Genomic DNA, 277893 nt, shown 5'->3' with positions numbered 1-277893 from the left:
TTTTTCCTTCTCACTGACACTCAGTGACAACTTTCATGCTTGCTTTCTTCCTCACGTCTACCCACACACTCTTACACAACTCACTAAATCAGGAATCGCGTGTAATCATCTCTACTACTGTGTGCTTTTTTTTTTTTTTGGCTCGTTATAGTGTCATATGACATTTCATCTAGATGTGGGTGTGTCACCTTATTGTTTGTTTTTAACAGCGCATTATATTCTGTCTAGTAAGGTACATAAAGTTTAAGTAGTGGTGTAGAAGGTAAAAGGGAGTTGGTTTGGATTACAAAATGACCACGGCTGAATCTGGGCCACAGGGTAGGGAAGTTTATCTCATCTCTTTCTGTTCCTCATCTCTTTTTGTTCTTCCTGTGCCCTCAGGCAACTCGTGCAAGTTTCTTAAGATTGCAGAGATACTACACCAAAAGAAGTAACGTGCATCCATGACATTAAATTTCTCACATTCTTTTAATTTTCACCTGGACAGCTTAGTGTTTCTGATATGCAAAAAATGTGAAAAAAAAAAAAAAAAGGAAGCGGAAGAAGAATAAGAATTTTCTTGCGTGCATCCACATTTTAATGGATTTTTTTGTATTGATACTGGACTTGAGTGTAATTTTCTAGTATGAGCTTAGGAGATTAGATTTTTAAACTCACATTTTAAAACATTTTTATTCACTACATTAAAAAAGTTAATGTATCTTTTTTTTTTTAATTCATAAGATGACTTGTAAGATCTAATATCTAGAGATGGCACTGATCCAATACCCAGTATCAAGCACAGGTGATTACTTTAAGACTACAAGACAGAAATTTCATTAAAATGCAGCAATAAAATGTTTACCAAAGTTTTTATATTATTCATCAGTCTTGGTGTAATTCAATATTTTAGAGACTCAAACGATCAAATATCTCACTGCAATATCAAGCTGTTCACTCATTTAACTCAAACTCTTTCCAATGAACAGGGCAGCCTGTTTGAAAATCTCCTTTAAAGGATGATGAAATGCTAAAAAACACAGCTTTTAGACAGATTAGACGCAATAGACAGTTGTGCATCCCCTATTTTACCAGCAAGAAATGGTGAATCATATATCTGAGAAAACATCTCAGATATTGGCTCCTATAACAAATGGCAAAGACTGGAATTAGATCTGGGAAAGAAATTTATTTTTGGAACTGGAAACATTAAAGATATGTCACTGGGCTTTCTTTTGTTAGAATTAATTTTACAAAAATTTATTCTTCATTATATATAAAATATTTACAGTGTGAATGATTTTTGTGTGAACCTTTGAAATACTTCAGTTAAAAAATATTTTAAAGCTTAGAAGTTTTTAAAGAATACAGCTTCAGATGGGTTTCACTATTGGTATCGGCAAAGAAAAAGTGGTACTATGCCATCTCTACTAATAACCTAAAACTACCACATTCATTTTGAAATTAATTTTTCACATGTAGGGCATGTGGTTTTATTTTTTTACACGTGTGTCACATATTGTTCACATGGTGTCGTGGAAAAACCTATGCTCACATCTGAAATGTGTGTGATTTTCGCATAAGGGAAAAACAACACCCAATATCTATTACTGCATACAATATATCTACAAATATCTGTCTGTCTTCAGCTACATTCTGTATTTATCAAGCTAATTTGCATCATGACAGACAGCTATGTCTTGTATCATACAAGATAGACAATAGCTATGTTAATTACCAAAATTAAAAATGATTCTTTCTTGTACTTTAACATAATAATAATTAATGATAATAAAACATATCCAAAGTTTAGATGAGTTTATTAGTCAGAAAATGGCATGCAAAATATATACCTCCTATATTAAAAATAAAAGTAGAGGTAAAATTGGGTTTAAAAAAAGGGTACTGCTACTGCTTAGGTCTAAAATATTACACAAAATTGTTGCTGATTCGCCATAACATTAAAACCACTGACAGGTAATCATTAATTATCAGGTTACATTGGCACCTGTCAAGGGGTGGGATATATTAGACAGCAAGTGAACAGTCAGTTCTTGAAGTTGATGTATTGGAAGCAGGAAAAATGGGCAAGCTTAAGGATCTGAGTAACTTTGACAAGGGCCACATTGACGGGGCCAGACGACTGGGCTAGACAGATTGACGGGGCTAGACAAATTGAAGGGCTAGACGACTGGGTCAGAGCATCTCCAAAACGGCAGGTCTTGTGGGATGTTCCCGATATGTAGTGGTTAGTACCTACCAAAAGTAGTCCAAGGAAGGACAACCAGTGAACCGGTGACAGGGTCATGAGCACCCAAGGCTGACTGATGCGCTTGGAGAGCGAAGGCTAGCCCGTCTGGTCCGATCCCACAGAAGGGCTACTGTTAACACAAATTGCTGAAAAAGATTAACACTGGCTATGATAGAAAGGTGTGAGAACACACAGAGCATTGCAGTTTGCTGCATATGGGGCTGCTTTGCTGCAGACCAGTCAGAGTGCCTATACTGACCCCTGTCCACCGCCAACAGAGCCTACAATGGGCATATGAGCATCAGAACAGGACCATGGAGCAACGGAAGAATGTTGCTTGGTCTGATGAATCACATTTTCTTTTACATCATGTGGACAGCCAGGTGCATGTGTGTCGCTTACCTGGGGATGCACTATGGGAAGAAGGCAAGCCACCGGAGTCAGTGTGATGCGCTGGCCATCTGACAAGTACCACCTACCTAAACATTGCTGCAGACCAAGTACACCCCTTCATGGCAACGGTATTCTTAATGGCAGTGGTCTTTTCAGCAGGATAATGCACCCTGCCACACTGCAAAAATTGTCCAGGAATGGGTTGCAGAGCATGACTAAGAGTTCAGTGTGTTGATTTGGCCTCCTAATTCCCCAGATCCCAATCTGATCAAGCATCTGTGTGATGTGCTGGACAAACAAGTCTGATCCATGGAGGCCCCACCATGCAACTTACAGGACTTAAAGGATCTGCTGCTAATGTTTTGGTGCCAGGTACTACAGCACACCTTCAGAGGACTCGTGTAGTCCATGCCTCGACAGGTCAGAGTTGTTTTGGCAGCACAAGGGGGATCTACACAATATTGGGCAGGTGGTTTTAATGTTATTGCTGATTGGTATATTTACAGAATACTAAATTTTATTGTCTGTGCAGTGACAATAAAGTAAATTGTATCTTATACACAAATACAGTTATTATTTAGATGTCATCTTTGTTAGAGTCTTTTTTATTTGATTAGAGTATTTGTGGAGAAAATGTCTGAGATGTGCTGCATCTGTCACCATCAGCCATCTTGGATTTAAGGGCCTTGCTCAGTGGCCCAACAGTGGCAGCTTGGCAGTGCTGGGGATTGAACCCCCAATCTGATTAGTAACCCAGAGCCTTAACCATTGAGCCACCACTGCCCAGAGGTGGTCGGGAGGTGATTCCCGTATTATATACAGTCAGGTACATAAATATTAGAATATTGACCGTTCTAAGTCACACAGTATGTTGGAGTTAAATTAGGTAATGTACTGTATATGAGCTCAAAGTGCAATGTATTAATTGTTTATGCCTAAAAATCACTGTTTAGAAAAGAGTTTTAAAACAAAAACAGCCCTGTTTCACAGTGTTTAATATTTCAGATTACTGACAGTACTGCTCGTATTTAAGCTTGGCTCCCAGTTTGGTTCCTGTTAGTTTCTTCTTGAACTCTTCATCCATCTGCTTACTCTGAGCCTCGCTGAAGTGATTCTTCCAGTCTCCTACCTCACCTGTAAAAGAAACAGAATTAGCAAAGATTATCGTTTGGATACCTGGTCTACAGGTGATGCTACACTGGTAATATACAAAGAAACAGTTACAGTATACTAGTACCACTATTTACCATTTTAAATAAACCAAGTCATGGATCAGCCCATCACAGAGGCATAGCTATGGGTGTATTTTGGAATTGAACCCCCTGAAATATTTTAGGACAACTCCAAATGCTTATTTGTGCATACCTAATGTAACACACAAACAGTGCAGCTGATTATATACAGTCAGGTACATAAATATGTGTACCTTGACAAAGTTATTATTAATTTAGTCATCTACCACAGTATGTTGGAGTTGAAATTAAGTAATACAGGACTTTTTTTTTATACAAGTGCCCCTCTTCTTTTTAAGGGAACAATTGTAATTGGACAAACATAAAACAATCATAAATTAAGTTGTCATTTTTAATACTTGGTTGAAAATGCTTTGCAGTCAATTACTGCCTGAAATCTGGAACGAACAGACATCATCAAATGCTGTTTTTTTTCCCTGGTGATGCTCTGCCAGGCCTTTACTGCAGCTGGCATCAGTTCCTGCTTGTTCTTGGAGCATTTTGCTTTCAGCTTTGCCTTCAGGAAGTGAAATGCATGCTCAATTGGATTCAGTTCAGGTGACTGATTTGGTCATTGCAGAATATTCCACTTCTTTACCTTAAAAAAAAGGCCTGGGTTGTTTTTGGCCAGTGTCCAAATATTTATGCATTATAATGATGTTCATAAAAGGTCATCATTACAGTTCCTCCATACTGAACCACCCCAAACATCAAAGGATGTATCTTTTAGTTTGTTTAAATCACATTTTCTGTTTTCTCCCTAATTTGGTCTTGCCAATTCCTACCCACTAGATCACTTGTTAACAACATGGGGAGGGTGGGGCGAACATGTGCTTCCTCCAAAACATGCAAAGCCAACCTCTACATCTATTCAAACTACTGCATCATAGGGCAGAGTAACACACTTGGAGGAAAGAGCTATTCACCCTCTTCAGCATACATGGTCTCACAGACACCCACATTTGGTTACTGTCACTGGTTAATGCACTGCAAGGCTGAAGGTTTAGCACGCACCATGCTTAGGAGGCAGCTCTTTAACTGTTGATGTTTTCAGCTCTCTCTGAGGTTTGTCTCTTAGGATGTTTTGTGGGTGTCACTAAATGGTAGGAAGAACCAAGACCCTGCAGGTGAACCCATCTCCAAACCCACCATTAATGTTCAGCTTAATTACCTTTCCGGAAAAAGACATTGCCAAACTTTCCATGAGAAGTTTTAGAGCTCGACTGCATGGCAGTGAATGTGCTCTCTCCGGCAATCACCTTGACCTGTTCATCTGTCAGAGAGAAGCTGAAGAAGTCTGTGATTTTCTTTACACCCTCAAGTAGGTTCTAATAAAGGTTAAAAAAAAACAGTGTTGTTATAGAAAAGCATTTCTGCATTATTTGCTGCTACAGGTGTTCAAATGAGAGCAGTTCATTATTATTATTTTATACTGCAGGCACAGAACTGAATTGAATTTTTATAACACAAACAGCAAATTAATTTTACCTGATATGCTAAAACACAAGCATGGCCAGCTTGGATCAACAAATATATACTTTTTTTTTTTTTTACCTCCTTTAGTTCCTCATAAGTGACAATTAACACATTAGGGTCATCCATGTGTTTCTCCCAGCCCAGGGCGTGGTCAAAATATGAACCCCAGCCCACTGTGTGTAAAAATCAGGTCAGTGTGAGACATCTGATCTGTTATCTTTGAAAAAGTAAACATTATGATTGAAATCAGGAGCATTCGCCTCACCTTCACCAGACATGAAGTCGGAGAAGAATTTGTCCCAGGACTCAGCATTGGGCAGCACTGGGTTGTTGTTCATGAAATGGTAATAAGAGACGGCAGTGTCTTTGGGGTTTCGAAACACCACCAACATCTGAAAACAAACAACATTTCGAAGGTGAAGGTGAAGAAAATATACAAAATCCAAGACACAACATTATAAGTCCCTGACTGAACTGCTTAAATTATCTGAAACTAACCATGTGCTCAAATCTATGATTTTTAAATGAAGTGTTGGCTGATTCCTCATTGATGATGTAACCACATTGTTTTAGTGTAGTTACTGAATAATTCATGGTAGTTAGTAAAATAGTGTGCTTTTAGGTGAATAATAAGACTGAATATTAGGTGGAACTGCTGTTAATACAACAATGCCACAGTGAAACTGGAGTAACATGATCTGTCACATGTTCCAAAGTACTCTCACACTGACCTTTGTTTTATTAGTCTTAAATGAAACAGGGATGTCACTTGGGTTCAAATGAGTTGCAAAAAAACGCCGTGATGGCATCTGGGCTACAATCTGCAAAGACAAACATGAGAAAAATTTGAAAGTCAAACAATTTGGCACAACTTTATCCCTTAGAGTAAAGAAAAAAAGCTACAAGGCAGCTTTCACTGTTGGCACCATCACATGGTTTACATGTAGTCCTGTGGGAAGCAACCAGAATGCAGGGCACTTTTAACAATGCTTTGCAGAATTATCTGTTTTTTTCGTCACAGCAGAGCTTGCAAAGTGAAGTCAAGGTGTTATACAAGGTTTACAGAGGCAGAAATAAAGGGTCACAAACAGTCTGCGTCAGCACCAAAAAAGCACAATCAAACAGATCCAAATCGCAGTCCAAATCTTTGTCAGAAACAGGACTAGGGCAAAATATCAGTGTCCTCATTTATCAACTGTGTGTACGCATAGTTTTGTGCGTAAACTGTGCGTACACGTTTCTATGCATTGAATGGGAGATATCAAGTTTTGTTATGCATGAGGATGTGCGTATATTTCTGAATACTCTTGACCATGCGTATGCAAGAACTCCTAGTGGTAGAAAGTGTAATAGCAGGTAGACTATGCATAGTTTCTACATCACATACTGTCTATCATATCAGCATAACTGAGAGAGTAATTGCTGATTTCTGTGCTCACAAGACACAGATGATGACAGAGGCGGAATGTAAAATAAAATCATATAAAAGGAACGTTTAAAGATCAATTGGGATTATGTCTTTTTTGAAGATTTGGCTCATGCAGCTTTGCAGAGGTAGGAGTGTTTTTAGCACCACTGGAAACTTTATGCTGCAAATGAGGAGTGGATTATCAGTCAATTTCATTTGCCCAGTGCAGTTTTAGTTGATCTATAATCTAGGGCTTTTAGATACAGGTACATTTCAAAGAGAAATTGGAGATGCTACTGGCATTTCCCAACCAACTGTGAGTTACATAATGGCAAAAATAATTAATTTTCATGCCACTGGAAATGCACACACATAAAATATTTTTAATCATATTTATTAGACAAACTACTTGTAAAAGTGCCAAATGAACCATTTTTCCCCTTCTGCTTCATGCAGCAGGATCTTTACTCCACTGTCAGTGAAGTTAATCTTCTTAGACCTTGGCATGCTCCATGTCATCTGAAACAAGTAGCACCATGAGCAGGCTACTGTGCTTTATAAAGGAACGTTGTTTACCATATATGGTGATTTGAGGGCGTTTCTTTATGCATATGAGTGTGGCTGTGCACAGGCACATTAATTTAGAATGTGTGAGATTTATCAATGGCCTAGATGTCATCCTGAACACTGGCATCCCACTGGGTTGTGTGCTGAGTCCACTATTCTACTCCCTGCTTACCCATGACTGTGTGCCAACAACAACAACCTCAACTGCCAACAAGCTCACCCTCAACACCAAGAAGACCAAAAAGCTCATTGTGGACAAATCTAAAAGCAGCAGACACTCCCCTCTACATCAATGGGACTAAAGTAGAGCGTGTCTCCAGCTTCAAGTTCCTGGTGTCCACATCTCTGACCACCCTAATACTTCAATTCTGGTTAGGAAGGTGCAACAGTGTCTTTACTTTCTGAGGAGACTGAAGAAATTTCATCTGTCTCCCCAGATCTCCCCAGATCTTTTTATCACTGCACCATTGAGAGCATCCTGACCAACTCCGTCACAGTGTGGTATGGTTAGGTCCATGGTGTCTGAAAAAAAAAAGCCCAGCAAAAGGTGGTGAAAACTGCCCAATAAATCATTGGTGCCCAACTATCAGCCACTAAACACTTTCAAAAGAGAAGACGTCTGCGCAGGGAACACACAACATCATCAGGGACTCCTCTCATCCCAGGCAGAAACTGTTCAACCTCCTTCCTTCTAAGAGGAGACACAGGAACATTCGTGCCATAACCAGCAGGCTCAGGGCCAGCTTCTTCCCCACAAACATGACCCTGCTGAACTCTACACTACATCGTAAAGCCACATCGTTTTACTGCCTGTAATCATCCTGCAGTCCTATTCTACACTATATATTCTGTGTTATCTCTATGTCATATGTTTTCTATTATAACGTAGTGTAATTTACCACTCATACTGTTATCTACTCAGTACCTAGTGCACACATTCACTGCCCATAGTCTTGCTATTTATTTATTTACAGTATATATAGTATATATTTTAATTCAACCTGCACTTTGTTATTTTGCACAGTGCTACTATTTGCACTTTTGTTAGATGCTAAACGGCATTTGCTGCTGAGTAACTTGTACTGTGCAATGAAAGTAAAGTTCTATCTATCTATCTATCTATCTATTTATCTATCTAATAGTATTTTAACTGTGGCTACAAACAGTCAAGTCACACAAGCAGCTTAAACAGCTGAGTGATTTTCTGCCACAGTGAGGGCAAACAACCTCCTCAGCTTCAGAGTTAAACCAATTTTATTTTTTCTTATATTTATTCCTCTTACAATAACCCTGAACTCCAAACTATGACTTTGAAAGTATCAAGTCCTCTTTAAGTCCTCAACCATAGACTTGGTTGTTTAAATCAATTTTTAATCAAAACAAATATGCCAATTATAAGAGGATGGTGTGGTAACTGGAAAATTGTAGCCACAGAAGCCACTAGCTAATTCTGCTACTAGTTAGTGATAAATGGCATTTTTGTTGTTGTGGTATATTTTGACAGATTTGACTGCTGTGAAAAATGTCGACCTGTGACATATATAAGCTAGTTTACAAGCAGTTAATTAGCCTGCTAGCTATTCGGGATGACAAAAGACATAGGTACATTTCCAGTTTTCAAAATTTCCAAGCAACCAGCTCATCTTCAGAATTAAACCAATCTTTATTTAATTTTTGTATTACAGATATATAATAAATCTAATGTAGATAGTGAGCTAGGGCCTGGTGTGCCAAAAACCTTATAAAGTTAAGATAATCTTAACTAGTAGAGAGGGTGTTCAATATGATGCTTTCACTACCATAACTTAGCCTAGGCTAGTAAGGTAGCGATTACTAGCTAGGACGGGTAAGAGAGTTGTTATGGTTGCAGTGTGAATGAGAAGTTTTTTTTTAAATATCAGCACAAAAGGTGCACCAAAACAAGCCAAGTGTGAAAGCAGCCTAACAGTTGCTTGCTTACAGCGGAATACTAATTGGGGAGAACACAAAAGCTTTCGGTATATAAGGGATATTTTGGCCCCTTAACCTCAGAATGCTTGAGGTTTCTGGAACAATACAGACCTTCTGTGCATCTGGTGAGTGGAACTCGATCAGTGGGGGCCTTTCAGGGAGTGTGTATCCACATGTAGTCATAATTTTCCTCAACACTCCCACCATCCAGTTACAGCCTGGAACAAAATCAGAGCTCGGAGATTACTCAGAGTTTGCAGTTGTGTTAAGTCTGTCATGTTCTTTTTTGTGTAATTGAAAAGTAAACAATGATTAAGCTGTGTTGACACAAAACACACACACATGCACGCCACTGGGACTGTAATGCAAACCCTGGAAACCTGGGAACTTTTCATCTAACTGCAGTGCAAGGTTTAGTATTAATAACACTGCTTCACACTGGACTTATGGAACTGTGAACTGTGGATCTGGAGTTGTTATGTAATGTGTAACCTGATCCTTGCCATTCCTTGTTTCCTCACATTCCTGCACAGAATGAGAGACTTGCTCAGCTTTTGTAGAGCTGCAGAAACAGCTGAGAAGAAAGGGGGAAAAAACATGCAACAACTGAGATATATTTTATCCAAAATCAGGTCTTACTCACCACATTTGGGATATGCCACCAGCATGACATCATCCTCCCTGGCCTCCAGGTCCTTTAATGCATCTAGGTTCTCCGGTGGGCTCATGATTGTGGAGTAGAGGATCCCATTTCTCTTGTAAAGCTTCTCCTCATCTTTCATATTCATGCCCCGCTCCATGTTGGACTTTATGTTTGCTGCAAAAGTTGGAGCAGACATCTTGTCCCTGCTGCTTCAGGCACGGGGTCTCTTCTACTGCTGGCTGAAGAGTGGTGTGAGAGGACTGTGCGTGCGTGCTTGCTTGCGTGCGTGCATGCATGCGTGTGTGTCTGTGTGTGTGCATTGTGTGTAGGAAGGGCTTGCGTGAGAAGGACTTGTTTGGGTGTTTAGTTACTTATTCACAGATCTTTGACCTACAATAATGATTACATAGATTTCAGTACATTAAGTGGGGTCCAAGCACTAACCTATTATTATTATTATTATTATTATTATTGTTATTATTAAATGTGTAGCATTATTGCAAGTGTGTCATTACTCTTCAACAATGTAAGCTGAAAGTGTCATATAACATTCATTATATATTATTAAGAACAAACTGTGACCCCGTTATATTAAAAGAATTCTCAGGTATTTTTGATCCTAATCTCTAGCCAGCATATCTGTGATTACCACAGACAAGAATTTCAATACATTTCCCTGCGGTGAGAGCTGAACAATGAAACGATGTTTACTCCAAACTCCCTTAAAGTCTATGGGCAGTGTTTGAAGTCAATCAGTAAATGTTTAAATGAATTTTTGTTTGTAAATGAATCTCTGAATCTGTAAAATTCATCTTTTCAAAGAACGAACTACTTCTCCAGGAGGGACACTTTGTGGCAATATTACCAGTGAAGATGTGTGGTATATGAATACGACAAGCCCTTCAGGAAAGGGTAAAGCGACCGGAACTACTACTGTATTGTATTGTTTTAGTGTTGGAAAGTTGATAAAACTTTATTTTGGTATAACTGAGCCTGACACTTTTATTCTTCAAATGTAATGGCTGTAATTTTGAATTCACATCACACAATTGTGTATTTTAAACAACTGCCCTTGTGTATTTTAAACAATTGCCCTTAGACTTTTATTATAATTGAGTAAACAGTTTTCTTCCCCCTCCATACTGAGAAACGTAATAAAAGTCTGGTTTATGGTAATTAAACATACATTGCACATACACTGGCTAGAGATTAGGCTGAAACATGACTGGAATATTTTTTGAAATAAATAAATAAAAACATTAAAGTCTCTTATGTCTTATATTTCAAATTAATTAACTGTTGCTCTAAGCTATTACTAAGATCATTTTTACTTCTCACTGACACCTGCATAACCATGTTCAAGCTTGCCTTCTACCTCCCATCCACCGACACATTCTTACACAACTCAGTAAACCAGGAAATACAATGAAAGGATGTAAATGAAAATGCAAAGGATGTAATCATCTCTGCTACTGTGTGCTTTTTTTTTTGGCTCATTGTTATTTTTTGGCTCATATTGTCGGAATTGATAGAAGAGGCAGATGCAAGTGCAGGGAATTTATTGAAGAAGATAAAGCCAAAACAACAGTGAAAACGAGAACCATTAAGATGTATACAAGGCAAGAAACATACAGACTATAAGCGATACTCAACAACAGCTTGGCAGTAGTTGTTGTTCTTTCAGCTGCTCCCATTAGGGGTCACCACTGTGGATCACCTTTCATTGTCCACATATTGCTTTGGCACAAGTTTTTACACCAGATGCCCTTCCTGACGGAACCCTCCCCATTTATCCAGGCTTGGGACTGGCACTGAGAGTACACTAACCTCTCAGCATGGGGCTCAAACCCACACCCCTGAAATCAAGAATTGCATGCTCTATCAACTGAGCTAGCCAGGCACTACGACAATAGCTTGACAGTGAGATGCTGAAAAACTAGAACTTAAATAGTGGCACTAACAAGCTGTGGGTGTGTCTTTTGGTGTTTGTGTTTACCAACAGTGCACTATATTCTATCTAGTAAAGTTTAAGTAGAAAGTAGAAAGTTTAAGCAGTGGTGTAGAAGGTAAAAAGGAGCTGGTTTGGTTTTAAACTATGACCAAGGTTGACTCTGTGCCAGAGGCTACGGAAGTTTATCTAGTCTCTTTCTGTTCCTTGACAGCTCCTCCTGTGCCCTCAAGCAATTTGTGCAGGTTTCTCCAGGTTCCAGAGATAATACACACACACCCCCACACACACATGCACGCAAAGTACCGTACATGCATGACACATAAAGTTGCACTTGGACAGCTTAATGTTCCAAAAATCTGTAAAGAAACGTGTGTTAACGTGCATCCACATTTTCATGGTATTTTCTATTTCAAATGAGTTTTTCTTTCACTCAATACTTTGAGTTTCACAGTTTAAAAGAAAAATTTTAAAGAAAGATTATACTGTTTTACTCACTACATGTTAAAACAAAATAATTAACATACGTTTTTTTTTTTTTAAATATTTATTTAAATTTTTTTGTTCAAAAATCTAATAACCTGAAAATAAACTTAAACCAGTGTGACTACAAGAACAGAGATATTACCGTTTTCTTGATGCATTCTAAATTTCCTAGATGTTTGTGTATATATAAACCAAAAATGTTTGAGAATTTTTGCTTAAATGAAATAAAAACTCTTACAGAAAAGTCACACAAACTTCACAAGCAACACCTAATATCTATTGCTATAAATATCTGACATCACTGACATTCTGTATTTATCTCTCTGATTTATCTCATGACAGATAGCTATTAGCATTAGCATGCAAGCTAGTTTATACTGTCAGAGTTGTTATCTGTTTTTAGTTAGCGTTACTTAATGTTTGCTCATATTGCTTGGTTCTTTGTCAAACACAGATTTACTGTCAATTACAAATCAGTGTGTGATTTGTGGTTCTTTCTTGTACTTTTATTTTAATGCTAATTATTATATACATTTAGATACATTTATTCATCTAGAAATAGCATAGATATTCACTTAATTTATATTAAAATGTTAGCTGCCATTACACGAATATATATATATATATATATATATATATATATATATATATATATATATATATATATATTACTGCTGAAAAAAGTTATTCACTGTTATTTTAGGTCTAAAATATTATGGTATATTATGGTATATATAATAATAAAATGTACAAAATTATAGTTATATTTATAGTTATATTTATGTAATACTAACTTTCATTGCCTGTGCAGTGACAATATAAGAATCATTTTTCATCATCATCTTTTTTTTTTTTTTTAACAAATACAGTTAGTTACAGTGTGATTTTTTCACTTGATTAGATTTTTTGTGTAGAAAGTTTAAACAGAAATGCCTGAGATGTGCTGCATCTGTCAGCGTGACTTATTTTGGATTGGGATAAGCAACAATAAAAGTTAGGCTAATGGTTTATATAACATTGGAGTAGTTTGGAAGTGATTACCACCTTATTTATTTCTAAAACAGCTTTAAATTAACAGTACATTTAAAAGAGTGCAGTTTTGTTCTTAAAATGTGTTGTTCTTAAAATTTTTGTACTTTAACTACCAGTAAATTCTGCCCATTTTTGGTATTACTCACTGCAGCAGGATTACTCTTCTGAGATTATTTACAGGAAACTTTTCCATTTCAGAAGCAACCTGTTAATTTCCATGCAGGAGAGATTTTGCTTCCTGCATAAAGCAATGAAGACTACTGATTACTCAACAGCACTACTTGTAATAGTAAAGCTGCATCTGTAACGATCCACATTTAAGCCTTATTTTATTTCCATTTCCATAATTATTCCTGTCTCAACATCTGCATTGCTTATACAGCAGCAAGGCTTCACTGACATATCCATAACATGTCATCTGTAGCTGAGAAACTTTAATATAAGAAAAAAAGAAAAGTTTCAAGCTGTGGATGTTTTATGCAGTGAGTAGTAAAAAAGTAGACTAAGTCTAGGCCACAAAACATTAATTCATTCATGCATTCTTCAGTAAACAGTGAATCTGGAGTCTATCTTGGGAATGCTGCACACAAGAAAGACTGCTAAACACTTATTTTGAAGAATACATTTAAAAAATAAAACTTAAAAAAAGTATGTAATATAATTATAATGTGGTCATAATGGGCTTAAAAAGGTCATGAGGAATTATTGAGGATAGAACTTTTATTTTTTTTTAAAAACAGTAGGCTATTTGAGTTTTACAGAATAATAAGGTTCAATCTGTATTTGGACATTGTTTAGAAATAATGTAAAGTAAAAAATAGGATTCTTTTAAAAACCTTTTGTTGTGTGAGTGAGTAATGACCAGCAGAGGACAGTGTTGTCAAAGAACAAAGTAAACGCTGGCCAGTAGTCACTGGATTTCCATGAATCAGATCATTTGGCTCAGTTCACCAGTAAGAGTCGACTCTATTTCAGCTCCCAAACAGCTAATTGCCATTTTTTCCCCTAAGTTTAGAGAAAGATTCACCAGTGAGTATTGTTCTTTTGCAATTATGTCTGAAATTGTTTCATTAAATGTTTTCTTCTAATTAATAGAATGACATGGCTTTGCATTGCATTTTGTAGCCTAAAATCTATTTAAATAATTTGACATCTCGGATGTTGAAAAGAGGGCTCCATGGAGACATTTTGATTAAATGACACTACAAGAGTAACGACAATGCATACATCTATGAACAAACAAACAACCCCAAAAGGCCCATATACGAGAGTCAGCTCCAACATTCACCTAAAAGAGCCGATTCAAAGAGCCAGCTCGTTCCCATCACTATTAACAAGAGCTTTTAATGCAGATTTTTGTACAGCTTGATGTGACATCCATTGTTAATGTGTCAGTGGTCAGTGTGATCAGTGTGTAAAACAGAAGATCTGGCCAGTTGTCTGTCCGATCCTGGCTATGCAGCAAGTCAAGTGTTTTTCATTTGACCGTGGCTTTTTTTCAGGCAGTCAACTGTAGATGTACTGTTTATGCAGCATGCTAAATGATGAGTTTAATCTCCTCTTAGGGAATTAATCCATGCAGCATTACAGTGGGGACTTCCCAGTGTCAGCTGCCTGGATAATCAGCTTTTTGGTAAGGAGAGGATGGAAAGGAGTCACCCATCTGCTGGAGAGGTAGACCAGTGAAGCCATTCATGTATTCATCATCCACATGTATACTCATTGCTTCATTTTTTTTTAGTTGAGATATAATAAATTCCAGAGGACAAAATAAATGTTTTGTGAAATCAGTATTGTCGTATATACCTCGATGCCTCCTTCTTATGATAATCTTGAATGAAAAGTTTTTAAGATTTTCAGTCATCCAGATCCTTCAGTATCTTTAGGAAATACATCTATTAAAAATACAATGAGGGATAATATGAGCTTAAACATATGGTGAATGATAGTTTTATTTGAACAAAAAAGCTTTTCTTTAAAAAAAAAAAAATCCCTGCCAAACACTGGATTTTCATATTACTGCACCCACAGTTTTTTTCCTTCCCTACTTTGTCACCTGCCAATACCCATCCACGAACCAGAGAGGGTGAAGGCTACCATGTGCTTCTTCTGAGACACATTCTATTCACTGATAAATTCACAGTGATAAATTCAAATATTTACAATATATTTTTGTGAATCCATTTATTTCTGTAAAGCTGCTTTGTGACAATGTCCATTGTTAAAAGCGCTATACAAATAAAATTGAATTGACTTGAACACATGAAGCCAGCCAGCTGCATTTTTTTAACTGTAGTCTCACAGGGCAGTGTAACACACTTGGAGAAAAGCACTCTCTGCCTTCTTCTGCATACATGAGCTCACAGCTACACACAACTGGCTATTCCCATTGTGACAGGGGAGGGAGAGAATAATGTCCCTCCACCCAGAGATCATGGCCAGTTTTGGTTACATGACTCCCGGCCATGGATGGCTGTGGGCTTCAAAATTGTCTAACAAGCTTGATCTTGGAGATGATCTTGGTACACTCTTCTATACAGCACATTTCAAGCTTCTGTGTGTCTTAGGTTTGTGCATGTGGACATTCTCATTAATTCTGACCACATGTTTACATCTGTAAATCCAGATACTGAGATGGTCATAGACTTGATTTTGTAAAAATGTCCTGAAATAATTTCTGTGTTGATTTGGACCATCATTTTGTTAAATAATCCATCTATGGTCAAGTGCTAAACTTCTGGCAAAGGCAAGCAAGATTAGTTGTGGTACTTAGTAAAATTTATAATAGCACCTGAACCACCAGATGCAGCACAGCCCAAAAGTATCACTGATCAACCACCATTTTAAGGTGGAGTTTGTGAGATTTTACTTCTACTCAGTCCCCTTTTATCACCAGGTTTGCCAATGGTGTTCATGGATAAAAAGTTTTGTTTTCAGTCTCATCTTATCATGACCCATAATTCCAATTAATGAAGTTTGATGAAGTCGGGAACTGTATTTTGTGTTCTGGCATCTTTTCTCAAACATTTTTTTTTGTTGTGGATATGGCTGTTCGTTGCCTCCCTTAACATGCTCCTCACCATGCTCACCGGTCCTATGAATTTTTCAATGGTTCCAGCCCTGTATACCATTTTATTGTGGCTGGGATTATGTTTTATCTTTTCGTTTTGTTCTTCCTTATGTGATGGATGACAGAGATTTTATGTGTACAACCTGTGTACAATGTGGTCAAAAGTTAGAGTTTCTGGAAAGTGAGAACAAAAAATAACAGACATTTTCTGCAGAAAACTTTGCCACATATTTATTTAGAAAATACAATTACATTAATAATAATAATAATAATAATAATAATAATAATAACTACTTATGTTCTAGGAAGTTTCTTCTGTTGTCTGAGTATCACGTCAGACAACAGAATTGTGTTCTTTATATAATAACTTGCCTTTTTTTTTTTTTTGAAGGGTGCCAATAATTCTGGAGTTGACCAGTAATTCTGGAGTTGACCATAAATGTAGGTGAGGTGTCTATATGTGTTCCTTTGCTGTTGTAATCAAAACAAAAGAAATGAGCTAAAGGTCTGTGTGTGTGTCGGTTCTAACACTGTGGCAGACTGAATTAGGTCTGTGCTACATCTCAGGACTCCAGACAGTCCTTCAGAACTGACCTTCACAACCATGCCTCTGGCTCAGTGACTGTATAACTGTGTGTGTGTGTGTGTGTGTGTGTGTCCAAGGCTATTTGGGCTTGTATTTGAGGCATTTAATATTTTCAAACAGCAGAATCATATTGTGACATTGAGGTGGATAAAGTACATGTCTTGTAAAATGTCCACATATCTTCATATCAGTGTCAGTGACCATAAACTGAGGTGTGTGTTTATGACGTTGTCTTATTCTCAGCCTCAGTGGCTTGATGTGTGTGTCTGCGCTGTGTGTGTTGACCAACAAGGAGGCATGAAGCACATGTTGTGGTTTGCATACACATTTATGCACAGACACACACACACAGTTCCTGTGTGTGAAAGGTCTGCTGGGCAGAGTGTCAGTGGGGATAAACAGTCTGTCCTTAAAGAGCAGATGTCCGTTCCTGTGTGTGTCTCTGTCTGTCTGTCGGGTGTTCTCTGTGTCTCCCTCTCTGTTTCTCTCTGTCTGTCTGTTTTTCTCTGGGTCTCTCTCTGTATCTTTGGCTGTCTGCCTGTTGTTCTCTGTGTCTCTCTCAATTCAATTAAATTTTTAATTTTATTTACATATTTATTTATATGTACATAATGATTTATTTACAATAAGCACACTGATAGAGAAAATATTCTGAACCTGGAGTATATATTTCTACAATTATATCATATTAAGAGCCACAGTATGGCATTCTGTAATTGAGGAATAAAAATTTTTTTGGCCTCATTTTTGTCAGGGTGAGGTGGGGGGGGTGGGGTTATGGAGTAGGCGAGGGTTTGTCCTTTTCCCCAGAATTCAGTTGCAGTGACATCCAGTGGGTTTTCCTAGATCAACAACAAGCCAGAAACAAAATGTATATTAAAAGAGAGAGAGAGAGAGAGAGAGAGAGAACAACAGACACAGACAGAGACACAGAGAGAGACACAAAGAGAAAAACAAAGAGAGAGACAGACAGAGAGAAACAGAGACAGTAACAGAGAACAACAGACAGACAGACAGAAACAGACCCCCCTCAAACTCATTAAAGAAAAATATAATCTCCAAAACACATTCCCTTACAGCCTCTCAAAATCATAACTTCAACTGATTGACCACACACAACAACACAAAAATTTCCACAATCGATAAGCTAAAATGATAAATAGAGCATTAAACAGACAATATGCTCTAGCTGATTACCTGACTAAAATTACATTTAAAAAAAAGCAGAGAAACACACTAACATTCCACAGGCTCAGTGTTCACAGGACAGTATAAGAGACAGTGGAAACCTCGAGAAGAGAGAATCTCTAATCATTGCAGCATAGGACAGATAGAAACACAACAACAATTTCTTTTATCCTGCAGCAAATACACAAACATCAGACAAGGTTTTCTCAACACACTAAACACACACTATTAGCTACACACCAAATTACAGAAAACAGTGATATACTATGCATACTATGCATATAAGCATAGAAGTACTAGAGTTTGTGAGAGAATTAGCAAAATATATTAATAACTGCCATATTCTGAGAAAGAAGAACAAAATGGAAGCTATCCAATGTGTATATTAGTGTAAATATTTTATAGAACAGTAATATACATCCCCTCCAAAAGTATTAGAATGGCAAGCCCATTTTTTTTTTGTTTTTAGCTGTACACTGAAGACATTTGGGTTTGAGATGAAAAGATAAATATAAGACCACAGAACTGAATTTTAGTGTTCATTTTACTGATATTTCTCACATATCTAGATGTGTTTAACAAGTTAGAATGTGGCAGCTTTTGTTTAAACCCACCCATTTTTCAAGTGATAAGTGATCAAAAATATTGGAAATGTGACTGACAGGGCTTTCTTGTTGCCCAGGTGTGCCCGGGGCAGACCTCGTGGATTCACAGGCATAGAGTGTTTTGGTGAACTGGGATGTTGGATGCTGTCACCCCGCCCCCAACCCCCACCCTTACACATTCACTCAGGTTTGTGGAGGCCATTTGTCTGGCCGCTTTATGTTCCAGGGCGCCTTCATGTCTGTGTTACCTTCTGGTTCTCCCATTTAGTTATGCTGTCATAGCTAGTCTTGCCGGAGTCCCTGTTTGCACTCTGCATACAATGGTCATTGTCCTTAACCATTATGTGACAATTAGCATACCTAATAATCCCTGTTTCTCTCTCTACCTTTCTCTCCCTCTCCCTCTCTCTCTTTTTCTCTGTTGAGCTACACATGCTACTCCTGAGATACCAGTGATCCTAACCCCTTCTGCTCTCTGGACCTGCCTGATCCATCCTGATGCCCTACTTCTGGTTGGAGTTCTCATCACTTGGACACCACTCACTGCTGCTGAGGATGGCCCCACATGGACAGCCAAAGATACATGAGATTACTGTGGCTGGTACCACTTAGAAACCATGGCTTTGGACTGCAATTGATACAAACAGTTTTGCTACGATGGCTTGGGGCTACAATTGCTATGATAGCTTTAAGACTGCAATTGCCACAAACCTTTTTGTACTCAAGTCTCCATCAGTAAACAGTTGATAACTTTGTAGAACCCCGGTGTGTGAGGGTGTGGAGGAAGACTCTGGAAACAAGCAGAATTTTAACTGCGCACCGGGCTTGCGTTTATTCAAGCCATGCTTTTCAGCTTTTCAGCGAGTCTGTCCCAGTTCTACCTTTCACTCCATCAAGTTCAAGTTCACGCTGTGAGTGTGTTGTGTGTGTCTCGCAAGTTCCTCTTGCACTCTATCTCTCTCTCACCTGTTACGGGAGTCACTGAAAGCGCAAACAGACATAATTAAGTAGACTGGCGGTAATAAGACACAGGTGAGCATCATCACGCAATGCCTGCCGGTTCAGTCTGCCTCCTCTCCATCCACATCCATACCCCCACCTCCCAACTCAGGCTGGGGATCTGTCCGGCCTGCAGCTGACTCCAACCTGATGGGAGAGGTAATCCGCCACCACCCTCTGCGCCCCCAGTCTGTGGACCAACTTGAATTTGAATGGCTGAGGTGCGGTGAAGCCTTTGGAGCGTGGAGTGAACAGAGGGTGAAAGAGGGTGAAAGGGTGCCCCAGTAGGTAGTATCGCCAGTGTGAGGACCGCCCTCTCCCTCCACCACCTGGGACAAAATGGCCCCCAGCCCTCTGTCTGATGCATCAGTCTGCAGAATAAAAGGGAGAGAAAAGTCAGGCAACAGTGGGCCCCCACACAAAACCGGTTTTACCTGGCAGAAAGCCCCCTCACATGGCTCCATCCACTGGACTGGATCTGGCGCTCCCTTTTTAGTGAGGACAGTCAGCGGGCTGGTGACGTCTGAAAAATTAGGTACAAACCCCTGATAATAGCCAGCCAGCCCCTGGAACTGCCCCACCCCCTTTTTGGTCTTGGGTCTCGGGTAGGCTGCAGTCGCTGCTGTCTTTTCAATTTGGGGACTCGCCTGTCCATGGCCCAAGTGGAAGCCCAGATACCATACTTCCACCTGTCCATCTGCACACTTCTTTGGGTTTGCTCTGAGTCCCACCTGTCTCAAGGATCTCAGGACAGCCCTCAGATGTTGTAAATGCCACTGCCAATCATTTCTAAAAATGATTATGCCATCTAAATAAGTAGCGGCATATGCATTGTGTGACACTTCGGATATGCGTCAAATTTAGACACTGCATCGACTTTTATAAAGTCCACACAAAAACAGACCAACCCGTCGGCCTTGGGCACCAAGACCACCAGGCTGCTCCAGTCACTGTGGGACTCCTCGATTACTCCCATGTCAAACATGGCCTTGAGTTCATCCCAAACCACTTTTTTTTTGTGTTCAGGTAACCAGTATGGGTGCTCTATACAGCCACACCTGGAGAAGTCTCAATGTGGTGCTCTGTAAGGTCAGTGCAACCAGATAGAGGTGAAAACACATCAGAAAATTCCTCTTGCAACCTGGCAACCTGTGCTCTCTGGGACGGTGAGAGATGATCTCCACAGGGGACCGGGGTGAATTGGGCCGCACTTTCTAGACTTACCTCCGGTCCCAGCTCCTCCCTCTTGGGAACCACTATCATACATTCAGGACTGTCGTTTTTGGGAATGACACAAATTCTCCTGTGTTAGGTGACCTAAAGTGTGGAGTTTTGCTCTCAGGTCCAGAAGGTACTGAAATTTCGTTTTTGCTATTAGAAGGTCCCTCCTCACAATTTTCCCTGATGACATCTAAGACACCACAGGGCTTGTGCCCATACAATAATTGGAATGGGAAAACCCCGTGGAGGCTTGCAGGACCACTCACACTGCAAACAACAGAGGTTCAAGCTACTTATCCCAATTCCACACATCTCCATGAATGAGCTTACGAATCATATTTTTAAGTGTTTGATTAAACTGCTCGACCAGCCCATCCCTCTGCACATGGTAACCACTGGTGCAAATCTATTTATTCCCCAATAATTTGTAAAGCTTGCATAGAGTCTGTGACATGAACATAGTGCCCTGGTAAGTCAAGATCTCTTTCGGTATCCCAACTTGGGAGATAACATGGAAGAGTGCCTGACATGTTGCGTAGAGGTACTACTCCTGGATACCGCATTGCATAATCCACCAGGACTAACATAAACCAATATCTTCATGTGCACCTTTTTAATGGCCCGATGAGGTCCATATCAATTCTTTTGAAAGGGACCTCGATATTGGGGTGGCCAGCGGATTCACTAGCTGACAATCGCAACATGCCACACACCACCTGTGAACATCACCAATAGAAACAATAGAAACAAGCCATTAGATGGTTTAGTGTTTTATTCTGACCCAGATGCCAGATGGCTTATGATGAGCCACATGGAACAGAAGTTCCCTACGGCTCTTTGGTACTAACAACTGAATCGTCTCTTCCTTAGGTTGAGTGTCCTGCATCACTCGATATACTCTATCCTTAATAATTGAAAAATACGGGTGGGTTAGTGCAACATTAGGCTGAATTTGCTGCCCATCAATAAATCTCACTTGGTCGAAGGCATGCTTCAGGGTTTCACCGCATGACTGTTCCAAGGGGAAATCCCCTCTAACACAGAGCTGAGATCGACGGCCCTGGCACCGCCTCGTCAGCGAGTGCTGTGCACATTCCACACCATGCCTCGCTACTACAGGACCCATCCACAAATAGTTCACTCATTAATGCCTGAAACCCTGGCCAGTTTGTCCCAAAAATTAGTGGATGGATGAGGTGAGGACTAACTGCCACCTCCACTTTATGCTTTTGCCCTGGAATAATAATGATTGGCACCAGCATGCCTTCCCCAATGCCCTGCATTGAATCAGGCTTTGATGAACGGTGGTCTGGTTACACCCCGAGCCCACCAAGGCCTGACGTGTGCTCCATTGTATACACACTGACAAATGGTACATTGCTGCTCATCGGGGGAGACCTGCGGTGCGTCAGGGATCTGGATCAGTATTCCTGCTTCCACAAAGGACCACTGATCCTCGAAATGCCCGGCTTCCCAGCCACACCAGCAGACCTGCCCAGGCTTTGCCCAGTCCTGGCGCTCCTCTGCCGTCAGTCCCCGGTGGCAGTAGCCCTTCAGCTGCTGCACGGAGGTGAAGGGGCAGCTGACCTTGGGGAGCTGCAGCCACTGGAAGAGTTGGCAGTGCTCCTCAGGTGTCTGGCCATCCCCACACAGCTGCCACATGCTTGAAGAGCTAAAGAAAGGCCTCCAGATTGTCCATGGAGGCCATCTTTGTGAGCTTCATGTGTGTCACGGTGGCAGGGGACACAGCTGGAGATGTGCTGGGCTGCAGCAGCTTCTGGAGTACCCGCCAGCTCTCAGCCTGCTCCTGCAAGAGGACTTCAAAGTGCGGCTCCGCTCATGACATAGGTCGAGGAGTGCTTGATGTTGGTGGAGTATTTGATGGCGAGGGACTTGACGATCTTGGCTAGTGGGGAGGCTTCCGTGGCGGCCACAAACTTCAACAAAATAGACTTCATATTAAAACTGTAGTGAATTTCCTGTTTACACAATTGCACTTTTTGACCATGTAGTACACCCAGATGAGGATGGGTTCTCTTTTGTCTGGTTCCTCTCAAGGTTTCTTCATATTCCTCATATTGTCTTAGGGAGTTTTTCCTTGCCACTGTCACCTCTTGCTATGCTCATTAGGATGCATTTATAAATTTAAAAACTATATCCTGAATTTATATATTTCTGTAAAGCTGCTTTGTGACAATGTCAATTATTAAAATTGCTACACAAATAAAACTGTATTGAATTGAAATTATTGCTGAGGATGAACACACATACTCAATCCAGAGAGACAGAGGCTCCACGAGTGCACTCATCCGTTCATCTTTTGCTCTCCCCTCCCTCACTCCATCCCTCCCTCCACACGTTTCACTTGCTGTTTATTTATGCTGTTTACTTAGAGCCCTCTCGATAAACACGCTCTATTTAGAAACAAACACAGAGATCTCTGCGTGTGTGTGTGTGTGTGTGTGTGGCATGTCTAGGGACCGTTGTGCTCGGTTCCTCTATGTTCCAGCGTCTGTAGTTTGTACAGCTGGGTGCAGCCATGCAAAAGGAGGTCAAACGCCTTGCCTTGAGCATCTACAACGCCCTGCATCCTGCTGCAGCCACACGTGACTGTGGATGTGCATGCATGCGTATGCGTGTGTGTGTGAACTGCAACTGTGTCTCCATTTGCCACAAACCTCTCCTCAGTAACCCCCCCTTCTGAGAGCCTTTTGTGCTCAACTGGCCTTTTCTGTACATTCTAAATTACATGTGACTCAAGAAAGAGATAGCAATAAAGAGATAGAGAGACAGATAGACAGAAAGGATTTTGTGCGTGTGTGTGTGTGTCATATCGTTTTTTTAACACACACGCACACACAATTATATATACATATAATATATATATATATATATATATATATATATATAGATAGATAGATAGATAGATAGATATTTTTTTTTTTTTTCAGTTGAATTCTGGATAGAAAGTGTTGTTTAATTTTCCATAACAGCAGCTCTGTCAGTAGTGCAGCTGCAAATCACAGGTTTATATTAATGTGCTCCCTCCAATATGTTATCGTTTCTATAGTAACATTTCATTCACAGGGACTTGTATGGTGAACACTCCAAATAAACTTATTAAAAACGTCTATAATTATTCAGATGGTAAAGTTTTTGTAAAGAGATTTCATTTTTTGTAAGGAGTTGTTTTGCAGTAAATAGATAAAAGTACCATGTTATTTATTGATAAATGTAAATTTTGTGTATTGCTGTGGTATAAAAGGAATAAAACACTGCTGTTATTGGAAAACAATCAACTGCAGGGTGGTAACAGTAACTTGCATCACACCGTTCCAGTTCCAACTTTATAATACTAAGGCCACAATTTGGTCCAACCTCCTCTCTTTTTCAAAAGTATTCACACGTTTATGGGTGATTAGTCCTTCTAAGTCTTTCCTGCGTGTGTTTGTGTTTACACATTAAGCAAATCATGGGAGTAAGCCCTGTGTCCTAGAGCTGAGCATTGGCTATGACCTGCTTCTGTGTATAAGGATTATCACTCGAGTTGGATAAACATGTCGACATGGTGTTTGGAAATAGAAGCACTTCCCCCTCTATGCAAATCTAAGTTTATCCACTCAGATTAACTAAAGCTGCTCGCTGGCCAATCCAGAGAAGCACCTCACCTGGGTGTCCCCAAGAACCCAGTGTAAGATTAACTGTACTAATCCACCACACAGTGTCTTATCTTTCCTCATGTAGAACTCAGTCAATGTTAAAGTTCTCAATATCTAATTATGTATTGTTCTGAAATCAGGAGTTATTGAGACACTATGCAAGGCTCTGATGGTATAACCTCAGTTTTGCACATTAATTAAGGAATAACACACTTGGGGGTGTGCTGTTATAAGAAATTAATCAAGGATGGGATGGGGAGATGATGCAGTTACTGTTACTATCTGCAAGCTGATAATTTTCCAAAAATAGTGTTTTATTCCTCTTATACCACAGAAAGTTGCCAATGATTATTTATAATTATCAATTTATATTTATTAAAGAACATCATACTTTTTCAAATCACATTTATATTAACATCTAATTTTGTAGAACAGCCACAAAAGAAAGTTTGTTCCTGTTATATTCTGCTTATATGTTCCACTTATATAGTAACATCTATGAACAGTACACGTAGCTAGCATTACCTAATTTCTGTCAATGCAACCCCACTGACTTCATGAAATATTCTACAAGTTATTTACAGTAACATTTCTTCCACCGAGATCCTGCAGCTTTAAAGCACTTTTGAAATGAAAATCTTACTTACCTTTAAACCAAAGTCATACTTTTTATCCATTTATTGTTACATTTAATGTTGTGTAATGTCTGCAAAACAGGTTATTTGCTTACATTATAGTAGATAATAAGTTAATAAGACAAGCTTATTATATTACCGATAATCTGGAAAGCACAAAGCCTTCCAGACTCAAGGCTTTCCCGTGTCACCACACTTAAAGTTCCTGCTTTAATGTTAACTAATGTTAATATCACCAAGTGACCGCATGTATGTATAGAAGCTCATTTCCACCACATATGAGAAAATACTACACAGATTTATCTCGCAATTGTGACTTTTTTAATCTTGCAATTACAAGTTAATATCACTCAGTTGTGACTTTTTGTCCTGTACTTGTGAGCTACTTTCATGCAAGATTTTTTTCCTCAGAATTGCAAGTTAATATCACTCAATTGTGACTTTTTTCCTTGTATTTGAGAGTTAAATTGTGACTTTTTTATCTCATAATTGCAAGTTAATATCACTCAATTTGCAACTTTTTTACTGTGGAATTCGAAGCTAATATCACTCAGCTGTGAATTTTTTATCTTGTAATTGTGAGTTATTTTCACACAACTTTGACTTTTCTCCTCAAAAATGTCTCACTTGTGACATTTTTATCTCATAATTGCAAGTTTTTTGTACACAACTGTGACTTTACATCTCCCAACAATTTCACTTCCACAATTACAGTCTAATAAGCGGAAGCATGAAGTTGCAGTAGCATACGATTGCAAGATAAATAGTTGCAACTGTGAGATATTATCTCAGAATTGCGATGTAAAAATTTGCAATTGCGCAATATAAACTCACAGATCTTTTTTATCACAGGTAACACTTCCATACCATATGGCATGATTACAGACCTGAAAAACTTTTAAAAATTAGGAAGCGAAAATATTTGTGTGTGTATGTGTGTGTGTGTGTGTGTTTGTGTGTGTGTGTTCCAATGTGTACAATCCTGGGCACAAAAAAAATGGGCCAAGCCCAAAATGGCAAAATATTAAGCTTTTAATGGTCTTAACAAAAAAAAATCACTGGTCAGGAAATTATCAGGCCCTTGATGAGCTGCATCAGATGTGGCAGATAACCAAATAATGACAAATCTTTTAAGGAAAAAATCTCAGAAGCTATTTTTGTAAAAAATTTTGTACAACCAGATATGTGTTAGTTTGAATTTTACATCAAACATTTTAATCATTATCATGATTTTACCTTTGCTTACAAGAAAACTATATAAGTGAATTTCCCTGTTTGTAGTTTTTTCCCCCAAACAGTTCACTACAGCAAAAGTAAATGCGCAAATGGTGCCACAGGACGTGTCAGGAGTGCATTTGTTTAATTCTTGCTAAATTTCTGACCAATGATTTGTTGTTAAGACCACCCATCCATCCATTTTCTGTACTGCTTATCCTACACAGGGTCACAGGGAGTCTGGAGCCTATCCCAGGGGACTCGGGGCACAAGGCAGGGACACCCTGGACGGGGCGGGCCAACCCATTGCAGCGCACAATCACACACACTGGCACACCTGTTCACACACTACAGACAATTTAGAGATTCCAATCAGCCTATAATGCATGTCTTTGGACTGGGGGAGGAAACCGGCATACCCAGAGGAAACCTCCGAAGCACGGGGAGAAAATGCAAACTCCACGCACACAGGGCGGAGGCAGGAATCAAACCCGCAGCCCTGGAGGTGCAAAGCAACAGCGCTAACCAGTAAGCAACCATGCCCCCTGTTAAGACCATTAAATGCTTAATATTTTGCCATTTTGGGCTTGGCCCATTTTTTTTTTTTTTTGCCCAAGAGTGTATACATAATAGATTTATGTCTATGATGAGAGACATACAATGAGAGACCCTGTGCTATATCAGAATTTTCTTGCATGCACACACCCTTGATCTGCTTTACACACTTTCTTCATTAACTGCACACTGTGAACTTGAGTTGACCTCCCGAGCACCCGGCCTGCAGACTGAACTTCAGCTGACCTGTGTGTGGCTCAGTGTGTACATGCAGTGACTTGTCAGTGGCCTGTGTGTGTGTGTGTGTGTGTGTGTGTGTGTGTGTGACATGACTGTATATGTAAGAAGGGTTAGAATAATGCAGCATTAGTGGCAGATAAAACCAGAGCCGATCGCCTGCTACAACACACACAAACAAACATACAGACAACACAAACACAGCTTAGCGCTGGTGATGGCAGGTTCATATGCACTTTATTGCAGTGTGTCAAGTTTATTTATAAAGTAAATTTAACCAACAGATGGTGAGCAACAGATAAATACACCCGAAATGCAACATACATCAGTGACATCATGCATAATTAATAGGATTTAAAGACATTTAAGGACAACACAAGGTGCTAAGGCGTGCTGTTATAGGAAAATAATCAACGACGGGGTGTTGTGATGAAGCAGAGTTACTGTTACCACCTTGAAGTTGATTATTTTCCTATAACAGCACGTTTAATTCTTCTTACACCACAGCAATTTGCCAATGATTATGGTTTTTCAATTTATTAATCAAAGACACATTATGCTTTTTAAGCTTTCATAGCTATGTTTAATGTTGTGGGACATCCATAAAACAAGTTCCTGTTATCATTTATGTTATAGCAGCTATGAACAGTCATTCCCTCACCAGCTTCAATTTTTGTTCTTGTTGCAGCTTGTTACTGATAAATTGGGAACTGCAAAATCCTCTCTTGTGAAGACTTTGCCAGGATGGAAAAATTCTCCATACAGAAAACTTCACCATATCAACTAAATAAGGCACTATATACATGAGAAGTACTGAAAGACAGAAGATCCTATATGAACTCTGATAGTAGGCTGAAGCAAATTAATCCCCCAGCCCTGGGGCAGAAACGGTAAAGAGAGAAGCAGGACATTTGTATTGCATGTCTTCTCTTTCCCTAAACTGTATATGGTTGTGATGCGGTTGCCAGCATCACCTAAGGCTCTCTACACTATGTTGGTTAAATATTAAATTTATGTTGAATAAATACAGCATGTGTCCCCTGTAAGGCCTCATAGTGTTGAGAGTAATGACTGCAGCTAAAGCAGTTATTTAGGTTGTTTGTTTGTGTGTTTGTGTGTGTCTGTGTATCAGGATTAGGTGTATACATGTGAAGATTATCACTATTAATACTACACACCATAACACACAGCTAAGAGTAACTTGGAACACACAAAATGCCTTTGGATAGTTATAAGCTGATAAATGTGATGTGTATCTTTTCATACTCATACAGTGAGGGGAAATATGTACTCAGACACTTTTGTTTTTGTTATTTAATAAACTTTCAGGGCATACATCCTCTTCAAATTTACACACAATTTCTTTTGAGTTTGTACTTATAAATATGAACATAATGTATTCATAAGCATAAACAAAGATGTGTTTAAAAAAATTGAGAGTGAAAAAAGTATTCGGACATGACATATTACCAACATTTGTACTTTGTTGCAAAGCCTTTGCTGGCAGTTACAGCTTCGAGACATCTACGGTAAGAAATAATTCGCTTTTTGTAGCTTCGTGGTTCAGTTTTGGCATGCTCCTTCAATTCCCCAAGGTTATGAGGGTCCCTCTGATCAAGAGGTTGGCTAGACCGTCACTTCTTTTTTAGAAACCAGGCTTGAGTTATTTTGGCTGTATGCTTGGGGTCGTTGTCTTGTTGAATCTTCTCCCCAGATTCAGTTTCTTGGCTGATGAGATTAAATTCTCCTCTAATATATCCCGGTACTTCACTCCATTCATGTTTCCTTCACTGACATGTTATGCCCCAGTGGCATTTCCATATCATGACGCTCCTACCTCCATACTTCTCTGTGGGTATGGTGTTATTGGAATCATACACATATCCCTTCTTTCTCCAAATATGATGAGTTGCCAACAAGTTGTCTTTTTGTTTTGTCTTCTGTTTTGTCTATAAGCTTGTGCACACATTTTAGACACACCTCTCTGTTCTTCTTTTTTAGCAGAGGTGTTTTGCATGGGGTGAAGAAAAAGGATGATTTCAGTGAAGTTCATTGCTGATGCTTCCCTGTATAACTGTTGTTCCTGCTGCTTTCAGGTCACCCTGCAACTCTTTTCCAGCGACTGCTTGCTTCTCTCTTAGCTTACTATGAGTGCAAAGTGAAATGCTTTGCCTTGCTTCCAGGGAAGTTTAGTTGTGGCTCCATTAACAGTCCACCTATACATTATCCAACCAATTCTAGTGACAGAGATGTTTAAGATCTTTGCTAAGGCTCTGTAGCTTTTTTTCCACTCTAGTGTTGTTTATTAATATAATAATATATTTTTATTGTGACACAAAGATTATTTAATCAAAAAAGCAGCCATTCATTGGGCGATAATTGGTACAACCACCTTTGGCTGCAATTACAGCTGCAAGTCTCTGTGATATATCTCTTCTCTCTCAGCTTTGCATATTTGGATCCTGATATTTTTTGCCTTGTCTTCTTGGCTAAATTACTCTCTGTCAGACTTGAAAAGTGCTGTCCACCAAGCACTGCTCTTCAGGTTGTTGGTTTTGAACAACTCCAGTGTAGCTTTGGCAGTACGCTTAGTTTCACTGTCATGTTGGAAGGTGAAGCTCCGCCTGAGTCTCAAGTTTCTTGCAGACTGGAACAGGTTTTCTTCTAGGATTGCCTTGTAATTGGCCACATCCATCTTGCCTTCAACTCTGACCAGCTTCCCAATCCCTGCTGTTGAAAAGCATCCTCACAACATAACACTACCACCACCATGCTTCACCGGTATCAGGGTGATGAGCAGGGTTCAGTTTCTACCAAAAGTAGTGCCAATGACAAAAAGTTCAATTTTTGGTCACATTAAACCAGAGAAGTTCTATATGTTTTATGACTAGTTTTGCCTTTTACATTGCATTTGCATTTACATTTATTTTGATTTAATGTATTTTGCATTGTCTGTAACACTTTTTGTTTACAGATACATTTTATAAATAGAGATATATTCTTTTCATCTAGAACTTATTTTTGCACTGAATTGTATATCAGTATACATATGTCAGGCTCAGAGTGAACAGCTAAGCAAAATCACAATGAAACATTAATAAAGTTTCAATAATGAATGATTTATTGGCTTTTCCAATATGCCGACTGGTCTGTGTACACATCAGAGATGTGTTGACCTACTTTCATGTGAAACACGGACCGTGGTTGAACACTGTGTACCTCATGACCCGAGAGGACGGGTAGGGATGGGTGGGGGGAGTAGAGACAATTGACAGATTGTCATATCACTGATTCTCTAAGCCTTTGTTTCCATGCCATGTTTGGGAACATCTCAAGAGGGCTTTTTAGATGAAGCATAAACATGATCCAAGTCAGTCACCTTTAACTGAGGATCACAGTGGAGTGCTTGGCCTCGGGCAGATCGTACCACTCTCTGGCAGCTGCATCCAAGAGATCTTCCTGTAATGCATTTTGACTTCCTGTCTATGTTTTTGAGCGAAGTGATGTGTTTTGATTAGTAAGCTGCAACTGTCATTTATCTGTAACTATTAGCACCCAGCACAGCCTGTCAACGTGGATGTCCATCAGATTCTGACAAGATCATTGAAAACATGTGACCTAATAAAATGTTATTATAGTGGTAATAATACAGTGTCTCTCATTGTTGTCTATGGTGTAACATAAAACTGACTTAAATGAAATGTGGCAAATACAATTGAGTGCAAAAGTTTGCATCCCCTTGGTTAATAAAATTTGGGTGTATCTTTCAAGGAGGGATATAAACTTATAAATATTTAGTCGTGGGCTCAAATTACACGATTTGTGGCCATTTTGTTTGTGGTCTCTAAATATTAACTCATGGCCTAAATTAATTTGTGGCCACGCCCTTAAATAACCACCATGTCACCACAGCAGTTCCATAGACTTACACTATCAACTGATACACTATCAGCCAAAAGCTAATATTGAAATTGAAGTTTTATTATTGTGATCAATATTGCATATTTATGTTCATTCTAGCATTTCAGAGAGTTTTAAAAATGGCTGCCAGTTTGGTTAGAATGCTAAATAAAGTGTAGCAGAGTGAAAATCCGGTTCACTTGGAGGACTAGTTAGTATTTATGCTCTGATACACAACACTGCTTAACTCTGCTGGTTGACCACTAGTGGTCGACAAAGCTCTGTGAAGTGTGTACTGGTACACAGATACACTGTACTATCGATCTATCCGTCAAACAGTTTTTTTGGTTTCAGCATGCAAGTTTAATTTTCAAGAGTCACTGCTTCTTTTTCTTTGCATCCTAACAGCATGGATTATACTACAACTGCCATATAGGTCATGGATGATGGAATTTTATATTACAATGTCATAATAATCACACAAAAATAAACATGTGCTTATTCTTAGTCAGGTCACTGTTTGTCATAAACACGTTAAACCACAATAGTACCAAATTCCAGTGTTAATAAACAGAAATGTGTAAAGAATAATAGAGGGGTGATGTGATGTGGCCGTAAGATGATTATTTTACTATAACAGCACATCCCAAAATGTTTTCTACCACCTTCTTATACCACAGCAATTTGCCACTGATTACATTTTTTTTTTTGTAATTAAGAACAGCATGGCATGCTTTCTATCCATTTAACTTTGCAAGAATGTGGAACATTGTTGGTGCTGTTGTATATAAAAAATTAAACTAAATTAAACACCTTCTGACCAATCAGATTTAAGAATTCAGTAGCGCTGCCTTTATCTGACACTAATGCAGAAACACACACACAGAGAGAGAGAGTTTCAGGACACAAGAGTTTAATCCACCTATTTGCACTGAATTGATCTCCATTAGCTCTGTTTATTTCAGTTTCCCTCTCACCGTCTCTCTCTCTCTCTTTCGCTTCAGGGGTAGAGCTGTTGTTGCGCCACACAGTGACATGTTGCTGATTAAATATTTGTCATCAGCCATTTAGGTCATGCACACATAACCAAGCAGAAACACTTGCATTCCCACAGACAAGTACAGATTAATATTGTGCAAAGGGATGCACTCATCTTAACAGATTCTCTCTCTCTCTCTCTCACACACACACACACACACACACACACACATTTAGGTGATTTAGGGATTTATGTGTGGTTTATTCTCAGTACAGCAGTGACACATGGTAGTGTGTGTGTGTGTGTGTGTGTGTGTGTGTGTGTGGTTCTGGTATGACTATATCAGTGTTTCTCACAACAGCACTGCTGTTAGCTAGAGATTTTAGTTGGTGGATGTTTTTAACACTGCAGTAACGTGGATGCTGCTGCACCTGAGACACTCATAGCAGCAATACACACACTACACTCACTCTATTAGAGCATGTGCAGAGTGTGTACTCACAAGAGTAACTCTTGTTGTGAAAATAACAACCAAACCATAAAAGTAAAAAAATATTAAAACTAATAAAACTTGATACATTATTTACTCAATACAAACCACAATCAAATAAAAATGTTTTACTTCCATCACTATCACCTTTGGGCCTTTGGGAAATAACTGTTTTGAAAAAGAATTTAAGGGAAAGTAAAGTAGTCTGTAAAAAAGCAATGGCTCATCATTAAAGGAAAAATCCACCCTGAACGACTTGCATATTAACCTTTCTAGTTAACGTGATCTTCAAGATTTATTTTTGTTGCAGCGGCACCATCACACTCATTGTCTCGTAGATTGCTAATTAGCTGAGACGAGTCTCTGCCATAACTCATTGCATTCTGGGACTTTGACACCAACGTTTGCACCAATGCCTTTACTATTTCTAGGCGGGATTTCTCATTAATATGACATTGAATATGACATCACTGGAAACAGTAAGTGAGAAAAGAAGCTCTTGTTCTTTGGGAGACAATGGAAGAAAAGAGAGGAATGTTTTCTTTTTCTTTCTTTGTCAATCCATAATCCGAGCCTCCAAGGCTTCTGGTATTTACATAAAGTCACCACTGTTTCCCCAACAAGGTCACTAGGCATGCCAGTTTGATCATGCCAGCCCTGTGTACGCAGACTCCCTTGGCTTGGCACTGTATTGCCAACAAAGGCTCAGCAATGATAAATTGTTAAAGCTCAAGAGTCGTTGCTGCTGCAGGGAGGTTGTGTTGGAGGACGAGCTGTCAAACACAGTTAAGAGTGGGCTAGCATGAAAAGCGTGGCTGTCTGAGTTGAGGGGGGGTGACTGTCTGGTCCTGATCACTCTCTCTCTCTCTCTCTCTCTCTCTCTCTCTGTCTCACACACACACACACACACACACAGGTGAAACAGGCACAGATATCCAGGACAAGTGCAGATACTACAGTTACTTAGTATCTTCATTTTCATGTTTAAAGAGGAGCTTCATTTTCATGTTTAAAGAAGCTGGTCAGAAGGTTGTTGGTTCAACATGTGATATTTAAGACTGTTGTCAGGATATATGATAAACCTACGAACCATAATAACTGAAAGTCTGGGTTATTTTAAACCAGATCCAATTATAAACCAGATCTACTTGGATAATAATTTTATTGTTTAATTTAATAGTAAATAGCTTTTTTTTAATAGTTTGTCAACATTTAAAATAAAGAAAACACACATTTAAAAACCTTTCAAAAATGTTTTACCCATCTCTTTCTACAAGGTATCTTTGCTGAGAAAGAGTAACAGGATTGGGTTTTAAACTAGCATTAGCAAATACACACCCTGTGGATATCTAGCATCCATGCTAATGGTATGAGGACATTCTACTGATTTATTTCAATTTGTATTATTATTAATAATAATTCACTTTCAATTAATAATCTGGGTAACAGTGTAGTAAGTGAGCTCATCAGTCAATATCACAATATCATTGAAGATAAAGAAAATATTATTGGAAACTGTGCTGGAGAGAGAGATTTGAATGGGTTAGCGTTAACATTAAGAGTGTTCTCTCGGTACACATCACTGGGAAAAACCTCTCCAAACCTCAAACACCACTGATGCCAGGTAAATGTGTGATTTGCTAAATTCCTACTACTTCAAATTGGATTCTCATACCAATCTCTCATCTATAGTAATATCCGTGTCTGCTTGTCTATGGCTTAATCCATGTGTGTGTTTGGTTTAAACCTCTGAGAGATTAAAACACATTTGGCATCACTGCAAAAACAAAGCCTCATGTTCATGCATTTATATCCGTGGTCTAAGGACAAAGAATAACACTACACAACCTGTGTAGCTGTAGCATAATTAGAGATGAATCCATTTTAGATTATTCGTTTTAGATTAATTAAAATTTTTTAAGCGTCTATGTTCACTATGTAAGACAAAAAGATTAATAAATAGTTTAAATTAGGACATGGCCTTAGAAATAAATTGTTCATTTGTTATGGAAAATGCTCACCAGAGGATTTTATAGTTTGGATTTAATATGAGGGAAGATTCACAATATGCTAGAAGAAGGAGGTATTTTTATCACTGTTATCACTTATATTATAGTGTAAGGCAGCAGTGGAGATGGATACAAGCACAGTCTTTTTTTTTTTTTAAATCAAATAAACAAACAAAAACAAGATCGTTAAGTCAAGCGGAACAAGAGCTAAGGAACTGTGGCATCAAACACACAACAGGTTACAGACAACAGAAACGTAGCAACTAGATAAACTTAAATAGGGACACTAATCAAGGGGAAACACCAAACAGGTGAAAGTGATCAAGAGGGCATGTGACAGGGTCATGTGATCTCTTGTAGTCTTTGAAGGCTGATGGGAACTGAAGTCCAACCAGGCCAAAACCAGCACTGATGTGACATATAGCAGCTACAAACTGTCCTTCCATCACCAGCCTCTTGTTGTTTTGTTTCCTTGGAGCTAACCAGCTATTAAGAAAAACAAAATGCAGATTGTCACATGGTCTATCTGAGTAACCTCAAAGCACAAACTCGTCTTTCCTGAAGACTTTCCCATGGCGGAAAACTTCGTTATAGCTTACTTACTTTAACACGGATTTAGACTTCTGTCATACATCTTAAACATCTCCTTACAGAAAGCCTTAACCAGAGCAACATACTTAAATTTTTCATTATTAAACAACGATACATTTTTTAATCCACTTATTGTTATATAGTCTTGGAATTCGTGACACGGCATGGCAATGGTTTGTTTCTATTGCCATTTGGAAGGACGGTCATATCAGGTAACATGGAGGGGAGCCTTCTCTTCTCCATGTAGACTCTCCACTGGTGTCCACTATCTCTCGGGGTACAAGGAAGGCATCAAGGTTCTTCTCTGTTCTGGTGCCTAGGTGGTAGAATTAACTTCCCCTAGATGTCTGAACAGTTGAGTCACTGGCCGTCTTTAGACAATGACTAAAGACCTACCTCTTCATGATATACTTCCTCTTCATGATATACTTAAATTAGTACTTCGTTAAATTCGTGTCTTGTGTTTTTTCATATTATACTATCCTCGCCAACAGGGCTTTTAGACTGCTAGTACACTTATTCCTGACCTAGTGAACCAGAATGAGGATGTCTTTATTGATAAAGTCTTCAAAGTCACTCTGGAAAAGGGCATCTACCAAATGTCATAAATGTAAATGTAAATATAGAAATGATAAGAAATTAGAAGGAGCGCATTAATATAAACCTGTGATTTGAATTACAGCTGGGTAACGTAATATACACACAGGGTAGGTGTTAAAAAGTAGGAAGGAAACAAGGAAAGCATGCATGTGGACATAATGAGTAAGAAAGAAAGAAAGGAAGGCTTGTACTGGGAATGTTACTGTGGAAATACAAAAGAAGGTAAAAAAAATTAGAGGTGTAACCAAATATGCATACTTTATTCAGATTTACAGATAACGCATTCTAAACGAATACAAGTACAGATACAAATGAATTTTTTCCTTTTTTTCTTTTCTTTTTTTTTTTAATAAACCTTGCCCAAAATCTTCAGAATAGGTTTGTGGATAGAAAAATGCAGATGTATGTGTCTTCTACTTGCAATACATAGACATTATATGAAAGCAGTTATGAATAATTTGTGCTCTAAACTATATATAGTTACATACTATGTACTATAATGTTACACCCCTAGTAAGTATGAAGGAAGTATAGTAAAGAATTAAGGAATGAAGAAATGAAAGAAATGTTAGGAAAGCATAATATGGGAAGGACAGAAGATACAAAAGAAGAGAAAAAGAAGAGAGATAGAAAGAAGGAATGTAGGTCATAATGAAGATGTAATGGAGAAAGGAAGCCATAGAAAATGGTATGTGGGACAACAGAGCAGGAAGGAAAATAAGAAAGAACTACCATCAGTGCTTCTGTTATAGAAAATTAATTAACACCTTCCAACCAATCACATTGGAGAATTCAGCAGCACTGCGGTATAGAGATGCGAAACGGATTTGTGATTCGTAAAAATGACGATTTCATTGTGGCATTTACATTTGGCAGGAAAATAACTATAATAATTGTTCTTCGTTGCCATTTAATCTCAGCCAGTGTTGCTGTAAGATGTACTGCCTTTTTATGCCTACACTGAAATAAGCAATGTCACAAGAGGAATGTAAAGCACAGGCTACCTCGCAAGTACACCGAGTACAGTTCAGTGAGGCGTGATCTGACGTATGTACTAATGCTTGACCTCAGCTTGGTGGTCTGCACATAGCTGACCACCTCACTCTGGCAGCTGAATCTTATTTATTCAATTCAGTTCCACATTAAAGACACGGCAGCTCAAAGGGAAGTCACGTCCAATCAGTGTCAGAGCAGTCGTCCACATCAGCGGACACTGTCCATATCATCTGTTAACGGAGGAGAGGATGAAGACTAAGCTTTTAGCAGCTGTCTGAGTCTTTGATATACTCAGAGATTTTAAGATAGCTCTCTATGAATTGACAAAAACTTTCGAAAGTAGCAGACAGTTAATGGCAACCTTTTCTCACAGGACAACGTGGGTATTTATAGTGCACACTCTTAATACAGAAGAATACAAGGAATTTATAGAAACAAGACATTTAGTGTGTTAGGTTTTATAGATGTTCTTTTTATTACAAATAAAAAAGATAGTCAGATGGTAAACATTTGAATCTCTCTATCTGAATGTGAAAAAAATACTCTAATTACATGTACATCTACACTTTGCCATTATAACCGCTTCCAACCTCTAGCATCCTAATCCTCTGAGCATATCCTCTTCTTCAAATAAAATCAGGGTCAATATTTTATTGTTATTTTAAAGTATATTTCAACTGCTGTCTTGCTGCATGATACACTCACTTTATTTGAATATCTTTAACATTTTTTAAATTTATTTGTAGATAAATTGAAAATAGAGCTACATTTCCCTTCCCCATTTCCCTTTTTCTCCATTTAAATACCAAAAGGGATGTAAACTTTTGCACTCAACTGTAATCAACGTAAAAGTTCTAATTATTACAATAGACATTATGATTTAATTGGAAAAAATCAGCTATTATATTCATAATTCATTTATTCATCTACAGTAAGCACTTCACTATCAAGGTTGATCCAGCGTGTATCCCAGGAACACTGGGTGCAAGGTGGAAATACATCCTGGAAAGGATATCAATCCATCATAGTGCACCATGCACACATATATTCACAATAATGGGAAACTTAGATTAGCCAGTCCATCTAACTTTGGGAGGTGGGAAGACAATGGAGAACCCATTGTAACCTCTATGTTTAAGGAGATGAATGCCTCTCACAGCCCACTTAAGCACTTTTGTTTAGGGCTAAGGTCAAGGGCCATTTCCCTCAGCTGACACTTCTTTTCAGGTTGACCCCTGAAGTGTTGGCTGGCTGAGAGATCTTTTATATAATTCTACATGAGTGGCCACTCCTACTGGGGACAGCATGTATCCTGTTCAGTTCCCTAAAAAGCCAGATCCCAAAAATACACCCCTGTAGATATTTAGTCACACATGGTGGTGATTAAAGGCAAAGATGCAGTGGTTAGAGGATTCTTACCTCTCTTGGTCAGACATCTAGAACTTCAGGGGCGCCTGCATTGGCGTAAGCAAGTCAAAGTGTAGGTAAGACCAAATCATGACTATTTTGTTATGATCATGATATTAGAGCTATGATCAACATTGAAACTATTAGGTTTGAGCAATGCATTATATCGTGAGGTCTCATCAATCTCACACACACTTAAAGACAGTTCAGCATCGTGATATAAATTATTTAAAGGATTTCAAGTCCATAATGATCTACTGGCATCATGTTGTGTTTCCTCCGAATACCAAACATGCTAAACAGAACAGTTATAACCTTTTCATTCGAAGCAAAAAAAAAAAACCCACTTACAATTCTATCATCTGTCTTTTGGGTAATTTGTGCTTTGATTGGAGAATGTGTGTTTAGCCTATCTTCTTTTCATTTCTTTTCACTTCCAAAGGCACTGTGGGAAAAAAGATGATAGAGTAAATAATCCACCTCGTTCACATTCATTACACCCACAACTGCTGATACAGACGTGTTACAGATGTGTCTGAAACTTCTTCATATCATCCTGTGTGTTTTTCGTACGATCACTGGTGGTGCTGTTGCGCTCCAACTTGATTACCTCTATACTAGGGGTTGCGTAGACTAGTCAACTAATACATTCACTAGCTGCCACTATGGGCATGTGAACTGGTTGAGTGGAGGGAAAAAAACAGCAAAGCAGATGGTAAAGAAAGCAGCTAAATGTAATTTAATAGTAAAATATTTCAGATTAGATGAAGTCAATTTTATAGTCAACCGCACATGATTACCATGGAGAAAATCTTCCCAGATGCTGCTACATCCATCAATAAGCTAGGATTTTAACATCAAGCTATAAGGAGTTTCCAAGGCATGCTCTTAATCAGCAGTGTTAGCTTAGCTGCCAGCTTGTCCACAAAAGTGCATTTTAAAAACTGATATGTCTTATATATAGTATAATATGATACCCAGATTATTTTTCGAATTTTTTAATGCACCAATTTATTTACTTTCATCATTAACAGTACAGCTTAAAAAGCATTAAAGCTGGAAATGCAACATGGCCTGTGTGAAGATGTTAACTGAAATGCAGTTTGGTGCATTCTTTCCTGCACAACTACAGCAGCATTAAAAAAAAATGATGTCCTGAAACACTTTAAATACAGAAAAAAGAGGACCTAGTCGACTACTTTTTAAATTCAAAATTAATAGTCATGCAACCCCTACTCCATACACATTTTAATCTATCTTGCTCTTCCTGTGCATTACCTAATGTCACCCAGAAACTGGTCCAAGCCTTCCTCGACCTCCCTCTGATGCACAGAGCTCTGTTTACTTTGCTGATGGATATAGGGCACTCTGATCTAATGAACAGGCAATGTTATGAAACAAGCAGCAGAGATGCTTAGCCCTTACAGCAATGTTTATGCTCCAAGTAATCTGATTAGCACAGTATAGGTCAGAGCAACTAGGCCTCTTCTCTTGGCCTCGTGTGTTAGCCATAGAGATGTGATTTGTTCCCAGGGGTCTCTGGGCAGCAGAATGACGCAGGAACACATCATTCTGTGAGTGAAGCACATTAAAGGATGAGGAGGAAATAAACAATTTGGTATTATAACAATTGTAAATGTAGTGGCTGTATTGCTAAAATACTTTTATTAGTAGTCTGGATTTTTAGTGGATCAGATCGTATGATGGTGTGGAAGAAACCAAGGTAGAATGAGCAAAAGATCTTTTTTAGAGGTATCTCAGCAGCACTGCCAGGTTAGATCACCACTCAGACACGACCGCTTTCTCTGAGAGCGAGATGGTGGTTTGGCCCCAGGTTTTGTTTTGATCTCCTGCTGCTTTGTGTGTACTGACAGAATCTCTGTGAATTATGAGTGAGTGTACTGTGGTAAAGAAAAGCCTGAAGCGCCGTGTTACTGCCCTTGCCCACTCTAATGTTTGATATAAAACAAATGCTTTTTAAAAAAATTTAAAAAAAAAAAAGAAAGAAAGAAAAAGAAAAAAAGGCTTTTATCTAATAACTGTCTCAGGATTTACGTAATTTTTTAACCATGTAATTGTCTGTTTTACACATAAAGCTCACATTTTTTTATTCTTTTATTTTTACATATTCATTTAGACCTAGCGAGTACAAATAATACATTTGAAAGATGTTTGTTTGTTTGTTTGTTTGTTTAAATTAACATTATATTTTCAGTTAGATATTCCCGGTTTACCTACTGCAAATTTAGCTATTTATTTGTTTGTTTATTTAGTTAGTTAGTTAGCTAGTTTGTTTGTTTGTTTGTTTTCCTCATTTATCAAAAGAACAGATTGTTCTGTTCTGAACAGAACAAGTCATATTGTCCTGCAATCCCACCACCTGCCCAGTGCATCCAATCCCTTCCACAATGCTCCAGATCATCTCACAAGACCTCCTCCCCTTCATAACTGCTATCAATAATAACTCCATAACATCTGGTCATGTACCAACTGCATTCAAGACAGCAAGGTTATTCCCATTCTGAAGAAACCCACTCTGGATCCCTCTGACATCAGCAACTCCAGACCGGTATCACTTCTTTCTTTTCTTTCTAAAATCCTGAAATGCACTGTCTACAATCAACTGTTTCTCTTTCTCTCACAGAACAACCTCCAAGATCCTAACCAGTCTGGCTTCAAAGCAGCACATTCCACAGAATCTGTGCTTGTGGCCATCACTGAGAAGTGATGATCAGCCAAACTGTCATGATCCTCTTTGACCTTTCAGCAGTGTTCGACATGGTCCACCACAAGACCTTATGAGTCTTGGAACTCATGGCACAGCATGGCAATGGTCTGCTTCCTGCTTGGAGGGTTGGTCATATCAGGTGACATGGAGGGGATCCACATCTGCTCTATGCAGATTCTCTACTGGTGTCACACAAGGCTCGGTACTTGGTCCTCTTCTGTTCTCCCTCTGTACTCGATCTCTTGGTGAGGTCATATCTTCACATGGGTTTTCATACCACTGCTATGTGGATGACACTCAACTCATCCTCTCCTTTCCTCCCTCAGACACTCATGTTTCTGCTTGCATCTCAGTATGTCTGGCAGACATTTCATCAGCTGAAACTTAATCCCAGTAAAAGTGAACTGCTGTTCATCCCAGGTGATTCATCCCCATGCAATCTCCCTGGACAACTCTCAGATCTCACCTTCTTTCACAGCAGGTAACTTTGGGGTAACCATGGGGGTAACTGTCCTTCTCCCCAACTCCTCTGACACGCCCATGCCAATTTCTTCTTTATGACATCAGTAGAATTCGTCCATTTCTATCCACACAGGCCACTCAGATACTTGTTCAGTCCCTTGTAATTTCAAGACTGGTCTGCTGTAACACGCTCCTGGCAGGTCTGTCTCAGTGTGCGATTCAGCCTCTGCAACTGATCCAGAATGCAGCTGTACAACTTGTTTTCAACCTTCCTAATTTCTCCCACACCACCCTATTGTTTCACTCCCTCCACTGGCTTCCTGTAGCTGCCCACATCAGATTTAAAAACACTGATGCTTGCCTACAAAGCCAAAAATGGACCAGCACCCTCCTACCTTAAAGCACTTATTACACCCCACACTACACAACACTCCCTCCAATGATCTAGTACTGCTCAACTGGTCCCACCATCTCACAGGGTACAAGGAAGGCATGCATCATTGCTTTTTCCATTCTCACACCTACATGGTAGAATGAACTTCCCCTAGATGTCAGAACACCTGAGTCACTGGCAATCTTCAAATGACATCTAAAGACCTACCTCTTTATGAAGTACTTAAATTAGCACTTTATTAAAAAAAATTCTTTATTTATACTATATTACCTCCCCAACAGAGTTGTTTTAGTACCCTTAGTCTGTGACCTAGTGAAGCAGTATCAGGATGTATTTATTGATAGAGACTTTAAAGCACTTCTGTAAGTCACTCTGGATAAAAGCATATGCCAAATGCCATAAATGTAAAGGTAAAGACTCATGCTGCATGCAACTAAAACTTGTAACTCAGAATTTACTAAGAAATTAGCTAGGATAAACCAAAGAAAATGTCCCTCAACTCAGAATTCCCACTCATAAACTTGGGAAGGTCTCCTCAACCTCGAGTTCAGGAGCTTTAGATCAATCAACATACAGACATATTCACTTGTTAATCTACGTATAACACTGACTATACAGTTCACTGTTTGAGGAGGTAAACATACATCATTCATCACAGTTAGCTGGCTAGCTTGTTGCTAACAAAAGATGAACATGGAGGTGTCCAATTCCAAGGTAAGTCAAATGCAGTCAGTCTTGGCTAGTCCTAGTCTTGGACTTGACAATGGTGACCCTGACTATAGCCATAGTAATTTTTTAAATATACTGTACAAAGTGCCAGTAGTGTTGATGGAAAAACAGGGCATAATTTATCATCTTCGGTGGAATCTTTTTTCACTATGTACCACTATTTACCACCCAAATATAAAATATAAAATAGCTAAATTGTGTCCAGCACATTAAGTTTCATAGTGGAAACGTTATTTTTAGTAGCTTTATAATTCTGCTCTATGTTTAGTAACTTGGCGACTGCCTTGCTTTCTGTTAACTGCCCAACTAATTTTTTATAAAAATCTGCAATTGAATAAATGAAATAGCAAATATTTTAATATAAATGGGAGTGAAGTCTGGCAGAACCCAACTGTCACAACCTATGAACGAAGCACAAAGTGTACATTTTCTCCACTGCAAAATTTCCACGAATTCCTCAAGCAACCCAAATAACCTGGGGCAGAGTCTGTAGACATGCAAAAAAAAAAAAACCCAACTCCAGTGTTCTCCGAGACCAGCATGACTTGTCAAAACAAGCGCATGACATCAGAGTTCGAGTTTTAAAGAATCTGCTGTATATCTTAAAAACACCATTATGCAGGCAAAGTCTACCATGTCGAGCGCCTGGCTGCCTCCACTTGTTTCGGCATAGATTTAGAGAAATCAAGCGTGAAATCCAGGGGAGGGGAGCAGTAGAGTTTACAAGACCAATGTTCACCTGATATCCTCCAAAATTCACCACTAATCCTCCTTGCAGCATTAATGTCAATGACCACGGGCTCTTTCTCATGGGCCGTGCTGTCATCTTCACTTTACAGTGTGCGCTACACCATGACACTCCCTTCCCAGCATGCACCTACATGCCTTTTTTCCTCAGTCTTTAAGAATAGATCCTTATTGATGGGATGCTTTCACATTTTTTAAGGTGAACCTGAACACTTTAGGGCACTAAGAGCCCTCAGCTTAAAAAAAGTAAGAACGTCAAGCTTGAGGCTCCTGTTTCAAATCAACCTGATTAATCGCCTATTTTTGCTTCCCCTTTCCACACTTCATGGATGAAGTTTCTCTGTTGTGTTTTAATGAGCCTCTGAGTGTCTCGAAGGTCAACTCAAACTACAGAAATGAGTGGAGAGTGTTTTGGAGCTGCCTTTCAACAAGACTTTTAGATACATACATTTTTTCGGTGGATTTCTGACTACCATGACCACTTAACCTACATTAGCACTGAATGTTAGCTATACACCTGGTTTCAGAGGGTATAGTCTAAAGAAAAAAAGCAACACAAAGTGGGTTAGTAAGGCGTTGGGCCACCAAAAGCCACCATAAGTCTTTAGAACTGTAACTGGAGCAATGAACATTGTTCTTCTGAAAGATATTCCCTCAGATGGTGTTTTGATGATGGTGTTGGAGATTGCTAGGTCCAAAATCTTTCAGTATGGTTTGAGATCTGGTGACTATGAAGGCTGAAGCATCATTGATCATGATTTCCAACATTTTCATCCTCATCATACTATTCAGTGAGCCTTGTGCCCTGTGAGTGGGGGCGGAGTCATCCTGGATGAGACCTCGCCCATCAGGATAGAAATGTTTCATCATAGGATAAACGTGATCAGAACTTTGGATTGGTTTGCAGTGACACTTCACTATATAGTGTCAAAGCATTCAAACAAAAATAGATTTTGATTTCACTTAACTCTTTACTAACAGCTTCTAAACCTACTGAAACTAATCAATGTCTTCCAATCATTAGTAAAAACATGATGACCTCATATGAAGACAGTGTTGTAGGTTAAACACCTCAATACAGGAAAAAACCTTGTTTGGTCAATTATCAAGTTTCACAAAATTCACCAACATGACAATGCACTAAAGACACCAGATTCAATCTAAGCTGAAAATCTTAGCTTAACATATAAAGAATAAAACCTGATGGGATAATAAGCAATGACAGGGTGATGTTACTATGCTGAAGCTGATTATTTTCCAATAACAGCATGTCTCGAAGTGTTTTATTCCACTTATAGCACAGCAATTAGCCAACATTAACAATTTTCTATTTATTAAATAATCATCACAATTTTTTATCCATTTAGAGTTGCATTTAATGTTCTGTAATGTCTGTAAAACAAGTTAGTTCCTGTTATCACTTATGCTACAGCAATTGTAAACAGCCATTCTCTCACCAGATCCTTTTTTCCTCACTGTTGAACTTAATAAAACACAGCTTGTCATTTTACTAATAAACCACAAAGCGTAAAGTAGTCTATCCTCTCTCCTGAAGTTAATAAGACACAAACACGCAGCTTGTCACGTTAGCAAGAAACCACAAAGACTAAAATTATCTTTGAACTTCTGCATTTTAAAGATATCGGAAAACTTAAAGTTACAGCTTTACAGTGTTACAAAACTCTGACACTGGAGACTACCTCCATAAATTGTTAAATAAACATCTCCTGACAGAAAGCTTCACTATATACTCTATACCAACAGCTAAGGTGTGATTGGTTGTTCCTCTGGTGGAACCATTAAAGGTTCTATCTTGAATTCAACAACTGAGTGCTTCCTTATCAGAAAGGGTTTCAAGTAGAGCCTGTTTTTGGAAGCTAAAAACCCTTGTACCTGTACAGTGTACCTGCAAAATGTCTATTACAATCAGAATTGCAAATCTGTGATTTATATCTTAATAATTTTATCATTGCATTTACACACGAAAATTATGAAAATGTTCCTGTTATTTTTTAAAGACCTGTAGTCCTAATTTTTTAAATACACAAACTATTTAGTTTCTAGAACCCAGGAGTCATTTCTACACCATGAATGCTTCAAAAGTTATTTTTTGAAACGTCAAGTGCTTTGTTTCAGTACACGAGTAAATGCATTCTTGCAGTATGTTTTGGCTGCAAGTGTTTGCGGATGTTTCTCGCTTGGCTGGAGCCTGTGAGTGAAATTACCCACGGCTGGGCGGCCCAGAGAGATGGAGCTCGTCTGCGCCAGGGGTTGGTATTGTAAATATTGCATAACGAGGATAAGCCTATGTGGCAGGATCTAAATATGGATTCTACACTGTGTACCAACATTAGTTAGCAGATTAGTTAGCAGTCAGTCGTGTCCATTAAGAAAAGAATTCTCATGAAATCTTTTTCTGAAATATTATTTGCTGTCTATAGTGATACTGATATGGATGGATGTATAATACAGAGAGGACTCAAGGTCAGTCTGGTGAGAGGAAGGGAAGAAAAAAACAGAATGAGGAGATCCAGCATGATGATGCATTTTCATTAGTCAACATGTAACAAAGTTAAAGTTGTATCCTTGAGAACAGTTTAGTAATGGTTTAGTAATAGTTCATAATTAGCTACCCGTAGTTATACCACATTGATGTTGAATGCTCGATTCTGATTGGTTAAAAGGTGTTGTTTAATTTCTATAACAGCAGCTCGGACAATAGTGCTGCAATTCACATCAAATAGTAGCAACACATGATTTATTCCACTTATACTGCAACAATTTGCCAATTACAATTGTTTTCTTTATAAAAGTGCAACACATCATATTTGTTAGCCATTTATAGTTAATATTGTTGAATGTCTAAGAATCAATGTTAGCACTTACGTTAGAGCAAACAGTCATTCCCTCACCAGCCTCTTTTTCTCTCTTTCGAAGTCAGTAAGACAAAAAACACAGCTCATCATGTTACCTAGAAACAGCAAAGCACAAAGTCTTCTGTTCTGAAGAATTTCCTGTTACTATTACAGAGCGCTAACACTGGAGACTCCTTCCATAAATGTTAAATATACATCTCTTTACAGAAAACATCACCATATCAATGATTATACAGTATGTTTAAATAACAATATGTTTTTAATTTCTTTACTTCTAGGATTAGATTATGTAGTGTCCATCATCCAGGTCCCTGCGAATGAGCTGTTACTATAGAAACGATAACGTATTAGAATGAGCGCATTAAAATAAACCTGTGATTTGAAGCTGCACTACTGTTATAGGAAAGTAAACAACACCTTCAAAACAAACAGCTTGGAGAAGTCAACAGTAATGTGGTTGACAGCAAAATAAAGACAAGGAAGATTAGATTTGACTTAACTTTATTTACTAATCCTTCAACAGTTGTGTGTAATGCACCTGTGGCAAAATAATTTATACAGACACATTGTGATTTCTTGTAAATAAATGAGAGGACACAACCAAAACTCCTTGCCTACAGCTCTGCCGCTGTACAGCCTCTTGAGCGCTGACAGGCTCAATGGGCATCTTCACCTGAACACAACTTAGTCCTAATGGTTTGTGTACACAGCTGTCAAACCAAGTGAATCTGCCACCTGTCAGGATGTGTGTAGGAGTGTGTGTGAGTGAGTGTGTATACAGTGCTCTTCTCAGGAATTCCTGGTTCAACCTGTACTGCCCTCCACCAAGCCTCACGAGTGTGATGTGTCAGCAGTGTCAGCTTTGTTTGATATCCGGCTCTGTACAGGAAATGGTTTAGATGACATTTTCCACATCCCCGATGATTAAGAGATAATCTTGATGTTCTAGATGAGTTTTTAATTGGTTCTACTCTTGACACTTTTTTGAAAAGAAAAAAAAAATCGAGTTTTCATGCTCTAGGGGTTACTCTGTATCACTCTGTACCTTAAGGTTTTTTTGTGTGTGTGCTTCACATTTTAATAATACTTTATGGTAAAATATTTCACCATTTTTGCTAAGATTACTGGAAACTTCAGAGGATACATTCATTCATTTTTCCACATCCCAGTAAAACTGTTTTTTTTTTTTTTTTTTTAACTAATGGTTATACAATGATACAACAAAATAATACAAGTTCTTTAACATTAGGGTAGAAAAACAAAGGTATATCATCCAGAGTGTCCAAATGCAGAATGATATTTAGTCAAGGCTAGAGACAAAAAGCACAAAATTAACAATGAGAAGGGGCGATTTCAAAAGAACTAGAAACCACTAAGCCACTAAGCATGGAAAACCTTACATGAATTCTTGAAAGAGTCCTTAACTAAAGTGAATTTGCAGCCCAGTATTTAAAATAACAATTTATGATTAAGTTAGTTTGTCTGATTACTTTTGGCTCCTGAAATATGGGGAACTACATATAAAAAGTGTTAAAGTGTAAGTTTTATATATATATATATATATATATATATATATATATATATATATATATATATATATATATATATATATATATATATATATGAGACAGGTGAAGTGAATAACAATGATTATCTCATTACAATGGCACCTGTCAAGGGGTGGTATACATTAGGCAGCAAGTGAACAGTCAGTTCTCGAAGTTGATGTGTTGGAAGCAAGAAAAATGAGCAAGTGTAAGGAGCTGAGTGACTTTGACAAGGGCCAAATTGTGATGGCTAGACGACTGGGTCAGAGCATCTCCAAAACAGCAGGTCTTGTGGGATGTTCCCGGAATGCAGTGGTTAGTACTGACCAAAAGTGGTCCAAGGAAGGACAACTGGTGAACCGGAGACAGGGTCATGGGAGCCCAAGGCTCACTGATGTGCATGGGGAGTGAAGGCTAGCCCATCTGCTCTGATCCCACAGAAGAGCTACTGTAGCATAAACTGCTGAAAGTTAATGCTGGCTATGATAGAAAGGTGTCAGAACACACAGTGCATCGCAGTTTGTTGCGTATGGGGCTGTGTAGCCACAGCCCAGGCAGAGTGCCCATGCTGACCCCTGTCCACCACCGAAAGCACCTACAATGGGTATGTGAGCATCAGAACTGGACCATGGAGCAATGGATGAATGTTGCCTGGTCTGATGAATCATGTTTTCTTTTACATCATCTGGACGACTGAATGCGTGTGCATCTCTTACCTGGGGAAAAGATGGCACCAGGATGCACTATGAGAAGAAGGCAAGCCAGCAGAGTCAGTGTGATGCTCTGGGCAATGTTCTGCTGGGAAACCTTGGGTCCTGGCATTCATGTATATGTTACTTTGAACTGCACCACCTACCAAAACATTGTTGCAGACCAAGTACACCCCTTCATGGCAACAGTATTCCCTAATAGCAGTGGCCTCTTTCAGCAGGATAATGCGCCCTGCCACACTGCAAAAATTGTTCAGGAATGGTTTGAGGAACATGACAAAGAGTTCAAGGTGTTGACTTGGCCTCCAAAGTACATAAAGGATCTGCTGCTAACGTCTTGGTACCACATAGTAAAAATGGATAGAAATACGTTTAATATATTATCTTATATTTGTGTATTATTATGGTAACAAACTATGAATCAGCAATATTTGCCCCAATCCATTGTATTTCTTCAAGAAATCGCCCCATATTTCAATAATGTAAATATCTTTGAGCAAAAGCATTAATAATAATAATAATACACAGTGTAAGGGATACATCCTGGTCACACAGCAGCTCATAGCTCACTGGTTGTCTATGAGCAGGATTAATGGGAGGAGCCGAGGAGGATGTAGGTCAGGATGTTCCCACATCCACTGCTCACTTAACCCATTCACAACCGCTCGGACTGTAAGTCAGCTCCATTTAAACACACACTATACTCCCTTAGCAAATAGCTTCTTCAGCTACATCCCTGGACTACAGGTATTCATCAGTAATGTAAGTCCAGATGTGCACAGGAGAACCAGAGGCAGCTGGATGGACATGTTTTCTATAATATGCACTAATGACAAACTATTCATACAAAAGCACTGTTGAATTCTCAATTCTGTTTGGTCAGAAGGTGTTGAGTGATTTTCTATAACAGCAGCCACAAATCACAGGTTTTGTGATGAACATTCACCACCATTAAATGTAACTATAAATGGATAAAAAGTATGACGAATAGAACTATGACAAATAAAGATTTTAATTGTTGGCAAATTTCTGTAGTGTCTGTAGCATAAGAGGAATAAAACACTGTTTTATTGGAAAATAATCAACGTCAGGGTGGTGACAGTTCCACTACATCACAACACTTAGAAAACATGGTCTTCAGTTTCCTCTCTTAAAAAAAGTTGGGTTTTTTAATGATGCCACGGAAGAACTTTTTTAAGTTCCCAAAAGAACCTTTCACTGCTTTGGTCTTTTCCTTGGTGTTACATTATATTGAAAAATTATTCTTCCACCATAAAGAACTTTCCATATGGTGTAAATATTTATAGCATATTATTTCTCATTTCCAATACAAACCATCCAAAGTAAACAAAACAACCATCGAAAGGCTCTTTAAAGAAAAAGAAATGGTTCTTCATGGAACTTTTTCTGGCACTTTTATTTTTAATAGTGAGGGGAAACCTCGGTTAAAGGGTTCTGTGTAGATGTTTTCAGTAAGGAGATGCTTATGTAACATATTTCGAAGGAGTCTCCAGGGTAACACCCAACAGCCAGAGATCCTACTATATAGAAAATTTTTAGGAGAGGAAAAATGTTTAAAAGTTCTTGGGATGGTTATGGATTCTTAACTTCCTAAAGGTGAGTCCAGATCCTGTTGTATGGTTCATCATAGAACCTTTAAGGGCTTGCTTAGGGAAAAAACATAGAACACATAAACAAGTGCTTTGTTTTAGTGCTGCTTCTTTTAGACGCTGGAAATGTGTTTCTTAATTATTCACCTCAGACAGTTAAATGATTACACTCTTAGAGAAAAGAATCAAGGGTTTTTCCTGGGTTCTTTAAGAGTTCACCTGACAGTTAAGGGGTCTATTTGTAAACCTTTCTGACAGGGTAACAATCTGTGGTAGGATTTTACATAAAACCTTTAAGGGTTCCCCAGAGAGACAAATAAAGAACATTTAATGGTGCACACTGCTAATACTGCAGTAATGAAGCTTGTTTAATTCGTAAAGCTCAGACAAGAGAGCTTCCTTTTAGACATACACACACACACATACACACACACACACACACACACACACGTTTTTGTGTCTTTTCAGGACATGCTCTGTAAGTACCTATAATTAAGAATTTTCTACACTAAATACGAAACCTAAAATTCTCTTTAACCTCAGTAAGCACAAAGAAATATTTATACACTTTCTGTTTTGTTTTTTTTTTTAAATAATAATCATATAGCTTTTATTAAAAAGGTATTTTACATCCTAAGGACTATCTTGCTGGTCCTGACAAGGTAGGGTTATATCTGTTTCTTTCTTTCTCTCTTTTTTTTTTTTTGTTACATAGTCAGGTCATTTTTCTCCCTGATAATTCACAAAAACAACCCCACACACACACACACACACACACACACACAAGGACCAGTGATCGAAGCCTGTTTGGACAATAATGATAAGGGTATTGATGTCATACAGTGTCCAGCATGGACATTATCCTCTACAGCCTTGTTAATGATAAACACAACAAATGTGTAACAGCTGCATGATACTGCAGCTCATTTCTCACACTGGAACTTCAGGACACAGACACGGTCCTCATCGTTACTGCGATTAGTTCACGAGTCGTCGAGCACAGCAGGACAGAGAACACAGCTTTATTAGAAAACGCTTCTGAGTAGAAAGTTGAGCTACAGAGAAGAGCCAGGATGAATGTTTAGGAACGTTTATCAAACAGAAAAAAATATAGAAAAATTCAATTATACAAGAGTAGATGAAGAAGAGCAAAGAGATTGTATACTTCACGTGTTTAGTGTTTAACTACTGAATGATACATGATGGCAAAGATTTCACTTTATTTTAAAGTAGAACAGTCAAACTATTTTTTCCTTTAAAAAATCTCACCCCTAATCTAATATAGCTGTTGCACGACTAATGAAAAGGTTACTCACTACAGTTTTACTGATTATATATAATGTTGTAAATACAGCATGATGTAATTCAGTAGTAGGAGCTGACTGAATAAAAAATAATGGACAAAATTCTGTAATTTAGGACCAGAGATAACCAAGCATGTGATAATTATTCTAATTTCATTATCTTTTTTCCTTTTTTTAGGTTTTGGATTATGAAGCAGCATAGTATTTTTAAGATAAAAACTTGACTGTAAATAGTGTTTGTGTATTGGATAGGTTATATTCAGGACAAATGTGTTGAAAATAAGTTGTAGCATTTACATTAATTCAGTGATGTGAATCAAAGCAAAATTATCAATAATATTTATAAAAATATTGTATATAATTCTTGTCATTACTATTCTCTCTACCTGGCTGCTACCCCAATAACTGCTATGGCGATATATGATATAAGCTTATCTGCTGAACACTATGTCATGGTTGTTACGTTTACACAATAAAGTCACTTGACAGCATTTTATTATATTGTTATTCTTTTGCACTACCTGTTCTATCTGACACTTCGAAACTAGAACTGTGTACTGGTCAGCGCTGCACTGTCTCTTATTGTGCCTATTGTCCTGTTTTAGTAGTTACTGTACTGTCTTGTGCTGTTTGCACACGTTTGCACGTGCACTTTATGGAGTAATGTGTAGTCTCATGTAGCTCTGTGCTGTTTTTTGTAGCACCATGGTCCTGGAGGAGCGTTGTTTTGTTTCACTGTGTACTGTACTAGCTGTATATGGTTGAAATAACAATAAAGCCACTTGATTGACTTGACTAATACTTACTACTACTACTACTACTAATAATAATAATAATAATAATAATAATAATAAATATGTTTCTAACAGAGCCAAAAAAAAAATAATAAATAAAATGTTCAGTCTTTTCTAAACTAGAACTTTTAATTTTTCTTTTATGTAAGCTAAATGTATGTCTAAAGCCACAAAGCCACAAAGACAGAAAACCTTTATCTGAAGGAGTTATAAAATATATGATGTCACGACGATGACGTTATGAAATTCAAATTCTGACATTGTTTTCAAGATTGTAAAAAATCTCAGTAAAATGTTTTTAACTAAGCCCTGAGGCAAAGTAAAATTTTCTCTGGGATCCTATTCACTGATGGGGAACATTTAAGACATCAATGAGAGTACCAAAAAAAAAAAAAAAAAACGTGCTCTTGACTTTAGACAGTTTACACAGTGCTCATTTAATAATATTTAATAATACAAATCATTATTTAATTAACACTGATCAAGCTCTGATCATCACAAGAAAACCCTGATATTCTGTTTACTTTTGTTTTTAATAATATCTGTATTTAAACTAAACATACATTGATGTATTATTGGATGAAATATTATCTTTAACAGCAGCTATAATAATAATAATAATAATAATAATAATAATAACAATAATAACAATAATAATAGCTTACATAGCACTCTTTATTTTTACTCAACAAAACCTTAAAGTGATTTACATAAAATAATAACAGATTATAAATAATAATGAAACAGTCTACTGTCATTAGCACTACTTCAGCTAATATTACAGCGAATTACTAATATTTTGTGACGTATACAATACAAAAACAGAATATATTATTCCTATAACGTGTGTTTGTGTATTGTCTCGTGCTATTATTTGATCAGCACATTAAACATACAGTATTTACAACGTCATGAGGAAAAAGTATTACTGTCAGCAACGTTGAGAGATAAATAAATTAAAATATAACAAATATAAATAAAAATAAATAAGTAAAGACATAATCTAATTCAACATTGCACTTATTTACTCACGCGACTCTCCATTAACTGCTTTTTTAATATCACAAATCATTATATTTCCAGTAATGACTCTGATAATTAAAGTACCCTGTACCTGAGTTTCCCCGCTCGCTCCTGTGACTCCTGCGCTTCTGTTAGCTCACATGAAGTTGTTTCTCTGCGGGAAGAGTTCACTCTGTTCTTCTGTTCTCTGCTGCAGACGCACGTGCTTTAAAGGGACAGCAAGAACTTCTGCATAGTTCAGATGTGTTTCTGTTATAATCCCGCACATGGACATGATGTTACTGCTTTCATCCCGCACATGGACATGATGTTACTGCTTTATTCCCGCACATGGATATGTTACTGCTTTCATCCCGCACATGGACATGATGTTACTGCTTGATTCCCGCACATGGACATGATGTTACTGCTTTCATCCCGCACATGGACATGATGTTACTGCTTGATTCCCGCACATGGGCATGATTATTACTGCTTTCATCCCGCACATGGACATGATGTTACTGCTTTATTCCCGCACATGGGCATGATTATTACTGCTTTCATCCCGCACATGGACATGATTATTACTGCTTTCATCCCGCACATGGACATGATGTTACTGCTTGATTCCCGCACATGGACATGATGTTACTGCTTTCATCCCGCACATGGACATGATTATTACTGCTTTCATCCCGCACATGGACATGATGTTACTGCTTTCATCCCGCACATGGACATGATGTTACTGCTTTATTCCCGCACATGGGCATGATTATTACTGCTTTCATCCCGCACATGGACATGATGTTACTGCTTTATTCCCGCACATGGGCATGATTATTACTGCTTTCATCCCGCACATGGACATGATTATTACTGCTTTCATCCCGCACATGGACATGATGTTACTGCTTGATTCCCGCACATGGACATGATGTTACTGCTTTCATCCCGCACATGGACATGATGTTACTGCTTGATTCCCGCACATGGACATGATTATTACTGCTTTATTCCCGCACATGGACATGATGTTACTGCTTGATTCCCGCACATGGACATGATGTTACTGCTTTCATCCCGCACATGGACATGATTATTACTGCTTTATTCCCGCACATGGACATGATTATTACTGCTTTCATCCCGCACATGGACATGATGTTACTGCTTTCATCCCGCACATGGACATGATGTTACTGCCTGATTCCCGCACATGGACATGATTATTACTGCTTTCATCCCGCACATGGACATGATTATTACTGCTTTCATCCCGCACATGGATATGTTACTGCTTTCATCCCGCACATGTATGTGATTATTATTGCTTTCATTCCGCACATGGACATATTACTGCTTTAATCCCGCACATGGACATGTTGTTCTTGGTTCAGTTTCTGACATGGATATGATTTCACTGGTTTAATACAGTACAGGGACTTGTTATTGCTTTAACACCGCATGGTGTGATTTTTCGGATTGCGTTAAATGCAAAGCTGAAGCGTCAGTAACTGGTCTGATGTTCATTCGTGCTCAGCTGGACTGGAACACTACAGGATTTTAATGCTATTTTTGTCTAATAAGGCCACATATTTAATAAGTGCTATTTGAAAACGTTTTTATTAAAAATATGAATATTAATTTTAATTTTATTTTCATCTTTAATATACTATGAAGAGTTTAATTAGAAATGTGAAGAAATCGTTCAAATTTCAGAATAAACGCAGGATAAAACATAAACAAGGGTCTATTAGGAGTGTTTATAATATTATCATTAAAAAAAACACAGTTCACCTAATGAATGTTTAATATATGTAAAATAATAATATGTGCTTACAATAGTGGTGTTAGACTGTCAAAATAACACAAAATAACACAACATAACACAACATAGCCACCAGTAACCCTTTATATATGTATTTAGGTATTTATTATTAAGTATATTATAAACTATTATTATTATTATAGTTTACTTTTGGCATTAAAGTATGTTGTTGTTGTTGTTGTTGTTTTTCTTCTGCTAGTCTGTTAGAAAACCACAGACAGTGTTTTTTTATTTATTTATTTATTTATTTATTTTGTGTTATTGCCCACCCAATTTATTGCAGTTATCAGCTGCTTATTTCCTTATTTCCTTATTTATTTATTTATTTTAGAGGCATTTTCTTGCCACGGGGATGTTGCTGTCCGTAGTGCGCATGCGCAGCGTGTGCAACCGCAGCATTCGGACCAAAGCATATTTCTGGAGATTAGCCTCAAAGTGTGAGGGTTAAAACTTTAGCGCGTGCTGATCTCTTTCTAATGGAGCTCTTACCGGGAGAACTTGACCAAAATGGCCGCCGTGCTGGCTGATGGGAGATACGAAAGAGGAAGATTTCATCAGTGCGGTGATTTTAGGGATCTTGTGCATATGTATGTATTCAGTATAAGCGTCCTGGCTAATTTCATATTCATCTTGGCTCATCTTTTGGTTATTTGTGCACTAACTTATTGCTTCAGTCTGAAATATAGAATTATGTAGGTCTGTTATATGCCTTAATGTGCCTGAAATACTATAGAATCATATAATAAATAAATAGGCTAATAAAAATAAATCCTGGTTGTTTTAAGTTCTAACATTTATTTAAGAAATTGTCGAGCTATTCCTGTGGAGCTGGGGAAGTTCTCCTGCTTCATCCCATTTTCCTTTTATTCTCCAACTGCTGTTCCTAAAATGTAAATTAAATACAGCCTGCTACACTGATGCTATTCACATGAGCATCGTTATATTTTAAATATTCACAAAATAAAGCAGTGCATTCCAATTTGATTTTTTTCTTAAATAAAAATCGCACCCTATAGAATCAGAAATTACTTGGGTTACATCCTCCTTGCACATGAGATCATGTCCCAGCCGGTAAGAAAGTCTGAACCTAGAAGAAAAAACAGCTCACGACTTCATTAAAACTATTTCCTACGACAGAAATGTTTGACTATTATACAAGCTGGCATTCTTAAAAATGCCCTCAATAAAAAATGTAGAACTCTTAATGGATGTCGCTCTGGGTTAACCCTTAAAGGTTCTGTATAGAACCCAGAAAAGGTTGCTATAGAAACCTTTCTTGGAACAAAACCCTTAATTATCCAATGAAGAACACTTTTCTAAATATAAAAAATGTAAGACTATGGGTTGGCTAAAGAAAAACATTTTTAAATGTATGATGGTAAAATGGTTTTAAGATTTTCTAACAGGAAGCAATAAAAATGAAATAGAACCGACTCACGTCAAAATACAGCCAACTCACGTGAAAATAGAGCTGACTCATGACGAAATAGAGCCAACTCAAATAGACCCGACTCACGTGAAAATAGAGCTGACTCACGTCAAAACAGAGCCAACTCACGTCAAAATAGAGCCGACTCACTTCAAAATAGAGCTGACACATCAAACAGAGCAGAATCACATCAAAATAGAGCAAACTCACGTCAAAATAGATCCACCTCACGATGAAATAGAACCGACTCACATCAAAATAGAGACAATTCACGATGAAATAGAGCCAACTCATGTCAAAATAGAGCCGACTCACGTCTAAATAGAGCCAAATCCCGTCGAAATAGAGCCAACTCATGTCTAAATAGAGCCGACTCACGATGAAATAGAGCCGACTCATGTCAAAATAGAGCCGACTCACGTCTAAATAGAGCCGACTCACGTCTAAATAGAGCCGACTCACGTCTAAATAGAGCCAAATCCTGTCGAAATAGAGCCAACTCATGTCTAAATAGAGCTGACTCTCGTCAAAATAGAGCGGACTCAAATAGAGCCGACTCATGATGAAATAGGAATCATAACAAGTGACCATGTCGTTTATGTTCATTTCAAACATACGTCGTTCATTGATACGTCTCATCCTCATTTTGCATTCACGTTGGCTCGTGTTTACTCCTGCTACACTGATTTAATTCTCTGCATCTTACATCAGTTTATTTGTGGCCTAATGTTGAACCAGTCTGCTGAGAAGCAAAGCATAACGAGACGTCAGCAGTGTGTTTGTGGATATTTCACGTAGATTGTTCAGTTCACGGTGAAAGACGTTAATGGAAATGTTATTTTCTCTGGGGGATCGACCCTTTGAACACATAGACAACTTTTTAATTCGCAGCTAAACATGAACTTTCAGACACTTGCATTACTCAAAAAAATGGGACTGTTCAGTGAGTGTTTGCTATTTATAGTGGTTTAAATTGAGCAAATGAATGAATGAATGAATGAATGAATGAATAAATGACCACTCAGAGTGTAAAAACTCAGGGTTTTTCAGCACTTGTCAATGGTTCTTTAAGGGACGAGTAATCAGTGGTTTGAGGCTCTTAACTCTTTCTGATGAGGAAACATTGTGGTAAAGTTCTACATAGACAACTGAAGAACCCTTAAAGGTTATGCATTTTCTTTGAGTGTATATTTCTAAGATCACAATATTTTTACTTTATGTTACTCTTTCAGGTTAGATCTGGATTAAGTGCATGCAGTGTTTATGCAGAAATGAATTCGCACAAATGTTTTTAAAGATTACTCATTTGCACGTTGAATTATTTTGTGTATTTGATGTAACGTGCACATTCATTCATCTTTCATTTACTTCTATATTAAAATACACAGTTAAATCAAATAGAACATACAATCACACATCTGAATTGTAAAAAAAGTTGTGAAAAATTGTGAAAAAGTACTATTTGTACAAAAATGTAATTCATTTATAATGATCATGAACAGCAGAGCGACAGAAGAACATAAGAAATAAGAACACGACTAAAATATATAATCGAAGATTATTTCAGTGGTTGTGTCAGTGTGTGTGTGTGTGTGTGTGTGTGTGTGTGTGTGTGTGTTCATAATGCACTTTCACGTGTTGACAGAATGTGAATGACTTCAGTGTGATATAATGTGATGACTTTATATGATTAGCCCATAGCTAATTAATTAAGGCAGTGTTCGTTGGCATTAAAGTCAAATCTTTGGAGAACCCAGAGGAGAACCCGCCATGTTTTTGTCCTCCTTAATGAACAGTAGGATGAATTGAACCTTTTTTCTATGTGGACATGAAGAAAGACACTGTGTCCGTGAATAAGGAAATAGTACAATACTTTATTTCTTAATTGTGAACCACGTTCAGTCTGTATTTACAGGGAAAATAATCAACAAAACCAACAAACTGGTATAAATTCACACCGAGGTGTAAATAGAAGTAAAGTTTTATCAAAAAAAAAAACTGATTTTTTTCTTCAAAAAGCCACTGAGTAAAACACAGATATCTGAACGGAAATGGAGGGCTAATAGTTCTGTGATCTGATCACAAAGGTGTGAAAAAAACACAACAAGGAGGGTCAGTAATAAAATATATATTTAAGTGAACTGGATGTTAAATAGCCTTGATTTCGGATATGGTTCTCTAGGAGAAAAACGCCAATTCATAATGCAAATCTTACATTTTAATTTGCATCAAATTATAGACCTAAAATAATCAAATTTACAAAAATGTAATAATATTTTTTGCAAAAAAAAATTTAATTTCTTGAGTAGGCCTATTCCTGCCCTGATACAAGTGATCAGATGATCCCCAGCTTTAGCCACTTAGTAGATAAATCAAAGTTTATTCAGCAAATAATTTCATATTTTCTTTACACATTATTTAATTTTAGTTTTATTGTCAGAACGCATGAAAACCTGAGTTTAGTCGTTTAGCTTGTGTGTTGCTGCAAACCCTGACTGACCACGTTAAGGCTCATTCACAGTGTTACATACAACCGTAAAATACCACATAATAATAATAATAATAATAATAATAATAATAATAATAAGGAACTGTATAAGGACCCATTTTTATAGGCATGTTCTCAATTTTCAATAAATACGCTACGATTAAAAAAAACATGGATAAGTGACCCAGAAATTTAAATAATAATAATAATGATAATAATAATAATAATAATTGAAACGTGTATTGCCTTTGGCATGACGTCATACTTCAGTTACTGTTGCATTATTACTAAATATTTAAATAGAAAAAAGTCAACAGATTGACAAAGACTTGGTCCTTGTGGAACATAACAGGAGGATCTGCACATTCAAGGGTTTTTAGTGTCACTCGGTTCTGATGCGCAGCAAATATTCCGGTGTTGGATGAAATTTAGTGTTTAATAAATATTCATATCTAAACTCGAAATAACAGCTACAGTGTTCAGGTAAGTGTTAGTGCTGAGATGAAACTCACAGCGCTGATTTGTGTCCAGCTGGACGCGTTAATGCAACAGTCGGCTTTTTGCTGAGCGCGAAACCCGAACAAGCCGCTCAGCTCAGGAAAGAATGAGGCGCGAGTCTTTTATGTTGTGACAAAACTCCCGAAAAGCCGCTGGACGAGAAAGACGGTAACGTGGTCCTAGAATCCGCGAGCAGCGGCGGCGGAGAGCTCGAGATCCCGTAAGCAGGGCCGGACTGGAGCGCCTGCGCCTGCGCATGCTGCTGCTGCTGCGCTCCTGCCACGAAATAGCCGTTGTGCGCTGAGAGTAATCCCGTGGGCGCAGAGCTCGCGCTGTAGCCACCGGAGGTACAGGGTCCGAGCACGGGGCGGGCGATATCCACGCTGGTGATGGGCTCCATGCTCGGGAGCAGAGACCCGTACGCGTGTCCTTGGTTAAGAAACCCGTGCGTGGGTCCGTTGTAGTGCGCGTGAGGTAAGGGCAGAAACGGAGACAGCTGCCAGCAGAGCGGGTTGCTCGCGCGCTCTCCGAGTCCGAGTCCGAGTGGGGCGAAACGCAGGCCTCGTTTCATCACCAGCTTGCCCCGTGATGTCGCGGACCTCCTCCGGAGCTTTCCCGTAGTTCCACCGATAAACACGTCATCACTGGACGGATCCAGCATCCAGTAGTTCCCTTTTCCCGGGTCGTCGTAATGGCGCGGCACTTTCACGAAGCACTTATTGAGGCTGAGATTGTGCCGGATGGAGTTCTGCCAGCCCTGCTTGTGCTCCCGGTAGTACGGGAAGTTCTTCATGATGAACTCGTAGATGCCGTTGAGCGTGAGCCGCTTCTCGGGACTTTGGCGGATGGCCATCATGATGAGCGCGTTGTAGCTGAACGGCGGTTTGTCGTGTTTGCCGCTTTTTCGCCCCGCTTCCGCTCCCGAGTCGTCCTCACCTCGCTGCTGCAGGGGTGTGGAGTCCATTTCCGTCGGTTCCGAGGATTTTTCCGAATCCGGAGTCGCGCTATTTTCCGCGACCCCTGCGCCCTGGCTGTCAAACTTGGACGGCAGCAGGAGGCTCTTGATGCTAAACGAACTCGACCTCTGTACCATGGTCGGTGCTTTGTGATCTCCCATGGCCAGGACAGTACACGAAACCAAAAAGAGCTCCGTTTTCCCCCCTCTTTTGGAAAGGAAAAAAAAGGAAAAGTTGAGTCACGCGCGCTGAGATGTTGGCTTTGTGTGCATCTAGGACGGAGGACGCTGCGCCGGGAAATTAGGAATATAGCAGAATCCGTGTTAACAGCTTCATCGTGGAGGGGGAGGAGCTCGGAACTTGCCGAAAATTTGCACTCAATCCGCCCTTTTTTTTTTTTTTTTTTTTTTTTTAGCCGTCTGCTCGATTTAGCGCGCAATATTAAGCCCGTGCGCAAAAGAGACGCGCGTCCACAACACTCTGCATGAAGTGCGACACTAAAGCAGCGTGGCTTATGGGTCTGACGTGGAAAAACGACGAGCTGAAGATCAGGACACAAAATGAGTCGGATTCAAATCCATAAATAAACTCGAAGTGTGTGCTCAAGGTGGAGCTTGGTCATATTCTTGCCAAAAGTGTTAAATTAGCTTCCAAAGTGTTACTCTGTAAAGAGCTAATTCAGCACTGAGGGTGTCGATTCAACTTCATTCACCTTATCCTCCTTTACACAAATATAAAAATATAAGCTAAGAGTAGAATTCTAAAGAGTCTGTTTATCTTGGGTTTCTGGAGCCTAGTTTTTTTTGCACCTGCAGTAAACCTCTAAAAACATCCCCTAGAGAAAAAAAAACACATTTCCCATGTGATCATATAGTATGTGTGTAAAATATGTGAAGGTGCATCTGAGTGTGAAACTGCGCGTGTGAACTCAGGGAGCCTAAACACAAGTCACCTCATGTGAACAATATGGCATCAAAAAAAGTTGCTCATGGGAAAAAATAAAATCTGAAGAAAGTGAAATCATGTGTCCTGCATGTGAAAAGAAAAGAAAATCACATGTGAAGATAAATGAATTGAGAAAATAAATCACATGTCAAAAAAATCTGAAAATAAATGAATTTTATCTAAAAAAAAAAAAAATCTGAAAATAAATAAATTGTGAAAATAAATCACATGTAAAAATAAATAAATAAATAAAAACAAATGAAAATAAATGAATCCTATCTTAAAACACACACACATCTGAAAATAAATTAATTGTGAAAATTAATCACATGTAAAAAAAAAAAGTTTTTTAAAACAAATGAAAATAAATGAATCCTATCTTAATAAAACACACACACATCTGAAAATAAATGAATTGTGAAAATAAATCACACATAAAAAAAGAAAAAGAAAAGAAATGAATCCTATCAAAAAAAGACACACACACATCTGAAAATAAATGAATTGTGAAAATAAATCACGTGTAAAAAAAAAATGAAAATAAATTAATCTAAAAAAAAAACATGTGAAAATGAATGAATTGTGAAAATAAATCACATGTTTAAAAAAAACACATGAAAATAAATGAATCGCGTGGAAAAAAAACTTCACATGAAAATAAATTAATCATATCTTAAAAATCCCATGTGAAAATAAATGAATAATGTGAGAATAATTTAAGTATGTGTAAAAAAAAAAATCACATGTGAAAATAATTTAATCATGAAAATAAATAAATCATGTGATAGTAAATGAATCATGCGGGGAAAAAAACATGTGAAGATAAACTATTCACATGTAAAACAAAAAATCACACATGAAAATAAATGTCATGTAAATAAAAGAATCACATGGAAAAATCATGTGAAAACAAATGAATTATGTGAAAATAAATGAACCAAGTGGGGAAAATTATGTCTGAAAATAAATTAATCATGTGGGGAAAAAAATCGCATGTAAAAAAACTGAATAATGTGGGGGAGGGGAATCACATGTGACAAATGAAGTGTGTGAAAAGAAAAGAAGCACATGGAAAAAAAGTTGCATACAAAAATAAATGAATTATGTGGAAAAATCACGTGTAAATAAATTAAAAATGTGGAAAAAATATCACATGTGAAAATAAAAAACGCATGCATTACATGTTAAAAATGTGTGAAACATGTGAAGAGTCTAAAAACTTCACTTGGTATCAGGGTTACCATCTCCCTGTCCGATACATGTGATTTTTCTGTCCATGCAGCTTTTCTGTAAGTGATCTGTCTACAACAATGCAATGACTTGTGTGTGTGTTTGTGTGTGTGTGTGTTCCATGAGGATGATCCCATGTGCGCAATTACAAAAAGTGGCCTAATTAGGCTGTTGCAGATTGCAGACACAGGGGGTTCTGGCACATCCAGGCCTCTTCATGGAATCCAGCCACCAGATGTGCCACAGCTGGAGACCCTCTGCCCTGCAGTGTGGGAAGTTTTAAGGACTGGAATTATACATGAAAGATACACGTAGGTGCTGTGTGTTGTGCTGTGTAGGGTGCCTCCAGTGGCTGATTTTTAAAAAAGGCAAAGTCACTTGATTTCCAGAGCAAATGATAATGCCATTTTCCCCATCATGAGCTTTGAATAAATCATCAATCACCTTTGGTTCATTTCAGATGGATTTAAACTTCTCATTTATTCACTCATTCATTCATCGTCAGTAAGCGCTTTATCATGGTTAGGGTTGTGTTGGATCCACAATGCCTATCTGTGAGTTGAGAATACATGTTACTTGGGAACACCAGTCCATTGCAGGGCACCATGCACACACGCATTCACACCTAGAGGCAATTTAAAGTTGCCAATCCATCTACCAGCTTGTTTTTGGGAAACCGGAGAACCGGGAAGAAACTGGAGAACCGGGAAGAAACCCATGAGGAGAACATACACAAAAACTGCACACAGCCAGTAACCAACATGCCACCCATTTATTTCTGTGTTCTGTTTAATTTAGTTTAGTTTAGTTTAGTTTAGTTTTGAATCTAGTCGAGTTTCCCAAACACATTCCCAAAAACATCATCATTAAATGGTAGAGCGAGCATCACACTGAACACTCTCTCTCCCAGATAGACGATTTTAACTTTGTGATGCTTTTGGGAAATTCAGCCTTGTTTTATTTTAGTTTAGTTTTTTTCTGGGTTGCACTTATATAAATATTAAAGTGACCCCATGCTTAGGTGACACATAACCTACTATAATAGTTGTATATAAAAGTACATTGTAGTGCAAAAGTTTACATACCCTTAAGACCAAATGAAGAAAACCAAGCACTTTATTTTACACTAATAAGACATTTAGGGTTCATTTTCACTCATCTGCATTATCACAACTAACAAAATGGTAGAATAATGTATGTTAAGATATTAGAAGTGAAAACAAAATCAAAACTTAGAAAAACAAAGATTTGGAGATAAACTGTACAGGTCCATTTTCCTTTTTTGTTTCATAATCATGGACATGCCAACTTAGGAAACATAAAAAATAGAGCAAATAGCATGCTGAATATGATATAGGTCTAGAGGAGAGAACATGCTAGCTCACACACACACACACACACACACACACATAATCAGCCAAAGGCTTTGTTAGAAACCGTACACTGAAATCCTCAATGCCAAGTGTGCTTCTGCCAAATTATTTTATGGCAGTTTAAGCCCAAAGGCCAATTTACTACAAACAACTATTTTCTACAGTTAGAACATGTGTCCGATTCTTGTACTAACAGCTCTACAGGTGGTGATTGGCTTTCAAATTCATCACTAAAGCTGCTTTTATAGATGCTTTTACAGGGACTTAGATTAGGTCTTAATTAAGTGTAGTATATAAACAAAATATGTGCAAAATTTGTTTTTGAACAGCCCATATTTTAATATTTTTGTTTCAAACGACCTTTTAAATACTCTAATATTTGAAAAGTCTAACTAAGGAACATGGGTACAGTAAGCGAATGGAGAAATGGTCATTATGAAATGTTTAGTGAATTGAGAAATCTTAAACATTAGAAGAATCTCGATCTAATCTAATCAGAAAGTGCCAACGTCTTTATTACTCTAATTAGATACCACATATTTATGCTTTAAAGTTAATATTAGTGCTGTCAATGAATGATTTATCTGTAGGCTTAACAGTTTTACCATTAAAATGTACCTGTATTTAATAAAGCACTCATTTAGAGTCATATCAGGATCCTAGATTTCTTTGTTTAATTGATATTCTATACGACTTTGTTTGGTCTGTGGCTACCATTGTGACTGTGTAAGGAATAAAACACATAGGTGGTGCTTTTACAGGGAAGGAATCAATGACACGGTGGTGCGATGCATCCCAGCGTGAAATGGAGTTAACCCTGAAATTGATTATTTTCCTATAACAATAACAAGGATCAAAGTTTTTTTTTTTTTTCATACTGTACAACAGTAATTTTCTAACAACTTCTTATTTACAGTTTCTAATTTTAAAAAGACATGTCATTTGTTTTTTTTTTTTATTTTTAATGTTGTGGAACATCTTCAAAACAAGGCAGTTCTTCTTATCACTTATGTTGTAGCAGCTGTAAACTGCCATTCCCACACAGCCTCTGTTTTTCTCTCTCTTGAAGTTAGGAAAACAAACATCAAACTTAGAGAAACCACAAAGGCGTAAAGTTTTCTGATGATGCCAGAAAACTTGCAGCTTCACCTCTGATTGTTACAAAATGCTTACACTCAAGACTATTAAAAAAGGTTCTCCTTAAAGAAAGGTTCACCATAACAATGTTGTAAAAAAAATAATATAGATAATGAATCAACATCTGCTGACCAATCAGTGTTGTGGTATAACCTGTAGTGAAACATAAGAAGTGTTGATCACTTGGTATCAGATTTACCATCAACCCTGTCTGATACACACTGCTACACCTGCCATGGACGATTCATCAGCACACACAGCTATATAAACTGTTTCCAACTTGACAGTGCTGAGACATATGGCTCTCTTCCAACTGAGTTCCACATTCTCTTCCTTGAATTGCTTTGACTAGTTTTGGGGTAGTCTCTGGTACATTAGGTTTACGTCTCTGTACAGAATGTATTAGTGAAAATGTCAGGGAGTTATTTCAACTCTGGTTAACAGTAAAAAACAAACAGATACATGGATGGTCTTTGGAGATTGTGATAATTATTGCGGAGAGTTCAAATGTGTGTGGACGTTGTACGGATACTGGTTCAGAATGGCACTTTTTAAAATCAAGAAATTAAGAGCTTAGATGAAAACTTTTATTACAACACAGTTACGACATTAAAGAAGTGGTTTTCAAAGTCCTCTTGAGAAGCATAGATACAGGGTATGTGATTTTTTTTTTCTTTTTCTTAAAAAAGAAAATCACAGTCCAAATTTTCAAAATTATTATATTTATTAGTGAGTTCTTAGAGTTATTAGCCTGTTGGATTTAATTGGTTTAATCCAAACCTTAACCATTTAAAAACAAGTAAGCTAAATAATAAATAATGTCAACTTGGACCTAATGTGTTATTTTGGTTGAAAGTTCAGGAATAAAAAGCTCTGTGGAGCTAATGAATAGACACAATATTCTTGTACATATTTAAATTTGTACTGAGTAGGTTGTGTAATTGTTTTTACAGTTTTAAAGTTTGCGTACCCTTTAAAGGTTAAGAGAAATGTCTATATACTGGTGTGTATACAGGAAATTATCAGCGTCTTTACTGACTAGGACTATGTGTTCGCTGAACTTCTCTCTTCTCACAACACTACTACCTGTCCTGTGTTATTGCCATGTCTTTCTTCTTTTCCTCCTCCTGTTCCCTCTTTCTCGTCTTATCCGCTGATGTTCTCCCCTGCATCTGTTTACCCTCGCCCTGCCAGTGCCTGAAAAGGTCAGCTCAGGCCGACAGGGAGAAAAACAGAGAAAGAGTTGTGTTGTGTTTTTTTTTTTCAAGATATCACTATCATTCATCACCCTGACACTTCATGACAAAACATCATCTCAAAAGAGGCAAAACACACAGATGCGTCAGCTGACTCGGTTTTATGAGTGTACTCCTTTATCTTATCATTTAATCATAACATTCATTTTATCAAAAAAATGCATATGTGATGCACAGTAAAAGGTTTACCATTAATCTATGACTTATAATAAAATGATTAAAAACGTTGTAATTTAACAAAGAAAAAAAGTACAGTATAATCCTTGATATGGTGAAGTTTTCAGGAAGGAGATGTTACTTAGCATTTATAGAAGGAGACTCCAGTGCCAGCGCTTTCTAACAGTCAGTAAGTTTTCTACCATCTTAAGAACAGAGAAGTATTCGCCTTTTGGTTACTCGGTACATGACAAGGTGAGTTTTTTTTGCCTTTACCTCAAAAGAGAAGAAAAAAATGAGAGGCTGGTGAGAAAATGACTGTTTATAGCTGCTATAATATAACTGATAACAGGAACTAACTTGTTTTGTGGACATTTCACAACACTGAGTGTAACTATAAATGGGTATAAATTAGGATGTGTCATTTTTTTTAATTAATAAAAAAAAATATTTGTCATCTTTGGCAAGCTGCTGTGGGATAAGAAGAATAAAACATTTCAGGACATCTTGTAATCAGAAAAGAATCATTTTGTGCAAATATTAATATTATATTTGTTCTATCACCAATTGAAATAACTATAGAAAAACTGTGTTAAATATTTTCTTACAAACAAATTGGGATAATTCAGCAGAGGATTTTAAAAAGCCCTTATCTGCTACTGAAAACTGGAACTGTAAAGGAAAGTGGGAGAGAAGGAGAGATTTTAGAGAACCTGTCCAATTCCATAAATATATAAGCACCATTTGTAGACATGTTTTTACTAGTTATTTGGCAGATGTTTGAGTTTTGTGGTTGTAAATGAGATGAATGTGTGTAATTATGTATACTATATTTGCTGATGTTTGATTTAAGTGTGTAGATTAAGTTAGTGTGTATGTTTTGTATTTATATGTGTGTGTACTGTTGTAATTCTGGCCTCTCCCTCTTTGCTTAAGGATTAGTGAATCTTGCATGTTGGGCATTAAAGGCTCAGAGCAAATCAGCAATAGTGTGTACATTCATGTACGTGTGTGTGTGTTTGTGTGTATGTGGGCAGATGTTTGTCCTGCCGCCTCACAGAGATCATCTGCACAGCTGTGCGGATCTCAAATCTTGTCATGTTCTCTCAGAATCTCTCGTCTTGCTGGATGAGCCTGAATGAGTCCAGGCTTGAAAGCTGATCAGTGAGGGAAAAGTTGGCATGAACTAAATCCCACCAATCAAAACAGAAGTAAACAAACAGCTGTTGATGGGTGACTGATGCCCAAAGCTCTAGATACAAAAGGTTTGCTTTAAAAGTAACAGAGCGTGTCACATCTTTTATACTGTCTTTAGGAGTGGAACCCTTCTGCTGTTGTAGTCCATCTTCCCCAAAGCTTGACATGTTGTGTGTTCTGAGACACTTTTCTGCTCACCACAGTGGTAAAGAGTGTTTATTTGAGTTACCATAGCCTTCCTGTCAGCTCAAAGCAGTCTGGCTGATCTCATCTTACCTCTCTCATCAACAAGGCATTTCCTCCTGCAGATCTGCCGCTCACTTTTTGTTTTTTCCACCCATTTTCTGTCGACTCTAGAGACTGTTGTGCATGAAAATCCCAGCATACCAGCAGTTTCTGAAAGTCTCAAACCCCAGCTGGCACCAACAACTATACCATGGTCAAAGTCACAATGCGAGATCATATTTTCCCCATTCTGATGTTTGATTTGAACAACAACTGAAGCTCTTGGCCTGTATCTGCATGATTTTATGCCATGTGATTGGCTGCATGGACAATTGCATGAATAAGCAGGTGTACAGGTGTTCCCAATAAAGTGGCCAGTGAGTGTACAGTATATCTGTATATTATTATATATCAACATATACAATAATATCTGTATATTATTGTATATGTTCATATATATAGTGTTAATATAGTATTAATATTGGTCATATTTTTAAAATGACCAATTAAAATTTTGCATTTGGTCTACGTCATATGGACGATCATATTTGGGAATATCATGTCCAAAAGGGAACTCCATATATGGCATTTCCGTATGGGTACATAGTGTAAACATAGATTGTACTCATTAAACCCTAACCAGTTTGGACTAAAATATGTTTTTTTAATGTATTTATCATATATTAGTGAATTATTAATAAGGTTGTGTTTGACAACACTGCGCTAATCTAGCTTTCGAGTTATAAATATAACGAGATATAAATAGAGCGGGAGTCGTTATAAAAATGTCTGGAAATCTCGCGATAAAAAGCGGTATTTGCGGACTCGCGAGGCGATATAAATATACGGTGTTTATGTTTGGCTACGATTTGAACGTTTTCTGGCTCCTTTCGCTTTTCTTCCTCTTCCCTCTTTCTCAGTTCGCCATGTCTTCAAAATATGCATCTGTAGATTTCGAAGTTTTCGGCGATGTTCAGGGTATGTACGTAGCTCAGAGTGTGTGTGTGTGTGAGTGCGTGCGTGTGTGTGTATGTGTGTAGCATAGACCAGGTATCCCACAATCCTCTGCGCTCCGCTCCAGTCAGCTGTAGAAACAAGTGAATGCAAACAGGCGAGATGTTTTAACGTGTTTACACATGAGTTATATACATAAATGTATAGATATATATAAAGTATTGTCACTGAATATATGCTCTGTTATTAAAAAAAAGAAAAGAAAAGAAATAAACTCGTTCTATCTTGGTAATGTATTAAAATATAAACATGCATTAATGCAAATGACCACCAGGTGGCAGCAAATTCAGCTTACAACTGTCCTTACCAGTGTAACGTATTGAGCCTTAAGAGCTTTAATTTATATATATATATATATATATATATATATATATATATATATATATATATATATATATACACACACACACACATATTACTTTTTTTAGAATTGACATTCATTTTTTTTATTATTAAAATGTAGATCCAGAATTGACATTATTTACAAGCCTACTTGTTTTTGAGTTATTAATTAGTATGCAGGGAGTGACAGGCTCCGCCCCCGAAATAGCCTCAACTTAAAAAACATAGCCAGTGATTTTTTTATGTGAATTATGCAGTGAATTAATTATTGAGCTTGATGTATTTATGACAACAAATCATAAACTTTTATTTACTTATTTTTACTAAAACAACATTTTTGCTCTCTTTTCAGGTGTGTGCTTCAGAATGGTAAGAAAATATTCCTCTTACACAACTAGTTTAATATTAAGGAAAATGTATGTAAAGAATAAAACACTTTGCAATGTGCCATTATAGGAAAATAATCAATGATGCTGTGGTGTGCTATAGCGAGGTTACTGTTTCCATCTTGAAGTTGATTATTTTCCTATAACAGCACATGTCAAAATGTTTTATTCTTCTTACACCACAGCAATTTATCAATCAGTACAATTTATGAACTAAAAAATGACATGCACTTTTTAGCCATTTATAGTTGCATTTAATGTTGTGGAACAAGACACTTACAGTTAGAGCTGCTATATAGAGTCGTTCCCCCATCAGCATCTACTTTGTTTTCTCTTGAAGTTAATAAGATAAAACACACACACACAAACACACACACCTTGTCATGTTACTGAATAACCGAAAAGTGTAAACTCCTCTGTTGTGACGACTTTCCCATGGCGGAAAACTAACTGTTACAAAGCGCTACTGTTACAAATAAACGCCTCCTTACAGAAAACTTCACCACATCAATGATTAGACATTTGTTTTGTTTAATAACAACACTTTTTTATGTGAAGCGTTTGCTATACAAGACCTTGTGACTGAGCTGTTATTATAGAAACATTATAGTGCATTGCAGCTGGGACTACTGTCAGAGCTTCTGTTACAGAAAATGAATCCACATTTTCTGACCAATCACAATTCAGAGTTGTGCTGTGATGTAAAATTACATAAAGAAGATTGCTCTATCAAATGATTCATTGACAAATTATAAAGATCGGTTATTACATAATCCATTTTGTGAAAGTGTGTGGAAGTCTGTGAGTGTCTGAGTGCTCATGTGACTGTGCAGTACACAGAGGATCAGGCGAAAAAGCTCGGCGTGAACGGCTGGGTGAAGAACACCAGACAGGGCACCGTGATCGGCCAGGTCCAGGGCCCTCCAGAGAAAGTCAGCGAGATGTGAGTATGAAAACTTCTTCATGATCCACACTCACTGCTCAACATAGCTTTATATTTCAGACCAGTTCCAATGTACAGGCCAGTGCAAAAGTTTGCATCCCCGATGGTTTCTGGGTAAATGAATAAATTACTCATTTACATTTGTTTATGAAGATCGTAGCCATGAGAATAACTGTCGATGAATATATTAAATATTCTGTACATTTTGACAGCCATAAAATCATTTTATGTCACATATCTTGATATATTTCAACCTGTGAGTCTCAGTAAAAAAAAGTAAACTTGCATCACCCTGCAGTACCTTCTTCAAACAGCAGAAGGTGCAACTCGACTGAGCTTTGTGTCATGGAAATCTCTAGAATACAGTTTTTTTTTTTTCTTTGAGCCTCTTCATGCTCCTGGATCACAGAATATAAACTACACATCCATCTGAATCGCTTGGAGGGGCAAATGAGCATGTGTGTGTCACACTTCCTCATCCAACATGCTCCATTAAAGAGCATTGTTTAAACAGCTTTTTTAATTTAAAAAGCCCTTGCAGCCAGGGAGCGATGTCATTTGTCCTGATGCTAATTTTAGGATCCGTCCATGAAGTACAGTATGTAAGTGCTTTGTTAAAAATAATTAAAAAATATATAAAATAATTAAAAAAAAAACAAAAAAAAAAAACACTAAGGCCAGGCGCAGGGCAGGGCGAGGAGAGATGATGTCATAACATGAGCCTGGGCTGGGGCAACTGACATCACAGCTCCCTAATGTAAACCAGACATGAGAGCGTGAGAGAGAAATAGAGAGAGAGAGAGAGAGAGAGACCCACCCAGTCCCTAGTTGCTGTGTGTAAGGAAAGCAGTATATTATGTGTGTATGTGTGCACTGATTTGTGCATATTACAAGAAACAAGTATAGTTGTAATTGCTAATGTGCTTTTTTTCGGGGGAGTTAACAGGCGTGCTCTCTATTTAACCGATTTGTTGTCATTTCATTTAATATATTTGTTTAGTACAAGCTTTGTAACAGATTTTTATTTTATGACTTCTATATTATCGAGTCGGTACAAAACCATTTTAGTTTTCCAAACATTAGTTTTCCAACACAAAATTAAATGTTACAGAAAAATGTTTGTATGTCAGTAAAGAAAGCAGCATATTACGCAAGACGCCACTTTTCAGATAAAAAACAGAATGAAGGCTGCTGGGTTTTGCTGCAAAAATAAGAAGCAAGTGTGACAGTCAAAGTCTCCAGAAGAACTGTAGCTGCTTCTGCAAGATGCTCAGTAACACTAACAGTTCATTTCCTTATAAAACTGCACTAACTGCACCTGAGACTACTAATTTTTTAAAGCAAAGAGTCATCACACCAAATATTGACTTTATTTCATTTATTACTGTTTACTGCTCTTTATAGTATTTTTGAAATATTTAATTTCATTATTTTTTAAAGGCATCTTTGCTCTACAGCATTTTTTTTTTTTTTTTTTGCATGTGCCTAAGACTTTTGCACAGTTTTGCTCAGTATAAATAACTGAGTTTCATCTCAATCATGAGCACAGAAAAAAAAAACCCACTATTGTCATTTTTGCATTTTGAGGGTTTAATCTTACGTGATGCTTTGGTTCAGTTGTGAGTACACAAGACCACGTGACCAAACTATCTAGGGATGGGAAAAATAAATGCATCCTGATTCTCTTTGATGCACATAATATCATCATTTACATTTCATACACAAAAAGTGTCGAAAGCAGGAAATATTTCTGATGGAAAATAACCACTTAATACATTTACTTCTGTCACAATTATTAAATAATCGCCCAATTGCAATATTTGAGATGATCGGAATCTGAGTTTTTTCTTTTTTTATTGAACATTACAGTATAAAATCATATGTTTACATGTCACATCATTGCACCATCATATTTAAATCATTTTACTTGGTCACAGGCTTTAAACTATGGACTATTGTAGTAGATTATTGAATTATATAGGGTTTTTTTTTTTTATATAGGTTTATATTGACTTTTATGATTATCATCATTAAACCAAGATAAATAAAATTAGACTTACTAACCAATGTTTATTACTATTATTACAAACATAAAATCATTACTTGAGGCACAAAAGTATCACTCATTCCCTCATCTTCATAGCAAGGAAGTTACAAATGTTTGCACACCCTTACTTAGAAATAATTCATTCATTCTTTTTCAGTAAGTGCTTTATCCTGGTCAGGGTCAGGGTGGATCAGAGTCTGTCCCAGGAACACTGAGCACAAGGCACCACACACACACACACACACACACACACACACACACACACACACACGCATTCATACCTAGGGCCAATTTAGAGAAGGCAAACTGCTTACTGGCATGTTTTTGGGATGTGGGAGGTAACCAGAGAACCCGGAGGAAACGGGGACACAATAAAGAGGAATAAAACGCTTCAGGATGTGCTGTTATTGGAAAAACATCAATGTGAGGGTAATCCAGGTAATAACAACACATCCTGGAGTCTAAAAGGTAAACACATTTACTTAAGAATTGATAAATAGCTGTTGTTGTGCATTATTATATTACAGTTATGCGTAGATATTATACTATGATAAGAATGTCATGACAACAACGACAAAAATGTAAGTCATTAATCACAATCGCAACCGTCCACCAAAACTGTTACAGTCCTAAATAAATGAGGCCATTTTATGATATCATACTGAAAAATCTTACTATGAAATTAAGATGCATAAATCAAAATAAGTCAAATCTTGATTGGCCTCGAGATTCCCACCCTTGCCAAATAACACAGTGTATTTGTACGACTTCCTAATGTGTGTGTGTGAGTGAGAGAGAGCGATAGAGAGTCCGCCTCAATACAGTGCTGAAAGCTCACTAAAAAGCTTTTCTCCGTCAACCCACTCTGTCCTCTTCTTCGTTCCGGCTCTTGAACCGGACATGCGAGAGACCAGAAATGCGTTTGCTCATTAAATATTTAACCAGACAGAGACAGCTGTACAGTTCCCCAGTCCTTTAATATGCTGTACTCTCCTCTCTTCTTTCTTTTACTGTTTTCTTTTCCTGCCTCTCAGTTAAGGAAGGGAGAGATGCAACCATATCATACCGCAATGCTTAAAGATGTAAATATGTGACATAACAGTATGAAAAACGATAACAGAAAAGCACACTGTGACTTAAAGCACAGCGTCGGTGAATACAATACAATCGATTCTGATTGTTCAGAAGGTGGGATTTAAATTGCAGATTTATATATATACATACAGTATGTATATATATATATATATATATATATATATATATATATATATATATATATATATATATATATTAATGTACTTGTTCTAATATGTCATTGGTTTTATAGTAACTGTTTACACGGGGACTTGTATTGCGGATGCTCCACTTCATCAGAGGTAAAGCTGTAACTTTATGTTTTCCGACATCTTCAGGACAGAGGAGTTTATGCTTTACACAGTTTATAGGTAACATGACAAATTATTAAATTATTAAAGTCAGAAGAGAAAAAAACACAGGCTGGTGAGGGAATGACAGTTTATAGCTGCTATAACCTATATGGATAAAAGGAATGATTTGTTTTCAGATGTTCCACAACAATAAATGTAATTATAAATGGATAAAAAAAAGTATGATGTCATTTTTCAAGAAATAAAAATTGTAATCCTTGGTATATTGCTGTAGTATAAGAGGATAAGAGGAATAAAACACTTCAGGATGTATTGTAAAATCATCAGTGTGAGGGTAATTGATCATTAATTATTTTCCTATAACAACACATCCTGAAGTTTTTTTTATTCTTACGTTTAATTTATCATAATCACCCAGGCCTTCTCTCATTTTGTCTTCCAGCTGCCATGTTTATCTCATCTCTAGCAATATGTTAATTTATGGTGTGTGTGTGTGTGTGTGTGTCCCCTTCAGTTGACACTAAGAGTGTGGTGTTGAGAGCAGTTGTTCCAGTGGACCCTCATCACACACATTACAGAGACACACAAACACACAGGAACATCATCTTTAACCGTAAAAAAGATGTCTTTTTTATACACACCATAGCGTCCAAGTAGATTTCAGGGAAACATCTTGTGCTTCTTCACGACACAACACGACTTTCCACAAAAATGGTTTATTAATCAGTGACACACCAAGGGCACAGTGCCATTTGGCGTCATTGTTGCTGGCTGATATAATATCTGCTTTAGTTTTCACCACATGAGAAACCAAACACTCTGTCCAAGCCGCTGTGGGATCGGTGATTTTTCTGACCCGTGCTGCTTATGGATAATCAGCCTCCAGCTGGAGGAAATTCCTTCCTATCAGCGTACTTCAATGTTATCAGACTTCCGCAAGAGCAAGGCAAGGACAAGATTCCTTTCCTTCACAGCACAATAAACTTCACACACACAGGCACTACTAGGAAAAGAGGAAGATTCGTTCACATTGTGAAAGTAATGGAAAGTCCTAAGTGTTTCGTATTTAAAGCCGAATGCGTCAGCGCTGTGAAAGCAAACACAAGTGCTAATAAGAGTTCAGCCAAGCATAGCTCGTAGCTCTTAGCTCTTGGCTCGACTGTGTGCACTATTCCTCCACCAGACGCAAATGCAAGAATAAATCATACATCTGTGTTAAACTCTTTCTCAGGGCTGGGTTTCCTGTTTTTCAGTGAACTCCACCTAATCAGTGATGTAATACTTCTGATGGAAGGCTAACTACAACAAAACAAACTAAAAAAAAATGCAATAAAAAATAAAAACATTGTTAGAAATAGGAAATTTGGATAAATGCAATGACACGAACAGCAAGTACACCAACAGTGACAACATACTGACTGAATACAAATAATATACAGTGTACAAGCACACAAACGATAATTACACATAACACAAAGACAAACAGTGACTACAGAAAACATTTCCACTACAAGTTAGAATAACCATCTGAAAGCATAACCCACTCAATATACAGAATGCATACTGTATAATAGTTTTATATTTTATGATATTTGTATTATTTTTGTCAGCCATATTTTTGTGGTGTAATGTTATGTTAAAAGGATTCTTTCAGTAATAACATCAACAAAACATTTCTTTATTACCTTGTATTTTTTTCTCAATTCAGCATTAATTAATGCTTTTTTTTTTTTTTTAAATAAATTTACAAAAGAATAAAAAGCAACACAAGTTATTCAAATTCATGCAACAGTACAAAAGGATTTTTTTTTTTAAATCCAGCATTTTACTTTAAGAGTTCTGTTTCGGTTTCCTGTCCAGAGTGTCCTGAATTTTACTTTTTACTTTTTTTTTTCAGCCAAACGTTTGATCAGATTATGGAAGGAATAAAACACTTCAGAGTGTGCTGTTATAGAAAAATAATCAGCGACAGGATGGTGTGATGTGGCCCAATTCTAACCGGAGTTGATTATTTACCATAATAATAATCACAATATGTTTTATTTCTCTTGAACCACAGCAATTTTCTAATGATCACAATTTTTATTCATTAATTCATTATTTTCACAATTTTTATTCATTTTATTCATTAATGACACATCTGTAGCTCCTGTTATCACTTGTGTTATAGCAGATATAAACAGCCGTTCCCTGACCAGCCTCAATTTTTCCCTCTCTTCAATTTAATAAGACCAAAAAAAAAAAAAAAAAAAAAAAAAAAAAAGAATCGCAGCTTGTCCAGTTACTGAAAAACCGGAAAGTGTAAACTCATCTGTGCTGTAGACTTTCTGACACTGGATACTCCTTCCATCACTATATCTATGGTTACATGTTTTTCATTGTTAAATAACAACAAATGATCTGTATTTTCCAGTTTAGAAGATTGTTTTCTTGGCAATAATCAGAGCTATAAGTATCCGTGTAGTAGGTATTATGGATGGATGGCAATGTTGAAATGTTTTAGTACAAACCTAAATAAACAAAAACATATCTATGGCTATATATATCTTATAGGCTATATTTGGGGTAAACAAAATAGAGTAAATCATCTTTAATCAGGTCATTTCCTATATTAATAATATCCTGACTTTCTCCTGCCTTATGTCTGAGTGTAACCTGTCTTCCTGGTAGTGTTGTAAGCTGAGTGAATCAGATGCAGTCATGCACCCTCCCCCCCACCCCACACACACACACACACACACACACACACACACACACACACACACACACACACACACACAGCCAATAAGAGTCCGCCTCTATGGCCCACCATGCAGGATAATGCATTTAGAGTTCCTCAGAGGAATAAGTGCATGAGCTGTTCCGCCTATCCATGCCTACTCTGAAAGAGAGAGAGAGCGAGAGAGAGAGAAAGAGAGATGCTTTCATGTGTAATCTGATTTCTCAGACTCCTCTGATGCGCTTACTGATTTAATTGATGTTGTTAGCTTTGCCTCATGCCTCTGATGAATATGAAGAACAACAGCCTTTGCTTTGGAACTTTATAAAATGCCACTGAGTGCAACAGTTTGCAGCCGCCCCCCTTTCCAGGGTTATAGGGTTACAATAATGTTAATTTTCCTTACTGTTCCACCCCTACAGTATAAAAAGCCCTTTAATACAATTAATCTCTGTGTGTGTGTGTGTGTGTGTGTGTGTGTGTGTGTGTCCTTCGCTGTAGGAAGCACTGGCTGAGGTATGTTGGCAGTCCCAGCTCTCGTATCGACCGTGCTGAGTTCACTAACGAGAGGGACATTTCTAAACTGGAGGTCCGTGGATTCGGCACTCGTTATTGAATTCCACCTCCACGACAACGGCTCCTTAACCTTTTCAGAAAGCGTTCATAAAGAATTCAGTCATCCTATCCTCCCTGCTGAGTCACCTTCATTACCAGACTGTTATATTTAAGCCTCAATGAACAAAGCATTTATCAAAATGTAACCAAAGACTTAACTATTGCATTATTAATACATTTATATTTATTAGTAGATTTTCTGTATGTATAAAACCAAGCATTAATATTTACAAATTAAATAAACTATGTTTATTTCATTATTTCTTTACTTATGCTGAATCTGTGACTTCTCCAAACTTGTGTTACAGTACAGAATTGCCAAATGATTGTTTGCATTTTAACGAACCACTCAGAAATAAAGCATTATACTGGAATCCACATTCTAATCAACGATGCTTTCATTTCATTTTGATGGTAAAACTGAATGAAGCAGCACATGTACACATCTTGTTCAAAGTCATACACACTAATATAATAATCATGCTTTACAGTATATGTGGTGGTTTGGGAAAACCCATCAGATGTCACCATGCCTGAATTGTAGTAAACAGCCAAAAATTACAAAAAAAAGGTCACAAAATGCCAAAAAGTATACAGTGACAGCTCTACTTGATAATAACATGATAATGTTTTACTTGCACTACTTTCTAACCTTGCCTTGGTGTCAAGGAAGTATGAGAAAACTGGATACAAATGCATGAACATGATTGTAAACTGAAAATATATATACAGTGTGATTAAATAATAACAAGACACACATGATATAGAGAAAAGAAAACCAAAACAGTAACAAAAGCACACAGAGAACTACGATCAAAACACGACACACAAGCAGCACTCGCAGCACTGGGAAGAGGTGGAATTCGTGATGACGCTAATTTAACAAACACAGCAGTAAACACAGTTGGTCTACCAAAAGATGTCTAAAACCTTGCTACGATAAAGATTTTATATAGTTACATGTCATAGTGAAATGGACATGAGGCTGAACAATTCATGTTGTGATTAGATATTGACTCCTAAAATTGACACATCATCAAAACAGAGAAGAGCGCTTACATACTCTGTACAGATAATTTTAAAATACTTAAATGACCGAATAACAAGAATGAATGAGCAGTTATTTGCTCACTGATGTTAGCGTGAACAGTCGAGTGAAGAGATGATGAGGCTTGTGTTTGAATGCGAGACAGAGACTGATGTGGATGATACTGATAATCAAAGTGAGAACTCATTTCTCATCGGAAATTCTTTAAAATTTAAAATGGCAGTGAGGTAGGTGTAGGTGAGACGGCTTTTTAAGGGGAATAGGATATAATCAGATTATAAAATGCTTTACTCGTGGTTGAGAAACATGCAAAAGAGAAACATATATCAGTTTAGTTAAACATGTCAAAATGTCAAAATGTGACCATGTGGGTTTCCCAGGCTGCCACACATACAAGGTCTAATGAAAATGCTATAGCATGAGGCGTATCCTTTCCTTTCTATCCGATTACAGATTACAGCAAAGCATGTGACTAATGCTGTTGCTTCAAGTGCAAATTAGAGCGAGGTGCAGTTCTGGTCAAATCCTTTCACGTATGTTGTCTATCTCTTTGCTAAAAGCATCACAGCACTAAGCTCATTGCTAAAATGGTATCTTCACATGGATCACTCTCCCTCTGTCTCTCTCTACCAGCTAGGATGATTTTAATTTTATGATGCTTTTAGGAAACTGGGCCCAGATCTCTTTCGGATCATCTTTCAGTTTATGAAAAGTCCACCAATCATGAGCATGCTTTGCTCTGTTGCCATGGTACAGCTAACCTGCCTCGTACCAATGCTCTAGGCATTGTTTTCTTATGAGAAGCCTCTAATGCATAGAGCATCACCAGTGCAGTCACCATTACAACAGTGGAAACATACATGCAATCTTCTTCTCTTTTTTTTTTTCTCCCAGCATGCTCTCCTGCTGCAAATCTGCATACAGGACGGTTGCAATCCTCTTAGCTGACAGTGCCGAGATTAGGACAGAGGCTTATCATGGGACAAGAGAGAACGAGAGCTTGCAGTTTTCTACTGATCCAGGACCTGTCCATGGAGTGAAAAAAACACAAATCTGGTCCCAGATCAGGACGAGACAGAGGTCGGTGCCGTCAGCTGGATGTGTTGTAAAGTAACAGAGACACCCCCCCCCCCACCATCACCAGAATGTGCTTCGCTCTTCATTTTTGTGCTCTTTATCTGTTGTTCAAATTCCCTGTGTCATCAATGTATCTATTAGCTGAAAAGTGCCGTTACTCCTCTGCTGTAACTCCTTTTGTATGGCGATGGTCATATGAAAATGGTCTGCTCTATATTAAGAGTGTCTTTAGGAGTTCTTGTTTGGAAGGACTTTTTTTTTAGTCTCTCTCTTCTTTTCAAACCCGTGACCTCCAACCCTCTTTGAAGGATAATATGGAATTAGCAATATATAAAACTACATTTTTATTAAACCTTAGAGTAAGAGAGAAAAATAGAGAAGAAATGAAAAGGAAGAAGAAAAAATACATTAAAAATAAATAAAATGTGTATATAATTTTTTTTAAGGAGAACAATGCAAAAAAAAAGTGAGGTGTTCATCAACAAATCAAAAACAAGACACAATTTGACAGTGAAAAATCCATAGGACATGGGGGGAAAAAATAAAAAGAGGCAATTACAAAAATATTAGATGACTACATATTTGTAATTTTGTGCCAATTTTCTTATTGCAACACATATTCAGGATTCATATAATGGCTAGTCCTATTCTTTAGGACGAAGACCAAATATAAGATCCCTGAACACTACAAACTCATTCCAATAATATTTCTAACACACCCTGTTGAGTTTTCCTCCAAATTTCCCATTCCCATTACAGGTATTTCCCAATTTCCCAATACCTGTAATGCTCCAATATGTTATTAGCTCAAGTCAGGTTTTTTTAGATTAATCCTCTGGCATCCTTAGGACAAAACGCATTCACAAGACAAGTGAAGTGATGCGGTTTCACTTTTGAGCAAAAAAAGGTTGCTAAAGCTGTTCATAAATGTAAAGAGGTGCAATAATGTTCTTAAACCCTAGTATTTTTCAAGCAAACCTCTATGAATTTTTCAGTCAATGGACTTTTTATGCTCTAAATACGTTTGTGACATTCTTACTTTTTTTCAGAAGGAATGATTTGTGGTTATGCCCATGGTGCTAGTGTAGTTATGAGGCTCTGATGGTGTATGATACCACAAAACCCTTCAGGAAAGTGTACAGTAAGCAGAACTACTTTTAAGTGGTGAAAAGTTCAAATTCTGTAAGATCACCTTTGGTAAAACTTTCTCTCTTGCCTGTCTCATTGGAAAACCTTTATTGGTCCAGTGTAATGGATGTAGTTTTAAATTTACATTAGGGCCTTTCGCACCGCTTTAGTTCCAGAACTAAATTTACAGTACTAAAGTACTGGGCGATTTTGCGCGAACTATTTCACAATACCGTTTGAAGGGTTGCATTCGCACCGACAGTGGGCACTAGGAAGTGACGTAAGCCGGTCGACAGCGACGTCATTTGTGCTCGGCGTTCAACAACAGAAACAAAGAACAACGTAAACAACCGGAGGATGGAGGACGCTGTGATCGGAGCTGTGTTTTTGTTGTCTCGCGTCCATCAACCGCTGTTCTCCATACTTGCAAAATAAGTGTGTTTACACAGCGTTTTAAATCATGGCGGGTGAGGGCATTTTCATACGCGTTTGGCCAATCAACGTGTACTTACGTCACGGATAGTACCAGTTGTGCTGGTTAGACCCTGTTCCGGAGTAGGAGCTAATTTGGTTCTCGAAAAAGGCAGTCCAGTACTAAAATCGCACCCAGTTCCGGAGGTGCGAAAATGCCAAAAAGTGGGTAGTTCCACAATTAGTTCAGGTACTATGAAAAGGTTCCCGCGGTGCGAAAGGCCCTATTATCTAGTCTCATCATTTAAACATGTATGAAAGGATAATATAGTAAATTTTAAGTGGTGTCCTTTGCTGTAATGGATTCCTGAGAACCTGATGATGGGATCAGGGGCTTCTCCATGACCTCTTAACAAGAAGGTTTTTACTTGGGTTTAACACTGACCTGCTTTCTTTCACTAATCCCCAAAGCAGTTAACACTAGTATAACTAGCACATGCAAGAGCACAGCTAGGACTTCTAGAAGCTGTGCAAGAATATTCCTAATTTTACTCTGAGCCACAAAACTTTTACATTTCAAATTGTGCTTTGTCTTCATCAAAATTATTCAGATATACTATTTTGCCTCTCCGCTCCGCCATCCCCCCAGAATTGTCACCATTCACACCATGAACAACAGCCCTAGGCTGTATGTTCCCTTATCTAATCAACGTTCTCCTCCATCATATTGTACTTTTCTGTCACTTATCTCACAGATTAGGTGAAAGTGGGTGTGATTAAATGATGTCTTCTTATAGCACAACAATGCATTCCCTGTATCATTTCCACTCAGATGACCTTAACGAGCTCTAATCAAGTTACATGTCAGCTTGGGGAAGAAAAATCAGGAAGGCAAATCAGAACAAAACAGACAGCAAATTGGGTTGTTTTCAGATTTCCAATAACCTCCGCCAGTTGTCTTGGAAATCATTTCCAGTAGGCAAACCAGTGAAAAGTATGTCCATCAACATTTTCTTTCTTTGTACGAACTAAACTTGTCCTGTTCACATATGGTCAAAGTCACTCTATCCTGAGGTAAGCACAATTTTCTGTGTGACAACTTACCCAACATAGTGTGACAACTTACCTGCTGATGGAGTCTACAACTCTGTACTGAAATAAGATATGAAGATGTAATGAATACACAATATGTACCCTAGACCTCTTTCTTTCATTTGGTATGACATTTATACCATTGTGATGTATTGTGCTCAGCCAATGTAAGAAAGAGTGAAAAATGTGACAACATACCCCGCTCTCCCCTACCTGTAATGCCACTATTGATATACCGTTCACTAAGGAGTCGACTCTTTGAGTGGATTGATTGATTTGTTTGTTTGTTTATTTGTTTGTTTATTTATTTAGAAGGTAGAGCAGTAGAGTGGCATTTCATAAAACAATTTAGTCAGGTAATGCAGAACAATCACTGATCAAAACTTTATATGATTTAGGAAAAGGAGCCGAAAGAGTCGAGTCTTTTTGGTGAGCCAAATGATCAAATGACTCACTGAAAAGATTCTCATTAATAATATAGCGTTACTTTCCGTGCAAACAAAACAATGTATTTTAAAAGCTATTATACTTTTCTTTGATTGGGTATTATAAATTTTTTAGGTTGTAAACAGCTATTTTTTGTCCATGTTAGCACCAAGCTAACAGTGTTAGTTTTTCTTCAGTAATTCAGTCAAGGCTAGTGTATCAAGTCACACTATTAGCCTGGAATGCTATGGCTAATCCACCTTTACTTATACATTTAATTATAAGTGAATACAAAATGTCAAAACAATATTTTTATATTAAAATGCAATTATATTTAACATTTATATGGTTTCTGTTATGTCTGTTTATATTAGTATAGGGCATAAAAAGTGACATTTCCTGTGGTCAAGTGTCAAATTACTGCCTGTCCCGGTTGCCTAGCAACCCAAAATAATAAAGGCTACTCGAAAGTAAGGGATCAAGTGCACTCGTTAAACAGCAGTAGTAAGTGTAAAGTAGTAAACATGTATCAGCGCGCGGAGATATACCTGCCCCGAAAGAAGAAGGTTCCAGAAGCCTTCCGGTACGTACCACATAAACGACACCTGTCCTGTGGGGTAGCTTTAGGTAGCCTACAGGTGAGTGTGTTATACAGTAACATGTCTGTGTGCAGTTACACTCTGTCTACTGAAGCACAAAAAGCGTGAACACGTGATGTATTTCTGACGCAGCCTTCAAGTCACGTCGGAAAGATCGTGTTTACGAGTTGACACGCCACCACAAAGTCGTAATTACGAGTGGGAAACTCGGGAGTTTGTTTTTGAGCTCTGAGCTGTTGGCGTGTCAGGAAGAAAACATGGCGGAATCAATACATGCAACATCTGGAGCTGAGGATAAATTAGTTGAAACTGAATGGCTATTTAGCAGTGACGTGTCTCTGTCAGGCTTTTTTATTTACAATAAAACAAACTAACTGCCTGCACAAAAGACAAAAGCATTGTACAATTATGTTATATATGGTGTATAATTATTACGTAATGATAAAGTTTACAACGGCTTCATAAATTGATTAAAAACATAAAAAAAGCAAAACAAACCTCATGCTCACTCTGTGTTCTTCATTTTCTAGAAGTAGAGTTAAATAGAAGTAGAGTGCTGTATTTTTTTGTAGTTAATTAAAAGAAAGTAAACCGCCATCTTGTTCCAACCCACGTGACTTAAACACACCTGATGTCCTAATTACGACTTCCCAACTCGTCAATACGAACTTTCCAGGAGCACTTGAACGCACCGTGACCCCAATAAGGTGTTCACTATGTGCATGTGAAGGAAATATGTTTTTATCAAGACTGATTGAAAACCATTTTTAATAACATGTTACAGTAATTTCCATTGGCTTAAGTCTTTAATTTCATCCTCAAAGACACTTTTAAAGCGTTATTTATTTGTAGCATACTTCTCCAAATTCACAGAACGTCTCCAAATTCATCAACATATTCTAATATTTTATGAACACAGTAAAATTCATTACATTAAGATGTTTTATAATATCTGTTATTCTATACAGTAATAACAATAACTGCGTTTAGAAAATCTTAAGTAGTTCTGCAATTCATATCCAATCTGTTCTGAAATTTCAATATGAACAGTAGGAAGTAGAAAACAACCACTAAAAGCTAAGAGCTTAGTAACACCCTATGTTCTTGCATTAAAACTCATCATGCAAGGGTTCAGTAAATGAAATAAATACTGTGATATCGTGAACTCGGATGCAGAGCCTCTGAGATTTTTGCTATACCACGTCGTTGTTGAATTCTCAAATCTCTTTGGTCAGAAGATGTTGATTTGAAGATTTGATTTTCTGTAACAGCAGTTCTGAGAGTAGTGCAGCGCAAATCACTTGTTTTCATACGTTAACGTTTCTATCGTAAAAACTCACACAGGGACTTATATGGCCAATGATCTGCATCTAAAACGAATATTATTAGGTTTATATAATAATAATAATAATAATAATAATAATAAGCTATTATTGATATGGTGAGGTTTTCTATAAGGAGATGTTTGCATAAAATTTATGGAAGGAGTCTCCAGTGCCAGCGCTTTGTAACACCACAGGAAAGTCTACAGAACACAGGACCTTTTTGTGGTTTCCTGGTAATATGACAAGCTCTATTTTTTTATTTTTTAAGTGATAACAGGAGCTAACTTTAAGTCTTGAAGTCCTTCCCCAGCATTAAGTGTAACTACAAATGGTTAAAAAGTATGATGTGTCATTCTTTACTAAATTAAAAATGGTACTCATTGGCAAATTGCTGAAGTAGACCGTATGCGTAATAAAACATTTCATTTTATTGGAAAATAATCTTCATGATGGTAAGAGTAACCACCCTATTACTCATTGTTTTCCAATAATAGCACACACGTTGAGTGTTAAAATGATGCGGAACTAGTGTTTCCTCCTCATGTCTGCTCTCTGCTCTCAGCTCAAACACCTACAGGATATTTGATGAAAAAGTCCCCGAGCGATTAAATCCAGACGAGGCGTACAAGGACCACAAATATGCATCCCGAGATCCAGAAGTGACAGAGATGCTAAAGACACACAATATCCCACAGCCTTACAATGTCAAGTTCATCAGCACCAATGTGAGGTTCCTCAACGAGCCCATTGTTCATATGGAAACTGAGAACACAAAGGACGAACAGGTTCCCGTTGCCTTAGACATAAGAAACACATTCCTTGGTGTCTGTGTATCATTAGCTTTGCTATTAAAATGATAATGATTTTTTTCTTTTGTTATAATTTCTACTAGTGTAAATGGTGGCTGAATACACCGGACAAGAAAGTGCCTAGAAAAACAACATACAGTAAGGAGAGCACTCAGAGACGTGACTACCAACCGATCACACACATTCCAGTGACCAGGGTTCAAGAGGAGAGAACTAAGCTTCCAGCTACAGGAATCAGTGAGCAGTGTGTGTGTGTGTGTGTGTGCGTGTGTGTGTGTGTGTGTGTGCGTGTTTTATGGTTATGGTATGTGATTATTAATTTATCAAACCTCTGACAACGTAAAAATCCCAAAACCTTTATTCAAGGTTGGATTTACAGTCAACTTCAAAAGTATTGGCATCCTCCATGAAAATGAGTAAAAAGCCCTGGTGGATTGTTCAAAGGGGCAGGTGAGGCAGAACCCCACCATATTTGTATATCAGCCATTCAGCTAATGTTAATCTTCATAACGTACTCATCTATATATTTTTAAATTCCATTGAAAATCTAATTACCTCTTTCGAGTGGCCAACAGTTAAAAAAGTTGCTATTTGACAGATATAAGCTGATGTTCCTTTGATTTGTTCACCTTTCTAGATGATGCATATTATTGCACCTAGTGGTCAAAAATGGTAACTGTAACAAGCACTAATAGAGGTCCATTGGAGCAGGAATAATGCTGTCCCATGCTCGGGGGCGGGACAGCACACAGAAGAGTTAATGGGCTTGCAAGATTAGGCAAAAATCTTGTTTTATTGCAGTTAAATCAGAATTAAATATAATAATTTTCTGCTACAGTGTGTCTAAATGTGGATCCCTGTTTAAATGCCCAAATGTTTTTGAGATGAAGTTGGGCTGGAAATTTTGCTGAATCTGGCAACCCTGGTTAATGAGATTAGTACTTCTGTGACAGTGGTGATGGTAAACACACCTGCTGTATTGAAGTTGACAGAGGTTTCCACCCTCAATGTGAATGTATAAAAATTAAATGGAAAAACAATCAGAAACATTTTAGGCAAAAATAGGAAAAATAAAAAAGTTACAATAAGCATGTTGCATAAGTGTGCACACCCTCTTATATTTGGGGATGTGGCTGTGTTCAGAATGAACCAATCACATTCAATCTCATGTTCAAATGTAATTATCAAGCAGCTGTCATCAATGAAATTATTCTGATTAACCCCAAATAAAGACGAGCTGCTTCTGTAGGATTTTCTTGACACCTTCTTGATTTCATCTGACTGCTGAAGCCATGGTCTGCAAAGAGCTGAAAAAGCCTGTACAGGGTCTCACTGTCGAAAGGAATCAATCAGGAGTGGGGTATAAAAAAATTTCCAAAACATTAGATGTACCATGGAACACTGTGAAGGCCATCATCAACAAGAGGAGAAAATGGAGCACCGCAGTGACATCACCAAGAACAGGACATCCCTCCAAAATTTACAAAAGGACAAGATAAAAACTAACCAGGGAGGCTGCCAGTAGACCTATGGCAACATTAAAGGACCTTCAGGAAGATCTAACAAGCACTGATTACTCTCTGCATGTGACAACAACCTCTCATATTATTCACATGTTTGGGCTATGGGGTAGGGTGACTAGACAGAAGCCCTTTACAAGACTTTTACAAAAAAGACCAAGTGGTGTAATAAAATCAAAAGGTGCTTCAACAGAATATTTTTTTTTCCATATAAAAGTTTCTGATTGTTTTTCACTTTATTTGTATACTTTGCAATTGCACAAAGAAAAGATCTGACATGATTTATCTTAGTGTCATTCTTTTATTTCACAGGGGTGTTTTAACAGGGGTGTGTAGACTTTTTATATCCATTGTATGTCTAACACAGGTCAAAACAAGCTGCTACAATGGATTACTGAATGTTCTCTACTCTGTACTATATTTCAGGGTTACTCTAAGAATTCACTACATAGCCTGTAGCATAAGTCAAGTGTGATAGCCTCTCGACTTAATTTTGTTTGACGTTATGCTGTTAATAACATTGTCCGTCCCCACCAGATTCTAAGGTCATTAGCTGCTGCTGGTAAAAACGATCCTGTATACCATAAACAGCTTTTGTCAAGTAGCACATTTTTTTTTTTCCTTCTTTCCTTTCAAAATTAATATTGATATTTGGTGGAATCTCCACTGGAGAGGTGGCACTTCCTTTATTGTCAAACAGGGTTGAATCTTGAACACTCCTTGTAGCTAACCATTACAGAATCCTTTATATTTTTTGCTTTGTGAACATACTTGGGCATCCTCACCGATGTTAAACACATGCTCAAATCCAGACTGCCACCAAAGCCTAGTCTTAACCTCCTAGCAGAGGCAACCAGGTTTTGTGCTGAAAGATCCTGGTTAATGATGCCATCAATTGTCACATTTTCCCACAGTTTTCTTTTCAAGGTGCCAATATTTCTGGAGACGGTTCATAAGATTACAGCTTGTTGTTGTAGTTGATTGTTCCTGATCTTTGCAGTTCCGACTTTGAGTCCTCTTGGCCAGCCTAAAGAATTAGTGGAGCACATGTCCTTCATTCACCAGTATGACTCCAGGAGAAATCATGACCAACCCTATCAAGGAAAAGTAAGATTTATATGTCTGTATACTTACTAATGGTTTTACTAGAAAGTCAGCCATTTTAAGAAACATCCCAATATCTAAATCACAAAAAAAAAAAAACTTTTTTTAATAGTCGTCATGCCACAGGGCTGTTAAATTCTCAATTTTGATTGTCCAGGATGTGATGAACAGCATCTCTGACAGCAGTTCAGCTTCAAATCACAGATTTATATTAATGCACTTGATCTAATATGGTATCTCTTCTATAAAAACAACATACACAGAGACTTTGCTTCACATAAACAGACAAAAAATCTAATTGTTTTTACAATTATGCAAGTATTTATGGAAGGAGTCTCTAGTGTCAGTGCTATCTAACAGTCAGGCATAAAGCTCTAACTTTACATTTTCCGAGACAGGAGAGTCTTCAGAACAAAGGATTTTGCACTTTCTTGCTAATATGACAATCTATAAATGACAGAAACATTCTTTTAAAATAATTTCAGCTATGATAGTTTTATCACTATATTGAAAATTCTTTATCTTACTTCCAGAGGTACACTCACACACAGGAATTTTGCTAGCATGAGAAAAAGGTCTTCTCTACAGGGTCAGTTTATTCCATCTATTCCATTAATCCCAAAGGCCCAAAGGAAAAACATGGAGGAAAAATATTTTCCGGCCATTCAAACACCACACTTTCACTGCTTGCTCGTCTTTGGCAGTGGGATCAGGAGATGTTAGTTATGTTAGAGATGATCCAGTTGATTAACTTTTTATCACACAGTCGCAATGATTAATTCATAATAATTCACAAAAACTAAGCATGGGAAATTAGAAATGTTTAAAAATGCATCTTTTTTCTCTAATCCAAGTTTGTCATGTTGAGAAACTGGGTCTCTGTCCTCTGTCCTCTGTCCTGAAGAAAACTCAGTGTTACAGCTTTACCTCTGACCATTACACGACATTGACACTGGAGACTCCTTCCAAGAATGTTACATAAATGTCTCCTCACAGAAAACTTCAACACATCAATGATTACACAAAATTTAACAGGTTTATGTGGAGCATCATTAATACAATTCCCTGTGTAAGATGTTACTATAGAAACGATTACCTATTACAAGGAGAGCATTGATATAAACCTATAAAGCTGCTCCAATGCTGTCAGAGCTGCTGTTATAGAAAAAATTAATCCAGCACCTTGTAACCAATCCCATTTGAGAATTCAGTAGCGCTGTGGTGTATTAAAAATGTACTAAATAAAAAATATTTTCTGGAACTCTAGTACTAGGGCTCTGCCATCAAACTGTGGGAGGTGGTGCCTAATGTAACATAATCTGTGTAATGTAGTTCTTCTTTTAACTTAAATTTGTTAATATAGACAAACTTTGCTATTTTACAAAATTGTGCTAAGTGCGAAGATTTGGCCATGGAAAAAGATTTTGGGTGAGATACAGTAGGCTTCGGACAACATGTCTAGTGCCAATGCACGCTACACAATTATAGCCCAATTTCCCAGTTGCCAACTATTTTTGGGGCTTGGCAGCTACTCACTGCATGCCCGAGTGGTGACCGCTTGAGTAGTATGAACGGTTCAGCAACACAAAATTCTCAGTCTGTGAGCAAGCATAGAGGCTTCGATTTTTTTTCTCAAGCATGTTTGATTTTCTCGCCAGTGAATCAAGTAGTGTGAACTTCTTTGTGGTTAGCAGCAAGAATATCCAATGAGAGTTTAAAAGGAAATCAAATTCATCTGCTCTCGTGCACACCAAATTCCTGAATCCAATTTATCCTCCATCTATTTGTGTGTGAGGGCGAGGGCAAAATGTAAGCCCAATAACGTTGCTTCTATAAGAAATTATAGAATGGTTATTAGCAACCAGCAAAAAAAGACACATCAAGATTCCTGGTGGAGCACCGTAAAAAAATAGCTCCGGTTCTCTTTGCAGAACAGACAACACTTACTGCCTGCATTTCCCCAACCAATCCTTTCTCTACATTTTTCCCTTATTTCTGCTTTTTCACCCATACACCCAGTGCTGTAGTGTCAGGGATTCTGAAATTCTGGGATTTTGAAAGTGAAGTGAATCCAAGACCACTGCCTCAATGATTAGGCTGTTTTCTAGAAGATGGATTTACTTCTCGTTAAACTTTGTGTATGTGAAAAAAAGACAACATGAACATTATTTTTTACAAAATCTTGGTTCAGACCAAGACCATACTGAGACAAGTGCCAAAGACCAAGACAAGACCAAGTGAATATAAAAACGTCCTGAGACTGGAACTTGAGTCCAAGACCAGAATTTAGTCCTACAGCCCTATATGAATGGTATATGCGCAGCTTTAATGATAATTCAGAGCTTAAAAGGAAGATGATTGTCACAATTGCCCACCCAAATGTAGTATCAGTTTAGTGTTTAATGTTTGTTTCTTTAGTTTTTGTGGTAAGTGGAAACTTGTGCAAATATGATTGTTGTTAATCCATTTCTTTAAAATCTTTCTGTCAGACTTTAAAAAAAAAATGGAACCCAGAAGTTCCTGGATTACAGTTAGTACACAATGTGAGAATCTGTATGCTGGTTTCAGGCATTAAATCAGTACCAGAGGTTGTCATGAAACCACATGTGTTATCTGTCCTAACCCTGCCCTGTACATACACACACACACACACACTTTCCTTGTACTGTCCTGACAGTGGGGAGGAGATTTGATCTGGAAAGACTTCTGGCAGCTACGTGACTGTGATCTGTTCACCACAGCTGTGTTGCTCCTTGTCCAAACCCAACCCTTTTGCACTGGACTTCTCTGGTCTGATTTAAATTTGTTTTATGTTTGCTCCCCTTCTTGTCCCCCCCCCCCCCCCCTTTTTTTTTTAAGCGTCACGGAGCCTTTGTGTGGAGCGAGAGGGGGGAGATGGGGCCCAGTGCATTCCAGAGCTCGGAGGGGCTTCGTTCGGACTCAGAGGGGAAAACGTACAATATGAACCTTTCCCAGCATGCCCTTCTGTCCTCTCCACAGATGTATGTGTCCACTGGGACCTTCTCCACCCAGTCAAGCCCTGACCATGGGAACTCCTACAGCAGGAATGACAAGATGGCAGGGATCCCCGCTTAGGCTGGTGGGATCAAAGTCGCAGCGTGAACCATGCTGCACTTGGGTTTGGGAAATACGCAGTGAATCGTCCTTGCCATCTCTGGTGTCATATCAGTCCTGTTACAAACTATAACTTATAATAAAGAGAATAATACATCTCCGTTTCTTTTCACAACTGTGTTGTGCATCGTATTATTGAAAACAGGTTTGCTGACTGAAATTAAGTAATTTTTTTTCACAAAAAGGTAATAGAGCGTTCACCCTCAGATTCCTGCTTTCATTCAGATGATTCTATTTTCTAGAGATTTAATCAGTAGTGAATCATGAATATTTGGGTACTGCTCCTGTTATTTGTCCATATTTTAGCAGCTTACTCACTTTAAATGACCATATCACCACCAAAATAGTTCATCTGTGGCACAAAACAAATAAAATGTGATGTAATGCTTGTGCCTTGACCCACCCAGTAAGAGCCACTGCTGTTCCATACGTTACAGTAATGCCTCATCAAATATGAATGCATTAAGGATGCACTGTATGGGAAAAAGTCCTGAGGTTTAAATGCTTAATGGAGAGGCTAAGAGTCCACCCACACAGACCACATTCTCATAACACAGAAACAGGGCAAGTGTTTATGTCCGGTTGTTTGTTTAAGCTGCAATGCACTTGACTTTGACACTAAACATTATGTTTAAAAAAAAGGCATGTACAGTTTTTTATCTTATGCACTTTATTTTTCACCCACAATTCTAATTCAAGATCAATAAAGCATATGTGTGTGTATATGTGTGTAAGTGTGTATATATATTATATATATATACAGATATGGTTTAGGATTTGTGTTCACATGTCCAGTTTGTGAGGAAATGAGTATGTTGATTGCAAAAGTTTGCATCCCCTTAGCACAAAATGAAGAAGACAAAAATGTGTCATATGCTGAGTTATTTAATAATGAAAATTTTTAAATTGATATCAGATCAAAGGTTTCTATCTCTCTCTCTCTCTCTCCCTTTCTATCTGTTTGAACTCGAAGAAGCCAAGTGAACCCTGCTTACAAAGGTGCTCCTTGTGTTTTGAATCTGGGATGTGCTTTGAACCCATGTGTGTGTGTGTGTGTGTGTGTGTGTGTGTGTGTGTGTGGCTCAGTGCAGCAGAGTGGAAGAGCGCTGATACGGACTGAAGAAAAGCAGAAGCGATGTTCATAACGAATCACTTCACTGATTCGATTCTCTCGAACAACTCACAATTGAATCGTTTGAATTCCACTCAAAGCCTCGTCCAGAAATATTGATATTCTGTAACAGTAACATATTCATGGATTTATACAACCTAAATATGAGTATAAACACATTTTTTAATGCTACTCTTAGACTACGTGATATAAGCACCCTTAATCAGATGAAACAAAGTATTTTAATTAATTTAATCAAAGCTGTAGAATTAGCTATGGCAGCGCGCGACAAAGAGTGAAAATTAAAATCTAATCAAGGGCATCGATGTCAAAACTGAATCGAAGTCTTGGAGAGTCGATTCACTCGATTCGTTTAAAGGAGTCGTTCACTCGCTGTGGTGTAATAAGGAGGCAGTGCGGATCGGAGCGGTCACTCCCAGCGCCTCCCTCTCTCTCTCCTTCTCTCTCTCTCTCTCTCTCTCTCACGCACACACACACGCGCGCACACACACACACACACACACAGGCACACGCACGCGCACGCACTGCGGTCTCGGAAAGGCGGTGAAGTTCGTCACGTACTCTTCGATAGGTAAGTGCCAGTAAATACTTGTTTCTAAGCGGATGAGAAGACATGCGTGGAGGTGGAATATCACTGCTGTTTTGTTTGATCCTAGTGAAGAGAAAAGGTTTATGTTTGGTGAAGCATGTAGACGCAGATGGAGATGGATGGATGGTTGAATGGATGGATGGATGGTTGGATAGATAGATGGGTAGAGGAGAGAAAATCGGACAATTTTGCTACAACTACTTTGCGTCTGTGAAATCAGTGCGTCAACACAGTGACTCAGGTTGATTGTGACTGTGTGTGTGTGTGTGTGTGTGTGTGGCTCATTAATTCCTCCGACGTGTTGCGTGTTTGTTCAGTTCGATGAGATGCACGGGATAACGGTAAGGGCTTCAGGGGCTTGGATGGGAACAGGCGTGGCTCTGCTGTAGTTTGGTTACTGGGAGGGTTTTGTGCTGTACTGTTGTTGTTGTTGTTGTTTATGTTTTTGTTGTTGGTGTTTTAATGCATTTGCCAGTTTAATACCTGATCACCTCAGTTATGTACTAACCACCAAAAATCAGTGCCACTCTTATTGCTTTAAAATCTGGAAAGCAAAGCAATGCGCACACATACACACGCACGCGCGCGCGCACCGCGCTCTCTGAGTTGACGTTGATGTTGCGCCGCTGCACGAGCGTATTTCTTTTATCAGTATTATTATTATTATTATTATTATTATGTTTAATATTTGCCATTCTATCTTCATTGCATCTATCTATCTATCTATCTATCTATTAGTCATGGTTCAGCCTGATGGTCGAGATTGCACGTGATTTTCACACCTCCAGCTGTGTGTGCACGCTACAAAAACACACCCGATTTCTTCGAATTATATCGTGAGAGTGAGAGTGGGTGAAACTACAGCACTGGAGGCATGTCGGAGATTTCGTGACCCCCCCTTTTTTGAGGTTTTGAGGAGAGTTGGGCCATGAAACCGTCCTGCGCTGCTGCACTGCGCTGCAGCCTTTGTACGCATCCAGCTACAATCCTGTCATTTGCACGAGAACGTTTTTGCCCGCCACGTTAAAGCGAGCAAAACAGTCCCGCCATGATGTCATCCTGCCACGCACATCCCTCCCAGTGCAGCTCGCTGAGTAACGGAACGGCCCAGTCGCCATAGTGATCCCGGGCCGCATCTCAAATGGCTTCCTGCTCCCTTTATTCGAGTGCACTCACCGGAGAGCGCGTGCTAACCGCTAACTTCCCTTCCTCAGTTTTCTGAGGTTGTGTAAGACTTTGTGAAGTTTTTCCTCTAATCAAATCGCTGTTTCACTTTGTTTTTAGAAACATAGCACTTGAACCTGAATCCCAAATTCAAAATCTTCATCATTCATCATTCATTTTTCCTGGTTAGAGTGGCAGTGGACCGGAGCCTATCCCAGGAACACTGGGTGTGAGGCAGGAATCCACCAGCACACAGACAAATTCACGCACTCATTCACACCTAGGGGCAATTTAGAGTCATCAACCCACATGGACACAGAGACAATATGCAAAACTCCACCCTGGAGTAACCTGAGGTCCAGAACGACACCATACAACTGCGATATTTACTTGGCCTAAATTTGTACTTTGGGGGCCATGGTGGTTTGGCTTAGTGGTTGGCACTGTTGCCTCGCACCTCCAGGGTTGGGGGCGCAGCTCCCGTCTCCGCCCTGTGTGGGCGGAGCTTGCATATTCTCCTCGTCCTTCGGGGGTTTCCTCCGGGTTCTCTGGTTTCCTCCCCCAATCCAAAAACATGCTTTGTTGGCTGATTGGCATTTTCAAATTGTCCATAGTGTGTGAATAGGTGTGTGAGTGTGTGTGCAGTTGTGCCCTGCGATGGGTTGGCATCCAGTCCAGAGTATCCCCCACCTTGTGCCCCAAGTCCCCTGGGATAGGCTTCAGGTTACCCCATGACCCTGTGTAGGATAAACAGTACAGAGAATGGATAGATAGATGGATGGATGTACTTTTGTGTGTAATGTGTTCACACTAGGAAAGTAGTACTCCATTAAGTACACCCAGATGACGTACTAAAACCGGTGAAGTGAAATATGGATGCTTTTTTGCACTCAGTAGATTCAGGATGCAGAGCGTAAAGGGAGGGGTCATCGGATATCAGAGAACAACACTTTTTTTTTCTGTTTGCTTGGTGACACACCAAGCAAGAATACCACAACTAAGGGAAATAATTTGGCTGGACATTTTGGGATTTAAAATAGACCGTTGTTACTGTAGAGGCTGTTCTGATGTGGATCAATGCTATGAGGTCCTGCACAGTGTGCATGTTTCTCGTTATTGCGAATCATTATGTACACATTTGGCTTGTCCCTCGTGTCCAGAGATGTCTGTCACATCCGGTCTGCTCTGTCAGCATTCTGCAGCCTTATACTTGATGAAAGTCAATGCCTTAAATGTTACAATAGAGATATTTTTAACTTAAAGTGCTCGGGTTTTATTGCTATGTTTGACTAAAGCTTGTAACTTGGAATTTCCAACCTTCAACAACTTAGAATTCCTACTCAGAAATTCGAAAAGGTTCAGCACGAGCACGTGATGTCATATCAACATGGCTGCCCACACCGTGTAGCACTTCTCTACATTTAAATGAGATTATAGTAGTATTCACTTTACAGACACTTTAGTAGTTTAAATCTATAACATTAACCAGTTTTGAGAAGGTAAATACATTACAAATGTTAACATTATCATAAATTTCACTAATGTTAGCTGGCTAGCTTGTTGCTAGTTCATGACTTTTGGATGAAAAAAGCAAACAAAAGACAAGATTTCATGGGGGCGTCCATGTTTTTTGTGAAGGTCAGGGAAAAACAATGTAACTCTAAGCTCCAACTTCTCACAATGAAATTAGCATGGTAATGATGCTAGCCTGCTATGCATAATAGCATCACTAACCTTATGCATAATAATATCACCAACCTTATGCATAATAATATCATTAACCTTATGCATAATAGTATTACAGACATTCAGGTATATGGATTCTACCTTTTATTATTCAATAATATTTCAGCTAACAGAATATTTTGAGATGGATTTTTAAAGGTGGGATATGGAGGTGCTAAGGTGCTCTGAAACTTGTGAGTCCCTGGAATTTCAAACAGATCCAAATGGCTAATTGCAGCAACAAGTGTGAAGTCATGCACCCCCGAGTGATGAAGGCCAGATCTATAGATATCAGACTACAGTAGCATATTTGAAATAGCAGTTTAAAGACCCAGCAGTGCACAATGATTTGTTTAACTCTGAATAAACACACTAATTTAAGTCACTTAATCGAATTAATTTAACACAATAACGCAAAAGTCAAATTAGACGGAAGTACATGAAACTTGTTGTGTGTCAATTGCCCGAGGACTTGATTCATAATATTATGAATTCAGGATTGCATTCACATATGATTATTTGTGATAGTAAGTTTGATTTGACTTTGAATTCAAATTTAGGTATCAAATATTAATTTGATCCCTAACCCTAATCTTTCTACAGACTGAAGAGCTTATTTTATTATTTTTCTGCTTTCATAGAAACCTAATAGAAAAAATGCTCTTTTAGCATAAAGGATTAAAAGTACAAGTTTCTATTTTGGTTGGGATTTCATTTAGGGTAGTGAAAGTTCTGTACTAGTGACGTGAAGGTTATGAGTTCACATCGCTGACCTGCCGCTATCGGGCTCTTAAAAAAGGCCCTCAGCCCTCAACAGCGCACTTTTACACTTGTACCCTATTCTCCCTTACTTGTGAATTGCTTCAGATGAAAGCACCAACCGAATAAATAAATGTAAATGTAACTTCACGGGTCACTTTTGAAGGTTTTGATCTTTTCACACGGTGACATTTAGCATTTTAGCACTTAAAGGAATACACCAGGGTGTTTTTCATCAGTGGTGTATGTGTGACTACCGTGGATGATCTTTTCAACACATTTCTCAGTATTGAGGAAAATAATGGAAATCTAAGGGGCACTTGTTGAAGTCTGTGAAAAATCATTAAAAATCATCTACTTTCATGACTCAAAAACATTCGTAAATAAAACTCAAAATCATTTTCCGAAACACTGTTTTAAAGGGAGGAAATTAAAGCGGTTACGCCATTGTTACCAGTGCTGTTGTGTAACTCTGACAGATACAACAAAACCTTCAGAAAGCGTAAATAATCGGAACTAATTTGAATTCTTTCGGTGTTGCAAAGTTGAAAATCCCATCCTAACACTTTAACTGTAATTTAATTGCTTTGACTTTTTAAGTTTATTGCCAGAATTCAACAACTGCCCCTAGGCTTCACTTGTCATTGTGTTTCAGTGAAACAGCATTCTTGTATTTTTTCTCATTACAGGTCAGAGTGTTAAAACTGAAATTCTAGTCTGTGCGGTGGATAGAGATTAAGTTGAAAACTAAACCAGAGTATCCCTTTAAGTGCACTTGTTTTGTTTTATAGCACAATGTGAGAAGTGCGTGTGTGTGTGTGTGTGTGTGTGTAATGATACAGTCGGGTATTTTCACATACCCGGGAGGTGAATGACTGGGGCACATGTGTGTTCTTGTAAGACTGTGTGTCTGGGGGATTTTTTTGTTCATATGTTTCCTTATTAGCATACAGCGCAACCTGTTTATGCTTGTATCAACACATTTGTTGTAAACCATGTCTTTTTTTGTACAAATGCTACTAATCTCATATTTATCATTTCCGTTCTGGTTTTATTGTCGTAAACATGTCATGTAAGGACACTGGAATTATAAAATGTTAACGTGCAAGGACGTCATGTTTTCTTTCTCTAGTTAGCAGCAGCTATTGAATTCAAAATGCTGCTTCCTCTCAGGGTTCCAGGAGGTCGTGTTTTTATTACTAGCTACCTGTTGGATAACTTAATTAGCTTCACAGCAGATACGGTGTTAGAGTGGGACAGGTGGTATCGTTCGCTTGTTTACTGTGACAGAAAAGAGAAGGAAAAGGGGCAGTTTGGGAGGGTGTGGAGTTGATCAGCGAATGACCAGCTGTCACAAGACGCCGACGACAGGTGAGGGACACATGGTGTCCACAAGCGGCCCAGTCACAAAGAAAGGGGAGGAGGAAAGCATGCCTGGACTGAGTTTACAGTATAATCCATAGTCTGCACCCTGCCTGTCTTGGCCATGTTTCTCCAGCTGCCTCTCTCGGGACTGCCTGGAATTTTTAGCCTTTATTTTTGGGTCTCGAGACTCTACAGAGTTTAAAACAGAGATGAAGGCCATTTGGTGTGTCTGCTTTTTTTCTTTTTGGGAACTGGCTCAATCCTCATGTGGCCTCATAGTAAATAAAACTAATTACATCTTTAATTTGGTGGCCTTGAGTCTGAATTTGGACAGAAAGAGTAGAATTTGAGCTATGATTACAAATTTGTCTGTATTGCTATGCTGATATGTTTAGAATTTGTAAGGAATAAAACACAGCAGTGTGTGTAGTAATAGGGTACCCCGAAGATGTTTACTTTCCCATAACAGCACATCTCGAAGTGTTTTATTCCAATTATACCACAGATTTGCCAACACAATCTTTTATTTATTTTAAAAAATGGAATGTTGTAGTTTTTATCCATTTGTAGTTATGCTATGTTATGGATTGTCCACTGTACAAGTTCCTGGTAGCGTTTATGTTATAGCAGCTACAGCTTAAACAGTTGTTCCCTCATCAGCCTCTCTTTTTTTTCTATTTCTCTTAAAGTAAATAAGACAAAAAAAATACAGCTTGTCTAGTTACTGAGAAATGAGAAATCGTAAACTCCTCTGACCTGAAGATGTCAGAAAACTTCAAATTACAGCTTTACCTCTGACTCATACAAAGTGCTGACACTGGAGACTCCTTCCATAAATTTTAAATAAACATCTCCTTACAGAAAACTTTATCATATCAACACTTACGTGTTTATGTGGAGCATCAGTTATAGAACTCCCTGTGTTAGTAGTTACTATGGAAACAATAATGTATTCAAATGAAGATTAATTAACACCTTCTGACCAATCAGATTTGAGAATTCACCAAAGCTGAGGTATGGTCTGGTAAGATTCGAGTTCCTAATATCCTAGCAAAAATGTTTTGGAAAATATTTGACAAGTAGTTCACAATGTTATTAGAACGCTGGTCATACAGATTATCCAGTTGGATAAAAAAATAACATTATGGAAACATTCCTACAACATTTTTGCAACATTTTTAGTTCTAAACGTCACACGCTCAGAAAATAGAGAGCTTATTAAAACATGTTTGGCTGGAATGCTTCAAAATTCCAGCTAAACAGATTCGTGTATTAATAGATATCTTCGCTCAGTGTATTCCGTGGTATTAAAGTAGCTCAGATTTATATTAGCAGCCCTGTTTTTCCAGCATTAACAAGCCTATTATGCACAAATCAATCCCTAGAATAGGCCTAATAGCAGAAGAGATATTTGTGTGCTGATCATGTTTGTCGGAGCGGAGCCATAACTGACGTACTGGCTGTTGTCTGAGCCCAAAGTGAATTAGAGGAAATGAGAGAGACCCTGAGGGACTGGGCGAGGTCTACAGCCCCAGACCTCTCCTCTCTTCTCCGAGCATCGACAGCCTTCTCATGTTTCATCTCTCTCCTCATCTCTCTTTTGCAGCTTCTTTTCTTAGTTAAAGGGTAACTGGTCTTTTTGATTAGGACATCTAAAAGACATACTAGTTGTGCTTTTTTAGTTGAGGTACAGCTTACTATATTTTCCAGCCATGTTTAACCAAATCACAGACTACAATAAAGCTTGTAAAGTATATAATTGTGTCAGTAGTAATTATCTATATTCTCTTTCTGATACTCTCCACTCGCCCCCAACCCCAGCTGTAGCCCACCAATCTGTTTAGTCTGTTTAAAATGACATGTTATCCACAAGCACATCCATCCATCCACCCACCCACCCATTCCTGCAGCTGGACGCTTTAGCTCAAATGTTCAGCTGTGTCATGATGCAAACCTCGACCCTGGACCTTGTAATTCATCCAAATCCCACTCTGAAGGACAACACATGGCCACCAGAGCTGACAGGACATCGCGCTTCTAATTCACAATAGAGACATTAGTTCCTGCTCTGGTATAATCATCACAGCACAGAGGTGTCATTAGGGTCAGAAAGGAGGCTAGCCATTAGCCACAGAAGTGCTAGCAGACTGAAGTGGGATCTTTGAATTATGTCATTTTCAAAAAAACAATCATGCCTCCGTGAAATTTAATGAGCTAGCAAAAGGTTAGCTAGCTAACTTTAGTAATATGAATGACCACCTGAACATCTATGATGTTCAGCAAACTAATAAATAAATAAATACTGCTATAATTTTATTCAAAACTAGAGAAGTGGTGCTTTACTTATAGCTGATGGTGTGAGCAGCCATCTTGAATTGATGTCACATGCGAAACTTGGGTTTGAGGATATTTATCTGCACTTCGGAGCAGGAATTCCAAATTAAGGAAATATTTTTTGTATTTTTTCCCCTAGTCTTAAGTCAGAGTTTCTGAATTTAACAAGCTCTAGTCAAAGGTTTTTTTTACTTGCTATATTAGCGAGAATATGCTAATGGAAGGTCTTGAAAATAAGTTTTCTTGTAGATAATATATCTCGTTTTCTAAAGTACTTAACATTGGTTATAATGGAAGCAATGAAACTATAACCTGTTTCTCTCAGCAACAATGCAACTACATCATTGTAATAATGAATATAGGACATAACTGTCTAAGCAGACTTAAAATAAAAGGTTGTGTTGTGATTGTTCTTCAGTTCCATGATGTGGCTTAAACACACACTTCCTATAGTGACTGTAGTGTTTCAATATGTTTTTTTTGTTGTTGTTTTTGTTTTGTTTTTTTTAACAATGATAGTGAAGTTAAACCGAAATTTGGGAATTTGTACAGTCTGTTCTGTATCACCATATTTGGATACATCGGTTTGTGCTTGACTGAGTGTGTGCATGTGTGTGTATGTGTGAAAGAGCCAAGCTTGTCCTATGAATCTGGAAAACACACTTTGATTTCTTTGTTCCACATGCTTTCTCTCTCTTGCTTGATAGTGATCTCATCTTCAAAGCTTTTCTATGAAATGAATCTGAATGTGGCCTCACGTATCCACAAACACATTCTGGGAAGTTGCCCTAAACTTTATATAATCAAAGCTTTCGAATTGGAGCTTCAAAAGCTTCAAAAGCTGTTTGTAACGGCCAAACGTGGCCAAACATGACACTTTCATTTTTTAGTCGAGAAAGTAACAATGCTGAAGATTTTGCTTAGAAAGCAAGCTGTTTTCTTTATGCAAGATCAAATGATGCAATTTATTATAACAAATACAGTGTGTATATGTATGTATGTATGTGTATATATATATATATATATATATATATATATATATATATATATATATATATATATATATATATACATACATATACACACTGTATTTGTTATAATAAATATATATATGTATATGTATGTATATATATATATATATATATATATATATATATATATATATATATATATATATATATAGTATATCTTAATCATAACAAGAATTAGAAATGGTCAACAAGTTGCTCAACCCAGACACTTTCAAACAGTGCCAAAACTTTTGTACTGTTGCCAGATTAAGTAGAATCTCCTTCAGCTGAACTACTTCTGGGTTACATTGAAATGGAAAATATTTCTTTGGCTCATAGTTGTCTGGTAATTTGTCAAAATTACATTCAAATGTAAAAATGTGCATCCTGTATGGTTTGTGTGTTTTTTTTTATTTTTTGGAAAAAATTAAATGTAGCTCTATTTTACAAGTTTCTCCAAAAAAAAAGAAGACTAGAATGAATATAAAACAAAATCTTTATAAAAACATTTGCACTATGGTACATTTTTGGGTACGTTTACACTTGATGGTGGATTTCGAAGTAAACTGGATTAGCATTTTATGATTAATAATCATTATATATAACGTACTTATTTGATTATTTTTTTATTTATTGTTTTTTTAATTTAACCTTTATTTAACCAGGAAGTCTCTTGAGATTAGCAATATCTCTTTTGCAAGAGAGTCCAGGTAAAAAAAAAAAAAGCATTCTTGAATACTGAAATTTGGTCAGAAGGTGTTGAATTAATTTTTATAGTTTTCTGTAATTGTTGATATGGTGAAGTTTTCTGTAAGGAGACATTTCTTTAGCATTTTTGTAAGGAGTCTCCAGTGTCAGCTCTTTGTAAAGCTGTAACTAAATTTTCCAACACAAAGTCTTCTTGACAGAAGTGTTTATTTATTATTAACTTCAGAGTAAAAAAAAAAAAAAGCAGAGGCTGGTGCTGCTATAATGCGAATAATTACAGGAACTAGTTTTGCAGACATTCCAAAATGTAAAATGTAACAATCAACGGATAAAAACATGGTGTGTCATTTTTTTAATAAATAAAGAAATGTAACCACTGGCAAATTGCTGTGGTGTAAGAGGAATAAAACAAGATGGTAACAGTAACTATACTTCGTTACAACACCCGAAATTCATTATTTTCCCATAACAACATTTCCCCAAGTGTTTTACATATGACATTTCATATTGTACTCAAGACGGTACCTTGCATGAGGACCGTTGAGCTTGTCAATGTAATTATCTTTCATAATTTGGTAATGATGGAACACATGTTCGAGCAGTCATGAGTGCTAATATTCATCTGCCTTCGTTTAGTTTGTTGCGCCAGCACAACAACGTGCAGGAATAAAAAATTTTCCACAAAGTCCTTCAAGGACAGGATTTAAAGTCTGGTCTGCAGTCTATGTCTGTAATTCTGATTTGACAAAGCAATCTCTCTCTCTCTCTCTCTCTCTCTCTCCATCACATTCCCAGTTGTTTTTCTCATCACAGTGACTTGCCCTGTTGGCCTCAACGCTGGTGCTGTTTTTACAGTTGCACCATATCCACAGTGTATCATAGAACAGTTTTTGTGCAACCTTAAGTGCTTTCCAGTTTCCCCAAGGATCACAAATGATGTGCTCATATCTCACAGATGTGCAGAAGTGAGCAGCGTTAACTCACTTTATACCACAGCGCTGCTGAATTCTCAATCCTGATTGGTCAGAAAGTATTGATTAATTTTCTGGAACAGCAGCTCTAACAGTAGTTCCAGCTGTAGGGCAAATCGCAGGTTTATATTTATGTGCTTGTTCTAAATATGATAAATATCTTTTCTATAGTAACAGCTAACTACTTTGAAGTTTTCTGTGAGGAGACTTTTTTAAACATTTTTGGAAGGAGTCTTCAGTGTCAGCGCTTTGCAACAGTCAGAGGTAAAGCTGTAACTTTCCTTGGGAAAGTCTTCCCTTGCAGTGAGAAAAAAGAAGCTGTTAAACAAATTAATTCATGTTATCACTTGCATTAAGTTATGTAACAATAAACTGATAAAAACTATGACATTCTTTAATAAATAAAAAAAAAAGCATAATTGCTGTGGTATAAGAGGAACAAAACACTTTGGAATGTCTTGTTATAGCAAAATAATCAATTTCGATCTGGTAACAGTAACTCAGCTTCATCACACCATGCTGTCATTGATTATTTTCCTATAACATCATGCCACGTTCTTCAACAATAGCTGATAATAAAGATATTAAAGCTGTGTTTACCTGAGTTTTCTCAATGACGCTGTTGAACTGACGCAGCTCTGGAAACGATGAGGTCTTCTCGAAGTGACACATACACTTCCCAGGTCACTGACCTCACTCAGCCTATCTCGTCTTTTCCTCCATAATCATTCTGCATGAGTGAAGCAGGAAGCGCTGTTCCTAAAAAGGCATGCGAGTGCATGATGGATAGGCATGGAGTAGTACGAAATGGACAAAAATAAAATATTGTGATTATAATGCAAATTGCAATACACCTTCTTTTATATTTAAACAAACCAGTGAAGCTGGGATTCATCATGGTTAAAGATTGACCTGAGTTGATTTGAGCAAGATTACTCATTAACTGCAAACCAAGGTTTATCAAAATCTGGAAATTGAGAACCCCTTGGTCAGAGATGAGTCTCAGAACACACACACAAAAAAAATGTTTTTTAAAGTTTTTTTTTTTTTTTATACTGCATGGCCCCTTGAGTTTCCCAAAAGTATTGCAGCGCAGTGATCATTGTTACATCATAACGTAATTAATTAAAGAACAACATGTGATACTTTTTATCCATTTATAGTTACGTTTAATATTGTGGAATATCTGAAATTCATTCCTTTAGTATAAACAGCTATAAACAGTCATTCCCTTACTTTCTCTTGAGGTTAATATGAATTTAATGAAAAACTACAGCTTGTTATGTTATGGAGTCATGTTTGCTGTTCAGAGGAATAGCTTTACTTCTGATTGTTCAAAGTGCTGACACCGCAGCCTCCCCTAAATCTTACACAAACGTCTCCTTACTGAAAAACTTCAGCGATTAGAAGTTTTTGTAGTTGAATAAAAAAAAAACATTTTTAATTCATTCATTATTCAACGTAGATTGAATAATAAAGTCCCTCTGAACTAGCCTTTATTATAGAAACGTTAACGTATTAGAACGAGTGCATTAATTTAAACATGTGATTCGATTGTGATACATTGTGGTATGAGGAAGCTTAAAACAAAAAGGGTACTTTTTAGGAATTTTTAACCGCAGAAAGGCATACATACATACAAACATACTACAAGTACCTTTGTTAAAGTGGTTTTGACACTTTTAGTTCTTACATTGAAAAACATTTAATTAATAGTTGAAAGACTAATATACAGTTAGATTTTCTGGAATGAGCAAATTAAAAAAATCTATTGACTCATTCCTAATATCTTGCTTTTCATCATCATCATCAGTGTGTGTATCAGCTATAGCATGGACACACAGTATAATAAACTGCTAGACTGGCTGTTTGCCAGCGGGTTTGCTCTGCATCTCGTCACGTCTGTCATGCGTGACAGTGTTAGCCTCTTCTGAAAACCATTTAGGCATGTATGATGGTGGTACATTTCACTGAGCCACTGTTGGGCCCCTGACCCTCAGCTCCCTGCTTAGATTACTTTCTGCCAAATGAATAAGCGTATAAATGTATAAAACGACTTCCTCTAGCGCTCATTTTTCCTCTGCTCATTTCTCATCCGCTGTGGTCATTCTGCCCCTTTTAGCATCTGATTAATGTGCACTACTGCAGCGCTCGTGTCCTCCAGGCCAATGACACTGAGGCAAAAATATCGGATCAGGAACCAGAGCTTCTTCTTTCTTATAGGAAGAAGTATGCAGAAAAAGAGGAGGAGGAAAGGTACGAGGATTGGGAAAAGTGTTTGAGAGTTAAAGTGAGCCAGCCAGAAGGGGGGAGGAGATGGTGTATAAGAGTAGGAGTGCGAGTGGGAGTATAATGACATCCAGACCTGGCTGCTGAGCTGCGTGTTTTTCAGCATATGGAGGCCAGGTCCAAATGGGATATATTCAATTCCAGCCCTGCGTCTCGCTGGCTGCCAGAGATTAGGGTGTGGCGAGACAGGTTTATGAGCTTGCACATTCAGGGGCTACAGTGTGAATAAAAAGGGGGCTACAGAGGAACCTGTCATGAAAATACGCAGCTTATGTCGATCTTTATTAAAAAAACTGTGTCTCTTGTTTTTTCCGAGAGTTTGTGGATGAAGCCGGTAGAAGCGACTCAAATGTAAATCAGAATTGTCATCCTGGTGGTGCCAGAACGATTTGCAGTGTTGATGTTAAAATATAAACACCTAGATAAACACCAAAGAGGTTTAACTGTCTTTGAAACTAGGCTTGATCTATTGACTCACTACATTTCAAAAGAAAATCTTCTTTCTGCCAGGGATTAGAAATGATTTATTTTTCATTTTAGTTCGTTCCGAACAGAAACTTTCCTACTCCAGCATTCCATGACCACCTCTTCAGCTGGAAACCTGCTAGAACGAAATAAAAGCATGGTTAATAGCATTCTTTACATATGATAGCCTACTCTGCTTATAGGAAGCGTAATGTAAAAATAAAATCAAAAACTGCATGATCCAGAATCGCAGGAAGAATGCTTTCTACACGGATGTTCTTTTCTTTGCCTCATTTTCAAAAACGCTGCTATCTCATGTTAAGATGTGACCAATTCTGGACAGGAATTTAAGCCTAATGGGAAAATGTTTAGGTTTAGGTTGTACTTGAAATCATACTTCAACAGAAAAATAACATTATTAAGCGGTTAAGCACTTTTTACTACAACGTTTTCATTCCCAGTAACGTTTCTATTCCCTACTTTATACTCACTACATTTTCAAGGATAACTTCATTTCTCTACACTCATATATTTGTAGATTCATAAGGCGACTTTTTAGCATTAGACGGCTTCAAGGAGTTGACCTCCTAACAAATCTCAATATTAACAAATATGAGAGATATGATAATGAGCCCTTATACCATCACTTCAATGTATCTGCTGCTATGTACACTTGCGACAGCTAGTTATTAACATTCAGCTAGTTTGTATGATCAGTTATTACCATGCTAGCTAACATTGCTAGAATGAAGCTGTTGTTATTTAGCATTAGCTAATTTTTTCTTACACTCCACAGTTCTTTGGTGAAAGAAGAACTAATATACGATCAGGAACTAAAATCAGTCTATGATTTGAAATTGAGGCAGGTGTCTTTTTCTTTCGTGAATCTTTGTTGTACTTTTACGTTCATACTTGAAGTACATTTAATAGTTTACACTTTTCTACATGAACTTGAGGGAAGAATTCAAAGCCATACTTCAGTTTTAACCAGAGGATTTATTTCGATTTATTTAGTCATACATTTACCAACTCTGATAAGGATGTGTGTTTTGAATACAACTGAGTTGTAAGCGTTAAGTTTGAAAAGAACCAAAAATGGAAGAAATCATGCTGAAGTAGGATAAGTACACCCTCTGGACTCTTAGCCTAATATTTTCACTAATAATATTATATATTTTTGTTACTTGAAGGAAGATAATGAAAGAAAATATGAGAAACCTAACACACTAAATTTTCCTACTTATTTTGTTATCATTAGCTCTTTGTTTTTTCTCTTCTTTTCTTTTTCCTCTCATGTATGTGTTCATGTTTTTCTGCCGATTTCTGAGTTTTTTTTTTTTTTTTTTTTTGATGCACACAAGACACATTATATGATATTAATATGTTTTCTTCTGTTTTATTTTTTTCTTTTCTGTTCCATTTCATTTTCCTCTTTTCTCTTTTCCTCTTTTAGGAGTAGGAGAAGTCCATAAAAATAACTTTACACTATATATTGCTAACAAAGTCCTCATTGTCCTCCAAAGTGTGTGTGTGTGTGTGTGTGTGTGTGTATATAGTACACACACACAAAGTATGTCTATTGTAGTACATGTGGCATATATATATATATATATATATATATATATATATATATATATATATATATATATATATATATATATGCCATTATATCACATGGTTAATCCAGAATCAAGTATTTTTATCTTATCGTCTCACTGGAATGCCATCTACTCACTAACAGAGCTCAAACAGTGTCATGGCGAGACATTTCCCACACTGCAAGCCTTGCTGGCCCTGATCTCAGCTTAAGTGGATCTAATTTTACTGCATTCCACAGTCGGACTGCACAGAGTTAAAAAAAAAAAAAACAGAAGGTACAGAAGGGTACAGAAGCTTGATTAATTAAAAATACTGTTTCTCTAGAGATTTGAGTTGAAGTTGCAGGAAGACATGCTGGTGATAACAGTTATGGGTGATTTGTTCTCTGTTGGATGGGTCGTAGCTCTGCTGTTCTTTTTGGATGAATGTACTGTCCAGAGAGTCTTTGTCAAAGGGGCGTATGTGCGTGTGTGTGTGGGGGGAAAGGGGAAAACGCCTAACATTTTCCAGAGACTCAGGAAGTGAGGTCATAATGCAGCTCATTCTCTCGCCAGCGTGACATTCACAGCACATGACACGTTCACTCCGGGTAACAAAAGGCAGACGAATGATGGGAACATTTGTCTCCATTAGGGTTTTTTCTTGCAAGCGATTTACAGTAAGCTGCCTCTGTGTATATGAGGAAAGTATGTGGTAAATTGAATGAAATGAAAAAAATATCAGATGTTGGATCGGCTTTATATGACTTTTAGTGACAGCTGTAAATAAAACGGGGCCATCAATCAGTGGATCACGATCCAGATGCAAACCCAGCAAAGTATTTCAGCAGATCCAACCGAGAACGCAAACACTACTGTTGTAGAACTCATAGTTCGTATAGGCAATTGTGCTTTATGTACAACGTAAACGGAGTGTTTAAAAATGATTGGACAGAAGTTCGTTTATTCAGACGTCTCATTTGTTCAGCGTCCCTGGCACTAGTCGAACGTGGTAATGTGAAGCAGCATTTCAGATTGATGAGTCTTATCACCAAGATTAATGGTTAAGCGTTAAAGGGTGACTGTTATCACCATTTAGTCATGCTAGTGACTTATCTGGATCTTTGTAAGCAAGAAATGAAAGTAAATGTAGCAGAACCTTCACCTTCATCTTGTTTTCGGCATTTGTTTTGTCTTCCTGTAGAACTTTGTAGCGTTTCTGTGCTAGTCACCAGGAGGTTATGAGATCAAATCCCAGGACTTTCAGATAAACAAAAACACTGTAGATGTGTGATTCATTTTTGAGCACTAAGGACTCATCTAGCATTCTGCAGAATTCCCCACATTTCTTGTTTTCTATTTTGTCATCGGTTACTCATCTGCTGATACTGTTATTGCTGTTCATGTTACAAACAAGCAATCTGATAAAGTTTTTTGGATTTTTGCCTGAACCCAAACAGACCTCTGGTTAACTGATGTGTTAACATCTGGCGTGGGCTTACACAACTCCTGCTGGTGTTTTTTAACAGTGGAAATCTTTCACGGGATTAATTAAAGCCACATTCTACCAGTAGAATAATGCACAGAGGCTGAAAAAGTAGAAATAAGAGTCATATATAAAGACAGGATCTATGGAGACTGATAAATCCTTTAAAAAGATTAAAATATATTATTAAAAAAAATCAAAAAAATGTATATTAATTTATAATAATTAATAATATAATAATATATAATAATAATTATATACAAATTATAAATTAAATTATATAAAAATAATTTAAAAAATTATAATTATCAGAGCATTCATTAATGACTAAATGGGTATTTGCTGTTTAAATAGGGCATTATTTTTAGTATTATTAAGAAAATATTAATATATTCTTTTTTGAAAGAATGGACTTAATGTTCATTTGGAGAATATTTGTCATAGAACAGACATATTTCTGCTGTACAACATTCCCTTTTGTTTCTATTTCATTTCCTCGTACAGTAAATGTTTGGACGGCTTTAAGATTATGCCAGATTTAGTGCAGTGCTAGCGGAGCGTTGTCGTGTCTCACATTTGGCAGTATCGTTTAAAAAAATGCTGGAATCCATAGAAAATGACTAAAAGAGCCAATCAAGACTCGTCAATGCTGAATGAACCAGTTGAAACATTTCAGGAAGTGATGTATACAATTAACCAGTCAAATTCTTGTCTCAGATTCCTTGTCTCCAAATGAGTGGAACATTCTATTCTCCCTGGCTTGAGAACAGTCGGATTTAATATGGAAAACTAAGTCGGAGACCAGAACTAAAGCCATAAACTCATTATTTGAAGTCGGTATACACAAACAGCCCCATAAAAATGACATATATATACAGTAAGCATATGGTATCCACTCAAGTGGCTCAAATGAAGACACGGAGAACAAAAAAATGTGAAACTGAATTTCAAGATTCATGTTGCGCAGCCGTGGAGTGACCTAGATCAGGGTTAGGGCAGCCCTAGTGCCCTCACGCCATCCAGGTCCCAACTTTCCCACAGCACTTCCTGTCCCTCCAGCATGATTTCATGGACGAATGCATTGGGACTAAACATGGTGTCTCCATGGTACTGATCTAACATACAAAGACAATGCAAGGGCTCAGGTCAAAGTTAAAGAGAATGCAAATTGTGTGACAGTCTAACAAAGGCGAGTTTATACAAGTACGGCTCAAGTACATGATGTTGAACTAAACCTCAACTAATGACTGTATGCAGGGCTACGCTCCCCTGTCTTTCACAGATTAAAAAGATTCCAGATCCACATGCCAAATTGCTTCCTGTTAACAGGATTATTTTGAATTTTTTGTGGAATCAAGCACAAAAGCACCGCTGAAGAAGCATGAAGCGAGGCTGGGGCTGAATTCTTTCTAGCCCAGATGTTAGATTTAGCCTCCCATCTAATGTCACTACCAGCTTTTACTGATCATATGATCTACCAAAGGACCTGAATTGCACTTTTGTCCTAAATGATGGCCATGGTGGGTTTATTATAATTATATTACTGAGTGCAAAGAAAGAGAGTGAGGTCTTGATTTTGGTTCTTTTTCAAATTACTTCCTGCTGATTTTGCCATCAATTTTGGATTGATGTCTTGTTTCAAGATACATCCTTGTAGAAAAAAAGGGGGGAGGGGTCAAACTTTTGCATCAAGCTGTATTTCTGAGTAAAAAAGGCTCAACATTTTCCCTTCATGATAGCAGGCGGTATGAAGAATAGAAGTTTGACCTTTGCATGCTTTTTATTCCTTTTCTGTACATGATAACATGAACTTGAATAAGGTTTAAAAAAAAAAAAGATTTGAGTTGACTCCATGTTTTCTTTAACACAATACTTATATTTTGTCTCGTTGTTTTGCCCATTTGACTCCTTCCTTTAATGCTGGCTAGCATATTTGCCTGTGTGCTTCTTAATTTGATCAAATCGAACCGGCGCACTTTGCTGCATGAGCACTTCCCTTGTAAAGAGGGTTGCTTAAGTGCTTAGCGAATGTATTCTTGCTATTTAGCGATCAGCTTGTGGTCAAGCGGTAATCGTCCCCCATTTTCCTTCACGTTATAATCGTCAGAGATCCGCAGGCTGCCGAGCTGCGTTGAGTATCAGCGCCAGATGGAGCGTCTTATTCCACACCAATGCTGGCTGGGTTTGTTACTTAGCAACTGTATGGTAAGCATTGTCTCAGAATTTCAGCACACATGCGGCAAGTGTGCACTACAATAGACGTAGTGTGTTTGTGTGTGTGCGTGTGTTTTTGTGTGTGTCTGATAAAGCTATTTTGGCTTGATCCGGCTGGTTTAGCTCCATGTTTCGGAAAAATGAAGCAGACCAGACACATTCTGGTGGATGAATTAACACCAAACACACCCAGCTTGTTTTCTAAGGGGTGAGGGTTTGAAGTTAGGGAGTAGTGAGCTGCGTACATACCAGAGATAGCACTGAGTTGTAAGAAACAGGGCATATCTCATGCTGAAGCCATTGCTCTGTTAAAAAAACAAAACAAAAAAAAAACGGCTGCTTAGGAACAGTTGGCATTCTATAATAAGGGAGCTTATATAGCATGTGTGTGGGTGTGTGCAGACACGGCTTAGATTGGTAGAATGAGACAGTGCTTGTATGTTTTTATATCTTGGTGGGGACCAGATGTCCCCACAAGGATAAGAATATCTGACAGATTTGAAAACTGCTTTATTTTTTTTATTTTTCATTTTTTTAAAAATAAAAACTAGCTTTAAAATAAGAACTGAATGGTTTCCTTTGGTTATTGGGGTTAAGGTTAGGCTTAGATTTAGGTGTAGCCTAGCGTTAATATCAGTGGAAGCCATTATATTCTAACAGGGATAGTAGGACAAACGTGTGTGTGTGTGTGTGTGTGTGTGTGTGTGTGTGTGTGTGTGTGTGGCTGCGTCAGGTTGAAGGATGTGTCCCTGATGATTCCCTGTCACACTCCTCCACTAGGGCAGAGAGTGTCAACATAATCCGCATGGATCACTGTAACCAGAACCTCCCAGACAAACACACACACACACACACACACACAGATTTTCTCAAAATGCTCTGGCACTATATATATAGTGAAACATTTCCTACTTTTACAGAATAAATAATTTATAGCTTGGTAGCTGTATTCATATTAAATATGCTCACTTCAAGCTAGCTTAATGTATGTTCCAATGCAGAGGCACTTAAAGCGTGCTGCTGCTATGAAGCATTATGAAAGAGCGCTGCAATGATGGAAAATGCGTTGCAGTGTTCCTGACTGCACTCAAAGTACTTGAAAGACATCAGCCGGACATTTCATAAAGCATGAATTAAAGGCTCGATTTGGGAAATTAGCAGGAAAAGTTTGTACACCCCTACTTACACAAAACATTTCCTTATTTTTACTAATATCAGCTCTGACAGTAGTTCTGGCTGTAATTCAAATCACAGGTTAACATTAATGCGTTTGTTTTAATATGTTATAATTCCTGTAGTAACAACTTATACACAGGGTCTTGTAATGTGGACATCCACATGAAAACTAAAAATCAACAGATTAAAATATGTGTTTTGACTTAACAAAGGAAAATTGTTGAAATGTGGAAGCTTTCTGTAAGAAAATGTTTATTTAGGGTTTATGGAAGGAGTCTTCATTGTCAGCGGGTTTTCTGACCCGGGAAATTCTTCATGAGAGAGAACTTTGCACCTTTGTGGTTTCTTGTTAACATGACAAACTATGTTTTTTTTCCCTTATTAACTCAAGAAGAGAGAAAAAATTTGATGCATGTACAAATATATACATTTCACTATTTACATTACACCCATAAAGCTGTATCTGAATGTCTAAAATATAATTTCGATCTATTGCATCCATATTTTTGGTTGGTAGTGTACAGAGGCCACACCCATTTCACTGTGACTGGCAGCCACGCCTCACGACTGACAGTCACCGAGGCCATGGCGTATTAACACGGCTGCGTCTCATACAGTTTGAAGCTCTTTTCTCATGCACTGCTTCAGTGTCTTTCTCTGTTATTAAAAAGGTTTCCATGGATGCTGAGTGTCATGGTGACACCACAGATCTGTGCGCAAGCTGTTAGCAAGGGGCGAGTGAAAGGAAAAGCAGCACTACAGTGTGATATACAGGGTCACATATTAAACGCTGCACAGTAAATACAACAAATTCTCTTCGTGTGTAGTTTTATGGTACTAAATCACGTCTGCAGGTTAAAGGAGTTTCACATACCTAAACTCAGGGGAGGAAAATACTTGAATAACTGCATTTCATTACTCTACATAAGTATTATTTCAGGGTTTTTATACTTTACTTGGGTGTTATTGAAATAACAACTCTTATAAAACTAAAACCTCTTATTTAATTACATTTTCAAGAAGAAAAAAACTATTTACTTCTTACTCGTTACAAATCTCAGTGGTCTCTTCTTCTCTCATACAGCCGATGCTATATGCATCAATAGAACAGGCTCCAGCACTTTTTATTTGCATTTTATTCTATTGTTATTTTTTTTCTGTTTAAAGCGTCCAGTCAAATTCGTCGATCTCGAAAAAAATATCAAGAATCATCCCAATTTTTCATCTGATAGTTACCAGGACTGTAGCCAGGACCACAATTTTAGTTGTCATAGGCAATTCTTATTTCCGTTATGTTCTTCCTTCCATGTATCCATAAAATGCTTAGACTCCAGTTAGACCGTTGTATTTTAAAGACAATATTAAAGATTTAGTTACCTGTTGATTTCTGAATTATGTTACATGAAACTATGCAATACAATCTTTAATAATGAACTTCCGTACGTTTTGCTCGTAGTATGCGATTAAGGTGTAACGTTACAAAATACAACAACTTCAACAATAACGTAGCTAACATTAAGTGTTTATTTATAGTTAACTAAGGAGCTTGCAGCCTACAAACAAAAACCAAACTAACAAACAAACAAACAAATAGAAATTTGCATTTTAAGAACAGCCAAACATAAGGGCTGAAACTAAAGTTGCTCTGACGTCAGTTGAGGATCAGTTGTCACTATCTTGAAAGTTTTTTCCAAATAGTCATTATAAGGATGTTGTTCTTATCATGTTGTTTTTGAGAACTAGAGGCTACGTGAGATGTATAAGAAAAAGCCAAAGCCAGACCTACTTTGTTTCATCAATTCAAAACATTTGCTTTTTAATACTTGCGTACATGAAAAGTAGCAACTTTTGGACTTGTACCTGAGTTCATTGGTGGGTGAATACTTCCAGTTTAAGTTAAGATTTTGACACATTATCTGTATTTTCGGGTACAATGGAACCTTATTCAGGTTACTATCTATGTGGACTTTCCCATGTTCTCCTTGTGTTTCTATGGGATTTCTCCAGGTTCTCTGATTTACTCCCATCTCCTAAATACATGCATATAGGTGGACTGATGACGCTATAGGTGTGAATTAGTGTGTGAATGTGTGTGTGCGTGGAGCCTTGTGATGGATTGCCATCCCATTCGGGGTGAATTCTTGCACCCAGTGTTTCCAGGATAAGCTCTTTTAACTGATTTATTTAGCATTAAATTTTCATGCCTCGTTCTCTCTATTTTCTTGGCTTCCACACATAACTATTTATAAGTAATTATTAGTAGCTTTGGGTAAGTAAAACTCCCGCAAGTCACCAAGTCAAGAGATTTTGTAATTAACCTGAATATTGTGCTGCGGAAGCTTCCCTTTTAAAACCACAAATGTTGCTTGTGCTATTGGTGTATAGACATTTGATCTGAGTGTGTACGTGTGTGAATGTGTGTGATTGAGCCAGTAGGGTGGACCCAACATCTGAGTTCAGTGAGAGATGTGTAACGTTATAGTGAGGCAGCTGTGGATAGATTGGTGGAGTCCTCAGTAAAGGGTGTTGGTGCTTTGGAAACATTTCACCATTTTTTTAAAAAATATTTTGTCTGACATCCAATAAGTACTGAGAACAATATAAACACGGCACGCCAGATACAGTTATGCACTCAGCACTCAGTTATGAACACAACATGTTTAAGGTGTTCCAAATGCTATGGGATGAAGTAAAACCACACAAGAGCGCCCCCTTCTGGGGATCATACACATGTCCTAGATGTTTTCAGGAAACAAGACAAAATGAAACGTCTAAAATTTCTTAAGGTAAATTGTAAATCTTCTTTTATTTAATCAGTCTGAGATTAAAACCGCATGCTGTCTAAGATATGATCAGTCATAGCTGGTCCTTGGCTTTGCTCCGGTCCAATCAGGAAGTTGTGATCCTACAGTCATCTCTGCCAAGTTTACATGAAATCAGAGGCTTGAGTTTCCTGTTTCATAATGGCCACTCTGCTCCCAGAGCTCCAGGCTTGTTTTTCTTCTTAAGGAGGAAAAAAAAAACACCAGAGGCCATTTGTAGGAGTAATAGTGTTAGCCAGCTTTTCTTTCCTGGATGAGAGGGAGAGGCAGGAGACTGACAGATAGGAAATAGTCAGAGATCTACTGTAGTGCCTGTAAACAGTGATGATCTCTAGCTAATGAGCAAGCTGCTTATCTGCAAGATCTCTGCTGGTCTTGGCTTTTCTGTCTCTCCATAAATCGATCCATCATATCAGCGAGATGATGGCTAATGCTTTCTTTACACGGCTCTGAATACAGGAGCTTTACGATGTTAATGTAAATGCGTACACAAACAAATCAATGTCAGTAGTCCACCTTTCAGGGTTCACTTAGGAACAAATAAGCAATAATAATATTTAATATTATACCACAATATCTCATTGGTCAGAAGGTGTTGAATAATTTTCTATAACAGCAGCCCTGAAAGGAGGTCTGGCTGTAAGTCAAATCGTAGGTTTATATTAATGGTTTATGTAAGGAGTCTCCAGTGTCACACTACGTTTTTCACCATAGGAGAGGCTTCACGTTCTGGCTTCTCTGTAACATCATGATGTGTGTTTTGTTTTGTTTTGTAGAAAGACAGAAAAAGAGGACGTGACTGGTGAGGAAGCAACTGTTGAAAACTGCTATAACATAAGTGATAATGGGAACTAACTGTAACTATAAACAGATAAAAATTGTTGTCCTTTAATGATATGTCAGTTTTAATGAATAAAAATTATAATTATGGGCAAAGTGCTGTGGTATAAGAGAGATAAAACACTTTGGATTGTGCTGTTATAAGAAAATGATCAACAACAGGGTGCTGAGATAACTGTTACCACACTGAGGATGAGAATATTATTTTCATATAAGAGCACATTTTATTATTTACATAATGGAGTGGAGTAATAGACTCGTAAATGTAAAGTGACACATTCTAAACATTATCCAGTTCATCAGTTTATAATCACTATGAAATGACTACACATTTTTGGTTGAACTGATCTGATCTGATCTGGCAACCTTACTGGATTTGTAACAGAATCGGTCCATCATGCTTGAGGAGTTGTGCTTCCTTAATTTGATCAGTAGGGAGCCATTTGCTAAAAGCACGGCTGCGTCTCAAACCCACATTAGCGTTTCACCCAGACGGGACCTCAGCTTAAAACCGAAAGAGTTCCTAAGCTGCGCCATTAAACCGTCGAAAGATAAAATGTGATGTCAGACCAAAAAAAAGCTTATTTTGTGAAGCTTGCGAAAGTAAAATGGTGTTTAAACACAGAGCTCGGCCTGCAGCACTGATTCGGCGGCAGAATAATAATCGATCACTATCATAATACAAAATCCTTTTGTATTTTCTTTTAGAGCTAATGGAATTAGTGGTGGAGGAGCAGAGAAAGGAGGAGCCGGTAATGGCTTTTAAGAGATGGAGCAAGAGAAAGAGAGGGCGCAGGGCAAAATAATGATGATGATGATGATGATGATGATGATGAGCCAAGAATAGGTAAAGGAACAAGTGATAAAGTGAGGATAATTGTAGCACCATTCAACATTTTTTTCTTCTTAGCACACCGCCGTGAGACGGAGGATGAAAGCACTAACTAGCTGCATGCATGCACAGAATAATCCATGTTGCATATCCTGTAAGAGGAAACCAGCTGATGCAAACGCATTATGAGTCGTATACAGGCTCCCTCGTATCCCACATTACTCACACTGTTGCATACTGATCATATGCTGATGACTAACAGAAATGCGCTTGTCCTTTAAGTCCTTGCTCGTCAGAGTGCATCTTCATTGTTGTTTTGCAAAACATGGTTATGTATTCACATATCAGGATTCACAAGAGTGTTTTTTTCTTATTGAGGATGCAGTAAGGCTTAATCAATCAATACATGAGACAGTGCAGTGCGATTGGCTGGCTGTCAGGCATCCGCATGACTTACAGTATCTGGAAGGAAAAACAAAATCGATATGATGATGTTTTTGTGGACGGAGGGTAGATTTCCTCAGCTTATGAGCTTATTGATATCCTGTGAGTCTCCACCCTGAGCACCAAAGCTCTTATAGCTTTAGAAGCTCTTGTTTACTGGCTTTTTCACATCAAATCAGAATTCTCTAAAATGCTTGTATTTTAAGACGTTTTATGTTTCTAATTTCTTTGTCACGGTACAGCAAAAATCAGGCGATCCTGGTGTGATGTGATTCAGCAGTAAACAGCTAACATTAGCTAGCAAGTTTGTGTTTTGCAATTGTTTTTTAATGACAAGCAGAGTTATGAAAATGCAAGGGAAATATAACCTAATAAGAAATGTCCCCATAATGTTTGCAGATGTCCAGTTTTGGGCTTCGCACAAATACTCGATAGCATTATATGGAAATGTTAGCTCAGAGAACATCATGTTGTTAACCAGGAAAAGAACACAGCCCCACATTCTGGATGAACTTGTGCAAACCAAAAATAGCTACTCCCGGAAGCTAATTCCATTTTTTTTTTTTTTTTTTTTGCCTCTCCACGCTTACTAACAAGACTTGGCCTGACCATGCAGTATAGCACTTGCTACTTAGTGTAATATTAGTTACTTACTTAGTTATTTTCTCACTAGATACAAAAAATAGTCTAATTTCAAAAGCCTATTGTGTTTATTTCTACCTCTGAAACCCAATTAATTAAAATGTCACTTATCTAAAGATTTTAGGTTAAAATGGAGTGAAATTATGGACTTTAACAGTAACAATAAAGTAAATATTGCAAAGACAATGCTTGAGCAAGTTGCAGAAACATTTATATATTGCAAACAAAAACAAGGAATTGTGTTAACCATCATTTACAGTTATGATTTTTCTTTTGCTGTACTTTTCTCCTTTTGTGCTTCTCATTTTTATTTGTGGTTATTTTGTCCTTTTTTTTTTTTTGCCTTGGAGTTATTTTGTGCAATTGTGATTATACTGCAAACTGTGCCTTGAAGTTTAAATATCAGCCAAGTTCCGAAAGCCGACTGTGTGCATATGTCTGCTATTGTATGTGGGTGTATGTGTGTTCTTTTCAGACTGCTGCTTCAGTGTATAAATGGTGCGTTTGGATTGTAATGCCACCTGTGTGTTTATCCGTTCTGCTGCCAGAGTGTGTGCTTTTGTGCCCGTGCCCACTTTAACCACTGCAGCCTATACATGTTAAAAACCTGTCCCAGTAGCACGGTTATATTTAGCCAACTGCACCGCCTTCAGAGTCTCAGAGACACAGCAAATGCTCTTAGTCATACGTAGAAGGGGCTGGTACGGGGAAACGGGGACAGGAGGGTGTTGACGATAGGCTCGTTCAGCCTAATTGCAAGACTCCTGCAGTGAGATGCTAATCAAGCGTTTCACATGCAGAACTAGTCAGACCGCCGAGCACTGATCCCAATGCTGTGTGGGAGGTTGGTACTGAAAGAAAAGGGGGGGGGGGGGGGAATCCCACAGCGCTGAAACACATTATTTTTTGCTCAACTCAAGCCTTATGGTAGCAATTAGGTTTTAAATGGAGTTTGAAGCCAACAGTGCCACAAGCCAGGCATTGAGGGAAGGCCTGCATTCCCACCACGAATAGACGCCTATTTTGTTTGTTTTGTGTGTTCGTTGTGTCTGGCACTTTTGCAGCAAGGCTTCACACACATGCTGGGTTCATAGGTTTCCGACTCTTTCGGCATAGTGCTGACAACAGGCCTTCACACAAACACACAATACACACAAGAGGTATTCGCTGAGCTCGTCAAACTAATACGCACTCTTGCATGCAGAAGGGAGAGTGATGATTTCAGTTAACAGAGAAAAGATTGAGAGGAAGAAGGAGTTACGGTTAGCAAGCAGCTTTTGCCCAAAACTCAGCATGTTGTCAATTAAATAGATGAGACACTAATTACTGCACTCATCCGATAAAAGAGCGCTGATGTTGTACAGTGCAGTTCTAGAGGTTGACCAGAGGAGGGCGGTATGTCTCCTAAAGATAGTACAGAAGGCTCTTTGAAGGTGTGGCGTAGTCTAGAGTTCACTCTGATTCTCATGACATAGAGCCTCATACACAGCTGTATCCACAGGAGGGCCCAGCCTGTTTAATATTTCTGTTAGTAAAGTTGTAAAAAAACAGATGAACTTGTATGTAATATGGAACACTCCTTATGTATTGAGGGGGCCAAGCACTTGTCAACTGAAACCCCTTGAAGCATACTTTTCTTTTATTTTTTTTACCAGGGATAGTGAATGTAGTGTACCTACAGACTCATTCCTTAAGACCTTAAGACCTACTATTTAATCTTTGAGTGTAAATTCACCCTGGAGGTTGTACCTTCATTCATCCATTCATCTTCAGTATTTGCATTCTCCTGGACAGGGTTGAGGTGGAGATGGAGCTTATCCCAGGGACACTGGGCTCCAGGAGGGATTAAATCTTGTCAGTCCTTTTCAGGACACCATACACACACCCCTTCACACCTAGAGGCAATGTAGAGTAGCCAATCCACCTAATGGCATGTTATTGGGAGGGAAATCAGAGAACCTGGAGGAAACCTATGAGGACAGGCAATAACACAAGTTCAGGATCAAAACAGGAACCCTGAAGCAGTGAGATGGTGACAGTACTCGAGCACCATTGTGCTCCCCAAACAGAAAATTTAAATATAATATTGATTATGCATTTAGGCAGACAAATACATTTTTTCCCTTTAGGATGAACTTGGGAACTCATTTAACTTCCATAACTGGACTTTAAGACCCATTATTGTGTCTTTTTACATTCTTTGTATCATGCTTTGTATGCAAAAGTTGGAACTTTTTTATCTGTAAGTCCAGACTGGTTGGATTTCATTCCTGCTTGATTAAAGTTATTTAGATTTATCTGATGCTATTTATATCTAGATATAAAAGTTTTCCTTCCTTCCTCTTTGCAGGGCTTCAGAGGAAGCCGCCCATGAGGAAGTGTGATCATTGAAAAGGCCAAAAGGTGAGAGGTCAGGATGACGACAGTAGCCGCCGAATATGACCACATGGACATCCAGCAGCAGTACCAGGATACTGTCAACAACCGCTGGGATGAGGAGTGGGACAACGAGAACAGTTCAGCCCGCCTGTTCGAGCGCTCACGTATCAAGGCCTTAGCAGGTGAGGCAGCATCTCTGACGAGGTTACACCAAGACTCTGAGGAATACCTTATGTCAGATTTTTTTTGTGTGTGTGTGTGTGTGTGTGTGTGTGTGGAATAAGGGTGCTTTCACACTTGGCCTTTTTTTGGGGGGGGGGTAACATGCGATGAGGAGGTTGTTTGTCTTTGCTGTAGCCTTTGAGGCAGAAAATCAAGAAAATTTGAGCTGCCTTTATGACTTGACTGGATGCAGCTACAGTTACAAGTGTGACATCACATCGCATACTGGTGAATGTCGCAAAAATAGACAAGCTGCTAGTTTTATTTAAATTGCATTAAGTTTAATTTTAGTTAAACTGTTGGAACGAACTCCTTTTAGTGTCCCCTCCCAGCTACCAACCTGATTGGTCTGGAGGTTAAAATGCGCTTGACATCACTCTGTGCTTTTTTGAAAAGTTTACATTTTTTCAGCTGTGGAAGCTCCAATGTGACCAAAAAAGCAGACAGCAGTGCTTTTTAGAAACAGCCACGTTCTGTTCAGTTTTTGTAGTAAAATGTGTGCTGGTTGCTGAGAAAAAAAATGCCAAATGTGAAAGCAGCCTAAATGTCTTGTTTAGAAAGGCCAACATGGAATTTTTCCATAGTGAGATGTCCTTTGTGTTGCATTCCATGCACAACTGTATTCCATATAGATAATTACATTTTTAAATATTTTAATAGTAATAAGCAGTATTTTGAAATGTACAATGGGTGTGTCATTACTAGTTTAGAGGCACACAAAATGTTTTTTTACTAACTGACCTTCTGCTGGTACTCTCATTCCTTTCCATTTAGTCTTGCTCTTTTCTACTTACTATTCTTCAGAAGATATCCAGATTAGATTGTAATAGGATACATGCTTTTGTGGATCATGTAAATGGCTCAGGGTACAGAAAAAATCAATACTCAGTGTCCTAATGCATTATTATTCAAGTGAAAGTTCGTTTTTACGTTTTGCTTGCTGCACTACAGGGATCCTGTAATTATGCTGGTCTCAGTTACATGGCTCAGTAATGCTCAGAGGACACTAGAAACCATTCCTACTCCTGCAATCAGATTTGAGTATGTTATTTAACATTCCTAGCCAGTTGTGTTTATGCATATAGAAATGACAGGGATATCCGGACAGTAGCACATTTACTGTGTCTGTTTTCAGCTATTTTCTCCCAGCAGCGGTCGTTTTAAAGTGCCATAAGTGCACTGTTTACAGAGACATGATGTTGTTTATGATGGCTGCCTACTGAAGGGCTGTAAGATGGCATGGGAGACAAGAGAGAGAGAGCACTGGGCGAGAGAGCACTCTTAAAAGCACCAGAGGAGTGAGACTTGTTATTGCCAGAGGGCAGTGGAGCTTAAACAGGCCTGGCTTTAAACCTCCAAACCTCTCGTTTACTCCCCCCACACAGCTCAGAGAGTACTTAAAAATATTCCTGTAAAAACTCAAAAAAGATGGAATGTAAAATATAGTATGGTCTCCTTTGTTTGCCCGGGACCACAATCTTGTTTTAGGAGTGTTGAAAAAAAGCCTCCTAGAATTCCAGTGAGCATCCTGCATTTCACATGATTCTGCTTTCCTGCATTCCTTAGCACACAGAGCATACACCCCTTTCTCTCTCTCTCTCTCTCTCTCTCATTCTTACTCCAACCAACTATAAGGGAAGAGAGAAGATTGGAATAAGCTAAACATTGTAGTGTTGTCACAATATAAATTTTTCATACAGATACCACATTAAGTAGTACAATATTGGTGCTAACTGATAGCAGAAAACAAGTTCTAGAAAATTTAAAACAGAAACGTGCATTGCGTTACAGGATAAAGATTGCTTAAGACTTGCTGCTATTAAATTTGGTCAAGGGCTCAAACACAGCAGGCTGTATTTGGTTGTGAGTTTACCCCCTGGGAATTCAAGTACGTGAATGCTTGCTCATTTCTCTATATATAAACAAAATGCATATTTCTTCAAGTAAAGAGGTCTTTCTGTGATTGACCTCACTGTGTCCAGCAACCAGTCACTCAAAAGGAGCTTGCCACCGTGGTGGCAAGATCCATGACTTCCCATCATGCAGTCTAACCTGGAGGTATGCATGGGAAAGTTTTTTTTAGCTCACAAAGGAATGCTGACCAATCCCACCTGCTCTATGTGACCAATCTCACCTGCTTCCAAAGGAATTATGACCAATCCTGCCCATTCTCAAAGAAATTATGGCCAGTCTCACGTGCTCCTGAAGGAATTATGATCAATCCTGCATGCTCCCAAAGGAATTCTGACCAATTCCACCCAACCCAAAGAATTCTGAACAATCCTGTTCACTACCAAAGGAATTCTCACCAATCCCGCTGAGCCCAAAAGAATTCTGACCAATCCTCTTACTCCAGAAGGATTTCTGACTAATCCCCCACTACTGAAAGAATTCTGACCAATCCCCCCACTCCAGAAAGAATTCTGTTCAATCCCCCCACATTTGCAGAAATTTTGACCGATCCCTACAGTTCCCACAGATTTTATTTTTTTATTTTTTGCCAATTGCGCCCATTCCCGAACGAAGTGTGACCAATCCTCCCATTCCCAAAGGAATTCTGACCAATCCTACCCACTCTCAAAGGAATTCTGGCTAATTCCCCTACTCCCAAAGGAATTCTGGCCACCCCCCCCCAAAGAAATTCTGTCCAAATATGCTTACTCCTACAGAAAGTCTGATCAATCCCACCACGTTCTACAGAAAGTTTGTCCAATCTTGCCCTTTCCTGCTTCATATCTGACTGCTCCCACTGCATGAAAGTAAAACCTACCCACACCTCTGGCTTTTTTCTTGGGTCCTGCAGGATTCCAGTCCTGATGCACACCTCTAGTCTAATCTCTACTTATATTTAATATAAGCACTGCTTGAATTTTATAATAGTTCTTTGGAAATACTTAACAGCAGTTCTTTTCTCTTGCATTTCTGAGCTGATTCTGGGGAAACTGACAGGAAGTGCAAAGTAATGCTAGCAAACTTTTTAGTCCCAGAGGGTCGATAAGGCAGGAATCCCCCCCGCTAGCACTCAGCATACCCCACTAATGTAGACCATGTGGCCTGCTATGAGAAGAGCCAATACTATGACATACAGCCCCCACCACCACTTTCCTCAGCATGCCTCAATTAACGGTTGCCAGATTGAACTGAAACAGACAGTCAGATTATGGAGAGGAAAAATGTGAAGCAGCATAAAAAGGTTCCTCCAAGGAAACACACAAGCATGGGTTAGATTTATTAGCTTTGCTCCTCTGAACATAAATGATAGAAATGCCTCAGATCAGGAAATACCTTATAATATTTACACGAAGTCAACTGCTCAAACCATAGCAGTGCTACACACTGAAATGATAAATGTATTTCACCAATGGCCAATCTTTGGCCAGCCATTTTAAAAAAATGTGTCTAAATAGGCAAAGCTGAAAAATCAAGCACATGTTTTATGCCATTTCAAGCCTTTGGATCTTGCGTTCCTAATGGCTGCCTTTAGAGGAAACATAGAATTTTTCTTTCCTTCCTCATGGCTTCCTTCCTTGCATTTGTCGCCCAGATGCTAGTAAAAACCACTCCACGGTTACAGCATGCCTCTTGCATAACGTCATGTTTGTGCACCCGTGTACTCTCTTACCCTTCACCTTTCCTGTCCAGACACCTCCGATTCATTTGCTCTGCTGAAATCAGCACATATGATAAGCTCATAGCCAATAAAATGTCACTGTTAATGATGTACCTTTGGCATGAGTTGTGAGGTTTCATGGGCCCATTCTCTTCACATTGCAACATCATGTGAAATTTTAAGCATGAGATATGCTTCCTGAAGGGCAAGTTGTCACAGTTCAGAGCCAAACAATCTCTAAAAACACATATTTATCTTGTGCTGGAGAGTTAGAGACAAATACAGATGCTATTGTTCTTGTTTCTAGGGGTTTTTAATGCAATATTAGGTTTATATGTTGGGCATTGTGTTGTGGAAGTGCTGGTATCTCACTACAAGGCATAAGCTGCATTCAGCTAAAGCTCATACTTCTGAATTTCTGACCTCTGGCTAGGAAAAACTGAAGAAAACGCCCTCTCAACTTAGAATTCTTATTTGGAAAGTTGGGATGGTTCCCATCATCTCTGAAGTTATAAAAGTTGATCTCTCTTGTTGTTAAGATATGAAAAACACAAACTCCTCTAACCTCTGTTAGAAAACTTTACCACTGAGTGTTACAAAGCACTGATACTGGAGACTCCTTCCATATATATTAAAGAAACATTGACTCACAGAACGCTTCACTATATCAAAGACTACACATTGTTTTACTGTGTAAAATGTTAAAAAAAAAAACCTTCAAAGTTATCAATGATATGGATAATTTTAGCTTTCTGGGTTGTGGATATTTGTTGCTTGGACAGAGCAAACAAAAGGCAAGCGTTCATGGAGGCGATTTCTTTTCCCCATTGTGTTACTCAAGCATGTGGAGGTCGCATTAAAAAAATGACATAACTCTGAGTTATGACTTCCCACTTCGAGTTGAAGTCGAACGGAGCAATATTACATACATCATGCCATGTTTTTAAAAAATGCAGCTTGTTCTTTAAACTCTACTGAATGATGCAACTCCATCAAACTTTCCTCAGTTGTCAAGCTTCACTAAAAAATCATTATATACAATACTTGTTGTTTTATTGAGAACTTCCTTCAATAGCAATTTGGTCTTTTTAAATGAAGTGAACAGCTGCATAGAGTGACTAACTCATGTTCCAGGAAACATCCCCTCCCTTTTCTACTCAAAGAGAAAGGAGAGCGTAAAAACAAATCTCTGACTGTTACTTCTCGAAGCCCTATGAGAAATCATTCCACGGTTAATAGTCAGATGCAACAGAAAACAGAAGGGCACAGGGAGGTCAAAAAAGATCAGTGATGCCTGCAGGGGCGTGGAGAGCACGTGGGTTCCTTGTGACTGCCCGCTGACACAACCGCAAGTATTTCTCTATAATATTCCTCTCAAAACCACTGAGTCTGGCCAGATCTTGTGGCCAAAATCCCATGGTCCATAAACTATGGTGCATATTGTATTATGGGAAAAACAAAATATGCTCACGGGGGGCAATTTTTGCACCACATTATTCCTGCTACTTGTCCTCTATATCACGAGGGACGCCTATAAAAATTAAAGGATGAGACCCGCTCAGCAGTATAACTCTTATGAAAAGATTGATAGGAGTCCTACCAAGGTTTCATGTGCTATTCCTGTTAAACGTTAAAATAAGACCAGCTAAATTATGTCCCAGAATAAATCTCAGCCTTTTTTTTTCCACAAACGCTCTCTCCATCCGCTAGTGCATAACAAGAACTGACTCTGCTCTGTGTTGAGGTCCAAGTTCTGTCCCATTAGGGGACAGAGAGCAGACAGGATGCTTATGGAGACATTTATCATCAGCTCATTAATCATAAGGAAATTTTCCCTCTGTGATATACTCTAGTGAGGGCAGCCAAGCCCAGGAGTAGACCCCAGACAGAAGGCCCAAGACACAAGAGCTAGTGCTCTCAGAGGAAGTGTGCTACATATTTACTTACTCGAAGGACTCGCTTGAAAGTCCACACACATGTATGCAGAGGTGGAGCCTTCCCCTTTGTATTTGTACAAACGGAAGTGCGACAGGAAAGGTGGGGGGTGGTGACGTGTGACTGCTCAAGCAGGATGTTTGCAAACGAGCTTTTAGACAGGACGTCGGTTGCTCTGACATCCCCAAAAAGGCTTTTAGCATTTCTTGTGGCAACACATTTCCATCCATCAAGCTTCCAAAACAACAATGCAGGGAAACTAGATGTCATCCTGTTCCATTTCTACCCCTTCTCTTCACTGGAGGCTTGGTACATTCCTCCTCCTCCTTCTCCTTCTCCTTGTTTGCTCCGCCTATTGCCTGCCTTTATGGTAATGAGGGTGGTGACATCACTGCTAAACACACAGGGAATGGCAGGGCCTCCGGTGAAATTACAACCCCGAGTCCTCCTTCCACCCACCACCTCCTCCTAGTCTGGCCCGACAAAGGTGTGCTGTGCTGGAGGGAAGCCCTTTCATTAGCCTGCTTCGCTTCAAGACCTCTCTATTGCTGAAATGATTTTGTGGTCCTCACTTTGTAGCTCCCTTTTTCCCCTGAGAGAGGCTTGACTGAGGAATAGCTGAGTAAGGGAAAGGTGGTGGGTGTGTGCATGCTTAGCCGTGGGGGGAGAGGCCACTTTTGAACGGCCAGGGAGGGAAGACAGACCGAGAACAATCAGAGGAGACGCATGCTTCCCTCCTCCTCCTTCTCCTCCTCCTTCTCCTCTCTGGAACAGATCCTGCTGTGTTGAATATTTCTCAAGTTCTACACTGGAATAAACCCCTAACGGACCAGTTCCTGAGTCTTTTGGATTTCTTTTTGTTCACTTCTGCTAAAAGGAACAAACCTGAGTTTGAAGGAGAAAAGAAATCCCGGTGAATCTTTGCTTTGCTTTCTTGCTTCCCTCCATCTTTGGCACTCTTGCTTTTCCGTGCTTTCCAAGGAGTTTGGGAGTTCTGGATCCTGTTTGAGTAAGGAAACATGGAGACGGACTGGGGGTCTGGGGGGGCTGAGGATCTCTATCATGGATCTGGCTATTCGTCTCAGATGCCCTTCAACTACAACCAGCTAGAGGGGCGTTTCAAACAGCTGCAAGGTAAGCCTGCTCTTGCAAGTAGGGCTTGGTTGTTTACAGCCGTTGCCATGTGATCGTGCTCAAATCACTTAAGAGAATGGGGTCTTGCTTAGGTACTGTTTTATAATTTAAGACAGGGGATCAAAAGGAGCAACCTTGGAACATATTTTACCGTTTTTTTTCTATCTGTGCTAGCTCATAATTCTAGAAGTAAGGGGGGTTGAGTGATGAGGTAGATTTGTCTGATGCTTTCCCTGGATCAGACTAGGATGAGTTTCAAACAGGATTAGTAAGAAAGCCAAGACAGAAAGAAAAAAAAATTGTCTTTCATGTATGTATGAGTTTCATTACAAACATTCCAAGACTACGTTAGACTCCCCCTCCTCCCTAACGCACCAGTCAATAAAAGGGTAGTCTGAATGGGCCGTCATGCACAACAATGGCAAGTCGAGGAAAGTGGGAGCGGTTGTTTTTGTTCAGCCTGCCTATAGCATTTGTGGTTCATGGTACCAGCAGAGTATTTGAGCATATTTGGCCATTTGTGATATTTATGGCATTACTTTTGAACGTCATTCTATTCAACGAGACAGAGGGAAGAAACAAAAGAGCTACTTTTTAGTGCTACTGTCCTTTTGTTGTCACTGACTGATGAAATGGCAGCAGGAGTGACACTGTCTGGTAGTCATGAAAGCTTAAAGGCTTAATTTAATGTGTCAAAAAGGTCAGTCAAAGTGAAAGGAAATTGAAATAATTTTATCATTTTGCCATAACTAGACAAGTAGATCTCTAATGATAATGGTACTATGATAATGATGCAGCCAAGCTGGACTGAGCAGTGGGAGTGCTCCAGGCTGTCTGAAAACACTCAGTATTTTTTTTGTCTTTTTGCTTTTACACAACTTTGTCCTTGATGTGGTTTGTCTTTTACCTCTATGTGTAACTTTACCAAAATTGGAGCCGTATGGTTATTTTGAAAAAAATAAAAATCAGCATTTCCTATTGAATAGACACATTAACTGAGTCAGAGTGTACAAATGTCCCTCTGAAATAAAACATCTGTTCCTTTAGATGGATTTATTTATTTAATTTATTTATTAGCACTAAGGTCACTTTAGAGGAGGAATCAGAATTGTGCAAGCACAAGGACTGTGTCCGGTCTACTTTCAGTGCTATAGATCACGCTAGGAAAGAGTTGGACAGACGACTCTCTCTTGGTAATCAGTAAACCGTGCACTCGCCCTGTCCCAAATGATAAAGCATTTAACAGCAGGGAATTTACAGACTGAAACACAACAGCTTGACCTTTCATCTGTGAAATACCTGTTTGAGATCACTCTGGTGTGTTGGTACCTTATGCTCAGTCATAAAAATTTATCTTCTCTGGAAAGATATACTGATTTGCTTAATCATGCATAAAAATATTAAAATTTAATATTTTCTTGGTGTTGTGCATATTACTACACAGTTAAAAAGTGACCCTAAGCTTCGCTAACACTTTCCCCAGACTCTCTGGACAGTATATATCAGCCAAGACAAATGGACCATATCTACTTCTATTGCCAAAAAGCAGAGACAAACCAGAGCGTCCCAGACAGAGTATATTGCACACCGCTGGCCTACAGCTTACAGCTCACACAAGGGAACATCCAGATGATCTTGGATATGTGTGCAACCATAACAACTTCATAACAAAATTGAATTTTGAATATTTCTTCCTCTGGAGTGTTGGATGACGGTTATATCAACTTATCTCTTTACTGGAACAGTTTAAAAAGATAAATCAACTACCAAAAACTCTTTTATTATGGAAAAGAAATACAAATTGTTGCTTATACTGTCACTGTTGAAGAATATTTAAAAGTGAGACAACAGAAAAGTGTTCCTATTGTCAGGAGATCACAATTTCGACTACCTATGATACTACAACCACACATGGGTGAAAGTCCAACAGAGGGAGCATGGCATTACTGTCTCCCCTGTCAATCAGAGTGACAACTGTGTGTGTCTGTGAGCTTGTGTTTGCAGATGAGGGCAGTTAGCTTTTTTCTTATGAGTGCCCAGTTCCCTGTGACATAGCATGACAGCTAGCTAGTGGATGGGAATTGGCATAATCCTGATTTGGGAGTAAAACAAAGTGAGATGCGTCAGTGACTGGGTGTTTATATACAGTATATAGAACAAAGGATTCATCAAGGGTTCTTTGGGTGGTTAATAGATCTCTTTCTAAATGAATTCTGCTTGGAACATTTTCTGAAAACTCTCTGGTGTAGGGTTCCACATCATCTACCTGCCTGAAAAGTCTGGAAAAATATGACATTTAAAGGCACTGAGATCCACTATGGAAATTTACACAGCCTTTTGGAAAAAAACATGGATATTCTGTCAGTGGAAAAAGACCCAAGACACCAAGTTTCTAAACATCTTTATCTTTAAGATGAAAATAGAAGTTCTGGAAGATTTAAAAATAAATTCTATTTCACAAAGAATTGATATGAACCCCATAGAACCTTTAACCTCACGGGACAAAACAAAGTACCCTTTTCCAGTGCATATATTTTAGTTTTCTTGTTAGTGGACTAGGACTTTTGGAGTCTCTTGGAGATGCCTCAGATGTTCTTCTGAGAGCAAGCTGTGGAGGATCTTCCAGGATCCATGCTGAAACCCTGCTTTTGTCCTCCACATGTAGCTCTGCCAATCCCCTACTTCTTGCAGCATGGCTCACTCTGTGGCCGTCTGTTCGGCTGCTGGCAGGGCCGTGGTCTCAGAACACAGACACAGAACCCTAGAAGATTCTCTGTGAGCCTAAGGCATGTCATGTGTGCCGAGTTCCCAGCGTTTTTCCCAGCGTGATTTACCCTGTGGGTGTCATGGCCTGTCTGTGCAGTCTGACCCTTTGCTCCAGCGACGGAGAAACAGTTGAATTGGGCTGTTAGTGTCACTGGTGGAAGTGACTCAAAGAAACAGAATGGAGCTGTTTGAGCCTTGGCTGTGAGGCTGTGAGAGGGAAAAAGGGTGAGGTGAAAATCTGCTTTGTGCATGAGAGAAAGTGAGAAAGCTCCAAAACGAAAAATGAGCAGAGACGCCAGGCGGAATCAGCGCTCCATTTGCTCCATTGTGGAGAGACAAGAGTGAGCAGAACTTTCATTTTGCTTTCGCTGAAGCATGCAATAACAGAACGCTTGCTGATCTCTCCAAAGCAGCAGAGCATGAAAACTGTACTGAGGTGTTCTGCTTTCTTAACACTGTGATATATTTTTCTATTTATATTGAGTGGCATTGCATAGACACACCAGGAAAAAAATTCTTCACCACATAAGAGCACAAATCCCCAATTATCAGACCATGCACAAGAACAATATAGTATATCCACACTTGGCAAAATGTAGCTAAGGGTGAAATTCAAGCCACAGGAAGTGTCTCTCACTATGCTGTAATTGTACTGCTACACAATACACCTGAAGTTTTATTTTGGTACTCCACAGTTAAACATCGAAACAACCATGCAGATTTCTCTGATGACTGTTGCAGAAACCAGTATTGCAATAACAATAATTCGTGCAACCTTGGTACCAGCATACTGTACATTCAACATGGAATTCGCTTATGGTTTTGGATCATTGTGTCGACCAACACGGTGATAAAATTCATAATCAATAATATGAATGTAATGCAGCCCAATGCAAAACGTCACATTTACCACCCTGAAATTGATCATTATCCTAGAACAGCACATGTCATACTTTTTGTTTCTTCATAGTTATGGTTTATGTTGTGGACAAGTTGCTGTTGTGACTTACGTTATAGCAGCTATAAAGAATCGTTCCCTTGCCAGCCTATTTTTTTACTCTTTTGAAATTAATAAGGCAAAAAAAAAATAATAGCTTGTTATCAAGGAAGCGCAAAACGTAAACATCTCCGTCCTGAAGACTTTCCTGTGGGGGAAAACTTTACCTCTGGCTGTTACAAAGTGCTGACACTGGAGACTCCTTCCCGTAAATGTTAAATAAATGTTTCCTTATAGAAATATCACCATATCAACAGATTTTATATCTGTTTATGTGGAACACCCGATTACGATACGATTCCCGCCATACAGTTAGGTCAAACGATAACGTATTAGAACGAGAGCATTACTCTAAGCCTTGCACCCAGGCACCTTTTAACCAATCAGAGTCAAGCATTCAACAGCACCATGGCATAATACCATTTAACACTCGTACTCGTTCCTGCATGTCAGCCCAGCCTAGTGGAAAACCTTTTCAAACATATTTTGGCCTAATTAATTGCAGCTGAACGTGCATTGACACATCGTAATCCAGGAACCTGACCCACAGCGCTGTGTACCTCACAAGACTGCAGTGTTCCTACTGAGACGTCATCTTTCCCTCATTTATATTCTTTGAGAAGTGAGTGCCAATGTTTCTCACTGTGAGAGCGGCAGGCTTGCCATGTTTAATATGGAAAGCAAATATACAAGGTTAACTGAGTCTATGTAGCGACTTGTGGAAAACACGATCGTCTACATATTTGGTCTAGTGCTTTAGATTATATACATATATCCTGTCTGGTTCGAGTCTCATCTTTTGTTCCAAATGTATAGACAAATCCTCTTTTTGTGTTGCTTTATTTCAACTAATTTGTTACCTATGTACATGCAAAAGTTGAAAAGGAGAACACTCTAAACATGGTGCTGTGACCTCAGTGGCCCCATCACGTATTTAACACATATGACGTCTGAGGAATTTCATTCTGCAGAGCCTCTCCCCACAGGATGCAGATACATCAGAGAGAGAGAAAAAGGAAGTCATCTCTGGACTGCACACACACACATACACAAACACACACTCCTCCTTCTTTCTGCCTTGCATTTCAATTTGCATGGTTTTCCTTTTTTTGGCATTGAACCCATCCGGAGATTTTTCCGTGTATGGGAGTGGTTTGTTTGATGGATGTTAAGGTCAATAAATCAGTAAGATTTGCAGCCATTATAGCCATGTTGAGACACCACTGTCCAATCTGCCTAGAGACTAACTTGTTGTTCTCAGCGTCAGTACATTGAGGACAAGGTGACCCAAAATTATCATGAAAGGTCATCATGATGAAAATTCTGGGTTTCATGCAATTAATTACACAAGGATTTTTAATAGCAATGAATTCTGTTTTATCAGGCTGATTTATCAGGTACATACACTGCTACTCAGAACATTTTGAACCCTTGGAGCTGCTTGTATTATTACAGACCCACATACCAAAAAAAAAGATACAGAATTAAATATGGAAAGCTAAATCTTATTAACTGCTTGCTCTCAGGGTTTATGATGAGTGCTTTATTTAAATCTGTTAAGCCTATAGATTAAAAACTCATAGACAGTTAACTATAATTAATAAACATTTAACACTTAAATTATTTAGTTATAAATAGAATTAACTATAAAACAATTCACTTATACCTTTTTCTGGAATACAGTGAAAAATAAGCACCACAGGACCAGGGCTGACCAGAAGTAATAGACATGTATACAGGAAATATATAATAAATGTCAAAAAAATTGGAGACCCAGCAGTATATATCGACTAGTTCTCAACTTTGTCAAGAATCCAGATGGCTTGCTACTTTTTTTGCTTCCAAATTGACTGCCAGTTAGAGATATCATTCACTTTACACTGCTAAAAATAGGTTTGCAAGTGCAGACAACGGGACGTGCTTCAACAAAACAACACAAAAGGTGATTGCGAAAGTGACTGTAAAAAGTAAGGAGAACTCTGAGAACCTCAATCTCCCACAAAAGAGTCTCGATTAGGAGTTGGTGAAGAGTAGGAAGGAGATGGGGAGGAGATGGAGAGGTGGTGGGTGTGTAAACTTTCATCACTAGTAGAAAAAGAGACAGAAAAAGAAGGCAGAGCTTCAGGCGTTGTTTGTCTCCCAAACTTCAGTTATTTCATAGCTGCTTTTTTAAACTTTTTATACTTTTGTTCAGAAATCGTGTCTGATTCCAGAGCATTTTAACCATTGGTGCTCTCTTTAGACATAAAGTAATATTTATCATGTGGGAGGAGTTTAAAAGAACAAAGTCATGTTTATTGTGAAAGGGTCCTAACGGCTCAGCGGGGCAGATTTTAATGGTGGAGCATTGGAGAGAGAGGGATGTGTTTACCTAAGGGTAGGACCAGATGCTGGCGCATTCCTGTGGCCTTCCCCGGGGTTGGGGACGGGGGCTGAGGGGAGGAACACTGCCGCCATTGTTCCCTTACCCACAATCCCATGGGGGCTCCACAAGCATCAGCACTGGTGTTATCGGTTTACAGTAAAGCCCCTGTGTAGCGCATTCATACTGAAACGGGAGAACAGAGATCTAAGGGGAAGGTGGGCGTTGATGAGATGTTGTCATTATGGTGATAAATTATATCGAAAATAATCAGCGGTTGGGTGAAGTGGTGAAGCAGAGTTACTGTTACCATCTAAAGTTGATTATTTACGAACACCACTACACTCTGAAATGTTTTGTTTCTCTTATATTACAACAATTTGCCAACGCTAACAAGTTTTTATTATTAAAGAGCAAGACATCGTAATGTTTATCCATTTATAGTTACATTAAATGTTGTAGAATGTCCGCAGAACAGGTTAGATCCTGTTATCACTTACATTATAGTAGCTATAAGCAGTCATTCCTTTAACAGCTTCTGTTTTATCTCACAAAAGGATGTAGCTTGTCATGTTGTTGAGAAACTAGAAAACGCAAAGTCCAGAGGCTTTACCACTGACTGTTACAAAGTGCTGATACTGGAGACTCCTTCCATAAATGCTATATAAATAAACATCTCCTTACAGAAAACTTCACCATATCAATGATTATACATTTTTCTTAAATAACAACCATATAAGTCCCTGATTTAGTTGTTACTATAGAAACAATATTGTATTAGAAGTAATATAAACTTCTGATTTGCCTTACAGCCAGAGCTACTGCCCGAGCTTGATACAGAAAATGAATCAACTTCTGACCAAACAGAGTCGAGAATTCAAAAGTGCTGTGGTATAAACAACATTAAGCAACTAAAGATTTATTAACAGAGAGCATTGGCTTTTAGCTCAATATGATGTTATTTTTTAAATACTTTTTTTGCTGTTTTGTCTATTCCACATCTTATCAAATATCAGGAAAACCCAAATATGACACACGCAATGATATTTCCATTTCTGCTACACATCGCCCACCCTTTGTCACGCACCTGCTGTAGATGACAGTGCTGTTTAGCTTGGCAGCAGCAGCAGGATTAGAGACCTGGTGTATCTCTGATGCTGTATTCTGAGTGTGACACAGAACAGGACACACCATCACCTTTAAGGTTGTGGTTTTCAACAATAATAAAATATGCTGCTGCCTTAATTTGCGAGCTGTACTTCGCTTTATTGTAGTATAGCACATCAGTGCTTTGTCAGTATTATTATTATTATTACATAATATTAGTGGCAGTTTATTATTTCATGGTGTGTGTGAGAGAGAGACGAGTAGAGAAGTGCACACACACTGCTTGGTTTGCCCTGGAGGGCACTGGAACATGTGGAACATATAGACATGGAAAAGAGAGACGCATGGTCAGCACTTTGCAGCTTATGTGTGTGCATATATGTGTGTGTGTGTGTGTGTTTCAGTTTACAGCTTCCCCAGAGCATATTTCTGGCCCTCATATATTGATCACTCCACATTCTGTATGCGCTTCACTGCCTCCATGTGCATGTGTGTGAAAGCCAATCATCTGTAACTGTAATACACACACACCCACACCCACACACACATTAACATTATTAACCATAAGGCCAATCCTCTGTATCTGCATTATGACATATTTCTATTTTTATTAGAAATTAAAATAATAATGAAATAAAGAGTAACATACACAATATATTCTACATTCAGAAACATAAATATTTACTGTATTTACACTGTATGTATGTATATATATATATATATATATATATATATATATATATATATATATATATATATAAAACAATAAAATTAAAAAAGACAAAGTAGAAGAAAAAAGTTTAGTACTTTCTTTTTTTTGAGAGGCTCATTTTATCCTCAGCGGTTGTCTCCCCCTTTGGCTCCGTGCTCTCTGTCCACACTCTCTGGCAGATGTTCTCTTCCTGTGTTTGATGGTTTTCTATTGTTTGGGGCCGGGCTGTCGGTTACGATGACCCCTGTCACCCCCTCTCTGTTCAGTTTCTCGTTCTGTCTCTGTTTGCACTGCTGGGGGGGTCAAGGAGAGCTGTAATCATCCTGTCTTGTTTCGAATGCAGGGGGTCACGTCAGGAAAGACGCTAAAGGGGGAAAACAATCAAACGAGAGGCTTACGTCTGTGCAGGGATGAGGAATGCAATAACAGGAAAATTGGGTGGATTATAAATAAACTCTTCTTTGAATGCATGCATGTGCATGTTGAGGCCGGAGGTGTGGTGGGACAGCTGTCCGCTGCTTTTATATGATAAATATAAAAGGTGGTGAAAGCATAGTTTATTGGAGAGCAGAGGCGAGAGAAAAGACACTGATTTGGTTGAGCATCTGGCTTGTTAGATTTAATCTTACCTCCACAGGTTAGAGTGGGGTCAACAAGAGAAAAAAAGACCACACCCAAACCTAAATACATGGGTGCCGACATTTATAGTTAAACCATTTACAATTTCTGACTCCTTACTTTGATGATACAGGAGATGAAACAGGTCAAGCGAACACAAATAAAAGTTGCCTTGTGTAAAAGCTAATTCAGTGAAAGGGAAAAAAAAAACTAGGACTTGAAACAGGCATTCGTTTCTAGTAGCAGTTACTTTTGCTTCACACCCACATTATCTAGGGGGACTTTGACCTTTGAATTCATAAACCTTTGTCTTGTGAGCTAACAGAAACCAAGTTTGCTGGACTGTGGGCTGTCTGGTTGGTAAGCCATCTGGTACACAAATATACACAAGGATTTTTTTTTGGTAAAATTATGCAGCAAATATGGTTTATTTCTATTTTAGAAAAAACAATCACAAGCCATACCTACTCCTACGTTAATATTTATAGCATTTGGTAGACGCCCTTATCCAGAGCGACTAACATAAATGCTTTGTAGTCTCCATCAAAAACATAAGAATAGCATCAAGTTAAAGCTCTGTCAGAGACGAGATAATACAATGAGTTGGGACAGGATCAACCAATCACATTCAAACTCACGTTAAATACTAATTAATATACACCAATTAAAGTGACTGGTTAACCCCAAATAAAGTTCAGCTGTTCCTGTAGGTTTTTCCTGACATCTTCTTGGTAACATCCAACTGGAAAAGCCATGGGCCTCAAAGAGCTTACAAAGCAGGAACAGGATCTCATTGTTGAAAAATATTAATCAGGAGAGGGTTACAAAAAAAAATTCCAGGAATTTGTATATACCATGGAACACTGTAAAGACAGGAATCAACAAGTGGAGAAAATATGGCACAACAGTGACATTACTTAGAACAGGACATCCCTCTAAAATTGATGGGAAGACTAGGACTAGGTCAGTGAGGCTGCCAAGAGGCCTACAGCAACATTTTGCAGCAATTTCTGGCAAGTGCTGGTTGCTCCCTACATGTGACAATCTCCCGAATTCTTCACATGTCGGGGCTATGGGGTAGGATGACTAGACAGAAGCCCTTTCTCCAAAAAAAAAAAAACAAAACACCCAAACCCAATTAAATCACCCCAAACCATGTGGCAAAATGTGATATGTTCTGATGAGACCAATTCCAAAAAGTGTTTGGAGTGTTTGGAAAAATTCCATAATTCCAAAAGGTGCAAAAAAGCACATCAACAAAACAATACCATACCCTTGGTGAAGCATGGTGGTGGCAGCATTGTGCTTTAGGGCTGCTTTTCTTCAGCAAGAACTGCAGGTTTATCAAGGTGGAGGAAATCATAAATAGCTACAAATACCAGTCAAGTTTAATGCAAAACACTCAGGTGTCTGCTAGTAAACTGAAGATGAAAAAGAATTTCACCTTTCAGCATGACAATGACCCAAAGCATACATCCAAGTCAACAAAGAAATGGCTCAATCAAACAAAGTTCAGTGTTTTTGAATGGCCTAGCCAGAGCCCAGATCCGAATCCAACTAAAAATCTGTGGGGTGACCTGAAGCGAGCTGTGCACAGGAGATGCCTTCACAATTTGACGGATCTAGAATGTTTTTGCAAGAAAGAGTGAGAAAATATTGCCAAGTCGAGATGTGCCACGCTGATAGACTCTTAGCCAAAAAGACTGAGTCGTGTAATAAAATGAAAAGCTGCTTCAAAAAAGTATTAGTTTAGGGGTGTGCCCACTTATGCAACTATGTTCTTGTAAGTTTTTATATATCTTTTTCCCCCTAGAAAATTTTCTGCTTGTTTTTATTTTATTTTTTTTTACTTTATTCGTATACTTTGCAATTGCACATTAAAGGTGATAAAAGATCTGACATGATTTATCTTTTTGCCATTCTTTTACTTCACAAAAACCTGCCATTTTAACAGGGGTGTGTAGACTTTTTATATTCATTGTAGCATACTCTAATGACATGTGCATGCTAATGTGGTACAAACAGTAACAAAAGTTAGCCTTAGCTGATGATCTGCATAACCCTAGCTTTATGCCAGCACTCTTTTCAGATGGCTTAACCAAACTAGTGAACTTTTAGCATGCAAGTTATCCTTAGCTAGGTTACGGAAAACTACGGATAAAAATTACGGATATAACAATACTAAAAGCACAATGATACTTTGCAACAAGACATAGAAACATCAGAGTATAAATAATCAAAGTAATCAGGAGCTAATATGAAACAAAGCAGAACAGGTGAATACAATCAGGGAAGAAACCAGTGACGGGAAGCAGAGACAAGACGAAAACAGAAACGAAAATAAAAGCACAAAGGGGAATCCATGACTGTGGCAAATACCTACATAAGGTCCTTAAAATCTGAAGGAAATGGTGGATAGCAAGCAGTGATTGAAAGAAAAAAAATTGGCTACTTAGTCAATTTCAAATATTTGGAGGCATCTATAAGATGACAAATACCAGACTTCTCTTTCTACCGTTTTCCTTTTTCCCATCCTGTAGATGAGCGTGAGGCGGTGCAGAAGAAGACCTTCACAAAATGGGTCAACTCACACCTGGCACGGGTCTCCTGCCGCATTACAGACCTGTACATGGACCTACGGGATGGACGCATGCTCATCAAGCTCCTGGAGGTGCTCTCTGGAGAGAAGCTGGTGAGTTTCCCTTTAACTCCCAACACCTGATGACATCATCTTGCTGAAACACAACATACTTACTGTAATACCAATATCACAGATGGATTTAAAACCGAGCTCCAGGGCAAGAATGGAACAAAGCAGTTAGAAAGTTGTGATATGGTTTTGATCTAGTTGTGATTTGTTCAGCTTTTGACACACACTGACGTCTGCTCATAGAGAGTTAAGCTCCAGGCTTCCAAATAAGTGGTGTCATGAAAGGAAAGGCAGCCATTAGCAGTGAGGAAGTCTGGTGCCTTCACTTTCACCCCAGATGATTAACTACATGCGTCATCTAATTACACACAGCATAATATCCTGCCTTTAGACACAGATAGAGTAGCTATTCAGCATGGTAATGAACAATGAGCTGGAATAGTCATCAAGCAAGACAGTTCAGGCAAGTTTTGTAGTGAATGCTACATGAAATCAGTATCCTCTGGTCTACCTTGAATCCAGAGCCAAGGCTCATAGCAGGGTCTTAAAGGAATAGTTTTGCAACAACAACAAAAAAAAAATCCGCATTTCTTTCCTTACTCCAAATGTAGTCAGTCAGTCTGAATTTTGTTTCATGTGTTTTGCACTGGAGCTATAAGACTCATATTTCGAACAATTAAGGAAAGATTATAGCCTCAATTTTAACACACAATACACAATTTTATTAGACTGTGAATAAATCAGATTCAGACTACATTATGTACGGAATAAAACACTTTAGGGCCGTGCTGTTACAGGAAAATAATCAACAAAGGGATTGTGTGATATACTATACTATAATGGCACAGTGTATTACATAGCAATTTACTGATGACGACAAATCATACTCTTATCTGTTTATAGTTACATTTAATGCTGTGGAACATCCATGAAACAAGGTAGTTCCTGTTATCTCTTCCTTTATAGCAGCTATAAACAGCCTGACTCATCTCTCCTGTCTGAAAACCATTCTTCTCTAACTAGGCCATTAGGCCATTGTGAGCTAACATTTACAGTATATTATCCTACTGTATTTTAACCACAGCATCATCGAATATTCTTATCTAGTAAAGAAGGTGTTGATTAATTTTCTATAAGAGCAGCTTTGACAATAGTGCAGCTGCTAATCACAGGTTCATTCTAGTAGTTTTCCGTTAAGACACATTTATTTAGCATTTAAGGAAGGAGTTTCCAGTGTCAGCGCTTTGTAACAGTCAGAGGTAAAGCTATAATCTTCGTTATGGTTAGCACAGATAGCGAGTCGTCTATTTAGATGAAGAATTTCTCCATCATAGAGTTCACATTATCTGTTGTTAGCTGTTGGCCTTGAAATTGGACACTATCTCTCAGCAAAGCTCACAGACTTGTAGTTAATGTGTTACTTTTATGTAAAGGCTTTCTCCTTCTGTTTTGAAACAAGAGAACAAGGGCTCGGTTCATTCGTCAACAGTGTTAGTGATCAGACATCTTAAAAGAAAGAGGAAATCGCTTTTCATTAAAGAGTTCAATAAAGAGAGTTCAGAAACTCTCTTTTTGTTCCAGGAAGTTAATAAATAATCACGTCTCACCTATAAAATTGCATAAGCAAAAATGGAGGTTTTTAAAAAGTAACTATCATGTATTTTTTTTGTATATTTGTCAAAGCATTTAGGCATATTCTAGCAATGTCTGTGAGTGACAGTCTTCGTCTGCAAGCTGAATTACCGGCATGTTCTTAGTGTAATTATGTGTATTATGTGTATGTAAATTAGTGTAAGTGGCTAATTATCTAGTAGCTATAAATTGGGTTCGGTATTGTTGGGAATTTGCAGAGAAGACCAGGAGACTTGGAAGTATCTTCAGCAGGATTCTTTATTGCAGATGAGAGTATCAGTCTTCAATATCAGAATATGTTGTTTTGCGCTGTAGTCATCAAGTTTAACCAAGGGAGACATACATTGTAATTTTATACGCATTCGGTGGGCCATCCTTAGAGGTGTTACAAAGGAAGTGACAAGCTACAGGAGCCTGCAAGAGCTTCACCAGACCTAACCCAATCAACATACCTATATCCACACCTAGAGTCCTGCATTCACATTTGACTCAGTGATAACAGAAACAGGCAGAACCATTCAACTGTAAAGTCTCAGTTTGACCTAACCATTCAACAGATGCTATCTTAAATGCCCATAAGCAATGTATATCACTGTGATGTTTCCTATGATGATACGAGATAAACAGAAGATCAACTGATCTTAAAGTGACCCGAAATTGTGCATTCCCACAGTATTATGACTATATAATATCTATATCATGATAAAATACTCAATACAAATTTCTTATTTATATCATGGATATCATCATCATATTTTTTATAACAATTACAAATTAATTGGAAGCAGTTTATTCAATGTTACAATTTTGTACTCAGTCTTTAATGTTCCCTTATGTTAAAGTTAAATAATTTTCTGTTTATGGGCAGTTTGTTAGCAAAACTTAATATATGGTGCTGCGTAGCATGTATCTGTCAGGGTATTTGTAGAGGAAGTGGATGCAAGTGCGGATTTCGTTTATTGTAAGTAAGCAAACACGAAATGCAAAGACAGAGAGATAAAACAAGAATAGCGAAGCAACAACATGAACATGAATCAGGTGCAGTGATACTGACAACAGACGACAAACGCTAGACACCGAGTGCTGTACGAGACATGCCTAGTGCTAATTAACCTGAACGTGAATCAGGTGCAAAGCAGTCATGTGACATGAGTGTCGTGATCATGTGGTCTGCAGTGGCTGATGGGAAAAGTAGTTCAACCATGACAGTATCAAAGAAATGTCTTCAAGTCTCAGGATATGATATTTTTTTTATACTGCACTGGAAATTTGATGCAGCACAAAAAAAGCACTGTATTTCTGCAGCATGACTGACCTTCTTGTTGTCATATTTGTGTGCAAATCTAAAGGGTAGGGATGCTTGGGATTGGTCCGATACTATATTTATTTACTTGTTCTCATTAAAAAAATGCTCAGATACCTGCATTCAGTAACATGTGATACTATGAGTCATAAGCCTAGTGTACATTGTCTCGCTAATGACATGAAATGACAGCAATCTCGACATATTTCTTGAATACATATTTCTTGTACAAGAGCGCGCGATGAAGCTACAACCCTCGTATGAGTCATATGTTGAGTGATAGCAGACGTGAGTGCAGCACAGCTGCGTGTAACCGTAGCGTACATCGTTCACACGGACTCTCCCTATCATCCTCAAGGTTCTTGATTAGATATCTCCTCTCTCAGACAAACAGCAGAGGAAACACAGTATCCACAAACTCAAGGCTACGCTTACCGTGACCGAGAGGCTCACAGCTGGACCTTAAATACAGCCGGATAATGTTTTTCCAGTTTCCTTCCTCAGCAGTTGTTTTTTAGTCTTAAGAAAATAAAGGTTAGAAAATAGATACTGTAGTTTATGGTCATAGTGCAGTTAATTCCTTCTTAAATGGAACTCCAATTTACAATGCCGCTTTCTCCATTTTTTGATGTGTGTTAGCTAACAAAATTAAATAAATGACTTGTATGCCTGCTGTTACAGATGTTACAGCTGTTACAGATGTTGGTGCAGCCTGACAAGTTACCATACACCAAAACTGATTATTTTCCTATACCACAGCAAATTAATAACAGTTACAATTTTTAATTAATTAAAGAATGATATGTGGTATTTATCCATTTATAGTTACATTTAATGTTGTGGAACATCTACAAAACAAGTGTTATGACTTAGCAGCTGTAAACAGCTGTAAGCGCCTTCCAATAAATGTTAAATAAACTTCTCCTTACAGAAATCTTCACCCTATCAATTATTATTGATTATGCACTTTTCTTTGTTACATTAAAAACATTATTATTTATATTTGCATTTGCTTTTAACATTTTGTCAAATATTTTGAACAGAAGTTAAGTATTATTTAGTTATCGTTGGGTTCTTGTCATAGAAAGAAAAAGTCTTTAATAAACACTTTCATCTTTAGTTTTGTTCAACCCAGTGAACCCTAATTAATCATAGAGTGGATAGGTGTAAAAGAAGAAAGTAATTAATGCTGAAGAGGAAGAGGTCCAGCCGAGTGTGTTATCGCTTCACCCATGAGAGCAGGATCAGTTTACACACTGGCGTGGTGAGGAAGATTACTCTTGGAAAGCACCTACATAACATCCTGCTGTAACGCTGTCAAGGCTTTGTAGTGCTGACATTCAATATGACTGTGAAGCAGGTTCACTCACCTGTAACAGGCTAGTTTACTTTGCAGCACTTCCTACCTCTTAAACACTGAGTCCTTTCTGAGTACTAGAGTTTCTAATATACTGAAGAACACAGTGTTGCCCTAGCAGCAGACTGTTTCTACAATTTACTACAATTATTTTCAGATAAAGTCTGTTTTTAGCATTCAATTTTTCAGAATAGGAAAAAAAAAATGCTAGAACACCATTTACAGTTATTCATTATTAAAAAACTGGATTCAACATGGCAGCTTGCATGCATCTAGCTAGCTACATAATCTCTCAGAATCTTTTTCTATTTGTTTACTTTTTTTAAACAAGCCATATTTTCAGTTCACTAATTGGACCAGAGAAGGTAAATAAAATGAAAATCAACGAAAAATCTGTGAAAACGTCCATTGATGACCTGAAGTCTTTAGCCGTGTAGCTAGTATCTGGTCCAATGAGATGGCTTCAGCTAAATAATTTACGTTTACTGTTTCTGCTAAAGTATTTTTTAAAGTTGTTGATTCGGTCTGCTGAAATACTTCACTAGGTCCACAGCCCTTGGACCTTGGTACCTTGGCCCAGCCCCTGATACAGGTCACATAGTGCGTTAGAGTGTAGCTGGCATTCTTTTACCCTCTGTAGTACTCATACTGTATGTAGAGAGTAGAACTCCATTTGGGATACAGCCTACTCTCTGAACTAAAGATCACCGTTACCATAGAAACAGGCTTGAAGAAGTTGGTTGTCATCAAGCCACTGGCATCCTTGTTATCTGGATGTGGATGTGTGTAGTAGCTCGTACAACCTTAAACCTTAAACCTTGTTTAAAACATCAGCTTGGTTTCAGAACAGATTCCAGTTTTGGAATCTGAGGTGCGTGGGAGTCTGATCATGCGTGACTGGAAATAATTGTCTGGGGGCGTTGCCAAGATGGCTGCCAAGTGGTATAAGGACTTTGATGAGATCTTTCTCTAGGCCCTCCTCCTAGTAATGTCAACCATTATCATTTTAGCTAACAGTCTCTTTGATTTCCATCCAATTATCTGTTATTTAATTGTAATTTATGGTTATTGGCTGTCGCTTCCAGTGTCTTTTGTGACTCCCCTGAAAAGTGCTGATGTCATCGTAGAGCTGCCATATTGCACTGCCATCCACCTGCTGTGTGTGTGTGTGTGTGTGTGTGAGCCACGTGCATTTCAAAGAGACACAATGCCACTGCAGTATGCGTGTGTGTGTGTATGTGTGTGCATGCCTGTGTGTGTGAGTGAGTGTCTGCATGCAGTCTGCATGCAGCTACCTTACACACTCAGCACACACAAGGACGATACCACCCACACCTCTGAAGTAGGGTTACACAAAGCAACACGCTCTCTGTTCTCCCTGTCTAACGTTCTAGCAGATTGCCACCACCTCATCTAAGTCTGTCTTTGCGGATCACGTGCCATCTGACATACTCATCAGGATCTTTACTCAAGGGACTTGTAGCATCTACCACTCCCACCCACCATCCCCCACGTCCAGCCTCCATTATTTCATTCCTTCTCTCTCCAGACGCAGCGACCACGCCTCAGTACAAAGTCTCCTCGTACATCATATCCCAGCGCACACGCCTCTGACGACACCCAGTTACTCATTCACTTTCACACGCTGATAGAGCCATTTAGATACTTGAGCATATTTTTATCTCCAAGAAATGGCGCATACGACATTTCCCGGATTCATATACAATAAATCTAACAACAGAGTGCAGTGGGGGAAAAAAACATGCTTCACAAAGGACACATATAATCCCTATTTAGAGCGGGACATTCCATCCAAAAGTGGCTCAATCTATCTTGTGCTTTGACACTTTGCTTTTCCTGTGAGAGCCACTCTCGTCCGTCGTGCATGTCAGAATAGAAACAGTTTGCCAAGTCTGTCCTCAAGGCCACGGTACATCATTAACTCGACCTCCAGTCCTGTGTTCCCGCAGGAAAGGAGTTGGAGTGGGATACTGCAGCCTGTCATGCTATCATGTTAACCTGTGCGGCTCTGTCAGCAGTGCATCTGTGTGTGGACCGAAATATGTCATTTGGGAACTTTAGATTGGCTTTTAAAACAAAGCTAATGTAACTGACATTCTTTTGCTCTTAAAGCATTTCTAGTTCCATTCATAACATTCAGACAGGTGACAAATTAAAGGAAAAAAAAAACAGTGGCTCTGTTATTCTCTGAGCGGTATATTTATTTATTTTTAAAGGTCCACTCACTTTTCCTCTTAGAGACATTCATTACTGCAAATTAGTACAAATGTCTTCTGGCTGATCACCTTTCTATCCTGATAGGCGTGGTCTCTTCAACAATGTCTCCGCCCCATCCATAGTGCATGAAGGCTCACTGAGTGATATGATGATAATGTAAATCATATGCTATGGCCTTCACTTTCACCAACCCAGTTGAGCACCTCTGGGAGATTTTGGAGCGATGTGTTAGACAGTACTCTCCACCTCCATCATCAAAACACAAAACACAAAGGAATATCTTTTAGAAGAACAGTGATCATCGCTCCAGTAAAGTTTCAGAGATGTGCAGAATCTTTACCAAAGCTGTTGTGGTGGTCCATCACCTTATTAACTATATGTTGTTTTTTGTTGAATTTGTCAACTCTTTGGATGTTAATCTAACTTTTGTGCAACAATTTCTGGGAATCTGAGAAACATTTTGGCCATATGTTATACAAATAAAAGTATAACCATGCTCCTAAGCTACACTTAACTCCCATAATGTAACTCAAGTGGTCCATGGCTCCACACAGTAATCATGGAAAAACACAAATCTGTTTATTAATGATGTTGGACAGATACTACCCTCCAAACTGAACTGCAAACCACTTACAGAAGCAACACTCTAAATATTTCTCTTGGACAGAATGGATAATAAATGGGGATGTGCCAGTCCCACTTTTTCGATACAGTACTGATTTCATAGCTCTGATTTCAGAGTATCAGCCAAAGCTGTGATACTGGACCAACAGAAACATTTTCTGTTGCCAAGTTCTGCGAAATGTCGGAGATGCGCTGGTGGTGTGCTGCTTTAGGACAACATCTGTGTTATGTCACGAATTATACCACAGCGCTGTTGAATTCTTGATTCTGATTGGTCAGAAGGCATTTCTATAGTAACAGTTCAACATTCTCACTGGGACTTGCATGGTGGACACACTACATAATATAAGACTAATAATAAACAAATTAAAATTGATCAATTTCTGTGAGCCAATGTTTATTTATGGAAGGAGTCTCCAGTTTCAGTGTTTCAGTCAGCAAATCTTCCACTACGGGGAAGTCTTCAGGATAGAGAAGTTTGCGCATTGTGGTTGCATTGTGAGTCTGTTTGTGACTGATATTTGTAGTGTGTGTGTGTGTGTGTGTGTGTGTGTGTGTGTGTGTGTGTGTGTGTGTGTGTGTGTGTGTGTGTGCATGTGTATATGTGTGATTCAGTCCAGGTGCAAACAATCTATAATTAGGTGAGTTGGAGCATGACATGGAGCATATGTGTTGGGAGATGTAGTCCATGGCGGCCATGTTTGTAGGCTGTAAATGCATTCTGTGAACTGGAGTTTAACACTGGTTCCAGCACTGACATGACAGTGGCTCCTCGGTGACATGACAACTGTGATTTTTGTCTTATTAACAAGACAGAAAAAATAGAGTGGTTGATGAGGGAGCGACTGTTTATAGCTTCTGTAATGTCTGAGAACAGGAACTAAGTTGTTTTGTGGACGTTCCACAAGATTAAATGCAACTATTTATAATAAATAAATACAATTTTAATCATTGGCAAATTGCTGTGGTATAAGAGGAACAAAACAAAAGGGCAATAAAACTTCAGGGAGGTAACTAACTCGTCGTTGATTATTTTCCTATAACTGCACATCACACTGAAAAATTAGCCAGCTAGTCCACAACACTGAAGAGGTTCAGCATTATCCACTTTCAGCAATATTCACTCTGTTCTCACACACAAATTAAACAGGATAATCAGGTTAAATTTCCGATGTGGCAGCAATCGTTTATGCAGAATGTTTGGAAAACAAGCTAGTGGTCACGCGTTAGGAGCTGATTTGCATATCCTGTGTGATACAGCTATCGGATCTCAGTCTTGAAAACAGGAAATGCGTTTGATTATAAGTGTAAATGGTTAAAATTGTTTTCCACAAAAGCTAGATGTACAAGGGCTCATTCCTTCAGCTTTGAGGCATTACGAATTGTTTCAAGGAGAACATTAATAATCATTTGTCATTTTCTGTTTGCAGCCCAAACCCACGAAGGGCCGAATGAGAATCCACTGTCTGGAGAACGTGGATAAAGCCCTGCAGTTCCTCAAGGAGCAACGCGTCCACCTGGAGAACATGGGCTCCCATGACATCGTTGATGGCAACCATCGCCTCACGCTCGGCCTCATCTGGACAATCATTCTCCGCTTCCAGGTCACCTAAAAATAATAATCCTCTGTTGTAATCACAATCATATATATGTTATGAACTTTTATGCCAAATTGTATGTATTATTGTGTATGGAACAGATCCAAGACATCAGCGTTGTAACAGAAGACAATAAAGAGAAGCGCTCAGCTAAAGACGCTCTGCTTCTGTGGTGTCAGATGAAGACGGCAGGGTGAGTTGTGTGTTCGTCCAGCAACAGCTGTTTGTTTTATCGAGGAAATGTATTGTATATGAACTGAAGGTTATGTGTTTTCTTTACAGCTATCCAAATGTCAACATCCACAACTTCACCACCAGCTGGCGCGACGGAATGGCGTTCAACGCCCTCATTCACAAACACAGGTAGAAACCCTTTTCAGATCTTGGCTCAGCTTGTCCACCATTTGGCCCCATTCTGTGTTATTTGACGCTCCATGAAACTCATGTCTTCCTTTGCTCACAGGCCGGATCTTATTGATTTTGACAAGCTGAAGAAGTCCAACGCTCACTACAACCTGCAGAATGCCTTCAACTTGGCTGAGCAGCACCTGGGCCTCACTAAACTGCTGGACCCTGAGGGTACGAACCTCCTCTTTCCCTTTCTATTAAGAGCTGACTTCTGATGAGCAGCATTTTACACACACAGTTATAATGTTATTATCTTATTGGGAAATATAGCAGATTATTAGATCGATTTCAACTTCAGTTCATAGTGCCACCATGCCAATATAAATCAATTATTGATTTCTAAAGTGGGTCATGATTTTTTTGCTTATAAAACATTGATTATAAATACATAAAGCTGGGTGATATAGTCATTTTTAATATTTTATTACATAACACTATTTTCCTTTCTCATGGTTTTATCATATTACTCACAGTAAACATTAAAATCCTTTTCTTTTCACCAACTGTTTCATTTTGCTGTTTGTTCCTTGCAGTTTTTCATACTCCTGTTCTACTGTTCTGAGGGCACTTCTTCAACAAAGTGTCACAAATGATATATTTTAATATATTTCGGACATACCAACAGTTTCTTGGCTTAATGGCTTCAGTGTTTAAATCAAAACTGGTGTTTTGGTGCATTTTGTACGAATCTCCTATTGCTGTGGACACAAATATTCCGGTATATACGAAAAAAAAGAAAAAGTGGTTGGTAGATATTTTTACAGTTACATTTTTTAACTTCATAGTTACATTTAATGGCGTGAAGCAGTCTGTTACAGATCAAATCACTTTGCGGGTTGTTACTATAGAAACGATAACGTATATAAGAGTAAGCGCATTTATATAATTAATAATATATAATGATTTTTTTTTTGTCTGCACTACTGTCAGAGCTGCTGTTATAGAAAATTAATCAACACCTTCTGACAACATGAGATTTGAAATTTCAGCAGTACTGTGGTATAAACTCATATATCAGATTAAATCTACGTATAAACACCTGGAGAGAGAACATCTGCACTGTAAGCACTAAAACACAGACTGAAAAGCTTCATGTGCAATTTGCAACCATAAACATTTCCAATGTTTACTAGTAAAGCAGCTACAAAACCAGTTTGTTGTTATGTGGGTTTATTAATAACTGCAGAGATACGATGTCATGTGTTTAGAAAGTTACCCGATGTATTAATGCCTCATGTAAATCCAGAGTTTCCCATTATTAGATTGTATTTTTAAAAAAACTTAACAAATCACAATATAGTATGTTACTTACTTTAGATATCAGTGTGGACCATCCTGATGAGAAGTCAGTCATCACCTACGTCGTCACATACTACCACTATTTCTCCAAGATGAAGGCTCTGAAGGTGGAGGGCAAACGTATTGGAAAAGTGAGTTTCTACGCCATATTATTTACTGGTGTATTGAAATAGTGCTACTTTGCAGAAGCAAAAACCTGTGCATTGTTCTCCATAGGTGCTCGATAACGCCATTGAAACAGAGAAGATGATTGAGAAATACGAATCTCTTGCATCAGACCTTCTGGAGTGGATCGAGCAGACCATCATCATCCTGAACAACCGCAAGTTTGCTAATTCTCTGGTAGGAGTCCAGCAGCAGCTCCAGGCCTTCAACACGTACCGCACTGTAGAGAAGCCTCCCAAGTGAGTGTTACGCCATTTTCATTCTCTGTAGTCAGGTCATGTTCAGTTTAAGGACGCATGAAATGAAACTTCTTGGAAGTTTGTATAGAAATTTAATTGACTGACAAGGAGTTGAAAAGGACTGAAAAATTGAATCAGGTGGAATTGAGATTATTCAAATTGATTCAAAAATTCAATGAAGTAGAATTGAATACCAAACCAAATTTAATTTGTTGATGCCTTGGGCTCTGTTTTGCCTTTTTTTCAGGTTCACAGAGAAAGGTAACCTGGAAGTCCTTCTGTTCACGATTCAGAGCAAAATGAGAGCCAACAACCAGAAAGTCTACATGCCCAGAGAGGGCAAGCTTATCTCAGACATCAACAAGGTGAGACTTGGAACAAATCTCAGCTCTTTTACAGCTCTTCAGGAATAAAACACTTGGGGTGTGCTGTTTTAGAAAAAATAATGAATGACAGGGTTGTTATGAAGCGGAGTTAGCCAGCGTTTATTAATTTCCTATAACAGCATGTCCTGAAGTCTTTTATTCCTTTTTGTTTTATACCACAGAAATTTGCCAACAATTCTATTTTTTTGTTTGTTATAGAAATGACAGATTATACTTTTATCCATATATAGTTACATTTGATCTTGTGGAACTTCAAGGTTGCATTAAGAATCAAGTTAATTTATATTATAACAGTTATAAACAGTTGTTCCATCCTCTCATTTATCTCTTTTTTTGAGGTTAATAAGACAAAAAATGCAGTTTATTATGTTGCCAAGAAACTGCAAAGTTACCTCTGACTGTAACAAAGCACTGGCACTGGAGACTCATTCCAAAAAGGCTCAATAAACAGCTCCTCAAGGGAAAAATCACCATATCACCGATAACACATTTTTTAAAAATCTGTTTATGTGGAGCATCTGCTGTCCAAGTCCCTGTGAATGAAGTGTTACTACGGAATAATACATATTCAGAGCTACTGTTTTACAGAATTAATAAACACCTTTTTGACCAATCAGAACCGAGAACTCAACACTCAACACACAAGATATGATTGTGAGTGGTTGCTTGAGAGCTGGAGGCAGTTTGGATCTGCTGTAAATGGCTGATAGTTACAGTGATACTGTTAGTCATAATGTGTGTGTGTGTGTGTGTGTGTGCTCAGGCCTGGGAGCGTCTGGAGAAGGCGGAGCATGAGCGTGAGCTGGCCCTGAGGAACGAGCTGATTCGTCAGGAGAAGCTGGAGCAGCTGGCACGCCGCTTCGACCGCAAGGCGGCCATGAGAGAAACCTGGCTCAGCGAGAACCAGCGGCTGGTGTCACAGGTGACCAATCAGTATCCTTTTTTTCCCACCATTTTGATTCCAACTGGTGTAATTGTATATGATGAAGAGTAAAAAAAAAGTTTTTGCACCCCTGGTTGGGCATAATAAGGGAACTGTTACTTTACTGCAGTAAAATTACCAGACTTGTCCTACAAGTCAGTTTGTTCTTTCAGTGGGAGTACATATTTTTAGTCACCAGTGCTTGTAATGAAAAAAATACCTCATCATGCTGTCTCACTCCCTTTGCAGGACAACTTCGGCTTCGACCTCCAGGCAGTGGAGGCGGCCACCAAGAAGCACGAAGCCATCGAGACGGACATCGCAGCCTACGAGGAACGTGTGCAAGCTGTGGTGGCTGTGGCTAAAGAGCTGGAAGCGGAGAACTACCACGACATCAAGCGCATTGCGGCACGTAAGGACAACGTGCTGCGGCTCTGGGACTATCTACTGGAGCTGCTGAAGGCACGCAGGCAGAGGCTGGAGATGAACCTGGGCGTGCAGCGTGTCTTCCAGGAGATGCTCTACATCATGGACTGGATGGATGAGATGAAGGTGAAGAAGCGAGGGAGGCCAGAGGGAGAGAGAGAGAAAGAGAGAGTGGGCAGGAGAGCAGTAGTGGGAGGTTAGAAGTGAGAGAAGTGAAAGTGAGAGAAGTAGCGAAGAAATTTTAGCAGACATTTGCTAAAAATGTTGTCTCCAGTGTTGTCTCTAAAATCCTGTTGTAATGCATTTTAAATCAAAATACAATGAAATTGTAATGAAATCTGACTGTGAGTCTTGGTGCACTGTGGCATTAGTGTAGAACATTGTAGCCTTGTTGTAAACTGCGTGTCGTGATTACTCACTTCTCTCCACAGATGCTACTGCTGTCTCAGGACTACGGGAAGCACTTGCTGGGAGTGGAAGATCTGCTGCAGAAACACGCTCTGGTGGAGGCTGATATCGCCATCCAGGCCGACCGCGTGCGGGCCGTCAATTCCACCGCCCAGAAATTCGCTGTTGATGATGAAGGTGAGCAGAAATGTGGATAAAAGCACAATTTAGTGCTGTAATGATACCCTTATTTTGACCTCATTGTGTTTTCCATGCACCATTAGAGTAAAAGAACATAACTGAAAAAGTAGTTTCACCTCTGAAACGAGCAATTATTAATTGTTAAACAAATTATTATTTACGAACATTATTGGATGAAGAATTTATGAAAGTGTATTACCGAAATATATGTTTTACATAATAATCACTGGTTGATTGAGTTCAACATCTCTCTGAAATTATTCATCTCACTGAATTTCCTTTGCTTTAAGCCACTTTCTCTTTTCTCATTTTCTTCGTCCCTCCTTCTCTTCTTGTTTATGTCTCCCTGTTCCACCAATGTCTCTATATCTCTAATGGTTCTCCTGTGTCTGCCACTTCCTGCAGGTTACAAGCCGTGTGATCCGCAGGTGATCCGTGATCGGGTGGCTCACCTGGAGTTCTGCTACCAGGAGTTGACGCAGTTGGCGGCTGAGCGACGTGCACGTCTGGAGGAGTCTCGCCGTCTCTGGAAGTTCTTCTGGGAGATGGCTGAGGAGGAGGGCTGGATCCGTGAGAAGGAGCAGATCCTGTCATCAGACGACGTTGGCAAGGACCTGACAGGTGCTGTGCGTTTGCTGAGTAAGCACCGGGCGCTTGAGGACGAGATGAGTGGCCGAGCCGGGCACTTGCAGCACACGTTGCGTGAGGGTCAGGCCATGGCTGACGCCGGACACTTTGGAGAGGCCAAGATCCGCGAGCGCGTGGCTGATGTGCAGGCTCAGTGGGCGGCGCTGGAGCAACTCGCTGCAGTCCGGAAGGCACGTCTAGAGGAGGCCTGCAGCTTGCACCAGTTCCAGGCTGATGCCGATGACGTGGATGCCTGGATGCTGGACGCGCTGCGCATCGTTTCAAGTGACGATGTCGGCCATGACGAGTTCTCCACGCAGGCACTGGTTAAGAAGCACAAGGATGCAGCAGCCGAGGTGGCCAGCTACCGACCCGTGATCGACTCACTCCACGAGCAGGCTCAGGCACTGCCCGATGAGCTGGCCCATTCAGTCGACGTCAGCGGACGCCTGGCGGGCATCGAGGAGCGCTATAAGGAGTTGACAGAGCTCACCCGGCTGAGGAAACAGGCTCTGCAGGATGCACTGGCTCTCTATAAGATGTTCAGTGAGGCTGACGCCTGCGAGGTGTGGATCGACGAGAAGGAGCAGTGGCTCAACAGCATGGAGATTCCAGAGAAACTGGAGGACCTGGAAGTTATTCAGCACAGGTGAGGAGTTAAAGGTTGGCGTTTGCAACGTAACGTGATTTACTTGGTAGAATAGCTATTTATCAGGCCTGGGCTAGGGATATGATGATATAAGATCGATATTGTGATAAATAATGTCACAGTATGCTTTTCTGAGATATTGTGGATATAATTTTATTACTCGTTAATTTTTTTAATAATTACAAACTGACTGGAAACAGCTGATTTGATGTTAAAATTTTGTATTTGATCTTTAAAACTGTAAAATGGTATTTTCATCTTATGGCCCACCGCTAGTTTGGTGTCTGATGTTTGACTCTGTAGCTTTGTACTGGAATGTAGCGAACTGGCAGGCAAAAGAAATCTTTTCTGTAAATATTTGCCTAAAACTGCATCCACTTCTTAAGTAACGTCACACAGGCTTGCTCACATGGACAGTAGGACTTTCTGTATTCTATAAACATGAACAAAATTTCATAGTGTAGCTAAACATTATGTCTTTAGCTTTATAGGGGCGGCCATATTGGATGACTGTATTCACCCCAGTCAAGACCATACTTTCATTTTCACCATGCTACTCCTTTAAGCACCATTAAATGTTCTTTCATCGCCAGAGAAAGTTATGAAAGAACAATGAAGTCATGGTGGCATACTGTGGAAAATCCTCACATGACATATTTCTATACAGTATATATTTCTATAACATTATGGGCATTTAGTGCACCAGATGTCCCTGCTGAGTCACACAGAGTCGTGACAAAGCCAGAATCATGGCTCTTCAGCTCCTTTGCAGCTCCACAGCTAAGCAACATCACTATATTTACCATTTTCCCATCCCCTGGCGGTGGTTGAAATTACAACCACCTCACAACTCTTGAGAGTTTCATTTCAGTTATACAATGAATCCAATATGCACTTGTCAAGCCCCATTCTCAGGTTTTTTTTTTGTGCCAAGTAAATGAATAATGTGTTCCAGGTTCGAGAGTCTGGAGCCTGAGATGAATAACCAGGCGTCCCGCGTCGCTGTGGTCAATCAGATCGCCCGGCAGCTGATTCACAGTGGACACCCCAGCGAGAAGGACATCAAGGCTCAGCAGGACAAACTGAACACCAGGCAGGTTTCAACATTTATCTTGAGGCTTCAGGAAGACTTCTTATATTTTTCAAAGAAAGGATCCACACAGAAGGTCTACTTTTTATCTGATACATATTGCACATGAACATACATATTAGTCTCTACAAACTCAAACAATGTGATCAAATATACATCTTCAATTCAGTGTGCTTATTAAATATTAAATAGATTAAATAAAATTCTGCTGAAGGTAATGTTTCAGAAATGCAGATTACTGGCCCTTTTTAATAGTAAAGGAATTTCTCAGATACAACATTAGATTTAAGATATATAAATACAAAATAAATTGAAATATATTTCACTGAAGTTTTTTTTTTTTAAAAAAAGACAGCTGACTATTTGGCCTCTTCGCACCCTGTATATGGTGTCAGGATGTAAGGAATAAAACTTGTGGTGTTACAGGAAAACAACCAGCCATGAGCTAGTGTAACGAAGCAGAGTCTGAGAGAAGAAGAGTCACACCACAGTTGTTATTTTCCAATCAAAACATGTCCATGTGCTTTATTCCTCTTATACCACAGAGCAGTTTGGCAACAATTAGAATTGTTTTATTTATTAAAGAACGACGCATCATACTTTTTATCTGTTTATATTTATATTTAATGTTGTGGAACATCCATAAAACAAGTTAATTTGAGCTCTCACTTATGTTATAGCAGAGATAAATATTCACTTTATTTTGAAGTTAATAGGATAAAATAATGCAGCTTGTTAAACACAAAGATTCAAGATTTGAGAATTAAGCAGCACTGTGGTACAAGGTAACTGTGTGTAAAATTTATTACTTGAACAGATCGTAACTGTTCATTAACAGTATTCTTGTTTAAGCAGAATTACCGAGTACGTAAATATCCACAAATTGTCCTCTGTAGGTGGAGCCAGTTCAGAGACTTGGTGGACCAGAAGAAGGAGTCCCTGAACTCGGCACTGGGTGTCCAGAACTATCACCTGGACTGCAACGAGACCAAGTCGTGGATCCGCGAGAAGACCAAAGTGATCGAGTCCACTCAGGACCTGGGTAACGACCTGACAGGAGTCATGGCACTGCAGCGCAAGCTGACGGGGATGGAGCGCGACTTGGCCGCCATCGAGGCCAAGCTGGGTGACCTGCGTGGAGAGGCAGAGCGTCTGGCAGCTGAGCATCCTGAACAAGCCAAGGCTATCACGGACAGGTTGGCGGAGATCGGCACCGTCTGGGAGGAGCTGAAGGACACACTGCAAAACCGGGAGGCCTCTCTGGGTGAAGCCAGCAAGCTGCAGCAGTTCCTCCGCCAGCTGGATGACTTCCAGTCGTGGCTGTCTCGCACACAGACGGCCATCGCTTCTGAGGACATGCCCAACACCCTGGCCGAGGCTGAGAAGCTTCTCGCCCAACACGAAGGCATCAAGCACGAGATTGACAACTATGAAGAGGACTACCAGAAGATGCGGGACATGGGCGAGATGGTGACCCAGGGCCAGACGGACGCCCAGCACATGTTCCTAAGGCAGCGGTTGCAGGCGCTGGACACCGGTTGGAATGAGCTGCATAAGATGTGGGAGAACCGTCAGAACCTCCTGTCTCAGTCTCACGCCTACCAACTGTTCCTCAGAGACACTAAGCAGGCCGAGACCTTCCTCAACAATCAGGTAATGTGTTGAGGTTTGGATATTCAAATGAAATATGAAAACTGTTGATTAAACCTTCATAAATACCTTATGTACAGTTTACATAAGACATTATGTGTGTTGTATAGACACCTTTCATTATTATTAAAGTTTCTTAAAATGCTAAGAAAACCCTTTTTATTCATAATCTCATGTTTTCTTTCTGCAGGAATATGTGTTGGCCCACACTGAGATGCCCACCACTCTAGAAGGAGCAGAAGCTGCTATTAAGAAGCAGGAGGACTTCATGACCACAATGGACGCCAACGAGGAGAAGATCAACGGCGTGGTGGAAGCCGGACGCAGACTGGCCAGTGACGGAAACATCAACGCTGAGAAGATTCAGGAGAGAGCAACTTCCATTGATGACAGGTTATAGAAATGCACACATGTTCAGTTCTGTTAGAATTAATGTAGTGACTCCGGACAATTTTGAATTCGCACGAGTAAAATTTACATAAATTTGTTTCTTCATTCATCTGGGCTTTACAGATTTGGACAATATTCAGAGATGAGTGAAAGTGCATAGTGAGAATTTAATATCAAATTTGCACACATAGTGATTCAGACCTTTGACGTAACTAGAGACAATTCAGAAATTATGCGAGTTATGCATGAGGCATGCCTCAGTTACACAAGATTCTGACCTTGAACTTTTTTCTAACTGCTTGAGTGAGACGCAGTATTAAATCCAGCACCACTGTCTGACACAATATGTCACACTAAAATGTTGATGATGTTTTATGCTGTAAATACACTCGGAAACTATAGAATGCCATTTGAGGTCAATATTAAACATATGAATATGACATAATTAATTAACAGTCCTTCTAATGTCTAAAAAAGGTTTTGTTTTTCACAGAGAGGGCATCCGAGGAGATAGCATCTTTAATCAGAGACGTTACTTATCTCAGTGATTGATTTATTTATGGGTGAAGTTATTGTTTCTTATTGCATCCCTTCAGTCTGTATTTCCGTAAGTGCTTGTGTTTAGACTCTATAAAAAACACCGTCTCAGACACCTCTATTTAAGAAAAATCTTGGCGTGAACTTTCGAACTTAAAAGCGCAATAGTTGAGTATATAAAATTGCTAAGAAAACCCATTTGGGAAACAGACTTCCAGTCCGGAATGCTTGTTTGTGTTTGGATGGGCCTGCTGTCAGTCATTTTATAGATACTTTACTCTAAGGGCCACTGTAGAAACTGGGGGCGGAGCTTCATGAACATGGGTGGGAATCATTTAAATTTTGAACCCATCTAACTGTAAGAGACCTAATTTTAGGCTAATATTACTTACCTTTAAATTCCCAACACAAATACAGCATACTAAAATGATGACTAGGTTGTGATTGAATGAATTCATGACCTTCGAACCTTTACCCTGCAGACATAAGAAGAACCGTGAGGCGGCTGTGGAGCTCCTGATGAGACTTAAAGACAACAGAGACCTACAGAAGTTCCTGCAGGACTGCCAGGAGGTACAGATCTACATATTGCTTTGGCAAAAATTGAAATTTAGACACTTTTTTTCCATTTACCTCAAATGTAGTCAAGTTTGGTGTCTGAAGTTTACTTCTTAAGGTTTTTATGCTTAACAGGAGAACATAGCCACCATTTTGGCATCATGCAAAATAATACGTTTTCACACGCTTGCCTCAAACTGTATCATGTTGTTCAGGCTCTCAGATTTTCTGATGTGTTTTTTGAAACACTGTTATCTATAAAACTGGACAAAAGGACGCCACAGAGCTAAGAACAGTTATAGCTCCATCTTGAAGCCAAATTGCTTTTATTAGAGTTAGGTAGGAGGTGTGGCCCAAAGTTTGAAGTCAGAATTATACATGAAATGGATTTGCATAATATTATCATTCCGATTTAATTAATTTCTTTACTATTTTATATAAACTGTTAATGTAGAAAGAGTGTTACTGAGGCATGTTTATTCATATGCATATGTAATGATTTAGATATGCATTTTGCACAATGCTAAACTGTTAGCCAGACATGTTAGGCTAATCGGCTAAATTTTGGAGTAAAGGAGGACCAGCACATACTGACACGTGGACACTATGGGAACACAGTTTAGACTTTTCACGTATAACATTTTGTGTTTGTACACCAGCTGGTGTATTTATGAAAAATCTTTCACAAGCATCTGAAGAACATCTGCGAGCATTGTTCCCCTCCTGTTGCTTATGCTTTCTCTTTCCTGTTGTGTGTGTCCGCAGCTGTCTCTGTGGATAAACGAGAAGATGCTGACGGCGCAGGACATGTCGTACGACGAGGCCAGAAACCTGCACAGCAAGTGGCTCAAGCACCAAGCCTTCATGGCTGAGCTCCAGTCCAACAAAGAGTGGCTGGATAAGATTGAGAAGGTTAGTCTGAGCTTTAAATGCTTTACTTTTAGCCTAGCTGACATGCCTCAGCTAAGTGTGTGTAGACAGTATACACAAAGCGAAAATGAATGAGTAACGCTAAGGAGCACAGAACTCCAAAACATCCAGACCAATAACACTGATGTCCTCTGTTAGAGAACGGTCAGCTTTATGGAACTAAAGATGAATCTTTATTGTTTTGAGGTCTGAGGTAGGCAGTTATCTCTCCACATCAACCCTTTCCCTTCATCCTTCATCTTTTTTTTTTTTTTTTTTTTTGTTTTTTGGCTTTTATGCTCCCTTCCAGGGTAGCTGGAGGAAAGCAAGCTCCCTCTAGTGGTGAAGTGTGTTACTGGACATGTTAACTTCCAGTGCACATTATCTACATTTCAGTTCCTGATACTTTTATTATAATACTATTATAATATAATTATTATATTATTATTAATCATTTTATTAATAGAAGTGCATGATCATGTATAAAACAATAAATGTATGAACATAATTAATTTATTTGCTTGTTCGTTTTCTTAATTTATTTATACATTTTTGTGTTTATTTTAGAATATTTATTTATTATTCTAATGTATTTATTATGTATTTACAAACTCATTTATTTATATTTTAATTATTGTTATTCAATGTTTTGGATGGTAATTGTATTATTTTTATTATAATTGAAATCCAGTACCAACCAGCAGAATCCATCCAGGACCTTTTTTTTTTTGGTGAAAAGTTGTTAAAGTGGCACAGGAAGCTACAGTCTGCTAAGAACAAAATAATCAAATCACTTGTATTTATTTGAGTAGTATTTAGGTGAGAAAAATGATCAATGTGCCAGCGTTACACCAGCAACTTGCACTTGTGTCTACAAAAGAATTGAGTTGTTACATAATACATAGTAAAATGTAGCATGTTGCCTAAACCCCTTTCCCTCCGTCTGTCCGTCTCTGTAGGAAGGGATGCAGCTGGTATCAGAGAAGCCTGAGACGGAGGCCGTGGTGAAGGAGAAGCTGGCGGTGCTGCAGACGCAGTGGCAGGAGCTGGAGTCCACCACGCAGACCAAAGCGCAGTGCCTGTTCGACGCCAACAAGGCCGAGCTGTTCACGCAGAGCTGCGCCGATCTCGACAAGTGGCTGGCGAGTCTGGAGGGTCAGATCCAATCAGACGACTACGGCAAAGATCTAACCAGCGTCAACATCCTGCTGAAGAAACAACAGGTACGAGCAACAGGACATTGTTTCAAGTCTGCAGTTAGAGCTTTTGGGTATATTTTACCTGTTGATTTTTATAATTATTATTAAATTGATAGCTATCCAGGACAACAGGGGTGCTAAGGGAACACAGAGAGTATACCGCCTGTGAAAAGGTCATGTGACCATAATGCATTCATTGACAGCATATGAGCATATAGCAATATATCAAATATATATATGGATAAACATGAGATAAAATAAGTATAAAAGCATATAAGTCTCTGTAGTCTCTGCATCACTGTACAGTGATATAAAAGAAATATAAAGTGCTTGAAATGCATTTGAAATATTTTTGTGTAAGATTTCTACTTCCTCAATCTTCACGTTATCGCCTGTCTTAGAAACCTGCTGCTCGGCACACTTCGAGTTTTTACCTACTGATCAGCGAATTGTCAGGATCTTCGTGAGTTGGCTCAGATTTGCTGTCATTAGGGAAAACGCCACACGGTGCAGAGCAGCAGGAAACTGAGATGACATTTTTATCAAAGTTGAAACAGTTTTTAAAAATTATATTTACATTTTACAGAAAGTAGATTCCAGACCTTTTAAGAATTAAAATTAATCAAACTATTTTGTAATTCATCAAACTAAAAATTAATCTAATGCTTTTCTTTTTAAAAATGGAATATAAAGGTGCTTCCATATTTATAGACCTGGAAAAGTATTGAAATTCAATAAGACTAAAATAGAAACAGGGAAAAATAGAAATGGGAAAATGTATCTAGTATCAAATATCTATGATTATACAAAATATATCCAGACATATTTTTTAATTCACGGTAATCTGATGAGGTATAGGCACCCGGCTAGCTTAGGCGGTAAAACATGAGACTCTTAATCTCATAGCTTTGAGCCCCACGTCGGCGCCAGACCCAGCCACTGGGGTTGCATGAGCTAGTGCACTCACAGTGCCGGTCCCAAGCCCAGATAAAATGTGAGGGTTGCGTCAGGAAGGGCATCCGGCGTAAAACATGTGCCAAATCAAATATGCGGATCATAAACAGTTTTTTTAATAATGGAGAATCCGCTATGGCGACCCTTAATGGGAGCAGCCGAAAGAAGAAGAACAACAACAATCTGATCAGGTGAAATTGTTTTACTGCACTTGTGGATCATTGTACTTCCTTTAAGAATAACTTATTTCTTAATATAAGCAAAATTGTAGATATATTTCTCTGTGTTCAGTTAGATCATGAAAAATATATATTCAGTCAGGATGTACAAACTTTTAACTGGCAATGTAACACATGAGAGTATCAGTAATCCCCATCATCTCACCAGATTTACAGAATTTAGCCACTGCTTTGCCTCTGAATTATAAAGCAAGCTCATTATCTTGCACAGATGCTGGAGAACCAGGTGGAGGTGCGTAAGAGGGAGGTAGAGGAACTCCAGTCTCAGGCTCACGTGCTGCGGCAGGAGGGCAAGGACACGGACGAGGTGGATGGGCGGCGTGAGGTGGTGGAGAAGAAGTTCCAGGAGCTGCTCGATCCTCTTCAGAAGAGGAAGAACTTCCTCACGGCTTCCAGGGAGATCCACCAGTTCAACCGTGACGTCGAGGACGAAATCGTGAGTTGAACGATTGAGTGGTTGAGTGATGTTTGAGTAAGTAAATGTGTGAAACATTAATGACATCATTTCCTTCATTTCACAGCTCTGGGTTGAAGAGAGAATGCCTCTCGCTACTTCAACAGACCATGGCCACAACTTACAAACTGTTCAGATGCTAATCAAGAAGAACCAGGTGAGCCATTGTAATGTATCGAAACACAAACACACACACACTAGAATCTGCTGAACAATCAAACAGTGTGTTTAATTTTCATCGTAATATCACTCAGACCTTTGGCACACATCACTGCCACTCTTCATGTGTAACACACACTTCCACCACATCATGCTTTTTTCATTCAGACCCTGCAGAAGGAGATCCAGGGCCACCAGCCACGCTGTGATGACATCTTCGAGCGCAGCCAGAGCATCGTGACTGTGGACAGCCCGAGTGTGGAGGCCATCAGAGCACGTCTTGCTGAGCTACAGGACCTCTGGAACCTCCTCATCCAGGAAACAGCGAAGAGGCACGAGCGGCTAGAGGAGGCCCATCAGGCACAGCAGTACTACTTTGACGCGGCCGAGGCGGAGGCCTGGATGAGCGAGCAGGAGCTTTACATGATGTCAGAGGAGAAAGCTAAGGTGTGCACAGTTGTTTTACATATATATATATATATATATATATATATATATATATATATATATATACACACATTTATATACATACATACATATACATACATATATATATATACAGTATACATATACATATATATATATGAGCGGGCACAGCGACAGGTGGTGAAGCAACTGCTGGAAGTGTAAAGTAAGCGGGGCAAGTGACAAGTGTGCTGGTTCATATATAGAAAATTAGAGTTGCAGAAAGTTTTATATACATATAATAATATGTTTATATATAATATATATAAACTAAAATGCTAAATCCACCTTCGGATCACGAAGCATGCTATGGAATTTGTACACATTCGATTTCCCAAAAAAGGGGCAAGGCATTACATTTTACATGGAAAGACGTGATTAGTGGCTGAATTGGTTGGTTTTCCAGGAATTCTGTAACTAGCTGCATATCACACAACCAAGGAAACCATGGCAACCAGTAAACTCCGGACAAGAATGCAGACAATGATAAGATACAGAGCAAATTTGTGGGAAAAATCTGCTGGTGTGAACACTTGGTTAAATGTCAAGTCAGTTTTTCAGTAATTTATTATAATCCCATCTAAACATCATTTAATCCGAAATGATCCTAAAACTGTTATTTGATCCTAAAACAGCTGCAGTTTGATCACTTGTGATTTGTTTCTCTGTCAGGATGAACAGAGCTCTGTGGCCATGCTGAAGAAACACCAGATCCTAGAGCAGGCGGTGGAGGACTACGCCGAGACCGTTCATCAGCTCTCCAAGACCAGCCGCGGTCTAGTGGCTGACAATCACCCTGAGAGGTACACCAACCTCCCTCATCCCCCCATCCTGATTTATTATAGCAATCAGCCATTTTATAATGCTTCATCTGATGCACAAAGCATCACATGTCCTTGGTTAAACATTTTACAGTTCTTGGACTTGGGTTGGGGACTAAGATTTTTTTTAAAAAAGTACCTAGAGTTTTCAAGCAGGTTTCCTGCACAAGTTTGGAAATGTCTGCAAAAGTTTGGAATTTAAAGGCACTCATTTCCATATTCAGAATTTTTTTCTGAAGTGTGCACATTTTTTATGTCAGTACTACAGGAACTGGCCACCGGCTTCCAAAATTTAAACAGTATTTATTTTGCTTTTCATTAAAGCGCAGAGTGATGTCAAGTGTGTTTTTATGTTCCAACCAATCAGCTCGCAGCTCAGGTTGCAAGCAAGAAAAACAAACATGGAGGATGGAGTGGCGGTGGAAAAATATTCACAAAAATATTATATTACAAAAAATAAAGTATTTTATAAAGAAATTCTCTTTACACTTGAAACACTTAGTGATGTCATTTTAAATAATTATAATGTTTTTATGTTAAACGTGCAGTATGTGCGGTACAGCAGAAGGTATTATAATGAATATTGAGATTGTGTTACAACATGATTACAAATGATCAAGGAATTATTTATAGCACATTGTTGGAACTTTGACACATAATTATCCTTATTTATGACACAGTATTCATTTATAAAATATGTACAAGGAATCGTTACAAACGTATACTGATTTTATTAATATGGGCTTCACAGACAGAGGGAGTGTTATCAGATTAGTGAGCGAAAATAAGATTTATAAGATTACTATTATTTCGTTTTATTGCCTGTATTCCAGTATTGCACCCTAACTAATGACTAAGGAGTCAAATCAGAATTTGGATCTGACACAGATTCTCTGATTCTCCCACTCCTGTGTGGTTCTGTTTGCTCTGCAGTGAGAGAATAGGCATGCGGCAGTCGCAGGTGGATAAGCTGTACGCAGGACTGAAGGACCTTTCAGAGGAGAGGAGAGGAAAACTGGACGAGAGGTTCCGCCTCTTCCAGCTGAACCGCGAGGTGGACGATCTGGAGCAGTGGATTGCTGAGAGAGAAGTGGTGGCAGGATCTCACGAGCTGGGCCAGGACTACGAGCACGTCACTGTAAGCCTGCACAAAAAAATGATTTACACTCCACCTTTTTCAACTTCTTCCCTCTTTCCATCTGTCTGTCTGGATGTTTGCCTGGTCCGTGGTGGCCATGTTTCATTTTTATTATGCTTACTCAAAATAATTGCACTCAGAGATTTACAGCTTGATCAAGTGGGCAATTGAATCAAGTTTTCGTTAACAAAAAAAATCCAGCATGTAATAATTCTGATGAGTCTCCCTTGGCGGAAAACTTACTGACTGCTACAAAGCGCTGACACTGTAGACTTCTTCCATAAATCTTAAATAAATCTCTCCTACAATAAACAAAACCTTCACCGTATCAACGATTATGCATTTTTTAAATTATAAAATAACAACACATTTTTGTAATGCATTTATTATATTAGCCTCAGTCTTAGATTATCTGTTTTTTTTCTCTTACACAGATGCTGCAGGAGCGTTTCCGTGAGTTCGCCCGCGACACCGGCAACATTGGTCAGGAACGTGTGGACGGTGTAAACCGGATGGCCGATGAGCTCATCAACGCCGGGCATGCTGACGCTGCAACCGTTGCCGAGTGGAAGGACGGGCTTAACGAGGCCTGGGCGGATCTTCTGGAGCTGATCGACACTCGCACGCAGATCCTGGCGGCTTCCTACGAGCTGCATAAGTTCTACCACGACGTCAAAGAGATCCTGAGCCGCATCCTGGACAAGCACAAGAAGCTTCCGGAAGAGCTCGGGCGAGACCAGAACACAGTGGAGGCACTCCAGAGGATGCACACCACCTTTGAACACGACATACAAGCACTGGGGACACAGGTTTGTAGGCTTTAATAGAAATAATTAGCATTAACCTGCTGCTGTGATTACTACACTACTTAACCACGAAGAAGCTTGAATTTATTGCTATAAAATTAAAATTGAAAAAAGGTCACCATTGTATTCTTCAGTGTAAACAGACACATACATAAAATCCCAGCTTTTTGTATAATATTAACAGTGATATTAAATTTTTACTTCATTGCCTCACTAAGATAAAAATGACCTGAACATGATCTGATCCAGATATCACACTTCCTCTCCTCTGTGTGTGTGTGTGTAGGTCAGGCAGTTGCAGGAAGACGCGACACGTTTGCAGTCGGCGTATGCCGGCGATAAGGCTGACGATATCCAGCGGAGGGAGAGTGAAGTCCTGGACGCATGGCGGAACCTTCTGGAAGCGTGTGAAGGGCGGAGGGCGCGTCTGCTCGACACCGGAGACAAGTTCCGCTTCTTCAACATGGTGCGTGACCTCATGCTCTGGATGGAGGACGTCATCCGCCTCATCGAGGCCCAGGAGAAACCCAGGTGAGTGTGAGGACTGAAATGTGAAATAGGAAAAGCTCTGTGTTTCTTTTATCAAAACTGAAAGAGTTATGGTTATGGTTAGGTGTTGAAAATTGTTGTTACTTGTATGTATAATTCTGATAACGCTTGTATGTATGTCCTGAAATGTCACCAGATATACAGTATGTGTTGTCTGGTTTCATGGTGAAAGCTAAGTTTTGACTGACCGTGTGTCTGTCCACTGGGTTTCTGCAGGGACGTGTCCTCTGTGGAGCTGCTCATGAACAACCACCAGGGCATCAAGGCCGAGATCGACGCACGTAACGACAGCTTCACCGCCTGCATCGAGCTGGGCAAGTCTCTGCTGGCACGCAAACACTACGCATCAGAGGAGGTGAGGGACAAGTCTGCACACTCTAAATAAAGAAATAAGATGGAGCAGTTTATAGTCCACTGTGGTGTTTCAGTTATGCAGCACTGAATAGCAGCGTTCTGAGAACATCCTACAATTGCAGCTGCAAATAAATGATCATTTTACTTGCATTTTGTGCACAGATTAAAGAAAAGTTGCTACAGTTGACGGACAAGAGGAAAGAAATGATTGACAAATGGGAGGACAGATGGGAGTGGCTAAGACTGAGTAAGTCCACCGTTTTTGCTCACGTAGTCGTTTCCTCCAACATCACATGCACTATAATAAGAATAGAAATGGTCTAATAGTACACAAGTGTTGTGTTAAGCTTGTGTTAACTTGTGTTAAGCATTAGATATTTTTAATCTAGCTAACAGAGAATGTTCAGCAGATTCTAAGAATTTACTAACGTTATTAGAATGTTCCTTACACAACCTTCTGAGCAATTTTGTAAGAGCTCTTAGAAACATTACTTGAAAACATTCTCATCTGGAAAATTCGACTGATTGAACCTAAAATAGTTTGCATATATATATATATATATATATATATATATATATATATATATATATATATACATATATATATATATATATGTATATATAAAGCTTCATTGTCTTTAAAGAAAATCTGTATTAATCTCAAATTTTTTTTTTTGTCTGTAATCCTCCACTAAATTGCAGTTACTTTTTCCCATCTCGAAATGGCCTCTAATTTTTCTTACCACTATGACAATTCTGGCCGGGGCAAAATAATAATATCCAATCAGCAAAGACATGCCCATATTTTATTATATAATCAAGATCGACAGTAGGTTCAGGAAATAAATATGCCATTAATTTTTACCATAGAGTATTTGATTTTAGTGCTTTAAAAAAATAATAATAATAATAATTAGGCTAACCATGAGCTATGACATTATTAAGCTGTAGTATACGCTCTCATAGAACCCACAAGTCTGATTTTAACTTCTTTTTTTTTTAATAGCACTTAATTCAGAAGTTTCATTTCAGTACTACATTACCCAGAATCCCAAAGGAAAACCCACCAGTCGCAGTTACCATGGAAATATGTGACATGTGAATTGAAGTCAGGCCATCTTGCACTGTGGGATTAAAAAAGATTGCTTTGTGTAGCATAATAACTCTGACATAGTAATAATAATCTAAAAATAAGACTATCATTTGTAATGCATTGTGGGAAGAGAAGTTCTTTCCCCTTGTAAAAGACAATCAGTACACACTATTGTATTTTTTTTCCCTGTTGTTAATCTTTATTTATTTATTTATTTATTTTGCTTTGAAATAATTGTCATGGGCTCATAATAATGGTTTGCGTTGATGCTTTAAACTTTTTATTGAAGAATTTTCTGCACAAAAATGAAAGGGAAATTCACTTCCAGAACCATGGTTGCTGAAAAAGTGGGCGTGTCCCTATTGACCTGTTACATTCTGACTGATAAATCTATAGTCAGAGCCATCCATACTTGCTGTTTTTGTCAGAAATCATGATGAACAAAAAAAAAAAAAACAAATCCCGTTTCATATACTCTTACTTTTATTTTTATTTGCTCAGTGTCCTGTTCCTCAGTCAGATCTGATATGAAACACAGAAGTTGCTCGTGGGTGTGGGTGTGCTCACTTTTAATCATCCTGGCACTCACTTCCCTTTACTCTGTGTGTGTGTGCGCGTGTAGTTTTGGAAGTGCACCAGTTTTCGCGGGACGCTGGGGTAGCCGAGGCGTGGTTGCTGGGTCAGGAGCCGTACCTGTCCAGTAAGGAGGTGGGTCAGAGTGTGGACGAGGTGGAGAAGTTGATCAAGAGGCACGAGGCATTCGAGAAGTCAGCCGCTACCTGGGAGGAACGCTTCTCTGCTCTGGAGAGGCTGACTACGGTGAGATACACACCTCATTACTTTTAATCATTTTAGCAGGCATTTTTATCTGAGGCAACTACAGACGAAAATATGTGTGAGAGATGGTGTATCATCTGTACATCTTATACATTTAATACATTATATATATTGCTACCATTTGCTCTATTTAGATTTCTTTTTTCTCTTTTTTTATTGAAAATCATATATTTATTATTAATAATCATTTCATTATTAATTATTAATAGTTTTTAAGTACTTGTACATGCTGGCATTTGAGCATAGTTGAAAGGAGTTGTACTTTTTCGTTGTACTTTTTGCATTATGCTATTTTATTTGTACTTTTTAAATGCTCAGCACTTTATATCTTATTTATTATTATTATTATTATTAATCATCAATTTTATTTTTTTAATTACAGTTTTTATGTTCTTTTTCAAAATTACAATCTATATTTTCGTCTTTACTATTATTATTATTATTTATTTAGTAATGTGCTATTATACAACAATACTCGAAAATGGTGTTGTGTGATGTCTGAAGTTGATTATTTTTCTATAACAGCATCTCCTGAAGTGTTTTATTCCGCTTATACCACTGCAGTTCACCAAAGATTCCCATTTTTATTTATTAAAGAACGACACATTATACTTTTGATCAGTTTATAGTTACTGATAACGTTGTGTACTGTACATAATCCATGCTAGTTCCTGTTACCACTTATAACAGCTATAAATGAACAGGGGCGGATTTAGTGATGTGGGGGCCCTGGGCAAAATATAGGAATGGGGCCCTCATGTCAATGTTTCAACATCGATATTTAAATTTCAGCATACGTAATTATTACAAATATATATGTAATTAGCATTTTTCAGGGTCCCTTGGCTTCTGGGGTCCCAAGGCGGTTGCCTGTCTTTGCCTAGTGCTAAGTCTGCCCCTGTAAATGAAGTTAATACAAAAAACACAGGTTGTCATGTTACTGAGAAACTGGAAATCTGAAGAAGTCCTAAAGATGTTGGGAAAATGACAGCTTTACCTCTGTTACAAAGTGCTGACACTGGAGACTCCTTCCATAAATGTTCGATAAACTTTGTTAAGTAACAGTATGTTTTTTAATCCATTTATTACTAAGCTTAGTTTATATGAAGCATCTGGCGTACAAGTCCCTATGAGGGAGCCGTTACTATAGAAACGATAACGTATTAGAATACACACCTGTGATTTGCCTTGCAGTCGGAAATACTGTCAGAGCCGCTGTTATAGTAAGTGAATGCTCTTGTGAGGAATGTTTTCTCGAAAGCAGAAGTGACATGTGAGGGAAATGAATACAGTGTATGTGCTTCCTTATAGCCAGTACTTCCTCTTTTATAATAATCAGATTTACGAGATTTACCAGCAGATTTACAGACTTTTCTCGGTCTAGACTGTTCCTTTTAAATATATATATGTTAAACATTAAATCATCAGCTAGAATTTCAGCAGGAAATGCTTTTTTTAATAAGTGGAAGTGAATTTCCTCTTAGTACAAGGGAGTAGGGGAAGTGAGCGGGGTTTCTGGATTGGAACAGGAGGGTGTGTGTGTGTGGGTGTGGGTGTGTCAAATTGTTGACCTGTCCATCCTCCTCTCTCAGCTGGAGTTACTGGAAGTGAGAAGAAGGCAAGAAGAAGAGGAAAGAAGAAGAAAACCTCCGACGCCAGAGCCGGAGCAGGAGATCGAGCCACAGCAGAGGTAATCACACTCACAAACTCACTGCAGAAGAATTAATTTTTTTCTTGTGAGAAGTTCAGAAGTTATGTTTGTTTTTTAATTCTGCAATAATGTTCCTCATCTTTCCACAGAGAAGGAGAGCAGATCGCTCAGAACGGACTGCCGTCAGACCAGGAATCCCCACGGGTGAGTTATCTTACGTCCTAAACACACACACACACACACACACACATACACACACACATACATACATACATACAGACCACCTCAACCTGCAATATCCTGAGCAATCTTGGCAGGGTGGACCTTAAAGTACTCAAACAGCTTTAACTCGTGATTGATTGCAGGAATTCACACAAAATTTTGCATATTTTGGACAAGATTCTTCCTCAAAGTTTAGGATGTGGTCACTCACAGGGGGCGGGGTTAAGTTCAGCTCTTGCTCAAGAACCGAGCTGTCAATTCATGAACCTTGGTTTTGTGAGCCAGTAGAAAACAAGAAGCTGGGATTGAGCTCTCTTTGGTTTGTAGAAATGGAGAAGCTGCTTATCATTAGGTAGCAGTCACGTCAGAGCTGTGTGACTTCAGACACTCCCAAACCCTGAGTTTTTTTTTTTTTTTTGATAAAAAAAAAAACGCCAAATCAAGATCATTTTGAAACAAGATGGAAAAATAAAGTTGATTAGTTGATAGTAACTCTTTCTGTGAAGGTCATATTTCTAATGGACTATGAACACATCCACATCATGTTATAATGAAGGCATTATAGACATTGTTCTAATTATTTGTGAAAATGCATTACATTTATATTTATTTCTTTGTAATGCATAAATATAACTTATATAATAATATTATTATTCTAAATTAACACAATGCAGTCTAAGCAGTGTTCATAACACATTATAACACCAATACCACAGAACCAAGCTCACCTTTGTATCGTGCGTCACGAGTCTTATTTTTTTTTTAACAAATGAATTATATCAGGAGCTACAAAACTTAACTTCTGAAGGTCAGAGTGTCTCTGACATACTGAATAAACTGGAGCTGAATTTCTTTGGTTTTATAATGTGCTATAAACAGTACCTTTGTTAACAATGTATTAATACATTATAACCATTGCTATAAACTGTAATGCATTTTCATATATAATTATGGGTTTTATCACAAACACACAAATACTGTGTCATTGTTAAGGCTCAGTTATTGTACCTTTATAATGTTGAATGTTTCAATCAATTGAAATTGGAAACCTAAGGCACATATTCTGGCAGTGCTTGTTTTTGCTGTATTGAAAGTGTATCATATCGAGGCACCAAGGTCCCATACTGTATCTAATTGTATCATTACAATCCAGTCTCACAGAAAGATAACGTTCACGTGCATCTTATCTGCAGCATCTTCTGTATGCTGGATATCAGCATTCTGGCACAAGCATATTTTGCATAATATGTTAAATTCTGCACCAACATATTTTAACCAAGCCTGTCTACACTATTTGAATAAGATCAATGTGTATGGGTGTGATGCGTATCAATCAGCTCCCTAGCTCGTGAATCGGTATATCATGTACACAAGTTCGGGCACTGGTAAGGACCCTGGCTTACAACACATTGCGACAGTGATAACTCAATTTCCGGCGACATTACTACGTACTCGTGTTATAAAACGTCACCACTGGCATTTATCAACAGGCAGGACCCATATCTTTCTGACATTATTTGTCATATAAATTTATTAGCTCAATCACACGTGTTTCTGTCATGCTACTTCAGGCAGGATCGTAGGCTAGCTAGTGGATTTTTTAAAAATCCTTTAACACTTAAAAGTCGTTAGACTCAAACCAACCACAAATAAAGTCAAAAATCGCTAATGTAAGTAATCATGTGAGAGCTACAACAATGATAACAAGCTACTTAAATTTGTAGACGAAGTTGGCTGAGATTTTGTCCGTCTTTTGTTTTTTTTTGTTTTTTTTTTTCGAGCTGAGAGGCTTCTGAAAGTATGACGTCATTTCCAGTAAGGGAACATAGTGAGCATCAATGCTTCCTGGTTTTTGTGGTGCATCGTGGGATTTTTTAGGGAGCGAATGTTCCAGTAAAATGGCCGTCGAGTGTTTTGCGTAAATTTTGTGCTTTTCACGACACATAATTAGACTTAACGGGCTAAAGAAACTTCTGCTCTTCTTTGCAGACACCATCAGCCTTGCGGGTCATGTGGGAACATGGCACGGTAACGTGGGTATTTTCAAAATGCGGATAGTTTCCGGCTGTACTTTTTTTGCCTACAGAGACTTTATACGTTTTGAAAATACCTGCGTTACCGTGCCATGTTACCACGTGACTTGCAAGTCTGATTGTCGTATGCGAAGGTTTTTTGTGAGTCTCGGTTGATCATTACACCCTTTCTAGTTACATATTTAATCATATGTCTTCAAAGACAGTGTATTAACTTTTCCGTGCTTCTTTCTCTGTGTCTCTGTCTTATCTCAGGACGGAGTGGACGGAGAAATCGTGAACGGCGTGCCTGAGAGGAGCTCTAAGGAGCCGAGTCCCGTCCCGTCCCCGAGCTCAGGCAGACGCGCTAAGGGCAGCCAATCGTCCACCCTGCCGGCCAAAAGTCAGGAGTCTCCCTCCGCCCAGCTGGAGGGCTTCCTTCACCGCAAGCATGAGTTTGAGGGCCACAACAAGAAGGCATCCAACAGGTAACACCACCTACTTCACTGATCTAAATTTAAACACTTAAACCTGTAGTATTAACTATTCAGTAACTAGGAATGAAACTCATTGTAATGATGTGTAGGTACAGCTCCTGGATATTGCATCATGTCTTTTGTAAAGAAGAAAAAAATCACTTGGGCGCATATTGTTATACTGGAAAATAATCAATGATGGTGTGTTGTGATGAAGCGGAGTTAGCATTACCACCCCAACGTTGATTATTGATGTATCTAATAACAGAATGAAGTATTTTATTGCTCTTTTGCTACAGTATTTTGTTCATTAATTAAAGAATGACACTTTTTATCCATTTTTAGTTATATTTAATGTTATTTTTAGTTACATTTAATGTTGTGGAACATCCATGAAATAAGTTACTTGCTGATATTGTTACATTATAGCAACTGTAAGGGGAATTGTCGTTCCCTCAGTAGTCTCTCTTAAGTCATGTTACCAGAAAAACTTCTCTGTCCTGAAGATGTCTTAATTTTTAATTTAAGAAAACAGCTTTAATTCTGGCTGTTACAAATCGCTGACACTGGAGACTCCTTCAGTACATGTTAAATAAATGTCTCCTTGTAGAAATCTTCACTGTATCAACAAATACACACGCATTTTACACACCGTACAGTTACACACGTATTTTACACACCGTACGGTTACATACGTATTTTAATCTGTTTATGTGAAGTGTCTGCTATACAAGTGTCTCTGCAAGTTGCTACTATAGAAAGGAGAACATACTGTATTAGAAATATTGCTAGAAAACCTTCTGACCAATCAGAATCGAGAATTCGATGGCGCTGTAGTATAATAAGGAATCCGGAATCAGGAAACTGTTGTATAACAGTTCACTCACCAAGAAATGAGGCCAATGTTTTGCTGACTGAAAAATGCCTTTTGAAAAATCTCTCCCAGGTCCTGGCATAACGTGTACTGCGTTATCAACAACCAAGAGATGGGCTTCTACAAAGACAACAAGAACGCCGGGCAGGGCATCCCATACCACAACGAGATCCCCGTCAGCCTGAAGGACGCCGTCTGCGAGGTGGCCGTCGACTACAAGAAGAAGAAGCACGTCTTCAAACTGAGGTGAGTTGAACCTGCGCTAATCTGAAGCGATGAAAGCTGACAATAAAAAAAAAATTACATTTTGTCGTGACTGGATTTCTCTTTTTTTGTCTTCTTTACAGAGTGACAAACGGAAACGAGTATCTCTTCCAAGCCAAAGATGATGTAAGGCACCGTTTTGAATTCTCACATGAAAGGTTAAATGTGTCGAAATCGCTCAGCAGTGCCACCTTGTGGCAGACAGTGAAAAAAGAAATTAAAACCCACATCATGCCAGAATCTCTAGGGTCTGCAGTGTTGCGCTTGGAAAATTCTGGAAACTTTTCATTTCATCTGCATTACGGATAATAATAAAAAACCTAATATACAGAGCAAGCCGACATTACTATAGATAGCTGATATTAGCTAGAACTGGTAATTACGTTGTTATGGTAACAGTGTGTGCCTCATGCAGCTGGGTTTTTCTTGTTTGTTTGCTTGTTTGTTTGTTTGTTTGTTTGTTTTCTGCATATTGGCACAAAATGCACTACAACCCAGTGCTGATGAAGCTTTTCAGGAGAAAGTAGCTAATGAATGCTTAAAAAGGTGCTAGATTTGTGTTTTTTGAAAAAAAAAATGCAAAAGTGATCTGTAGAAGTCGCTACATCTAGTCAGTAAATTAGCAACAGTGCAACAACCAGCACTTTTTCTGTAAGAAAAAAACAGCTATTGTGAAAGCAGTGTTAGTTTTCATTCTGAGGCTTCTCCATAGCATGTTGTAGGTGATTTTACAAAAATTCCAAAGAATTTTAATGGAAAATAACAAAGACACAATGTAGCCTAGATTGAAGTATGTAATGTGACATTAAAATTATTACAAATAAACAATATCACACAACTGATTGGCCAAGCCAAGTCTCATTGAAGGTAGCACAGATATTATTCAGTTTAGGAAATATCAGCTCACTGTAATTTAATCCAAATATGCGTAAAAATGTATATTTGTTTTTCCCCACATCCCAGTACATATATTTTTCAAATAAATAGAAATATTAGGTTTGGGGTCAGCAGTTAAACTGTAAATTAAAAGTTTCTGTTGTTTGTAGTGTGTATTATACAGTTAAATCTGAAAACAGTTTACTTCCCTTGGGAAACCTTAAATGTTTTATGTAAAATCCTTCAAAAGAGGGTTTATTTTTTAGAAAAAGATTTTATAGCAATCTAAACACCTCTAACGAATTCCCCCTCTGAGTGCATGTCATGGTTCTGAACACAACAAGCACTGCTTTCATGTCATTTTTTCTGGGTTCATGTGCTTTTTTTTTACATGGTCATGTGCTTTGTCTCTGTCCCTGGCCTGTCAGTGGTGTGTTACCTGATTGTGGGCACCTGTATTGTGTTTTGGTCCTTGATTACTTTGTCTTTGTACAGCCTGGTTCTTTGTTTCATCGCAAAGTCTCATTGTGGTTTTTGGTTACTTTACATCCGAGCCATGTTTCCAACTTTTGTATGTCTTTTGCAGTTTTATTTATAGTGTACTCATTTTCACACTAAATGAGTTTTTACAGTAATCAACTATCTTGGGGAACTGCTTTTTTCTACTGAGAAAATGCTTTTGAGATACAAAAAAAATCACGTAAATAGCACGCTTCTCAGAAAAGGTTCCATGTAGCACATTTAATATTCTTTCAAGACGGTAGCTCATACAATAAACCAGGAGTGGAAAAAAAAAAGTTTTAGGAAACTGTGATTTTTGGACATCTTCTAAGTGATCAGCACATACTCTGTGTGTGTGTGTGTGTGTGTGTGTGATCTCTCACCCTTGTCCCCTGTGTGACCTTTTTTCAGGAGGAGATGAACACATGGATGCAGGCTATTCAGAATGCAGTCAGTGGCTCCTCCCCTTCAGACAAGTCTGACGTTACGCCTAGCAACCAGAGCACTCCTGCCTCCAGCCGCGCCCACACACTACCGGCAACTGTCACCTTGACGACTGAGTCGAGCCCGGGCAAGCGGGAGAAGGACAAGGAGAAAGACAAAGAGAAGCGTTTCAGTCTCTTCAGCAAGAAGAAGCAGTAGAGGCCAGTTCCCCTAGCAGCAGAGACATCCCGTTCCTTGCTTTCATCAAATTTGTCTTTTTATCTCTTCTTTACTTTCTCTCTTACCTTCTCTCTCTCTCTGTCTCTGTTTCTCTCTCTCTCTCTCTCTCTCTCTCTCTCATTCCTATCTGTTCACCTCATGTGATATTCCAGCATGCAAGCCGAAGAGCGAATACGCCACACTCTGTGCCTGAAGTCCCTCTGATCGGGTTCCAAAGTTACATAGAAAAAAAAATTATGATTAAAAAAAAATTCTCAAAAAAAAAAGGAAAGATTTTTAGCTTGGGTGTGTCATGGGTCAGGTTTGGAAATTCCGAGGATCAGATGTGTCTTTTTACTTCGTTCTGTTTCTATTGTCTTTCAATTTTAAAGCTATGATTTTAATTATTGATTATGAATATCACTCTTTTACGTAACCGTGACGTTCAGATGGGTTGGTTATTTAAAAAAAAAAAAAACGCTTTCCTCAATTTTGTGAGGCTGTCTCAGAGGGATGCGCGCGTTCTTTCTGTTCTTTCCTGTCGGGGAGCAAGACGGTGACGCTTGACGAAATCGATTCCACTGTGCGATTCCAGTCTGAACCTGAATCTGACATTTCCATATGAAGGATCCTTCGCTAAAATTCCATTCGCTTCTATAGTTGCCATGTTGGCCAAACCTGCCTTTTAACAATTCCAGGCTGTAAAGCCGTAGAACTCCACGCTAATATGAAGGTCGATTAACATTTGCTTGTCGTGTGTCCTTTATTAAAACCACATATTTTTTTTGACCTGTAAGAATGTTATATGCTATATGAAAAAAGTACTCCTTTTATTTTTTATTTTTACATTTTCCTTCCTTTCTTTATTTTGTTTTTTTTTTTCACTTCTGTTGAGTTGCATCATAATATATGTTTCAAATAATTCTAGTACAGAGTATTGAAAAACTAGCTGTATTATAAACACTCTATAGCATCGATGTTAAGTGGAAAGTGGAGCTCGAGCATTTACTGGAATAAAAACGGTAAAGTTACTCAAAAAAAAATGGTCGCTTGCTTGTTGGCTATATGATTTTCTTTTTTTGGCTACATTATACCGCTATTTGATACATAGTGTGCATTTCTCTGTCACTGTATGTAATGTAATGAAGAAACAAAAAAGAAAATCATCTACTGCACAATCAGAAATAGCATAATAGGAATGAAATCCTTTTGCAGCATCAGGGCTGGTGAGGGCGTATAGTAACCTCATTATAGTCCGACTGTATGAAACTGCACCTGTAGACCTTTTACCCCTCTCTGTTAAATATGTGCGATGTCATTAAAATGCTTTTAAACATTACCACATTCCACTGACTCCTGGGTCTCTGTTTTTCCTGTTTGGTTTTCTATCTTAGTTTGATTTTCTCTGTTTTTATACATTGAAAGATCGGGATCTGTCGGCTGTCTCGGTTTTAATATGGCGACATGTTGATATGTAAGGAATCAAAGGTTTAGAGCACTTAGGGGTGTGCTGTTAAGGGAAAATAATCAACTTGTCATACTTTTTGTGCATTTAGAGTTACATTTAATGCTGTGGAACATCTACGAAACAAGTTAGTGACTAACTGCTACAACTTAAGTGACATCAGGATCTATGTTACTAAGACAAAAAACTGCAGCTTAATACGGAGAAACCACAACATTGTCTGTCCTGAAGACTTTCCCATGTCGGAAAGTTAAAAGTTACAGCTTTACCTGTGACTGTTACAAAACAGTAACGCTGGAGATTGCTTCTCTAAACATTAAAGAAAAGTCTCCTTACACAAAACGTCACCATATCAACAATTAGATGTTTTTCTTAACACATTTTTTAAAAATCTGTTTATTATTAGTCTTAGATGATGTGAAACGTCTGCCATAGAAGTCCCTGTGAACGACCTGTTACTATAGAAACGATAATGTATTCGAATTAATATAAACTTGCAGTCGCACTCAGGTCAGAGCTCGTGTTTCAGAAAATGAAATCAACACCTGATTAGTCAGATTTGAGAATTTGACAGTACAATTGGTACAAAAACAGCTTTTAACCGCAAGTTACTTGTTATAGTGAGTAATAATGGCGTTATAAGAGCACTGATATGTACTCACTGATGCAATGTTTTACAATACTCAGAAATGTGTATCATGATTGTAATATCACAATATTGATAGAGTTATATACTTATCGCCCAGCTATAGTAATACCACTATAATACTGCTATTGCTGCATTCAACGAACCTTGGAAGTGGGAAGTCAGAGATCAAAATGGCGGTCAAGCTACAAAGCAGGAAAAAACATCTGTACTTTTTGTTCATGTTCGTCTTTTGTTAGCAAAAAGCTAGCCAGCTAACTGTGATGAGTGACATATACTTTCCTCCTGTATGGTCAGTGTTATAGATTTAACAAGCAAATATGTCTGTATGTTGAGTAAGTGCTACTGTGTTTAGTGCTAATGCTGTATGCAGCCATGTTGATTCGATGTCACTTGCTGAACTCGGAGGCAATCAGAATTAAAGAGATCATCCCGAGTTCCTGAGTAGGAATTCCGAGTCAAGCGGGTGCTTGCTTTGGTTTTTCCAGGTTGGAGGTTGGGAATTACGAGTTACGATTTCCAGTAAAATGCAGCTACATGAGGACATCACAAGAACACAATTTCTAGATGCAGTACATGAATCTATAAAAAGATTTTTGAGGTATTTTTAAAAAATGAATCATTTGTAAAGAGGTCAGTGTTAATGCTGTATGTTATGTAAACACCAGATACTGATTTGTGAAGGTATAAAGTCAGGTTTAGTGTATAAAGGTCATGAAGGACAAGCGTGTCTCAGTCAGTTTTACACACAGCGTGTTCCTGTTTGCTGTATGAGGTGTACAGATCACACAAGTGGCACGCTGATGAGTTGATGAGGTTCTGTCTTCGGAGGAAAACACCATATGGAAGCTCCATATGTCTGGGATTAAAGTTTGGAGTGCGACCCTACAGGCCCTTTTCTTATCTCTAAGAAATGGGAAGTAAGCAATCACACACACACACACACACACACGACCTCTGCTGAATATATTGTACTATTCAGTTTCAATATTACTATTTTCAGGTGTAAAATTTTTAATGAGATTCAGAAAACAGAACCATATATGGGCTATATCTATATAAATAATTTTATAAAATAATATATAATTAGTAGTTAATTACAGGATGCAAAAGTTTGCATGCCCTTAGGACAAGACAAAAAAATGTACAAGAAGATATTTATAGTAATAGGTGTCATTTTTTTTTAACAAAGTTTATTTGAAAAATTTAATTTATGACAGTAAAAACTCATCTGTTCAAATTTGATATATTTATGAATATGAGTAATAAATATTCTGTAAGCCCACTCTTCGCCCTTATAACTGCCTCTGAGAAGGTCTAGGATGAAGCCAGGTCTGGACACAGACAGAGCATCATGGAAAATCTCATTTTTTTGCCTCATGTTTTGGATTGTTGTTCTTTCACAGGATACACCTACCCCATCTATCAAAAAAAAAAAAAAACAGCTGAAAACTTTGTCATTTTAGCATCTTCCTAGCTTTTATAGCTTTTATATAAGCTATTTATCTAGCTTTTACTTTTATATTATTTGAATTATTGTACTTTTATTCTTTTTTTGCAGTTTCTATGATGTATTTTTTATTATTATTTGTATCTTTATTTGTATGTTATATTGTTATTTTCTTCTTTCTGTCACTTTTATTATTTATTGCAATGTCTGATTTGCCTATTTTACTATTTTTTCTTTTTTCCTTTTCCTCTTCACACTGTGAGCTGCATTGTAAATGAATGAAAGATAAAGTAAATTACTACTACTACTAATTCTACTAATAATAATAATAAGAAGAAGAAGAAGAAGGAAGAGGAGCAGGAGGAAGAGGAGGAGGAGCAGGAGGAGGAGGAAGAGGAGCAGGAGAACGAGGAGGAGAAGAAGGAGAAGGAAGAGGAGCAGGAGGAAGAGGAGGAGCAGAAGGAGGAAGAGGAGCAGGAGGATGAGGAGGAGAAGAAGGAGGAGCAGGAGGAAGAGGAGGAGAAGAAGGAGGAGCAGGAGAAGAAGGAGGAGCAGGAGAAAGAGGAGGAGAAGAAGGAGAAGGAAGAGGAGCAGGAGGAAGAGGAGGAGAAGAAGGAGGAGGAAGAGGAGCAGGAGGAAGAGGAGGAGAAGAAGGAGGAGGAAGAGGAGCAGGAGAAGAAGGAGGAGCAGGAGGAAGAGGAGGAGAAGAAGGAGAAGGAAGAGGAGCAGGAGAAGGAAGAGGAGCAGGAGGAAGAGGAGCAGGAGAAGGAAGAGGAGCAGGAGGAAGAGGAGGAGAAGAAGGAGAAGGAAGAGGAGCAGGAGGAAGAGGAGGAGAAGAAGGAGGAGCAGGAGGACGAGGAGGAGAAGAAGGAAGAGGAGCAGGAGAACGAGGAGGAGAAGAAGGAGGAGGAAGAGGAGCAGGAGGAAGAGGAGCAGGAGAAGGAAGAGGAGCAGGAGGAAGAGGAGGAGAAGAAGGAGAAGGAAGAGGAGCAGGAGGAAGAGGAGGAGAAGAAAGGGAAGGAGGAGGAGAATAATTAATGGGTTAATCAAACCACCTGCACCTGAAGGTTAAACAGGGGTTAATAAAATGGTTTCCGACAGTTTACCGGAAACGCCCTCTCTCCTCTTACACACTGCTGATAACGTCATATCCTGCAGACTTTGTCACTTCATCGCAATATTATTTCTTGCGTTAATTATAAAAATGTTGCACTATTCAGGAGGCTGCATTTGCTCATGTCTTACCCGGAGCCTGTGCTCTTATCACGCGCACCTTCAGCACCTCGGACAGCGCGAGACGCGGCCGGGAATTGTAGTCCTCTAGTCATGTAGTCATGCGCGCGCTTCTCATTCACACCGGATCAGACGACGGTAAGGACTCCAACATCCACGATCCTGTGCGCGGTGCGACGCGTCAGCGTGATGGGGAGCGCGAGCGCGAGGCGTCGTAGTAACCAAGAGCACTCGGTAACTCCAAACCGGAGCCCGTATTCCTGAACACGGCTGCGCGAAGGCTCGTGCGTAAGGCACGAGAGTTCAATCACCAGCCGCTGCGCTGAGGTCGCTTTTTTTTTTTTTTTTTTTTTTTTTTTTAGAAGAAGGGATTATCCCCAGAAAACGGGTCGGGGTTTTTTTGTCAGATGGGTTCATGAATGAAATTTAAAGGCGTTTTTGTTTGTAGTTGTTGGACGGTTCGGTTGGAGCGCGCGACGATGCGGGACGGTGGAAGGAAAAAACCAGCATCTGGTCGGGGAGCGGCGATCCGGAAGCTGGGCATTAATCGTGCTGTAGATCTGATGTGAATCTGTAGGTGAAGAATTTAATCGCACTGTCTGATCACGTCTGATCTGCACCTCTAGGCTGTACACTTCCTGCTGAGTTGTGGATCAATCCCGACATTTAATCCCCACGTCAACGAGACGTTTTTCCTCTTACACTCAGATTAGCACTACTGGATTTCTGCTCTTTCTGAGTTAATGCTTTATTTCTGATGCCAGTCTGTTTATACTCAATCAAAATGCTCGATTTGATCCTGCTGTGATTTCTGAAACCAAATATTTCCAAGACGCCGCTCCTCCGTAGGCTACACGCCCCCTACATTTTATAGTCCAGGTATATATATATATGCACACACACACACACACACACATATACACATATACACATACATAGATACATACATGTATATGTATCCATATCCATATACATATACATGCATACATATGCATATACATACATATGCATATATAAAATTCGAGATCGGACCCCCTTCTAGGCATTAAGGAGAACAGGGACTTGTACCGGTACTCTGATGCTTCGCGCGTGAGCCAGACGGTGGCGCTGAAGAGGGCGCAGGCATGGCCGATAAGACCGCACCACGCTGCCAGCTCCGGCTCGAGTGGGTTCACGGCTACCGGGGCCACCAGTGCCGCAACAACCTCTACTACACGGCGGGGAAGGAGATCGTGTACTTCGTGGCCGGGGTCGGCGTGGTGTACAACACCCGGGAGCACACGCAGAAGTTTTACCTGGGTCACAATGATGACATCATTAGGTAAGGACACTTGCTAAAGTGTGGGAACATTCATCCATTCAACCATTCATTCATTCATTCATCTTCAATAACTGCTGCTCAGGGTCAAGGTGGATGACACCAGGCATGAGGTGGGAATCCTGCCAGTCCATCACACTACACCATGCACACACACTCATTCCCACCTACAGGTACATTAAGCGTAACAGCATGTTTTTGAGAATTGGGAGGAAACCTGAGAACCCACATGAAACCCATGTAGACACAATGAGAACAACTTCACAAAGACATTAAGATTGAACCTGGAGCTGTTCAAGGTTCACACAAACAGACACATGGTTTTTAGTACCATGTCATGCCTCAGATATTTACACAATTGGACTGTATCTGCTTTCATTAAGCTATCTATCTAGAAAAAAAACGGTTCATTAAGAGTTCTTTGAATAGTTAAGGGTTGTTCACTTGCTAAATGCATCCTACTTGTAACCCTCTCAGATGAGGAAACCTTCTGTTTGTAGGGTTTAGGAGTTCTGTCTAAGAAACAAGCTGAAGAACCGCTTGTGGTTTTCAACATTTTCTGTTGCATTTCCGAGAAACAGATCAAGTGTTGGTGTCCTCTGGGTTCACTGGTTTTCTCTCACCTCCGAAAAACTTGCCAGTAGCTTGTTAGATACTCTAAATTACACCTAGGTGTGAATGAGTGTGTGAATGTGTGTGCCAAAGATGCCATGCAATGGATCTGCGTTCCATCCAGGGTTTATTCCTGCAACACTCCTAGTATTCCCCTGGATAGGCTCTGGATCCACCAAACCAATATAACACGGTTCCTGAACATAAATGAATGAAAAACAAATAGATAACATTAACAGAGCTTTACACAAAGGTGATGCAGTGTGTGTTGGCAGCATTTAGTGCCTTTTCATTAAAGATCATTTTGTTTGCCCTGAACAAATGATGGTGTGATATTGGTGTGATAAAACAGAGCAGGAAATAACAATATTCACCTCTAGATGAACTTGAGCTACTAAAAGAGCTGAGGAAGATGCTTATGCTGGATGTCCAATCTGGTCCATTATGAAGGAAATTAGAAATCTAAGCTTTTTTTACTATATGAAGACAGAATTACACCCTAACCCACAGACGCCTCATCTCCCCCTCGCAGCTCCTTTCTCACTTTGCACTTCACTTCCTTCCTCTTTCTCTGAATGCTCTTTAATATTTATGAATGAACACAAACAGATTTAGGTCAATTTGAGGGTACAGCTGGCTGGGAAAGCTTTTTTTTTTTTAAATAAGCGTTCGTGTTTATTCCCACCCTCAATAACTGCTGCTGAGGAATAACAATTCCTCAAATAAAAGAAGCATCAGTTCTTAGCACACCATATACAAGAAATCTGCACCAAAGACCAGCTATGAGAAGTAAGTAAGGAGTAAAACACATCAGGACATACTGTTATAGGAAAATGATCAGTGATGGGTATGTAATGTAGCAGAGCTACTGCCAGAGATGGCAAGGTCCAGTTTAAAAATATTCTGCGGCCACCAAGATCTTGTTTAAAAGTAAATAATCTGAATTTAAGCAGTTTCTAAAAGAAATAGGCAAACAAAGGGAAAGTGTAAGTGCATACAGTGTATCTATGATGTACAGAATCACTTCTGTTGTAAGATATATTGCAAAGAGTGGAAGAGTGGATGACGTCCTTACCAGATGATGATAAATTTGTGTATTACAGGTACAGCAAATCAAAAATGCGTGCGCACCACAGTGAACTTCCACACTGAGCTTCTGCCTTTTCCAATACCTGAACTTTTTGGGCTAGTTTCAGGTCTTTTTGTGTGTTTTTTTTTTAAGATGTTGTTGGGATGGATATTTTCCTGAGACCTGGCAACCCTGGTTACTCTTACAAGCCAAAAGTTTATTTTGCAGTAAGAGCACAACCCATGATGTTTCATTACTCTTACACCACTACTAGATAAGTACTAGACCACTCCTCTAAAGCCATGTATACACTAATTGGTTTAAAAAAACATAACTGTGTCCCATACCATCCCAAATAGCTTAACATTTATATTTACTAATATCACAAACCTTAGCTAGCTTAGCTTAGTTGCTAGTAAACTAACTTGCATTGGTTAGGGGCCAATACAAGTGGGATTTCAGTATCAGAATCTCAATTAGCATTTATCAAACAGCAGCCAAAATGAATAATACAGGATATAAAATTACTATTATATAAGGCTTACAATTTTATTCATTAAAATATTAGCTAGGCTAGCAGGTTAAGACAGAGATATGTTTGGAATCTTTAGCGCTTATTTAGTGACATCACAAATTAAGTTCAAATTTGAATTTAGAACTGTGTTAACAAATTTGTCCAAACGCTAATCTACAGTATATAAACAAAATTTCAAGCCATTCAAGAGGAGATAGCCATTTAAAATTGATGTGTTTTTAAAATACTAACAGATTATAAAAAAGCTTGATATCACACACTCTGAGTAAAATTGTTGTATGCTGAAAGTTCCAAAGTATCGAAGTACTAATGTAGGTTATATCAAAGATGCCCATTTACAACTACATCTCCTGACTTTAAAAAGCTGCAGTGGCTCTCCTGACGTTAAAGACCCCAGTCCTCTCCACACACATGATGAATGCAGTAATGCACTGTGAATTTAGGTATTTATGGATATTTAAATTAGGTTCACCAGCCAAAAAAAATGGAGAGCTATTTATAGTAAATCATCAGTCATTTAACACACACTGTGCTGTGTAGGACGGTGTGAAGCATCGCACAAACACACACGTATCGGCAGTCTCAGGAGAGAGTGTATTAACCCAGTTTATCCTGTAGCTAGCGGCGAGGTGAGCTTTTGAAAGGCCCCATTAAAAAGTTGTGTAGATGACTAATGCCTGTTGCTCAGTGCATGACAAATGTAAAAGAGATATCTCATCCATGCTGAAGAACAGCTTTGGTTCGCTCTAACTCATGTTAAAGCTTTGTTTAACAGTTTAAATGACTAGTTTATGAAAAGCAGAGGTGCCAACCCTTCGGTGCTTGTCTCAGTTTCTCTCTTAAACATCAAAACTACTTCTGTAACATAGATTATATCTGCTACATCCAGAGAAACAATATATACAAAATAGCAAAGCAAATTTAGTGTTTGTTCAGTCTGACCAGTATCATATTCCCTCCATTCTATATTTTTACACTCCCCACCCACACACACACCAGGATCCCCAAGCATGAGAACGGCTTTTACGTGTCGAATTCTATAAATATTCAAAGCAAATGTGTTTAAAGAAAAAAAAATTAACACACCTTTGTGACTCTTTTTTTGGGTTTTTTTTGTGTTGTAATACAGAAACTATGTTATTACAATTACATATATGTTTAAACACGTGTTAAAATATATTCTACTTTATGCATCTCACATCACGTTTGAGAGTTTAATTTGCTTATAACTGAATAAATTATCATTATAGTGATTATCACGGGTAAGGGTGTCGTTAGTCACGACGCAAAGTGGAATAAAATGCTTTTAAACATGATAAAATCGTTGTACCACACACCCTTGAGTTGCTTATTGCCTTTATTTTAAAACAAAAACATGCAGTGTTTAATAATTGATTTCATTTATTATTAATAATATTCCCAAAATACAACTCTTCCGTCATGTAATGTAGTTTGTTAACAGTAAGCTTTGGTTGCTAAGCAACATAACAGACAAAGATTAGGGTATTCTCTAGACACAACTGGTCTAAAACCTGTGGTGTGTGTGTGTGTGTTGTGGATTTTACGGCAACTTTGAACAATCAGATTTTAGAACAACTAAACTGTAATGTTTATAAGAACATTGGACGGTATATGGTGGATGCTTTCGAATAAATATTAAAACAGCATTGCTATAAAATTAAAAGAAATATCCAATGTCAAAGGAGTTTCCATTGTATGTCCATTATCTGTCTAAAAAAAAGGTTGTGCCTAGCAAAGAGTCCTTCTAGGGGAACTAAATAGGAGAGTTTCCTTCTGTAAATGAAAAAAAAAAAAAAAAACCAAAGATTCCAAAGCAGAATCTGTTCAGAAGGCAAGAGCCACTGTGAAAACCTCTTTTTTTTTCTAAATGTGTAATGATTAGTAAATGATTATTAACAGTCAGATAAGTTCTACACTCTTAAAAAACATGTTCCATCCTCCACTCGTAAAGGTTCTTCTCCAAGACCCCTTTAAGATCTATGCAGAACCCTACCACACTAGGGTTTCCACCCTATTAGAAAAGGTTGCAAGCAGGATGGAAGTTTATTGTCCACCACTGTGGAAAATTTGTGGCATGCCTTTAAAAAGATGATTATTAAATGAGAGTTAACAGTGAGGTTTGTGCTACATTATTTAAAAAAAATGTTCCGTTTTCACTCTAGTAGACCCCAGGTAGGAAGCTAGAACCTTTAAAGGTTGCATCGGAATCATTAAAAAGTTTCTTTAAAGGTAGAATAGTAAAAAAACAGGGATCCCTTTTCAAAAAAAACGTAAGTAGAACCGTTTAACCACCAAATCTAGAACCCTTAACTATCCAAAGAAGCCTTAAGGAACCTTTTTTAAGACAATAATGATTAGTTAAAAGTGCTGTGTAGTAAAACAGTTTTTTCTTTTAGAGAAGATTCCAAGTAGACCCCATTTAGGAAGCTAGAACCTTGCCCCAGAATTGTTAAAAAGGTTCTGTAAAGGTTGTAAAGTAGGACACTAAAACAAAGGGATTTCAGAAAAGGTCCCAAGTAGAACTACTAGAACCATTAGTAGAACCACCCAAAGCTAGAACTATCCAAAGATCCTTTGAGGAACCCTTCTTCTAAGAGTGTAATGAGTCATATTAGAAAACAGAGGGATTCCTTCTCAGAAAAGATTCCAAGTAAAACCCCTTAACTATCTAAAGCTAAAACTCTTTATTATCCAAAGAACCCTTGTGGAACCTTTAATGTAGTGATTAATTTATGAGAGTTACCAGTGAGATATTTTCTACACTATTAGAAAACAGGTTAAAACAAGTTCCATCTAGCAGTCTACAACAGAAGGTTTTAGAACCATGTCTTTTAGAAATGGTTCCTAGTAAATGCCATTTAGGTTGCTACAACCCAGATATGAATAATTCATTAGGCCATTTCAACTGTAATGTAATAGTAAAACAGAGGGATGCCCTTTCAGAAAAGGTTGCAAACAAAACCCATTAACTACCCAAAACTCAAACCTTCAAACCTAACTATCCAAAGAACCATTCAGGAACCCTTTATATAAGAGTGTATACACCATAGGATGCATGGTGTGGTGCGTTTCTGGGTTCTTGCTAGAAGAAGTGGAGGCCAGACCGTAGGACTTGATTGTGTTTAGATCATCTTAAGTTGCAAGTACAAGACAAATTGGAGGGCCAGTGATTTAGGAAACCAAATCTGGAACCTGTAAGATAATCCATGGCTCTGCGTCTGAGTGCTGTCTGGAGGCAGGAGCTTTCTGTTCCTAACCACAGACATGATGAGCTTTACAGCTGACCTCCAACCTCCAGACACTTGAGCAGGCCTTGTGTTGCTTCTTCTGTATGTTTCTAGTCCACAGTTCTGACCAGTGGAGTTTAAAGCCATTATCCAGCATCAACTCATATGAACACAGCTGAGTGCTCATTAGCAGTAGAACATCACAGGCCTCCTGGTGGAGATGCATGCATAGTTGAAATGACCTGATGAATAATTCATACTCCATCATGCCACAGTATTCATCTTTGTTTTTATCTCTAAACAGATTAAACCCATCATAAATGCACACACAGCAGCATTTGAACTACTTTTTGTTTCATATGATAAAAAAGAAGACCAGAATGATTAGTGAGTCCATGGCCATGAATTATTAATTTTTTTTAGAATGTAGCTAACTAGTTTATTATTTTTAGTGGAAAGGGATTAATAGCTATCTCACTTTTATTTTCACCATGTATACACAGGGATGTGTCTTGCTGTACATGGGATATGCAGTCGCTTAGGGACTTAGGGACCCCAGACCACCAAGGGGCTCCAAGATTTTTAAAACTGATTTTTATCTTTTATCTTAACTTTGCTATCATTTGGCAAAAAGGTGTGTGTATCAGGCAGTTGCAGGGTGTGAAAAGAACTGAAACGGCAATTTACGTAGCTAAATTAAGTACATAAGTTCAGTTACTAATTAAGCTAAAGGTAACTAACGTAAATAACGTCAGAGGATCGCAAAGAAGTGGCGATCTATCTGGTGCAGAAAAACATGAAAAGAAAAAATCAGGAGTGGACAAACCCAAAACACAGATAAGAAATTAATTCTAACTAATTGGAGTTAGTCAATTTGTCCGCTTTCTTGCTTTCACTTGCTCATGTAAGTTAGTTGTTCACTAGCTAGCTAGTTAGTAGCTAAAGTAAGAAGTGTTAGGCTAACACATGTTGCTACACAAGGTTGTTAGCTACAGGATAGTAACCTGTTGAATCATCCAAGATAATGATGTATTAACTCTGTTCATTCTTGCATATACTCTATAATGATTTTATTGGTTTTGTAATGTGGACCATATGTACATGGGTGTGTCCTAAAAGCATGGGGCGTGTCCTAAAGGCGTGGTCATGTATATTCATCGATTGTTGCATTTTTAATGAGGTTAAAGTTGTAGAGATGTTTCCAACAACTGTTTTGCACAGTTTCTGCGAAATGTTGTGAGTGTTTATATGATTTATTGTGTTGCTGGATCACAGCGGTAAACTTCCTGTGAGCTGTGTGAGAATGGCTGGAACACAACAAGGCATTTTTTGCCAGATCTCTGCAGTTGTGCCACGATGTGGAAATTCCTACTTCACTGCACAGCGCCTCAAGCTTTTTAAAAACAGCAAACCACTGCTTTCCCTCTTCTCCTTCTTCTCATCAGCCTGTTTCTCTTACATTCCTCTCTTTCTTTCTGTCCCATTTCCTGTTGTCCCAGGTTCAGACGTAGTTGTGTTTAAGAGCAGATTTCACTTTGGAAATTTTAAAAAACAAAATTACTGTTCTCCGTGATTTCTTAATGATTTCTTAATGATTTCAAGTTTCTCAAAGTAAATTCTGTGTAAGTGTTTGAGGTTTGTAGCACTCAGAAAGTGCAGCTCCCTTTGTCTCTCTAGGTCTCTATCCCTCTCTCTGCTTCTGTCTCTCTGCCTCTCTTTATCACTGTCTCTGTCTCCTCTCTTTCTCTCTCCCTGCCTCTATCACTGTCTCTGTCTCCTCTCTTTCTGTCTTTCTCTGTCAGTTTCTGTCACTCACTTTTTCTGTGTTTTCTCTCTCACTCTCTCTCTGTCTCTCTCTTTCTATCTGTTTCTCTCTCTTTGTTTGTGTGTGTCTTACCATCTCTCTGTTCGAATCTCTTTCTGTCTATCTCTCATTCTCACTGCCTCTTTTCATCTCTGTCTGTTTCTCTGTCTGTTTCTCTCTTTCTGGCTGTTTCTCTCTCTTTCTGTCTCTGTCTCTATCTCGCTCACTTTTTGTCTCTCTCATTTCTCTCTCTCTCTCTCTCTCTCTCTGTCTCTGGTTCTCTGTCTCTCTCACTTTGTCTCTTTTTCTGTCTCCCTCTATCACTATTTCTTTCCATCTCATTCTCTCTCTCTCTCTCTCTCTCTCTCTCTAGTTCCATTTCTATTCCTGACTTTCAATGGTCTGGTGCATATGTGGATTATGACTGGAGGGTGGTGTGGTGTGTATGCCTATCTCTAAAGCACATTAAGCCTAGAGCTACAGGGGCCACGGGTAAACTGCCTAGACACACATACACACACACACACACACCCACACACACACTCCCCCCCTGATTAATGTGGATGCACAGACATTCTGCGCACGTATATGCACATCCTCACTAAATTTGCTGCACCGTGGCCCAGACTGTGTGTAAGATGAATATGTTGTCATACAGGTGTGTGTGTGTGTGTGTGTGTGTATTTATGTGTGTGGTGAAAGAGTAGAACAGACGTGGCTGCTGTGTCAACACTGGTCATGCCGCAGTGCTGTAATTTGATGTCCACACACACAAACACACACACACACACACACACACATTTCTACATGCTGAAGCAGTTGTCTTACATCTGTATTGACACAGCAACCCAGAGATGTAGGCTTGGATTTCAGACTAGTGGACACAGTGATCTGATTTCTACAAGCTCAACAACACTCTCTCTCTGTTTCTTCCTTTCTACTTTTTCTCTCTCTACCTTCATTCTACGGTCTCCCCCTCGGTCTCTATCCATCACATGGATAGCTCATGAGGGTGTTGTTGGCTTAGAAACCTGACAGAATACTTTTTTATAATTACAAATGGACATAAACACAGCATAGAAAAAACACAGCTGATTGTGTCTCATGAATGTTAGTAAGTAAAGAATAAAACACTTGCGAATTGGGCTGTTAAAGGAAAATAATCAATGAAGAGGTGATGTGATGCTTTGTTTGCTAGATTAGTTTTGCTTGCTTGGTTAGTTTTTTGCCAGCAGGTTTGCGTTTGCTTGCTATTTTAGCTTCTGCTCAATTTTTTTTTTTTTTTTTTTGCTTTTCAGTTTTGCTTGCTTGCCTAGTTTAGTTTTAGTATCCCAAAAGTCTCCATTTTAGCAAAATATCTTCCAAGATTTTTCATACTTAGTTATATATATATATATATATATATATATATATATATATATATATATATATATATTTTTTTTTTTCCAGATCAATAATGCCTATTATTGAAATCATTCTCATGGCTGGATCGGGGAAGCTGTCATAAGGTTGTGAGGGACATGCAGATACATTCATAACACCAGATGTGTTAACACAAGTTCATCATGAGCGAGAGAGACAACTCTATGTGTGATTACAAAGAAATGGCAACCATGTAGAGGAGGTTTTGTAAATAACGTTACATTTTGCTAAAAAGTGTTAATTTCCCTTATGTACGGAGACTTTTGGGACACCCTGTAGTATGCTTTCTCTTGTTAGTTTAGCTTTCACCCACTTGTTTGCTTTTGTTTGCTAGTTTAGCTTTCATCCACTAGTTTCCTTTCACGTGCTAGTTTAGTTTCTGCTCATTAGTTTCCTTTCGCTTGTTAGTTTGCTTTACCTTTCTAGTTTAGCTTTCACCCACTAGTTTTATTTATTCTAGCTAGTGTAGTTTTTGCTCACTAGTTTTCTTTTGCTTGTTAGTTTAGCTTTTGTGCAATAGTTTGTTTTGACTTGTTAGTTTGCTTTCTCTTGCTAGTTTAGCTTCCGCTCATTAGTTTGCTTTTGCTTGTTAGTTTACTTTCTCTTGCTAGTTTCGCTTGCTAGTTTAGTTTTTGCTCACTAGTTTGCTTTGGCTTGTTAGTTTTCTTTCACTTGCTAGTTTTTCACCCTATTTTGCTTTCAATTGCTAGTTTAGCTTTCACATAAACTTCACTTCACTTTCACTTACTTACTCACTAGTTGCTTCTGCTTGTTAATTTATTTTTGCTTGCTAGTTTACTTTTGCTTTCAGTGACTAGTTTGCTTTGGCTTATTAGTTTAGCTTTTGCTCACTAGTTTGCCTTAGCTTGCTAGTTTAGCTTCCACACACTAGTTTGCTTTTACATGCTAGGTTAGCTTTTGCCCACTAGTTTGCTGTTGCTTGTTAGTTTGTATTCACTTTCAAGTTAAGCTTTTGGCCATGAATAGACATTAATGAGGATCTTTCTAGCAGCCTGACTGGATAGCACACTTTGCAGTAGAGGACATGACATGGCTTCAACCACCCATAGAGATAGATTAGCATTGGGGTTTTCTCTGGAGACAGGCTAGCTGCATCTTTCAGGTAGTAGTTAATTAGTGTACTTAGCACAGTTTTGGGTAACCTCGGCCATTTTAAAACAAGGCAGCTGGGAGCTGTTATTAATACATTTTGTAGAGACCTTGGCTAATGATGTGAATATTTTGAACCCACGCAAGTCAGAGTGCTGTTTTCTTTAGTGTGTTAAGGTTTGCTAGTGTTTGTGCTATGCTGTCCTTGAGCAGCGAGCCTCCACAGCATGTCTCCATGGCAGAGCGGCTGTTATGTGGAGGCTGATAAAGCTTTCAGTGACTACCTCCACAAAGATGCAGCATGATGAAAGGCTTTAATACAGTGAACCGTCAGGGAAAACAGAGAAGCTGCATCTCAATCCACCACAGTTCGCTTCCTCAATTGATAACAATAACAGCATTGTTTTTCTGCCATTCTGCCAACTCACTGGGCTTTGTTTCCCTGCTTTCCTTTCTGACTTTGTGTTCTCTCACTCTCAATGTGATGAAAATGTTTCAAGGAAATATTGTGTAAAATTTTAAAACAAACTTGAATGTTATATTTTGCATCCAGGAATGTTTGGGGGAGGGGGGACAAGCCGAACACTAGCCAAGTTTCCATCCACTTTTTGCGCTGTTCTGTTATCAACAAAGTGAAAATGCGTAAACAAAAAAAAATTTGCGAAATTTGCTGTCTCCTACCTGTTTCAATCCAATTGGCCTTTTATCGATAAAATGGTGTGCATGATGACGTCATCCTTAAAAAAAACAAACTGTCACATAAGTTTTGGTGTATCGCAAAAGAAATCTGCCCTTGTTTCCATACGTAATTTTGTATATATCGCAAATTGCATACCTTTTGCGTTCCACATGTCCTCAAATCTTTGTAAAATGGAGAGATTATTGCGACGATTAATTATAACTGGCCAGAATATTGTCATTTTAATTCTGACAATGTCAGAATGGAGCAGTTGCTCGACTGATAGGGCTCCAAGTAACTGCCCTTACGCGACGAAGCCCATGGGTCTGGGAGAGACCATGCAACATTTTAGAATGTCACGTCCCGCGTTTGAGATGCTGTGCCAATTTATTGGTCCAGATGTTGCGGCCATTGCAGGTTGCCACTGGTTCCGAGCCGAAAATTTCAGGGTTATTAAAACGACCAAACTTCGATGTGTATATGCTGTGAGCACAGCTATTAAAGAAAAATTAATGCTGCATTATATAAGACTTATGAATGTTGCGGAGGCCAATGAAATTGCATACCATAATTCCCTGGCGCATCTTGTGCCACAGGTTTATGGTGCGCTGGATCGCACGCACATCACCATTCTTCCCCTGACTGATGGCTACCACTATTACATTAATTGCAAAGGGTGGCCGTCTATTGTAAATTCTGTCATGTGACACATTTTTTGTGTGAATAACATATTTCTCGACAAAAACTGTTTCCAAACAATTTTTTTTGCAACATATGAAGTATTGACATATGAGCTAAAGTTAAACAAAAAAAGATTATGTCGACAATTTTTATCAACAAATTTTATCAATAATTTGCATTTCACTTTTTTGTTTACTTACACTGAAATCTTTTGTTTAATTTTACATGCTACAATACATTTAGCTCGCTAATTTGCTTTACTCTTCAGTTTGCTTTCAATTTTTTTGGTATACTTTTACTGTGATCTTTTGTTTGCTAGTTTATTTTTGCCTGCTGCAATAGCTTTAGCTCACTAGTGTGCTTTTATTTACTAGATTAGTTTCTCCATCGCAAGGTTAGCGTTCACTCACTAGATTAGCTATCTCTCTGTAGGTTAGCTTTTACTCGCTAGTTTACTTTTAGTTTACCATTGCTTGCTAGTTTACCATTACCTGCTTGGTAGCTTTCTCTTGCTAGTTTGGGTTTTCTCTTCAGTTTACTTTCACTTTTGTGTTTATGTTGCTGAGGTCTTTTGTTCACTAGTTTACTTTTACTTGCTTGGATATCTTTAACTTACTAGTTAGCTTTTTCTCTTTGATATGCCTTTTTTTGTTTACTTTCACTGAGGCCTTTGGTTTGCTAGGTTATTTTTACCTAAGAGGGTAGCTTAAGCGTGTGTTTACTTGCTAGGTTAATTTCCCTTGCAAGGTTAGCTATCACTCACTTTATTAGCTTTCTCTCTGTTATCTTTCTATTAGCTTTCTCTCTGTTAGCTTTCATATTACCTACTAGTATAGCTTTAGCTCACTTGTGTGCTTTTATTTAAAAGCATTTTTTTTCCCTTGCAAGGTTAGTTTTCTCTCTGTAGGTTAGCTTTCAGTTGCTGGTTTACTTTTAGCTTTCTTTTGGTTGGGTAGCTTTCACTTGCTATTTTCCTTTTTTCTGTTCAGTTTGCTTTCTTTCTTTCTTTTTTTTGTTCACTTTTTGTTTGGTCTTGTTTTGCCACAGAGCAGTGATGTGTACTTCCACTATACACTTCACAAATGCATCCAGCAGTACAGTAAAACCCCCGTATCCACTGTTTCATTCTGAGTAATGTGATGAAATCTTGTGCAGTCCCGCCTGGGACGTTAATCATCCCTTTGGCCAACGTATCCACACTGTATACACACTACTAAGCCGTTTATATATATATATTACCTTTTTATATTATTTTTTAGTTTATCCTAAATGTGTAAGCATTTTGAAAATGTAATTAAAATGCAATTTCACACTACAAGATTTCCCCTGGCGGATACAAAAACTGTATCCTAATTAATGAAGCATAGAGTAATCAAATATTTACGATCTACCAGGGTTTAAAACATAGATTTGCTGATTAAATGCTGGTTATTATGTTAGGTATGAGTTTGTGATAGTATTCACTTTGACACACTGCTTTAGCAATGAAAAATGTGCACTTCTACATAACACCTCCTCAGCAGAAGAACATTTACCTTGATTGTAACTAACGAAAAGAATGTAAAGAAAAACTTTATTTTTGGGCACCTTTTTTGCAGTCTTGCTCTGCACCCTGATAAGATCCAGGTGGCCACGGGTCAAGTCGGAAAAGATCCGTACATCTGTGTGTGGGACTCATACACGCTGACCACCGTGTCCATCCTGAGAGACGTGCACACACACGGTGTGGCCTGTTTGGCTTTTGACACTGATGGACAGGTGAGCATGCAGGGTTTTTAGAGATTTGATCTGATTGTAGTGGTGCTTGTGTCAAAATATTGGCCTATTTTTATCCTAACAATCATTTAAAGCCTGGTCAAGTCAATAATGGATCTGGGATTAATTCAGCTCGTGTTGTAACAGCTTATCTGTCTTCCTTTTGTGTCTAGCGGTTGGTGTCTGTTGGCCTCGATGCCAAAAACACAGTGTGTGTATGGGACTGGAAAAAAGGGCGTGTCCTGGCCACCGCCACAGGGCATTCTGATAGGGTAAGTCAGTGATCATCAGAGATAGGATGACTAATACACTGTCAGGAAGTAGATAATGTGCACATATTTTTGTACAAACACTGTAAATGTAGCTTCAAAGGTGCAACAATTATCTGTGATTTAATGATCTTATATTAAAGTAAGATTTACCAGATATATAAATCCGCTTACTAAATATATAAAAGATGAAAGTGTTTCTACCCTGTTTAATTCTAATATTGATTAAGAGTAAAACACGAAAGGGTGGTGTAAAGCCATTACAGATCCTGAAGTAGTTTATTCCTCATATACCAAAGAAATGTGCCAATGATTACAATTTTTATTAATTAAAGAATGACACTTTGTACTTTTTATCCCTGAATAGTTTAATTTAGTATTATGGAACATTCATGAAACAAGTTCATCCATTATCACTTATGCTATAGCAGCTGTAAACATTTGTACCCTCCCCAGCCTCTCTTTTTCCTCTCTCATGATTTTAATAAAACAAAAATAAAACACAGCTTGGTATTCTACAGAGAAATCACAAAACCATAAACTCCTCTGTAATGAAGACTTTCCCTTGGAGTAAAACATAATACTGGCTGTTACAATGCGCTGACACTGGACACTCCTTAAATAAATGCTAAATAATAATAATAATAATAATATCTCCTTACTGAAATATAAGAAAAATCAAATTCACCATATCAACACTTATATACTTTTTGTTTATGTGGAGCATCCACCATACAATTTCCTGTGAATTAGCTATTACTATAGAAACGCAGACATATTAGGACTAGTGCATATAAACCTATGCCTTACAGCCAGAACTATTTACAGACCTGGTGTTAAAAAATATGTAACTTCTGAAAAAAAAAACACCTTCTGACCAATCAGAATCAAGAATTCAACATAGAAGAATTCAAGAATTGACATAGCATCTTAATAAGCATGTCCTCTGTAATACAATAGCAAACACACCCTATCACGCTCTATATATGTATTTCTTCTTTTTATCTACTTCTCTGTGTTTTCTCTCTCTCTCTCTCTCTCTCTCTCTCTCTCTCTGTCTCTCTCTCTGTCTCCTTGTATTTTTCTCAGCTTTTTGACTTGCACTCTATAAAAGAAAACCCTATCACTAAAAACATATCAGACCGTCATCAGATGAATCACGTAGGCACTGGGATCTCTCGGATGGGAGTCAAAAGATCAGATTTGATATGATCTGTGTGTGTCTTTTAAGGAAAAGCTCAGATATGATGTTGGTGATGTCTGTGACAGTCTGTCTAAACAGAGCCATTTCCTGTGTTTTTTTTTTTTTAGATCTTCGATATTTCTTGGGATCCTTTCCTGCCGCACAGGCTGGTGAGCTGCGGAGTGAAGCACATTAAAGTGAGTGAACCGTGTGCTCCTTTTCCCCGACACACACTAAAAAGCTTTGAAAAGCCACATAGAAATCTATGCCAGGAAATTCAGCATGCCTTAGTGTCTACTTACCGTATATCATCCCCTGTATTATTTCCATCTTCGCCTCAGGCTTGGTGTTTGTTCTCTCTCTCTCCAAGAAAAAGCAATTACTGCTGAGAAAAGCTGACAGATAAAGTCGAATTGAACTAATTGAATTGTCACTCCTGTCCGCTTTGGATAAGGATTTGTAAAAGCGTCAGACCACCAGTTTTGACAGCACATTTTTCAGAGCTGATAACTTCAAGCTGTGTGTAAAGTCTGACTTTTGCCCTGATAGAATTTTCAGGAAATTCTTTGTAAGTTTCTGTTAAACATTGTTTGTTTTGTGCTTTTTTTTTCCTTTCCCTGTCCTAGTTCTGGACATTATGCGGCAATGCATTGACACCCAAAAGAGGGATCTTTGGGAAGACGGGAGACCTGCAGACTATCCTGTGTTTGGCGACGGCAAAGGATGAGGTGACATACTCGGGTGCATTGAACGGAGACATCTACGTGTGGAAGGGATTAAACCTGGTGCGGACCGTGCAGGCAGCTCATGGGGTGCGTGGATTACATGTTTTCTGTTTCTAAACTGGTGTACAGGTATTCTGTTGTAAGCAATACTCAATTTGTTACATCCTCAATATTCTGCTGGGCCTAAAAAACCTAGCAGACTTCTGTCCATATGTGGTGCATTCATTAAAACAGCGGCATCAAACCTTAAAATCTGGTTGAGCATCCTCTGGCACAAGAATTTCTATAAAGTTCTATCTTATCTTATCTTATCTTATCTTATCTTATCTTATCTTATCTTATCTTATCTTATGTGTGTCCCTAAGGGCCCAAACTGTAACTAATTTATTTACTAATTTATTTCTTCTACTAAACATTGAATGAAGTGCACAACAAAGGTTACAGAAAAAAAAAAAATCTAGGTTTGTTTATTTTCCCAATTTTTGTCATTTTGTCATTTTTGTCATTTAATTTTTTTTCCCTATACCTTCCCTCACCTCTATACTTACCCACCTAAATTCTCAAATGTGATTGGTCAGAAGGTTCTAATACATTATTGTTTCTATAGAAACAGCTCATTCTGAAGAACTTGTATGGCAAAAGATCTACATAATTTAAGGCTAATAAATAGATTTTAAAAAAAAAGCATGTTATTTAAAACAAATGTACACTGGTTGATAAGCTGAAGTATTTGTGAGGAGACATTTATATAACAATTAATCAATTTATTATTGAATAATTTCAGTTCAATTCAATTTATTTGTATAGTGCTTTTAACAGTGGACATTGTCACAAAGCAGCTTTACAGAAATATCTAAACTCAGGATAGAAATTTTAAATTTATGAATTTATCCATAATGAACAAGCCAGAGGTGACAGTGGCAAGGAAAAACTCCCTGAGATGATATGAGGATGAAGAAGAACCAGCCTCAAAAGGGAACCTGTCCTCATCTGGGTGACACTGAATAGTGCAATAAATTCCCTTCTATAACTGTATACTACATGGTCAAAAAGTGCAATTGTGTAACCATGAAAACTGATTGTAGTTTTCATGTGAAGTCTATTTTGTTGAAGCTATCAACTGTTCACTGATGGAGATTTGAGTGCAAAACTGTTTGTGGGAATTGCAGTCCTAAAGCTATCATAGCAGCTGTAGTCCTAAGCCATTGTAGCAAAACTGTTCGTATCAACTGAAGTCCAAAACCATCTTCATGGTTTCTAAGTGGTACCATCCTCAGTAATCTCATGTATCTTCAGGAGTAGCATGTGTAGCTCGATCGAGAGAGAGAGAGAGAGAGAGAGAGAGAGATTGTTAGGTTCCTTGCCTTATTCACATCAAGAAAGAGAAAAAAAAAGGAATGCAAGGGAATGACTTTTTATAGCTGTTATAACATAAGTGAGAACAGGAACTAACTTGTTTCACAGGCATTCCACAACATAAAATGTAGCTCTAAATGGATAAAAAAGTATGACATGTCATTCTGTAATGAATTTTCAGATGTGTAATTCCTTACTTAAGACTCAAAAGCAGCCTTTTTAATTAAATAGCCAATAAATAATAAAAAGCAAGGAGTATTTCTCATTCCTTTAAAATTCAATTTGATTTCATTCTTATTATTTGTATGTGCCAAATCTTTTTAAGCAGAAATGGACATGGATATATTCCAGAGCGTTCACAGAGCAGTGTAAATTGGACAGATGGTTGCTCACATGTCGCTAATGTCTCGTGTTAGGTGTGAATTTGGTAAAAAACCAGCACGTCTTCAACAAATATAAACCTCTAAAGCACTGATTATAACTAAATTATACAGCAGTTGTGTTTACTGCATGGATCCGAGCATAGAGCATCATATAGAGTGCTTAAGGCAAGCACTGTCTGCCAGACATCTCCAATAAATTCTAAAGCCTTTCAGTGTATTACTGATGCTGCAGCACAGAGCGGAAATCCCTGAACGCTTCCACTCCACTTCCCCAGTGCTTTTAATCTCGTTAATCCTTCAAAGCTCAACAGTAGCATGGATGTCAGAAGAAAAACCTAGGTCTAAATGTTAAGCAGAGTCTTATGCACACAGTTTGTTGATTTATGGTTATGTTTCCATCTTAGGAGCAACGATGACTTGTTTGAGCCTGTGATTATCGAGTCACTGTCGATGTGCACCCAGACATCTACTAATATGAGTAATTGCTAGGAACAGATACGACGGCTGCATTACTTCTCGCATGCTTCCATGATTTGCTCTTGCACAATGTAATTTTTGTGCCTGCAGGTCTAGCATATCTATACGGAATAGAAATGATTTCTGTTAGACTTTTTTTTAATTGTTTTTCTGTAGGCCGGGATCTTCAGCATGCACTCGTGTGAAGAAGGTTTTGCCACTGGGGGACGCGACGGCTGCGTGAGACTCTGGGATGTGGACTTTAAACCCATCACCAAGATTGACCTCAGGGAGGCTGAGCAGGGATATAAGGGTAAATCTGGCATTAGCTTCACACTGTTTTATATTATTTTTACAATTGTCCATAGAGGCAGAGCCCCACCATTTATATCAGCCATTTAACAAATGTTAATCCTAAAGTCCTCATTCACAACTCAATACATTTTAACTTACACTGAAATACTAATTACTTCTTTAGTGTCTATTTAAAAAATTTGCTATTTGACAGATGTTCCGTTGTTTTGCTTGCTTTTCTACATTGCTCAGTAGTTTACAGCCTGTTGTTGCAATAGCTTTACAACACAACACTGTTGAACTGTTGTGTTGTAGCTGTACTGTGTAACTATTGTACTGTGTATTTTGTTCTGTGTATATTGTTCTGTGTACTTATTGTCCTTCACTTGTCTCACATTGTTATGTATTTGCACTTTATGTAGTCTTGTGCACTGAACTACTGTACTTTTATGTGTTGCTCCATGGTCCTGGAGAAACAACATTTCGTTCCAGTGTATACTAGCTACATAGTGGAATGACAATAAAACCCACTGGACTTGACTTTCTAGATGTTGCAAAATCATGGGGCCGAATGCTCACTGCCCCAGTTAGCTTTGATAGTTATTATTGCACCTAGTGGTCAAAAATGAGAACTGCAGCAAGTGTTAGTGGTCCATTGGCCCCATGCTTGGGACATGACAGCTTATGATGTTGCCAGGTATAGTTTAAAAATATTTTGCAGCCTCTATGGTCTGGTTTTCTAGCAAATAATCATAATTAAATCTATTTTCAGCAAACAAAATGTAAGTGCATAGTGTGTCTAAATGTCTTCCTCTTTTGCAATGCCTGAATTCTTTGGGCTAGTTTCGGGTCTTTTGTGTGGTTTGTGAGATGTAGTTTGGATGGAAATTTTTGCTGAAACCTGGTGACCCGGGTTAATGGGGTTAACTCTGCTGTGAAGATGAGAAACACACCTCCTGTACTGAACACAGTTAAACAAAGTTACATCTAAAACATCGACTCTCAACAACATAACTGCCTGTTACAAGATTACTCTAAAAATTGACTAGATAGTAGCCTAAGTTAATTGTGATAGCCTGTCGAATGAATTTTATTTGAGGATATGTCGTGAGGTTTGTCTTGTATATCGTAGTTTTAGAGTGTATATCTTTGGAAAATATTTAACACAAATACAAGACACAAATGAAAAATATCACATATTGCTGCACTGCTGAATTTTTTTTTTCCTTTTCATCTGACTAGAAGGTGTACACCTTAAATGTCTATTGGTCAACTGGAATTTGGAGTGACAAGACTGAGCCATGTATACTTAACAAACTAAAAAATTAAGAAGCAAAGAAAGAATTTTAGAAGCAAACAAATAATAAATCATAAACAAAAATCTTAAGTAAAAATTAAACTTTTAGAAACAAAAAATAAGGGGGGAAAGGGGGAAAAGGTCAAAAAATGATAAATGACAGTGAGTGAGTATTTCTTATAAATTTAACTCTGGTTTAATACTTTTCTAAACTTTTTTGTTTGTTTGTAATTATTGATATCTGCTCTTTTGCACCAGGATTTTGTAATTTGCCATTTTCCTTAGTAATTTTGTCACAAAATAAGCAGTGAATCTTGAGCAGGAAATGAAAGTTAAAGGCATCTCTCGTAAAAGAACTGGATGATGTACAGTACTATGCAAAAGCATCCTATTTTTTTAGTACAGACTTTGTTATAGATTTTTATTTTATGACTTTTACATTATCAAGTCAGTACATAAACATTTTAGATTTCCAGCAGAAAATTAAATGTTACAGAAAAATGATTGTATGTCAGTAAAGAATGCAGCATATTACATAAGTGACCACTTTTCTCACAAAAAAAATATAATGAAGGCTGCTGGGTTTTGCTGCAAAAATAAGAAGCAAGTGTGACAGTCAAAGTGTCCAGAAGAACTGTGGCTGCTTCTGCAAGATGCTCAGTAACACTTACAGCTCATTTCCTTATAAAACTGCACTAATTATACCTGAGACTACAATTTTTTTTAAAGCAAAGGGTCGTCACACCAAATACTGACTTTGTTTCATTTATTACTTTTTATTATAGAAACTGTTTTTAATGTAGAAACATTCAATTTCCTTATTTTTGAAGGCATCTTTGCTCTACAGCATTTGCATGTGCCCAAGACTTTTGCACAGTACTGTATTTTTACTGAGCTATTCAAGCCCATGCAACATTTATGCAACAACAAAAAATGGATAGGGATTGAAAGAAGAAACCCGGTCTTGTTTATCTGTGCCTGTGGCACTTACCGATCAGTAGTAATTGGACAGATGGTTGCTCACATGTCACTTTCCTGTCATTTCTTCTTAAGCCCACATCTAAAAATGCAGAAGCATGATTTTCTTTTTTTTTAACAGGATACAGGATACACCAGCATACTGTATAATGAGTGTGCTTAGAGTAAGCACTGACTGCTAAATTTACTACTTCAGATAATTATGACATTCAGCCAAGAAAGCACCCTGAACACTTCCTCTCCACATTTAATCTCATTAATCCTTTAAAGCTATAACAGAATTGCTGAAAACGCCCCACAGCTCCACCAAACCTGCTCTTCACTAATAAACCTCATAAGGAAGGTACAGTTTTAAGTCTGATATGCAGATAGCATAAAAGATATTGTTAGTTCAGGTCAGAACCGGTGATGACTGAGCCATTGTTTGTCTACAAACATGACTAATTTATAAGTACGGATAGAGCAGCTGCATTTCATGCGTACTACGATTAGCTGTTGCATGCTTTCATTTCTGTTCTGGCACTGCCATATTTTTAAACCGCACTTTGCAAGCTGATAATTTGCCCTCAAGTTTGTTATGGTTGCGTCATGCTTCACTGCCCTTTAATGCTCTGGAGTTTCTCTAGTGTACACTCCTCTTTTTTTCAATCTCCCACAGGTCTGTCTATCCGGAGCGTATGCTGGAAGGCTGACCGTATCCTAGCCGGGACGCAGGACAGTGAGATTTTTGAGGTGATGGTGCGAGACAGGGATAAACCTCTTCTGGTCATGCAAGGTCACTCCGAGGGCGAGCTCTGGGCTCTGGATCTTCATCCCAAACAGCCGATCGCAGTGACAGGCAGCGACGATCGATCCGTCCGGTCAGTGTCTTCATTTCTTTTGTTCAATATGTTGCCTTGAAAGCAATCAGTGCCATCACACCGTTCAGATTTCAGACATATTCTCTCTGCCTGGTCACATCATGTCAGCTAAGTAAGGAATAAAACACTTGGGGTGTGCTGTTATAGGAAAATAATCAGTGACAGCGTGGTGCGATGAAGCAGAGTTACTGTTACCACGGTGTTGATTATTTTCCTATAACAGCAGCTTCTTAAGTGTTTTATTCTTTTTATATCACAGCACTTTATCAATTTTTTCATTTATAAATAAACGTTATACACTTTAACCCTTATAAGTTGCATTTAAGTTGTAAAACGTCTGCGAACAAGTTAGTTCCTCTTCTCATTTACGTTATAGCAGCTATAAACACTCATTCCCTAATGAGCCTCTCTTTTTCTCCTCTCTCCTGAAGTTAATAAGACAACAAAATGCAGCTTGTCATGTTGCCAAGAAATCGTAACACACTCCATCCTGAATTAAACAAATCAGAAACAAAAAAATGTTGTTTGACGGTTGTGTAGGGCTGAAAATATACTCATAAAACCTTATAAAACTTTTTAAAAATGTATTCATTGGTCAGGAATGCGGCAATGACAAAAGGTAAACAAACCTATGCCAATGGAGCTATAGAAATGACAAAAATCACCCAAGCACAGAGAACACAGACTCAGTGCTCATTAAATGATTAGATAATTATATAAATAAGTCATTTAAAGCTTTTAGTGTGTCACGTTTAGCATTTATTTTCTCTGTTTGTCGTTCCAAATAACCAAAACACAAGGCATTTCTCCAGCACTACAGCTCTGTCTTTTGGCTCAGTTTAGCAGCTCGCATCCCAACACACATCTTGTTTGATTCACTTCCTGACATCAGGTCGACTCAAAGTCGAATCTCTTTCTAACTGCAATCATAGCATGCTAGAGTTCACATGGAAGTGAACAGAGACCACCTCAAAGCAATCATTGGATTTGCTCCTGCCTAAACGAACCACGCCGAGGGGGAAAACACACACCAGGGTTCAATTCAGAGGGATGCTTCATATGTGAAAGCACCTGTAGAAACAATATTTTTAATTTTATATCTAAATGATGTGTTAAGGAAGTCCCAGTGTCTGCCATTCTGACCTGTCCTTGCCCCTGATGTAGGCTTTGGAGCCTGGCTGATCACACCCTCATCGCTCGCTGTAACATGGAGGAAGCTGTTCGCAGTGTGTGCTTCAACAACGACGGCTCTCAGCTCGCTCTGGGCATGAAGGACGGCTCGTTCACCGTGCTGAGAGTCAGGTAAATATGCCAAGAGGGATTAGATTAAACACGTTTTAGCATTAATCAAGCATCTGTTGATCTACGTCATTTTAAACTTGGCGTAATTAAAACCTTAAACCTTGGATTAATTCATGTGTCAACAAATTCAACATGATTCTCCAAACAGTGCAGTACTGCAGTCAGTCATTTTATAGCCATGTGTAAAAACCTAGTATGTGTACATATACAGTACAGACCACTCATTAAATCCCACAATACACTGTTTATGTCAAACAGTACAGAAATTACAGAATACCCATAATGCACTTTGATAGGGAATAGGGGACTATTTTGGTCTGATTTTCCACTATTATGGATTTTCTGGTCTCAGCAAGCAAACAGCAGCTCCTGCTGCTGAAAGCAATCATTATTGTTATCAACAGTTTTATTCTTTCCTTTTGAATGAAATCTTGCATGAACACTTTTCTTTATGATCCCTTTTGTTTTCTGCAATCACATAATATGTACACTATGTAGCTCTTAGAGGTGATATTGTTTTTGAGAGAAATGACTATTATTTTGAAATAAGATGTTATGAGAATTTTTGTTGAACCACAGACGTTTTTCCAGTTAATTGAGTGGAAAATGTGAGTGATTGTGTGTAATGTTCAAGGCTAGTCTTGACCAAAAAAAAAGCAAACTGTGTTGAAATCATGTTGCCAGGGTCTTTAAAATGTGTAAATAATTATGCAACAATTCATATGCCCTTATACTGTCACACGTCTACTCCTTGTTCTTCTCAGGGACATGACAGAAGTGGTCCACATCAAGGACAGGAAGGAGGTGATTCACGAGCTGAAGTTCTCTCCGGATGGCTCCTACCTTGCTGTGGGGTCTAATGATGGCCTGGTGGACATCTACGCCGTTGCACAGCGCTATAAAAAAGTGGGCGAGTGCAACAAATCCTCTTGCTTCATCACCCATCTGGACTGGTCTGTAGACAGCCGCTTCCTGCAGACCAACGACGGCGCAGGGGAGAGATTGTTCTACAGGATGCCAGGTACATGAGTGATGGATATGCTCGCATAAATACACTTTCTTGTAATTAATGTAATATAATTGCAGTTATAATAGAAGGGACGGGATGTGGGTGATACGATAAAAAACATAATCTCATGATACTTTTCTATGAAGACAAGCATGCCATTCGTGACATGTAGCACAACAGACAGCAAGCAATATGGTAGTGTTGGATTTTAAAAATAAAAAAAGTGTGAAAATCTGAGTTTCACGATACTTTTATTTACTTTTATCTACACAAAATAACACTTAAAAGGAGGGGAAAAGGGTAAAAATTCTATACAGGAATTGAATATTTTACAATTTTAAAGCTCCAGTACAGTGCTTTACCATCTAATCAGCTGTCAAAATAATGTTGTAGTATTTTAGCCTGTTCAGTAGCTAAACAACTGCCATTACTCTATATTATATATACTTCCTTTCTACCATATTATGCATCATTTTAATTTACATTTTTTATTGCAGGCTTAATGCAGCATCTTCCAAAACCTCCTCTGTTGTTATATCCTGAAAATTAAGACCTAGATGACCTAGATTTTCTTCAAGTAGCTCTATTTTCCAAAAATTTTGATTTAAACTTAGAAAAATTTTTCTAAGCTCTTGGTCTCAGAACCAAATCACACCTCCATTTTTTCAGTTCATGTTGGTGTCGGATAAAACCACAGCTTTACTAACAAAGCCCTTAATCCCCCTGCTCTGTCTGATCTCACTATTTCTCCTTCTAACTCCATAGTTTTGTTAAATGTACTTCCTTAACTCTGGAATTTTCTTTCCTTTACAGTTTGTCCAACATTCATTCACAATCTTTAAATCCCACCCTTAAAACACACCAATTTTCTGAGGCCTTTCAGTTATTCTAACCCTAACCCTGATGTGTATTGGCTAATAATAAAGAAATTATGTGAAGAATGAAGAAAACAAGCAGGGTTCTGTGTTGTTGTCAGTGAAATAACTGTACTGTCTTGAGATAAATCTTCAGTCTTGGAGTTCTTTTGCCTCCATAGCTGGAAAATTCCTTCCTAAAGAAGAGGCCAAAGGGATTCACTGGATGACCTGGACCAGTGTCTTAGGTCCAGAGGTCAATGGGATTTGGCCCAAATACTCCAATGTTAACGACATCAACTCTGTGGATGCCAACTACAGCAACGCCGTGCTGGTGACCGGCGACGACTTCGGCCTTGTCAAGCTCTTCCGATTCCCATGTCTTAAAAAAGGTGTCCAATTATTAATAATAAGGATTTTAATGCTAAATTCTAATATTAATATAATATATAAAATATTATTGTTTATGTGACTATTGTCCCAAACCCCATAAACATGATCGCCTTCAATTTGCAGCTGCCAAATTTAAGAAGTACATCGGTCATTCCGCCCATGTCACCAACGTGCGCTGGTCACATGACCTGCAATGGGTGGTGAGCACGGGCGGAGCTGACCACTCTGTGTTCCAGTGGAGGTTTCTGCCTGAGGGTGTGATGAACGGCGTGCTGGAGCCACTTCTGCAAGGTGAGCACATCACTGTGACGGCTCATCATGCTGCTTCAGACATCTCTCTCGTAGGATTGGATAAAGAGAACACTTATGATAACTGGTAGGAGATTATCCTGATTGCAATCAGGATAATATGAAATAGACATACACTCACTGGCCACTTTAATACGAAAACCTGTACACGTGCTTATTCAATCAGCCAATCATGTGACAGCAGCGCAATGCATAAAATCATGCATTTCAAGAGCTTCAGTTAATCTGAAAGTGAGCAGTTAATAAGTTTACTAATTTTACTGCTGCATTACATGTGTCTCGTCTCTCCACAGAGGGCTACGCCGACTCCAACAGCGGTGAGTCAGACTCAGACCTCTCTGATGTTCCCGAGCTGGACTCGGATATTGAACAGGAAGCTCAGATGAACTATGAACGTCAGGTAAGACTCAGAGCCTCCTTTCCACTGCACTGCACATTCAGACACAACATTTTCATCAGCCTTACACACAGAACCGATTATGTTATTCCTCCTCAGTGTCAGTGGCTGGTTCATGCCTCAGTGGCTAAAGCCTTTAGCACTCATTATTTTCACAGCTGACTGGCTGATCAACCCCAGCTCACACTTAACCTTTACCCTTTTGCTCTGTTTGCTTCTGTCTGTCTGTGTGCGTGTGTGTGTTTACATAAATCTGATTATCATTCCTGCCACCTCAGGTGTATAAGGAGGATCTGCCTCAGCTCAAGAAGAAACTGGTGGGCTCTCTGAAAAGGCAGAAAGCTCCGGATGAAGGACTGCGGCTGCAGTTTGTCCATGGGTAAAACTAACGCAAAATTTGTTTTTTTATTTTTTAAAAGGAACATGAGCACATAAAAACAAAACTACATCAGCTCAACTCTGTAACTCTAATAGATCTATTTCCCCCTTTGCATTGCTGTTCCCATGGCAACAAGCACAATGACTATCTGAGTATCTTCACTTGAAACCCGCACTTGTGTACTGGTTTCTTCGCCTGCACGTTAGAGAAGACTTCACCTGAGATACTCGAACACAACAGGGTATAAATAAACAAACTAATGAAGAACTAACACAAAACAGGTGTTCACAATCAGATAACAAACCAATGACAGAACTAGAACAAAAGCCCCTCCAACAAAAACAGGAGCATGTGGCGCTTTTCACCATGTGAACCACAAAGCAAAGGGGAATCCATGACAGTATGTTGATTATAGTAATGCTTCACTTAAGAAAATGTTGATAAACCTGACTGCTAAATGAATAAATCTAAACTATATACTATAATAGAGCCTCAAAGCAGTTGCAAATTGTTACGTTGTGCTTGTACCACAGCTCTGGTGAATTCACGAATCTGATTGATCAAGAGTTGTTGGTTAATTTTCTATAACAGCAGCTCTAACCATAGTGCTGGCTTTAATTCAAATCACAGGTTTTATTTTACTTGTTTGTATACATTATCGTTTCTATAGTAAGAGATCCCACAGGGACTTGCACAGTGAACACTCTACATAATCTAAGAATGATAAACGGAGAATGAGAAACGCTGTTACGTAACAAAGAAACTTAACTTCAAGAGAGAGGGGAAAAAAAAGGATGGCGAGGGAATGACTGTTCATAGCTGCTATAACATAGTATTCACGTGGTAATTGTAACTCACTTCATCACACTATTTTCTCACACTATTGATTATTTTCCTAAGGCTCATGTCCAGAAGTGATTTATCACTTTCTTATAGTCTTATTGACTGTCTTATTGACTTTATTTTCTCTCTCTCTCTCTCTCTCTCTCTCTCTCGTGTACAGATATAGGGGTTGCGACTGCAGGAATAATCTGTTCTACACGCAGGCCGGGGAGGTGGTGTATCACGTAGCCGCTGTAGCCGTGATCTATAACAGACAGCAGCACAGCCAGCGCTTTTACCTCGGCCATGATGACGACATCCTCAGCCTCACCGCACATCCAGTGAAGGATTATGTAGCCACAGGGCAGGTACGTCACAGCTGAATACAACACTCACTCATTTCTGACTGATCTGTGCTGAGAGCAGTTTGAGATTAATTCACTTGAAATGAAGTGCTAACCATGTTGCGTATGTGCGTGTATTCCTGCCCAGGTGGGCCGAGACCCAGCCATCCATGTTTGGGACGTCCAGACACTGAAGTGTTTGTCCTTGTTGAGAGGGCAGCATCAGAGAGGAGTGTGTGCTCTGGAGTTCACAGGTGAGGTATCTCTCCCTAAATACACACTATACAAAATATTTACAGTGATTATTCATTACTGAGATTGTTACATGCTTGGTGAACCGTATGATTTCCTTTGGTGAGTTTAGCGGATGGAAAGAGCCTGGTGTCTGTAGGCATCGATGAAGGTCACTGCATAGTGATATGGGACTGGAAGAAGGGCGAGAAACTGGCCAAGGCAAAGTAGGAACCACTGAGCACCGTTTAATACTAATTAACACAAAAATGATGTAAAATGATGGGAAATTAAAAAAAACACTGTGCCTCGTGTGTGTGTTTGTTTTCTGTAGGGGACATAAAGACAAGATCTTTGTGGTGAAGGGGAACCCATTCCGTATGGACAAGTTGGTCACAGTGGGCGTGAAGCATATAAAATTCTGGCAGCACACAGGTACTGATTATCCAAGGTCATGCCAAAGGACATCTTCCCTCTGATACATTTAAATCCAACTTATTTAAAGTCATGTTTTCACAGAGTAAAGTTTTTAAGTGGTCTAGTTTTTTCCCCTCAGAGCTGCTAAAGATGAGGCTCACATGCCACATAATGCCATTTATACAACAATTAGTTCCACTAATTTGATTGGTGAAGCGACATTCCAATAGTACTGATATTTAGTACAGTAGCACAGGTACATTTCACTGTTTGTATCACTCCACTTGTCTGCGTTCACTACATAAAAATGACAAGTCTTACATTAAAATTGCTACTACACTTACTATGGGCCGTCAGTCAGTCTGCGTGCTATATGGCAAGACGCAACACTCTTGTACTGAATATCAGCCGGCTGTGATTACCTGCGATTGAGTACTACTTACTAAATTCAACGCAAATTATGTATGAAGCAATAAAAAGACAATTAAAAACAATTGACTCCAAATAAGAATTTGACATTGTGAAGATAAAGATTTATTGTTTGAATAGAGATCATTTGTCTTCCCTGTGAATTTGAGCTGTTTGTGTGACTTGACCGTATGCAGCAACAGCTAAAATGGGACGTCACATCACATATAGGTGAATGTCCCAAAAATAAACACTTCTTATTTTCTAGTTATATTGAAACATTGGAATATTAGCAATGAAATATTTTTACTATATAAGGAAACTAATTTTACTGCCAGCATTTGTCCTCTATGTTCGTTTATCTCGCTTGTTCCCTACGTTACAACCTGATTGGTCAGGAGGTAATAAAACAGTGACATTCCTGACATCACTCTGCACTTTTCTAAAAACTTTTTACAACTTTGGAAGCTCTGCTGTGATTAAAAAAGTGGCTGCTAGTGATTGAGAAAAACAGCAAATGTGAAAGCACCCAAAAGTTGCATAGTCGTAGCTTTATAGTAGAATCATTTTATATATGAATTTGCGATGAAATTGATTTTATATGAAAACGCTGATTCAATACAGTGTTGAATAGGATGCAAATCCATACTAAATGCGCACAGAATGATCATTTAATATAATGTAAGTACACAGCCAGTAATATCTTGTTGCCCTTTACAGTAGCATTAATATGGATGGAATCTTATAAATGACAACTTCCTTTACCTAGGTGGCGGACTGACATTTAGGAGAGGTATATTTGGCAACCTGGGCAAGCAGGAGACCATGATGTCAGCGTGCTACGGGCGCTCGGAGGACCTGGTATTTTCAGGAGCCACCACGGGCGACGTTTACATCTGGAAAGACACGACACTGATAAAAACTCTGAAAGCTCACGACGGCCCTGTGTTTGCCATGTGCTCACTGGACAAGGTACAGATCCAGGTTTACTATAATATTAATATTACACACATTGTAAGCTTCCAGAAAGGACTAAATGGTCTAGTGACATTAAAAGTTAATGATTACGTCTCTGTCTTAAGGGGTTTGTAACAGGAGGGAAGGACGGGATTGTGGAGCTTTGGGATGATATGTTTGAGAGGTGTTTGAAGACCTACGCCATCAAGAGGGCTGCGCTCTCGCCATCATCTAAAGGTCCTGTTCATATCTATACACTGCTCCATGGTGTGTTCTGTTTCACCATCGCTGTCCCTTTGATAGTCACATTTTAAAATATCCAAAGTGTCTTATTTGTATCTCTGTTAGCAGTATGGTAGAAGTGATAATATTTCCTTTTTGTTTAAGATTACAAAACCATTTATCATTTTGTTAAACATTCTTTGTTTTGGCTCGTTACTGTCATGTTAAAATGACCTGAATATCATCTAAGTTCTATATGGTCAGATGTAAATCTTTGCATACCCTTAGGACAAAATTACACTGGTTCTCACTTCTCTAACAACTCAGTCTTGATGAGTATCTCAGCCAAGATGCGAACCAGAATGCATAATTGGTCCACCATCTGCCAAAAACTGAAATGTGACAGAAACATTCAATAGAGTTTGTTTGCATTTACGCCAAGTTTCCAAACTTTAAATATATCTTCTTACAGTTTGATCATTTTTGGCAGATAATACATTTCCAATATTTCCATAACTGACCCTTATGGGTTTAAATTCAATCATATTTGACATAAAACAGGCTGCCCTCATGTAGAGATGGACCCAAATTTAAAGAGTAATGGAAACTGAAATTCTGGGTAGTCTGGACCAAAAAACAGAACTAGAAAACAAAAACGGAATTTTTATGTCATTAGTAATTAGTTTTTTGTATCTTTGAATAAATTGTAAAAATTTATTTATTTTTATGCTTTTAAGTTGATTTGATTAATTAATTGATGCATTAATTAATACAGCAGAGTGAAACTACTTCACAAAACCAAGCTGACAATAAATGAAACAAATAGCTTAAAATATAAAATGATTATACTTAGTCTATATATTGACCAGGAGGGTGTTCATTATGGTCTGTCAAACCTGTAGTGGAAATGTCTGTGGGTGTTTTACGCCCTCTTGTCACTTCGGATGTCCTAATCAGGAAAAAAAAAAAAAGATCATTTAAAATCTGTTAGAATTAGAATTAAAAATAGACCATTGCAATTACCATTCATTCCTGACTGCATGCTTTTTTTAATTGTGTCAGCAGTGACCTTTGAAGAAGCACAAATAAAAGAGCACTTTACTTTTCTTAGTCACTCCAATATTTTAAAGCAAGATTACAAAATAAAAGGTAAATTGTGCTGCATCACATTCTGTGATCAGGGCCACATTTAGTATAATTCAAAATTTTATCCTCATGAGGGTGTCTGGAGACTGTCTGGAAAATAACCATGTGTAATGGGGTAATGATGTGTGTGTGTGTGTGTGTGTGTGTGCAGGCCTGCTGCTAGAGGACAACCCCTCAATCCGAGCCATCACTCTGGGTCACGGTCACATCCTGGTGGGCACCAAGAATGGAGAGATCCTGGAGATCGACAAGAGTGGCCCTATGACTCTATTGGTTCAGGTAGGAGTGTGTACATTGGACCAGATTTTTACTGGTAAATTACTGTTATTATTTTCAGACTATTTTTACTGTATATTCAAAGGCTAAAATCTATTATTAGGGTGAGTTTGAAAATTGTAAACAATGTCATAGCTGGAGTCAAAAAAGAACATTGCGAGGTATCTATAATTAATTTAAAAAAAAAAACAGATAAATAGTTACTAGAGTTAGTTACTTGTTACTCTGCAGACGGCCATCTGGTGGGAGTGTCTGAGTTGTTGACATCCCACATTTCCATATAAGGACTCAATGACTAAATTATTATTGTCTCTGTTTTCTTTTCTCTTTTTTTGGCTTCAACTATTTTAAAATTTGCTCTGTCTGTGGCAGGAAAACATTACAGGCTCACTGATATAAATAGTAATTAAAAAAGTAATTACAGTTTTAATTAATTACATCAAATTAGAATTTTGAAAATTTTTAACGAAGTTGGTACAGTGTACACAATGAATTTATATCAGCGTGAGATATTAATGAAGACCTAAATGAATTACTGAAATTGTTTAAAATTAATTGTTTAAAAAGTGTGTGTGTGTGTATGTGTGTGTGCACGCCTGTGCGTAGGGCCATATGGAGGGTGAGGTTTGGGGTCTCGCCGCTCACCCCTTGCTGCCTATATGTGCCACTGTGAGTGAAGACAAAACACTGCGCATCTGGGAGCTTTCTGCTAACCATCGAATGGTGGCAGTCCGTAAACTCAAAAAAGGTGCTTCACTTCTCACTTATACCCTTTAATCATCTACATCTCATCTACATCATCTACATCGTATTTCAGTGTATTTAAGCTTGCATACAGTGTGATGACTCATGGTGTGTGTTCAGGTGGTAGATGCTGTGCCTTCTCCCCGGATGGGAAAGCCTTAGCAGTGGGTCTGAATGACGGCAGCTTCCTGGTAGTTAATGCGGATACTCTGGAGGACATGGTGACGTTTCACCACAGGAAGGAGATCATATCTGACCTCAAGTTCTCTCAAGGTACCATCCGCGAGCTAGGTATCAAACTAGCTAACTAGATTAGCTACATTGTAACCTAATTATTGTAATATCATTTCTAAATATTAAGACAATCCATGCAACCTAAATAAATATAATTTCATCTTTACAGATGCTGGAAAGTACCTAGCTGTGGCCTCCCATGATTCATTTGTGGACATCTACAATGTATTGACAAGTAAACGAGTGGGTATCTGTAAAGGAGCGACCAGCTACATCACCCACATCGACTGGGACACTCGTGGTAAAGCAACATTCTCAGATATAAACTGGTACAAAGCGCTAACACTGGAGACTCCTTTCATAAATGTTAAATAAACATCTTCTCACAGAAAACGTTCACCATATAGATAATTGTACATTTTTCTTTGTTAAATATTTTTTATTTAACATTTATTATTAGTCTTAAATTATACAAGTTCCTGTGTATGAGCTGTTAGTTTGGAAACAATAACGTATTAAAATGAGCACATTAATATACAGTAAACCTGTGATTTGCCTTACATCAGACACAACTGTCAGAGCTGCTGTTATAGGAAATTAATCAATACATTCCGACCAATCACTTTCGAGAATTCAGCAGTGCTGTGGTATAAAATAAACTAATGACTCATTTATTTTATAACCGACTGCAGGTAAATTGCTGCAAGTAAACACTGGTGCCAAAGAGCAGTTATTTTTTGAAGCTCCCCGTGGACGGAGACAGAACATCTCCACTGCTGAGGTACAAAAAATATATATATATATATATATATACGCCTGAATATCTGAATTTGAAAGTTGTATGCACTCCAATGTACAACCTGCTTGTGCGTTTGTGTAGTTTGAGAAGGTGGAATGGGCCACATGGACATCTGTTCTAGGCGCCACATGTGAGGGAATCTGGCCTACACTTAGCTTTGTCAACGCCTCTTCACTTACCAAAGACAGGAAGTTGCTAGCGACGGGAGACGACTTCGGCTTCATCAAATTGTTTAGCTTTCCCTGTAAGGTAAAGTACAAACGTCTGGAGGTGGTATCCAGATATGTGCTAAAAATGCAGGACTGCACAGTGGACAGTAAACTGCTGTTTCCTTTTCCTTCAGGGTCAGTTTGCCAAGTTTAAAAAGTATGTAGGCCACAGTGCCAACGTGACGAATGTTCGGTGGTCAAATGATGACACTACACTGCTGTCAGTGGGCGGGGCTGACACAGCGCTGATGATCTGGGCAAGAGAGGGGATTGGACCACGTGAGAGCAAAGCTGTTGACAGTGAGGAATCCGATGACGACGCAGAGGAAGATGGAGGTGTGTTTGCATGCATGTGGGCTAAAAAACAGCTGGCAATTATTATACAGTGTGATTCAAAAAATATTAATTCTTATTTTATATGATACTACTGCATTGTAACACTGTAGTGGAAACACTACCATTATAACACAAGGATATGTTATATGGACTGTAATATGGACTAAATATGGACTGTAACTTGTAACATTGGATCAAAGCGTCTCCAATTGTGCAATCAACAACAACAGTACTGTAAAGAAAAGCAAGGAAAACTAAAGAAAAATATGAACAGCAAGTGTTAACATATTTTGAATCACCCTGTATAGATAGTAAACTGATTTCCCATGTATGAGCAGGATATGACAGTGATGTGGCCCGAGAAAAGAACATGGACTACACCACGAAAATCTACGCCGTCAGCATCAGAGAGATGATGGGTGTTAAGCCACACCAACAGCAAAAGGAGATTCTAGTGGATGAGAGGTAATGTTTAGATAAATCTCAGCTCATTTATTCAATCACCTCCATTAGAGCTTTAATCTTGCTGAATGAGCTGACGACTCTCTCAATCTTCGTGCTGTAGGCCGCCAGTAAGCAGAGCAGCGCCGCTACCCGAGAAACTGCTAAAGAATAATATCACTAAGAAGAAGAAACTAGTGGAGGTGTGTGAAATTTTATTACCTTATTTGGAGAAAAGTATTTATTGTATTAACAAAGATAATCCTGAAGACTTGGGGCCAAAAAAAATGATCTAGGCCCTTTTGACCTTTTCGTATCCAACATTTTGCTATCATGTTTCCCTGCAGTCCTTTTAAATAATTGGAAATAAATCCAAATTTTTTATATAGAATGACAGTATTTTATAAAGACAGCTTTTTGGGGTAAAACTAAAACTTTCCGAATCCATGACGTAAGCCTGTATGTTATTAGGCTCTAAAGTCACTGTGGAACCAACCACACACGATGAACTTTTGGCAAAAAAAGCTTTAAAAATGTTAGTGTCAGCTAGCTGGCTAACATGAGCTAATCTGACAGAATTTCTGAGGAGACTTTAAAGTCTTAATCATAAATGTGCATAAAATTTTCTGCTAATGCTACCCAGCTATCTGAAAGGAGCTAACCTCACAGGATTTCTGAAATTTGTAAATCGTATTCATAAATATCAGATAACCCGACAACTTCTGAGAGGATCTCAAAATCATATTTTAAATGTTCATAATCTTTTCTGCTAACATGATCCAGCTAGTTACAATAACATGAGCTGACCTAAAAGGTCCATTTCTGAGAGACCTTGAAGTCATATTCATAAAGGCTTACATCTTAATGCTAAGGCTAACTAACTGGTTAGCATAAGCTAACCTGACATGATTTCTGAATTTATTTTAAAGCCATATTCATACATGTGTATGCTAATGCTAGCCAACCTAAGAGGATTTCTGAGGGGAGATTAAAGTCATATTCATAAATGTGCATAATCTTCATTGCCAATGCTAGCAGGCCGATTACCATGAGCTAATGTTACACAACATCTGAGAGAATGTTTGTCATATTATAAATATGAATAATGTTTTTTGCCAATATTTGTCAAGTAGTTAATACAATTAGCTAACCGGAAAGGATTTCTGGGGAAAATTTTTAAGTAATATTTATCAGTGTTAATGTCTTCATGCTAAGACTAATTGAAAGACATTGAAAGATTATAATCTTATAAATGTTTATAATATTTACTGCTAACATTAGTCAACCAGCTAACATGAGCTAACCTGAGAATATTTTTTTAATCTTGATAAATGGTTCTAATTTTCACTGCTTATGCCATCTAGCTGGCTAACAGGAGTCTCCCAGACAGGATTTCTGAGGGCATTGCTAATGCTAGAGACATATATTTTGCCAGCTTGCTACATATAACCTTCGCAAATGTTTTATGCTATATACACTCAATTTTGAGTTCCAAGAAAACTAAATTATTAGTGCTCCGTTCAGATCAAAGCGGCAGTTCTTCCAGTGATACTTGCTGGCTAAAAATAAAGTTGAGTTATCGTTAAATGTTTACTGTTATTTAAATTAGCCTCATAGCTCAAGTGTAGAACTAAAGAACCAACCACTGGGCATAAAACATGGCTTGCATGATCGAATACAGTTTGTGTAAGGTAAAAATTGTGTAACCTCCTGTAATCTTTTGACTGCAATGGGCACATATGTAGTATGTTACTCTTTCTATCTCAGTATGTATTGTTTAGTTTTGTATATTTGTGTGTGAACATCTAGGAACTGGCACTCGACCATGTCTTTGGATACAGAGGCTTTGACTGTCGTAACAATCTGCACTACCTCAACGACGGAGCTGACATCATCTTCCACACAGCTGCTGCAGCTGTGATCCAGAACCTCTCTGCTGGTACTGAATCACTCTTCTCTCAACAGAAAACTGATTACATCTTCAACACTTTGTTTAATGCAATTTGTACAATATTTTATCACATTGTTATGTGTCATAACAGCTGTAAAGCACCTCACATTAGATTATTATCTCTTTAAATGTATGTTTATCGTGTATCAATATGTGCATCATATCTGCTTGGATGGGAAGAGACACACCTGTTTTCATGAACCCTGGGGCATGCTGACCCCTGGTGGATTTCCAGGAAAGTGCAGGACTGTTTTATGGCCCTAATCCTCTAAATTCATGCATTATTGAAGATGACAAAGAAGTGACCTGGTTTTTGTTTCACCAAAGGTGACCAGTGGTGGAAAATACTTAAGTAAACTTAAACTGTATTACTAATCACTTATTAAAGTAACATCTAAGACATTTGTACTTTACCTGAGTAAAGGTTAAATAATAATAGTTATTCAATTAGTACTCTTACTCAAATGCATTTCCATGGAAGAAAAAACCTACACTTTTTACTCCTTAACAAATCTAAGCTTACAACCAAAATACTTAGCTTTTTCATAGCTATTTCATTTTCTGTATATTTCAACTGTATTTCAGTCATGACAACTCTCGGAATGAATTTAACAGCTTTTATTGATGGAAATGAAGTGTAGGTAGGATTGGTCTTGGTGGACTAGATCTGCTACACTGCTGCTGCTGAGCAAGTACGAAGACTTGCTCTGTTAGACATGTTAGGACGTAGAGATAAGAGAACCATGCTGCTGCTGCAAAAGGTACAGTAGGAGGTACGCCCCCCAAAACAAGCGGACAGGCTGTACTGAAATACTACCCATGACCCACCCTCCCGACTATGCAGACCTGACCACCAAGACTTGTGTACTGCCGCTGCTCCGAGGTACCCGAGTGTGTACAACTATGTGTGCCTGGGCCTGCTTTGCCAAATGGCTTAACTCTACTGAACTGATCCTAGGCGTGTGTGACAAAATCTAGTGACCTAACTGACTAGGTGTGCCTGGACCGGCGAGCCCAGAACTTATTTAGTTGTGACCCAAAGGCCTCTTTTTTTTTTAACAGCTTTTATTGATGGAAATGAAGTGTAGGTAGGATTGGTCTTGGTGAAGTAGATCTGCTACGCTGCTGCTGCTGCTGAGCAAGTACAAAGACTTGCTCTGTTAGACATGTTCAGGCGTAGAGATAAGAGAACCATGCTGCTGCTGTGAAAGGTACAGAAGGAGGAAACCCCCTGTAGCAGATCTATACGGTGGTGCTGGGGAGGAGGAGGGTAGAATGAGAATACTGAATCTTAGTGCGCGCCGAGGCTGTGCCCGGCGAGTTAGTCGGGATAATAAAGGGTTACCTAGATAGAGAAGCATGGCTGATAGGCTGCGGCATCGGCGTTGAGGGAACCAATCAGCACACAGATAGAGTTTCGTGGCTGAACTAGACATTTATTTACTATAAATAGAACATCGACTCAAATTTATGCTAGTTTGCTCAAGGACTGTCTACTAGTGGTTGGATTTTTTTAACATGAGAAATCATTAGAAAACTTTAAAAACTTAAAGTTTAGAAAACCTTACAAAAGTTAAAAACATTTACATGTGAAGACATTTTCCTGAATGACTTTCTTCCATTTAAGTATTTTTCAATCCTTTTTCCAGCCCTGATTGTGACCCTGATGCTATTCAGCAAAGTTTATTTAATGGCAAAAAAATGAATTATTGTTTGACTGTTTGGATTGTTGTTGCTGTCTGCTATCAACAAATCTGTGATTGTTCTTAGGCAGTATTGCAAAGGATTATGGGTCAAAGTGTTCATAATAGAGGGTGCTTATAAGCACTCTTTTGAACACTGCACCACTGGTTTCCAGTTTTGTCCACAAAGTGCTGCAGTTCAACAGGAGTCAAATAGTTAATTAAACAGGTGGAAACAGTTATGGTTCCTATTTGGCTGTGCAAAAGAAGTTAAAATGTGCAGCCATGCCAGACCATTGTTGTTAAGATTGAAGACCCCTGCTCTACACTTTACACCCAGCACTGAAGTACATGACAGGATGTTAGACTGAGGAATGACTCTCAGTAAAATTGCATTATTAGCATTATAAATCATGCTAATAACCCATGTTACATTCTCCCTGGTTCTCCAACAGGCACGCAGAGTTTTTACCTCGAGCACACAGATGATATCTTGTGCCTCACCGTCAATCAACACCCCAAATATCAAAACATCATTGCTACAGGCCAGATCGGTACGTTTTCTCTTAATGAAATTCATAAACCAAACTCACTTATGGTTGTATGGCTTCTGTGAGTCATTATCATTCACTTTGGTTGAAGGGTGCACAAGTTTCTTTTATACTTTTGTTAGTTTTGTTTAACCACTTGACCTGCCTCATCCCTGAAGCACCTTCTCATTGCTTTTTTTTCTTTGGCCGCATTCTCATTCGCTCACCTACACCTCACCACTCAGGCGAGATCACTGATCTGCCAGGTAAGGCACTGAAATTGCAGCTCCCATAATGCACCACAGCCTGCTGTCCTTCACCTGAAAAAAAAAAGCTCCCTCGTGAAGCTCCTTGTGTACCATTGTGCTTTTTGTGTGTGTCTATCCTGTCTCTGTAATATCCGTTTTCTAATCTTAGCCTTAAGGAATCTCTGCCACTATTTCTAAACCATAACATAGCAAAGGTCTTGTGTCTTCCAATTGTTCATATCAGGCTGTGTTTATTTCGTCTTGCCTTTTAGCCTGGTGCAATGAGTCATTCTGTGTTCCATGTTTTTGCTATAACTCAACTTTTATCTACCATAACTGTCCTGTATTCATTCCAGAGTAACTCATGCATTGATTTTACAGTTCATTTTCCTGATTGAGGTACCTCCAAAGAAGCATTATGAAACTTTAGGAATAAATAAGGAATCAGACACTTGGGGTTTTGCTGGTATAGGAAAATAATGTTTTCCTGTTTGTGCCTGTGTGTGTAGGCTTAGCCCCCTCCATCCATGTGTGGGATGCAATGAGTAAGCAGACCCTATCAGTGCTCCGCTGCTCCCATGCTAAAGGAGTTGGCTATGTCAACTTCAGTGCCACCGGCAAGCTGCTGCTGTCTCTTGGAGTAGATCCAGAGCACACCATCACCGTGTGGCGCTGGCAGGAAGGTGTGTGTGTATGTGTGTGTGTGTGTTAGTGCCTGATAATAGCAACACAATAAAATACATTTTTTTGCAGCACAAACTTTTATGGACTAACTTCAACAAGCATGAAAAAATAATTCTGAAAAATGATCTATACAAGACAGAGATTATTTTTTTAACGAGACTAACAAGATGAAACAAAAATCACTATCATTTTTATTTTGTTGTTCTTTGTTTCTGATGATACAACCAAATGTTCAGACTTTCACATCAAAAAAATTATGATGTTATGGAATTAAAGTGTATATTTTACATGGTTTATGGATACACTGTCACTTAAAATCAAAATATTAATTAAAACCCTGATGTCAAAGTTGGACTTTAAGACTTTTGAGCCAGTGGGTGAAATAATATGGATGTTCCTCCTTTGAATGCTGAGAAAAATGACTTGGAAACAGGGCAATAATCAGTACTAGGAAGGCACCAAAATTTTGGCCACCAGAAATTTTCTGTTGAACGCAGCAATTTAGGGCAGAAAATTAAAAATTCAGAAAACTAAAAAAAAAACAATGAAGTGGCCAATTTAACCATTTACAAATATTTGTAATGGTAATAAAAATAAGAAAGTGATTAAAAATACTGTTTTTTAATGTTGTTGTATACAGTATTTAAAACTATGCTATTATTATAAGGCATATTATTCGATTAGTATTACATAGTGTAATTATTCTATAAAATTTATGTAATTTATTTATTTATAGGTATTGTCCTAATATTTTCCTATAATTTCCTAAATTTCTTTGCAGTTTTATTATTATTACATTTTATTCAGGCAAATAAAAAAAAATTAAAAAAAGATTTTCAGCCCAGTGTGTCCTGAATTTTGGTTTCAGTTTCAGGAAGAATTTTCATTTCAATGCATCAGTAATCAACTGATTTTGCAAACAACATTTAATATTTTATCATTAATCATCATGTCAGCTAAGGAAATGTCTATGTGTGGACTATTTAATATTTAAAATTATATTATAGGAAATAAGTTTCTCAATGATTGATATATAATTCAGTATGAAGAGAATTAATAAAAATCTGCCTCAACATCTACCTCAAGACATGACAAACTCTTGAAAATTGGTTATACAAAGTTAGTTTTGATAAAAAAATATAAAAAGAGTATTTGTAATTCTTTTTTGCATGTGGTGATGAGACCATCAGGGCTAAACACTCAGTATCCCTGCATAGCAATTCAGTTATGTTTAGCTAAAAGCTTCCTGTCTTATCTCTACATCACATCACTGTCCTGCATTTACTCCTGACTTCCGTGTGCTTGCTGATGAATTCACCATGTTTTCTGCTGATCCTGCAGGAACTAAAGTGAGCAGTAAGGCCGGACACTCGGATCGCATCTTCGTGGTGGAGTTCAGGCCAGATTCGGACACGCAGTTTGTGTCTGTTGGGATCAAACACATCAAGTTTTGGATGCTGGTTGGAGGCTCGCTGCTGTATAAGAAGGGTGTGATTGGAGCAGTGGAGGAGGCCAGAATGCAGACTATGCTGTCTGTGGCTTTCGGTGCTGTAAGTGACACACAACACTGCTGACACATACAATACAGAACAATAATCACACTGAAGAAGTGTGTTTATATAGTAACAGTACATGTTACTATATAACCAGAAGAAAACCACTAAAAGAAGACTTTGACTAATAAATTAAGGAATAAAGCACAATAGGGTGTGCTGTTATCGGAAAATAATCAAGGATGGTCTGTTGTGGTGAAGCAGAGTTACTGTTACCAGTCCAAAGTTGATCATTTTCCAATAACAGCACATCCTGAAGTGTTTTATTCATCTTATGCCACAGCAGTTTGCCAACATCGGGGTGACAAAGAATTACAATTACAGTTTTTTTGTTTATTAAAAAAATGGCAGGTCATACTTTTTAATGTTTAATGTTGTGAAACATCCGCAAAATGAATTAGTTCTCGTTCTATTCCTTCGCTTTCTCTTGAAGTGAATAAAACAAAAGAAAATATGCACAATGTTCCCAAAAAACACAACATCCTCTGTCCTGAAGACTTTCCCATGTCTGAAAACGTAAAGGTACAGCTTTATCTCAGATTGTTACAAAGCCCTGACACTGGAAACTCTTATCAAATATGTTTAATAAACATCTTCAGTCAGCTACACTAACCCGGTAGCTCTAGTGCAAAAAGTAAAGAGGCAAATTTCAGACATCAACATGTCTCAGCTGATTCAGTACTTTTGGAGAATGCGATGTGTTGCGATGAATCAGTTTTTGCTCCTACGTTAGATGCATTTATTGATTTAACACAGACTGTGGCTGTGTGTGTATGTGTGTGTGTGTGATGTAGAATAACCTGACCTTTACTGGCGCCATCAACGGAGACGTGTATGTCTGGAGGGATCACTTTCTGGTGCGTGTGGTGGCCAAAGCTCACACTGGACCCGTCTTCACCATGTACACCACCCTCAGAGATGGACTTATAGTCACCGGGGGCAAGGAGAGACCGTGAGTACAACTGTGTGTGTGTTTTATATCTCAGGATCGAGATACAATTTCAGTGAGATTGGAGAAGTAGAGAGCATTTTTTTTTTTCATTTTGTAGTACAGTAACATCTGCTGTTTTTTGTTTTTTTTTTAACTTTATTTAAATTTTATAGTAACAATCAGGCTTAATAAATGTGTGTTTTCTGCAGGACTAAAGAGGGCGGAGCAGTGAAGCTGTGGGATCAGGAGATGAAGAGATGTCGGGCATTTCAGCTGGAAACGGGTCTCCCTGTAGAAAGCGTCAGATCTGTTTGCAGAGGAAAGGTTAGAGAGAAGAAAAAAGAGTGAGAGAGAGAGAGAGAGAGAGAGAGAGAGAGAGAGCAATAACCTTCTCCTTAGTTCCAACACATTTCATTAACACTCTTAGGCACTTAATACCCAAAGGCACTGATTTACTAAATATTTGCATGTGTAAAAAAAAAACAGGTCTCAGGAGAATTGTGTCTTTCATATGGCAAATTAGCACGTCTTAGCACGTCTGTGTTTTCCTTAATGAATATTCTTTTCGGGGCGATTCTACCTATGGGTGCCATTAAACCTAAATTAATTCAGGACCTGCAGCCTGAAATTCACTTGAGAAACAAAGACGTGTGAAAATGAATGCAAATGAAGATGATGAGCAGGTATTAAATTTGCAGAAGCCGGTTTCCGCCATTTGAAGACAAACTTATGCATTTACTGCTCAAGTTTTAACAATGAGAACTTTTATCATAATTATGATTAAATATTTTGTATTAGACATTTGACACATTTACATCTACACATCTTCAATTTCAACTGCACAAATGTGATGAATACTAAAATTACAAATTTTTATAGATATCTCATTATCATTATTTTGGGACAGAAGGTCATAATTTTGACAGACTTTCTTCTTGTTATGGCTTTTTGCACTTTTATACCTATTAGTCCAAATCATGCAAAAATATTTTATACTACAAAAATAATTTATACTTTTGGTTCATTTGCATTGTACGTAATTGAACAAACCAAAAACATTTCCTGATGGACATGTGGGAAGGGGCAGAGCTGAAAATGTATTAGTAAAAATATGTTTTATTCATTAGTCAGAAATGAACCGAGAGGATTTCTCTCCTGGCTGGTCTCAGATCAGTGCTATTGCTTTTATTTTTTGTGTAAGCTAGTATAATAAAATGTATTTTATTATATGTTAATTATTACATCATCTAACCTGCTCAGTCTTCTTTTTGTCCCTGCAGCACTGATGTTGTCAAGAAACATTCTGTAATACATTTTTTATACATTTATTGATATACTTTTGTATCTTTAACTAAAATATCTAAAGTTTAATTCATCAGGAGATATTTTAGATCTGAAACTGCCACAGCTATCAAGAAAGTATAACACAGCTTATATGTATAGCCTGATTATATTTTGTTTTTCCCCACCTACTCTGCATGTGATGTCATTTATATAATTATTATTACCCAAAAGTACTGTTTATTTTGGATCTTTTTAAATTAGGGCATTTTGCTATTTTTCCATTTTTAAATATTCGTTCTTTCCTTTTTTTTTTTTTCTTTATTTTAACCAACAATTCAAATAATTCTTTTAGAGATGTACTAAAAGTGAGGTTTGTATCATCCAGAAGTTGAAGAATAAGATCTTGATTTTTTGTTTAAAGGGGAAAATCTTGGTGGGAACAAAGGATGGAGAGATCATAGAGGTGGGAGAGAAGAACGCTGCATCCAACACACTGATAAATGGACACACACAGGGGCGCATCTGGGGTCTGGCCACACACCCCTGCAAAGATCTCTTCATCTCAGCCAGTGATGATGGAACCATCCGTATCTGGGATTTAGCAGACAAGGTAATGCAGCTCAGGGAGCATATTTGACTTTTTTAAAAAAATAAATAAATAAACTTCTGACATCACTTGTCTTTTTTTCAAGAAACTTCTGAACAAGGTGAGCTTGGGTCACCCGGCCAAGTGCACAGCGTTCAGTCCTAACGGAGAGATGGTGTCCATCGGCATGGAGAATGGAGAGTTTATCGTCCTGCTTGTCAACTCGCTCACTGTGTGGGGCAAGAAAAGAGACCGCAGTGTGGCCATTCAGGACATACGGTTAGGACACACACACACAAACACACACACACACACACACACACACACAAAACCACAATACAGTACGTACGTCTCTAAAAGGAGACATTTATTCACTGTTTATGTAAGGAGTCTCCAGTGTTAGTGCTTTGTAATAGTCAGTAAATTTTCCACCTAGGATTTTTCACTTTCTAGTTTCTCAGTAACATGACTAGCTCTGTTTTTTTTCTTATTATTAACTTCAAGAGAGAAAAAAAGAGAGGCTGGTGAGGGGAAAGACTGTTTATAGCTGCTATAAAGTGATAACTAGAACTAACTTGTTTCACAGACAACATTAAATGTAACTGTAAATGAATAAAAACTAGTCATTTTTTAATAAATAAAAAAATGTTAGAATGGGCAAATTGCTATGGTATAAGAGGAATAAAATCTTCCATGCTGTTATGAGAAAATAATCAGTGCCAGTCATTTTTTTGTTCTCTTCCATTTTTTTTTTGACCAACTTCTGTCCTGTGTGTGTTTGCAGATTCAGTCCTGATAATCGGCTCTTGGCCGTGGGCTCTGTGGAGAGCGCTGTAGATTTCTATGACCTGACGCTCGGCCCCGCCCTCAACCGCATCGGCTACTGCAAAGACATCCCCGGCTTTGTCATCCAGCTCGACTTCTCCGCCGACAGCAAGTTCATAGCGGTCCGTGACAGTGTAACTTACAAAATGCGTCTGTATAGTAATTCCTAATTTGTTCTTTCTTTCCGTAGGTCAGCCTTCTTTACACCAATTCAGGACGTACTTCTGTGAGCACATAACACTTTCTCGCAGAATAGTGAGAAAAGGTCAAATAACTTTAGGGTTATCCCATATAATCCTGTGGGAGATTAGGGCATGAAGGATGAAGGTTTTTAATCTGAATCAGTGGTTTAAATCAAATGAAAAACAGATCCTGCACTGATCCAGTGCAGTCCTTAATACTGCATGTTTTCCAGAATGTAGAAGTTGAAATTTAAAAAAAAAATAACAGTGGGATTAAATAGCAGAATGTCACATTTAAGTTTAATGGTACTTCCGTCTTTATAGGGTGAACCATTTTACCTTGTTATAGGATATACCCTCATTTGAATTTGTTATATATATATGGATAAACTGGAAAATAGATCTTTTCCCCCGTTTTTCATTCAAAAACAAGGGTGATGCAAATTTTTGCATTCAACAGTAGCGTAATGGTATGGTGGGGGCCATTTTCATGGTGCAAGCTGAAGTTTTGAGGCATGTGGTAGCATGAGCTGTTTAGATATTTTACATTTTATTCTGCTGTTGCTGTCAAAAGTCCCATCACTACAGGCAGGTAAGTCAGCCGTACGTCAACATCTTTCCCATTTCACACACTAGATGTTATGCATTCTTTTTTCTTTCCTCATTCCATTGCTGTAGAGGTGCAGGTTAACCTTCAACTTTTCAGGAGGCACCAGCTTTTTAATGTACGTCTCAGTAAACTGAAATGTGTTCTGTTTAAAAGCAGTTCTTTATGGTTTAAAGCATTCTTTATGTGTCTAGTACTGCTTATATAAATTTATTGGCAGTCGCTGAACAAACAAATGTGAGTTCTGTGAGTGGCACAACCAAAAAGTGTCATCACCCTTATCACTGGGAGATTGCTAGTTCAAATCCTAATGATGCATGACCTTGAGTTTTCTGTGGCGTTTGTCATTAGCTGTGATCTCTGAGTGGGAGGAATGGCATTACAGTTCCTCCTCGGTCATTCATATCAACACAAACAATCATGGGGTACTGTGAGGTCATGTATGTGGAAGAGGGCAGATAGCACTTTCCTCCAAGTGTGTTATGCTACCCTGTGATGCAGCATGATGTAGTTTGAAAAGATTGATTTAAATGTGCTGTTGTTCCTCTCCAGGTTTCTACAGGAAGCTATAAGCGTCAGGTGCATGAGGTCCCTAGTGGGAAGATAGTGACCGAGCAGGCCTTTGCTGATAGAATCACCTGGGCCACCTGGACCAGGTAACACACTCCGAACACACAGTGTGTACGGTGTGTAGATCATATTCATTCTGCTTGGGAAAATATACAGCATTCAGGAAAATTTGTGTTGATTTTGCTTAAAACTCTAGTTTTATTGTAGATAGATGAATTATAAAATAGAGGTTAATTTTTCTTTTTCCCTAATTAAAAATCATGGGGGTACAAACTTTTGAACTTCCCACTTGCTAGTGTAAGCAGAGGATTAACGTATTAGGTTGTGATCTCTGTCTTTCTTGCAACTCAGCACCAGTGTGAAAGAACGCCTGCCCATGTTTCTTTAAATGAACCAAATGAAGTGTTGTTGATCGTCACTGTGCTTGTCCCTCAGTGTTCTCGGTGATGAGGTGTTGGGTGTTTGGCCACGAAATGCTGACAAGGCTGATGTGAACTGTGCCTGTGTGTCTCATGCTGGACTCAACGTGGTCACCGGAGACGACTTTGGCCTCGTCAAGCTCTTTGACTTCCCTTGCTCTGAGAAATTTGTAAGTACAGTTAGGGATACAAACATTTTGTCCTGTTCAAATCAAAGTGACCTGTTAATTTTTTTTTTACTAAAAAAAAATCAAACAATATAAAAAAAATCATTTTCCACAATTTGTTACTTCTTGGTATCTTGGTCATTTTAAAATAAAGTGTACAGCTATATTAAGATGTGGCTTGGCTCACTGGGACATTCACTACTGTAGCAGTGAATAGACCATATCATTTTTACTTTTATTTAAAATATGGAAATAAAAGATTTTGTAAGCTTAAATAAAGCATAAATAAATTACAATGAGCATGGAAATAAAATTTATTTGAATTAAATTAAAAATAATAAGAATCTCAAGTAAAAGAATGTTAAAAAAAACAATGACATTAAACACTCCAGTCAGAATAAATTGAATGTGTATAATAAATACCTTAAAAACAGGAAAAATAATAAAATATGATACTTATGTCTAAATATAGTAATTAAATTAAAATGTAAATTAAAATGATGAATTGCGACCAGACTATTTTTTTGTGTGTCTTCTGTACATTATTCCACTTACAGTTACTGAGCTTATCTAGCCAGTGATGTATTTATTGCTCCTGTAAATTAATCATGTGAAGAAGTATGTTACATTAAAAAGGTTAAATGAAGTTAGCGCTGTGTACCTCAGGACTGACAAACTACTGTTCATTCTTTTCTGTCTTTCATTCCCAGGCCAAACACAAACGCTACTTTGGCCACTCGGCTCACGTGACCAACATTCGCTTCTCCTACGATGACAAATACGTGATAAGCGTTGGAGGCAACGACTGCAGGTGAGCTGAAGATAACCGAGTCTGATGCACAAATTAGCACTTCAGAGACTCAAGTACTTGTACAAGTAAATTATATTATAATTAAGATATTAGTGTAGGATTAAGCAGAGTGAAATGTGAGTAAAGGAGCTGATATAGACAGACTGGATAAGAGATTTATTAACTAAATGTGTATACAAAAACAAGGACCTTGTAATTTTTTACAATAAAATTTTAAGATCCCCCAAAACTTGTTTTACAGCAAAAAAATAGGCAACAGAAAAAGTCCCCAAATCCCCAATATTTTTAGCCTCATACAAAAAAAATTAGAAACACCCCAAACTCTATACCCCCTGCACTTGCATATTGGTAAATTATTGGCTCTTATACCATAACACTGTTGAATTCCTGATTCTGATTAGTCAGAAGGTGTTGATTAATTTTCTATCACAGCAGCACTGACAGTAGTCAGACCGCAGGTTTATGTTAATGTGCTCATTTTAATACAGTGTGTTATAGTTTCTATAGTAACATCTCATTCACAGGGACTCCACATAATCTAAGGCTAATGATAAATGGATTTTAAAAACTTGCTGTTATGTAACAAAGGAAAACCGTATAATTGTTGATATGGTGAAGCTTTCTGTAAGGAGACATTTATTTAACATTTATAGAAGGAGACTCCAGTGACTTCTTATGCTTTTCAGTTTCCCTGTAACATGACACACAAAAGCCACGTTTTTTGTCCTATTAACGTTAAAGGGGGTGGATGGAGGCTGGTGAGGGAACGGCTGTTTATAGCTGCTATAATAAGTGATAGCAGGAACCAACTTGTTTCATGGATGCTCCACAACATTAAATGTAACTATAAAAAGTATGACTTTTTTTAGTAACTAAAAACATTGTAATCACTGGTAAATTGTTGTTGTTCAGCACTTGTTGTTTTTGGATTAATCAACTCCGTGGTGGTGACAGTAACTCTTCTTCACTTCGAACTGAACACAATACCCCATGTTTGATTATTTTACTATTTAACAGCACACCCCCAGGTGTTTCAGTCCTTAATTAGTGCACAATTAGTGAACTTTCAAAGAGGTATGCCTTTAATTTCACGTGGGTGAGCAGTTATGAAAATTTGGGCCCTTAAAATATGGTCTGATGTTTTTACTCTCTCTTTCTCAGTGTGTTTGTGTGGCGATGCCTGTGATGGGATCTGACCAACAGCAGAGGAGAAACGTTTCCGGAGCATCTCCTCCTCTGTACCTCTAGTAAATAAATGCTGCACACCTTCTAATGCTGCATCTGATCAATGAAGGTTATGAACTTGGACTGGAACTTCAGCTGATCTTGCTGTCGTTCTGAACCAGAAAAAATGTTTCATCACCATTCTGTGTAAAAAAATATATATATAAATAAAGTGCAATGTTTACGTGCTCATGTACTTTCATAAACATGGAGTTAAAAAAAACATACTAATCATGCCAATATTTAAATAGATAAATGTATTATTTTTTGGTTGACATTGAGTGCCTTAAACACACTGTTGCTGAGTTGCGCCCACGTACATGATTTAATGATGCATATCTGGTGCTATATGGGACATGTTCGATTTTAGGGCTTTGAATGGTCTGTAAAACTTCATCACATTATGCAAACTGTTCATTTTTTTTTTACTTTATATTTTGTACATTATTGTATCTAGTTACACTCTCTAGCTCTTCCTCTGATGTAATATTTATCCAAAAAAAAAAAGAAAAGAAAAAATCCTCGGGACTCAGGAGCCTGTTATGGCATAAGCACTGTAACGGAAAATTTGTAGATGTTTTTCGACGTGTGCTATTTTTGTTAAAAGATCCGATTTATTTTTACGTGTGTACGTATTAACGTATGAAGTATGCAACTCAATTGGTCACTTAAAAAAAAGCAAAAAACTCCAAACTTAGTAGGAAATTGGTGTAACGACGTTTTGTGTATTGCGATGCGCAGTTTGTAGCCAATGGTGTGATGGCAAATGTGTCTGTTGTGTACAGATATCCAAAATAATATCTGTAATGTGTCTCTGTTTTTGTATTGTATGTCAAGATAGAGCTAAATGTACCTGAAAGCTATAAAATGCATGATTTTGACATTGTGTCATGTTCTAATGTTATAGATGAGTGAATGGTATTAATGGAAACAAAAAAATATATTTATTATACAATTAAATGAAAAAGATTTATGAAACCCCATAATATGTCATGTTTTATTGCATTACAGGCCATTCTCAAAGGCAAACATGCAGCTCCATGTGCTACCTGTAGATGGAGGTGTATAAAAAAAGCTCTATTTGATCACTGGGATTTTGTCTTGGGCCTGTTTTGTTTTTAACACATTCTTGATGACTTCCCCTGGAGGTTTCCCTTTTAAGAGCTTTATATACTAGGAGCCTTTACTACATCCTGTCAGATGTACTTTACTGAGTATAACTGAAAATTAATACTTGGACTTTTTAGGACCCACTTTTTTAAAAAGTAAAAAACATGTGAAGGTGCACTTCATCATGTTATACACTGATGTAAACACACAACATCATGTGAGCAATATGGCATCACATGCGGAAATAAATTATTCATGGGAGAAAATCACATCTGAAAAATAAAATCACATGAAAAATTAACAAGCGAAAATAAATCAAATGAATCATTTGTAAAAAAAAAAAAAATGTTTAAAAAATTATGTGAATATAAGTCAATCGTGTGAAAAGTTCATGACAATAAGTGAATCGTGGGGGGATCATATGAAAATTAATCATGAGGAGAATATACACATTTGAAAATAAATTGTTCTTCTTTCAGCTGCTCCCATTAGGGGTCATCATAGCAGATCATTTGTCCACGTATTTTGATTTGGCACAGTTTTTATGTTGGATGCCCTTCCTGACACAACCCTCCAGGCTTGGGGCAGGCACTGGGAGTGCACCGTCATGTGCAACCCCAGTGGCTGGTGTTGGTCCCCTGGGCAGGAATTGAACCTGGGTCACAGCGGTGAGAGTATCATGGCCTAACCACTAGTCCTCCAGGGACCCCACATTTGAAAATAAATTAATCTTGTAAAAAAAAAATATCGTAAAAAGTGAAAAATGAGTAAAATGTGGAAGTAATCACATGTAAAAAAATTAATAAAGTGGGGAGAAAAATCATGTGGGAAAATATCATCATGTGGAAGAATTAAATAAAAGGGTGGTGTAAAAATCCCATTTGAAAAACAAATCTCAATTATTTTCTGTAAACCAGTGGAGTGGTTTTTCCACTTCATGCAGGTTAAGACAGGGTAACAATATGAATTCAAGCTGCTTAAGAGAGAACTTGCTATGTGGCTCAATGCCAAAGCTCATCAGCACTGTGTAAAGGTTCACAGGAGCAGCAGGTGCAAGTGTACAGAAGCAACTACTGAACCTTGCGTGACACCTCGCTGCTGCTCAAGCTCTCTGCCAGTGACAATTTGAACATGTCCATCACATCCTGTTCTACTGACATCTGATATTCACTGCACAAAGATTGGGGATTACGCCACGCCACACTCAACATTCCTGTAAACACCCACATGTGAGTGTGTGTGTTCCTTTTGACATTGTTCATACAACAAACCATTATTAATTATAAACAGTTTCAATCACCAGCATTCCACATTCTTCAGTTGTGTTAACGGAAAAAAAACAACCTGACTGGTTTGCATAGCAAACCTTTAATCAACGTGTGATATTTTATCAGTGAAATTTCATCGATATGCTGGTCCATTTTCATTTTGGCGAAAGCTGTTCTATTACCCACAATGCTGTTTGACTACCTGTTGATAGTGGTGCAGTGGGACTTATCCTTGGATTCATCTTTTCCTAAAGAGAGTGATGCAGTAGCAGCACTTAAGCTCTGTCAAGATCTCTCTTCCTCATTTGTACACTCTGCTAAAACAGATCTGCTTGTAAAGCTTCAACTTTCATTCAGGGACCATGGTCAATGCCATCATCATTCTGGGACTTTGAGATTGTAATGGAAGATCAGCCTGTGAGGGGTTTTAACAATGCTCTCTAGGGCTCAGAAGCAGGAACTCTACCCGGTGAGCCACCAACAGAGACAGAAAAGGACCCACCTGCAGAGCAAGCCCAAGGATTCACTAAAAGTTCAGGCACACTAGAAGTTGATTGTGAGTATGCTCGATTTGTGTTCTCGGGGTCAGTAGGCTTGGGCAGCTCTACAGCCATTTCTGCAACTGGCTGAGCAGGTTCTGCATCATTCTAAGCAACTGCAGTTGTGACAGGATCTGCTGCAAGACCCACTCATGGCTGCCTATAGTTCAATTCAATTCAATTTTATTTGTATAGCACTTTTAACAATGAGATTTGTCTCAAAGCAACTTTACAGAACATAAGAAACAAAAAGCATGCAAACAGAAACAAAAACATGCAAACAGTCCTAGATGTTAGACAAAATTATCCCTAGTGAGCAAGCCTGAGGCGACTGTGGTGACTGTGGCAAGGAAAAACTCCCTTAGATGATATGAGGAAGAAACCTTGAGAGGAACCAGACTCAAAAGGGAACCCATCCTCATTTGGGTGACACTGGAGAGTGTGATATGAACAATGTCCTTTCTGCATTTATGTATAGTCATGTAGAATTTTATGTGTATATTAATTTGGAGGTTGTTGTCTTGCTCAAAGTCCACATAGGGTTGGCAGCGATGCTTTGAATACCCAAATCCTCACGAGGCAGAAACCGGCTGGAGCTGGTCCATCTCTGGATGCCTCAGGATCCTCGTAGGGTTGGCCTCTGTCTACTGGAGCTGGCACAATCTCTATGTGCCTCGGGATGGGTAGAAGAAGGGAAACAAGTGGAAAGGAAGTGCGCTTACTAATTGGGGCTCTCTTTAACTGCTCAAGCTCTGCCGGGTCCATGTTAATCATGGCTTAATCTTGCTGTAATGGGAGGCACCCACATGCAGGATTTGAACTCTGGTCTTCAGGGATCGGGGCAAGAATTTAACCCAGTGAGCCTCTCAAAGAGACAGAGATGGACCCAAGGGCAGAGCAAGCCAAGACCCTGGGCCAAGACTAGAATTTTTAAAACATGCATGTATATATACACACACACACTTACTGAGAGCTTAGCAAGATCGAGAGTTTGCTAGAGAAGCCAGAGAAATTACCAAGATGTACCCAGAAGAATATTACCAGCACTTACCAGCTGAGACTTGCCCACTAACACATAGCAAGAGCAACTCAAGACTGAGCAGCGAGTGAGTGGAGAGCTCTGCTTAAATCGACCAAGGCACAGGTGATGCTGATTGCCACTAATTATAATTAAGATGGTGCTCTCTGGCCCCCTGTAGTGATAGCACAAGGCCAAGCCGACTGTCCCCTTACAGTTCTTAACTGTTGAACTTTGCTGGAAAATGATGAGTGATTAAAGAAGCTCTTGCTCTTTTGTTTTTAGGAGCTAACCTGAGTGCTAAACCTGACTGCTATCCCTTGCTTTTGAGATTGTTTACTTTTTTCTCCTATTAAATGCCATGGTAATTGCCCTAGCAATAACAAGGTCCCTGGGTGCCATCAGTGCAGCACACAACTGCTAACTTCTCATGGAAAATACAGCACCAACCAAGAAATTAGCAACAAAGTCACTACATACATCACAAATATTTCAACAAAAACATATTTAATGTGTTTCAGGGTGGACTTTTAAAATGGATCAGCATTTTGCCTGCTATGATGGCTATTTCTAAAAAGAGGAAGACTGCACTCAAACAACACAGCCTTATTTATGAAAATAAAAGATAAATCAGTTCCATCCCATTCTTAAACCTGCGCTTAGAGCTCAAGACCCATCTGGCCAGTCGAAGTGAAAATGCTGAGAGAGGCGTATCTGGAACATAGTTTCCAAGAACAGGGGTGCTCGAGTGGTTCTCTCCCACCTGCCTCTACCTGCTTTAGATGCATGAAAGACTTCTGGGATATTTATTCAGCAAACAGAAATCTCTGCTATGATGTTTGTCAATACACAAAATGAACAGCTGCATCTGAAAAATTGGAACAAGGGAAAAAAAGAGAAGTTTGAATTGTGTGTGTGAGTGTGAGGGAGTGAGCATGTCGTGAAGTTTTTCTCTGAAATATTTATCAAACCTGTGCTGGTAAATGTTTGACATTTGTTATTAGAGCTTAATTCCTACAGATAATAATGGATTCAGAGGAATAAGCATTACTCTGAGACAGGGGTTCCCCTACAATTATCCAATCAGAAAAAAAAAACATCCTGTGGGCGGAAGCACCTTCTGGTTGAGAGAGGTCAGAGGAGAACGTCAAGACTGGTTTGAGCTGACAGATAGGTTTTGGTAACTCAAATAACCACTCTTTACAACTATGGTGAGCAGAAAAGCATCTCACGACCTTGAGGAGGATGGGCTACAACAATAGGAGACCACATCAGGTTCCGCTCCTGTCAGCTACAGTGAGCACACGTTCACCAAAATTTGAAGCTGAAGCCTGGTGTTTTTTAAATCTTTAACTGCCTAGTTTCATTGAGCATGTTGCCCCGTCATTGCTTTGGTACATTAAGCCACATTGTTGTTTTTTTTCACATTAATCATTTTAGATTCACTGTTTTGGGCATAATCTCCACCACTGCAACAAAATTAGAAAATCACCACCACCATAGCTATGATTAACTTTTAGAACCATGGCTCTGCAGGTTGTAAATATGACAAATCATCTTTTTTTCATCTATTGTGAATATTGTGAAGTTGTGAATATACTCTTGTTAGCCAGTTCTTGCATGATTGAATAAAAAAAGTCATTCTTCTCTTTCTTTGCTTATTCTTTTTCAATCCTCATGCTCCTCACATACTCCCCTCTCATGTCCAGCTCTCATCATGGCTTAGTGGTCCTTTGATTAAAACCTCTGCCCGGAGTGATGGGACATATGGCCTCAGATCTGTGCAGTGAGATTACTGCAGGCTCCAGCGTCATGAAATTGCTACCACATAATGCTTTCTCCTCACGTCCTCAGGCACACACTCGCATTCTACAGAGCTGAGAAAAGCCCAAAACACAGCCAGACGGTTCCTCAAAAATATGTGGCTTTAGAGCATGTGTTAAAACTGTAATCAGCAACCTGTAGCATTCAAGCTAACTCTGTTTTCTGGCTCTGTCTCACCATCAGGCTGCTGGGGGGGTTTATTATCTAGTGCTGATGTAGCTTTCTTTTGCAATTCATGAATAATGGACCTTGCAGACATAGACATATTTGATGAAATAAGATTAAAATGCAAGCTAATAGTCAGAGGGGCTAGTGATTCAACTTTATTCAAGTGAAGTTTCCTAATTAGAACTTCATCAGTTACTTCATTAGTGACACATAAGCTACAATTCCACATCATCTCATTACTAGATACAAATATGTTTTGCTAAGTATTTTTTTTTTTTAATTCTCGGTACACACACAGTCATATAAAAATTCAAAATCACTCAACATATTTATCTTTATACATTATTCTTCATATGAAGCATTGAGATTTGCCTGAAAAAGTGGCTGGGAAACAGATCCGTTTCAAAACGAACAAGGGGCTGAAACAATTCACTGTACACACACACACACACACACACACACACACATACACACACAGAGAGAGAGAGAGAGAGAGAGAGAGAGGAAAACTTTTCTGCCCTGTTTCCCTGTAGTTGAACCCTGTTACCTGAACCCAGTGATCTAATTAGTGTGATGGTCCGCCGGTGGGGTCGAGGCTGTGGGTCGTCACGCAGCATATCTGCTAAGATCAGGTTTAAATTATTCATCCGACACAAGTACTTTTTAAACTTTTATTTGAGTCATTTCCTCTTGTGGTTATTTATTAGCAACCTACTGCCCAGTGGCAGTGGATGCATCCTAACCTAAAAAAAATGAAGGTTCCACACTCCACTTATACCCAAACCCTCGGGGTGTGCTGTTATAGGAAAATATTAACTACGGGGCAGTGAGATGTGACCTTTACACAGCACTGACACTGGAGACTCCTTCCAGAAATGTTAAATAAATGTGTAATTCCAAAACAATTCACCACATAAAACAATTAGAGGTTTTACTTTGTTAAATAACAGCACTTTTTTAATCTGTTAAATATTAGTTTTGGATGTGGAGGGATTTGTAGCTGCATCACTGCTACACCAGCTCTGTGTAGTGTCAGCTACAAGGCAAATCACAGGTTTATATTAAAGCATGCATTCTAAAACCTTATCGTTTCTATAGCAACAGCTCATATTCAGAGAATTGCATGCCACGCGCTCCACATAAACAGATTAAAAACCATGATATGGTGAAATGTTCTGTGAAGAGATGTTTATTTACCATTTATTGTCCTCAGTCTTCAGTGTCAGCTCTCTGTAACAGTCAGTGGTAAAGCTGTAGCTTTAAATTATTATTTTTTTTTTTTGAAAGACAGAGCTTTATTTTGCATTTTTTGTCTTATTAACTTCAAGAGAGAGAAAAAAAAGAGACTGGAGAGGGAATGACTGTTTAGAGCTGCTATAATTTAAGTGATAACAGCAACTAACAGACAACATTAAATGGAAGTATAAACAGATAAAAATTGTGATAAAATAAATATGATGTATGATGTGTTAAAAGATAAAATGTATAATGTGTTGTTCATTAATAAATAAAAAAAAATTTTAATTGTTGGCAAATTGCTGTGATATAAGAGGAGTAAAACACTTCGGGACATGCTTTTATAGGAAAATAATCAACAGAAACTCCACTTCACATTGGGCTTTATCACAGTACCCCATTGTTGATTATTTTCCTATAAGAGCATGCCTCAAAATGTTATTCCTTACTTTATGGTTGGTGAACAATACATTTGATTCACTGTAAAATGGGGCCTATGTGGCTAACTTTGAGATGGTTTGTATTTGTAATTTTCTTCGTGCAAATTGTTCAACCATCAGTTATACAGGTTGGGTTAAACATCTTTAACATGCTCAGAAAAGAGAACTGAGCAACTCATGAGCCACAGACAGAACCTGGTTTTCAATCAAATGGCACACTTCACTTATAATCCCGCTTTTCTGGAAGAGGATGGGGTTTGACTCTGGTTCCTCTTAATCTTTCTTTCTCTCGTCTCAGGGAGTTTTTCTTCACCACTGTCACCTCCGGCTTGTTTGTTAGGAATCTAAATCTACATCCAGATTTCTGTAAAGCTGCATTGTGACAAGGCTTATTTTTAAATGCACTATATAAATAAAATTGAATAAGGTTTACTTGCTGATGCATATAAAAAAAACAATGTATTTGATTGTGTATTTAAAATACAGTCGACATAGAACCAGGACCTGATGGAAAAAAAAAAATATAGGAGAGGTGTGCACTACTCTCTGAATGAGCTGTTCCACTTCAGTGTGTTAGCATTCCTGAAGTAAAGCACTGTTTTTCTTATATGCTGCTCCATTGAAGCCTTCTCAGGAGTGTCTCTTTATGTGCTACAGGAAGTAGGTTGAACAAAACCCTGAAGGCATTGAGGGAAAATATGTGCTTGCTTGCATGGCAGATCTTATACGTCTTATAATCCAGTAAGAATGGAACTGAAGTTGGGAGTTTGGTTAATAATTGTGTAGGACATAAGTTCTGAGTGCCCTATTCATACGCAGGAAATGGTCTAGTCTTATTCTCAGTATCACCTCACATGTGTTTGTGTCTGTGACTATGAGTTTGATAAGCCTCATGCCACATAACATCTGGAATTCCAGAATCAACATAATACTTTTGTAAATGTTTGGAAATCATGAAACGGAAACTGATTAGCATCCCTTATGGAAAAATCATATACATTCCGCACGTGATCATACAGTACGTGATATTACTCACGTGTATATTTGCGTAATAGTCCAACATGATCAAAAAGTGTATTTAAACATTTTGATTGCACATGTAAATTTTAAGTATGCCATCATGTGAATAAGGACCATAGGTTGTACTTGTGAAAAAAAATGAATGAATCATGAAAAAATTAATAAATTGTAAAAACAAGTGCGGTGAAAATAAATAAATCCTGTACAAAACACATGTAAAATAAATGTATTGTGAAGAAAATCGCCTAAAATAAATGAATGGTGAAAAATCACATGTAAAAGTGAATGAATTGTGTGTAAAAATCAGCTAGCTACATCAGCTATGAGAATAGCAAAGCCATGTTAATTGTTCAACATCTCTGACAATCACACTTAAATCTTGTTAGCATAGTGGTGCTGCAGACAGTTGCCTTAGCAGGCTAGCTGGCTAATGCTAACTAGGCAGGGCCAGAGTGGCCACAGTCTGTCTTTCTTTCTTTCTTTCTTTCTTTCTTCCTTCTTTCTTTCTTTCTTTCTTTCTTTACATTCTTGACTCATTTAAACACATGAATGTAGATGGTACAAAAGTAAAACTTTCTTTTTCTTTCTTTCTTTCTTTCTTTCACATTAATTCTTAATTTATTTTTATTTCTTTCTTTCTACAGATGCAACCATGTACATAATTATACAAGAGTTCCAGTCCACTAATTTGATTGGACAAGGGATGTTCCAAGAGTGCTTATATTTCGTATAACCGCACTGGGACGTTTCACTGTGTGTATCACTCCACTCATCTGTGTTTGCCAAATAAAAGTAACAATTCTAGCAACAGTCCCACTGAAAATGTTGCTACGGTAGGGTTAGCGACATCATCAGTGGCAAATGATACATTTTTCATGAATATAACTTTTGACTTAAAATCTGAAAGCACATCAGAGGAAGATGAAAAGAAAGAAGGGAAGACAATTTCACCGGAATGTACAAATCATTGTGAGCTAGCTAGCTAGCTAGCCAGCTAGCCGACAGGCTATCGATGAGTGTGGCTATTTTGGGATCTATTTACGTTCACAGAGTAAAAATAATCAAATTATTTGGCCATATTGTGTCAGAATGTCAGTTACTCAATATTATTTTCTTATTTATAAAACTGTATAAAAGCAATATCACACTCACAATTGTGCTGTTCTACTGAATACCTGAATATTCTGCCTACGGCCGAATCACAGCCGTATTTTCAGTATTTTCAGTATTTTCTGCACTCTTGCTTGTGTGATATTGTAATTATATGCCACCACTTTCCCATCATAAAAGCTGGAAATGCCACTGCATGTGTACGTGTATGTACGTGTGTGTGTGTGCATGTGTGTGTGGGTGTGTGTGTGGGTGTGTGTGTGTGAGCGAGTGTGTGCATGTTTATATACATGTACATGCATGTGTGTACATCAAAGAAAAGAAAAGCCAATAAAAAGTCAGCACATGCCATCCTACTGATATGGCAGGAATTCTAGTAGGACAGAAAATAAACATCTAACTGTAAGCAGTGTGTCTGTCATGGTCATGTGAAGCTTTAAAGCTGCTCTTATCAGCTCTTAGAGAGAAGAAGAATGTAGAAAGAGCAGGAGCAGATAAGTATGGACGGAAAACCAACAAGGCATTAAATCACTTAAACAAATGAAATGTAGATGAAAATTTCAAACAAAAACACAGATGCACAAACTGACTCGTATGACACAATGACACAAAGAGTACAACTTTCTTTCTTTCTTTCTTTCTTTACTCGTTTAAAAAATGTAATATAGATGATTTTAGACAAAAATTCACATGCACAAACTAACTCTATGTTTGACAATGACACAGAGTACAACTTTCTTTCTTTCTTTCTTGACTCATTTGAACAAATAAAATTTAGATGAAGATTTCAGCAAAAAACACAGATGCGCAGATAGACTTTATGTATGACAATAATGCAAAGAGTACAACTTCTTTCTTTCTTTCTTTCTTTCTTGATTCATTTAAACAAATGAAATGTAGATGAAGATGAAAACACAAATCCACAAACTGACTTTGTGTATGATGCAATGACAGAGTACTTCTTTCTTTCTTTCTTATTTATTTATTTATTTATTTATTGAAGCATTCAAATGAAGATGAAGATTTTTTAAAATGCAAAAACTGACTCTATGTATGACGCAAAGAGTACAACTTCCTTTCTTTCTTTCTTGATTCATTTAAACAAAAATTAGATTAATTTAGATGAAGATTTCAGACCAAAAAACACAGATGCGAAGACTGACTTTATGTACGACACAATGATGTAAAGAGTACAACTTTCTTTCGTTCTTTCTTTCCTTCTTCCTTGATTCATTTAAATAAATGAAGTAGAGATGAAGATTTCAGATGAAAACACAAATGCACAAACTGACTTTATGTATGACACAATGGCACAGAGTACTTCTTTCTTTCTTTCTTTCTTCCTTCCCTCCTTTTTCCTTGATTCATTTAAACATTCAAATGAAGACAATTTTTTTTAAAAATGCACAAACTGACTCTACGTAAGACGCAATGACACTAAGAGTACAACTTTCTTTCTTCCTTGACTCATTTAAACAGGTGAAACATAGATGGAGATTTCAGATGAAAAACCAGACACACCAACTGACTCTGTGTTTGTCATAAAGGCAGAAAGTGCACAAGCTACAAAGAGTAATTGAAGGACTTGTGGACTGCATTTCAAAGGTCTGTATCAAATTCAATCAGGCTCAGCCACTCAGCGTGTGTGTGTGTGTGAGTGTGTGTGTTGTGTGTGTGTGTGTGTGTGTGTGTGTAGAACTCAGCACAAACAACCCCTCTCAGAAAATCACACAGGCAATATGTTCCAATCTCAGCTGGCAGCTGCTGTGGTTAAAACGCATGGAGATTAAGAAGGACTTTGATATAGCGAAGGTTATACAGAGAGCTCAACCTCTCACCCCTCTTTCCTCTCCTCCCTCATCCCTCCTTCACGCCTACCCTCATCCTTCTCTATCCTCTCCTCCCCTCACCACTCTCTTCTCTCTTCCCCTCAACCCTCTCTCCTCTCATCCCTCTCTTCTTTCCTCCCCTCACCCCCTCTCCTCTCCTTCCCTCACACCTCTCACCTCTCCTGCCCTCACCACTCTCTCCTCTCCTCCTTGGTCCTCTCCTTCCCTCATCCCTCTCTCCTCTCCTCCCCTCACCACTCTCTCCTCTCCTCCTCTCATCACTCTCTTCTCTCTTCCCCTCAACCCTCTCTCCTCTCCTCCCTCTCTTCTTTCCTCCCCTCACCCCCTCTCCTCTCCTTCCCTCACACCTCTCACCTCTCCTGCCCTCACCACTCTCTCCTCTCCTCCTTGGTCCTCTCCTTCCCTCATCCCTCTCTCCTCTCGTCCTTCGTCCTCTCCTTCGCTCACACCTCTCACCTCTCCTGCCCTCACCACTCTCTCCTCTCCTCCATCGTCCTCTCCTTCCCTCATCCCTCTCTCCTCTCCTCCCTTCACCACTCTCTCCTCTCCTCCCTCGTCACTCTCTTCTTTCCTCCCTCATCCTCTCTAAACTCCTCCCCTCACCACTCTTTCCTCTCCTCCTCTCATCACTCTCTTCTTTCCTCCTTCATCCCTCTCTTCTCCTCCTCTCAACACTTTCTCCTCTCCTCCCCTCATCCCTCTCGCCTCTCATCCCATGCAGCCTTTTTCCACCACTCGTCCTGCAGAGAGGAATGAATGCTACAACACTTAAACCAGCTGAAAGTTTCTTTCTCAGTGTGCTCGTGTCACTCTGTTTAATCTGAAGAGAGTTCAGGAATAAAATAAAAACTGTTTACAGAGTGACACATTGCTGCAGATTTTCTTCTACTCAGTTTACTATCTGCTTTGAGCCTGTGTGTATGTGGACTCTGAGGCTGAACACACGTCTCTCTCCCTTTCTCTCTCTCTCTCTCTCTCACACACACACACACACACACTAATTCCCTTCTTTCTTTGTTTTTTTTTTTGGATTTTATTTCTTTCATCCTTTGGTGTTCATTCTTGGTCTTTCTTTCTTTCTTAAGAAAGAATACATAATGTGTATGTTGAAAATGTCTTCAAAAAGCCTCATAATATACTACACTATATGGCCAATAGTATGTGGACATCTGACCATCACAGCCATATGTGGTTTTGCCCCAAACCTTTGCCTCAAATTCAAAAGTACACAATTCTATACAATGTCTTTGCATGCTTTAGATTCAGGATTTCCCTTCACTGGAACTAAGAGGCTGAAACCTGTTCCAGCATGACAATGCCCCTGTGCACAAACAAGCTCCATGAAGACATGGTGTGTGAAGGTTGGAGTAGAAGAACTCGAGTGTCCTGCACAGAGCCCTGACCTCAACCCCACTGAACACCTTTGGGATGAACTGGAACATCGACTGAACCCCAGGGCTCCTCACACGACATCAGTTCCTGACCTCACTAATGCTATTGTGGCTGAATGAACACAAATCCCCACAGCCAAATCTAGTGGAAAGCCTTCCCAGAAGAGTGGAGGTTATTATAACAGCAAAGGGGTTAAATAACTCCATATTAATGCTCATGGTTTTGAAACGGAAAGTTCTTCAAGCACATATGGGTGTGATGGTCAGGTGTCCACATACTTTTGGACACTAAACACTAAACTAAAAACTAAGCACTAAAAACTAAACACTAACAAAGTCATTTCTGAATGAAACTAACACACACACACACACACACATATCACGTGTCCAACTGCCGCAAGGCACCATTACAATATTTAGTGTTTAACTCATGCTTTGTGACACTAATATTTTACAGTTTTATTTTACAAAAAATGCAAAAGTTCGCATACCCTTAGGACAAAACCAAGAAGAGAAAGAAATGTAATTTACAGAAACAAGACGTGTTAGGTTTCTCATATGCACTGAGCTGATTCTGGATTTTCTCATTTGTAATATTAGGCCCCCTGTAACCGTCCAAACATTCTTCCTGTCAGCTCTGTCTTCTGTCTTTCGAAACTTTCCCAGATGTCATATACACTGCCTTTTCAGATCAGCTCTAGAGACTAAGAGGCGCATGAGAATATTTTGCTTTTCTTGTTTCAGGATACAGCAATATTTCATTTCTGGAATTACGTTTTCTGGAATTTTCCAACATCATGGAGGATGCAAGCTACATGTGACTCTATTGATTAAAAGAAAATCTCCCATGAAAACAAAAAATCCACATAGGGAATTCATTCATTTAAAAAAAAAAGAGATCCTTCTTGAAACAAAAGAAGTTCCCCCAAAATTCAATAAATCCACATCCACTTGCTTGCTGTAAATTTGTGCACAAAAAAGCTGAGCTGAGCACAAAATGAAGAATGATCCTGTCTGTCTTTGGTTTTCATCACAGCTGATTTTTCTCTCTGGCCAAAAGGACCTGGAGCTCAACTTTTCAGCAGAACATTTTCAAGCCTGACACACATTTCCACTAGCATCATCACAGACTTCTTCAATTTCCTGGGGTAGACTGATAAGGATTATACTCATAAGGCTTATTCTCATACACCTTCAATCAACATGCTGAGAAAAAGTCCATGAGAACACGGTGGAAGGCAGATGACTTGGATTTTAAGGGTTACCAGTGAACCCTTCTCCAAAAACTGCTGAGGTGTAGAAGCTGATAAGAATGAGTCCTGAGCTGGAGCAGTGCATCGATGCCGGTAATTATACCAGGAATCATATATATCTCTGAATGACCCTTTGCTGACTGAGTCTCCACACCTCTGACTGTGGATCTTCAGCATTGTTCACAGTTAATAATGTCCTTTAGCCATAATCATCTACCACATTAATACAAAGCTGCAGGATTGTCTGAATAAAACACATACTCATAAAGAAAGCTCTACGTGAAGATTTGTTATTTTTCTAAAAAATTATAGATTTCAAGACGCTGGAATCAAAAGGTTTTAGTACTCAGGATATGCATTTTTATTTGCTCTTACAACAAGTTCATACTAAAGTGTAAAGCAGAGCAGTGTTAAAAGCATCTTTTAAGAAATTGTTCCTGTTGTAATTATTTGTAAGTTAATTCACATAGAGTAATATGCATTTAAATTAACTTTAGTTTATAGTGTTATCTTTCACATACAGTATAGTACTCATACACTGGATTGAGAACAAATTAATAATTGAAAAAGAACTTTTCCTTGTTATTCTTCTGGCCTTTTTTATTTATTTTTTTAATATATTATATGTAATATACATGATCGTTTCTACAGTAACGACTCATTCACAAGGTCTTGGGTGATGGGCGATCTAATAAAATATAAAAAATGCATTGTTATTTTAAAAAGAAAAATGTATAAGCATCTTCAGGACAGATGAGTTTTTTGTCTTATTAACCAAAGAAAGTGAGGGAACGACCGTTTCTAGCTATAACTCATTCGGTTCCACAACAATAAATGTAACTATAAAAAGATAAAAAGTACAATGTGCTCTTTAGTCAATAAAAAAATTGAATTGTTGCTACAGTATGAGGGAAAGGACGAGCTGTTATTGAGTGGGGGTCTAATGCAGGGTGACTCCGCTTCATGTCGGGCTGCACAGCACAGCACCCCATCACTGAGCATTTTCTGTATTTAAAAGAGGCACCTTTCAGAAGAACACAGTGCTAAACTAAGTTAGATGTGCAAATGAGCCACACTGCCATTAAGCCACTAAAAATATAAATAAAAATAAGAATAAATACTGCAAAATTTGTCTGAATTATGGAGATTTAAAAATGTATGTCTCAGAATTGTCAGATTATAATTTCAAGGTCTTAACTGATGAATTAGAATTAGAATAGAATTTATTAAAATTAATGTGCCTCTCCTGGGCTGTGTGTACAAGTGGTAAAAAGAAATGCTTACAAGAACAGACAATTTAACACTAAGAAAATATTTACAAAGGCTATAGACTAGAAGCAAATAAAGAAATTAACCATTATAAAGAGAATTTTAAACATAAATAAATATTTAAGCTATTATAAATATAGGTTTTGCTGTAAATAGAAATATAGGTTCTGCTGAAATGTTAAAATGACATTATTTCATATCATCATCAAACTCAATTATTGGTTACATTATTGGTTATATTTTACCTGATGTTTTCAGTTGAGAGTGTTTTATAGCTCATTAAATCAGTGAATTTTACCCGGTAATTGCAGCAAAATGTTTCGTACAACTACATGCCAGACCATCCATCAATGCATTAGTGAAATAAATGAACTGGCAGCACAATTTTCATCTCTTCATCTTATTTGGTCTTGAGGTTGACTAGCAACTCCTCAGCTGTTCAGGATTAGGGTAAGAAGTCCAGAAAAATGTCCAGATGCTTCACGTTCGCTGTGTCTACAGCTATTATACTGGCAGGTAATCACTCCTGACACACTGCCAGCACTAAACCGCATTTAGATGTTTGATGTATAGTGGAAAAAAACATTATGAACATGAAACCTGATCTTTTTGGTTACATATTATATCTAATATGTAGTCATGTGACCATGAGATCCCATAGCTATGAGGTTCCAGTAATATTCACCTGGCATTTTTTTTGTTCTTCTCATCCAAATTCTGACAAGCTGACAAATAAATCAGAGACGATTATCTTCTGTGTTTTAGGCATGTGCTGATGTTTTTTATATTAATATTATGTTATCACTATTGCAATAATGGGTTGTTGAAGTTTTTTTGTTGTTGTTCTGAACATTCCACATGCAGGTCATGCATGTGACACGAGTGTGTGCATGTGGGTCATGTCAGGGTTGAAGGCTATTCACACAAATAACAGATAAATGGTCACTTACGAACAAGAATGAAAGATCAGATCCGAGAAAAAAAATCGAAACTGAGTAATAAGGTCTGTCATGTGATCATCATGTGAAGTGTCCCAAATGTGTAAAGATTACATTTTTGTTATACATGTATGCACTGCTGTTAATGCATAATGCTTTGAAAAAATAAATAGATCTGCATCTCACTGGCTCCATTCACACTGCAGGGAAATCTGAACAAAATACACTTTTAAGCTTCTCTTTTAAACGTATGTAAAAGTGTGAAGAGGGGAAACAATAACACATCGTCATCACGATTTTCTTTTTGATTTGAGCCACGTTGATATGTGACCCTGAAAACTGATCTGAATCTGATATAATCCATTTAAATTAATCCATTTAAATTTGTTGTCATTCACCATAATATTTATTAGAGCCTTTTCTTTTGCTCATGCAGGTTCAGGAACATAATTTATTCAGACAAGTGTCTGATAGAGACCACATTTAAAAAACCAACAACCCAACAAAATCTGATTTTAGCAGTAAATTTAGGCTTGCACTAGCAAAAAAATAGACTTGTGATACTTCTAATTAGAACATATCCTTAATTCTGATGTTTCTTCCAGTTTATACTTGATTAATAAAACTACAGGTGACAGGTATAAATGTGCTAGCAGCAAGTGAGAAGGTGCACATGCAATACATTTGTGGGTGTAATAGATACAATTTTTGTGCAATATGTAAATTCATTCTTTACTATACTATCTGTACACATATCCTTAATGCTTCTGCCGTTGTCTTCACCTTGCACATAGCTGTATTATATCTGTACATATATCTATTCTGTTTAAGCCTATTGTGTCTACTGTACATTGTTATATATTCTCTCATATTATTATTGTTTGGCAATTTGGGTTGCCAGTAATGTTCTGTAAAATTTACAGTAAACAACTGTATAGTAAAGTACTGTAATATCTTAATGTTGTATAAAATGACACATAACCCAGCACACTTGGCTGATGCAGGATACAACAGAGCTGAAGGTTACAGGTCTTGACAGCACAACCATGACAGCACTGGGATTTGAACACACAACCTTCTGAGCTGGGACTCAAAGCCTTGACCACTGAGCCACCACAACACTACCACAATGCACTTACATTTGTTTGCCTACTTCTAGCACTGACTTAACACCATTAAAAGATCACAATGAATCAGTGTAAGTTAGTTGTGTTAGCTGTGGTAGCTCAATGTTGTGATGTTGAGTTACAGCTATGAAGATCATATCAGCTTGTCTGGCAGACATCTCATCATGGATGACAGCTCATCAGCTGAAACTTAATCCCACCAAAACTGAACTGCTGTTCATCCCAGGTGATTCATCCCCATCTCAGGATCTTGCAATTTCCCTAGACAATTCTCTGATCTCGCCTTCGGTTACTGCACGCAACCTTGGGGTAACCATGGACAATCAACTGTCCTTCTCCTCTCATATTGCTAATCTAACACGCTCATGTCGATTTCTCCTTTATAACATCAGAAGAATTCGTCCATTTCTTTCCTCACAGGCCACACAGGTGCTTGTTCAGTCCCTTGTCATTTCAAGACTGGACTACTGCAACTCATTCCTGGCAGGTCTGCCTCTGAGCGCCATTCATCCTCTGCAACTGATCCAGAATTCAGCTGCACGATTGGTTTTCAACCTTCCTAAATTTTCCCACACCACCCCATTGCTGCGCTCCCTCCACTGGCTTCCTGTAGCTGCCCGCATCAGATTTAAAACACTGATGCTTGCCTACAAAGCCAAAAACGGACCAGCACCCACTTATCTCAAAGCACTTATCACACCTTGAGTGCCACCACGCTCCCTCCGATCCTCTAGCGCTGCTCGACTGGTCCCACCATCTCTCAGGGTACAAGGAAGGCATGCATCGAGACTCTTCTCTGTTCTGGCACCAAGGTGGTGGAATGAACTTCCCCTAGATGTCCGACCAGCTGAGTCACTGGCAGTCTTCAAATGACGTCTAAAGACTTACCTCTTCATAAAATACTTAAATTAGCACTTTCAAAAAAAAAAAAAAAAAAAAAGCACCTCCCCAACAGAGTTTTGGACTGATGGTATTCCTAGTTTGTGACCTAGCGAGCCAGTATCAGAATGTATTTTTGATAGACTTCAAAGCACTATTGTAAGTCGCTCTGGATAAGGGCGTCTGCCAAATGCCATAAACTGCCTTGATTGGATCCTTGAGCAAGACCCTTCAGCTCTGCTGTATCCTGCATCAATATACTGGGTTATGTGTTATTTTATATTATGTATGATATTACAGTTGTTTATCGTAAATTGTAAAATACTTTATTGGGAACCCTGATTGGCAGTAAATTACTGTAAAATCTACAGTAATTCTTTTTACAGTGTAGTGTATCCCTAAAATGCCTTTAAAAGAGATGGAGAAACTAATAATAAACAGACTAAAGCATGTATTGTCTGAATCAAAGTATACATTACACAAATGGACAGATGACAGATATGGTAAGTTTAGTGTTTTTTGGTTCAAAGGAAAGGGTTACAACTTTTCTGAATACCGTCTTTTAGTATTTGGGCAACACGACGGTGCAGGATGTAGCATTGCTGCGTGGAGTTTGACATGTTGTCTGTGTGTCTGTGTGGGTTTCCTCCAGGGTCTCAGGTTTCTACCTCCCAAAAACCTGTCAGTAGGTTGGCTGGCTGTGCTAAATTGCCCCAGGTGCGAATGTGTGTGTGTGTGTGTGTGTGTGTGTGCATGGTGACCTGCACTGGAATTTTCTCTCATCCAGGGTGTATTCCTGTCTAGCGCACAGCGTTCCCGAGCTAGGCTCCGGATCCACTGTGACTCTGACTCTGAATGTTTCCTATTCAGAGGAAACATGATATGAACATGAACCCAGAAGATCATTATGAGCATGAAACACTCAGTTTCCTATGAGCTGTCCATGAGACCTTGCCATATAATGCATTGCTCAACACTAATAGTTTCATTGTCGAGTTTCTTTCATAGATATTAGTTTATCCTCTCATCTAATATCACAGCCAGTCATAAAACATTTCAAAAATATCTCTTTTCAGAATAAAACTTCTAAAAGCCTAATAAACGCCATTATGCTTCCCTCAGTCAGTTAGCTTAGCGCCTTTTTACTGGACTGGCGCGCGCACAACGCCCCGATTGGCTAGTTTAATATGCAAATGAGAGGGCTGGGTTGCGAGCTCATTGGTCAGAGCCAGAGCTTGATTAACATGCAAGTGGGCGTGTCCTGTCCGTGGTTCGGTGAGGGAGATGAATGGCCGGAGCGGCTCAGACGCGCAGGAAGCGCTGAAGGTGACGGATCTCCTCCGCGCTCAACATGTAAAAATAATCCCTCTGGACTAAACCACTGGCCGGGAAACATGTGCAACATACGCAAAGGTTCCTGCATTGTTAGGGAAGGAAAGTTCTGGGTAAGTTTTTTTTTCTTTCTTTCTAAAGGTATGTTTTGTGGTATTATTTAGAAATGAAGCTGTCAAACATAGGCATGTGTCTGTTAAGATGGTTTGAAAGATTATTGGATAGTTATGCAAAAATGTTTTAAAAGTATTCAGCATTTTATTTCACTTTAGCATTTTAGGAGTCAAGATTCTACCCATGAACAGGATTATCTGAACTCTGCATTTATTAATTTCATACAAACTGTCTGTGTTTTTCTACATATCTGTCATTCTTTGCTGTCAGGTTTAATTTTTGTGTACAGGGTGGAACCACTGAGGTGTAGCCTACATCCTTAATTCTGTTTTAACAACTTGGTCAGCCGGTTTATATATGTTTGGAGCCTGTATGTTATCAATAATACATTTTTAAATTAATGAATAATTTTTAAATTATAATTGCAACAGTTGTATACTTACTATTAATCTGAAATCTTTTTTTTTTTTACTTAATTATTAATTTTTTAATTAATTACTACAACAATTGTATACTTACTATTAATCTGAAAACCTTAGAAATTCCTTAGAAATGACTAGGAATATAGTTTACTTAGTATGTTCTGTAGATCATAGTATGTATATCATTATTTAAAGGCTCAGTGACAGAAATGTAGGACTGTACCTTTAGCCTGTTTGTGACAACCAGATGAATTAGATTGAACAGACGATTATAAGAAGCATTGGATAGCTAACCTAGCTGAGTAACTTATTACATTTCTGAGTTATTTACCTGTCAGCTAAGATAGTATGACGTTTCACTATTACTACTACCTTTCGTCCTGCACCTTCTCTGGACCATACACTTCTTATAATTTAGATGAACCTCATCTTTTTTAATTGTGAACCTCTTTCTCTTATTAATTAATTAATTAAATGTGCCTTTTTCTGTTGGTTTTAGGGTTTTTGGATTCTCCTGCTGTACACAAGTCCGCTATCCTGCTTTTCAAAGTTCAGCCATCTTGTCTATAAGATAAAGGAAGGCTTACCCAAGGGGATTCTCATTGGGTCTATTGGAGAAGATTTAAAGTTGGATTTCTCCGTCGACCCCCCTCGTTTGTTCCATCTGGAGTTAAGGCAGAGTGGCTCTCAGTATGTTAATCTAGGTGACACAACCGGGGAGCTATACACTTCTGCTTTGGAGATTGACCGAGAGACTCTATGTGCAGATTCCCACGAGGGTCAAGGATGCACTATCTCTCTGGACGTGATCATTCTGCCACAGCAGTACTTCCAGCTAGTTAAGATCAAAATCATCATTGAAGATGTTAATGACAACAAGCCACATTTCCCAGTGGATGAAATCAGGGTGTCTGTGCCGGAAAATGCACCAGTCAACGCTCGGTTTGTGGTAGAGCAATCTGCTGTGGACCCAGATATAGGCATTTATGGGGTTCAGACTTACTGGCTGGCTAATGACTTTGGAGTTTTCACACTGGACGTTGAGCAAAATGAAGGGGGGGAGTTGACGCCTTTTCTGATTATAACTGGGCCGCTGGACAGGGAAACAAAAGCGGAATATTTAACTGACTTCATTGCTGAGGACGGAGGCTCTCCACCATTTTTGGGCACTGCCACTCTTAGAATTATCATCACAGACGTAAACGACAATTGCCCCAAATTCAGCGAGACTCAGGTGAATGCGACACTTTCTGAAAACACCACAAAGGGCTCACAGTTGGCCCGTGTCTATGCCTTTGACCCAGATCAGGGTACCAATGCTCAAATTACTTACACTTTCAGTAAACGGGTTACCCGAGAAACTAGGAACATGTTTCATTTGGATGAAATCACAGGGGTCATCAAGCTAGCTGAAAAGATTGATTCTGACACTGGAAAGTTGTACAAGTTGGTTGTGCTGGCTAACGGGCCAGCTTGCATACCTGATATTGCTACTGTCACTGTGGAGGTTGTTAAACGGGTTTCGGGACCACCAGCCATCATACCCCGTTACATTGCTTCAGAGAAAGATGGTGTGGTTTCTCTGAGTGAATCAGAGCCACCTTTTACACCAATTGCTTTCTTTACCATAAAGAATGCAGACCAAGGGAAGAAGGTAACATGCTTTTTGCAAGGGCCTGGACCATTCAGGCTCTTGCCATATAAAAATTTGAAAAATGAGTACTTGCTGGAGACTACTGATCTGTTGGATTATGAAGAGCAGAAATATTATGAACTCACTGTGGTGGTCAGAAACAGTGATGGTGTAGGTGTTGAGACACAGGTGAAAGTGCAAATGTTGGATGATAATGACAATGCACCCATATTTAAGCAGTCAGTTATTGACATCAAGATTGAGGAGAACAACGCTCCAGAAACATTTCTTACTAAACTCCAGGCCACTGATGAGGATAGCGGTAACAGGGGTGAGGTACTCTATCTTCTTGGGTCAGATGCTCCCCCAATCTTCCATCTTGATCGGTTGACTGGGGTCTTGACTGTGACCACATCTCTTGACAGAGAGGAGAAAGAGACCTACCGGTTTATAGTCCGAGCAGTTGACTGTGGCACACCAAGGAAGGAGTCAATTGCCACAGTTTCAATCACCGTGCAGGATCGCAACGACAATAGTCCTCGTTTCATCAACAAAGATTTCACCTTCTTCATTCCAGAGAACTTCCCAGGATTTGGGGAGATTGGAGTGCTGTCCGTCACAGATGCAGATGCTGGGGAAAATGGCTGGGTAGCACTATCAATCATCAATGGAAGTGACATATTTGTCATTGACACAGGAAGGGGGGCATTGAGAGCAAAAACCCCACTGGACAGGGAGCAGCAAGGAACATACTATCTCTGGATTGAAGCTGTAGACGGGGGTAAGCCTGCACTCTCCTCTGTCACCATGGTTACTATTTTGCTCCTGGATGTCAATGACAACCCACCACTGGTGCTGTTTCCCCAGTCCAACCAGTCCTACTTGCTGGTTCTTCCCAGTACACTTCCAGGAACATCCATCACAGAAGTCTACGCCGTGGACAGGGACACTGGCATGAACGCTGTCATTGCTTACAGCATCATCAAGCGTAGAGGTGGTGAACCGGGCTCATTTGACATAGACCCAGATACAGGAAACATCACCCTCAGGAAAGTCTTGAGTGACCGCGGCCTGTACAGCCTGCTGGTCAAAGTCAGTGACCACGGCCAACCTGAACCACTACATTCCACTGTCATGGTCAACTTGTTCGTCAATGAGACCATCAGCAACGAGACATACATTCAGAGCCTCTTGACCAGAGAGGCAGATATCGGGATTGAGGAGGTCAGACCACCAAACAGGCTCGCCCAGGGGCCAGAGTATAACGAACTCTTCCCCTGCAAACTACTACTTATTGCCCTTAGCACCACCTGTCTGGGGCTTCTCCTTATAGTGGTGTCACTGACTGCATATATATGCTGTAAGAGGCAAAAAAATCATAAAAAGAAGAGATTGGAAGTAGAGATCCCTTTAAAAATGAACAGTGACAGGCAAGCCATGGACAGGAAGCTCATGGAAATTTCTAACATATGACCATGGCCCCCCTCAACTGTCTACAAATGTAAAATGTGCAGCTTCTCCAGACAAACAAGTGGATTACAAACTGAGAAAATTGTATATATTGTATATTTGATGTTTTGTAATTTTATGACAAAAAGACAAAATATATTTAAAAAAATGCTAAAAAGGTCACATCAAAAGTGTGTCTAGTTTTGCAAACCGACATTTTCTCAAATGCTTGATTATATCACACTGTAATTTATTACACCCTCAGCAATGTGTCAAACTTCCCTTTTTGTTCAGTAATTGTTAAAATCATTCTCTATTCTGCAAGCACAATATTTGTGTTTTATGAATATTGAATATGAATAACAGAAATATCACTGTACAGTGATAAGCAGAAATCCTTACGACATTGCCACGCTGAATTCATTAGTGAATATTTCATGCATTTTGTGTGGGATAAAGGATATGTCTATCTAGACTTCTGTCCATTAACTCTATACTGTTAGTCCACTGAACACCTGGATTTCCAAGGTCAGCTTGGTTTATTAGAGTCCGTGATGAAAATTTCACAGATTCTCCATCCTTCTCTACCAAAAAAGAAATGTCTACGTTTACATGCAGCGTAATAATGTGGCTAATAGCTCAGTTGGAAATATAAATCAATTGAGATCAATTTCGATGGTCCTGAAATTTCTATCTGATTGAAAGACATAGAAAATGTGGAAGACGTGAACCTTTGTAAATTCAATTACATTCGAATCGGAATTGATTAAAAGATTCTGTGCATTTGTGTCATACTGGCTAACAAAACAAATTTCATTATAAAATATAAAAGATTTAAAAAAAAAAAATTTAATCTTTTATATTGAATGAGGTCTAAGATGGGCATCCAGCTACTATTTTGAATTATGTTAGTCTCAGCTAGACGTACATTTGGATTTGTTAAAAACAAACAAGAGCATTGTTAACACAGTGAACTAACATTAGTTTCCTGTTCACTCAACTTTTTCTCGTTGTTGTTTTTATAATATTGTGAAATGCCACTCCTCGAATGCACACAAATTTGGTTCAACATAGATGTAAATGTAAGTACATGTAAATGGATAGTTTCAATGGACATTTGCCAAAGTTTACAAGTATAAACTGTTCATTCAGAATCTGCATTTGGAAAGAATTAATTCAGATTGACGAAAATCATTGCATGTGAACATAGCCAACAATTCATTCTGAGACCTCACGACCTTGTGACAACCTTGTGGTGTGTAAGTAAAGTGTACATGCATATTAAAGTGCTTTATTTTCTTACCACAACTGTTATTCCCATCCTTATTCTACTACTCCTGGTTAATTTCTATGTTATCTGCTTAGATGTTCTTCTCAGTTAACAAGAAGTGGAAAGTGCTTAGCCTATTAAAACTGTCCAGTCAAAAACATCAGGAGATTTCCAACCAAAAACACCAAAACAGTCCAGGACTTGCAGTCTTTATCTTATCTGATGCTGCAGGCTTTATCACTTGAACAATCTGCCCTTGGGGACAAACCAACAAGTGATAAGGACAAACCAAAGATCAGAGGTTTTCTGATGCTGAAATTCATTTTCATTTTACATTATAATTTTCTTGCGAAAAGGGCCAACACCTGCAAGCGGTTAATATTCTGTTGTGCATTGTTTACATACAATTTGAAGGATAAGTCAGGAGATTTTATTAAACATGCAGTAGCCAGAAATAACAAAGTGAATTTTCTATTTCATTTCAGAGAAACAAAGTTGGGTTATCACAGAGCTCCACCTTCATCTGTTGAGTGACAAGGTGCGGGTTCGTATGCCAAGTGTATGCAGGCTGCAGTCATGGGAATTCTTCCAGTGCCTCAGGCTTGTTTTCATCCCAACCTATAGATGCATACCATAAGTAATTACAGAGCTACAACTAAATGTTTTTTTAGCACAGCAGGTTCACTGGCAGATACAGTATGCGGTTTCATAATAGACATACAAATCCCAGGACTACACAGGGTTTAATTAAGGCAGCTATTTTTGTTGTTGTTTTTTTTTTTTTTTGTCATGAGCATTGTTTTGTCAGGCTGTCCAAGAAAAGGTTAAATAACCATTTGAAACTTAGAACTATTCTAATAGATAGATAGATAGATAGATAGATAGATAGAACACAAATTACAGTACCCATACTTAGTAAACTAATTAGGTAAAAATAAAATACATTGATAAGTAGTGACAAAAGTAAGGTGATCATAAGGTGACTGTCATTAGAATGTGTCCATGAGAAGAAGAATAAATAATAATAAATACAGTGTGACAGAATGAAGAAAAAATAATGTAGTACAATCTGATATCAGTGAGTATAAAGAAGCTCCTGTACCACACTTTGCTGCACCGTGGCTGAATCAGTCTGGAGCTGAAAGTGCTCTGCTGCATGACTAGGTGTTCATGGAGGGGGTGAGAGTCATTGCTCATGGTGAGTAGCAAAACTGAATCCAGGAAGTCCAGATTGGTCCCAATGACCTGTTCAGCTTTGTTTAGTCTGCTGGCATCTCCTGCTTTGGAGGACCTGAGCTTCCTCAGAAAATCCAGTCTGTTGTCCAGGTGCACTGCAAAGTACCTGTACAATACCAGTGTAGAAAACTACAATATTCTAATACGCTATTTTTCCTATATGTGATTGATGTGGTTCCTATTGCAAAACATAATCAGATTTTAAAAACATGTGTAATTGTTCACATGGTGAAGTTTTCTGTGAGGAGATTTAACATTTATTTAACATTTATGGAAGGAGTCTCAAGTGTCAGCACTTTGTAACAGTCAGTAACAGGGTCATTCTTTAATAAACTGTAGTCGTTGGCAAATTGAATAAAACACCTCAAATGTGCAGTTACAGGAAAATAATCAATTTTGGGATGGTAACACTAACTCCACTTCACGATAGGCTGCATTACAACACCTCGCTGTTGATTATTTTCCTATTACAGCACACCACTAAGGGTTTTATTCCTTAGTTAACAGATGTTCCTTCATTAACACAAGTGAAAAAAATGGTCAGTGTATGTTAACATATAAATGAAAAAAAAAAAAATCCATATATCAGATATCAAAAGCTTGCCCCTCCCATTCTGACTGTGACATACTGTATACATATGTTCGTAGATAATTTGTATTCCATCTCTTATAACTGCACCTAACATCTTCTATATCCTCTGTGCAGCTTTTGGATTCTCTTAGTTAACATTTCCCACAGATACGTTCATAACGTACTAAAAATATCTCTATATGACTAATGGTATTCTGTAATTACACTTATTGTTAGCATCACATTCCCCAACTTCCGAAGTAGTGAACAAAACAAAGGTGGGCCATCATGGAGACTTAACAGTCAGCTCTATAACTGTTTTGTTCTCTGTGAGTCTTTTCAGCCTTTATAAGTTTTTTTTTTTTTTTTAACATTGTTAGAGAGGCTTTTTCTTTGCACTTATTGCGACAAAGAGGCATCCTCTTTTCCTGTGGGTGTTTCAGGTGCAGAGGTCATGACTCATGTGTCATTAGCTCTTCGTCCCTTTCAACTAGCCACTTGACAGCTACATTCTTCCCCAAACCAGTCAGGTATCATTTTTCATTTTCTCTCTTCAGCGTATACTCGTACACTCACTCACACATTGCCAGGGAGACATTTAAACCCATTGAAAGGGAGATAATGTATCTGTGCCCACAGAGAATGCAGATTGCGAGTATGGCCGTGTGGTTTGGGTCAGGTTCGGCAGCTAAGCAGCTTACAATGGCGCCGGCAACATGTGGTTAGATTTCCCTAGAGAGTTGAAGCAAAGAGCCTGCTTTTGCCTTAAACTTGTTTATAGTCAGGTTCAAGTTTGTTTGTGTTTTTCTTCAAAAAATTCTCATCTGTCTGCAGGCACAAATCTCATCATGACCATGCGGCCTCGTTAAACCAGCATCGTCTTCAGACAACGTGATTGCAGGCATGCTAACTTGAATCTAACCCTTATCCACCATGAGAACAATCAAAGCTGCATCCTGCTAGAGGAACCCAATATCTTTTTATCATATGTTCATGAAAAAGCTTGTTTCACAACAGGGATTCCAATTAAGACTCTATAAATAGCTTACATTACAGACTATTATATTTGTTGTAAGACAATATTTGTTTTTGAATTAACTCTTATCGCTGAATATAAGAAAGAAATGCTGTTTCTATTAACTAAATATGTAAAAATTAGTTTAAAAAAACTCAAGTTAATAAAATAATGCAAGATCTCATAAATACGTAATCATTTTCAACCAACAGAACTTATAGTTGTAGGTCTTAGATGTTTCATTATTATCTCAAGTAATAAAAATGGTCGAATATTGTATGTTAAGATAAACATTGAAAAAAAAATTGTATAACAGCAGCTCTGACTGTAGTTGCAGCTTTAAGGCAAATCACAGGTTTATATTATTGAGCTTGTTCTAATAGGTTATTATTTCTATGGCAATTCACAGGGACTTGTATGGCAGACATGCCGCATAAATGGATTAAAAAAAAAAGTATGTAACTGTTGATGATTTCTGTAAAGAGACATTTATTATTTATGGAAGTAGTCTCCAGTGTCAGCTCTTTGCAACTATCAGAAGTAAGGCTGTAATTTTAGGATTTCCACCACAGGATAGTCTTCAGGATATTTGCGCTTTGCATTTTCCTGGTAACATGACAAACGTTTTTGTCTTATTAACTTCAAGAAAGAAGAAAAAAGAGAAGCTGGTGAGGGAACAAGCGATTAAAACTGCTATTATGTAAGTGATAACAGGAACTATGCATTTATAGTTATATTTTATAAAGTTATATGTTGTATCCACAACATATAACTATATAAAATATAAGTATAAATGGATAAAGCTTACAATGTATTGTTCATTAATAAAAATAAAAAAAATGTGTTGGCAAATTGCTGTGACATAAGAGGAATAATGTAATCAGCTTTTTGGCTAATATTTGGCTGTTAAATGTTTTATACAGACAATGTAAAGGTATAGAGACCCTAACCCTAAGACATAAGCATTGAGGGATATCAACAGTTCCCTTGGTGGTGTTGGGGTAATTACAGAGAAAAGATAAAATGGCAGTGTAAGACTAATAACACTAATAACACTAATAACACTTCTGTGGGTTCAACCATTGTGAACATGGCATCACAACTCATGAACTCTCAGGGCTATGAAAAAATGTTTGATTTCTAATGCAGTATTTGAATGTAGCAATAAGAGCAGCTTCTGTGAACGAAAGCAATCTTGAAAACATGAGAAAAAGCAAATGGCTGACACTGTCAGATGCCAAAAAAAAAAAAAATCCAGTTCTGTTCTTCTGTACAACACCAAGCCATTTATTACTGCAATTTTGAGTGTTGAACTTTCCGCTCTAGTAATCATTCATGTCCACAGCTTTGTGTGTGTGTGTGTGTGTGTGTGTGTGAACACACATTCTACGCATTCGATCAGCTTTCCAGTTACAGTGTTACTCCTCCAATCTTTCTTCCAGTACAGACCAACACAAACAGCCTGCAGTAACACAGCCTGATTACACACACAGCCATGATGAAGGGTCGTCATGTGAAACAATAAACTTCCTCGCTGATTAATTAAATCCATGGGAGCTGTTCTTCATCTGAGGTGCACGGTTGGAGGATAGTGTGAACCATCAAAGCACCTTTAAATGTAATGACCTATCTTCAATCTGTTTGAATTACTACAGATATCACATGTTGCTGTATTGACACTACAATCGGTTTTGCTTTTCTCTTCCAGTCCCACAAAACCTGAAGGATCTGTTTGCATGATGGATCAGCTTCAGAGGAAAAGCTGCTAACTCTGATTTGACTTTTCAGCCAAATCCTGACCACCGGCTCTGTGACTGAGCCGGGTTATGGCTTCGTGCTCAGTGTTGCAGATTTTGTAATCAAATGTTGTGGTCAGAAGCGCAGGCAGGAGAAGATGTGCACACAAATTTATTACAGTCACATGATCAGGTAACACAATCACACAAGGTAACACTTTAAAATTTAACTTTTTTAATTCACATATATTTTTGCAGAAACTAAATATGTAACAAAAAATAAATAGGGAAATAAAAATAGGGAACAAAAAATAAAATACCTGCTTTTTTCTTCTGAAAGCGAAGTGCTCTCAAACTACAAGCATTTTAGTATATATAATTAAATGTAAATCTTGTAGAGTAAAAAAAAAAAATGCATATTCAGTCTGTTCCAAAATGATTGGCACCCCTAGTAAAGATGGATACAAAGATCCATGAAAAAATGGTTTGTATATGAAACAAATAAATACATAAATAAACAAATATGAAAGAAATCTAAGCTTTAATTGAAGTAAATTTATTCTAAGACAATAAAAACTTATCAAAAATACATATGTATAACAATTATTGGCATCCCAGAAATTCTTTTAAACAAAATGTAACTGAAATGTAATATTCCCATTTATATTTTACTTTAAGTTGACCTGCGTATTTAAGAAATCCTATGTGGCCATCCATGTCATCCTGTTTCACTAGCGTATAGAAAGTAGGTGACACAGAAGCCAAATTCCCTTAGTCATTCAACAGCATGGGAAAGATTAAAGAATGCACAAATGAAATGACACAAAAGTGAGTTTGCGTTCATAAATCAGGCAGTGGTTATAAAATAATATCCTCATGTGTAAAAATGAGTAAATCCACTGTTAAGGCAATGATTAAGAAGTTTAGAAACAACCAGAGCTGTAATGAACCTGCCTGAAACACGAGTATATTTTGTCACCATGCACAGTATGGATGACAAGAGAGGCAAAAGGTCTACACCGCCATGCAAACAACCTTTTGTGAAAGGCGTGGAGGAAGAAATCCTATTCTTTCATCTAAACACAAATGTAAGAGCTGGAACTGGCAAAAAAAAAAGTGTATGGAATGTACAATAATATACTGTATTCAACAGGAACCAAGAATTAAAAGCTAAAATTCTAGTATTATAAAACCTTCTTTTAATTCTCAATCTTAATCTCAGACATTACATTTTATCTCCTGTCTTGTTACATACAGTATCTGTTTTGTTTTACATGCCTGGGTTATACCTATCAGTCTTCATCGGATCAGTGCAGGAATCCATTTTCTTATCTTTGGCTTGAGCCTTACATAGTGGCCATGCAAAAATGAAATCAGGCCCTAACATACAGTATATTAAACTATGGGGCAAAAAAAAAGTGCATGAATTGTGTTATTTTTAATGTAGCAATCGATAAAATGTTAGCAAACAAATAATACTGGAGCAGCATGTAACATAATTTAATAGGAAATAGCTTTTCCTGTAAATTTTTTCAGATAATGAAGTCTTCGGAATAAACGCACAGAACACCCACTGGGGTGTTTTCTCTTTGTCTCTGCAACATTGGGTTTTGAATGTAGTCCAGTATAGCATTTGTTATGCAGACCATTGCTTTCCACTCCTGCTCATTTGGTTTTGAACTTGAATGCAACCAGTTTTGAAAGAGAGTATGCAAACGTTTGCAAATTGGTCTGTAGAGATGCACAGTCTTGCTGGTTGTAGAGCTCGAGTCAGAAACAAAGCCTAGAATTTTGAAATCTGTGTTCTGGGACTGTGTCTAAACAATGACAAACTTATTCAGTATGGTCCAGACCAAAGCTGCCAAATCTTTTCAGGTGGAATTAGCTCATGCACAAGTCACTAGAAGTCATTGGATGACTGATCATGCACTAATTTCCATATTCATTGAATTATAATGTTCATTTGCATGTCAAAACATGAAGAAAAAAGATGTTCTGAAGACACTTAGAATAGAATAGAATAGAATAGAATAGAATTCTATAATCTCTATCAAGAGCACAGACAGAATGAAGCAATGGTAGTGAGGAGTCAGAAAATAGACATGAAGTAAACTCTTGGTCAATGGGAACAATGGTGATCAGTGAATGGCTGTTGGGAATAACAGTGATCAGTGATTGGTCAACAGAAAACAATGATGATCAGTGATTGGTTGTTGGGAACAATGGTGATCAGTGACTAGCTATTGGGAACAATGGTGATCAGTGACTAGCTATTGGGAACAATGGTGATCAGTGACTGGCTGTTGGGAATAATGGTGATCAGTTATTGCTTTTTGGGAAATAATGGTGATCAATGATTGGTCATTGAGAAGATTGCTGAACTGTCAATGGTCACTGGGAACAATGTTGATCAGTGGTTGGTCATTGTGAACAAAGGTGATCAGTGATGGTACATAGTGATTGGTCATTGGGAACAATGGTGATCAGTGATTGGTTGTTGGGGCCATGGTGATCAGTGATTGGTAATTGGGAACAATGGGGATCAGTGATTGGTCGTTGGGAACAATGAACAATTGGGAACAACATTGGCAACAGCAACTGGTTATTGGAAACAGTGGTGATCAGTGATTGTTCATTGGGAACGATGGTGATAGTGACCAAAAAAGATGCTAGATTTGTTGTTAGGCCCTTTTTTGAAATGAAGTCACTGATGAAGTCTGCAAATCTAGGGACAAGGTCATTAATTTGGCAACATTTGTCCAGAGTGCTGTTGTACAAACTGTAAAGTGAAATAACTATTATCAGTAGTTCAGGAGTTAACGGAACAATCCAAATGACTCGCTCATTATTGCCTATAAGCAATAAAACGTCACTTTAATATAGTTCTGTGTGACTTGTTTACACTTTCTCACATTCAGTCATGTCAGATATAGTAAGTACACTTAGATAATTTGCGTTCATCTCTTAAAATAAACATCTGAGCTTGTAGTTTACCCCACTGACCTCCAGCCACAGGAAATTACTAGTTAATGAAAAATGTACATTTTAGTTTATTCACTCAACACTGTTACCTGAGCAGTAATCCTTTTATTTTACAGAAATTCCTTTTTTAGTTTGTTTTACAGGAAGTAGGTGCTATGTGTCGTGCTGTATAGTTGTGTGTATGCGTGTTTGAGTGCAGGCTTAATTCTCTGCCTCTGGAAAGTGCTGGATCTGAAATTACGGTAAATTATTAATGGCGTAGACAGCAAGTAATTACTATCAGTCATGGGCCGATCCCATTTCCAGATTGCCCTTATTGTTCTTCCCCATGCCTCGAATTCAAACAAATGCCATGCCACAATGCAGCCATGGCTTGGGTTACGGCGTCATTGGCCACACCGCTGTCCCCCCTGCCACGCCGTTATGACACCAAATCCTCCTCCATCTTCTCACTCCTGTCCCGAGCACTTCAATAATGCATTCAGATATTATTCGCCTCCCAAAAATCTCAGCCTTTGATCTGATGGGTCATTCAGGCCAGTGATGCAATAGAAAATAATCTAATCCGAGCCCTTTTATCCGCTGCTGGATTATGTTTCTTATTTCTTTTCTCTCCCTCCCTCTCTCTCTCTCTCTCTCTCTCTCTCTGTGCTCTCTTTCCCCTCCTCTCTTCACAAAAGTGGGCTGTGGGCTCAGGAGAGAGAGACTTTTGTCTGTGTGTTCCATACACTGAAATGAAACAGAAATATATCAGGTCATTAAAAACAGAAATATAAAAGGTAAATTAACAGACAGAAGATAGCACCTAATTCGCCACTAACTGATTAGGTATTTTTGAGTCAGCTTCAGAATTATTGGTACCCCTGGTAGAGATTATGAAAAACCGTCTTTGTGGTTAATTAGCTTAATCTCACACTGAAAATATGAGAGAAAGCTAACATTTATTTGAAATAAAAATTTATTCTAAGCAACCATTTCTTTATGTAGGATTGGTCCACATACAAAAACTGTCTCATTCTGCAGGATCTGTGTCTTAGTTACATTTTTGTCATAATCTCACTTAGGTATCCAAGTATTTCTTTCATTTTATGTTCCCCTCCTTTTCTCGTGAGACATTTTTACTTTTCCCAGACTTTTCCCAGACTAATTTTGAAACTTTCCAGACATTCAGTATCTCAGTTTTTCTTTTGCTAATTTTTTAAAGGTCATTAACTGTAACATGGATAGGGAAACCATGAAATTTGATACATTAGGGATGTTTGGTTAATAAGAGAATGTCTAAAAGCAACAGATTTAAAACCTTTGAGAACTAAATATCCATTTTATACCCCAAAAATGGATGCTGTTGAATTCTCGAATCAGAAGGTGTGGATTCATTTTCTATAACAGCAGCTCTAGTTCTTGCTGTAACAAAATGAATCATTTATATTCATTTGCTTGTTCTAATACATTGTTGTACCCATAGCAGCAACTTCTTTATAAGGACTTGTATGGCAGACGCTCCACATAAACCTAGACTAATAATAAACAGATTTCTTTATTTAAAAAGCTGTTACTTTACAAAGAAAAATTTATAATCGTTGATACTGTGACATTTTCTGTTAGGAGACATTTATTTAATATTTATGGAAGGAGTCTCCAGTGGCATTGGGTGAGGGAAGGACCTTCTATAGCTGCTATAATTGAAGTGATAACAAGAACTGACATGTTTTGCAGACATGACATGTAACTATAAATGACAAAAAATCAAATACAAATTGTAATTGTTGGCAAATTCCTGTGGTATAAGAATAAAACATCAGTGAATGTGCTGTCAGGAAAATAACCAACTCAGGGTGTCATCACACCATGGTAGTGCGGATTATTCCTCACTTAATTTACATACTTAACATCCAAACATTCTGAATTTCCATAAAAATCTGGAAATAAGTGTGTTTAAATTCCTTCCCAGACTTGCACAAGAAATTGCTTCGACTCATTTTAAGCTTATTTGGGAAAAATTCATAAATCCATCCATAGTCCACAGCAAACAGTGTATTTTTGCTCAGTGAATTTTGTTAAACTTAATAAAATATTATATTCCTCCTCTGGGCAGGATCCGAATACATCCCATTTCAACCACATGAGTTGTTTTATAAGCCTTTTTAGAGTTAAGTAACCCCTCTAGGCCACAATTCAGCCCATGAATCCAGAGACTAGTGACCCACTTCTTCCACCATTGTTCATGTGTTCTAAGTCTGTCTCATGCTGACGCTATACAGGGTCACTATTGTTGTCTGTGGTCTCCTTGGAGCCATTTGTCATAAATTGGGCATCTGTTGTTTTGGCTGTGCCACATGGCTTCAGTATGCCACTAGAACTACGTTTTATAATATGCCTGGTGAAGTGGATGGCTAAATATCACATGCATGCTGAACACATAAGATTTAGATCAGTGGATGAGGCTTAGAGATAAACCTGATAGCGTGATAAGAGGATCAGAGCAGAAGGTCTGACTATAAAATGTCTGGCAGATGTTAAAGAAGATCTTAAGGATATATAGACATTGTAATATACCCAACTATGTTAATAGCATGCACAAAAAAAAAAAAGAAAAAAATCTTTGCACAAGGTGGATCCCTGTCCTGGGATTTGAATCCTAAGCTTCTGGTCCCTAGTACAGAAATTCGACCAGGGATCTACTGCCACTGCAATGTAATGGATGCCTGGTCAAGCAAGGGTTAAAGCTGGTTTTGACAGTTCATTTTGAAGGTGATCTTGGTTACTTCAACTTTTCTTGGGGTATGGCTCTTAACTACAAGTGTTTTATTGCATAGAAAAAGCTTTTTATGTTCATGTAAAACACACTAAATGGCGAGAACTGTCAAACAGCCCATGACAGGAAATAAGATAAAAATTATTATACAAACTGCTTGAAATTAACTTATTGTTAATACACTGTGACACATCATTGGAGGTAAACACATGGCTTGACTTCTCACATTTGTCAGGTGTTTAGATGTTTTCTGAGTAACCAGATATAGGTTATGGGTGACAATAAACTAACCATTAATAATATAACATCTGATTCACTGGAATAACAGAAAAGGGCAGATTATTTATTGAAATAAAACTGCACACGGACAAATTATCCACAAAGGTTGAGCTACACAAATTCTGTTTGTTCTTCATGATATTGATTTCATAACAATGCCGAATTAAAATGCATTTAAAAAGGAATCAGTTGTCAGGGGGGTTTATTTCTTCAAAGCTATCATATCTCAACATTTCAAAACAGTTAAAGTGACTGATGTGATTCCATGATTGCAGCGCTATTTTGCTCTTGTAACTCTTAAAAAAATACAACTTTTTAAAATCATTTTTCAACAGTGCATCTAAGAAAACATTCATTCAAAATATGTGTTACCCCATCTCAGGCAACAATATAAAAAATATGGTTAATTAGCATCCATGCTAATACCATAAGGACATTAAGGACATTGTAATGATTTACTTAAAAAAAATTTTTTATATTTTACTTGCAATCTATAGTTTGGGTAGCAGTCACTATCATTACAAAAAATGAATGAAAGAACTTTTCTTCTTCCCATGATCTTCAAGAAATATGGATGATGCAGCTTCTTGTTGAGCATGTGACTTGTGGAATAGTCCAAATATTTCATAGGGGTGAATGTGTTCAAATAAAGTAAAGTCTTGAGTGAATAAACTGAAATGTACATTTTTCATAACTTATAATGGAGGAGTCATGAAAAAGGATGTTTCATAGATTCACACATTATTGCAAAAATAATAAGATTTTTGAAGTATTTTAATGATTAGCTTTGAGCTATAGTATAGTTATAGTGATTATAGTGGTTCCAAATTGCAGTACTGTACTGTACTGTAGAGATTTTATTAATGTTAAAGTTACTATAAGAAACATGAACTGAGATTTACTTGTGTTTTAAAATATTTTACATTTATTTTACATATATACTTGTAAATGTAATATTAGTGGGACCATTCTAGTGTTGAAAAAAAGTGAATAAAACGCAGCGCTTGGAAATTTACAATCATGACAAAGACGTAGAACGTGATAAGCCAAACAAGAAGAAGCGGTTCAGTGAGTTCACTAAGGAGGGAAAAAATATCCACAAGCCTTTGTGTGATGATCTTTCTTTCTTTTTTAAGAACACGGTAAACAATTGTTTAGGTAGCTTAACCATATGTTAGATTTAAAATGATATTGTTCTCGATGCACGTCAGTGATATCACACAACAGAGCATAAAGGCAGGGTGTGATTATTTTCACTGAGGTTTTTTTTTATTATTCACTTACTCAAAAAACATTGCTTAAAAGATCTATTCTATGTTAATCTGGAATCTAAAATTCTGTGTGATTTATTGCTTTTGGTGCCACTACGGTGTCGTGGTAGCACAGAATGGCGCAGAACTAGACTACCCATCAGCCCATGCATGTCACATGATCTGATCACACGTTAGTCACTATTCACTCTCACCTGTGTCTCATTGTGCCTTGTCAGCACCACTATTTAAGTTCTAGTTTCACTGTCACGCTTCTGTTGTCTGTTGTCGCTGTTGATGCTGTCGTGTGTGCTACGTTCTTGCTTATAGTCTGCATGTTTCTTGCCTCGTATCCATAGTTCATGCTTGTGGTTCCTGTTTTCATGGTTTCGTTTGTTTTGGTAGTGCTTTCAACGATAAATTGTCTGCACTTGCATCCACCTCCACTACCAGTACCAGACATACAGAGATATGATGAAGTTGATATGAAGTTTGCTGCCAACTCTCTTATCACATGTGCCGTTATGCATATATCCTTCTAACGTACTTGATACTCTTTGTCTACAGTGATAAGAGACGAGTGTGTGTTACTTCTGGTTCATGTTAACCAAAAAAGGTATGCACAATCTGAGCAAGTACACTGCTATTGCTTCTGTTCAAAAAGCTAAAATAGCAAGGGCTATAAACTTGTCAATGACTGTATATGCAGACATACAATTTAGTTTATTTAAAAAATAGCAACAATTTAACCCCAAACAAGCCCACATAGAGGTTATGTGTAACTCGTTAATAGTAGCTCAGCTAGACATTGTGCTATATAGCAACAAATACAAACTACTAAAGCTGCTTCTTAAAATGCGGACTCACATACAGACTAGGAATGTAACTAAATATATATGCTATAATATGAATATATTATTCGGAATGAACAGATAAAGGATTCTAAACATATACAAATACATGTATGAATACGAGGCAGAGTATTCACAGCTTGTCAGAATGGTTCACAGGATATCTAGTTGAGACTTGAGGTGTGCATCAAGACTGGGATCACATGGGATGCAACAAAAAATTCACGCAAGCATGTGGTTAAAACTTTCATGCAGGTCAGATTTGAACTCACAGGACAAACAAAGACTGTGTTGATTAACACGAACATGCGGGACTGTTTGATGCATTTACAGCATCCTTAGTAACTGCTTGATCAGGGTCACTGTTACAGGGTCACTGCAAAATGAAAACTGTGCAAGAGGAATTTAAAAAAACAATCATGCATGCATCTCTAGCTGAGCCGAGTTATGAACTAGAGTGATGATGCTGAGGTTGAGGAACTGTCAGAGCCAGAATTCACTCACCATGCTGACACTGCTCAGATTTCTGCCTCTGGGGTTTTTCAGTTCTTTCCAGAGTTTCTGGTTTAGGCCACACCACTTTAATTCCGAATACAGACTGTGTCACTGCATTACACCCCTAGTATGAACTTGTAGGTTCACAGTAGTCACACTTCCACAGAAGTCTCTGACTCATAGCTGACTCACCAGTAGCACGATCACAATCTTTGATATCATAGTCCTATTTTCTCGAGAATGGTTTTATGAGTGCCATTGTAGTTTAATAGTTCAATATTTGCAGTTTGATTTCTTCAAGCAGGACATGTTTCCTTTTCTGATATCATCAGTGTGTGTCTGCTCCTCTCACTCCTGAGCTGCCATCTTGAAAAACGCCGCCAGATTGACCATAAGATTCCAAACAGGAAATCTATTATGTAGCTCTGCATTTCAGTTCATAAAATATATTCATTACTAGTTCAAAAATGTTGAAATGTTGACCATATTTAGCTTAAAAAACATTTAAGCCCAAAAGAGACTCTTAGTAATAGCTAGAAATAATTACACATTACATAATTGCCTAATGGGATATATGGATTGTAAATAATTATATTTAAACCACAGCCCTGTTGAATTCTCGATTCTGATTGGTCAGAAGATTTCGATTAATTTTCTATAAATTTGTATGTTAAATTGATATTTTTCAGGCTGTGGTGCCAGCTGACTTGGTATTAATGCATTCAAAGTAACATGTTATCGTTTCTATAGTAACCGCTCATTCACAGGGACTTTTACGGCTGACGCTCCATATAACTGACTTAAAACATGTTATTTAACAAAGAAAAACACTTAATCGCTGATTAGAAGTTTTCTCTAAGAGTCTCCCGTGTCAGTGATTTGTAATGACAGTAAACTTTTTGTAACTTTTTTTGCACATGGAAAAGCTTAAAGACAGAGGATGGTTCTCAGTAATAGCTATATTTGTTCTTATTAACTTCAAATATAAGAGATTCACGAAATGCTGTTATAGGAAAATAATCCACTTCTGAGTGGTAGCAGTAACTCCGCTACATAACACCACCCCATCGTTAATTATTTTCCAATAACAGCATGCATTGTGGTGTTTTATTCCTTACACACTAAAAAGATCTGGATGTTGGACTATTTATTCTGGCCAAGCAAATAAGGTGTGGTGTGACCTGTAGTAACCTGTACCTTCATGAACCACAGAGCAGAAGGGGAGGAGCTTGTAGCAGACAACACACAGAAATAACATGACAGAGATTTTCCGGGGATGCATCTGAATTTCTGTCTCTGGCTCAAAAGTTATATTTGTTAATGAAGTACAAATATACATTAAAAAATACATTTAAATAATACATGTAGTACAGTGAACATGTAGCAAGCAAATGCACTGAACAAAATCTAGTATTAATCATTATTAATCTTCTAAATTCATACTTAGTATACTGTATATAGTCAATTTCCGAATTCTTGACACCCTTCCAAAAAAAATTAGCAAATTTCGTGATTGTATAAAATAAACATACAATCATTTTTTTCCATTCAAACTATCAAACTATCAAATCTAATTACCATATGTCTAACAAAAAATTCCAAATATTTTTGAAAAACAGTGGATTCCCTGTGTGACAAAATTATTGACACCCCAAAGGAATATTTAAAATAAAAGCAAAATCTCTTATCTCTTTGCTATCCATCACCAAGGAAAACATATAAATGTCCAGGGTCATAATAAAAGTTTAAAAATGCTTTTACAGGTGATGATAGATCATAGATCATAGCACTTCATTTAAATAAAAGAAAGCAGAAATGAAACAGTAGTATTTTAAAGGATCAGGGATTCAGTTTTATTAACTAGCTAGAAAATATTTTATCTCTGAAAAATACCATGTTTGAAGGGAATTTTTTTAAAAGAACAGCTCAGCTAAGATTTAATAGCCACGCATACAAACTACTAAGAGGTCATTTTGAGCTTAAGTAGTCAGCACAATAGCTTTCCTGAAGTACATATGGCGAGTATTTGTCCATAAATCCAGAAAACACATTCACAGTAATGCCAAGTATAATTTAACACTTGCTTAATTATAAATTAGGATGCAAACGCACACACGCACACACACACACACACACCTATAGACAGCTTTGCTCTCTCTGCCCAGTGCTCTCGTCATTTGAAATTCCAGCTTAACACAACCTGTCTTACTAGTTTTGAGAGAGTTCAAAGGTTATAAACCCACTAAGAAAAACGTGAACATTCACATCTTAAGCTCACTAATTAAAGCTGTGTGTGCTTTTTTTCATAACAAAGCCGTTCATTGTTGCTCGTCAGCTACACAGTGGGAATTATAATGGGACCTATTTTCCTCCATCTTCTCAAGAGTGTTTTTCATTCCTCTTTGTGGATTTGAAGTGCAGCTTGTCCTTTCTCTCACTCTTGCTCTCTCTCTCTCTCTCTCTCTCTCTCTCTCTCTCTCTCACACACACACACACACAAGCTCCCTAAAGAGAGTTTCTGGGCTTAGTTTTACCAACTTTTGTGTAGTTGCACAAATATGAACTGTTTTGATACTCGTTGTCATAGATACAATCAAACATGTTTAAATACTGCAGTATCAAAACCGTTAATTTGGAACTGTAAGATTTTGTGTAAGACTTTTTGATTAAATCTGTATTAAAGGTGGAGTAAAGAACAAAATATGCCGATTAGGGTGGGGCCTCATAGAATCTCTTAGATAACTTTTAATTCAGTAATGCCTAAATAACACATTACACCCCATTACGTTTTTAACAATTATTTTTACTTATGCATAAAGTAAACCAAAAATGTAAAGGTCATTTTCGGTTGGTGATTTACGGGTTTATGGAGGACTTGAGGTTAAGCCACAGCGTTCTCACAGCCACGGCTCGGGTTTGATTCCCGGCCAGGGAACCAACCCCAGCACAGGACAGTGCATTCCTAGTCCCAAGCCTGGATAAAATTGGGGAGAGTTTTGTCAGGAAGGGCGTCTGACATAAAAACTGTGCCAAAGCAAATGCAGACTAATGATCCACTGTGGCGACCCCTAACTGGAGCAGCTGGAAGAAGAACAATGTTTTAAGTTGTGATTTGCTATGGTCAAGTTTAGTTAAGTGTTTAATTTTAAATAAAAAAAATTAATAAATATTAAATATTAAACTTAAATAAATATTTAATTAAACTTTTTTTTTTTACAATTCCAAATTATTAAGACATAGCCACATTGTAGAAGGACAATGTTGAGAGATTTACAGTGTAGCACCTACATGATGGTGCTTGTGAGTGTTAATGTTATCTTTTATTCCATTCAAAGGTCTTGATTGAGCTCCTTCATGAACAATTTAATGGCAACACTTTAAAATATTGTTCAATAACTCATAGAGAACTATGCAGGATCTATGCAGGAATGACTAATTATACTATTAACTAATATTACTATTAACTACTGATCAGTACTGGGTAATTACTCAGTATAAAAACTGAGTAATTAAAATCATATTTATAATAAAATAATGGTTTGGTTGTTACATAGCTTTTTACATTTACATTTTACAGCATATCTCCTGTGGAACTACTTGGTAATTACCGATTAATTACTAATAACGATAGCTCCTTACAATGCTGTCTCACCTACAGATGCAGTAACTACAATATAAATGTTTTTATCTTTTATTATTATAAACATAAAAAGCGTACACACGCTGTGTTCGCCACCATCCCTTCTGTGCTCTCTTCAAACATTTATATGTAGCAGTATGAGCTGATTTGCACACTGGCCTATACTTAAATGAGATTCTAGCTAACATTACTGTCTAGTAGAATAGATTTCTTACCTCCCATCATTCCTTTCTGCAGGATGAAGTGTGTCAATGTTCCTTCTGAATAATCACTAACCCCAAAGACTGACATAAATATATCAGTCTGTGTATGTCTTACTTCCGTAGCCTCTGCGATATTTTTTTTCATTTGCCTTTGTTAGATAGTGACTTAAGTGTTAGTGTATACTTATGTATCTTTCCATAGGAGTAATTACCCAGTATTCATTAGTAGTTAATAGGAGTGACTTTGGTGTTAATATAGTACTACTCATTTGTTCCTGCATAGTCACCTATGATTTGTTGAACAGTATTTCAAAGTGTTATCCAATTTAATATTAACATTTCTGTGAAGAACAGTTTAAAGAAAGAAAACAAAATAAATAGAAATAAAGTACATATTCTACATAGCCATCGGAAGTATGGCATATGTCTAAGCATAAAGTTGCATAAAGCATTAAGCCGCGTTGTTTTCATAGAGGTGCGTTTTTTTGCGATTCTGCATCAACTGGAGCGAATCAATGCAAATAAGGCTGACTTCTGTTCTACAAACTCCAGCAGTAAACTCTTGTTACACCACCTTTTCTATTAAGGCTGATAAGATCAAAGAGTATTTTATATGAAGCCAGATTAAAAGCGTATCATCACTGAACATTTTCAGGTTCCAATACTTTGATGATGTTCCTATATAAAAATGCGGGTTGATTTTGATCCCAAGCCCGCACACATGCATTCAATCCATTTGTTTTTGCACTTCAAATGCACAATTATTTGATTAACATATCAAAAAAGATGACACATCAACCATCACTTTGTAGTCTAATCCCTTACGTTAATAAAAAATTTTTTTTTTAATCATTCTGTGATCATATATGATTGCTAATAATAAGCATCATGTCAGTTAATAAACGTCAGGGAGAAATGGACAGGTGTTCCTCGGGTACTGTTAAGCTCTCGAGCTGGCAGTGTGTAGTGAAAACTTCATTATGGCCAGCACTGATTGAGAGGGCTTAGTGCTTTAGAAGGAGTGTGACGTCGGAGACGACAGGCCGTCAGAGCTCAAGGGCTTTGGATGATACAATCGGTAACACTATAAAGTGAGCTGTGGTGAGGCAGCACTGAGCTTTAACACACCATCAACATTATATAAACCCTGGTCATATAAATGGCATAACCACTTCGTAAAAGTGTCATGGATGACTCAATGCTCTCATGATGGTTTATGTTATGTTAGGTATCATGTCTGACATCATGACAGCTTATGTTGCATGCTAAGATTTGCTGTCTAATTAGCATTGCTAATTAGCTCTAATTAGCAAATGCTATGGTGTGTTCTTTACCCAGCAGAAACTAATTGTTTCTGAATGGCTGGTACTGTAGCTGTCATTTCTGTTTTTATATCAGGACACCTGTAATGTAGGTTCCATCTAGTACCCTTAAGGGTTCTTCAGGGTCCCTGGAGAGAGAGAGAGAGAGAGAGAGAGAGAGAGAGAGAGAAAACTATCTCTGAGAAGTAGCCATAACAACAATTTTATGTGGGTGTTTATTGATATCCAGATGAGGTCGAGACTCTTAACTGAGCTAAATAAAATGCTAACAAGTTATGCTAAATCAGCTACTTAAGGATGCAAAATATACAAAGCATTTGTTTCACTTCTAAGTGTAAGTGAGATATACCTTGGCTTGCCACTGAATTATCCTGATATCAAAAAATAACAAGACATTTCTTTGCCTCTGCATCATCTATCACCTATTTTCTTTCTAATTTTTGAGACACTTTATTGGCCTTTATCTTTTATATTTAGCACGCTAAACCTTGAGTGTTGCGCTAATTAGTATATATGGTACGTCAAATATCATAACATCATAACACTTTATCATAACTCTTTATGATGCATAGACTTAGTAATAACATGTCATAATATAGCTCATATCTATTGTTGCTCTTGTCAGGTTTTATAATATAAACATAAAACGTTGTGTTATGATAATTACTAAAGGTAACATGACACTGTTATGTTCTCTGACATAAATTGATACGACAGTTCATAACAGTATTTGAGTCCTGTCATGATGTGTCTATGACATGGCTAGCCTTGACTATGATGCAGGATTCAAATCGAGTGTTATGGCAGTTGTCCTGAAGTATGCATTGTAACATTTATTAATACTGTATGTCTTATATGCACAGGTAACATGACACTGCTGTACCGAATAAACTGCCATGACATGTTTATGACATGGGCATAGTGTTCGAGTAAAGCGCCCAATCCTGTTGCCATGTCGAACAATTTAAGACATTTCAGGCTCACCAGGACTTTGTCCTTTATACTCATTTTAGAGCTAAAAGTTTTATTCAGGCCCATCAGTGTGCGCCATTAATTCAATATACGCCCGTCTTTTGAATTTTGGACTTGGCAGCACTTTTGTCTGGCCATATATTCCAATTCCCATCGTTCTCCAGGGCCGTCAGCTAACTCTGACCCTCTCACTTTGTTCCTCTCTTGTTCTTAGGCACTAAATCACTAAATCAGGCACTGAAGGGACCTTATATGGTCTTGGAGAAATCGGGGACTTCAGATTGAATTAGTGACCTACTCAGTGACTGGGCTCCTTGTTAATTCCAGCCACTGATGCATTTACAGCCTGTCTGGTGTGTCAATGTGTGTGTGTATGTGTGTGTGTGTGTGTCAGTTCTTGTAAGGATGTGGCTGATTGCTTTGGGATAAACTTCAGCAATGGGCTATCAGCTCTCTCCTATGGCCAATTGTGTATATATTACACAAGCCAGCACTAGTGACAGCAAAAATTTAAATGAAAACCTGTTAGGGATGGAAAATTTTGAGTGTTGCTGTCTCTCTCTCTCTCTCTCTCTCTCTCTCTCTCACACACACACACACACACACACACACACACACAGGTACAGTAATATCATTGTGTTATTTTAATGTTTTTTTTTCATTGGCTGCCTATTAAGTTTCATATTGACTATGAAGTTTTGACATTTAAATGACATATAAAGCTCTACATGGTTTAGCTCCAGCATATCTTACTGTTCTTCTGAAACCCATCTTGAGCTGAGGCAGACTTAGTATTAATTCCTGGGATTGTAGCTCAGTCCATTGTAGACATTTTCTTATGTCTCCCATAAATTCTAGAAGAGGATATTAAGAATGCAAGTTCTATGAATGTTTTTAAATTCAGCTTAAAGTTTTAAACTGTTTAAACTTGTTTATTCACAGTTCCTGTCATTTGTAACTGTGATAAACATCACAATATATGTAACATAATTGTCACTAGTATTTTTTTTTTTACTTCACTCATCCAAAAACCAGAGAAAGAAAAAACTCTACTTTCTATTGACTTGTGCAAAAGAAACTTTTGGACTGATAGGTTTAAATGCAACATGCTTCAATTGGTTCATATATTTTGCTCTGACACAAAAGGACATCAATATTGTAGAGAATGCAGATCTTTTCCTAATCCCACCACCTGCTGCACTACTCACAATAATCAAGGATGTAGCCTGGCTATCGACAGGAACTATTTTATATCTATATATAAGATTGTGTGTAAATGTTTTCATAGGACAAACTGAACTAGAAATTTATGGCAGATTTACAAGGTTTCAGTAATGCTGATTTTCTTCATACTCACATTCATAAAATATGTGTAGAAAATATTAGCAAGCATATTCATGGCACAGCTGATTTACGTTTACTGACACCCACAAAACTCCATAAAAGGCAAAGCTCAGTGATGACTAAATGGTGAAAGAAAGACTCCTAAGTGCAGTGTGCATTAAAACTTCCAGTAATGCAGCTCAGCCACTGCAGCGCATCAGCTACCGTAGACACCCACTAACACTTCCTCCTTTTATAGGGTGCCATTACTTTCATCCTCATTGAATGGCTAGTTTTATTTGTCTTAATTTGTGGATTTGCTTCCTACTTCCTGCAAGTTATTAATATGAAATTTCACAAATAAATTTTCATTTAATTTTTGGGAAATAAATAAACCATTTAAACTTAATAGCATAATCTGTATATAAAATCACAGTAACCCATTGCCAATTACACAATTTGAAGCCTCCTGGAGGATTTAACTCCCTGTCTATTTCAAAAGCACACACACACACACACACACACACACAGAGGAAGTGACTTCTTAACCCTGTTAATTCTCTCATTAGCTAAAATGCAGTGTGCAGTGATAGGAACGACCTTGTCCTTGTAATCTCCTGGCACAGGGTTACATCCACAGAGCCAGAAACAGCTGCGATGCATGTCCTTCCTCCTGGGTTATAACACACACTCGTCTGCCCATTTACCTGCTAAAACACAGTTTCATTAGCCAGCTTTGGTGAAGAACCCAACTTTAGTACTTTGGCTTAATTAATATTTGATCAGATCATCCTGAAAATAAGAACATCCAAGAAAATAATGTTGTTGGAATAAGCCAGATGGAGAGCAGGATGAATTTCAACAGTATATATATATATACTGTTGAAATATATATATATATTAGCATTCAGAGACACAAAGCTGCAAAGCTGACTCCACTAAAAGCTTATTGCCTCACTGCAGCAAAGAGAAATTAATCTGTTTGAAAAAATATAAATAATGAGTGATGTGAATATGAATTATTATATACGTGATGATGCAGTTTTATTTATTTGTTTATTTGTTTCTGCTGTTCTCTTGATGATGAACGCACTGTGACCAAGTGACTATTATTACATGTCACACACTAATATAATTACACTAATATACAAATTTAATTACACTAATATATAAATTTTAAATTACATTATACCAAAAAAAAAAAAAAAAGCTAAATAATGTTATGCCTGAGCTTACCCCTAACCTTAACATCAATAGCCAAATAGTAATATTTTGGCTATAAGTGTTTTTCAAATTAAAATTTGCAGCAATTGTTAATTGTTAATTGTTGACTGAAATACTATTAAACGTTCCTAAAATGTTCATATCCAAATGTCCAAATACGCCTGTGATTTACTTTAATGCTACTTTCACAACACAATGTATCAAATATGCTGGAAGAGACAAATAAGAGCAACAGGAGACAGATAGAAGGTTCATCTTGATGTCATAGATACTGTTCAATTGGCTGAAATCACCCTCATCGTTAATGATGCTTCATACACTACAGGTTATGCTGTAACATGCAAGCAACTTATTATTACTGCCAGATTTAAATCAATTTACCAGTTTTTTAGTCGTAGAGAAAAACACAAAAACACAAAATTAGCGTTCATTTTCTATTAAATAAGCTAATCAGTGTTGTAACAAGAGGCTGTCACTGGAATATGTTAGCTAAATATAAATACATAGCTAGCTAATAAAGCCAAAGTCAGCTTTAAAGTAGCCACACTGGTGGTTACAAACATCCATTTTGCGTCTCAAAAAAGAGGACTGGAATATAAATCATATAAATGTTGGGAATGAAAAACGGCCATTCTGGCCATGGTCAACCTCCACTGATCAGATTGTCAATGAGTTACTACGATTTTATATACAGATTACGCTGTCGAGTTTAAATCACTTATTTGTTTCAGACGTTTCATATTAATGACTTGAAAGAAAAGCGAGCCAAAACACATCCATAACTGAAGACAAATAAGACTAGCCCTTTAATTAGGACAAAAGTAATAGCGCCCTATAAAAGGAAGACGAGTCCAATTCAATTCAAGTTTATTTTATATAGCACTTTTAACAACAGACAATGTCACGAAGCAGCTTTACAGAAATCCCGATATAAAATGTAAATTTAAATTGAGCTCTAATCAGCAAGCCAGAGGTGATGGTGGCAAGGAAAAACTCCGAGGTGACAAAAGGAGAAAACTTTGAGAGGAACCAGACTCAAAAGGGAACACCATTTTAACACACACACAAAGGAGTTATGCCATACGTAGTGAGAACATGTAGTGAATAGGAGGAGCCAAATTTTTACTTAGATAAGAAATATGAAATTCAGCTAAATATCAGTGACAAAGGAAAATTAATAATGATTATTTTTTTATGATTTGCCAGACAGTGTTGGTTGCAATATGAACATGGAGTGTAGCACTATTGTTAATGTTAACTCTGTCTGTGGAGTATAAAATGGAGGTAATTTATATTCAGGTACATTTTTGGTTTTATGTAATTGAAATATCAGTGGAATTTTAGAGGATTAAATAGCACTAATAGAAACCAGGCAAATGTCCCCAGAAGGTCAAATTGTTATGTTGTCTTATCATCATGGGGGCATTGGGTCAGAAAAAAACCTAAACACAGGCCACATACACATACCAAAAACCCCACAAACACACACACTCACACATATAATCATTAGGGATTGTGTGGTAGTCACACACCTCTCTATCTGATTGTGTATTTAAAGAAGAAAAGACTAGATAATATAAGCATACTACAGAACAGTTAATGCTTTAGTGGTTTTAGACAGAAATGTCTAAATACACAGTTCTTTTGCCGTAATTATTCCCTTTTATGCTTTGCCTTGATGCACAGGTTCTACGACAGGATATGATCGCTATGATCAAGCACGACCAGAACCTTTGGACTGAATCTTATACTCTTGAGCAGCTTCAAAGCACTGCAATTAGAAAAGAAAAGTCAGTAGTACACTGTGGCGGCTAATTAATCTGTCACAAGTTTAAAGTTTTGTTCTTGTGAGGATCTATGACTCAGAATTGGTTTAGCAATTGTGCCGGTCTGTATTTGCTCAGCCATGGCCCTTACGTTTCACTGAGCTAGTTATTCACACACCACGAGGCGCGTCAGATGATCATCGCTATCTGAGACTGCTGGGTGACACCCGTATTTTAGTGTGAAGGTGACTTGGTCTTCGCACAACAAAGGTTGGAGGTACAAAAGGCACCAGTCACAAGGAAGACTTGAAGGACACGTTCCGTCCGTCTGCTCACGTAACTGTTTTCCTCATTGTATTTAACATTCATTCATTAATTTTGTCGACCGCTTATTCTGTTGAACAGCATTAGCTAATTAGAAAGCTCTTGCTTTTCAGTGATGAAGCTTCGAAAAGCATTCTTCCATCCACATCTGCTCCAATTTGGCATTACTACAGTCTCACACACAGGCCAAATTGGCAAATTGTATTACAATAGTCCCATGAAAAGCTAATTAGAGGCTAAGACATGTTTGTGTGTTAGAAAGCTCTCTTTTGAGCATGTGACTACATAAACCAAACATTTATTAGCACTAGCATCTTCTTAAAACATGTAATATGTAAGGAATAAAACACTTGGGGGCATGCTATTATAGAGAAAAAAACAATAATGGCATGCACCAAAGTGTTTTATTCCTCTTATACCATAGTAATTTGCCAACGATTACAATTTTTCATTACTAAACACACCATATTTTCTATCCATTTATAGTTACATTTAATGCTGTAGAACGTCCATGAGACAAGTTAGTACCCGATATCATTTACATTATTGAAGTTATAAACAATATGAGTGAACCATAAGAGTGAACCATATGAACCATATTTGAACCATATCAGTGATTACATGATAACATTATAATATAAACCTATTATTTGTGTTACAGCTGGTCAGAGCTGCAGTTCTAAAAAAATGAATCAGTGCCTGCTGATTTAAGAATTCAACCATGCTCTGGTATAATACAATTTTATATATGGATTACATGGAAACGTAAAATTTAAATTGCCTGTTTTATCTCAGTTTGACACTGATTTAAGGAAAAGTTTGTGAAACTCAGTTATTTTATATCAATGACATAAAAGAAAACAAATCCATAAATTAAGACAAATAAGACTAGCCATTCAAATAAAACAATTGTAATGGCACTGTGTAAAGGGAGGAAGAGTTAGTGTGTGTATATGCTAGCTGACGCACTACAGTGGCCGAGCTGCATTACTGGAAGGTTTAGCACATGCCATGCTTAGGAGGCGCTCTTTCACCATTTTAGTTATCTTTTTTTTTTCATTTTCAGCCTTCTGTGATCTTTATGTGTTTGGATTATTGTGGGCATCACTAACTGTAAATCTGTGCCATGAACACACTTTGTTAATTTACAAGTAATTGGCATTTAGCAACATACACATATGAGTATAAAAAAAATCAGCAAAACTTTTTAGTACAGTTTACAGTTTAAATTTACACATAACTTTACTAATTGCTTGATAAATGAGGCCCAACAATTAAAAATTTCCATTCAAACAAGTGAGGGAACTGCTTATCATTATCTTTAGGATTAGCTTAAACATTTACCGCCAGTGACAGTCTACAGCCAGTAAGTGCATGTAGAGAAGAAAAAAAAGTATACCTGGCTCTCTGACCTCATATGCACTCGAGAGCCCATTAAGGCTTTCTTTTATCATTAACATGCTGTAAATCCACAGAGTAACAGGTGGTGATGATCAGGATCTTTACACACAGTCTTGTTAAAAAGGTTCACTCAGTGCCGACGACTCGCCGCACAGCTCATTCGTCATTGTAATTGTAGCTCGCCTGAGGCGTTTGAGCAAATATTTTGTCGTGAGCATGGATTTTATGGTTTGAACATCCTGCACTGACCTTCGCTCAGATAATGGAACTACACAGAGCAATGAAGGTTTCTAGTCTG

At 38.2% G+C, this 277893-nt stretch overlaps 7 protein-coding genes across 10 annotated transcripts; 5 read left to right on the top strand and 2 right to left on the bottom strand.

Moving 5' to 3' along the window:
- Positions 1–1782: 1782 nt before the first annotated feature.
- Positions 1783–10223, bottom strand: LOC113536615 (sulfotransferase 6B1). Its single transcript, XM_053238276.1, has 7 exons — positions 9900–10223; positions 9368–9474; positions 6063–6152; positions 5597–5723; positions 5410–5504; positions 5027–5183; positions 1783–3757 (listed from the first exon to the last, which is right to left on the bottom strand). The coding sequence occupies exons 1-7, from the start codon at positions 10093–10095 to the stop codon at positions 3630–3632; spliced, it is 900 nt and encodes a 299-aa protein (XP_053094251.1). The 5' UTR covers positions 10096–10223; the 3' UTR covers positions 1783–3629.
- A 48106-nt stretch (positions 10224–58329) lies between these two features.
- foxg1b (forkhead box G1b) lies at positions 58330–61196 on the bottom strand. The gene has a single exon (XM_026930753.3). The coding sequence runs from the start codon at positions 60574–60576 to the stop codon at positions 59551–59553; it is 1026 nt and encodes a 341-aa protein (XP_026786554.1). The 5' UTR covers positions 60577–61196; the 3' UTR covers positions 58330–59550.
- Positions 61197–68704: 7508 nt separating this feature from the next.
- On the top strand, positions 68705–77766 carry acyp2 (acylphosphatase 2, muscle type). Of its 2 annotated transcripts, none has more exons than XM_026930304.3 (4): positions 68705–68912; positions 69643–69659; positions 70510–70619; positions 77275–77766. In XM_026930304.3, exons 1-4 carry the CDS (start codon positions 68720–68722, stop codon positions 77387–77389), a joined length of 435 nt encoding a protein of 144 aa, XP_026786105.2. In that variant the 5' UTR covers positions 68705–68719; the 3' UTR covers positions 77390–77766. The 2 variants fall into 2 exon arrangements, with proteins under 2 accessions (XP_026786105.2, XP_026786104.1); XM_026930303.3 differs by having other exon boundaries at positions 68727–68912; positions 70465–70619.
- A 5034-nt stretch (positions 77767–82800) lies between these two features.
- On the top strand, positions 82801–91785 carry LOC113536414 (uncharacterized protein C2orf73). Of its 2 annotated transcripts, none has more exons than XM_034308409.2 (5): positions 82801–83153; positions 85057–85219; positions 85387–85540; positions 87824–87930; positions 90787–91785. In XM_034308409.2, the coding sequence occupies exons 1-5, from the start codon at positions 83095–83097 to the stop codon at positions 91021–91023; spliced, it is 720 nt and encodes a 239-aa protein (XP_034164300.2). In that variant the 5' UTR covers positions 82801–83094; the 3' UTR covers positions 91024–91785. The 2 variants fall into 2 exon arrangements, with proteins under 2 accessions (XP_034164300.2, XP_034164299.2); XM_034308408.2 differs by having other exon boundaries at positions 82807–83153; positions 85057–85279.
- An 828-nt stretch (positions 91786–92613) lies between these two features.
- sptbn1 (spectrin, beta, non-erythrocytic 1) lies at positions 92614–175623 on the top strand. Of its 2 annotated transcripts, XM_026930527.3 has the most exons (36): positions 92614–92765; positions 119957–120167; positions 137989–138140; positions 146683–146856; positions 146952–147043; positions 147133–147213; positions 147314–147429; positions 148576–148688; positions 148774–148961; positions 149209–149326; positions 150111–150269; positions 150519–150821; positions 151127–151280; positions 151689–152559; positions 153515–153652; positions 154546–155302; positions 155490–155692; positions 156709–156799; positions 157550–157696; positions 158653–158916; positions 160297–160521; positions 160607–160696; positions 160867–161145; positions 161836–161966; positions 162918–163122; positions 163557–163931; positions 164215–164459; positions 164694–164832; positions 164994–165078; positions 166547–166743; positions 168354–168451; positions 168562–168616; positions 170923–171134; positions 172069–172242; positions 172344–172386; positions 174049–175623. In XM_026930527.3, exons 2-36 carry the CDS (start codon positions 120023–120025, stop codon positions 174277–174279), a joined length of 7050 nt encoding a protein of 2349 aa, XP_026786328.3. In that variant the 5' UTR covers positions 92614–92765; positions 119957–120022; the 3' UTR covers positions 174280–175623. The 2 variants fall into 2 exon arrangements, with proteins under 2 accessions (XP_026786328.3, XP_053094307.1); XM_053238332.1 differs by lacking the exons at positions 92614–92765; positions 119957–120167 and adding an exon at positions 126157–126886.
- A 3211-nt stretch (positions 175624–178834) lies between these two features.
- Positions 178835–228566, top strand: eml6 (EMAP like 6). The gene is made up of 42 exons (XM_034308420.2): positions 178835–179952; positions 180116–180394; positions 193150–193309; positions 193480–193578; positions 194887–194955; positions 195385–195570; positions 197856–197991; positions 200906–201107; positions 202272–202409; positions 203174–203430; positions 204455–204664; positions 204789–204956; positions 205268–205374; positions 205650–205750; positions 206754–206940; positions 207065–207170; positions 207281–207374; positions 207482–207582; positions 208742–208944; positions 209055–209166; positions 210449–210576; positions 211180–211321; positions 211438–211590; positions 211721–211852; positions 212244–212332; positions 212432–212599; positions 212694–212895; positions 213234–213360; positions 213461–213539; positions 215146–215275; positions 217425–217523; positions 218257–218430; positions 219773–219981; positions 220779–220936; positions 221125–221239; positions 222621–222809; positions 222892–223064; positions 223570–223732; positions 224952–225055; positions 225405–225558; positions 226266–226366; positions 227528–228566. The coding sequence occupies exons 2-42, from the start codon at positions 180198–180200 to the stop codon at positions 227550–227552; spliced, it is 5847 nt and encodes a 1948-aa protein (XP_034164311.1). The 5' UTR covers positions 178835–179952; positions 180116–180197; the 3' UTR covers positions 227553–228566.
- An 18783-nt stretch (positions 228567–247349) lies between these two features.
- LOC113536410 (protocadherin-20) lies at positions 247350–255080 on the top strand. Its single transcript, XM_026930297.3, has 2 exons — positions 247350–247475; positions 248398–255080. The coding sequence occupies exons 1-2, from the start codon at positions 247425–247427 to the stop codon at positions 251002–251004; spliced, it is 2658 nt and encodes an 885-aa protein (XP_026786098.3). The 5' UTR covers positions 247350–247424; the 3' UTR covers positions 251005–255080.
- Positions 255081–277893: the final 22813 nt, after the last annotated feature.

This window comes from Pangasianodon hypophthalmus, chromosome 11, assembly GCF_027358585.1.
Source record: "Pangasianodon hypophthalmus isolate fPanHyp1 chromosome 11, fPanHyp1.pri, whole genome shotgun sequence".
Lineage (NCBI taxonomy): Eukaryota > Metazoa > Chordata > Actinopteri > Siluriformes > Pangasiidae > Pangasianodon > Pangasianodon hypophthalmus.
Note: the sequence above shows the minus strand (reverse complement) of the source record. Positions and strands in the feature narration are given on the sequence as shown.

Coding starts and splice junctions, on each gene's coding strand:
- LOC113536615 (XM_053238276.1), bottom strand. CDS start 10,095: ATGTCTGCTCCAACTTTTGCAGCAAACATAAAGTCCAACATGGAGCGG. Junction 5,505..5,596: donor CGACTTCATGTCTGGTGAAG/GTGAGGCGAATG, acceptor TTTTACACACAG/TGGGCTGGGGTTCATATTTT. Junction 5,184..5,409: donor CTTATGAGGAACTAAAGGAG/GTAAAAAAAAAA, acceptor AACCTTTATTAG/AACCTACTTGAGGGTGTAAA.
- foxg1b (XM_026930753.3), bottom strand. CDS start 60,576: ATGGGAGATCACAAAGCACCGACCATGGTACAGAGGTCGAGTTCGTTT.
- acyp2 (XM_026930304.3), top strand. CDS start 68,720: ATGTCTGGAAATCTCGCGATAAAAAGCGGTATTTGCGGACTCGCGAGG. Junction 70,620..77,274: donor CCAGAGAAAGTCAGCGAGAT/GTGAGTATGAAA, acceptor CCTTCGCTGTAG/GAAGCACTGGCTGAGGTATG.
- LOC113536414 (XM_034308408.2), top strand. CDS start 83,095: ATGTATCAGCGCGCGGAGATATACCTGCCCCGAAAGAAGAAGGTTCCA. Junction 85,280..85,386: donor AGAACACAAAGGACGAACAG/GTTCCCGTTGCC, acceptor AATTTCTACTAG/TGTAAATGGTGGCTGAATAC. Junction 87,931..90,786: donor ACCAACCCTATCAAGGAAAA/GTAAGATTTATA, acceptor TTTTTTTTTAAG/CGTCACGGAGCCTTTGTGTG.
- sptbn1 (XM_026930527.3), top strand. CDS start 120,023: ATGACGACAGTAGCCGCCGAATATGACCACATGGACATCCAGCAGCAG. Junction 148,689..148,773: donor AGGGCAAACGTATTGGAAAA/GTGAGTTTCTAC, acceptor TGTTCTCCATAG/GTGCTCGATAACGCCATTGA. Junction 164,833..164,993: donor AACACTACGCATCAGAGGAG/GTGAGGGACAAG, acceptor TTTTGTGCACAG/ATTAAAGAAAAGTTGCTACA.
- eml6 (XM_034308420.2), top strand. CDS start 180,198: ATGGCCGATAAGACCGCACCACGCTGCCAGCTCCGGCTCGAGTGGGTT. Junction 212,333..212,431: donor AGAACATCTCCACTGCTGAG/GTACAAAAAATA, acceptor GCGTTTGTGTAG/TTTGAGAAGGTGGAATGGGC. Junction 218,431..219,772: donor CGTGTGGCGCTGGCAGGAAG/GTGTGTGTGTAT, acceptor CTGATCCTGCAG/GAACTAAAGTGAGCAGTAAG.
- LOC113536410 (XM_026930297.3), top strand. CDS start 247,425: ATGTGCAACATACGCAAAGGTTCCTGCATTGTTAGGGAAGGAAAGTTC. Junction 247,476..248,397: donor TTAGGGAAGGAAAGTTCTGG/GTAAGTTTTTTT, acceptor TGTTGGTTTTAG/GGTTTTTGGATTCTCCTGCT.